The sequence below is a fragment of the Nyctereutes procyonoides genome, unplaced genomic scaffold (assembly GCF_905146905.1).
Source record: "Nyctereutes procyonoides isolate TBG_1078 unplaced genomic scaffold, NYPRO_anot_genome, whole genome shotgun sequence".
Classification (NCBI taxonomy): Eukaryota; Metazoa; Chordata; class Mammalia; order Carnivora; family Canidae; genus Nyctereutes; species Nyctereutes procyonoides.
This window is the reverse complement of record NW_026575142.1, coordinates 63395137-63605731: the sequence shown is the minus strand read 5'-3', so window position 1 is coordinate 63605731 and position 210595 is coordinate 63395137. Positions and strand designations below refer to the sequence as shown.

The 210595-nt window shown below is 37.4% G+C and overlaps 2 protein-coding genes across 2 annotated transcripts; both read left to right on the top strand.

The window, feature by feature from the left end:
• The first annotated feature begins 9784 nt into the window (after positions 1–9784).
• On the top strand, positions 9785–134414 carry WDR49 (WD repeat domain 49). Its single transcript, XM_055308487.1, has 18 exons — positions 9785–9946; positions 30346–30786; positions 36373–36549; positions 37394–37568; positions 44964–45131; positions 46763–46911; positions 60517–60750; positions 80040–80204; positions 83452–83567; positions 92531–92661; positions 94993–95091; positions 96722–96886; positions 99255–99442; positions 100399–100596; positions 104347–104528; positions 112699–112808; positions 114854–115000; positions 134290–134414. The coding sequence occupies exons 1-18, from the start codon at positions 9785–9787 to the stop codon at positions 134412–134414; spliced, it is 3132 nt and encodes a 1043-aa protein (XP_055164462.1).
• An 8303-nt stretch (positions 134415–142717) lies between these two features.
• SERPINI2 (serpin family I member 2) lies at positions 142718–172662 on the top strand. The gene is made up of 8 exons (XM_055307669.1): positions 142718–142964; positions 147972–148202; positions 149647–149841; positions 149924–150116; positions 161184–161281; positions 165430–165516; positions 168815–168904; positions 172586–172662. Exons 1-8 carry the CDS (start codon positions 142721–142723, stop codon positions 172660–172662), a joined length of 1215 nt encoding a protein of 404 aa, XP_055163644.1. The 5' UTR covers positions 142718–142720.
• Positions 172663–210595: the final 37933 nt, after the last annotated feature.

Below are 210595 nucleotides of genomic sequence, written 5' to 3'. Positions count from 1 at the left end.
ATAACTAATAAAAGACAACTAGGCCTTTTGTTTGTTTGTTTTCCACTTTTTTTTTTCCTATCTGATAGAATAAAAAAAAAACACAACAGGACTTCTCTGTTCTCAGGTAACAGGAAAAGCACAAAGGAACAACAATCTTTACCTATTCCTTTGCTGCCTTTGTGTTCAAAATACAAAAGGCAGAGAAATAAAGGAAAAATTATTTCAGGTGTGGCTTTCCTATTTTCCTGACTAGTGGTAGGGTGCTGATCTACGTCGATCGCCCATCTTGATCTCCCTCTTCCCATCCTCCCCAAATAAAAAACACCTAAGAGAACATACTCCAGCCTACATGGACATGTCACTTAGCTAGCTCTCAAAAACCTAGGTCCAGACAAGTAAAAAACCTCACTTATTACTGCTTCTATCCTTGCATATTTTCTAGTATTTTCTAACAAGACAAATGTTGTCTTCCTAGTTTAAATCTGTTGTGAATGTACTAAGTCACAGGTGACAAAACGCTAAGTGATATTTAAATAGGTTGCTTTTTGTTTTTTGTTTTGATTTTGTTTTTGTTTTACTATAACAAGAAATCTTGAATAAAACAGTTGCTGATGTTGGTTAAGTGGCTCAAGTATTGATCTTCTGAGATTTTTCTAGTTTTTTTTCTTAACAATCCTAGTCATCATGTTGACCTTTGGGACAAGATAAAGAGAAGAAGGAGGACATTTCCTGTTTTATATGAAACAAAAGTTTCTCCAGGGCCCCAACAGTATTCCACTTATGGTTTCCTTGTCTAGAATTGTGTCATTGTCATTTCTGCCTGCAAGGGAATCTGGGAGGTCAGCTTGTCTTCCCTGGTGTTGGGCACGAAGTTCTGTATGTAATGGGAGTTCTATTAGCAAGACAGGCAAGAAAGAGATGTTGAATAGGAAACCCAAATTGCTTGCAAGGCAGCTAGGAGGAGAATGTTAATGGCTCATTTAGTGGCCTTTTTGAGCCTCAGAAATGCCTTGGCATCTGATCTTTTGTAAACTTGCCCTTGCCACATTAACTCTGGCAATTAGGAGGAGTTTATGTATACGGGAACTGAGGAGAATGAGAATCTGCCCAAGGAGATGGTTCAAGCACCTATACTTCACTGTTGCAAATGATTATACTGAATAACCAATATTATGAGAAATGGGCAATATCACGATATGCAAGCTCCACTGGAGAACGGGCAAGGCCATGGGCATCTGAGTGGAGAGGAGGAGTGTTGTGTGACTCCTAGATGTAGAAGTTGAACTGACCCCAGAGCCCATGGCTTTCTTGTCCTCATTAACTCAGCTGGGCATCAGTGGTCCTTCGTCTGCTTGAGCTGAAATCCCGTTTTGAGGTTTTGATTTTCACTGTTCTCTTAACTTCTAGCTTGAAAACATTTTAAAGCTACACTAACTGCAAGAATAGTACGGTAATATCTACTCGTGTGTATATTTATAGGTGTTACAGACTACATATAATCACTACTGGATTATTATACAATAATAATCCTTTGCTGGTGGGTTTATTTCACCCTACTAGACCATAAGCTTCAGGAGAGTAGCTGTCATTGTCACTTTATATCAGCAGTGCCGAGCACTATGCTTGGCACATAGTATCAGTGTATGAAAGTGAATGACTAGGCGAATAAACAACTACATTTACGATGTCTTCTTTTCAGAGAATCCATTTGCCTTAAGTGCTAAACTCTTCACTGGTAATCCAACAAGAGACGCTGGCAGTGCAGCATTCAGGGCCTGGCAGGTGCCCAGATGCTTGACTGACAGATCCATTAGTTGATCCCTATGATAATTTCATGGTCATCATTAGAAAAAAATACTTACTACCAGTATGAATGCAGTAATATCACCTGGAACACAACATCTTTTCTTTTTCTGGGAAGCCCATAGCATTCTTATACTTTCTCCTCCCCCATTTTTAAAACTGAGGACTGGAAGGGACTTTTACAGATCATGTGGTTTAATCTTTTAACTTTACTGATGAAGATTCTGAAACCAGAGAAATTGAATAACTTCCCCAAGATCACACAGCTGGGTATTGTCATACATTTGCATCATTTTTCCCTTGAGACCAGACTCACTTCCTGAAATGTAGCATCCTGCTTGGTAAATTTATGCCCTAGACCATTACCACTGTTGCATTTTCTCAATAGGGGGTTGAACTCTTCCCTGAGCTAAGTACTTTCCACCACACACACACGTATGCATGCACGCACATGCACACACACACCTGACGTGGCCTTGAACGCACATAGTCAGCATTCCTACCATCTGCTCAACACATGTGTAACTCCCCGCCTCAACTGAGAGTGTATTTTTAACGCTTGTCTTTAAAGGACCTCATGTTTTTCAGACATTGGCAAAAATTAATCTCGAAAATTACAAAATCAAAATATGTTGAGTAAATTAAGATCCATTTTCGCTGACAGCCTTTGGTCTAGGCAATGATTGCAAAACTCCATCTGCATTTTGTAAGATGACTTCTCTGGGAGTACACTTGCAACAACTTGATTGAGGAGTGTACTTCCGATATTAATAAGACTATTGCTGCTCCTGCCATGGAGAAATAGAGCCCCCCGGCCCTTAGGGCTCTTCATCAGAGCACTGTGGTTGGGAGCACTGTGTTCTTTGGGAAATATTTACTTAGGCAGTGTTCTCTCTCGGGATCCCAGCTTTCCATCTTTTAAAGTACAGTTTGTCTCAGAACTTTGATTTTTTTTAATAAGTTTTGAATTCCTTTTTATTGCTTTTTTTTCCTCCTCTTCCCTAGACAGAATGTCTTAGAGTAAACAAAGGTGAAATGGCAGCATTTTTCACAGTAGTATGGATTTTTTAGGGTTTTCGTGGTGGTGTGATCAGTGGAGGATTGGCCCAGGAAAAAAAAAAAAAACATACAAAATAGATAAAATGCTATGTTAAATGCCAAATTCATCCCTTTTTCTTTGAGCTCCTTTTTAGTAGAAATTCACTTAATAAATATTTATTTGGTGCTTACTACATGCCAAGCAAGCTAGCTGTGCTAGGTGCTCAGTAAGTATATTATAATGATTATATTTACATTTTATATTAGTTTAATAATAATAAGCATGGGAACAGCATACGTTTCTATACATAAGCTGTCTGTCTCGTATTTCCATATCTCATCTGAACCTCAAAGCAAGGGTTGGAAATGGGCATGTAGGAATCGTCTCCACTGAGGACTGTAGGAACTGAGGCCCAAAGAAGATACATGTCCAGAGTTAACACGGATCTGGGCAGGGACTGCATGAAAATCCAGGTTGCCTGACCCTGACCCTGGAGCCCTCATCTTCTTGTATTTTATCCCTTCTAGAGATATTTTTATCTCCACATTTTACCTCTGCCACCCCAGTGTGTGATCAGTGCTCACCCCAGCACTGTGGCTGCCCAGGGTCCTCCCTCATGAGGCAACCAACCTGTGTGAGAAGCTCCCAGTGTCACACTCTTACGTGTCTCCTCTCTCAATCTCTGTTTCTGTCTCCCTTGTACATGTTCACGTATATGTTTTTGTGTGCGTATATGTTGTATATGTGCATGTAGTATCTTCCCTGAGGCTCAGCCACTCGGAGAATTCATATTGAATTCAAATCCACTTAACTTCTAGAAAGATGTGTTTAATGCTTTATAAATAAAACATCTAATTCTGGGGCTCTGGGCACTCAGACTAAGAAGGTCACATTATGACACACAGTTGTGACCCTACTTTGGTTATGGGAAAAAGCTATTTCTGTTATTATTAAAAATAGGTTCAGACAGGCGCCAAACAGACCAGGTCTTCTTAGAGAAAAATTTGATAGTTGCCATTAGCAATCCTAAGGCAGAAAATATTTTTTCAAAGTGATACCCCCCCACACACCACACACACACACACACACACACTAATTGCATTTAATAACTACTCTTGAAAAAAAATCGACAGGTCATTGTTCTCTCTGGGATGAATTTAGATGTAAGAACTTCCTAGAAGCAATGAAAATGATCATAGAATCTCAGCTTCAATATAAAATATCATAATGTGGGTAATTTTGCTTCCTTCCCTTTTACAGTTACGATTGTAGTCCCCCCTGTGAACTCCTTCCTACCTGGTCTCCCTGAGTTTGCAGGGAATTTGCCTTCCTCTGACTGTGTACTTACTATTAACGGTAATTCATGTGCATAATGTTTTTATAATTTACATACAACTTTGACCATATTATCTCATTTTAACCTTAAAACAATTCTGAGATAAGCAATATCGCTGTCTTCGTTTTGGGTCATTACTCAGTTTGCCCAGGAGCAGAGGGCCTGAAAGTGAGAGGACCAAGACGTGACCCTAATATTCTGACTCCAAACTCTAAACTACTTTGAGTTCATTACTTAGTGTGCGCTTTCCCTTTCCTCACTTTTTACACATCTCAGCTCCCAAGCTGGATTCCAATTTACCCTGGTGTTTATCAGATCGCTCTGTGCAGGGTTTTACACCATGGAGTACATACAAGGATCTCGGTTTTCAATTCTTTTGCTATTTCTTTGTTGGGTGATCTTAGAGAAGTTATTTAATCATCTAGAGATGCAGCCTCAGCTGCTTCATCTATAAGATAGTGACCATAATAGTGACCACATCATGGGATATCAAAGTAAATTAAATGAAGTCATTGGTGTAAAGTCTTAGCAGAGACCATCTCGTGGTGTTATTATATTTATGCAATTTACACATCGTGTAAGGTTAGGCAAGATACTTAATCTTGTCTATTTCCATCATCACTAAACAACAACAAAAAAATTGGGAAAATATTAAGTATCATGCAGGGATATCATGAGGTTAAAATAAAATACTATTTGTGAAAGTGCCTAACAGTCTTTGGAACTCAATAATTTTTCATTTTCAACCTACCTGCTTTCTGTCTTTCTTCAAGGAGAAAAATCAATAAATGTTTACTGGATTTCCAGTCACTCCTTTCATGCAATGATTTTATGACTACGTTTTAGTGGCTCTATACGTGGATGCAAGTGTTCGATCTCAAGGTGACTTTGACAGACTGTTCTAAAACTCCTAGTAGAACCAACTTCAGTGTCCTCTCAGAGGGGTAACGTAAAGGAATTTGGTAACTTAACTCTGGTAATTCAGAGTAATTGCCCAGAAAGCAGCTCCCTAGTGAAAGCCCCGCTGACACCCAGCCCACGTGTACTGTGGGCATGGACATGGAATTTCAAGGAGCAGGATTTGTTAAGACAAAGAGGTGCTCCAAAGTGATGAACAGTCCGGCACATCCATCTGAATGTGCATAAAAAGATTGAACAGGAGGATAGTCTTTTTTTTTTTTTTTTAAGATTTTATTTATTTATTCATGACAGGCAGAGATGCAAGCAGAGGAAGAAGCAGGCTCCACGCAGGGAGCCTGCCGTGAGACTCGATCCCAGGTCTCCAGGATCACACCCTAGGCCGAAGGTGGCGCTAAACCACTGGGCCACCGGGGCTGCCCTGAACCTGAGGATATTCTTAAGCAGTGATTTCCATATCCAGCTCAGTGGATCCCATGTGTCTACTGACACAAGAAAATCACAGTGGTAGGAGGCGCTTTTCAAACAGTAGAAATACTCACCAATAATTAGAATTTTCTTAATTTTACCTTCCACTTCCACGTATTTTTAAAATTTGGCTGCCACTGCTTTGCACAGACCGGAACGTAAACTTACAATATGCAACTTTTTGCAGAATTATCTATTTAGTTATTTTGAGATGTCATTATTTTGTGAATTCTCAGTGTTCAAGTACTTGGGACAGTCTGAGAAGTGCTGTTACAAAAATACGGTTTTGTTACTTTGGACACTGTTCAGCAGATCAGAAAGGCAAACGTGTTGCCTAAGACTCAACTGAGGATCTGCTTTCTCAACAAGTAGGATTAATTTAAGATGGACATTTAGCATTATTTGTGTCTCTGAGGATTGATGGGTGTGTCTCATTCATCATCGCTTTCCTGGTGCCTAGAGGATCAGTGTCTGGGACTGATAGGGTCTCCACGCCTTTCCACCCTACGTAGAAATTGTGTGTATAAAAAATGCTTTGTTTCTAAAGTGCTTCTGTGGTTTATTCTAGGTGTTTTAAAGATACAGTCGTAAGTTGGTTTCCCTCATTCATTTTATTTTTCATTCAATTCTGCTGTGTTTCTGATTCAATGCCTCCTACTCCCAGGACCCTTCCCCCAACACTCAAAGCTATTGGTGAACTTCACTTTCTTTTCAACCCATTTTACGAATGAGCACACTAGACTCTGGCTTATGCAAAGCTCTGTGCTGGCAACGTACGTCTGGAGCATTAGTGAGGTACTATCCTTGTTCTCAGAGAGTTAATGTAGTAGGAGACAGAGATACACAGGCAACTAATTACACCACAAGGCAGAAAGAAAAAGTGCTGTGCTTAAAGTATAAACAAAATGCTGTGGTTGCAGAGTGGAAGGAGTAATTAATTCAGACTGGGAGGATCAGGAACAAGGAAGGAAAGAAGCTAATATTTATTGAGGCTTAAAAGTTGCCAAAGGCAAGCCTAGCGCTTTCCCGCAGGCTCTGGCGGGAGGTGGTGCTTAAACTGAGCTGTGGGGTGTGTGGCCACCGGGGCCATGTTGGGAAGGACGAGCTCAGGAGGCAAGGACACCAGGGGACCACACCTTTCTGCTGTCCCCAAGGAACAGGAATTGGGGCATCCTTGACTCAGGAGGGTTAGGTGGAAAACTGGGTTGGTAAGGGAAAGCTGGTTCCTGTGACAGTGAGGAGTGGAGGGAGGATTGTAGGCAAAGATGAAGCATGTCGGTGAGAATAGGCTTTTGTGTGAGGGGAGAGCAAAGAAAGGGAGGGGTGTTGGAGGAAAGAGGAGGCCCACGTGTATGCTGGTGGGTATAAATGATGGGCTGGGCCAGGGGGTTATGATAAGGACATCAGTGGGGAGGATGGTTCAGTCCCAAGGTTCCAAAGGAAGGATGGGCCTGGGGGTGCATCAGCTTGCCCTGCCCTCTTCTGTGAGTGGGCGCCCCACTGCGCTGGTGAGTGCTGGTGGGTCCCTGCAGGGGACAGAGGCAAGGGTCCCCTGGTTTTCAGCCTTCTCCCCTGATGAACCATCCACTCCTGGAGACCTCAGACTGTCTTCCTCACTGCACATTGCCCCACGCACGGAGCCCAGCATTAGCCTGGGCCGTGGCAGATTTTCACACAACCGTAATTGATTTATGGCAAGCCAAGAAGGGACATTTCAGCAGAGTCAAGAGGCTAGTTCTGGATTTTACGGTGCCGTGGAAGTTTAACCTGAAAATTAACCACCCAGTTACAAAGAAGGTGAAAGCCATTTAAGACTTTACGATCAAGAATGATTTCCAACACCGTGATTTTACATAAAGAAAACTGTGTCAATTGATTAACTCCTGCAGTAATTTATTAGTTGCTCATTATACTTCCCTGTTTTGACTAATGAAAACGTTTAGAGCTGCATCTTTATGGAAGCTAAGTAGGCCAGGCATTTTGACTGTCTTAGAATAATTAGAGAATTTTGCATCGTTAGCCAGTGGGATACCTACCTCACCCGGCACAGCTTCAGAAAATGGTTTTTCTATTTCCTCAGCCTTCCCTCATTAGTGTCTCCTCCTGAACGAAGGCCAACTCTCCAGAATATCACTATAAAATATTTTATAAGCATTTATGGGACTGATCCAGCTGATTCTAAGCTAGTATTAATTTTCCAACTAGGATGGCACAAAGACCTATTTTGTCTCTATGTGAGATGACTTAGGGGATATTATAAAATCCTAATATACAACGAGGGCTAAAAAACGTTTTCCTGACTTACCTGGAGGTCTAAACAGGGGAGGCAAATTTGCAGTAAACATGCCCCCCTTTGCCCCTCTGTGCCTGTGATACGTTATCTGTAATCTATAATGCCCCTCTTGTCCTATGACTTCAGAATCCTTCTCAACACAGCACATAAACTGCAAGAGGTTGGGATTGGTATGAAAAATGATCTAGCCAGGTAATTGCTCCCACAAGTCTATAAACCCCTCAGGCGCAGGCACCAGGTCCAATTCAGGACGTGACATACAGTAGGTTCTTAATAAGTGGTGTTTGGAATGAACGATGGGCAGAGAGATGGATACATTAAATGGATGTGTGGATGAATGACATTTTTTTCTTTTTCTTTTTCTCTTTCTTTCTTTCTTTCTTTCTTTCTTTCTTTCTTTCTTTCTTTCTTTTTTTTTTCTAAACTGGTCCAGGAATGCCTGGAGGATGCTTCCTTCCCTGTCTTCTAGGGAACGTACTGTGTATCACCAGGGGTCTTGTGAACACCAGCTGAAACAGCTGAAAGAGACCTTAGAAAATACCAAGCGACAACTTCTCAGTTTTACAAAGATGAACGTAAGGTACAGAGAGAGCATCCACCTCTGGTGCGCTCTCTGAAGCTAGGGAGCCACCACCACCCCCATTCCATACCTTATTAACTCCATGGCTTCTGGCATTTTCTTTGCCTCTTCATCTATTAAATGAAGACAGTGATCTTGTCTGCTTTTCAGGGTTACTGTAAACCTAAACAAGAAAAAGAATGCAGTGTGCTTAGTGTAGTGCCTAACACCTGGTAAATAAAATAATTAAAATAAAATAAAATAAAATAAAATAAAATTAAAAATAAAATAAAATAAAAAATAAAATAAAATAAATAAAATGTTAACTTTTCTTTTTTTTTTTCCTCCCTCAGTATTAGCCCAGCCAGTGATGGTACAGTAAGTGGTTTTATTACAAAGTTTATCACGTTATGCTGTGTTTTTCCCCCTTATATTCAATGAATTGGACAACACCCCCGTTTTAGATACATAGAAACTAAGACAAAGAGAAGGTAAGGAACAGATTCTTATTCATCAAGAATAAAATGTTTCCTGTGTGGAAAAACATACAAGTCCAGAATGTCATTCTCTTCTCTCTTTGGCTAATCCTCTTATTTTATAATATATAACATACTTCATAGAAAATACTTTTATAATACTTGCCTTTAAACAATATAAGAATGAAGTTGAATTAAAAATGAGTGAGCTGAATTGTCCTTTTAAAAAACCCCAACATTCACATCACATATTCAGAACTTCAGGTCAGTAATTAGTCAGGGGTTGGGGGGGGGGAGGACAGGGTGGTGGCGAAGAAGAAGGAAGAGTTTTCTGTTGGCTTGACTTTGGTTGCCAGGAAACACATAAAGGCAGCAGGAACAGATGAAAACAAAAACTCCACACTGCTGGGAAGGTGGCCTTCGGAGGCAAGCACTTCACCGGGACAGGAGCCTTCAGCTGCGTCACACAAGAAAATGGAGCTTAAAACCCCAACATGTTAGTAGAAGCAAGGTTAGCCAAAGAGATTTTGGAGAAGTTGCTTTTTTAAATGCATTTAAAATGAGACTCAGAAGCTGTGTTCTCTGTCAGTTGGTATAAACATGGGGGAAGCCTTGGGCATTTTTAATCAAGCCAGATTAAGCAGACTATAAGGGGGGGTGTTTGAAAAGGATTTGACTGTAGATTTTGAAAGTAAACCATGGCATTAAAGAAGAGTGGGGGTCAAGAGCTTTTATGCCTTTTACCTCTTGGCTTCAACATTTTGCTTCCTCATTGTCTGCCTTGAAACATGCTTTCCTTTTGGAATTCTGTTGTGAAGTTGGGTTTCTTTCCAAAGGCACCTGTTGAAGGGTTAAAAAAAGAAAAAAGCATAGAAGTAGTTGAAGGCAGCTGAAAAGAGGTGAAGCCATCATGAGTTACCAGAATGCACCTGACTTGAATACGGGGCCACAGCCTGGGCCAAAGAGCCCCAGGAGAACAGGAGGTGCCACTGCAGACCAAGACTGCTGCCCGCCTCTGCTTGAACACCAGCTCGGTGTGGGTGACTTTCTCAAAATTCAGAGTGCCTTTGAGGTAAGCCTTAATCTTCTTAATTAAGGCTTGTTTTGAATTGTTCATGAAGACTAAGATGAAAGAGGTTTTTCCCTTAAAATCATATATTCCATGGCTAAAACAGGGAATTGAAAAGAATCGTCCAGGCTTGGATTTGACAGCAGAGTAACTTTATCCTTCCTTTCTGTGGGCTAAATAATATTATTTAGTTTGCGACTGCTGTTGTTGAATATCACTGCCATCAAGGAAGGATTAATTCTTGGACATGGTTTTTCCTAGAGAGCACCACAGTCTTGGAAAACCAGAAGTTGTGGTCATAGTGGGAATAACAGATCTCTAAGGTGACTCCCAGCACAACCGTCCTTGCATGGAGCATGCAAGTAAACTCTGGAAATGCCAATTGGCAGTTTGCAAACATCCTCCCCTGCTTCACTCCAAGTGACACAGCTCCCTTTCAAAGCCAATTTTGGCAATTCATTGTCCCAAGATCCGGTGCAAGGGACCAGTTGTCTCCAACTTTTTTGGTTAAATGTTGGGGCAATGCCCACCAAAATGAAATGAAAAGTTTTCATTTTAATTCTGCATATACAACAGGCCTTAGGAATTTTAACTATAAATGAATAACTTCCTTCTCTCTATCTTAATTAATTTGGAATTCTGCAGCTATGCATAGTAAACAGCATACATCAAAATGACTTTTAGTTTCTCATGCGAATTGGAAGAAGTGTTCTTTCGTGCTGTGGAATTTAGGTAGACATGAGCCTCCATTCTTCCTACTTCATTATGTTTGCTAAAATATGTTCTTAGGACTTCAGAAGATCCGCTGAGGGTGCTTGGGAGTATCCACTTTAATTTGAAACAGACATACAATATTTTGGAATCCCACCTTGAAATTAATAAAGCATGATTAAATGGAACCATTATATTGGCCTGTAATTGGCATAAATTTTCATCTTTAGCTCTCTCTGCCGAAAAGCATTGCTAACTACTGGAAAAATCTGCCCGTATCCTGTTTTGCATAACAGGTTAGGTTCTACCTGTAAAGATAAATTAATGTCCCACTTATATTAATCATTTCTTTATAATATAATCATATTTTGTAGCAAAGGCATGCTCTGGCCTACACTTTTCTTATTTTAATTGTCATATAACTATTTATCCGACCCCTATTTGTCTGCAGAATTTCAGTGCTGCTCATGTCCAATGCCCCAAATGAATTTGGCGTATTTTGATAGACACAGCAAACATTTTGACAGCTTGAGGACATTCAGAGAAACGTAACTGCAGACGATGACAGTTTTGACTCTGGAATGAACAGAAATGTGGTGGTTTGTTCTGCTAAGAGCACAAAGAATCTGAATTCTAGGGTCTGTTAGGAGAGTTGACATTATGAAGTTGGTATGTTAGGAAGTGAAACTGCTACAGAAGGTGGGGGTGGGTGTTCTCTTCAAGCCACTCATCAGCCTGGAGGAAACCCAATGAAACAGGATAATCAATCTCCAGAGTTGTTTTCATTGTTGTCGTTGTTTCTACTTTTGCTTTAAATGTTTCAAACACTGGATCACTGATTTTGAAATGACCAGTTGGAATAGCGGGTTCTGCTGAGGGAGAATAGATTGCAATTCAGAGCTTGCATGAACATAGAAAATCTAATGACAGTTTTTAAAAAAGAAGTTGAGGTTTGCAGACATACTTTCCAGAGGAAAATGAAGTCTCTCCATTTTTAACAGACTCAACAGACACCAAATGGAATAATCTGATGGCAAATGTGCGACCAGGACTAAACATTAGGCCCTTGAGACAATATGAATTCCAAGCACAGCATGGAGACCTAGAGAAGAATGATGCATGAGCTGGTTTCAGTGGAGTTTAGTCCATCTGTCATGAGCGTTAGGCCCACAGGCCACAGGTGTAACAGGAAAAATTGCCCTCAGCTGCTGTCCTGCAACATGGAATTGAAAGGCAGTGATTTGTACTCCAATCACTAAAGACATGCTCTTGGAAATGCCAAGATTCTGGCACTAGATCCCTTTATCTCTTATCTTTTTGGAACACAGATTGCTTATTGGGGGCTAAAGAGTTGACAGATATAGATAAAGTCCATATCCTTAATTGAAAAATGGGAAGTTGGGTCTTTGAATTGTGTGCTGAAGCTTTCACATATGCTTCCAAATGAAATACACATATAAATCTTAGTGGTAACATTTAAGAATAAAGCATGTAATGCTTACATTTGTTGTGGGATAGTATAAATGACTTGGAATCACTGTTTAAACTCTAGGAAACCTCTCTGGTCTTTTCAGATTAAGTTTCAGATTAAGTTATCTGTGCATTGTATAGATTCTGTTCACTCTCGAGATAGGTTTGTTCTGAGAACTTCTTTGAACATTTTCCTTGGACTTCTTGCTGGGATTTTTGCTCTGCCTTTCTCAATGTCTTTGTCTTTCCTATTTGGAACATAAACATCTCGCCTTTTGCGTATGGTTCAGATTTCTATTTAAGCTAAAGATTCAGTAGGGGTTGGGCAAATGGCAGCATGGAGTAGATAGGGTAGGGCCAACCCCTGACTCTGGGCCCAATGTTGGCCAGAACAGACATTTCAGGAGATGATACACAGACACAATTGTGGTTGGAAGTATGTCAGGACCCAACCCAGTGAGTCCAGAAAGTGTAGGCAAACTACAGTCCCATCAGGGCATCCAGGACCAAAGAAACAAAGTCTTGGCATGCAGAGGCCAACAATGGAGAGCTCAAGGAAAGAAATACTCAGAAACCTACATAGCCAGACTCTCAGAAGAAACTCAATAAATAACAGATCTCAATTGAGCTTTTCCAGAACTCCATTTCCCTTGCTTGGGCTATAATTTCTACTTATTGGCATTCCTATAAAATCATCAAACCACAGCTATCCTTCTTTACATAATAGCTAGTTTTTGAAGTTGCTAAGAAAATGTAAAATACGGTTGACATCAAAATAATATGAATGTCCAGAGACCATGTCATTTCTCTAGGCATTGCAAGTGCGACAGGAAAGTTTGAGTAGCAACCATTTTACAAGTCTCTGAATAAGTTTCAATGCCTTCAGGTTGATATATGGCTTTTCGGACACCATCACTTGAAAGAAAATGAAATCCACAAGTTACTTTTCTAGTACTTTTATCCAGGTAATTTCTTTGTTCCAAAGATAAGGATCAACTTAAAACAAGATGTAAAAAAGTAAAAAATAAATAAAGATGAGGATCAAGACGTTAATTAAAAACTTTTGAATGCTAATGAAATATGAAGTAGGAGATGGAAAAATGATGCCTTTGTATCCTTCTAAGTGAATTTGTCTTTGTAACTCATTGCTTCCACTTCCTAGCACAACTAAAAGGAATGCAAAAGCATAGTTGTGTTATTCAAAGTTTAATTTCTTTTAGGAACTGTAGGAGTTGGAATCAAGAGACTGTTAGAGGCCATGTGGTTTAACCTCTACTCACTGAATATATAATATCTATGTTAACTGAGCACTTATTCTTCCAAGTATTTTCCAGATACTATCTTATTGACTCCTCACTACAACCTTATTATCCCCACTTTAGAAATAAAGGAAACTGAAGCCCAAAGAGCTTGAATGACTCGCACAATTTTTCTGGAACAATGATCTATTTTCATTATATGACTTCTCTTTGCTTGAGCGGTCCACCCAGCTCTATCTTCCTCATAACTAAACTAAAACTCTTCCTGGAAATCAGGGGAGGTAAAAATGATGAATAAAAATGTATTATCTTTCAAGTACTGTAAGATTTTATGAAGCACTTTTGTGCTTGGTATCATGTTATTTGATCCTTTCACCAGCCTGGAATGTAACCATTTTTACTTCCCATTTACACACAAGGAGAATGAAACTCAAAAATACTTAGTTGAATTACTCCATGGGACAGAGCCAGGGCCCAGGGACAGATTGTCAACTTTCCAGCCCATTGTATGGTTCAGGTCCCACTGGCCACAAGGCAACCTCCCTTTGGGATGTTGCTTTAAGGAGTGGGAATCCAATAGGAGAAGGACTTCATTAACAAAACAAGCATGTTAAATTGATAGCACACAGACACTCTGCCCTGGCAACTTGGAATTAATGTGCAATCAGCAAATAATCAACAGCTCCTACAATAAAATCAATGCAGAGAAAAGGTGGAAGAAAAAAAAGGAAAAGATAAGAATAATCTATTGCTTTATCATCTTTTCCTTTCTCAAGGCATCTCAGTGGAGGCTTATGAGAAGGTAAACAGGTAGAGCTTAATCTATGACCCTATTATATGGTACCCTATGCATTTAGCAGCCTCAGTCAATTCATAGCCTGCTATACAAAGGCAGCAGGTCAGAGCATGTCTCACTCCAACTCTATTAGTGGAATCAAAAAACCTATTTTTGATGGCAAGAGAAAATCAGCAGAGCTCTGCGGGTCCCCCTTTCCTCTCCCCCAGCACTGAGGTGATAGCACAAAGCAAATCCAATACCACTGCAGCTGGCACAATTGGAAATGAAGGAGATTCTTTGGAGATGTCTGACTTGCATTCACGGTCGAGGTCAGCAAACTATGTCATCACCAAAACACAAGCAAAGGAAGTTTTGTGTCAACACACATGAAAGATTGGTCTTCTTGAACACTGTTGACTTTGTGCTGAATTTTATGACAGGTTCTCTAACAGCTTCACGCCCTTTCCAATTTCTCTGTGTGCTTTTGGAGCAGGTGCTTATAAAAATTGATCTGGATCGGAGAGGGTGAGGAAGAGTGTTTTAGGCGAGCAAATATTTTAACCTTGAGCTTTGACCAGGACTGGAATAGAGAAAGCAACCAAAAACCTCGATATAAAGCTGAGGGAAAGGCAGCAAAATGCCTGGTGCTATTCATTTGTAATGCATCAGCTTAGCCAGACCTGCAGACCTACTGCATGGCCTACTTTTTCCAATTTCCAGAGAATTAAAAAAGAAATATGAAGAAAACAGACAACTAAAGAACTGTATTTGTGCCATTTGGATGGCACATTTGTCACTCAGTATAGCACACTCAATCATGACAGGATCCTACTGGCTCTGTTGCTAGAAATAAGAAGCCTTGGGGTTGTCCCTTGGTGATTTCCAACCTTTCCCCCAAGGCGCTGTCTTCTCACTTCCATAAGTCCCTCAGGGTCTTTTCCTCCCTTATCCTGTCTTCCCACCATTTTATGGATATGGCCTTTATTAAATCTTGATTCTCTGGCTACCTACATTCTCTGCTGAGGACCACCAAGGACATTCTTTTCCTCTACTTCTTCCCCTTCCATGTGTGTACACATTCTTCCCTAAGTCTCTCAACACTTCTGAGACCAGGTTGTCATGCTCCTCCAGACTTGCGTTGTCCAATAAGGTGACCATGAGCCACGTGTGGTGATTGATGGACTGATTTAAGTTTTAAAATTATTTATTTATTTATTTATTTATTTATTTATTTATTTATTTATTTATTTATGAAAGAGAGAGCGTGGGGGGAAGAGAAGAGGGGGAAAGAATCTCAACCAGACTCTGCACTGAGTGTGGAGGCTGATGTAGGGTTCAGTCTCACGACCCTGAGATTATGACCTGAGCCGTAATCAAGAGTTGTGACGCTTCACCAAATGAGACACCCAGGTGCCCCACCACATGTGGTCATTAAATTAAAGTAAAATAAAATAAGAATTGAATAAAATGAAAGATTCATTTAAAGTACTCAGCCACACATGGCTAGTAGCTCTCATATTGGATAGTTAAGATTCTAGAATATTTTCATCATTGCAGAGAGTCCTATTGGACAATGCTGATTTGATCCCTTTTCATGGTACCCTACTAGCCTGTTCCATTTCCTTGTTTCTGACCACATTCATATGGGCTAGGGATTACTCTCCGTATAACTACCAGACAGTAGAGCCTGGAGGCCAAATTGATTCTTGGCCCCAAAGATACCAGAAAATATTTCCCTTCACTCTCACCTAAACTGTATTTTTCTACATTCTTCCCTAGTACTGTAGAGAATACATAACATCTATTCCCTTTGGAGGAATTCTTACTTCCTCATCCAATCTGGTCCCACCTCCCCACAGGTGTTCAGTCTGGATTTACATTTCCAACAAATCAGTCAAAACTATCTGGCACTGGAACTCGACTCAAATTATTTAAGTCACGATGGCCATGTTTTAGTTATTTGAATGATCTAGCTGTATTTCTGTGTTAGGACTTAACAAATGCTGGGCTCAGCATGGACTGCTCCTGCCTGCTCCCTGACAATTTCCCAGCAAACTCCTACACCTACTTCATATTTCAATATCACTCTCTCAAGAAAGTCTTCTCTCACCATCCAGGCTGGATTAGTACCTTACTAGGTTTCTGTTCACCCTTATCATAGCTTCTTGCATGTTCTTTTTGCTGCTCTCATTGCAAATGTCCTGATTAAGTACAAGGCTATTATTTGTTTAAAGCCAGGGAGATGGGTCAGGCAGGTGGAGAGAAGTCAAATGAGATCTATAGATCCCAGAGAGTGGAGAGCATGGGTGCAGCTGAGATACCTGGAGGAGAGAGCTGAGTGTCTAAGATGGAGCTTAGGGAAATTTTTCAAGGGGATGGAGAAACAACTGGAGTGGCTATAATAATAAAGTAGCAGGGTTATTTCCCAGAAGTAGAAGGGCAAGAAAAAGAGATTATAGCCAGTGAAATACAATTTCACCCATCTTTTTGATTCCTATTTAGCGGTCCTTTGTTATTAAAGCAAAGCTAGAAGGAATCACTATTCTCACTGTAAAAAGTCTAGTCACACATGAAAGTCCCCTTTACCATGGTCCACCTTCAGCCACTGCTCTGCCTCAAGTAACTACTCACATGTTGCATCTTTCCAGTGCATGTTTATTCATTTCTACCCATAAATGCACATATACGTAGCACATATAGTTCTATTTTACATAAACTATGTTTATATATTTTATAATATTTTATGCATTCAAGGAAAAATGCCACACAAATGGCTGTTAATCATGTGAAAAGATCCTCATACTTATTAGGAATTTGATTTGAAACTCCAAATAAAAAAAGACCTGCATTTTCATTTATCAGCTTGGCAAAGATAAAAAAGATCACCAATATATACTGCTGGCAAAGAATCCGGGAAATGGGTGCTATTATTGAGACTGTGAATTGCCCAAGTGTTTTTTGGTAGGCAGTTTTCCAGAAGTGTATCAAATGTAAAATGTATCCAGTGTGTCCTTTTTGAAGGAGCAATTCTTATTTGATGTGCTGTCCTAAATAATGACATGTGCAGAAGAAATATATGTATGAGAATATCCATTGTGATTGTCAGTAAAATGGACTATTTCAAACAGCCCAAATATTTGCCAACAAGTGAACGGATAAATAAATTATGGGATGTGCCTACTATTCAGCTCTTAAAAAGAATAAGGCAGGCATATAAAATTGTCAAGATTTACTGTTCAGCAAAAAAAGAGAAAATTACAGAACAGTGCATGATCATATTCTAAAATGAAAAATGTGTGTATTTGTGTGTGTATCGAGGTCTCAATTATGGTAAAATAGAAGTGTGCTTTAGCAGGGTAAGGCCTAGCAAATGGCTTGGTGGGCACCTTATCTATACCATAATTCAGTGCAAAGATAAATGTCATTAAAATGTCAGTGTATCCTACTACAAATTCCATGGTACTGTTCTAAATGTGTGCCTACCAATGCTGAATTTAAATAATGTTGAATTTACAAGCAATGCTTTTTATAAATACTTTGATCTTCTACTAAGTAGTGTTTCTCCATCAACTTCCTTTCAGTGAGTTTTAGCATTAAGAGAGAGATGATAGAGACCTATTTTATTGCCTTTATTTTACAGGCAAGGAAACAAAAATCTCAATGAAGGGATTTGTCCGGATCCATCTGAGTTTTGGGCAGAGCCAGAACATTGCTCAGAGTGGTCTGATATCCATTTTTGTCCCTTTTCTCATAGCAAAAAACCCTAAACTTTATTTAGAATTATTTCTGATTTTCCCACATTTTATGCTGTATTATTCTATAACTTGGCTATTGTTCATCTCTCTGGCCTCCTTCTCAAACTTGTAGTTATTAGGAAAACAGATGAGCATCTCTTCTGCAGCACGGAAGAGCCTACTAAAAATATATTCATTCATTTCCCTCATTCTAGCAACAGGTACTTATCAATGTCTGTCCTGTGGGAGCTGAAAACCACTTAGACTCAGACCTTCCCTCACCGAAGGGTATGCCAACAAGTGAACTCGCTGTTACTCTGTTAAAAACTGCTCAGTGCTCTGAGGAAAAGAACAGTGTTGTGGGAGCATGTTGCTCACCTTGGGGAGGGGGCCCCCTGGAAGGCTTCCTGGAGGAAGGAACATCCAAGCTGCCATCTGAGGGAAAGGCATCACTCTGGCAGGTAAATGCAGGTTGGGGGATTAGTTTTCCAGAAAGAGGAGAGAAGTGCAAAGTTGGGTTGGGCGGAAGTAGTGTGGTGCTTTCAGGCATCCATTTGCCTGTGTCTTGGTTAGTCCTGAAATTTTAACTCCATTCGAACCGGTGAGCTCTTGAATCATTGAGATCACACCGTTAATGAAAATTAAAACTGACTAAAATTCACTGAAGCAAGGAAAAAAAAAGGCAATATGAACGTTGGCTGGCAGACTCATGTCTCCTGTTCTGTTGTTCAGTCTCTCATGAAAGTTCACTGGTAGGTGAACATTGCAGGGGTTGATTTAAACTGATGCATCTGTTTTGAAATAACACATCCAATCTTCTGCTCCAGAAGATGTTCACAGGGTTTGACAGCAAACGCTAATACATATTCATAACCGATAGGCTTTGTAACCAAGGGAAATTGAGGCAAGCGCAACAGAACGAAGCATGAGAAAGCCGCATGTTAATTTTAAATTTAATTATAGAGATAGGGGGAAAGGATGCATTTTGATAGTGTATACTCATTCAGCTGTCATGGAACATTACCCAAAAATCATGCCAAATATTTGACAGAAGAAATATTATTTTGGGTGAAATGCTTGATAAAACTAGCAGGTCCTGGGGAAAACAAGATTCTGAAACTCTATTAGAAACTATTTTTCGTGTAGAAAAAAAAAAAACGTTGCAAAATTCTAATGATATGAAAGAAAAAAAAATAAAAAGCTTTCAAACCAAGGGAAGGTCTCTCTGGTCCGTGGACGATTTCTCTTTATGGAACACTCTTGACTCTTGACATGTGTTAAGTGCTAAATTCAGTTTGAAATTAGGAAAAACAATAATTAGTGTGACTCTTGTGTTCTTCTCACTTTTGGTAAACCCGAAACCATGTGTCCTTCATTCTGACCAGTACACCAAGGCTTTTTACTGAAGTGTGTTTGAACAGCACAGACCCTGGTGCCGCATGCTTAAAATAGTGTTTGGCATGGAGCAGTCACTTAATAAATATTTGTTGAATGAATGGAATAAATAAACCTACCCTATTCTATCTTGCATGCTGTATAAGCTCAATGTATTATTTATTAACGAATAGATCAGTGGATGGATGGATGGATGGAAGGATGGATGGATGGAAGGAAGTATCCCTCTAAGTGGCTTACAACTCACAATTTGACATTAATTTTCAGGATCTGAAAGCACATACTCACCCGTGAATGAAGAGGGTGGACTTTGGGTCAGTGACCTGTTAGCCCACTGCTGGCTTTCACATGGGAGAAAAATACTTGGATTTCTGAGCAAATTCGATTGTTGTTGCTCCATAGTTTTTAAAAAGGACTTGTGGTATTGTCCTGGGCAAGTCCTTATTTACAGAATAGGGGAAAAAGAGGAAAACTTTCTTCCCTCGTTTCATTATAAAATATTGCTATAGGAAAAAAAAATAAGGAAAAAACAAACACGAACAGCATTTCTAAAAGTTGGCAGAATTTAGAAGAATTAAGTGTCGGTTTTGAGAATGTATCGCTTTATTTTGCCAGCAAGTATGTAAATGGTTAGGCTTACTATAACTATTTTTTTTAGCAAACAATTGTGAGTCTTAAGAGGAATGAGCTCAGTGAGGGTTTGGGTATAGGCAATCTCTTATTTTGCTGATGGAAATGTAAATTTGTTCAATCTTTTGGAGGAGGATTTGCCAAGATATATCAAAAACTTTAAATTCTGACTCAGCAATTCTGTTTCTAGGGAATTTCCCACAGGAAATAATTGGACAAGTGAGCGAAGATGTATGCCCTGAGATGTTTGTTGCAGGGCTGTTTATATAAAACAGCAAAGCATTGGGAACAATTGAAATTTTTAATAGTGGGGGCCATAAATTGTATGTCTTCTCCACAGAATATTGTGCAGCCATTAAAAATGATGGTAAAGACCAATATATATTGTACAAGGTTTGATGTAACGTGAAAAATGCAGCATACGGAGATATGTATATCATGACACCATCTGAAAAATAATGCACAGGTAATCCTCTTTCTGCCCAAAAAACAATCTGACATGTTGATGGCATTATGGAGGATTTTAATTTTTGGCTTTTTTATATTTTGTATTTTCTATAGTAAATTTCTATGAATTATTTTGTGCGGGAAATAATTTTAAAAATGTGTTGGCACTCTTACACATTGCTAATTGAAAGTACACGATCTCGAATTTAAAAAAGGCTGTCAAGTTTCTTACAAAGGATATATTTTTAGAGGTTTGCACTTAGGTTTAGCACTTAGTTTTCACAGAAGGTACAGTGAAATCCAAATCTTACAAATCTCAAGGCTGAAGGGAGTTTTACAAAGTCCATGCTTTTTTTATTTTATTTTTTTTAAAGATAGCTCCTGAGAACTGACTGTATCTGCAGAAAATGCTTTCTAGGCAAAAGGAAAGGAATTTTAGAATATTCTTTTGAAAGGTTTTCAGGAAGACAGGAAGATTTTCTAAATGTCTAAAGTTGTAACCACTGAGATACTCAACCAGGCACAGCTGGAAGCAATGCTGGGTTATTGCATTGCTTGATAGTTAAATAAACAGCAAAATAAATGTACAAACATTATCTTAGAAGGGCTGAATGGAGAATATGTTTTCTATTAGGTCATAAACTGTTTGCTTTTATTATAAAAGAAGTTCTAAGAGATGCCAAGTTACTAATTTCTACTTCAAAAAGACCAGAGGATCTTGACTAATAGAAGTGAAAGGGTACACTTTCAAACACCATTAGGAGTTTTTGTTTGGAAAGTCTACGTTCAAATTCGAACAAATTGTCTATGGGAAGAAGGTTATATTAAAGCCATACTTCTTATTAAAGTCAAATTAAATTTTCAATTGAAAGTACTGAGAATTAATTACTTTATCCTTATGTTTTATAATGAAATCAAATTTCCTAAATTCTTAATGTTTCCCTAGCTATTACTAAATACATGCTTGTGAGTCTAGCTTGCTGTGGATGTGACTTCAACACAATAACTTAAAGCTGGAATAAAATTGTTTAAGGTAAAGATGGCTTTCTATGCAGATTATCTTATTGGATCCTTATATAAACCCTGTTGTTATGACTGATTTATGACCACACAAATTACTATGCAGCAAATTCAGGGATAATACCCAAATGTTAAATAAGGTGGTATTAATTTAGATATATATGTATACTTCTATATACATGTATTTTTTTTCCAAAGATGGCTCAAAGAGAAGTTATTTTGCCTCTTAGTACTGATCTAATACAGATTGAGAGGTTATCTCAACTAAATCAGTATATGCAAGCTCATTTTTAGATTGAGGGATTGTTTTATCTTTCTTCCAATGGAGTTACCTTCTGCCAAGAAGTCCAGGATAGAAACTACTGGCTCACCTAAAATCCATGAAAGTAGCAGTAGAAGTGGCTCATGACAAGATGCAAGCTCTAGTGCCTCACAGTGTTGGTCTGGTATGTACGAAGTGGTCTTGGTCTCTGGAAACAGGGGGGTAAACCTTCCTTTCCCTGGGCTCACTTAGACCAGTTTTATATCCAAGGAGGAGCTGCTGAGGCCATGTGTACAGTTAGTTGTTATTTCATATGAAGCCCCAAACTAGCATCTGCTGCCAGGATGGCAACAGTCAGAGAAACTGAGAGCTTCTTGTAATCCTGTTAGGAAAGTCTCCTTCATATATTCTTTGGAGCCACTGAGAAGCCTCTTAGAAGCGTCTAGTTAGTACCTGGCCACTCCTGATAAATAGGATCATTTTACTAAAATTAGTAACTACATACCCTTCCAAATCCTTACACACACACACACACACACACACACACACATACACACACACTCTCTCCAACAAATGAATTTAGCTAAATCCTTAGAGAAGAGTCATTGCTAACACGATGGCTTTGTATTTATAGTCCTTCTAGTCTTTAAACCATTTAGCAGGGAATTAACATGTATTGAGTATAAATGTGTTATACTCACCTTAAATTATCCCATGTGGTTCACATCAATTATCCGCTAATCCTGATCACAGCCCTAACAGTTATCATTATCCCTATTTAGAGGTGTAATAACTGAGGCCGAGGTTTAGAGCCCCAGCTGCACAACCACACAATCCCCCTGCCACAGCGGGATGTGTATAACATAATAGAGGGAGTGAATTAATTTTAGTCCCAGAACATAAGTGGGAGCCACTGATAAAATGAGAATTAGCTGCGCGGTAAAAGTTAATGCATTTGTACTTTAAAGTTTGTGTAAAAGATCACATGCTTTCGTTATACATTGAATGAATTTATTCGAGCTGGCATATAATAGAATCAATGAACATAAAACACATACCGATCGAGGCATAATGCTTCTTGAAATACATTAGAAATGTTCAGTTAAAGCAAATTCTTAAATTTTAACCAAAGGTATGGCAAAAACTGGTCTTATTTTCAAACTTGAATCCATGAACAATCAATAATCAGAATTGTCCAGTGTATTATAAAATCGCTCTTTTCTATCAAACTTTATGAATTGGGAGTATCCCTCAAATCATCTCCCAGGGCATATTGGCTTAATCAATATGCAGAGTTATAATGTTGATTGTTCATGTTACTTTGGGGAAGAAAGTTTGTTGTCTTCTTTGTTTATGGTCTATTTGCAATTCCATATTCTAGAATATATAAAAGACTTATTTTGGTATTTACCCATCAAATCCATTTCCTGTGCTTAGAAATAGAGAAAAGTCACTAATTCACAGGAAGAAAATACTCTGAGATTCAGCTTTAAAATGTTTTAAACATAATCTAAGATAATAACATAAATAGAAGAGGTTGATTGATGTCATTATGTAAGTTTAAAATACAAGATTGACATTGACTTAGCTTTCAGAAACAGTTTGCAATTTTGGCTCAAATGGAGTGTTTTTAGGATCAGATTTCTTTCTCCACACTTGAAATCTGGGTCACTGAAAAATTTCCATCTCTCTAAACTTTTTGGACTAAAAATAATTTAACAAAGAAAGGAATGATGGACTTCTGAGTAGTTCAAAGGGCTGGATACCAATTATTTCTCAGAAAGTTAATTTAATTAATTAAAAGCCTATACCAAATTCTATTAAACACTTGATTGCTTAGTTTTTGTACACATCATACCTCAGTTCATCTTTTTTTTTTTAATTAAGACTTCATATTTTTAGAGTAGTTTTAGGCTCACAACAAAACTAAAGGGAGGGTACAGAGATAACCTATATCTCCTCTACCCTAAAACCTGCACAGCCTTCTGCTTTATCTCCATTGCCCACCAGTGGGGTACAACTGTTATCATTGATGAACCTACATTGACAAATCATAACCACCCAAAGTCCACACTTTACATTAGGATTCACTCTTGGTGTTGTACATTCTGTGGGGTTTGGACAAGTGCCTAATGACATATATCCACCAAATTGGTATCAGACAGAGTAGTTCCACTGCCCTGAAAATCCTCTATGCTCTGCCTATTTACCCACCCCCCCCACCCCATGCCTCTAACCCCTGGCAACCATTGAAACTTTTACTGTCTCTCTGGTTTTACCTTTTCTAGAATTTGATGTAGTTGGAATCCTATACCATACAAGCTTTTCAGGTTGACTTTTTTTCACTTAATATGCATTTAAGTTTCCTCCAGGTCTTTCCATGGCTCCATAGCCCATTTCTTTTTAGCATTGAATAATATTCTATTCTCAGGATGTACCAGTTGGTGTATCCATTCACCTACTGAAGGACGTCAGCTTGTTTTTTCCCAAATATTTGCAATTATGAATAAAGCTGCTGTAGACATCCATGTGTAGGTTTTTGTGTAGACCTAAGTGTTCAGTTCACTTTGGTTAATACCAAGGAGCATGATTGCTGAATCGTATAATATGTTCGGTTTTGTAAGAAACCACCAAACTATCTTCCAAAGTGGCTGTCTGACATTACATTCCCATCAGCAATGGAGGAGAGATCCTATTCTAGACCCTTGTTAGGATTTGCTTTTGTCAGAGTTCCAGATTTTGGCCATTTTAATAGAGTGTGTAGTGATACCTCGCTGTTTTAATTTGTATTTCCCTGATGACATATGATGTGGAGCTTCTTTTCATATGCTTATTTGCCATCTGTATCTGTATATCTTCTTCTGTGAGGTATTAATTAAGGTCTTTGGCCCAATAATAAATTGGATTGTTTTCTTATTGTTGAATTTTAAGAATTTTTAAAATATAATTTGGATGAGTTCTTTATCAGATACATCTTTTGAAAATATTTTCTTCCAGGCGATGGTTTTTATTCTCATTCTTTTGACATTGTATTTCACAGAGCAGAAGTTTTTTTAATTTCAGAGAAGTCCAGATTATGAATTCTTTCTCTCATGGATAGTACCTTTGGCGTTGCATCTAAGAAGTCATCACCAGACTAAAGGGCATCCAGGTTTGCCTCTATGTAATCTTCTAGGAGTTTTATGGTTTTGTGTCTTATGTTTAGGTCTGTGATATATCTTGAGTCAATTTTTGTGAAAGGTGTAAGGGTTATGTCTAGATTTATTTTTTATTTTTATTTTTTTTAGATTTTATTTATTCATGAGAGACACACACAGAAAGAGGCAGAGACACAGGCAGAGGGAGAAGCAGGCTCCGTGTAGGGAGCCTGATGTGGGACTCGATCCCAGGACTCCAGGATCACGCCCTGGGCTGAAGGGAGGCACTCAACCACTGAGCCACCCAGGCATCCCTAGATTTATTTTTTTCTATCATGTGGATATCCAGTTATTCCAGCACCATTTGTTGAAAATATTCTTTTTTTTTCTCTTATTGTATTGCCTTGGACCTTTGTTAGAGATCTAATGACTATAGTTTTGTGGGTCTATTTCTGGGCTTTCTATTACATTGATCTTTGTCTCTACCATAATCCTTGGGTACTTACTTAGATTTATAGTAAGTCTGGAAGTCAGATATAGTTCTCCAACTTTATTCTTGTCCTTCAATATTTTGTTAGTTCATCTGCATCTTTGGCTTCTCCATATAAACTTTAGAATCAGTTTGTTGATATCTACAGAATAACTCATTGGGATTTTGATTGCCATTTCAAGGAATCTATAGATTATCTTGGGAAGAACTGAGATCTTGAGAGTCTTGAGTCTTCCTATCTGTAAGCATGGAATAGCTCGTCATTTATTTAGCTCATCTTAATTTCATTGGTTGGAGTTTTATAGTTTATCTCATATAAATCTTATACATATTTTGTTACATTTATATGCATTTCATTTTTCTAGATACTGATCTAAATGGTATTGTGAGACTGAGAAGGAGAAATTAAGGAGTCAATCCCATTTACAATTGCACCCAAAAGCATAAGATACCTAGGAATAAACCTAACCAAAGAGGTAAAGGATCTATACCCTAAAAACTATAGAACACTTCTGAAAGAAATTGAGGAAGACACAAAGAGATGGAAAAATATTCCATGCTCCTGGATTGGCAGAATTAATATTGTGAAAATGTCAATGTTACCCAGGGCAATTTACACGTTTAATGCAATCCCTATCAAAATACCATGGACTTTCTTCAGAGAGTGAGAACAAATTATTTTAAGATTTGTGTGGAATCAGAAAAGACCCCGAATAGCCAGGGGAATTTTAAAAAAGAAAACCATAGCTGGGGGCATCACAATGCCAGATTTCAGGTTGTACTACAAAGCTGTGGTCATCAAGACAGTGTGGTACTGGCACAAAAACAGACACATAGATCAATGGAACAGAATAGAGAATCCAGAAGTGGACCCTGAACTTTATGGTCAACTAATATTCGATAAAGGAGGAAAGACGATCCACTGGAAGAAAGACAGTCTCTTCAATAAATGGTGCTGGGGAAATTGGACATCCACATGCAGAAGAATGAAACTAGACCACTCTCTTGCACCATACACAAAGATAAACTCAAAATGGATGAAAGATCTAAATGTGAGACAAGATTCCATCAAAATCCTGGAGGAGAACACAGGCAACACCCTTTTTGAACTCGGCCACAGTAACTTCTTGCAAGATACATCCACGAAGGCAAAAGAAACAAAAGCAAAAATGAACTATTGGGACTTCATCAAGATGAGAAGCTTTTGCACAGCAAAGGATACAGTCAACAAAACTCAAAGACAACCTACAGAATGGGAGAAGATATTTGCAAATGACGTATCAGATAAAGGGCTAGTTTCCAAGATCTATAAAGAACTTATTAAACTCAACAGCAAAGAAACAAACAAACCAATCATGAAATGGGCAAAAACATGAAGGGAAATCTCACAGAGGAAGACATAGACATGGCCAACAAGCACATGAGAAAATGCTCCGCATCACTTGCCATCAGGGAAATACAAATCAAAACCACAATGAGATACCACCTCACACCAGTGAGAATGGGGAAAATTAACAAGGCAGGAAACAACAAATGTTGGAGAGGATGCGGAGAAAAGGGAACCCTCTTACACTGTTGGTGGGAATGTGAACTGGTGCAGCCACTCTGGAAAACTGTGTGGAGGTTCCTCAAAGAGTTAAAAATAGACCTGCCCTACGACCCAGCAATTGCACTGTTGGGGATTTACCCCAAAGATTCAGATGCAATGAAACGCCGGGACACCTGCACCCCGATGTTTCTAGCAGCCATGTCCACAATAGCCAAACTGTGGAAGGAGCCTCGGTGCCCATCGAAAGATGAATGGATAAAGAAGCTGTGGTCTATGTATACAATGGAATATTCCTCAGCCATTAGAAATGACAAATACCCACCATTTGCTTCGATGTGGATGGAACTGGAGGGTATTATGCTGAGTGAAGTAAGTCACTCGGAGAAGGACAAACATGTATGTTCTCATTCATTTGGGGAATATAAATAATAGTGAAAGGGAATAGAAGGGAAGGGAGAAGAAATGGGTAGGAGATATCAGAAAGGGAGACAGAACATGAAGACTCCTAACTCTGGGAAACGAACTAGGGGTGGTGGAGGGGGAGGAGGGCGGGGGGTGGGGGTGAATGGGTGACGGGCACTGAGGGGGGTACTTGACAGGATGAGCACTGGGTGTTATTCTGTATGTTGGCAAATTGAACACCAATAAAAAATAAATTTATTATTAAAAAATTCCACTTCATGATTGCTGGTATATAGCAAAACAATTGACTTTTGCATGTTAATCTTTTCTTCTGCAGTCTTGCTGTAATCACTTTTTAGTTCTAGGAGTTTATTTGTTGATTCTTTTAGGTTTTCTACTCAGATAATCATACCACCTGTGGACAAAGACAGTTTTACTTCCTCTTTGCCAATCTTTATGCCTTTTATTTCCTTGTCTTATCTTGTTGCAGAGGCTAAAATTTACATTATGATTTTAAAAAGCAATTGTGAGAGGGAACATTCTTCTTTTGTACCAGATCTTAGTTGGTAAGCTTCCAGCTTTTCACTATTTAGTAGGATGTTAGATGTACATTTTTGGGGTAGATATTCTTTTTTTTTAATTTAAATTCAGTTTAGTTAACATATAGTATATTGTTAGTTTCAGAGATAGAATGTAGTGATTCATCAGTTGCGTACAACACCCAGTGCTCATTCTATCGAGTGCCCTCCTTAATGCCCATCACCCAGTTACCCCATTCCCCCCCCCAGTGCCCCTCCAGGAATCCTCAGTTTGTATCCTATAGTTAAGAATCTCTTATGATTTGTCTCCCTCTGTTTTTATCTTGTTTTCCTTCCCTTCCCTGATGTTCATCTATTTTGTTTCTTAAATTCCACATATGAATGAAATCATGTGGTATTTGTCTTTTTCTGAATGACTTATTTTGCTTAGCATAATACACTCTAGTTCCACCCACATCATTGCAAATGGCAAGATTTCATTCTTTTTGATGGCTGAGTAATTCTATTGTATATGCACCACATCTTCTTTGTCCATTCATCTGTTGATGGACATCTGGCTTTTTCCATATTTTGGCTCTTGTGGACATTGCTGCTATAAACATTAGGATGCAGGTGCCCCTTTGGATAAATATGTTTGTATCCTTTGGATAAATACCTAATTGTGCAATTTCTGGGTCTTAGGGTAGTTCTATTTTTAACTTTTTGAGGAACCACCATACTATCTTCCAGAGTTTGCATTCCCTCCAACAGTGTAAAAGGATTCCCCTTTCTCTACAGCCTCACTAACATCTGTTTCCTGACTTGTTAATTTTAGCATTCTGACTGGTGTGAGGTGGTTTTGATTAGTATTTCCCTGGTGCTGAGTGATGTAGATATTCTTTAAGTTGAGGAAATTCCCCTCTATTTTTAGTTTACTGAGAGTTTTTGTCATGAATAAGCACTGAAATTTGTCCAATGCTTTTTCTACATCTATGGATAGTTCAGTTAATTTTTAAAACAATTTTCTTGGGCTGCTATTGCTATATTTACCTTACAGATAGCAACATGAAGACTCTGCAGTAAAGTAACTTGCCAGTAGTTTCTACAATTACTGGTGGAATTAGGGTTAAACCTACAATATTTGACTTACTCTACAAATGCTGTCTCTCGGTGCTTACTATCAATCCCAACCCTTTGGCTCCAAGGTAGTAGGAAAAGTAGGTCCTCTCATCATGAATCTCACCAAACTAAATAGCCTATTAAGTAGTAAAGCATATGCTTATTTGAAATATTATCTCAAACCATCATATTGACAGTATAATATTCTCATTATGCACATATTTTGTATTTATGAGTTTGCCTACTTGCTAAAATTTATTTGTAACCCCAAAATTAATACTAGACACACTTTCATAGCCATTCACAGACATGTACAGAGGGGCAAAAGATTTTAGCCTCCAACATACATATTCCAGGCTGAGGTCAAGCAACATAACACTCTCCCTTTAATTCTAGCTCTCATACTGCAAACAAGTATCCTATTTGTGGTCTGCTTGGTGCCAAGTTCTTTTTGCATTTTGTGTTTTTGTTGGTGATTTCACTATTTAAAAGGGCATCCAAGTGTGGTGGTAAAGTTCTGTGTAATATTCCTAAGTGCAAGAAGGCAGTGATGTACCTTATGAAAACAGATAAGCTTTATTCAGTTTTATTAGATATATTAGATAAGCTTTGTTCAGTTGTTCATGAATTCAATGTTAGGAAATTATATATATATTAAATTAAGTGTCTTTCAGCAGAAACACAAAACAAATTATGAATTGATCAAGTGATTAAAATATTGTGATCAGAGGCTCATAGAAACATAACTGTATTTCCTCTCAGAACTGTGGTTTGTTATCTGCTAATTTAGCATTTGCAAGGACTGTATAGAGCGTAAGTGCCACTAATAACAAAAATCAAACACATATGGTTTCACTGTAATGATGCATTTGTAATGGCGTATTTATGAAAGTAGACTTCTTACTTTTGGATCAAAGTTTCAATGTGGTAAAATTTTATTGGCTGTGCTGAACTCTGTTCACCATCCTCCCTAAACCACTATGCTAGTTTCCTACTGATGTTATAACAAGCTACCACAAACTTAGCAGCTTCAAACATACAAATTTCTCATCTAACATGGGAGGTCAGAAGCCCAAAATGGGTTTTCCAGGGCAAAATCAGGGTGTTGTCAGGATTGCCTTCCTTCTGGAGGCTCTGGTGGAGCTTGTTTCCTTCCCTTTACCAGCTTCCAGAAGTGCTTACATTTCTTGGAATATAGCCCCACATTACTCCAACTGCTGCTTTCATCATCACATCAAATCTCTGACTCTCCTGCCTCCCTTTTCCATGTATGAGGATATTGGTTATTGAGAATATCAGCTTGTAGCCCTGTCAATTATTTGCTCCCTAGCCCCAATTAATTACAGTCCTGTTATAAAAGTAAAAGACATTTGTCTTTGCATTTTGGAAGAATTGCTGACTGGGTCCACATTTGGGGATGGTACAATGCTCTGTACTTATGGATGCTTTCATTGTTGTCTTGTTTTTATTCCTATTTCTAGCCCTCAGATCCTTGTCAAGCCATTTGCATGTCTAGAGAAGAGTTTATGCAAAGGATGACAGAGACTGTGGGTTGGGGCACAAAGCAAGAATATGGGGAGCTCTTTGACAAAGTGGATGTGGCCCAAGATGGCTTCATTAACTGGGACAAGCTGACTTCCTTTATGCTGTTCGCACTTTATGAGAAAGATGAACGAGCAAAGGCAACGGTGGTTCCCGCCTGGAAAGACCTTGAATTCCTCCCAGTGAAGCACAAGGACACCATTCAAAAAGTAATTTTCTTAAAAAGTTCAAGTCGTTATCTGACCATCAGTAAGGAAGGTTTACTAGGAGTCTGGGGAGAGAATTTAAAGCTGCAAGAAACACTTCCCATCACTTCAGATGCCACCAAGCTTAAACACCTGTGGGTGACAAGCCTGGTTTCTCTGGAAAATGTAAACAAGGTACCTAGTCTTTATAAATAAATCTACTGGGGCACCTGGGTTGCTTAGCGGTTGAGCATCTGCCTTCGGCTCAGGTCGTGATCCCAGGGTGCTGGGATTGAGCCCCACATCAGGCTCCCTGCATGGAGTCTGCTTCTCCCTCTGCCTATGTCTCTGCTTCTCTCTCTATGTCTCTCATGAATGAATGAATGAATGAATAAATAAATTTACTACTTTAAAAGGGGAAAAATGATGGGACAAGGCTCTTGACCAGTATCAAGTATAACACTAACAGTGACAAAGAACTGTAGGACCCCCGGGTGCCTCTCTTCTGACCTGGAGGGAATGCAAGTGGAGCTAAGTGAGCTATTCAATTTCCCAAACTATTTTCTTGGGCACCTTTAAAGGACCTGAGAGGGGCACTTGACGGGATGAGCACTGGGTGTTATTCTGTATGTTGGCAAATTGAACACCAATAAAAAATAAATTTATTATTAAAAAAAAAAATAAAAGGACCCAGCTGATAGTGACTCAGATTCTTGGCTCTGTCCTCAATGCAGCCATGGGACATTACTAGCTGGTAAGACGTTCCCAACTCTATAGCAGAATCATGGGTGTATATGCTGAACCGAGAGGCCACAACAATGCATGGCACAACTCAGTACAGTTACAGGGAATTAATTGCTTGTCTGATTTTTAGCCACAATTATAACCAGTTTCTTGATTGTGTTGGGGAGGGCCACAAAGTACAAAAATAGCCTTATAGGACTCTACCTATGAGCAAGATAGCATATTCAAAGTGAAAATCAGTTTGTGAGGGAAGGATGAAGAAATTTAAAGAATCCATATTCTAGAATTTTATATTCATCAGATGGTAAGCTTTACTATGAAGATTTTTAAATGCTTCCACAAGCAGAGTTAATAGTATTAAGAACCAATTACTACCCTTAACTATTTCCAATTAAAAACCAACCTAGTTTCATCTAAATCTCCCCTCTTTTGAGACCCAAAACATGCAATTATTTAATATGGAAATATTTCATATTATAAAAAGTCTCCCATTTTAGCATAGCCATAATACTGCTATCATATTTAATATTAATTATAACAGTTCCTTATAATCATCAAATATCCAGTCATGTACCTACTTTCTTGTCTTATACTCTTTTTAACAGTCTATTAATTTCTTTTTTGATAATTTGTTTGAATCAAGATCTGAATAAGGTCCAAACTGTTGTGAATTGTTGATAGGTCTCTTTTGATCTACATGTTTTTCTCCATCTCTTCTTTATCCTTGCATTGTTTGGCAAAACAGCTGTTGTTGTTTTTGTTAAAGAAACTAGATGTTTGTCCTTTACAGTTTCCTGCAGTCTAGACTTTGCAGACCATATTTCGATAGGGCTACTTAGCATATTTACTAGTTCTCTATATTTCCAATATATTGATAATCTTGATCTACCTTGATCAGTTTCAGGATGTTTTTTTCTGAAATAGGTGTTCCTCAATCAGGAGGCGCAACATGCCTATTCTCTTTCTTCTTGGGATATTAGCACTTATTGCTGAATATTCCTTGATCTATCAGGTCGTTTAGGGGTTGCAAGATGATGGCATTCTGATTCCATCATTTCCTCTTCCTTTATAAACTGCAATACCTTTATAAAAAGAAATGTCCTTTGTCAATTATTTAGTTAGAATGTAGTACTAATCATAGACCAAAGGCCAGATAAATGGCCAATTCTTTACTTTTATTTACCAGCATTCAAAATCCTCTAAAGATGAAAAATGAGAGCTACTATCATTATTGTTATCAATATCATTACAAAAAAGACCTCATGAGCTTAAACAATTTGATTTGTTTCAGCCCACTGAGTTATTAGCCCATCCTTAAAATTGTGCTATCTTTGGACACTGGGATGAATACAAGTCAGCTTCTGAGTCTTGTCTGGTATAACAGTATTAGTCTTTGAAAGCTTCTTTGCTTTCTGGTGTGACAAGATGTTCCAGGATCATCTTGCATATTTATTGTGCCAGACCCCAAATCAGCCATTTCTCCAAAGACCCAGGTTCTTTTTAGTGGGGAATGGTATGCTCTAATGTCTTGAACATAAAGAATCATCATCATCATCATCATCAGCTTCCTATGTGACATGCCCTGCTCTCTTTATCTTCTCAAGATCACCATGAAGTGGCTATTATTCCCCCTTTAAGAGTGAGAGACTAGGCAAAGAGAGGTTGTAGAATTTGGCCCTGGTCACACTGCATGTAATCAGCGTTGCAAGATGTGTAAACAGAGGCAGCCTGATTTCAGAACCTGCGTTTCAGTCTTTGCTGCCTCTAGAGTGGCCGCTCATGTTCCTTCTTGCTAAGGATCTGGTGCTGATGCTAACTATGGATTACAACATAGTTCAGGCCCAGCTTTTCTTTTATATCGTGTGCAGCATTCTATTATCTTATTATCATGTAATATTTGTCTTGTTATATTATGTGATGATTATATCGTATTTTTTCTTCACTCCAGGATTGATAACTAAATCTTAGCCTTTCCTTTGCACTTAGTCTACATAGAAGTTTAAGGAATGTTGCTTTTTTTCTTCTTTTCTCAAGTAGCTTTACTGAGATATGATTACACAAAGTGCACTGCACATATTTTTTAATAATAAATTTATTTTTATTGGTGTTCAATTTGCCAACATACAGAATAACACCCAGTGCTCATCCCGTCAAGGGCCCCCCTCAGTGCCCGCCACCCAGTCACCCCCACCCCCCGCTCTCCTCCCCTTCCACCACCCCTAGTTTGTTTCTCAGAGTTAGGAGTCTTCCATGTTCTGTCTCCCTTTCTGATATTTCCTACCCATTTCTTCTCCCTTCCCCTCTATTCCCTTTCACTATTATTTATATTCCCCAAATGAATAAGACCATATAATGTTTGTCCTTCTCCGATTGACTTACTTCACTCAGCATCATACCCTCCAGTTCCATCCACGTTGAAGCAAATGGTGGGTATTTGTCATTTCTAATGGCTGAGGAATATTCCATTGTATACATAAACCACATCTTCTTTATCCATTCATCTGTCGATGGACACCGAGGCTCCTTCCACAGTTTGGCTATTGTGGACATTGCTGCTTGCATGGCACATATTAAAAGCACCCAAGTTGATAGATTTTAATACATTTATATATTGTGAAAAATCAATGGTACAATGAAGACAATGAACACACTTGTCACCCTCAAAAGTTTCCTCATGCCCTTTTGTCCAGTCCCTCCCATGCCTCCTTGTCAGGTCACTACTGATATGCTGTCACTATATAATAGCATTTCCTAGATTCTTATACAGTTGACATCATACAGTGTGTACCCTTTTTGGTCTGACTTCTTTAACTTGGCTCAATCATTTTCAGATACATCAGTAGTTTATCTTTTTATCCTTGTGTAATATTTCATTACGTAGATATAGCACATCCTTACCAACATTTGGTCTGATCAGGGTTTTTTACTCCTCTTAATTTAGTGGTATCACTAGGTTTGTATTTTATCTTACTGTGGTTTTAATTCACATTTCCCTTATGACTAATAATACTGAATGTATTTTCATATACTGATTTGTTACCTGTATATCTTCTTCAGTAAAGTGTTTGTTCAAATCTTTTGCCCATTTTTTGGGGGTTTATTATGTTGAGTTTTGGGAGTTCTTTATATATCCTAGATATACATTTATCAGGTAGATAATTTACAAATACTGTATCATAGCTTACTAATCACAGCATTTGCATTCGTATTTTCTGAACACTGCTTTTTTTTTAAATTTATTTATTATTTATTCATGAGAGACAGAGAGAGAGAGAGAGAGAGAGAGAGAGAGAGAGGCAGAGACACAGGCAGAGGGAGAAGCAGGCTCCCTGCAGGGAGCCTGATGCGGGACTCAATCCTGGATCCTGGGTTCATGCCCTGAGTCGAAGGCAGACGCTCCACCACTGAGCCACCCAGGTGTCCCTCTAACACTGCTTTTGATAGTATCATTTTCAGGTTGTTCATTACTAGTGTATGGAAATACAGTAGATTTTTAAAAAATGACCTTATGTCCTGCAACTTCACTGAATTCATTTATTGGTTTTCATCATTTTTTGTTGTTATTTTAGGATTTTCTATGTTTAAGGTCATATTGTCTACTGAAGACAGTCTAACTTCTTCCTTTCCCAACTGGATGCTTTTATTTTATTTATTTTTCTTGCCTAGTTTCCCTTTCTGGGAACTCCACTGTGGTGTTGAATAGTAGTGGTGAGAGTGAACATCCTCATCATGTTCCTGATCTTAGGGAGAACACATTCAGTTTTCTAGCATTAAATATGCTAGCAGCTTTGGGGTTTTTGTATATATCAGGTTGAAGAAGTTTCCTTCTGTTCTTGGTTTATTGAGCATTTTTTTTTCATGAAAATGTGTTGGATTTTTGTCCATAATGCTTTTTTGGTATCTACTGAGATAATCATACAGGTTTTGTACCTTATTAATATAGTAGATTATATTGATCGATATTTGTATGTTAAGGTAGTCTTGAATTCTGGCATAAATCTTAACTGGTCATGGTATGTAATCTTTATATGTTGTTGGATTCTCTTGGCAAGTATTTAATTGATGATTTTTACATTCATTAGGGATATGGATCTGCAGTTTTCTTATGTCTTTGTGTGGTTTTAGTCAAGATAGTACTGGTTTCATTAAGTGATTTGGGAAGTATTTTCTTTCTTTTTCTTTCTTTCTTTTTTTTGAAACAGTTTGAAGAGCATTGGTGTCAATTCTTTAAATGTTTGATTGCATTTATTAGTGAAGCCATCTGGGCCTGGGATTTTCTTTGTGAGAATTTTTTTTTGATTACTAACTCAATTGTTTTTCTTACTATGTGTCTGCTGAGATTTTCTATTTGGTCTTCGGTTAGTTTAGGTAATATTTTTGTTTCCAGAAATTCGTCTAGGACTTTCTTCTAGGTTACCTACTTTGTTGGCTTTCCATTGTTTACGATACTTTCTTATTTCTATCAGGTCGTTAGTAGTGTATATCTTTTATTTCTGATTTTAGTAATGTGCATTTTCACTCTTTTTTTTTAATCTTGGGTTAGTTTAGTAAAGTTTTGTCAATTTTATCACCAAATTTATTGACCCTTTTAAAAATGGTTTTGGGATTTTATCTGCCTTATGAATGCTACTTACAGAGTTTTCATCAACTGATTTTTGTGAAAGCCTCTGCTTGCTTTGAAGACATGGTTTGTAAAGCTTCTGGAATGACTTTGTGATTCTGTAGCCCTCTGTCTTTGTCTTTCCTATGTGATTAATCATCTCACCTCCCATGGATGGAAGAGGTTGGCAGGTGTGTGAAGTGGGGAAACAGAAGAAAGTATGTTCAAATGCCTTTAATGGGAAAAATTCTTTTCTTGGCTAGCCTCCAAAGTTAGAATAAAGTACACTTGTGCCACCATGCTATGTTTTTGTGATACTGTCAATGACCCTCAGGGAACAGTGTCTGCTTTGGTGCTAAGATTTGCATGTCGTCTTTCTATACCAATTTCACTAAATTCATCAGAAATGCTTTCTGATTTTCTATTTCCTACTTTAGATAGCAGTGGCTTTTACCAGTAAAGAGATTTGTTTCTATGATCTGCTGTCCAAAGGAGAATTTCCTTGTCAGTATAAACTTCAAGGCCTGAAAGGAACACCAATTTGTATGGAATATTGGTATGATCCCCTTGATGCCAACAAATCAGTTCTTTCTTTTGGGGACATAACTGGAAAGGTAAGTGAGGAAAGGGAAGATTGAACTATGGATTTAATCATCAAATTGTAGCTCAGTATAGAAATAGAATGCAAAGAGAGTGACCTCTGAACTGAACTATGTTACAGATGAGAAGGCCACACACGCTGAACATGGACAAGACGGATTATGTCACAGTTCCTTTTCTTGTTTATGAAAGACAACCTTCCTGTGGTTTTCTTGCCTATGTAGAGTCTCATTTTCATTATTTAGAAAAAAAAGCAATTTTTTTCACTATAGGATGCTTAATTTATTAGGTCCAAATTTTAATAAGCATCAATTATCAAATGCCTAAAAGTTATCTCTTATAACTCTTTCAAATTAATTATTCTGATTTTCATTCAAAAGGCTCCTCTGTACTGACCTCCTGGGCAGTGCTTATTTCCTGTATCGTGTAACAAAGGGATAGATGCATTCCAGAGGGCAGCACAAAAACCCAGACATTGGATACTGTGATTCATCTTCCTATCACATTCTGCTCAGCTGCTGAAAAAGTATTACTTGCTAAATGACACGAGAATATGCCCATGAACTCTGCTCTGCAGTAGTCTAATTTGAACAGTTTCCTTTCCTAATTGTGAAAGCTTTGCATTCTCTGTGTTTTTAATAACAAACGTATCGTAAAAGCAAATAATGAACTGCCCTTGGTAACTGCTTTACCAACATTGTAGTTCTGTCTTTTGCTATTGCTGCCTGCATCCTTTAAATAATATTGAGGAAACTCCCATTAATTCAATATCTGCTCCTTATTAATCTTAAGGAACATAGAATCTTTTGCAGCAATTACACTCTCCATATTTGTTTTCCTTTCAACATATCTCTTAAGGTTCAAGCAATTGCTTTCACCACAGCCTTGATTTCCCTGTTTGAGCGTCCTGCTAGTGCACAGGAGGATGAAGAAGCCATGGTGACCCTTAGCTGGGAGGAACTGCTCTCTGGATATCACAAGTGTTGCTATACATTACAGCATAATCTTCATCATGGAGATTGGGTCAGGCAAGGTACTGAATTGAATGGTAATGAAAGATTAGTCACCTTCAACTTCTACATTTATATTCTTTGATGAAAATGTTCCCCACAAAATGTTAGTCTCGAAACCAATAATTGGTTCTCTGGAGGTTTTGGCCTGGGCCGTCTGTTAGCTCCTGCACACTAGCAGAAATTCTTTCTTTCTTTCTTTTCTTTCCTTCTAAAATTTAATGCAATTAATTCAGGTGAACTGTGCACTCAAGACATCTCAAGAGAAGAGAGAAAATTGTCACAGAATCCATTTAACTTCAACCCAACTCTGATCCTAAAAATGTCCCCTAGTTACATCCCGGGCTGCTTAGTGAGAGAATGTAACAAGTTCCCTTAAAACCACTCCTTTGTTTTCTTCATGTTTTCATGAAGATATATTAGTTTGACTGTCTTCAAAATGGATCTTAATTTTCTTTTTTCCCCTTTTTTGTTGATATAACGACTGAGGTCCTCTGATCTAGAGTACTTAAGCAGTAGCTCTCTGTGTGATAGGATCGTGTTATAAAAAACAGAATCTGTGGGAAGCCAGAACTTTCTTATATTGAATGTGGAACAAAAGATGATATTTTTTGGTTATCTGCTATGTGTCACAAGCACAAAATTATGTGTTATGTTTGTATAACATGGAAATGAGAATCACAGGACTAGAAACTGTACGGAGCTATTGCAGCTGCTTCCAAACAAGCATAGTAATCCAAGTACAGTTGACGTACAATGTTGCATTAGTTTCATGTGTCCAGCATAGTCATTCCACAAGCCCCCATGTTATGCTGTGCTCACAAGTAGAGCTACCATCTGTCACCATCCAATGCTGTTACGTTATCTTTGACGTTATTCCCTCTGCTGTACCTTTTATTCCATGACTTACTCACTCCAGAACCGGAAGCCTATATTTCCCCACTCTCCTTCGTCCATTTTACCCATCCCTCACCCCCAGCAAGCATTCACTTGTTCTCTGTTTTTATGAGTTTATTTTTGTTTTTTGTTTATTTATTTGTTTTGTTTTTTATGTTCCACATATTAGTGGAATCATATGGTATTTTCTTTCCCTGTCTGATTTATTTTACTTAGTATAATACCCTCTAGGTCCATCCATGTTGCTATCAGTTGGAAGGTTTCATTCTTTTTTACGGCTGAGTAGGATTCCATTGTGTGTGTGTGTGTGTGTGTTGTGTATTTTTCAGGACACTTGGAAAGACCTGATGCACACAGCATTTAGGAAAGGTTTGTTTGGTTGTTCTGTATGGCATAGGTTAGAGGACAAAGAAAGAAACTGCAATCAGACTGGTTAGAAGGCTTTTGAGCATGAGAAAGTAGAACTGAAAGTAGAGAATGAAGTTTAAACAACCTTCTGCAACAGGAGTCTTTGGGATTTGAGATCTGAAAATGTGGAATGACGAGCCATTTTAGAATGTCCTACAAAGACATCAGTTTCTGGGAGGAGAATGTTCTATTTGCAGATCACAGATGCCCTCTTGGGCATAATAGATTCTTCTCAATGTGGACTACCTCTGAAGAAATCCTTATTCTGAGATATTCCAAAGAAGAGTCTTTTCTTGCCAATATTGTTCTGAAGCCCTCCTTACCTTTATCAAACTCTTTACTTTGTCTCTTCTATCTAATTCAAATGAACTTTTCCTTGCACAACTTGCATGGTTCTCAATTTGGGCTTTGCTCCTGGCTTCTTAAGAATCTTGCTTTCAGATGCTGCTCAATCTGTGAAACAATCCTAAAAGTTTCTGTACCTACATCAGAACTTGTGTCCTGCCTGTCATAATTCCTTCAAACTTAGAGAAAATCTGGATGCCTCACATGCAAACCACAAGTATACATAAACTGAAAACTAAAACAATCTTCTTAGGACATACAATATGTCCTTTATTCTCTTTAGTATCTACTATAACACATGGTACAACGTTTTGTCAGATTTTCCCTTTCTCACCGATTTTAAGCAATTTACTTGTGATATGCTTTGGTTTTCTATGTGTGTGTGTGTGTGTGTGTGTGTGTGTGTGCGTGAGAGAGACAGAGAGAGAGAGAGGAGAGAGAAAGAGAATGCTGCTTGGAAATGATTGAGATTCTTGAATGTATGGTTCTGTGATTTTCATTAAATTTGGAAATTTTTCTATTGTTATTTTTTCCAAAAATTTCTGTCCCAAAATTTTCAGTCCCCTCCACTTTTTTTTCTCTGGGACTCTTGTTATGTGTATTTTAGATGTTTCATATTATTTTACAAGTTATGTAGGCTTTATACATTTTTATTCAGTCTTTTAAAAATTTGTTTTTTTAAATCACTGTGTTTTAGGTTAGATTTTATTTCTAGGTCTACAAGTTCCTGTTTCTTTTCTTCTGAGATGTTGCAAAGCAGTCTCAAAGGATGAGGCTGCCTCTGTAGTTCCTGTAGGGCAGACAGCCTCAACTTAGGTCCTAAGGGATGAGGACGCTGCAGAGAGACATGGTGTGGCCATGTGCAGAGAAGCCAGGACAACAGTGGGTCACATCAGAAAGCTGCAGCATGGGTGGGGCCACTGTGCAGTATGGACAGCACCCATCGAGCCATGGAGGTAACACTGCCATTCCAGTGGATTTAGAAGGCAGAGCATCAAACCAGAGAGGATTGTTCTTGGCTATTAAGGTTTAATGGAGTTTTCCCTGTTAGGTTTTATCTTTACTTAGCATCTATTACCCCTCTCTTCTTTCCTATCACTCCCTGTTGGAATGGGAATGCCTATCACATGCCAGTCCTATCCCCTTTTTGGGAAACACACACAACTTGTTTGATTTCCTAAGTTCACAGCTTAGAAAGGAATGTTCCTTAGGATGAATTGTATCCCAGGTACTACCTATATCTGATTTAGATGAGACTTTGAACTTAAACTTTGGAGTTGATTCTGAAGACAGTTAAGATTTTTTGAGACTTTTGGGATGTAATTTGCATTTGAGAAGGGCGTGGATGGGGGAGGGACAGAATGTTATGGACTAAATATTTATGCCCCCTCCCAAAATCATGTTGAAATTGTAACCCCAATATGATGGTGTAAAAAGATAATGCCTTTGGGAGGTGGTTAGGTCTGGAGCATTTGGAGGTCTGGAGAATCCTATTCATGAGAGTTTGGAGGACTGGGGAATATGAATCCTATTCTCTCATGAACAGAGAGAATAGGATTCCTATCTTATAAGAGACCACAGAGAGTCTCTCACTTCTTCCCCATGTAAGGACACAGCAAGAATTAGGCCACCTATGAACCACAAAATGTGCCCTTAGCAGACATTGACTCTGTCAACACTTTGATGTTGGACTTCCCAGTCTCCAAAACTGTGAAAAACAAATGTTTGTTGTTTAAGCCAGCCACCCAGCCTGTGTTTTATTATAGCAGCCTGAATAGACAAAGACATTGGATAAATACTATTGAAAAATATTGCAAAAGGAAAGAAATATACCAAAAGAAATCTTGCTAAATATTAATAGATATTATTTTTTTAATAGAAGGTTATTTATGGTTAAAGAAGTGTTTGGGGTAAAAACATTAAAAGTAATGTATAGTTTAATAATACCATATGAGTGGATATTGAGGAAAATGAATAGAGAAGATAATTGAAATAGGAGAAAGTACAGAGTATAGAAAGGTAAGGAATCTTTATAAGATTTTCTTTTATTTCAAATTTTAGATTTGAAGCTCAAAGTACCTCTGAAAAGAGGATCCGCTTCAGTGCTACCCAATGAACGAATGCCCATTCCCAGATTTAGCAACAGAGATTAGAAGCTTAAATACAACTTTTCTGTTTGTTTGCAGCTCAGTTATTTCAGTCTGAGGAGAAAGAAAGAAATGCTGAAATGAGGAAGCAGGGAGAAAGAGGAGGGCAGGCTTAATAGTAAAAAATGGAACAGTGGGCTTACTAGTGAGTACGCTCCCTGGTCCCCAAGACTGACCCTACTGGGAGCAAGCAACCAATGGTTGCTTTCATTTGATATATATTTTTTATCCCAGCAACATGAATTGATATTCTTAGAACTCCTCAAGAAATATTTTGGCTGATTTTATTCTTAGTGTGAGGAAAGAATATACAATTGAGGAAAGAAAGAAATACATGAGCAAGTATGGTAATAATGTTTCATAGAAGCTAAGGATAAAATATTTATAAAACTGAAATGTCAAAAGGAAAACTTAGTTTCAGATCTAAAAGTATTAGCTTACTGCTTTAAGATAAGGCTCCGATTTCTTATTTCAAACTTTGAAGGAGAAATGTTTTCATCTTGTCTGAGTGGTTCTGTGTCATATTTTAATAGAAAAATAATTACATTCTGCAATGCTTGTAAAGGAAGGACAGAGATTTTATGCAATAGTGGCAAGACATAAATGTCCTGAATCTCAGAGAAGTTTTCCTTTTCTTTGGTCCCAGATAATTGCCTCCTCGTGTAGGCAATATCCTTGGAAACCTTGGGCATCATAGACTGGAAGAGTAGCTTCTGAAAAAGTGAGCACTAAATTGCCAATTATGAAAACCATTGATTTTTTTTTTTTTTACTATGTGGAAAGGTGTTTCGTCCCCTTTGTTTAACCATTGCTAGGAGAAGGTACAAATCAGTTTGGACTGAGACCCAAATCAGTAATCACTGATGAATCAAGGTGTGTCAGAGCTCCCAGGTCGCATTTCCTTAGGAAGTCTTCACAATTGACAGAGACCAAGTGTGGAAGAGATGCTACATTTAGTGTCTTCTTGTGCCTTGTTCCACTTCCCTGCATCTCCAGGAGTCCAGACAAAAAGATGGTGCGTCCCTGAGTTGGCTTGAACACCATATCCTTCCTACTGGTTCTCTCGCTGTGTTTAAAGCAATTGAAATCAGCTTTGAGCCGGAGGCCTAGGTTTGAAGAAAGAGGTCTCTTCCTGCATCTTGTTTAATAACATGGTGGAAGGTGAAGATTCGTTTGTATCATGAACATGGGTCTAACCAGTATTTTGAGAAGTCATTAAATTAATTGCATGCTTACTTTTTAATGTGCCTACCAGTGCTGAATTAGATGCATTTTGACTTTTAAAAATGAGGTAGAGATAGGGTTCTTCTTTCTATCTTTCCCTCTTGAAATGGTGGTTGCTCAGAATATAGAAGGCCCTGTGCTGGTCTCGGAGAATGGGACTCCAACTTCAAAATAAGAAATGCAACTGAAAACAAATTGCTCTCAAGCAAGAGGACATCAAATGAAGTTCGGGGGGTAGGGGGTGTTTTCCTAAGTCATAAGGCTCATAAAGTAAAAAATCTTGGAAAATGATCACAAGAGTCCCTTGTTGGAAATGGCCCAGTTTTCTCCTCTGCTACAGCGTCTACCTGTTGGCAGAGATACAAGGTGGCCTCACTGTAGCGTACCTCACCTTCACCTAATAGCATTACTTACTTGGTTTCCAGGTATCACTTTTCATTTTCAAATCTCTTTTCCCACATTAACTAATTGCCATTACACAGGGTCGTTTTGACAGTGCAGATGAGGACTGGGATCTATGGCACTTCCCTTAATGCCTTTCTTGATGACTAAGTGGCACGGAAAATGAGCATCTTAATGGACAGACATGATCAGGTTGTTTCTCCCCCCCCCTCAAAATATTATCTAAAAGTAATTTAAAAAATATTTTTCCTCTACCAGTCTTCAAGCTCACTGAGAGTATTAAAAACAAACCTTTTATTTTATCAGCTCAGCCCATTCCCTAGCTTGATGTTTTAAAAACTTTTTCATCATAACCTGTCATTTCCTTCGCTGTCCTCAAGAAGTGAGGAAAACATTTTTATTTATCAGATAATTTGATTTTAAGGAAATGGCTTTACCCTCACCTTTTACTCAGGCATTCTCGGGAGCTCTGGCATTCCACAGTCTCATCAGATACAAGTCATATCTTGGTCTAGAAATAGAGTGTGAATTGTTGAGCCTCCGATGTGTAGTGCCAGGCATTGACACTACAGGCCCATAAATGTCACTTGGTAGCCTGCAGATTCAAATCGAAAAGCAATACTTTGAATACCAGAGCAGAATGTACTTCTTTATATGTTTTCTTTTATAGCCTCAAAACTGAAGATGATAGTTGGATATAATGTGAGAACACATGACAAAGTAATTTTCTGGGTGGAAATACTTTATTTTGATTGTGCTGTAATGATATTATGAAATTCCCATGGATTTGAAGATATAATTATAGTGGTGGTATACACTTTAGATCTTGCAATATTGCTTCCGTGCGTCAAGTTACAATAACCCTCAGCATTTTCTGTAAACAAAGGGAATGTTTTCAGTGAGGTTGCTTCCTATGAGAACAGTTGTCATCAGACTTTAGATGGTTGCTACTTCCTGTAAAGCACCAGCAGGGGACTAGCAGGTGCTCAGGGAGCTTTACGGCCTAGAAATTAATCGCTCCCTAGAGAGGCTCAGAGGACTCACTTTTATAGGATCTGATCACCTCTTAGCTTTGTTCTCCCTTCCCCTCTCTCTCCCCTCCTTTTCTCTTTTGGAAGAAAGACAGATGAGAGAAAAGGATGGAGAGAAAATGAGGAGGAGATAATATTCTTCCTAGAGGTTAAGAGCTATTTGCCTTTTGGAGCCTGTGAGTCTGATAGGAATGGAAAGGTCCTCCTGACAAAAGGCAGCAAGATCACTTTCCTTGCTCCGGGAATGGGATTTTGCTCCCCACTATCTGGTGCTGGGTCATCGACGACACAGGGACAGGCTCTTTACCCGAGTCTGGCCGTGTTTGTGCCAGGCATTGAGGTCTGTCAATCCCACTCTAACATTCTAAACCAGTCATGACTTAAATAAACCATGGTTGGGGCATGAGCTGGACCTTGGAGAGCAGCAGATGGCTGCTAAGCTCCTGTTTGCCTGCTTCAGACCCAAGAGGCAGAACCTAGGAATTTGGCCAATTATTCATCTTAAGTCTCTAGAATCCCATATGATTATTTTGACTAATGTTGTTTCGTGCCATGTGTTCCAATTGAAAAACAAAATTCAAGGTATTTTGAGATTGGGTAAGATGTCTGAATACAGACTCAGCTGTAACTTCTCATTGTGAATTCTTTAATGGAGAGGGGAAGCATTCATTAGTGAGTCTTCCTCACGTGTCAGGTTGTGTGATCATGATCTGGGTTTTGTTTTTGATGTTAGGTGTTAAAACAGTTCTATTTTGCTCATGTTTTGTGGGAAACCAACTAAACATTCTCCTCCTCCTTCTTCTTCTTCTTCTTCTTCTTTCTTCTTCTTCTCCTTCTCCTCCTCCTCCTCCTTCTTCTCCTTCTCCTTTTCCTCCTCCTCCTCCTCCTCCTCCTTCTTCTCCTTTTCCTCTCCTCCTCCTCCTCCTCCTCCTCCTCCTCCTCCTTCTTTTTTTTTTTTTATCAGTTACTTACAATGCATCTTTAGATGCTATCATTTCCAGTACAACCAACAATACAAACACTATGGTGCTGGCTTGGAGAGAGAAATCAAAAAAACATCTTAAAATGACATCCTTCAATGTTGCCGAGGGCATTCATGCTTTTGATTACCACTCTCAGCTCAATTTAATTGGTATGTAAAATAAATCATGATAACTATGAGGGCCTCATAAATAGTCTGGGGTGCATATTTGTATGCAGGGAGCCTCTCCACCTTGTGCTTTATTGCCAGAGAGACCAACTTGAACAGCTCACATTTTATTGCCTGAGAATGTCTGATAATGATGCATTATGATGTGCAGCATGTATCAACTACATTGGGGTGAAAATATGAGAAAGTGCCCCAATGCTTTCATTAGTGTTTTTGTTAGAAGTTGTGAGGGTGTAAGATGAGATAGAGGAAGAAGACGGTTTTTGTGTTGTGTCTGCTCTTTTACCATCTTTCTGACACCACCAGATGCTCAACCTGCTGCCACTGCTGCTACCACCACCACTACCGCTGCTATCACGTACACACATGCGTGAGAACGGCAAAATGTAGAACGTTTTTCCCCTTTCAGGATACAACCTGCAGTGCTTTTTTTGAACATTTTCAGATGATCAGAGTCTTAGTTTAAAATGAAAGTTCCTTTTTTGGATATAAAAGAGTATATTTTAGCTGAGGATATAAGCTGTAAAGTTTTTAGGTGTTAACCAAATATATGACATTTTGAAAGGTGATAGATAGCTTGATATACATATTAATCCAAACATTGTAAAAAAAGTGAGATATTAAAAAATTAACAGGGTAGTGACAGAGAATGAACATACATGGCTCATTAATATAAGCCTCATTTAATAATTATCATTCATAGAATACTGATATCAACTAGGAGGCTGAGTCTCCAAAATCCCTAATGATCATGGCTGACAATCATGGTAAAAGACACCTTGAATGTGAACTCATGAATATGCCAATATCCACCTTTCAAAGAGAATTGTAGAACTAATAGAGAAGGCTGGGTTCACCGAAGGACTCAAATATCAGCCATTTCATTGATTCATTGATTAATTATTTCAGCCCCTTTACACTGATGACTGGCATAAGTGCTGGAAAAATAAGAGGGAAGAAGCTCAGCTCTACGCTCAGCACTGGACAAGAGAAAAACAAAGAGAGCTCTGCGGAGTTTCCACAGACCCGAAGAACCACTGTACCCCCTGCTCTTGATGTGCTCCCTGAATGAAACCCATTTATGTTCAAAAATATCTTATTCTCTCAACTGAGCCAGTCAAAAGTGTAACTTTGCTGTTTGTGTGCTTGTAAATACTCAATTACTTATGTGACAGTGGAAATAATTTTTTTCCATCCACTCTCTTATTAATCTGGAAACTTTAAATATTGTTTTAGTCCTTCCTAATTCCTAGGATAACTGTAATTTGGTCTGCATTCCTAGATTGTGCTAGCCAGAGGGGGGAAACATTAGGACTGGGAAACGGGATTCTCTGCCCTCCTGGTTGGGCTACCGGTCGCCTCCTTAACAGGACCGTGTTGTCCCATCACCTCATGCACACTCCTTCCACGCTACCCCCTCCATTTCAACCATTTCCAGTGATAGAACTCATGCCCTGTTAGCTTGACATGATCTTCCTTCCTTCAAGGCAGGGTGCAGTGGTTCTCAGAGGTTTTAACAACTTACAGATATGCAATATATACTCATTTCAAAAAAGAAAATTGTTTGGGTCATTCATGTTCTAAAAACCATTTTTTCCCATTATTTTGATTAGCAACTGCTGGCATCAACAAAAAAGTTTGCCTTTGGAACCCTTATGTTGTCTCTAAGCCAGTTGGTGTCCTTTGGGGTCACTCAGCCAGTGTCATAGCTGTCCAATTCTTTGCTGCAAGAAAACAACTTTTCAGCTTCTCCCAAGATAAGGTAACAGTATATTTAATTTATTTAGTTTTGCCTTCTCAGTTCCTACCTAAATCTATCTGTGGTCCTGAATTCCTCTGAGGGATGGTGTGGGTTTTTAGAATACAGGTTGACTACTATGTCTTTGGAAATCTAAATTTTGAAAAGATATTTAGGGTCACTTAAGCATAGTCCTGGGCAACTGGGGAAAGTATTTCATTAAAAATAAACTCTTTAAAACCATATACGCATGGATTTAATCCTTAGAACTGCATTCTCACACATCTTGAGAGTTTTCAAAGTTCTCAGTAATTCAATAGAAAAAAATAGAGACGAAGAAATGTTTCTCGGCAATGGTAAGATATGGAATAGGCACAGCTAATTTGCTGTCGTTTTGATGTCGAAGACACTTGGTAAGTTAGAAATCAAAGTTAATTTGAAGATGTTAAGTATATGAAAACTATTTCAATTATGTATATCAGTCCATTTCTATTTAGAGATATTGATGGGGTATTTTAAATATGGTGGTGGGGGGGGAAAACATGGTACCAACTAGGCAGTCCATGTCGAGTCCTGACCACATTATTTACTATCCATATCCCCTTAGGAAAATTTCTTAATCTCCAATAATCTTGTCATTTGTTTCTCTGTAAAACTTTCATTTTACATAATGCCCAATTTATAGATCCAAATAACCTGTGATAGATTTCAAGACCCTTGCTTGCGAAGAGAAGGATAGGCAATAGGCGTACTGGGGTCAGCCTCTGAGACTTTCAATGAATCTACTTTTTCCTTTATTCTAAAGTGATACATGTTTATGCAAAAATTAAACAGAAACCCATCCTCAACTCCTTAGCTTCACCCCACCCACAAGTCCTGCCAAGCTTGCCCACTTTACCGACCACCTACTGTGTAAATCTCCCAATTCTGGTTGATTCTATCAGCAATATATGTTTATCAGCCTCATGTCTCCCTCTCAGCTGCCACTGCTCTAATTCCAAATCTCGTCTTCTTTTGCTCCCCGCCCCCATTTGCAAAGGTTTCCAAACCTGTCTCCCTACTCTCAGATGGGTCTGACTCTAATCTGCCCCTTACCCTGCTAGTGAAGTGGTTTGTAAAAACAAAGACAAAAACAAAAAAACACAACCCTTTTTTAGCACTTCATCTAATCCTCAGTCTAAATATCAACTCCAGAATTCTTAAGCTTTCGTACAAAGCGCCCCCACCCACCAAGTTTGTCAGCCCTATTTTATTTCCTGCTTTTCTCTTTCATGCATTTAATGCTCCAGCCATGTCCCACCTTTGGCTGTTCCCACCGTGCTGCCTCATGGCTCTGCAGCACATTCTTCCTTCTGCCTTTGGTTCCCTCTCCTTGATGATCAAATGGCAAATGCCTGTTTATCCTCAAAGTTTCAAACTTTTTGGAGTCTTTCACACAGACCTAGGTGTTTCCTTCTTTGCACTCCAGTTGCACCTGTGTGTCTCTCATTAGAGCTTGTATCCCGTTGTATCAAAATAGTCAAGTTTCCTTCCTTAATCAGGGGGGGTATCTTTTCAGCTTGTATCCTTGGTTTCCATCACAGCGCCTGGCACCTTGTGGTGTCTGTTCAGTGGTTATTCATTGACAGTGAAGTGAAGACATGTTACTATGAATTTAGAGTACCAAAAAACTCAATCTGAAAACTTTTTAAATGTCCAGTCACATTTAGTGGTTTTGTTTTTGAGACCTTTGAGCATTTTCTTATAACTCCCAGTACTGAATTTAATGTAGTGGGCTTTGTACACACACATGTTAGGTTGAGTCCTTAAAAACAAAGATTATTTGCTGAATTCATTTTTTTGTGTTTCCCAGGGCATAACTCATATTAATGTACATGAAACACATGCTGACTATGACCTATAAAATAGTGTAACTACAACTAATTGGGGTTCATGAGGTTAAGGACTATATATTTTTTGGATTGTGCCAAACAGATGGTAGGTCCTCAATAAATCTTAAGTGAATGAATCTTTATCAAACACAGGTATGAAAGAAATAACAGGGATTTTATCATTACAGAAGTCTATGAAAGTGTTGCCTGAAAAAAAAAAAAGCCAATCTTAGAGTAGGTTAGGAAGTGCTTTATTCATCTTACTGAAGACTTTAACCTGGGAGATAGTATTTCAGGTTGTTCTGAAGAACTACTCCAGAGTTTGTTGGTTTTTCAGGGGATTATATGCAAAAGGGAGAAGGGGGTCTATGAACTTGCAGGTAGTTCTCCCAGGTGTAATTGCGTGTCACAAGGTGTAATTCGTTCAAGTGTAAAAATTAGGGTTTACTGATTTCCGCATATACCTGTGAAAGACCGACCCCTTAGGTCATCTTAACACATTATGTTTCTATCATATCTGATTGTTCAAAAATATTGCCTCCATGCTTCTGCTTACCTGGTTTTCTGATTCTTGTTTTGGTTTCTCCTTGAGATCACTTGAGATGGTCACAGAAAGCTTCCATCAGTTACCCACTGCAGTTTTAGCACACGAAAGCTTTTATAACTTTAAAAGCAAGTGGAAAAAAAAGTCGTTAGAGTCAGAATTGATAGTGTATAGATATCATCAATGTTAAGACTACCTAACTTCTTCCAAAGCTGTTTTATCATCCTATTTTTGCTTTGACTTGTAAACTATTACATTATAATAAAGCTTGTCGTGCTGTCTCTTACATTAGTCTAAATCATTTCACTTTGATACAGGCATAATTATCTTAGTCTTTATGTCTCTACAACAGACAACAGGGCTTTCTGCTATCAGGTTAAGCCTTTGCTTTATTGCTATACAATTCTTTTAGATGTTTTATGGGGCTGGGGTTAAGTTAAGGAATAGAGAAAATGAAAGAACACGTCTTTTTTTTTTTTTTCAAAGAGCCTTTGAATGAATCATATTTTGGTCAATGAGTTGCTCTATCAGAGAATTTCAGACCAAAGCATTTTAGATCTAAATAATTTCTTCCAAAGACTGAGACTTAAGTTGTTTTTTGGAAGACTGCTCTATTATCATTCTGCGGTGACGATTAAATAAGTTTTTCCCTAGATAATTTGGTATCATGCCAAATAATAGTCCAATCACACATCTCTTTGGACTCCTAAACTTTGACTGATGACAAGGCCCTGCTGGGAGTCAGTAACTTGCAGATTTGGAGGAGGAATTACCATGGGGAGCAAAAGGAATTTCAAAGCCTTTGGGAGATGTTTCTGCTGAGGGTGACTTTGTAACCGGTGAGCCTGATTAGGCTCTTCAATCGCTCCTAACTCTTCTCTTCCAGGCTGTTCACCCTGGTTTGTCCACCAGAATCAGATCACTTTGTACCTTGATCCTTCATTGAAGGTTCTGTTTTTTCCCAGAGCCTGATTGCTACATTGTAGCCCCAAAGTTGGTAAGGAAAAAACAAAGGGAGACTTTTGTATGGTGACTACATCTTACCTCTTTGTCCTCCCTTTCTTTCTGCAGACACTTCCTCCTCAAATTCCCGCTCATCATCCAGAAACAAAGTCATTTTCATTTTGTTTAAACTACACAAATAAATGGCTTAATGCCCTTCCATAAAAATTGCAAATGAGGAAGCATGTAGTTCAAAAAGGTGAATATTCCTTTTGTTCACTTCCCCTTCAAATCAATTCCTCTCCCAAGAAATAGTGATGGTTAACACTTACGTATATTGTCTCACAATTTTTATTGTAATATACAGTTGACCCTTGAATAACATGGGGGCTAGGGGCACACAGTCGAAAAGTCATGTATAATTTTTCACTCTTCAGAGATTTAACTATCAATAGCCTACTGTTGATTGGAGCCTTATTGATAACATAAATATCATATTTTGTTATATTAACAAATATGTGGTTAACACATATTTTGTATATTTTCTGTATTATATACTAATTCCTACAATAAAGTGAGGTGGAAAAAAGACAATGCAAAGAAAATAATAAGGAAGAGAAAATACACATATAGTACTGTATTTATAAAAATATTCACATATAAGTGGCCCAGCACAGTTCAAGGCCATGTTGTTCAAGGGTCAACTGATTATATATTATATATTATATGTATATAATAACATATTATATTACAATATATTATATGGACCATCCTATGTATGTATCCCAATACAAGGTAGTATTTATTATTAGTTTAGTTTTTATGTAAGTGGTAACACACAAGACATATTTTTCTGCAACTTGGTTTTCCCTAAATAATAGCTCCTGGAGATGTTTCTTTGTGATGTTACATAGACCTGAGTTTTTACCTGCTGCACAGTAATTCATAGTATGGATAGGCATAACTTAATGATTAATCACCTGTTGATTATAAAAGATATATCTAATTTTTTCCTTTATAAATCATCTTTCACACGCGTGCGTACACACACACACACACATATACACATACACCCATCTTTAAGATCTCATGTGTTATTTTCTTTGTGATAAATTTTTAGAAGTTCCTAGAAGTGATGCTATTGGGTCAACAGGGATTTACTTCTTAAAGGACCTTTATTAGTCATTGCTGATTTAGATCTAGAAACACTATACACGTTGGTATACTCATTAGAGGTGTGTAAAGGTGCCTGTTTCTCCACAGTCTTGTCAATAATGGATACTTTAATGTGCTCATTATTTTTGTTACTCTTATGGACAAAGAATTAGGATGAGTTTTTTTCTCGGATTTATTTATATTCACTTATTGTTCTTTGTGCATTATTGAATCATGTCCTTTATCTTTTATTTTTTTTAAAAGATTTATTTATTTATTCATGAGAGACACAGAGAGAGGCAGAGGGAAGAGAAGCAGGTTCAAGCAGGGAGCCCAATGCGGAAGTCCATCCCTGGACTCTAGGATCTCTTCCTGAGCCTAAGGCAGACGTTTAACCACTGAGCCACCCAGGCGTCCCATGCCCTTTATCTTATTAACTCTGTCTTTTTCTTATTGATTTGTAGTAGTTTGAATATATTTTTATTATCGTTTATTATAGATGCAAATATTTTACTTGTTTAAAGTATATAGCTTTTAACTTTGTTTATATTCTTTTTCTCATTCAAAAGTTTCAAATTTTTATGCATTTGAGTCTAAGAAATGGTTTTCTTTATGGCTATAGATTTTGTGTCTAGCTTAGGAATGTCTTCCATACTTCATATTATAAAATTATTCTCCTTTATTTCTAATAGTTTTTCTGTTGTTGAAGATAGCTTGCATCTACCATTGCAGTGTATTTTGTGTTTTTTTCTACAAATGGATATCCAAGATTATTTTTTGAATAAATTGTCTCTCACTGTTTTGAAATGCCATTGTTATCACCATTTGAATTACCATATATATATATATATATATATACACACACGTGTGTATGTGTATTGTGTGTGTGTGTGTGTGTGTGTGTATGAATTTGTTTCTGGGTACTTTCTTTCTTTCTTTTTTCTGGGTACTTTCTTTACATCAGTCTACTTGTCTTTTCCTACATAATACACCATTTAACTTGCATAACTTTATTGTATATTTTGATACATGGTAGGGCATTTTCTAATTCTTGTTTTCCTTTTTTCAATTTTAACTATCTTCTGCATTTTATCCTTCCGAGTAAATTTTAGGATCAATATTCATGTTTCATAAAAAGAACATATTAGTATTTAGGTTGAAATTTCATTGATTATGATGATATATGACATCTTTAAAATACTGAGGAACCACACCATGTATTTCTTCATTTATTCATTCTTTTAGCTGTCTTTTAGAAAAATTTCATGCACAAATTTCTTTCCCATCCTATGTTTAGGTTTTCCCTACTTTTTATTTTAGAAGATACCTTATCATATTCTTGACTTTAATGTGAGTGTTTCTAATGGGAGGCTTTACTTTCTATATAACCCATTCAAGAGTTTTTAATTTTAATATAGTTTTTTTTCTAAAACATTTTTTTAACTGCCTGGTAATTTTGGATAGTCTTTTAATGCTTGCTCATTTTAGAGATTTTGACTTTGGGCTCTTTAATTTCAATTTCATTGTTATCTGTCCTTATCTAATAATTGCAGTATTTGGAGTCCTTAGGTAACTAACTCAAATATTTGCTCCTCTGGGGGCTCTCTTTCATGGTGACTTGTTTCCTTTTTATGTTGTTTATCTTTTATTGTTACCTCATTTTTCGCTGTTGCTAAACCATAGACATTCTGAGGAACTAAACTGAAGATGCTTTCCTTCAGAGATTTTTGTCTGTTTCTGAAAGTAAACGTGAAGGAAACTGCTGTCCTGAGGCGACTATTCTTTTCTCTTGCCCAGTAACCGCACATTGCTGATGGTCCAAGGCTTAGGCTCCTGGTTGTAGTCTCTTCATTTATGCCTACTGTTCACTGTTTCCATTTTAAGTTTTTTCTTTTTCCTGCTTTTCTTTTTTTTTTTTTTTTTTTTTTGGACCTGTGGAGATTGTCCCCACTCTCTGAAGACCCAGCAAGGCAGCAGAAATTATGTTTTATTCAAAGTTGTGTTTATTTTTTTTAATTTTTTTTATTTATTTATGATAGTCACACACAGAGAGAGAGAGAGGCAGAGACACAGGCAGAGGGAGAAGCAGGCTCCATGCACCGGGAGCCCGACGTGGGACTCGATCCCGGGTCTCCAGGATCACGCCCTGGGCCAAAGGCAGGCACCAAACCGCTGTGCCGCCCAGGGATCCCCAAAGTTGTGTTTCTTTAAAGCAGAAAGGCTCCCTATGAAAACCCAGTCTGCAATGGTACTTGAACCAGAATTCCCTTGTTCTAGCTGGTTTCCACTTATTTCCTTCAAAGCTGTGATTAGTATAAATCTCAAGTGGAAAGAAAGAAAAGAAAAAGAAAGAAAGAAAGAAAGAAAGAAAGAAAGAAAGAAAGAAAGAAAGAAAGAAAGAAAGAAGAAACAAAGTTTTTCCATTTACTTTGTAAAATAAAATAGGAATGGTGATCTTTGAAAAGCAAAATTAGAAAAAGTTTTATGAAGACTAAGACAAATTTTGTTAAGTTTTTCGGTGTTTGGTGAGTAATGGTAATGGCAAAAAAATCGGTTTAATAGAAATGTTTTTGATTTCCCAAGTAAACTTTTGTTCTGAAAAACGAAAGCACCTGAAATAAAATGTTGGTATTAATTAAGTCTATTAAACTTGAGTTTATTATACTGAAATTTGTTATACTTGAATGAGGGCATCAATGAGATTTTTGCAGAACGGTTCATAGTGTTAGAAAATATTCTGAATTTTTCAAGGTCAGTGATAGATATACAGACAATAGAAATCTGAGTCTTAGAGCCATTTATCTTCTCTAATTCTTGTTGAAAAGAATATAAAAAGCAAACAGGGAGAGAAGAATATGGTTATGGTAACAATTTAAAGATGTTTAGCACAAGAGAAGATTTTAATTTCCAGCCAACATTTTAGGTTTGACTTCAGTTCTAGAAAAAAAAAATTGGTAGAAATACTTTTTAAAAGGAAGCTTTGTTCTATGACTTTATGATAAAAACATTATCTGAGCTATATAGCAGAATACTTTTGCTTGCATATATCGTATCAAACAAAATTGCCTTTAAGCATTCACTGATGATGCTGTTGTGGATTATCCAAAGGCTTAAATTCTAAAGAAATAGACTTGTTAATACATAAAGGAGTATTCAGGAGACCCAGTTCCATCAGTTCCCGTTATCCTATCATCTGCAAGTAGGCTATCCATTTTTTGTGGATTACCCCAGTGAGCTGAAGCTGCTTCACTGCTGTCCTCAAAATCCCCCAGTGACACATACTTCCTCTTTCTTTTATTTCATTTTAAATCTAGCTGTTACAGGATGGTAGGAGTTAGTAGTAAATGTTTGATGGAACCAAACAGGTCTCACTTTGATAGAGTCATCTGAGTCTATTTTCTACTTTTCCCTTACTTTTATATCATTATTAGGACATCATGAATCTTTTTCCCTCCAACTTTGAATGAAACTTGGACGTGTTGCCAATATGTAAATAATGATGAGTTGGTTTTAAAAAGTGCACTGAAAGCAGTTTCTTTATCCACATATCTATCCATGTACCCACCTATCCATGAAGTTACTTGTTTACAAATATACTTATAGGACAAAAGCCAGTTTTATGTATTTATTTTCTTATTGTTCAGTACATTTTTCTATTTCTTTGTGAAATGATTCTATCTCTTGAAGGAGCAGGAAAAAATTCTTCGGCAAAATTCGACTGCAAACACAGTTGTGTCCTAAATTTCTTTAGTCCAGGCTTCACAGTGCACCTTATTAAGTTTGTCTGTTGTTTTAGAATCTATAGATGACGGGTTGAGTAACTTCTGTACATTCTAGACAGGATTGACCGAATTTCAGAACTGGCAGGTGTTCCTTTCGGAGAAAGGTGAAGAAGTGGGCAGGTAAAATCACATACCTAGGCTGACAGATCTGAGTAATATTGAAATGAGGATCCAGGTGTCTGATCTCAGGCCATTGATTTTTAGTTCTTATGTATATGAATAATCCTGCATTATTAAATAGCTAGCAGATAGAACAAGGTAAAGATTAAACAAAAATATCTGTCTTCATCATCATGTGAATAGCTAAATCTTGTCTTGATATTAAATCATACGCTTAGGTACTTATTCCTCCTAATATAAAAATGGTGATGAAATAGAAAACCCTAAACAGGGGCACCTGGGTGGTTCAGTGGTTGAGTGTCTGCCTTTGGCTCAAGTCGTGTCCTGGAGTCTCGGGATCGAGTCCCATATGGGGCTCTCTGCAAGGAGTCTGCTTCTCCCTCTGCCTGTGTCTCTGGCTCTCTCTGTGTGTCTCTCATGAATAAATAAAATCTTAAAAAAAAAGAAAAAAGAAAGCCCCCAAACATGCCATTTCAAGAACTAGACTTAGGAAGGCTGAGCGTGGACAGACATCACAAATTCTCAGGTATCATGATGAAAACAGAGCATACAGTTTAGATCAAAATTTGTGGAAGATAATAAATTTAAAAGTATCAATTGTTCAATTGTGATTTTTAAGCTTAGATGTTCGTCAATTTATTTTTTCTGCTAAAAAGAAAGAAAACCTCTCTAGGAAATCTAGATAAAAATTGTTATTAAATATATACTTCTCTCTGAACTGTGGCCTAATTCTATCCCAGAAGTCAACTTAAACATAAAAGAGGAGAACTCATGCTTCTCAAATACTAACTAGATATTTAAGTTACATTTTGTCAAAGGACTTGATTAATAAAACTGAATTAATGTGAGATATTTTCCACGATTAAAAGGATAAAGACTGATTAAGAAAGAAGGGGAATACAGTTACCTGGTTTACAGCTAAGCCACACGATATTACTGATTAAGCTGAGAGAGAGAATTCTTTTTTTAAATTTTTATTTATTTATGATAGTCACAGAGAGAGAGAGAGGCAGAGACAGAAGCAGGCTCCATGCACCGGGAGCCCGACATGGGATTCGATCCTGGGTCTCCAGGATCACGCCCTGTGCCAAAGGCAGGCACTAAACCGCTGCGCCACCCAGGGATCCCGAGAGAGAGAATTCTTGTTCAAGGATATTAGCATTGACCTTAAAACCATGTAGAGAAGTCAAGGTACAATGCAAAGGAAATGCTCGGGAAATTAAAAAAAAAATACTAATGCCTGAGCCCCATTAAAGATTCTGATTTAATAGGCCTGGCAAAAAGGCCCAAACTGGTGATTTCTGTTTCTAATGTCAAGGTTAAGAACCACTCATATAGAATGTGGTAGTATTGAAAAAATTGAAAAACATATGGGAGGTCACATACCATGACATGATTTCTAGGCAAATGCCGGAACACCGTTCTGTGCATTGATGTTAATTTCTCTATGTTGCTTTGATTCTCATCAGAGAGGAAAATTAGAGAATTAAAGACAGAAGGGGACTTACAGGGATGAGGGATTGTTAATTAAGAGAAGGTTAAGGGTTCTTCGAAGGAAGAAGGGAAAGCAGAACAATAGAACATACTTTTAAGAAAAAGTAATGATTATGCACATTTTGATAAAAACCTATTTCTAGTTTTAATTGCTAATAGCAAGAGCTAACCTATCATAGACTAGAGGTTATTGCTCATCTATTTTTAATTTTTCGTTTAATTTATGTGGCTATATGTCAATAAAATATTAAAGGCAACATAAATTATTTGAACTATACAGTAGAAAATGATTCTGTGGAAATTGTAGTCCACTAATACTATTAAGTTATTATTAATCTATATTCAATATGTCTCAGATTATTATTCTGACATGAAGTTAGTTTCTACCTTTTAGAAGGGAGTGCATACTAAACAAGACAGGATTCTGAACAATGAGAGTATGGCTATTATAAGCAATATGAGTGTTTGAGGGATTGTTAACATTCCAAAAAAGTTTATTAATTCTATTTTTATTTGGGACAATTGAAAAATATTTGCAAGACTTGGCTCTTACAGAATTTATATTTTTGAGGATAACATATTCTGGAGACTTTCTAAAATGTTTTAAGTAAAAACAATTTAGTAATGTTTAAGAACCAGAATAAGTTCTTCCATAAAAAGTTCTTGCCCAAAACACCCCAGTTTACTTCATGGGTATATATTCTTGGGGTTAGAAGGATTGGTAATGCTGTTTACTGGCGGGGGTCGACTAGGTCATTTTAAGTTTGTTATAATTGTTGTAGATGGAGAGGTTATCCTAAACATCAAACATAATTATTTCTACAAGATGTTTGAAAAAGTTTCATTAAGTGTCATTGTGGATTGTTTGAGATCTGCAATTGGGTGATTAACCATGTAGAAGTGAGGCACATTTTTCTGGGGTTCTGTATTCTTGGACTTTATCATAGCTATTGAGCTCTATCAATGAGCTGGATAAAGACACAGTTATTATGTGAGCCACAATCTTCAACAAATTCCCAAAATAGTTATTGAACCTCTACTATGTCTCATGAGATATGTGGACAAATCAGGAAGGAACTGTCAATATCATTGAATTAGGATTCAAAATTATATTGTCATACTTTGAATCAAAAGTAGAAAAAAATCCTAGTCTTGGTTTAATTATGGCATTTTTGAAGGTAGGATGGTAGACATCTGGCTTGATTATTTGTTCACGGGATTAAGATTTAGAGTTTTGCACGGTTGGAACCTCAAGGTAAGCAGAATTCATGATGTAGTGACTTAATCATAATGCAAAAAATACGTGGTTTGAAGAAGTCATAGAACCCCTAACAATGGTTAGAATACACCCGAAATATTGACCCATTCTGAGCACCATGCTCAACATGGGTCCTTGAGGACCTTCAAGTGTTCATCTTACATTTTGATGAGTAGGAAGATATTGTTTTAAATTGATAATACAGTAATTAGTGCATACGTATATATTGTAACATATCACAACCAATAGGCCCATAAAAAAAGTTTAGATTGAGAGGAATAAAAAGGGAGAAGAAAACGTAAGTAAGCTCTTTTCTTTCAAAGAAGAGAATCATTTGATCAATGTATATGTTATGTATATTAGAGAGATTGTATTACTTTTCAATTGCTAATGTGGCAATATGTACACATGTACATACACACATACACACGTACACACACTGCTATTATTTGATGTTATGGAGAAACCTATAACTCAGGAAGGTTAAGGAAGGCTGTCTCCAAATAAATAAAAATAATAAGAAAAGGCTGTCTCTGAGGAGTAGGACTTGGGATTGAGAGGGGTGGGTTGAGAATGGAGCCCTCCAGGACTATTGGATTTTAGACCATGGACATATCCAACTATGGTTTTAGAAGTAAGAAACACTTGAAAGATGATCCTCCCCTGGAGAGAACATGCAAACAGAGTGAGAGAATTGAGAGCTTGCCATGGTGGAGTGAGTTCTGATGGTGAGATGAAGGAACTGGGATCATTTACCCTGGACCAGAGGTAGAAGAAGAGGAAAGGAGAGTAGAACCAAAAGGCAGAAGAATATGTCTTTGGCTAGACATACTCAATTACCATAGGGATTTCTATCTTGTGTCTATGTACCCAAAGAAATTACATAGAAAATTGCGTGTGTGTGTGTGTGTGTGTGTGTGTGTACACATTTAGGAAGAGGGGATAGACCATCATTTTGGAATATTTTATTTTCCCAAAAGAGTGTATGATTCAAAATACAGTAAGAACTACAGGGCTGTCTGCCTTCTAGACTAATAAATGCTCATTTAAACAGGGACTAATTTTTATAGATAATTGAGAAATAATTCTTACATTGGATAAGATAGACTATTTGAAAGAACCTTTTCTGCTCTTAGGTCTTAATATTTGGGCAATGAAAAAATAATAGAATGCATTTCATAAAAATATTTATTGAACAGTTATTACATGCTGGTCATCATGCTACATGCTTGACATGGGGTCTGGTTCAGTCTTCATAGTGCTGGATGGAATAGGAACTACATCAAAACCTCAGAGAGACAAACTCGCTAGAGATTGCCCTATGGTAAGGGACAGAACCAAGATTAGAACTCAAAAAATCTAGCCTAGAGCTTGCCCCTAGCATCTTTGGAGGGATTTCGCACTGTCTGGATTTGGCTCTCCCTCGCGGGCCCATGTTAATTTTGTACCATGACTGGTAGCGGCAACACGTGCACCTGCAGAGCAGTTCTTCCTATTTTCTTCAGTGCTTATCTCATTCCATCCACATGTCATTTTTGTGTCTTGGTTGCCTGCGTTTGAATAAGAATCTAATGTCTAAAGTTTATTTGAGATTGATTTCACTTAATACCAAGTCTTTTTATTTCGCACAGACATACAATATATATGTATACATGGAATATGTATATAATATCTTTGTATATGATGTAGTTATAAAGTGTTTATGTAATATATGTTAACTGTATAGAGAGTATAATATATGATGTTACGTATATTAGAGAGATTGTATTACTTTTCGATTGCTAATGTGGCAATAACTACAAACCCAGTGGCTTAAAACCACACAGATATATCTGTGTTCTGTAGGCTAGAATTCCAGTATGGGTCTCATTGGGCTAAACTCAAGGTGTTGGCAGAGCACCTTCTTTCTGGAAGGTGTGGGGGAAAATTCTCTTTCTTTGCCTTTTCCACCTTCATTGGCTCACGGCCCCCTTCCTCCAACTTCAAAGCCAGCAATACTAGATAGGGTCCTTCTCACATCCCATCAGTCTGATCTCCCTTAAGATTACGTTGGATTCACCCATATCATCCAGGGTGATCTCTCCATCTCGGAGTCCTTAATGTATCACATCTGGAACGACCTTTTGCCCTGCAAAATAACCGATTCACACACTCCAGGGATGAGGATGTGGACATTTGGGGGGAGTGTTGTTTCATCTACCACAAGCACTGGCTAGAGACAGCACTCTTCAGGCGACTGAGACAAAACACAATCCTTCCCTGGGGAAGATTGCAAGTGAGAAGACTTTTAAATGGGTAAGGGAAATACAAAAAAAGTATGTGCCATGACAATAGTTTGAACAATTATAGCACCGTGGAGGACCCAACTATCTGCCTGTGGTTGAAAGCGAACTAGAACGATTTTGGCTAAAAATCTACAATTATTCTTGACATGTTCATATGACTTGATCACTTTATATCCAGGTTTTGAGACTCTGGGATATTCAGCACCAGCTGTCCATCCAGAGGATAGCTTGTCCTTTCCCCAAAAGCCAGGACTTCAGATGTGTCTTCCACTTTGATGAGGCCCATGGACGGCTTTTCATCTCGTTTAATAACCAGCTCGCATTGTTGGCAATGAAGAGCGAGGCCAGGAGAACGGCGAAGAGCCACAAGAAAGCAGTCACCTGTGTTCTTTACAATTCCGTCTTGAAACAGGTAATGATGCTTTTCTGTCCCTCTCCTGACAACTCCCCGAGTCTAGAGGCTCATTTCCTTAATTCGATCCAAGGCAACTGAGGAAGAATATAGAAAAAAAAATTGTGGGGAAGAAATGATTGAAGAGCTGTGTGCTTTTCCGCAATAATGTGTGTTCAGGTGGATCTGAAGCGTGGTTTCGTTTTCAGCCAGTGACCACAGCAGCACAGACAGTTATAGGGAATTACAATATTCCAGCTAAAACAAACAAAACGTAATGCAGTTGAACTTCTGTTTGTTACTCGCTGGTTTGGGTCGCGATGCCAAATGCAAGCAAACCTGGTTGTAAAATTCTATTTTATGAACACCATCCTCCTGTATCCCTGTGGAAAGTTCTGAAATATGCATGAAATGTAATTAGCAGAGATCCATTTTGCCAGCATATTTTACACCAGTGGCTCGCAGTGGCAGCCCGGAATGTATTCATAATAAAATGATTCAGTTAAATGTGGTGCCGCTTGGTATGCAGCACGAGTGTTGTTTGTCTCCCCACCACTTTAATGACACTTTTGCAGCCTTTGCTTACGGGAGCGCTACCTGAATGTCAATGAAGAAGCCTGGCTCCTCTGGAGCAAAGATGCCTACCGGACCACAGGCCTTCGTAGGGGAAAAGGAGGGCCTGCGTGTGGCATCAATAGAGAGAGAGGCGCTGGTGGAGGTTGGTCTGCTGCAATGATCCCTTCAGGACTGATTGTAACCACATGGTGGGAGCCCAGCAGAGAGCCAGTATCCAGCTTGTGGCCAAACAGTAACTCCAACCCATTTTTCCCTTCCCTTCTGCAGAAGCTTCTGCATTTGCTCAGGAATGAGTAGTTCGGGCTTTTTTTTTTTTTTTTTTTTTTTTTTTTTTGCAAGGGGTGGAAAGCCCTTTGTTAGTAATGAGTAGTGAGTGTGTCATGTCACTACTCCAAACATTCTGCTTTCTGGCTATTTCTAGGAGATAAAAATCCTTGATGAAACAATCCATTTTGAATTCCATCTGGGGGGAATGTTCTCCCTGTGAATGTTTTACTGAACTTTATGAAGGCAACCAGTTAATTCAGCTCCCTGGTGGCTTCCGGAAGATGTATTGACTTCCAGGAGAACATTTTTGCAGATTGAGGTCTGCAGTTAGAGAGCCCAGCTTGTATGTAGAGGACAAGATCCTATGTCACCTGGCCATTAGATGAGCGGTATTCCACGAGGAATTCAGGAAATGGGATGCAGAGATGTGGAATCTTCCATTTGGGACACGAAGATAAGGCTAAGACAACGCGAGTATATGCAAGTGACAGGGAACCGTAGAATGTGCACATATGGTATGTGATGTAGGAAGGGTCCCTGTGCAATCAAGTTGGGTATTTGCACCTCTCCTTATTTTTGTTGTGAAGAGTATAAATAATTAAAAGCATTAATATGTATATATGAGGTACACAGCACTGTTCATTTCATACCGAAGTGGTCCCCAACTATCAGTGGCTAAGCTATAGAGAAATACTCTAACAATATATTACATTTATAACTATCAAAACGTATTGCAGTTAAGGATAAATAAGACCAAATGACCCACAGTGCCATCCGCCAGTGATAATTGATCATTTCAGAGTAATTAGACAAAGCAAGTAAAATGGTTTTGAACAAGTCGCAGGTGCCAGGAATGAGGAAGCAGATTCATACACTTTAGTTTCTTCCTCCCGGGAGCTCAAGGAGACTCAGGGCCTGGCTGTCTTCTTGGTGATCGTCGCTGGCAGGTGCCCGTTACACCTGGGGATGAGAGAAGGGGAGGAAGGCAGACACATTCCTAACTCACAAAGGAAAACTGGAATCCCAGTGAAATGAAGTAGAGAGAAGGGCAGAGAGCTGTCCATGGTAGGTGGTCACTTCTGCCTGCGGCTGGGGTTGGGGACAGACTGGAGCCCCGAAGTCTCAGAATGGGACCCTCTAAGGGGAGAAGGAAGCAGTTCCACACTGAAGATAGACCATGAGCATCCTCAAAGAGGTTCGAGCACTCTCGAAAAAAAGTAGTACTTTTTTTTTTTAAGTTTTATTTATTTATTCATGAGAGACACAGAGAGAGAGGCAGAGGGAGAAGCAGGCCTCATGCAGGGAGCCCAACGCAGGACTCAATCCCAGACTCCAGGATCACACCTGAGCCGAAGACAGCTGCTCAACCACTGAGCCCCCCAGGGGTCCCTCTTCCGGTGTTTCAAAGTACTCAGCAAATGTTGTAGTCGTTGAGGCAGTAAAGGGAGCCGAGAACCAGATCGTGAATGTCGTTCGCTGAATATACCATGGCCTGGTCTTGGAAAAATAAAGCATGGACTTGAGGTCAAAACAGCAGTTTTCACATTGTTGTCTCAGACCCCTGGGGGGACTCAGATTCTTTCAGAGAATCTATAAGATCAAAACTATTTTCATCAGATTATTAATTTTTTGCTTTCTTTTGTCACTCTTACGGTCTCAGGAGTGTACAGGGAGTTTTCTAGGGGCCACATGACTGCTGATGACCTCATTGCTCTAATGGCTAGAGGAATGTATGCTTTTGTATGCTTGTGTCTTAACAGTTGCTTGGTTTAAATTTCCAGTGTGGTAGATGCATAGTATGTCTGTCTTGGCCTCTCTCTCTCTCTCTCTCTCTCTCTCTCGATGTCCCCTACATAAATGGAAGCTGTTAGGATTCCTTAATAATTTTTAAGAGCATAAAGGAATCCCAAGGTCAAAAGTTTTGAGAAATGCTGAGTTAGTTAGTTAGATCAGAGTTCAGATGTTGGGCAGATAGCTTGTCATGTCTAAGCTTCAGTGTATTGACCGTTAAATATGTGTGTGTGTGTGTGTGTGTGTGTGTGTGTGTGTGTGTGGTAGTGGGAGGTGGAGAGCAGAGACATGTAAAGGGTAACAACACGGATCTCCCCAGCATGGCCTTCTGTGGCCTGCCTTTGGAAGCCGCCCTCCTTCCTCCCCCACAGCCAGCCCTAGCCAGGCACCCCCTCTGCCCACCATACCTCTCAGGTTAAACGTTGGTGCTCTATGGCACTTTTTTCTTATTAACTTCTTGGTATCCCTTAATCTTCATTTCCTTCCTTCCTTCCTTCCTTTTTAAAATTTTTATTTTATTTTAATTTTTTATATTCATGAGAGACACACAGAGAGAGGCAGAGACACAGGCAGAGGGAGAAGCAGACTCCCTGTGGGGAGCCTGGAGTGGGACTTGATCCCAAAACCCTGGGATCACAGACTGAGCCAAAGGCAGATCCTCAGCCACTGACCACCCCAGCCCCCCCTTCTTAATCTTCATTTGCACCTTGTGTCATGTGAAAGCATGTGCTAGGAAGAGTGAGGATGGTGGAGGGGACCCCGAATTGGGCTTTGTCCAGGAATGTCCCCTTCAGATGAGGTAGTTGTTTATCCTGCCCCTTCTCTCCTCAGCCCTTGCAGCTCCTGCTCATAAATAGTCAGTCCTGGAGCTCATCTGTGGTCCTCTCAGCTCTCCAAGTCTCCAGGGACAAGCCACACTTACCTCTCCCCCCGCCCCTTTCAGAGTACTGCTCACATTTCTAGGTGTTTTCCAGGCAGACACGGAACTCCCATTTTTCTCTCCTCCTATGTTTTTGGTGTAAGGGCAAGATCCTTGTTTTCTGCTTCTGTATTTTCCTACAACCCTTTAGCCTCTGCTGAGTAGCAAGTGCATGCTCGATTGCTAGGTTTGGTGACTTATCACCACTTCCCATTCCATGTTCAAAAGGAATCTGTGCTTTTTCGGTCCACTGGCACTTGCTCTGTGGTTATGTGGTTTGGTGTCTTTTGAGTAGAATTTGTCTTTGTCTGAGTTTAATGAAAACCTCTCTTTCTGTTGTTGTCATTTTAACGTGCTGCCGATGCTTTGTTACTATTTCATTCCATTTGGGCTTCGGTGGAGATCTAATATAATCCCTGTATAAAAGCAACTTGGTGCAGTCTGTGACTTTTCTTTATCTTCCTGCCTTTTGGTGGATCCTCGCACCCTAATCTAAAAAAAAGTGATGTTAAGCCCCACAAAATCTTTTAAAAGAAATCACATGCTTTCCTTCACCCGGCAATGCGTGCCCTCACAGCTAGCAGGAGAACAAGTTGGGACAGGATGAAGGAGTCCCTGGAATGCCTAATTTTGAAAGAATCAAAGTAACTCAATATCCTGGAGGCAGTTTTAATGAACTGTCTGCACAGAGTTCTTAAATGAAGCTTTTATTAAAAACCATGAAGGTTAAGAAACTTTTAAAAAATATATTTGTAGGTATCATATAAACTGGAATAGATAAAATTTCTGAGTCATCACTGGGGCTCTCATCCTAATGATGTGGGTTTAGGTGTTTCTGTAAAATAGGTAATGTTTCAGTTTGCCTTGCATCTAAGACATACTTATAGTCAAACTAGACATTCAGGCATCATCACATTTGGGCAGGTAATGATATTAACCATTTTTATTATTTAAATAACTTATCTTTGTGAAACACTACGTGCTTATTATAAGACATGAAAACAATGCAGTAAGCTCAAATAAGGAACTAAATATTGAGGAAATATCATCAGCGTTTCCTAAATATCTCTCTGTGCATAGACTGTTTTGTATAAATATGGTTCTGCAAACTTATTTTTCATTTTATAATATATTGGAATATATTTCCTTAGATGTAGCTCTACTTCATCATTTTTAAAAAGCAGCACAGTAACCCATTGTAGACGCGTATCATAATTTACCGATCCATTTGCCTTGATGAGAATTTTGCTATTATGAATTCTTTTGTGCATAAATATATTCAGACTCATGACTTTATCTCTCTAGGGTGAAATCTTAGGAATGTATTTCTAGGTTAAAATATGCATATTAGATAATTCGATACACAAATTGCCTCCCAGAACCTCACTATTTTGCCCAATCTCTAGAAGTAAACATATTAATCATATGCATGGTATATAAGGAGACACGTCAGCGGCTGCCTGGCTGCCTCCAGCAGGACCCCTGCCTGAGGCCATTGATGAGGTTCCTTCCCATAATCCGGCACGGGATGTTGATTTTGGAATTTTGAAGACTAGACCTTCTCCACGTTAGCCACAGTGGTGCTGTTTCTTGAGGACCAACTCTCACACTATCACAGCAAACATAAAGCCAGACCACTCATTAAAAATAGGGCTGGCCTATAATTTTTTCAGTGTCGCTGCATCTCTTGTCCTCTCTTCTATATCCATTTTTGGGGAAATTGAGCTATCTAACCAATTCAGTTGGTAGTTCCCTGGGTAATTGCAAATGTGGGCAAAGGGAAGTGGACAAGCTTGAGGGAAATCTGTCTCCACCTTTCAAGACATTATACCTCTTTACTGCTTGTATTTAGGGCAAAATCAAAGAGTTTCTCTTTTGAACAGACCTGGATGAGCACTAATGAAAACTTTCTCCTTGCTGCCCTATTTGCTGGGCTCCAAGTGACTTTCCTTTTATTAACACGCCTTTTCTTCAGTGGTCAGCTTGAGGCTGTACTTGGTTACATGTCAGTCCTGAGGCCGTGAGCTCTGGTCACTTGTTGGAGATGTGGGAGGTGCCCTGGTCTTAAGCCTTCTCCAAAGCATACACAATGCACACACGTATGCACACACTTATTTAAATGTGATTAACTTGGAAGGAATAAGGCATTTCAATGTTACAAAAGATAAAAGAGGGGCACCTGTGTAGCTCAGGTGGTTAAGGGTTTACTTTCTGCTTAGGTCATGATGCCAGGGTCCTGGGATCGAGCCCGTGTCGGGCTGTCTGCTCAGCGGAGAGTCTGTTTCTCCTTCTCCCTCTGCCTCTTCTCGGGCTTATATTCTCTCTTACTGTCTCTTTTGAATAAGTAAATAAAAATCTTTTTAAAAAAACACAAAAAACTCAAAAGGACAAAAGGGCATACAGTGAAAACTTCCTCTTATTGCTTCTATTTACTCAGCTTTCATCGCTGGAGGCAACCAGTTTTATGACTTTCAGGAGCACCCTTTCTGCAATGCAGACAATGTCTTTTGCAGAGCAGAATTTTTTTTTTTAATTTCAGGGCTATTCTATTCATACAGAGGTACATATGCATATTCCCTTTTAAATTATGGGTGTGTATAATTCTTGATACTTAAGAATTGATATTATTTTAAATGCTTTTTACACCAATGATAGAACATTATGCACAGAAACACTGTTCTGTATATTGATTTTTTTTTAATCTAACAATCTGGCCTAGAGATCATCTTATTACCTAGAATATCCTCTTTCTTTTTTATAGCTGCACAGTATTCCATTACGTGGGTGTACCAAAGTTTATTAGTCAGCTCTTATGGACATTTAGATTGATTTCAACATTTTATATTACAAATAATGTAGTAGTTTTTAACCTTGAGCACACAACTTTTCGCACGAGTGAGGGAATACCTGTAGAATCAATTCCTAGAAGTGAAATAATCTCATCGAGAGTATTTATATCCATAACCTTGATGGATATTGTCAAATATTCTCCATAAAAGCCACGTGAAATCCAACAGAAGAGTAAGAGAGGACACTTTCCTCAGCTTCTCTCATCATCACAGTCTCGTTTTTTTTTTTTTTTTAAGAATCTGGTTTTTTAAGAGCACTTTTAGGTCCATAGCCAAATTGAGTAGAAAGTGCAGAAGTACCCCATATACCCTCTGTCCTCGCACATGCATCCCCTTCCCCATTATCCACACCCCCCACCAGAGTGGTACATTTGTTGCAGTTGATGAACCTATATTGACATATCGTTGTCACTAAATGTAACCGCAGTTTACATTAGGGTCAATCTTAATGTGATACATTCAATGAGTTCAGACAAATGTATAATCACATGTATCCACCATTATAGCATACTGGCTTTTCAGATTGGCTTTTTATCACTCAGTAATATGTATTTATGTCTTCTTTCTATATTTTAATGGCTTGAGAGCTCATTTGAAAGAAATATCGAATGGTATTCCATTGTAAGGATGTGCCATCATTTATTTATCCATTCACCTCCTGAAGGACATCTTGGTTGCTTCCAATTATTGGCTATTATGAATAAAGCACCTATAAACCTCCACGTATAGGCTTTTGTGTGGACATAAGTTTTTACTCCTTTGGGTATATATCAAGGAGCACAACTGCTGGATTGAATGGTAAGAATAAATTTAGTTTTGTTTAAAAAAAAAGCCAGTTGCCTTCCACAGTGGCTGTACCAGTCTGCTTTCACATGAGCAATGGACGAATATTCCTACTGCACTACATCCTCATCGCATTTGGTGTTATCAGTGTCCCAGATTTAGGTTGTTCTGAGAGATGCATAGATCACATTATTTTACTTTGCATTTCTCCAATAATGTATAATGTGGAATATCTTTTCATATGCTTTTTTTTTGCCATTTATGTTCTTTGGTGAGGTGTCTGTTAAGGTCTTTGGGCTATTTTTTTTTAAAGATTTTATTTTATTTATTCATGAGAGGCACACAGAGAGAAGCAGAGACACAGGCAGACGCAGAAGCATGCTTTCTGCTGGGAGCCCGCTGTGGGACTCTTATTTTAGGATCTCAGATTCACGACTTGAGCCGAAGGCAGATGCTCAACCACTGAGCCACCGAAGTGCCCCATCTTTGGCCCATTTTTTAAAATTGGGTTGTTTTTTGTTGAATTTCAAGGGTTTTTTTTTTTGGAATGTTTGGATTACATTGCTTCATCGTATGTGTCTTTTGAAAATAATATCTCCCAATTTGTGGCTTATCATTTCATTCTCCTGACAATGTCTTTTTCAGAGCAGATTTTTTTTTAATTAAATGAATTCCAGCTTATCAATGATTTCTTTCAGGGACTATACCTTCCGTGTTTTGTTTAAAAAGTCACTGCCAAATCCAAGATCATTTAAATTTTCTCCTATATTTTTAGGTCTGTGATCCATTTTGCTAATTTGTGTGAAGGGTATAAGGTCTGTGTCTAGATTCATCTTTTCACCTGTTGGTGTCCAGTTGTTCCAGAACCACTTGTTGAAAGAAAAGACTATTCATTATTATATTGCTTTTGCTTCTTTGTGAAAGATCAGTTTACTCTATTTATGTGCATCTGTTTTGGGGGCTCTCTATTCGATATTATTGATCTAGTTGTTTATTCTTTTTTAATATTTTACTTATTTATTCATGAGAGAGAGAGAGAGAGGCAGAGACACAGGCAGAGGGAGAAGCAGGCTCCAACCAGGAAGCCCCATGTGGGACTCGATCCCAGGACTCCAGGATCACACCCTGGGCCAAAGACAGACGGTCAACCACTGAGCCACCCAGGCATCCCTAGTTGTTTATTCTTATGCCAATATTACACTGTCTTGATTATTGCAGCTTTATGGTAAATCATGACGTTGGTAGTGTCAGTCTTCCAATTTTTTTCTTTTCCTATAATATTTTGTTAGCTCATCTGGGTCTTTGGCCTCTTCATATGAAATTTAGAACTGGCTTGTCAATATCCACTAAATAATTTGCTGGGATTTTTATTTGCATTGCATGGGATCTATTGACTAATCTGGGGAGAACTGAGATCTTGACAACATTGAGTCTTCCTCTCCACAGAACATGGAATATCTCCATTTATTTAGTTTATACTTAATGTAAGTATTTAATTTCTGTAGATGCTAATGTAAGTGCTATTACAATTTTATTTTCAGATTCTGCTTTTCATTGTTGTGCTATGTAGGAAACTGACTTTTGTATATTAACCTTGTATCCTACAATCTTGCTACAATCACTTATTAGTTCTAGGAGTTTTTGTTGATTCGTTCATATTTTCTACATAAAGAATCACACCATCTGCTAACAGAGTTTATTTCTTCCTTTCTAATCTTTATAGCATTTATTTCCTTTACTCGTCTTACTGCATTAGGTATAGTTTCTATATAATGTTGAAAAGGGGTGATGAGAGGGAACCTCCTTGCCTTGCACCTCATCTTAGTAGGGAAGTTTCACATTTCTTACCATTAAGTACGATACTAGCTATAAGGTTTTTTCTGAAAATACTCTATAAAGTGGAGGAAGTTCCCTTCTAGTTTACTGATAATTTTTTTTATCATGAATCAGTGTTGGATTTTGTCAAATGCTTTTTCTGCATCTACTGATATGATCACATGATTTTTCTTTTTTAGCCTATTAATGTGATAGATTGCATTAATTCATTTCTAAAGGTGAAGCAGCCTTGCATACCTGGGATAGATATCACTTGCTTATGCTGTATGATTCCTTTCTTGCGCTGTTGGATTTGATTTACAATAGTTTTGTTAAATATTTTTATATCTATGTTCATGAGTATCAGACTGTAATTTTTTTCTGTAATGTCTTTATTTGGTTTTGGTATCAGGGTAATGTTGTCCTCATAGAATGAGTCAGGAAGTATTCCATCTGTTTGTATCCTCTAAACAAGACTGTAGTAAATTGGCATCATTTTTTTCCTTAACTGCTTCATAGTATTTACCAATGAACCCATACAGCCTGACATTTTCTGTTCTGGGACATTATTAACTATTGATTTAATTTTTTTCATTGATACCGGCCTATTTGGACTTGTCTTATGTCTATTTCTTCTTGTGTGAGTTTGAGAAGATTGTGTCTTTAAATTGACCAATTTCATCCAGGTTGTCAAATTTGTAGGCATAGAGTTTTTATTGTATTCCTCTATGATCCTTTTAATGTGTATGGTCTTTAGCAATGTCCTCTCTTTCATTTCTGATCTGAGTAATTTGTGTCTTCTCACTCTTTTTTTTTTTCTTCTTATTTAGCCTGGCTAGAATCTAATCAATTTTATTGATCTTTTCAAAGTGACAGTTTTGGGTTTCATCAACTTTATTAATTCTTGAATTTCAGTTTCATTGGCTTCTGCTCTAATTTTAATTTTTTTCTTCTGCATATTTTTAATTGCATTAACTTTTCATTTTCTTTTCTAATATATGCATTCATTTTCTTCTAATTTCTGCTTTCTCTGCATCTGAAATGTTTTTATTTGTATTTTCATTTTAGTTAATTTTAATTTTAAAAAAAATTATTTATTTTTAGAGAAAGAGTGTGAGTGAGGGGAGGGGCAGAAGGAGAGGCAGAAGCAGACTTCCCACTGAGCAGGGATCCTGACCCAGGGCTCAATTCTAGGACCCTGAGATCATGACCTGAGCCGAAGGCAGATGCTTAACCAACTGAACCACCCAGACACACCTACGTTTTAATTTAATTAAAAATATTTTAAAATTTCTCTTGAGAGTTTTTCTCTAACCTAAGTGTTATTTAGAAATATGCTGTTTAAAATCTCCAAGTATTTTGGAATTTTTGAGTTATCTTTCTGTTATTGATTTCTAGTTTAATTTCATTGTTGTCTAAGACCAGACATTGTATGATTTTTATTCTTTGAAATTTGTTAAAGTGTGTTTTATGCCCCCAAATACGGTGGATATTTTGGTGGATATTCTATACAAGCTTGATAAAAATGTACATTTTGGTGTTTTTGTATGAGGTAGTTTATTGTACATTTATATCCGCTTGATTGATGATGATGTTTTTGCCCCCAAATATGGTGGATTATTTTGGTGGATATTCTATACAAGCTTGAGAAAAATGTACATTTTGGTGTTTTTATATGAGGTAGTTTATTTTACATTTATATCCGCTTGATTAATGATGATGTTTTTGAGTTCAGCTATATCATTACTGATTTTCTGCCTGATGGTCCTGTCCCTTTTTGATAGAAGAGTACTGAAATCTTCTATAAAGGTGGATTAATCTTTGCATTTCTACCAGTTTGCCTCATGTAGTTTGATGCAGTTGTTAGAGTCATACATATTAAGAATTGTTGTTTTCTTGGAGACTTGACTCTTTATCTGTACGCCCCTTTTCATCCCTAATAACTTTCTTGCTCTAAAGTCTGCTTTGTCTGGAATTAATATAGCTACCACTGCTCCCTTTTGATTCATGTTAGTAAGGTATGTTTCTCCATTTTACTTTAAATCTGTGTTTTATATTTAAATTGAGTTTCTTTTATACAACATATAGTTGGGTCTTGGTTTTTGATCCAATCTGACAATCTGGCTTGATTTGTTCATTGAGCCCATTGACATTCAATTGTTATAGTTGGATTAATAGATTTCTTATTTGTGACTGTTTTCTACTGGTTGCCCTTGTTCTTTGTTCCTGTTTTATCTTCTACTGTTTTTCTGCCTTTTGTGGTTTTAATTGAGCATTTGAAATGGTTCTATTTCCTCTCTCTTCTTAGCATATCACTTATATTTTGTTTTTAACGTTTTTTAAATGGTTGCCCTAGAGTTTTCAATATACATTTATAATGAATCCAAGTCCACTTTCAAATAACACTATATTAATTCACAGGTCATTTTATTACCTTACAATAACAAAATAATCTAATTCCTCCCTCTTTTTGCCTGTATCATTGCTGTCATTCATTTCCCTTATATATAAGCATATATCTGTATATAATCATATATGTATGCATAAACATACATAATTGAATACATTGTTGGAATTATTGTTTTGATGTTAGATCAAGTAAGAATAAGAAAAACAGGAAAAATTCTTTTCATTATGTCCTTCCTTTTTCATGTAAATCCAGTTTCCTGACTTAAATTATTTTCTTTCTTACTAGAGAACTTCTTTTTAACATATTTTGAGGTCTACTAGCAACAAATTCCCTTAATTTTCGTTTGTCTGAGAAAGTCTATTTCTCCTTGATTTTTAAAGTTGCTTTCACAGGATACAGAATTCTAGGCTGGTGGGTTTTCTTTTCTCTTAACACTTTAAAATATTTCATTCTACTCCTTTCTTGACTATATGTTTTCTAAGGAGAAGTCAAATATAATTTTTTTTACTTTAAAATTTTTTATTTAAATTCTAGGAAATTAACATATAGTGAAATCATATGGTATTTGTCTTTCTCTGACTTATTTTGCTTAGTATAATACACTCTAGGTCCATTCAATTATTGCAAATGGTAAGATTTCATTATTTTTGATGACTAATATTCCATTGTCTATATATACCACATCTTCTTTGTTAATTCATCAGGTGATGGACATTTTGGCTCTTTCCATAGTTTGGCTATTGTGATAATGCTGCTATGAACATTGGGGTGCATGTACCCCTATGAATCTATATTTTTGTATCGTTTGGATAAACACCTAGTAGTACAATTGCTGGATCCTGGGGTAGTTCTATTTTTACTTTTTTGAGGAACTCCTTACTGTCTTCCAGAGTGGCTACACCAGGTCGCATTCCTAGTAATAGTGCAAGTCCCCTTTCTCAGCATCCTCACCAACATCTGTTGTTATCATGTTCAAATGTAATTCTTACCCTTGTTCCTTTGAAGTAAGTTATCTTTTTTATCTGGCTTCTCTCAAGATGTCATCATTGACTCTGATATGCCTGCATATCATTGTTTTTAGCATTTATCCTTCTTCGTGTCATGTGAGCTTTCTGGATCTGTGGTTTGGTACCTGTTACTAATTTGGGAAAATTCTCAGTAATTATTGTTTCAAGTATTTCTTCTATTCCTTTTATCCTTCTCCTATTAGTATTCTCATTGTGTGAATGTTATACCTTTTGTAGTTGTCCCACAGTTCTTGGATACTGTTTTTTTTCCTCAGTCTTTGTCCTCTTTGCTTTTCAGTTTTTGAGGTTTTTACTGATATATTTTCAAGCTCAAAGATTCTTTCCTCAGCCATATTCAGTCTAGTAGTAAGCCCATCAAAGGCATGCATGCTTCATTTCTAAACTCTAGCATCTCTTTTTGGTTCTTTCTAAGGATTTCTATTGCTCTGCTTACATTACCCATCTCTTCTCACATGCTATCTTTACCCATTAGAGCCTTAGCATATTAATCACAGTTGTTTTAAATTTCTGATCTGATAATTCCAACATCCCTGCCATGCCTGAGTCTGATGCTTGCTCTCTTTCTTCAAACTGTGTTTTTTAGTATGTTTTGTAATTTCTTCTTGATAGTGGGACATAAGGTACCGAGTAAGAACTCTGTAATATGCCTTTAGAAATGTGGCAGCGAGGGTGTGGGGGTGGAGAAGCATTCTAGAGTACTAGCATTAGGTCTTAGTCTTCTGTGAGCCTGCGTCTCTGGACTGTGAACTTCACATATGCTTTTTTAAAAAAGTTTTTATTACCTTTTTTTTTTCACATATGCTTCTCAGATGTCCACCACACTTATGTCCAATAAGAAAGCTAGAGCCAGCTAGAATTTGGTATTTTCCTTCCTCAGATCAGTTAAGCATCGATAAAACCCCAGCAGGTGAGGCCCTCGTTAGTTTTCCTGAGGGAAGACCTTGTTAGGAAGAACAGAATTACTCTAATGTATTTTGAAATAGTTTCTTGCTTTCTGCCCTGGCCAGAAGCAGGAGGGGATATTTCTCCAATATTACAGTAAAATCCTGGTCGATAAAATGATAATACTGTGGAGGCTCCCCCTCTGACTGGCTCCCCTTGGCATTTTTAACTCTCAGACTTGTCCACTTTGAGCCTCCAGCAATTCATCAATTGTAGTTCTAGTTTTCCTCTCTTGGCGCTGCTTCCCGTGGACTTTCCAGTTCATGAGTTCCTGCTCCGGTAAATTGTAATTTTCTCTATTTGTCTGTTGATCTCTCCAATTCTGGGGGTAGCAATTTGCCCTGCGACCTCATTTCTATTATTGAAAAAATAAGAGTTGTCAATTTTTTTTTTAGTTTGTTTAGATTTGTACTAATTAGTAGGATGGGTGACTTCTAAGCATGCAGAACCAGAACCTGGAGTCCAATGCAGTCTCAACTACTCTTTGATGTCATGTTTTCTCAGTTATTTGTTTAGAATGAGGGAAGTGGTGAGGTTTTAGAGTCAGAGTTCCCCAAAACTTTGCATTGAGCAAGGGATTTTTAACTTTTTTTTTTTTATTTTTAACTTTTCTAAAGAAGAGTTTTCTTATCTATAAAATAGGAATTGTAATACCTCCCTTTTAGATTTTCTGTAAAGGACAAAGGATAAGGTATAGAAACATCCATGGAACAAGGCAGGAATAAAAGCAAAATCAATATTAGCCAAAAAAAAAGGGAAGTGATATTCTTCTGACTTTGCCCCCTAGTTCTTGTGGGTACCTGGTGATTTGACCTTTTGCATTGCTGTTTCCTTTGCCTAGGCTTTCTCAGAGCCCCCAGCTTTGCATTCACTCCCGCTGATCTCTGTCTCAGTTATAGTTTTCTCCATAAGGCTTATCACCGCTAGACTATACCTACCTATATATTTATATATCTACATAGCTTTTTTCCTCTTATTTTCTCATCTTGGTGCCTCTCTAGCCCCACTAAATAAATATAAGAGCAGGAGTTTCTCACTGCTGAATTCCCAACGCCCAGATCCTACATCTTGCATATTTTAGGTATTCAATAAACTCAAGGAATGAATTTGAAAGAGCAAACTACAAATTAACTTAAAAGAGGTAATAAATAAGATTTATAAATGGAGAATTGCTGCCTTAAAATATTTGGGCCCTTTTTCTGTACCAGTACTTAGATATTATCATTCTCCTCACCTCACTACTTACTAAGATGTAACTTCTAGAGATTTGATGTACAATAGAAATAAAGTTGGTAACCTGCTTTATATTATGGGGCCACAAACAGCACTGACTAAAAAATAGAACTATAAACAGCAATTAAATCAAATGTCCTCATCCCTTGGTAGCCAGCGACATCCGCTGCTGTAATTTTTATTTCCCTTCTTGCTTAGACCTAGGACTTGGAATGCATGTAAAGACAACTAAAATGCCTACTGTTGTTGGAATACAAGAAGACAATTAAGGGACATGGATACAGCCTCACATCTCTTAGAATCGTCTCATTGGCTGTGACAGCTTCAGATGAGGGAGACACCAAGACCCACATATTCCTAAATGGTTATTAACTCGGGTACACAAGGCAGAGAACAACATTTTGCTCCTGAGGGCCGCTTGCACTAGAGGGAAGTTATTAGGGGAGTGTGTCATTTCCGCTCTGCAGACTGTCGCGGCCCTGTCCTCATGGGCTGAGGTCTCGCCTGGTGAGAAGCAGCCAGGAATGAACTGAAAACTTGAAGAGATTTGGTCTCCTCAAAATCTGGCATGTAAATATGATGCCAATACTTATCCCTGAGCTCCATTCCTGAGAAAATCACAGCTTGCTAAAAATAAAGTCCCCACCGTCTTGTAGTCAAGCCATTTCCTTCACCTGCCAAGTGATGTTAAATGCACTCCTCTCTCACCAAACTTTGCAAGTCTTTCCACCTGCCTTGCTATTCTTGTATTCTTGATATTGTCATAGTGACAGAAGAGTCTGGTTAATGCTGGTGGTATGTCTGAGACATGGTCAGCCCTCGGTTTTCAACACATTGTTTTCCTGGAGACTCCACCTTACAGCAGATTGCCATAAAATGAGATCTGACTGGCTACCCACTGTTGTCATTATTGATTCAGGTTTCATGAGCAATTATGAAATGAGCAGAGAAAGGTGCTAAAAGCCGATGAATAGTATGTTAGGGCTCAGCCAGGTGGTCAAAGGAGGAAGAGTTTTGCTGCAAAGCAGCAAAATGTGGGAGTTACTAATTCCTGATTGAATGTCTACAGCAGATAAAAGTAGGGCAGTCGATGATTAGATGCTTTGTGTTGTGGGCGATGTCAGTCTCAGGAAGCAAATAAGTCTTTTCCTTGAACATGGTCTCATTGTACTTTGCCCTTTTTTTTTTTTATCAGAGAATGTTCATCTTTTTGTACTGAAATGCCTAACATGTAAGTGCTCAATAAATACATTTTGAGTAGAAATAGGTAAAGTCTTCACAACCTTTAACTTTTTCTTTAAAAAAAATACTGTCAACATTTTCACTCTTGCTTGGAAAATTATGTTTTCACGGTTTTGTTTTTAATGAATACAATTCAGATTCCTAAGTAAATATATGAGAAATTCGCCAGTATGATATAATTTGAGATTTCAGTGTACATCTACAATCTGCTTTCTAAAGCTGTAATTGTCTAAATTCACTGTCATGGTTGAAAGAAAGCAAGATATTAAATATTTTTCTTACATTGGTTTGGATATGAAAAGTGGTATCACCCAAAATAGAGAAAAAAGCTAAAATAGGATGGTAACACTAGTTAACTTTTATGGCTCATTTATTGCATACCATTCACTGTGCTTTACAAATATTAGCTTATTTAAACTTCTCAGAAATGGTTTGAGATGTTTACTGTGATTCTTTCTGGTCTGTAGGGGAGGGAACTGAAGCTTAGAGGTGTTAAGCACTGAGCCCAAGGTCAGACAACTGACCTTCAAACTCAGGCATCCTAGCTTCAGACTCAGGGCTCTTAACCACCAGGCATGTTGCACAAATCAAAGCAAAAAGAGGGACGCCTGGGTGGCTCAGTGGTTGAGTGTCTCCCTTCAGCTCGGGGAGTGATCCTAGGGTCGTGGGGTCGAGTCTCACATCAGGCTCCCTGCTTTTTCCTCTGCCTATTTCTCTGGTGCTCTCTTTGTGTCTTTCATGAATAAATAAATAAAATCTAAAAAAAAAAAAAAAGCAAATAGCAAATAGAAACCAGGCAGTTACCTGGAGTGATAATTGAAGAGAGATGTCACATTATTTCAGGTTTGGGCAATTTTGTCCTAGAAATTATACTATCGTTGAACAATGGTAATTAAATATTTAAGCTACTTTTGAATTTGTGAGAGACCATGTGTAACACACATACAGTTTTACATCATTTAAAAAGTTGTTTGATTCAGAGTTGTAATTTCAGGGAAAAAAAAGGCTACAAGACATCATGTGCTCGCAATCAGTTCTTTGCTCAATGGTGATCCTTTTATTTTCCAGTCTCTCTTCTCCTTTTAGCCTCTGAACTGCTGTTTCGGGTGAACATCTCTTACCTGGACCTAATACAGCAGCCCCCACATGGTTTTTCTACAGCCCCGGTTTGTTCTCTACACCACTGCCAGGAGTAACTTCACAAACCAACTAACAACAACAACAACAACAACAACAAAATACCGTATTGCTCTCCTCCTCCTCAAGTACAATGATTGCTGCTAACTTTGAGTCATACACTCCACTGATAATCCAATGAGAGCTAAGACCCCTATCCCAGTAAGAACTTTACACACATGACTCATTATTTTGTGACATTGCTCTTTTTTAATATTTTAATTCCAGTTAGTTAACATACAGTGTGGTATTAGCTTCAGGTGTACAGTACCGTGCTTCAGCACTTCCATTCGCACCCGGTGCTCATCACAGCAAGTGCCCTCCATAATCCCCATCACCTACTTCACCCGTCCCCCCATCCACCTCCTCTCTGGTAGCCATCAGTTTGTTCTCAATAGTTAAGATCTCTAGCGTTGCTCTTTAGGGATTTCAATGTCTGTCACCAACCTGCTGCCTCACCTGCCATTGCACTGTTTATCTCATCATCTGCACTCTGGCTGCATTACACTTCATATTGCTTCTCATGCTTAGAATATTCTCCAAGTTCTCTCTTCTAAGCACACTCTTAATTATCTGGGATGCTATGCTGGAATACAGAAGGCCTTATGATGTGTCTGCCATAGACAGCCCATGATTCAAGCCTCATTCTATAAGCTTGGGAACAGTACTTAGCTGATTAGAATCTCAATTTCATCACTGGTAGAATGAGGGTGATAACGTTATTTATTTTACAGAGTTTTAATAAAGATCAAGTGAGATAGTGAGTGTAAAGGGCTTGGCATCCAATAAATTCACATTCCTTTCTTCAATTGTATATTGACCCTCCTCACCTTTTATTCCCCATCCCCCATCCCAGTGAGTAGATTTTGGATTTTCCTCCCTGTGCCCCTACTGCAACCAGGGGTGAGCCCTCTAAACCTGTAGTATTGTTTGGGATTTATCTGTTTCCTGTCTGTTTCTCTATCCAGACCAATGGCTCTCAATCCAGGCTGTGGACTTGCATAACCTGGGAAGCTCATTAAAAAAAATGCTCCTTCTTCCTTCAATTAAATCAGAATCTCTGATCTGGTGTACAGTCATGGTTTCTAAAGTTCCCCAGGTGATTTTAATATTCAAGCCTAGACTATAGATTCCTTCAGAGCAGGGATTCATTAGTGAAGCCCTGCTGCTGTCATAGAGCTGGCCACAGAGTGGATGTTCAGTGCATGCCCAAAAAACGAATGAACGCACGCACACATGATAGCCAGCTATCCAGGCCTTCTGAATATACATTCAATCAACTTGGACCTATTTAATTATAAAAATGCGATGCTCAAAGTAGCATATCATTGATAAATTTACGTTTATACAATGGTAATCAGTACCTGTGCAGATAAAGACATGATGTAAGTTTTCTCAAAGTCTAGATGTTGCTTCAGGCAACTTCCTATCTACTTATTTGTGTGTTCAGTGTTTTATTTTTTTGTTTGCTTGCTTTTTCATTCTTTTGGGTCCCAAAGTCATATGGATGGGGGTGATTTTACTTTCTTAAAGGATGACTAAATTCCTAGAGCTGAAATTAGCAGTTTACTTGCCACCATAAAATTTCTCACAGTCGGGCTACTATATATAATCCTATCGCTTCTGGCCTTTGTTCTGTTGCCTTCCTCTTGGAGTGTATATGCAGATTTATATTTAACCTTGCTGTGTTCTTTGTTTTTAGTGGCCCATCAATAATTGTGTTCAGTTGTAAAAATATATACAGCACCTTGAGAAAGGGAGAAAAGGGACTAATAGCATTGAAAACGACAGCTCTAGCGGTTTGTTAAAATTCACTACCCCCCCATAATGTCTGGTAGTGGTTTCTTTTCTGAATGCTAAATGGAGGGTGATATGCAGTCAAATACTTCTTCTCCTATAGTGAATGGTGTCAGAGCACCATGACTAATAAAATCAGCTTTTTCATCTAAACACAGAAGATTTTTAAGCTTATTTCAGTAGGATTTGGTTTCAGTATGGCCTCTAGACAGTCAGCTGAACAGTGGGGTAAGGGAAGTAGATTCCTATCTTCGCTGGTAAAGAGAACCATGACTTCATTTCCTCTGTTCTGGCTTAGGAATCGAAATGTTATCAGCTTAACCAAAAGAAAGAAAATACATCACAAACATGTCTCTAACTATTGTGGGGTGGGGGTGGGGGATCTCAGTGGTGGAAATCCATGGGTTAGGTATTTTTATTGAAATAAAAATGGTGTTTTCTGGGACTTTATTTCATTTCTTTATAATGTTATTTTCTCTTAGGTAGTCAGCTCTGATGTGGGGTCTACTGTTTCCTTCTGGATGATAGACACTGGGCAGAAAATCAAACAGTTTACTGGTTGCCATGGCAATGCAGAAATCAGCACGATGGCCCTTGATGCAAATGAGACACGGCTTTTGACTGGCAGCACAGATGGGACGGTAAAGGTGAAAACACAGTGATGCTCTTCTATCCACATACAAGGAGGGTAAAATACTATGTGAGGAGACGTAGCTATAGCTCTATTTGTGTTTGCCTTTTTGGCCATGCAAGAGGAAAGACGGGGCAAGAAGAGTTAAATAACCTGCACCATCTAATAAGAAAGCTGTTAGGAAAAAAAAAAAGCCTCTGTGGAAAATGAATAAATGATCTTTCTGAATAAATTATTTAGACTAAAAATGCAACTTGGCTTACTTATCTCAGAAAGCCTTTTCCAGTGTTCTGGATAGAGGACTACTTTGGGGAATAAAAAGTCCAAATAATTTTCCTATGCTTCAGCTAATGCCTCTAGTTTTCTTCTCAGTTTATAAAATGAGAAATCAGGGCAACCAAGTAAACTTTTTAAAATGGCATCGATGTAAATTTGGGGGCAAATGAATATTTTAAGATCAACCCATGTTATAACTTGCACGTTTATGTGAGGGGAAGTGAGACAGTAAAGAAGGATAGTAGGAAGAACAATCATATTATTTATTATCATAAACTAACAGTATTTAATACTTCCATTTCTCTTATTTTGTGACTATTACTAATTTCTTCTGGGAGAAAGGTGCTATTTTACTCTGCAAGAATAACGACATTTTCATGCAAGGCTTAGATATTTGTTCTCTGAAGTCATATCTACCAGTGAATCCTCTCTGCTCCCCTCAGCTCTGACACTAATGACAGTTTTTGATTGGAGATGGCTTGTGACACTCGGAGGCAACAGAAGGCAGTTTCCCAGAATAAGCTTTGAATGGTTCTCAAACTTCTGTCATAACTAGAATCAGAGGGTGTTAATTAGGTGTGCCTTCCATGGTGAGGTGTATGATGCATGCAAGTAGGCTGCAAGGGAGGGTAATGGAAAGTCATCTGGTATGTGGGTAGAACATGATGGAAGTTGGAGCCAGGAATTCAGGGGGATTCCAGAATGGCAACTGTCCGTGTCAAGGAAGTGCTATGGGGGGTTGCAATGGGAATCTCTGGAGGTCAACAGAACTGGGCCTTGGGGAAGGTTAATGGCTTGAGGCAAGGACTAGGAGCGTGGGTTTAAGTAATCTAGTTTTCAGGAGAACTGGTAAGATGTGTGAAGCTAATGGGACAAGTCCAACCCCAATAGTCAAGGTGGAATAAAACCAGAATAACTGGGACTGGAATTTTAGACAGGCTTAGGCAAGAGGAGCAAGTGAGTATCCCATTTACTAGTCTTAGGGTAAAAGACTGAACTGAGAAATGAAACAAGTAGACTAGGTTCCTTTTAACACTTTCTTGTCATGTTATCCGGTTATAGGGTCCAGAGTAGGGAAGACTTGCAGACGGTTGCTAAAAGCTTGCAGATAGTCCCAGCTAAGGGACTTAATAGGACCTGGGGACAGTCAGATCTTCACAATACCTATTTGTGGGTATTATTTTAGGTGGGTTTGGTGAAAGCCATGTTTAGAGGAAAATGAAATGACATAGGTGACGAGCATGTGCGCCCTCTAACATCTCAGCTCAAGCCTTGAATCTTAGAAGTTAATGTGAATTTAGTAGAATAATCATAGCTTTTGAAGGTATATTTGTCTTTATCATAATAGCACAATGGAATTCTGAAATCTGGCAACCTCCATGTAAGATGCATAAATCAAGGTTGAACTGCTCTGGACATGTTCCATGGAGAGACAAGAATGAATGACATTTTCCAATCTCATTTATAATTTAGAACCCAAAACCAATACCTATGTCATCCGGGATTTAAAAGTACTGCCCTATTTATCATGGTTTTGAAGTACCTGATTTTTAATTAATTAATGTTTTGAATAATTAATGTAATCATACAATAAAATTTGAAATATCAAAGAGTTACACAGTGAGAAGAAAGTTTCTTTCTCACCTCTGTTCACAGCTCCTCCCTTGTAGCTACTGCTGTTACTGGTTTCTCGAGTATCCTTCCAGCCAAAGGGCAGCATTTTTTCTTAATGGCAGCCCAATATAACATGTTGTTCGGCATTTTACATTTTTCTATCTTGGACATTGATTCATATGAATGCATATAATATTGTTAGCTAACTTTTATTGCATGTTTACTAAGAACCAGGTACTGTCCTAAGCACTTTACACACACCCCACACACACATGCAAACGCACCCCCCCACATCCTCCTATATATATATATATATATATATATATATATATATATATCTGTATCCTTGGTACTATTATTATGCCAGTTTTACAGAGGACGAAACCAAAGCCCAAGGAGATAAATAAAGCAAATTGCTAAAGGTTCCATAGCTGGTTCAGTTTTGGCAGAGCTTAGAAATCTAGAAATGGCATATTCTTCTTAATGGCTACATTATATGCTACTGTATGGATATTCCATAGTCTGATTGTTTAGTCCCTTATTAATGAGCAACTGGATTTATTCAAGTATTTAGATTTTATAGACAAATGCTTTAAGAATATCAAAATATTCAAAATAATTCCATTTCACACACATAAGTGCCTCTGTGCAATGATTTTCCAGAAGTTGAAAATCAAAGGGAGTCTAGTCAAAGGGTATATGCAATTTAATTGCTTAATTTATTTTAATTAAACTTACTCTCTGTAAATGATAAAACAACAGTGTTTCATGACAGACTGCTAGTGACGTAATGATGTTCTGTTGTAAAGTTCACTCATTGGGCCTGGGTCCTCACCACCTGCTTGAGGAAGTAAACTCAAAATTGCTTGTGCCTCTTTAGGCCTGGGTCTGGCATCCACTATCAAATGGACATTTTACTGGGAGAAGATGGGAAATCTATCCATAAAGACTGTGTTTCAGGCTCTATATTAGATGTTTAATCCTCCAAATGTCCCAGAGGAGTAAGTTTCCTGTGTCATAAATGAGGAAACTGAAATTTAGATAGATACACTTAGAGAAAGAGCCAGAATTTCAACAGACTCCAAAATGTGCCTCTACATGATTTTACAGTCTTCTCCTTAAAAATACACACTAACTTAAAACCTTTGAATCAGCTATTATTAGAATAGATGGATAGGGTTATAAGTAGAGTAATAAAAATAACAGGTATATTTAAATGGTGAGAGAATTTTCTTTAATTATGACATACCTTAAGTGAATCAGCCCTAATCCAGAATATAAACACAGAGGTTTAAAATAATCCTGTTACTCTGTGTTGTTTTACCCACTGAAGAAGACATTTCCTCTTCTTGTCTCAATTTTTTCTCTTACAGGTATGGGACTTCAGTGGTTACTGTCACCACACACTAAATGTTGGGCAAGAGGGAGCTGTGGAGATTTCACAGATCCTGGTTCTCCAGAAGACCATACTGGTTATGGGTTGGGAGAGGTACGGCGTGCTTCATGCAAAACTGTAGGGAGGCAAAAAGGAGAATGTTACTTGTTTTTTTGTTTTTTGTTTTTTTTTGTTTGTTTGTTTGTTTTGAGAATATTATTTGAATCAGAATCTGAAAGAGAAAAGAACATAGAAATCTTGACTGATTCGGAGTCATTAACTTGCTGGTGAGCGAGGTGAGTGAATCTGGTTGGACTGACTGAAAGCTTCGTGACTAAAACATGGTAAGATCACGTAGCTCAAGCAGCTTTAAGAGGTGTTTATAAGGCTTTCTTCGGGCTTTTGGAATCTTTTTCTTTAACCATTCCAGACGGGGTCATAGTTCCACTTTCTGAGTATTGACTCTAAAAGTTTCCTAAACTTTGTAGTCAATAAATTCCTAATGTGTAAATTATATTCTTTCAACTCTAAAGGAAACGTATTTCTTCTTCTTTTGTTACTTATTTTATTTATTTTTTAAATTTTTATTTATTTATGATAGTCACACACACACACACAGAGAGAGAGAGAGAGAGAGAGAGAGAGGCAGAGACACAGGCAGAGGGAGAAGCAGGCCCCATGCACCGGGAGCCCGACGTGGGACTCGATCCCGGGTCTCCAGGATCGCGCCCTGGACCAAAGGCAGGCGCTAAACCGCTGCGCCACCCAGGGATCCCTTGTTACTTATTTTAAATTGCAGCAAAGAGGGAAGTGCTGTATTAGCACTTCCTTCCTATCAGTGCAGACAGGGGCCTTTCACGGCCTGTTTACTGTTCTCGAGGAGTAATTCTTTCATTTCATTATAAGGAAAATTACTTCTCTTTCTTTTTCTCCTGAGACAACCAAGGGATCATAAACAGGACCTCTTCTATGGCATTGTATAAGCACTAGGAAAATTAAAGTGTGGTATTTTCAGAAAGTATATTGTCCATAAATTCAACAATTCACAAAGTGTGGCTCTAATAGGTAATTTGCCCAACATTATTCACTGTGGAATTTTGATCTTAATGATTTGAAGCTAGGATTCAAATCAGGTTTTATACCTAGAAAATTAGTGGTATATATTTGGGGACTTTTATCAGTCACATGAAAGGTTTTTTCTTCTAATGCGAATGCGTATATGCAGACTAGAAAACATACAGCTTAGTTTTCAGGGATAGTTTAACTATAAGGAAAGAAAGTAGAATCTGGATTATTCTACTTGATATTAAGAACTAATTCAATAATCCTCACCTTTGAAAGACAAGGCTTCTTCCCATCCTGAGAAGAGTCATGATCCATTAACGACTTCAATCTCCAGGGACAGTGGCCTAATTATTTCTATAATTGGGCTGTGGCAATAAATCAGTTTAATTCTCAAATATTATGGTGTGGTAGAGGTGAAGTATATGGCTGATCCAACTTAAGTTTTGAACGTAACGAAAAAGAATTTTAAGAATTTATCAGCATATGTCAAAACTTTGGACATACTATTCTCTTAATTATATTTTTAAGATATCCATAGTTAGAAATTACCATCAAAGGTAAGGCTTTTTTTTTGATTGGCTTAGGCAAGTCAATTTTAAAAGATTAAATGAGTAGAGTCCTTTAGAAGTGGTTTAAAGGACCTGGCGTGCCTGGCTGGCTCAGTCCATAGAGCATGCAACTTGATCTCTGGGTCCTGAGTTCAAGCGCCACATTAGTCATAGAGCAGAAGGAAGGGAGGGAGGGACTAGAAGGAAGGGAGGAAGGGAACACCTGATGTTTTGCTCTCTCTCGATGGGTAGTGACTTTCAGTGATCTTGGAGAGGGAGATTTGGGAAGACTGAAATGAAAGAGGGGACAGTTTCCACTCCTTCCATCCTTCCCTATCTTTTCTATCTTCCACAAGGTTGTCAGGAATTGGATCCCTTAGTTGGAATGGAACGTTGAAGGAGTGCATTATCAATTGTATTATTTCACTTTTATATTGGTAGATTTAAAAATTATATTTCCGGGGTGCGTGAGTGGCTCAGCCGGATGTCTCTAACTTTGGCTCATGAGGATCATGATATCAGAGTCCTGGGAAGGAGGCCCAGGGCAGCAGCAGGCTCTGAACTCAGCGGGGAGTCTTCTTGTGCCTCTTCCGCTACCCCTCCCCCACTTGGGCTTTCTCTCTCTTTCTCAAATAAGTAAATAAAATCTTTAATAAAATTATATTTCCTAAGTCAAAGGTCTTATGTTAGGACAGATTTTATCAGAATTTGGTAAGGTCCTTTATATTAGGAGGCATTCAACAGAGTAGAAAATGGACAGGTCCACTGTTTGGTTATAGTTGGAGAAGGATGGTCCATTAAGCCAAATTCTCAAGAGTTTAGTGATTAAAGAAAAAATAACTGGGAGACTGACAGCTTATTGGGCTTTTTTTTTTTTTAAATCTAGAGGGAGGGTGTATGAGTTAAGCCGTAGCTTGAACTTCAGGCTCTATCTAAATAAAGAGATTGGTTTGGTAATTTTGCCCAGGATAAGATAGATATTACATTTATTGAGTGAGGTACCTAAATATGCATCTGATTTATTTTATTTATAGTGATTTATAGCATTAGGCCCTTTACATACATTATCTAACGTAATCCTTAGCTTCATTTGAAAGGTAGGCAATATTTTGTAGATATCTCAAGCTTTATCATCAGCCCTTATCTCTCTAAGCTCACTTATCCATTTGCTTTCTGGACACGTCTGCCTGCAATCTCAAATTCAACATATTCTAAGCTGAATTTATTATTTGTTCCCTTCTCAAAACCCACTTTTTTCCTCTTAGCTTCAGAGCTTGGGTTAGCAGCCAGAGACCTGAATATCCGCCTTGGTTCTTCGTTCTCACTCAACTTCACAACCAATTAGTGTTACCTATTTTATATGCTAAATATTTCTCAAATCTATTCTTATCACTACTACAACTATATCATTTAGGGCATCATTTCTACCTGGATCAATGTCACAGCCTTCTAATTTATCCTTTTCTCTGGCGATGTCTCCTTTTTACTTCTTGAATAGATTCTGCACATTTTTGCTATAATAATTTCTTTCTAGAATGCATTCTATCTATGTCACTTCCTTTGTTTAACACCTTTCAGGGTGTCTACAAAATAATTTGAAGCTCTCTCTGGCCTGGTCCTATTCTTAGTATCATTCTCACCCATTCTTGGGTACATTCTAATAATCTCTTCACCCAGTATGGGGCTCAAATCCACAACCCCACAATCTAGAGTCGCATGCTCTTCTGACTGAGCCAGCCAGGTACCCACTTGTGTACTTTCCAAGCTTAAATGTAGGAACCTGCTGTCAGAGCATTCCCATGTAAACCAAACTGTTTCATACCCCCTTGCCTTTATTTTCTTCCCTTCTCTAGATATCGCCGTCTAGCTTCCTGTCTTTTATTTAACGCAGAACTAGATTATAGCATTTAACAAGTGAGTGTAAGTGTGTGTGTGTGTGTGTGTGTATAGTGTCTCATTCTTAGTAGATGCTCAATGATATTTGTTGAATGCCTTAATCAATGTTCATTAAATAGGGAATCTGAGAATTAGATTAATCACTCATGGTCACACTTAGAGTAAGAAGCAAGCAGGATAGTTATTCAAATATATTCTCTCTTCACAATAAACCGGGAATCTTAAGTATCACCAGTCTTCTTTCACAAGGGAGAAGATGCATTTCGAGAAAATGGGTAGGCTTATTGACATTATAAAGCTAGTGGGCAGCCAAATTGAAATTCCATGGCAAAGTCCATGCTCTTTCCAACATTTCTGAGTTACAAATAGAGTCATTAAGTCCTGGGAGAGCAACTATATTCTTTTAAACAAGTAATCTGTTTGAATAGGTTGGTTATGTCAATCAAAGCTAGTCAATCAGTATTGTGTGTTTGAAGAAATACATAAGAAACATGTTTTATGAATGAGCACTGGATGTTACAGGCAAGTGATGAATCATCAAATACTACTCCTGAAACTAATAATATACTCTATGTTAACTAAATTGAATTTAAATAAAGATTTTAAAAACCTGTTTTTATCAAATCAACATATCAAAGTTTTAGCTTACTATTATTTTTCTCTTTTTCTTCCCACAAATATTTTTAAACTGCACCTAGGTAGCAAGCCCTGAGTTAGGAACTGTGATGGACTGAATGTGAAGAAGTATGATTCTTACTGTCAAGGGCATCGTATTCTAATTGGGGAGTCAATTTACATGAGGCAGACTAAATGATAAATGCCACTGTGAAAGGGTCCTAAGCAAAACCTGGATTGAAGAGCCCATATTGGTTATCTAAAAAACCAACATTTATTAATATCTAGAGAATATGTTAAATCCATTAAAAAGAAGAAGCCTCCCCCCAAAAAGAAGAAGCCCCAAAATCAGAACTTCTAAAAACATGTTTCTTACCATTTTAAGCAAAATATATTTAGAGACAAAATTGTGAATTGACATAGGGCCAGTTAAGTAATGCCTGGTTAAATACCTGGTCTTATTTACACTGATAAAATGAATAGATAATCAATTAACTTTGCATCTGTACATAATATGTATAGGTTTGGTAAAAATCAAATAAATAATCATAATAGTTTAAAATTTTATCCTTCCCTAAAATTCGATGATTCTATACTTTATAAAAATAGACTCAGGCTTTTAGTTTCTCCCACTGCATTTCTTTTCTTCCTGTTAAAAGAGAAATATCTATTTATGAAGGTTTTATCTCTGTAAAATAGCTAGACTTATACAAATATATAAAAGAGAATCTTTTGTATAAGTTCAAGTAATTCTGAAACTCTTATTGATTGCATCTTTCACAAAGCTCTGTAAAAGTAGGTGCTCAATAAATAGCTGTTGATATAACTTGATTTCTAAAAGTATTTTTAAGTGAAATTAGATTAGGGATTTGAAGTTCCTCAACAATAAAACTTATCTATTACAAGATATTAAATTCTTAATAATTGCTTTACTATGGTACTATAATTCTACGTGACTCAACTGGTTTCTATTATTAGAATGAGAACCAGAATGAACATTTCCAAAGTGTAATTTTCTGAATAATCATGTGGAAGTCAGAAGGGGGACAGGTATGTTGGAAATTTACAAATAACCCTCAGACCTAATTTTGTGATGGCTTTTGTGTCCAAAATTTGACTCTAATTTTAGGAAAAAGAATACAAATGAACTGATTTCTGTTGAACTCGTTCTCTGTCTTTGAGATACCTCTTTTAAGCCTAAAAAGCAACGGACTGATCAAGGATAGATTCTTTTGATAATTGGACTAACAGCACACAAGCAATTAGGCTCTCTGGGAGCAAATAGTTGATTGTGTTCTTTTGTTCTCTCCATGACAATTACTACATGATAAGCTTTGGTAAATGTTATTTTCCCAGCTTTCATCCTAAAAGAAGTTGTTTTTTTTTAAACATTTTTTTTTTTTTGTGCTTGACAGGTGAACTAATTTTGTTCTCACAGAATTGGTCATTATATTTACATTCTGAACGAAAGATCTGATCATCTTCACAGGTGACAGTGATTCAGGATCTCAGATGGGAGGCACGGAATGGAACTAGTAAACTCCTTCAATGTCAAAAGAACAAATCCCTCAGACTCCTAAAATGCCTTAAAATTGGCTCATTCTGCACTTCAATTTAACTCTGGCAAAAGTACAAACTAAAAAAAAAGCTATCTTTGAAATGGACCAAGTGAGAAATGCAGTGTGGATTCTTAAGGTATTTTAAGGATAACTGTCATTTCAATTGAAAGTTTCAGGTTAGGTTTTAAGGGAAAGGTGGCAGCTAATTAGTTTCTCAAGATTTTGACACACAAGGTCAAATATCAGAAGGGATGGTTTTTATACCATCTCATGAAATGCATTTTGTGCCTTTGGCTCATATTACCTAAATATATCTAGTTAGTATGAGTATCTTGACAAAAAGATATTTGACATTGAATTTTGACTGAGAGATAGTAGAAGTTATATGGGATTGACTTCTTCTCTCTCATTCCCACCCTACCCTCTCCATCTCCAAAGGGTAATCTCTTCATCAAACCTACGATTTGGTAAAAAAATTAAAAAAAAAATATGTAAAGCTCTTATGAGATTCATGGCAACTTCAGAACTGCAAAGTACTTTATTTATAGTATCTTATCTTGCTAAGCCTCATATTAATGCTATCTAAAGAATATTAGTATTCAATTATTGATTTTTAAAAGAAAGAATAATTTATACAATTCCACAAATATTTATTAAATGCCTATTATGTGCAGGTACTATTCCAAGCACTGGTAATATAGAAAGGAAATAAACAAAGTTCTTGCTCTCCTAGAGCTTATTTTTGACAGGGAAGACAGTAAATAAACAGACAAGTAAATATAAACCAAATGTATAGGGTGAGGGATGGGAGACTCAAGGGAGAGTCTTTTACATTTATTTTTAATTAATTAATTATTTTTAAAAAATTATTTTTTAATCTTTTAATTTAAAACAAGTTTTATTCTGGTGGAAAACTCAAGTAAGTAATAGTGCTCCCCACCCCAAATTTTATTTATTCAAGTATATTTAACATTACTCAGTGCTCATCACGATAAATATACTCTTAATCCCTTTTACCTATTTTTCCCATCCCTCCACCCATCTCCCTTTTAGCAACCACTGGTTTGTTCTCTATGTTTAGGAGCCTTTTTGGGATTTGTGTCTTTTTTCATTATTCGTTTATTTTGCTTCTTAACTTCCTCATATGAGTGAAATCATATGGTATTTATTTTTCTCTGACTGACTTATTTCACTTAGCATTATATCCTTCAGATCCATCCGTGTTGCTGTAAATGACAAGATTCATTCTTTTTTTATGACTGAGTAATATTCCATTATATATATATTGTTCTTTTGACATTGAAGGAGTTTGCTAGTTCCATTCCGCACCTCCCATCTGATATCCTGAGTCACTGTGTCATCTGTTAAGATGATCAGACCTCTCATTCAGAATGTAAATATAATGACCAATTCTGTGAGAACAAAATTAGTTCACCCGTCAAGTACCAAAAAAAAAAAAAAAAAAGGTGAACCGTATATACCCTATGGCTTCCTGTGGCTTCATCAGATATTTAGCTGAGCATTCATATTATACTTTGAATATCAAGGGTAGAACAATAGAACTAATTCTAAAAAAGTAGATTGGACCCCAATAATATTGGGTCTTGAATAACAGGCCCACACATTAAAATTTGCCATGTAGAGGATGGAAAACTATGAAATGTTTTTTTTTTTTTAAGATTTTATTTATTTATTCATGAGAGACACACAGAGAGAGGCAGAGACACAGGCAGAGGGAGAAGCAGGCTCCCTGCAGGGAGCCCAATGCGGGATTCGATCCTGGGGCTCCAAGATCATGCACTGGTCCAAAGGCAGATGCTCAACTGCTGAGCCACCCAGGTGTCCCTGAAATGTTTTTTAATGAGGCATTAGCCTCATATTTGACCTGGATATTCCCTCTGCCTAGAATGCCTTCCTCTTCCAAATCCTACTCATCTATCATGGTCCAGTTCAAACATGACCCATCACTCAAACTTCTGAAAACACTGAACTAACTAGGAAGCTGTCGTTGGCTGTTTAAAAAGAAAGGAAGGGATATGGAAACATATCACAGAGATGGAGTCTAAGGATTTGATGTGACAAGAGAAACACACAGGAAGCTGGAATGTTGGTCTCTTGATACAAACAGGGAATTTAGGACCAAGGCCTGGTGTGGAGGGAAGATGAAAACATTGAATTCCTTGATATATGAATATTATATGGAATTGTCACCTGGCAAATGGGAACTCCTCAACACTGGGAAAGGTTATGAGTGTAGATATATTTAAGAGCCATTTTTATAGAAGATTGGAACTTGTGGTGGCATACAGAATCCCTGAATGAGCCCACTTGAGCAGAGAGAGGGGAATTGGGGAATGACTACAAGAAGGTCTATAATGAAAGAAGGGGAGAAAAAAGGGAGAAGAAAATAGAGAATAAGGAATGAAAGATCAGGGAGGCAGGAAGAGAAGCGGGATGTACTAGAAAGGAGAGAATTTTCAGGAGGAGAAAGCCACATCCTTCAGAGAGTGAGGTCTTACAGTGACAGAGCAATTTGGAGACCTTTGGAGTGGTGGGAATAGAAGCAAAATTTCGGGTAGGTGAAGAGAGAGTGAGTGTGAAGACCCCAAGCCTGTGGTTACAAATGCTCATTTGAGGTGTATATGGCTCTGGAAGGAAAGAGAGACTTCGTATAGTCTGGTAGTCAGAACTGAAATCATCAAGTGAAAACAAGGTGGTACTGATGCCCCCCAATTTAATGTTCATGCTTCTCCCTTCCCTACCAGGCACCAGGCATTACATTTTCTGCCCATCCTGGCCTGTCAAATTCACATAAGTGCCCCAAGATATTGGCCTTTTTAAAACTATTATTTCTGTTCAAAATGTATCTGTCCATAGTTTTATTCCTTTGGAGTGGCATTTTCCAAGACTTTCACAAAATGATAGCTCTTCAAGATGCTATGTGATGTAGGACTCTGTGATCAGGTAAGTCTGGAAAACGCCACGGGAAATGTTAACATGTGAACTGTTCTGGAATCTCTAATGAAAAGAAACTTTACTAATTTTGTTTAAACTACTGAGTATTATTTCTCCACAGACTCATCTCCTTTTTTATTGTTACTATCAAAAAACTCTTCGTGGTTCTATGATACCTATATGGGCAATCTTTGCTTTAGAGTCTTGGTAATGGATAATTAATCTGATAAATGCATATATGTTTGCTGTTAATGGCTGTGAAAGGATAATTGACTTTCTAATATTAAATATTCATAATGTACCAGAGCATTCAAAGAGGTAATAATAAAAAAAAAAATTAATGTGGGAGGTTCGGGATTATGGATGACAAGTGGATGCTGACCACGCAAGATCTATATCACGTTTGGATCCACAGCTAAAGCCTATTTCCTTTTTCTAGGGCTATTACTGTGTTTCGACTACAAAACTTCAATCAATTCTTCATCCAGCCTGAAAAATGGAAAGGGGAAATACAGCACCGTGATGATATCTTGTGTGCTGCATTTTTACCTCCACAAACTCTTGTTACAGGTTAGTTGACCCTTCATTGGACAACCAGTGGTGAATGTTTGGTTTCTTTTGGCTTAGACACGCTTAAAAAGCCTTTTCTGAACTGCAAAATAAATAGGTCTCTTGGGGAGTTAGCCTTTGCACTGATAGATACTCTCCGTCCTTACTTCCAGGGTAACACGTTAGTGGTTAGGACTGTCAGCTCTTGAGTAAGGCTACCTGGCTTCAGATCCTGGCACCACCACTTTCCAGGGCATCATATATTTTTTTAAGGTTTTATTTATTTATTCATGAGAAACACACACAGAGAGAGGAGGCAGGGACATAGGCAGAGAGAGAAGCAGGCTCCTTGCAGGGAACCTGATGTGGGACTCCATCTCCAGACCCTGGGATCATACCCTGAGCCAAAGGCAGATGCTCAACCGCTGAGCCACCCAGGGGTCCCCCAATGCATCATATTAAACAAAATATTTAAACTGTACATCATAGCTTTCTCTGGCAAATAATAATATATCAATATCTTGCTTTATGGTGGAAATTGAGTAAGATAATCTGTGTAAGGGCTTAATACAGTGCTTGACACACACACAGTAAGCTTGTCGGTAAATGTTAGCTTTTATTTTTATTGTCCTTTTCCCAGAAACAGCATTAGGGATGACGGGAACAAATCATACTTCTGTGGCACTCAGATGTTTCATAATGGGCACATACTAAGCCTTTGGCACAATTTAGTCTAAGTAATTTTGGTTAAATCCTGGCCTCCCCAAATGTCTAGAAATCCAAGCCCCTAAAACCATGCACAGGCATGCTTTGATGTGACATATAAAAGAGGATCAGAAGTTTGTTGTATCATTTCTGGCCAAAGCAAACAATTTATAAAGATAAATTACACTATGAAATCGTAGAGTCCATATTTTGACAGCCTAAGTTCTTTTTTTTTTTTTTAAATAGAACCCAAAGTGTCATCAATTGGGAGGAATGAAAACTTATAGGAAAAGAGCCAGGATATCTATGAGGTGTTACAAGATAAGGTTTACTGCTCTGCGTGCACTTAACATTTTCAGTCTCCAGGACTTACCTGGTTACTTTCCAGTAGGGCCAACTCTGGAGTTGAATTTGCTTTATAGCTGGTAAAAGTCCACCCCCGCAGGGAGTATCACATACTGAAATGTGCTGGAGACAAATAAACTATAAGGCTGCATCTTTGTTATTGCAAAAGTGTCATAAGATACCTTTGTGACTGCTGGATAGATGATTTCTTCATTGATTCTCATCCCACCAGTCCTTTGTGAAAAGGTTTGGTTAAGCACTTTACAACTTAAGCATTTCAAAAATCATAGGAGAAGATGGATACTCCCACGTACAGCCAATCCATGCAAATCCATCATCCTTGGCCAATTTTTGGTTTATACGGGTTGCTTTTTCCAGAACAATATGGAGTTTAGTATATATTACTCGTCTTTCTCCAAATCCCAAGAAAGTTACCATCTATACATCCCACTCAAACTCAGCTCTTCCCATCTGCTCTTCACTCAACCTTGACACTCTCCTCAATAAAGAGGTCTCCTCGCCTCGCTGCTGAGAGCACCGGTCAGGGCACGCACTGCTCCTCCCCAGGACAGGCTTGGTCAGACTGAGTCTCACTATTTGGGCTTCTCTATATTCTCTGTGATGAGTGGTAGAGAAGGACTTTCTATAGGAAAAGTTTTAGAATTGGAGAAAGCATTATTCAATAAGGAATCTAGGAGGGAGGGAATGAAAAGAACACAAACACACACACACACACACACACGAATAGATGTGGGAAACAGAAACCTAGAGGGATTTGATTTATATATTACATAAACTTATATAAGATAGTTATAATGATGATTAAGAACATTTTTTCAGCTCTTATAATATGCTAGGCACTATTCTAAGTACTTTTCATTCTTCACAACAACACTATGAAATAAATACAATTTTAATCCAGTTTTATAGATGAAGAAAATTGTGCCATCGGGTAGTTAAATCACTTGCCCACACTTACACAGCCAGTAGGTGGCAGACCTGGGAATCAAACTCAAGTTTAATTACGAAGCCCTTACCCTGAATGTCTTATTACTATTACATAAAAAGATAGGCCAGTAATTTCTATCGCATTGAATACACATTTTACACTCTGAGGATTGTAAGTCCTCAAGCTTAATAAAAATACTAGTTATCGTTCATTCATGTTTCCAAAAATGCAGAGAGCACTTCCTGTGTGTCAGATTGCGTGTGAGGTGTTGCTGATAGCGACTTCTGCTCGTTTCTGTGGCTTATGTTTTCCAACTTCCTGGCAATCTCTCTTCCCCATGCTGCCTCATACAGGGAGCTATGATGGAGAAATTGTTCTGTGGAACAACAGCACAGAAAATGCTCACTGCGTCCTTCACCCCCATTACCAGAGGCGGCTAAAATCAAAATCAGGTGAGTGCAAGTTTGAAACTCAAATGGCATGGGGTCAGACCACATAGGCTTCGTTGTTTATGCATGTACCTGATGCAGCTTGCTCCTCAATTATAGGTGATTGGCTATAGGCACCGGGGATTAGTGAGACCGTTGTCTTGGCAAAGTGACTAAAGAGAACCTTGAGATGCACTTGGCTTAGCAAGTTCTCCATGGCGTGCTGTTCCTTGTCTTTATGCCACATCAGCTTTTCTGAATTACTGACAGCAGGGAGCAGGCCTCTCATTTCCATCTACTTTAGTTTTTGCCAAGATGCCTCACCAAGTTGCCTTTGGGGTGAACTCTGGTACCCCTTGGTAGGAAAGTAGGAGCTCGTGTTCACTTGATAGGCTGCTCAGGCGCAGTCTGGAGCTTGCGTTAAATATTATGCCACCTGGAAATCTTAAATTATTTCTTGCTTTAGAAACCTGTGAAGAGCATGAGATGGGAGTATATTGTATTTTATGGGAGTTTAGCAGAGCATATGAATATTTTATACTTAAGCAAAATGTCTTGACAGTCGCCTTTCACATTTTATTTCAGTTTCCTGGGATACTGAAGATTTTTTCCTTAGGATTATTTATTTAGGTAATGAAGATGTCATTCTTCCCGTGGCCCAGTGAGGTTCTGTTGTCCCAATTGGATAGACACACAGGGCTGAACTGGGCCGTAGGAAAGGACAGGTCATCCAACACAGTTTTTTTTATGTGAAAGTTGAAGGAGTAGTTTGTTAAGAGTAAACCCTTAGAGATTTAGAGCTTACTTGCTCAGGCACAAAGCTCTTGGCCTGCTTTCTGTAGGAAGAGCTAACCATTGGGGTTCATTTGAACCCTCCGTGAATTGGGTGGAATTCTTCTTCCCCTTCACATTGGCCCGCAGGAGAGTGACCTCTTGCTCTTACAGCAAATCTAATTGTGGCTATGATTAAAACCACAGAGAAGCAGATAAGAAAAAAAAAAGTGCATAATATCAAACTTCTAAAAGACAAGAGATGCCAGAGATGTCTTGCTTTGAGATTTGGAAGATACCCCTGCATAGATTTTTTGTAACTATGTGCAGATTATTCATTGATTCTGAATATCCCCAGTTTTATTAGTGTGCCCAGGAGATGACGTCACAAAATAATTGAAGTTCCACCAGGAATATCCTCCCTGGGGTAACCCCTGAGCAAATAATACTGCTAAAAATGATCATTTAAGTATATTTAAATAGTCATTATAGCTCATGTTCATTACACTATTTGCGAGATCAATATGAATGATTAATAAGCCAAAAATGTCATGATATTAGAGTCACATTTGTCTTGGGCATGTCAGGATTTCTAAGATGTTAACATTCACAACAAAATGAAGTCCCTGTGAATTCATATCAAGGGAAAACAACACAGCGTGTGTGTAAAATGCAAAACAAAACTGGAATCAAATGATCCTTCAAGTTGGTGTTGAAGCAGTGACTAGGGGAAGGTACCATGGACGTTGACTAGAAGTTTAATGGAGACTTATGAGGGTCACCAGAGACCGTGATGCAGGTGGGCCTGTTGTGTTTCATAAGTATTCACTTGAAAAGCAGATGTTTCTCTTCCCTAAGACATCTAGCTTTGTGTCCACCACAGATACAGAGCCTCACAAGCTTTTCAGTGCTGGGAGGAGCCTCTCCACCTGCCCCAGCCCAGACCAGGCCGCCCTGGGAGCCCACTCCTTTAAGACCGACACCAAGGGAAATAATGCTGTTGTGAGGCTCTGCTTCCTTGAAGCAAGAACAAACACCTCAGAGACAGGTAAGATATACATTCCCATTTTGACTGCAGATTGGCATATTTGTAAAATGTTGGGAAAGGGAGCAGTGAAGACCGTTTAATCTGTTCCTATGTAGGTGTAGGTCTCGTAGAGCCTAACTCAGTGTAGCAGCTAACAGTCACTGCTGGGTCAGGGCAGGCCACAGGCCACAGCAAACGAGGTCACGGTTCAGGAGAGAGGGTCCAGGAGCAGGAGCGGACCAGACCTCATCAATGACTCATATAGTGCTGCACAGGTCAGGATCAGAGTGCAAAAAACTCGGGCAAATGATTGGATATGGGTGACGATTGGAATTGTTGTTCCAGCCATGGCATAAAGAGTTTTGACAGGGTAGAGGGCACAGCAAGTAATATGCTCCAAATATATGTGCCAATGCTCAGATCTACATGTGCCAGAAGGGTAGAGTCAGACTGCATTGGCACCTAGGATCAAAGTGGGCTAGGAGAAAATAGTGAGAAACTTGGAGATTGGGGCAATAGCAACATTTGAAATAACCACTGATCCCAGGTCAAAAGAGCTGCTTTCTTTTTTCCTAAAATTTTTTGGGGGTTTTTAATGCTTTGGGTATCATTACCAGTTTTTATGTACTTTCCAGAATAAGTCAGAGTCCTGCTTAGTGCTTCTGCCAACATGTATGCTAAGACTGCTGCCATCAGATGCCTTACCACAGCCATTTAATACTACGTAGATGAAATAACTATTTGCTTGATTTCCACCTTGTTTTCAATGGCTGTGTTAGCATGGTGTTGACACTGCCTGCATCTTCCTCAAATAAAGATCTGCTTTTGAGAATAATTCATATTGTTTTACCTTCCATCTAAACAATTATGTTTTTTTTTTAAGATTTTTAAAATTTATTCATGAGAGACACAGAGAGAGAGAGAGAGAGAGGCAGAGACACAGGCAGAGGGAGAAGCAGGCTCCATGCAGGGAGCCTGACGTGGGACTCGATCCCGGGTCTCCAGGATCAGGCCCTGGGCTGAAGGTGGCATTAAACTGCTGAGCCACCGGGGCTGCCCTAAGCAATTATGTTTTAAAAGCATTTTTTCTTAATATCAGCAATCCAGTCACAGAGGTATTATATGTTTGAAAAAAAATAAACACATCTGAGCAATGTTTTCCATACTTACTTTCCTACATTCAATTTGCAGATAGAAAATATGCATGATTTTTATAAAAGACTTTTCAACATTAAAAATCAATAAAGGTATACCCTTATAGAGTTTTAGGAACCCTGCAGAGTATTTAGAATAGACTTTGAAATGATTAGAGTCTAAAACTTTCTATTTTCTGGAACTCACTTATATTCACAAAATGAACTATTATCCTGAAATTGCTCTCATTTCCTCAACACTAATTCTTCTTAATGTTATCAGTATTCCCAAATTGTTTCCACCGAAGCAGCTACATGCTATTATTTCTACCTTAAACAGATATGATTGTTAATCGGCAGTACATTTGTGAAGTAAATTGAAAGTCATCTACAGATTTATCAAATAATAATAGGAACTTTGCCACAGAAGAATAATTTAGGTAGAGTGCTTCTACAAAGCATGTAAAAATAGAAAATGAAAAGGTTAGTTCTAGGCCTATGAACCAAAAAAGTGTTCCATAAGGGCTTCCAAAGAATTCTCTTTTTTTCAAAGATTTTATTTATTTATTTATTAACGAGAGACGGTTAGAGAATGGCATAGACCTAGGCAGAGGGAGAAGCAGGCTCCCCCAAGGAGCCCGGTGCAGGACTCAATCCCAGATCCCAGGATCAGGCCTTGAGCCAAAGGCAGTGCTCAACCACTGAGCCACCCAGGCATCCCATGAATTCTTGATGATATATTAAAAACAAGATCATAAATAAAATCCTAAGCATGGAGCTACCTAGAGAAATTATTAGTTATGTTGCTATAACTACATATATGCATCCATAGCTCTGTACATGAGGAATTTTACTTCTTTGGTATATGTGTCCAGTGGGTGATTAAGAAAGATGGGTTCATGCAATTAGAATGTTATCGTAATATTGAAATTAATGTTTTTTAAGTTTATTTGGAGTAACAAATTAATTCTATATAACTTCAAAAACCCAATTATATTGAAATAATGAAGGAAAGGGAATTCAATATAATGGAACATCTTGCGTTTCCAATCTCATTTAATACTCAACACAAACCAGTAGGGTTATCATTGGATTATCTCCATTTTATATTTGAGAGGATCAAAGTGCTGGAAGTTGATATCAGGGCTACCTGCCCCTCCAATATCCATATTTTTCCACAGGGCAAGCCACTGAAGAACTTTTGTGTGTATGTGTGTGGTCACATTTTCTTAATTAAATGTTGTCTTACACGTTAGGAGGAGCTAACCTGGTGTCATGTGGAGGATCTGGGTATGTCAGATTCTGGGATACCTTTAAGAAGCAACTTCTGGCTGAATTTTTGGCTCATGGTGGAGCTGGATCCATTATTATGTCTATTGATAAGTCAAACCAATACCTCGCCACAGGAGATCTGGATGGACAATTGAAAATCTGGAATATAGAAGTAAATTGAAAGTATTCTCATACTATCTTTGTTATTTTTGATTGCCTTTTGTTATAGATGACTATGAATCTGGTCTTGTCTTTTCCTGGATAACGGAAGACATGGTCAGTCTGAGTATTTTGAAGGAAACATTTACATGTACTGGGCAGAGACAGCTCTTAAATAATTTAGGGGGGAAAATAGATTGTTCTCAGTATGAAAATCTTCTGTTAATATATAATCAAGTCAAGGGCACCTGCGTGGCTCAGTCAGTTGAGCAGCTGACTTGTGGTTTTGACTCATGTCATGATCTCATGGTCTTGAGATCCAGCTTGGTGTAGGGCTCCATGCTGAGTGTGTGTGGGGGGTCTGCTTGAGATTCTCTCTCTCCCTCTGCCCTTTTCTCCACTCTAGAGAGAGAGAGCGCCAAGTCAATCACCCAATTTAGGAATGCGGTATTGTCAGTAAGGTACTGCAGCATTGTTTGAGCATAAATAATTAGGATATGCCATATTCGAAATGAGACTGTAAACTTAATTTAAACAGAGTACTGGCCCTTCATCCAATATCATTATCCTGAATTAGTTTGGGATTTTGTGTCACTGATTACCTGCTCGATTTTCTAATAATATTATAAAATTGTATGATAGACAACTATCTACGCATGATAAAGTTCATCTCTCTCCAATAACTGACTTTACTCTTTCTTCTTTTCATTCTTCTCCTCCCCCTCTTCCTTCCTTTGTGCCTCTCATGTTAGGCAAATCAGTTAGAAACCTTTTTTTTTTTTTTTGAAACTTAACACCATTTTTCTAAACCCTGTTATCATGGACTACTCTTTTGCATTGGAGAATAGATTATTGTTCTCAAAGTACCTTTTTTCATTTTTGTATCAGATGTTTTAAGAAAAAGTGTTATGTCACCACAGTAATTTAATATTTGGACTTTTTAGAATTTTAACATTTCTTTTCATTCAGGGCTACTGTCTTAATTCCAGTAAGAGCAAAATCACGCAGGCCCCGACTCTGATACGATCATTCCAACCTCATGAAGACCAGATAAGTTCCTTAGAGATGTGTAAGCCAGGTGGCCGCTTACTGATTATCTCCTGCTCTGCAGACTGCAGCATTTGCATGACCGATGTCTGCGGTGCTTCTGTCTGGATCTTTGGTCAGGTAGAAATATTGCTTCTTTATTATTTTAGTGTTTACTTGACATTTAGTATGAACTTGTGCTGATTTCTATTTGAATCTCATCGGCTGTTAATATTAATCAGTCATGAAAGAACTGACTTCCATTTCTGGAGCTTACCTCCAGGCATCTTTTGTGCCATTAACCATGACAGCTCCATCAAGTGGAAGACTCTGGAGACATGGAAAGATGGCAGACCTGTGCAGCAGAAAACTGTTTCAGGATTTCTGGGAAAATTTTCTCCTTTAAAACTCCTTCAATTTCAACATTTAGTAAAAACATAATGTGGATACAATTACTGATATGCTTAAACAGGTAAAGGATACTGACTGTGAGGTAATAATCAAATACAGAAAATTTTAGGAAAAAAACCCTCTTCCTCTTCATTGTCTGATTTACTCCTGCCCAAATAACAATAGCTAACATTTGTTGAGTTTTTCCTGTATGGCTGGGGCCCTATTTTATGGTCTCCACGTGGGTTATCTCATGTAATCATGATTCCTCATCTCATGAGGGAGGAATTTTTCATTGCTCCCATTTAACAAATGGGAAAACAGAGGCACAGAGACTTTGAATTAATCTTCTGAGCTCACAGAGGCTAATAAGTCGTAGAGTTTGGCTTTTAACTAAAGCTGGCTCATTTCAGAACTCATGCCTTTAACCATTTCTCCCATGAAACTAAATTCTCATTTATACCTGCCTATTAGGGAAATGAAGTGGGGGGCAATGGTAGAAAGGAAACATTCATTGTCTCACATTTACTTTATTTTTTCCATTTGTTTTCATGGGAACTCTGTTCCTGTTCCCTTTGTGACTTGAGGGACAAAATATCAGTTTGATCTGTTTTAACCAGTACTGCTGAAGCATGGTGATACGCAGTCAGGCTGGTGCCATGAGGTCAGGCTGAAACTTCAATTTCTGTCTGGCTGGTTGACTTGGTTCTATTTAGCAGACTTCATTGCCACTCATGCCATGAGATGAGTTCCAACAACTATCTTCACGTTGGAAGTCAAAGTCTTTTGTTGCTCTATTTTTGAATCAGTTTGGTGATGTCAACTTGTCCTAAAAGAAATTTTATACAACCCTATGAAACACAAGGGCAACAGTAAATCAGAAAAGAATCCAGGGTTGCAGGCCCATGTTTGGCTGGTTATATGGACGTCTCAAGGTAGCAGGCAAGAACTGTACAGTCTCTTCTGCTCTGAAAGTAAGGCAAATTCTAGACTTTTCTCAGTCAGGAAAAAGAGCCTCTGAGTGGTAACTTGAATGGGTGTGTGTATACATGTGTAGTGACGAAGACAGAGGGCCATAGCTGGATTCTGAGCACAAGATGAGTTGGAAAGATGCTTCTGTTGGTGAAGACGTTAATATGATGCTGAATTGCTATATGGCCATGCCTCATGGGCTCTGGGAAGTTGAAGTGGAGGTTAGAATGACAGGTAAAGAAACAAAGTATCATCAAATGGGTAACATCTGGAGTGTAAGTTCCTTAGAGGAGGCTGAAGCAAGAAATAGCACCATTCTAGGTGTGGGTGCCATATTGTGCCCACCAGAGAGTGTCTGCTGCTAAATTTTATTTTATTTTTTTTAAGATTTTATTTATTTACTCATGAGAGACACAGAGAGAGAGGCAGAGACATAGGGACAGGGAGAAGCAGGCTCCTCATGAGGAGCCTGATGCAGGACTCGACCCCAGGACCCTGGAATCAAGCCCTGAGCTGAAGGCAGACACTCAACCACTGAGCCACCCAGGCATCCCTAAATTTTATTTTAATTAAGAAGCATGTGCTAGTAAAACTGTTAATTTTTATGCCTTTGATATTTGTCCTTAGCTGTTTTGTAAAGTCTTTGTATTTTTGAGGGATTTTAGCCTCCAAAAACCTGTGTGAAAATAGGTGGTTTTCCCCTCTATGTTCAAGACAGGAAAAAGAGTTCTCAGAACTGGGATAGTCTTAGAAAGTGAAGCAAACCTGGGGCCAACTGGGTTTTCTGGGTTTTTTTTTTTTCTGCTTGAGCTTTTTTTCCCCCCTTAAGGACTCACTTTGATCAAGCTGTCTTGAATGTAGGTGCTGCTGGTTGCAGGGTGTGGGGATAGGGTGAGGGGAAGAGAGGAGGTGGGGGCAGAAAGAGAATGAATTAGTAGATATGAGAAAATAGTAGCGATGAATGTCCTAATGGTGAGAAGAGACACTCTTTTAGAGAAAGAACACAAGGATATGGAAGGCAGATGGTAATATGTAGATAAGAAGAAGAGACCCAATTAGTAAACATAATTAGGATCAGAACAATTTTTGCTGAACAAACTTGATGTGTACAGTGTCGTGACTTTTGCCTTACATTTGAATGTTGTATTTGTTCTTCCGTCGAATTAATTCTGGTCTGGCAGTTATAAAAACAGGAGGAAAAGCAATAATGTAATTTCCCACATTAAGACTTAATTTTCCAATCACGTGCAGTCTGATTAAAGTATTTAAAATTAAGTGCTATGCGATTGAATATATTTCACGAATGAAGTTATTTTTTAAATAACTGTAAATAATTTTTATAACAAAGCTATGGATCCGAGAGGTTGGTCTTCAAGTTAGATTTTTCAAAGTTAGGGTATGGTATGACTATTCCTGGAGTTGGAAAAATGGAGGTGGGGATGACTTATCCATGGAGATATACTTGTCCCAGGAAACTATCAGATGATGGTTCTGTCCAAAGAAATGAGATGATGTATGCACGTCTTCAATGCCCCTCTTTACACACTAACCACAGTTGCATTGGGCAGAGTGTGGACATTGGTACCTCTCCTCTTTGTCATGTGGGAGCCAGCCAGTGTTTTGGGTTGTGCTTGTTCACCCAGTGTTTAAAATTGGACTTGGCTGCCCATATTTAAACATTAAAGATTTCATACAAGATCCAGATTTCTGGATTCTCTTGAAAAAGAACACGTGTCGGTCCCTGAGAGCAACTGTAAAATGGGTTCTGTCTAGTTGCTATAGTCCCCACCCTGCCCAATTGCCAGTGGGACTGAACTTTGTTTCCTATTTATCACCTTGTATGAGGCTTGATTCATTCGTTGACACTTTCTTCCTGGCCCCTGTAGGCATTTTACTCTGCAGTCCCTTCTGGCAAGATGATCAGTTTGCAGGCCAGTCAGATATCCTAGGGATGCCTAAATCCCTCGAATCACACAGGCTGTGTTCCCTCACATATTCCTGTGTATATGATGGGAATCGACGTAAGATAAGGAAATTGGTTCTGTATTTCAAATATAAAATAAAATGTCATTGAGAGATTCTGCTAGAGATTAAGAATCGTAGCCATGTTTTGTGAAAACGATTGTGTAATACACATATTTTCTTTGAAAAATGCTCAGTAATTTTCTTTTTGAGACTTTTTGAGGAAGATGGAAAGAAAGTAGTTGTATGACAATTAACTGATAATTTTTCAGCAAAAGTTTTGTTTTTAGTAAATGTACATCTTGCTATTGAAGATTTTAAAGTGAGAATATCAAATTTTTTTTGTAGCTCATTATCTTTTCAGAGAAACTTTGCTTCTTATGACACTTACAATTTTTTACCTTTCTTAAAGTTTATATATATCATCTGCTTTGCATAACTGTAAGGTCTTTGAAGAACCACTTTTTGTTTATTTTTTGTGTGTGCCCAGGACTTCAGTTAGTAGTGTAGCACATAAATGTTCAAAGAAAATAAATGTCATAAAGGTAAAATAAGTCTCTTTTTTAGGCAAAGCATTGGCAAACTGAAAACCATATTTCCCTTCCTAAGAGAGATGCTAATTTAATGAAAAGTGAAATTCAAGAAGAAAGCATCAGGGATATTCCTTTACTTTCTAAGGAGGAATCAAGTTTAGACCTACAAGAACGTTCTCTACTTGATAAGGAAAACAAAGATGACACCACATACAAGTAAGCAATTTTAAGTGTTACCTGGATGCCAAGTGGAGTCAAGTTAGGACCTACCAAGATGGCCCAGACTTCCATCTGTGCTCCTTGGAACATGCAGCGACTACTTCAAGGGTGTATGTGGTGAAGAGGGAACTTAGATTCTCAGGGTTACTATATCTAGTTCAATTTCTTGCCTCCACCGAATTCTTGATTTCTATTCAGTATCTTCAAGTCTTCTGTTTCTGCTCCATCATCAACCTAATTGTGAAAATTAGCCCCTTTCCTCCAAAACAGCATACTATATATATATGCATGTATCTGTCTCAGAATGTACGTCAGGTTGACTCCCGGTTTGGGAAGGTGCACAGAGGTTTATATGACAGAAATTCAAAGAGTTTAACTTTGAATATTAGACATGAGTCTCCTTTGAACTCTTCTCACCTTTTCTTCATTGTAAATGAAGGCCTTTCTTCTCTTTATCCCACTCTGCTAGATCTCATTCTTTCTTCCCTCTTACTCCTTATGCCAGGCAGTTTTAGTTATTTCTTTTTGCTAACTCATACTCTCATATATATATATTTAAAGATTTTATTTATTTATTTATTTATTTATTTATTTATTTATTTATTTATGAGAAAGCGAGCATGCAAGTGGGGGCAGGGTAGGGGAAGGGACAAGCAGCCTCTGGGCTGAGCATGGAGCCCCACCGGGCTTGATCCCAGGACCCTAAGATCCTAATCTGAGCTGAAATCAAGAGTCCTATGCTTACCTGACTGAGCCACCCAGGTGCCCCTCTCATAATTTCATCTTTCATACTCAACAACTATTGTTTTTGAGAGGATGATTTTATTCATTGTATTTTATTTGATACAAATGAAAAAATGCTATGTGCACAATATTACTTTTGGGGGGTTTATGGAAAAATCGCACAGAAAGTACAGAGAGTTCCAACATACCCCACCCCCATCCCACACAGTGTCTCACATTAGTGTGTTGTAGCTCTTACAGTTTATGCACCAATACTGATACTTTATTATTAGCTAAAGTACATGATTTACATTAAGGAGGTTTGGTGGCAGGTCCTTTGATGACTATACTCAGGTCCTTTGGTGACTACCTCTGCGTTGCCCATTTCTAAATTAATGTACTCTTTGGCTGGTCTCTTGTGGCTCAACCCCACTAACTGGGGTTACCTGTGGTAATACACATCCAGTGGATTTCTTTTATAGTCCCTCACAATGACAGGCCTCTCCTATTGCACAGCTTTTCCTGAGTCAACTTCAGCTTGGCCCATAGGAAGCTCACACATTCTTATCCCACCAACTGCTCCATGGGGGCCCCTTCTTTCCCTAGTTACATGGCAGCTCCAGTCACAGCTTTTTGCCTGTAGACTTTTGCAGGTATTAGTGAGTCATGGATCCATTCTGTCCCTCTAATGGTTACCCCAGGGGGGAATACACTAAACTCTGACTGGTCTGTGTAAGCAAAAGCTAGAACTGAAGGGGAAGCTTCCTTCCTCTCCCAGGGCAGTGGGACTCAATGCTAACCTATAACTGTTGCCTCTGTTCCCGCATCTTCAGTTCATTTATATCCTAGAGTGGTGGTCAGCCTTCGTGTCAGCAGGTTGGTTGTAGAGCTACCTCCTTGTGGTGCACAAGGAATCTAGCACCTCACTCTGAAATATCAGAATACCTTTTTCCTCTTAATTAATTAATTAATTAATTAATTAATTTGCTTTCAGACTTTTTGGACCTCTGCTGACAGGGAGATAGAAGAAGGGGGAAAAAATCCCCCTTTAAACATCCTGTTACACTGAATTACACTTTGGTATTTGTTCTTCCATTTCCTTGAATTATGGCTTGCTGAAATGTCAAGTGGCATTTTACTTTCAGGCAGAAGGATCTTTTCAATTTAGAAATATAGCATGACCAATCCTGTACAATAATAGAATGCTGGGAATAGAAAGATTTTAGACACGATAAAAGGCCCCCACCCAGCCACCCAACTCAATTTTACAGATGAGGAGCTAAAGTTACCCCAGGGTAACACAGAGCATTGTTTCTCTTCCTGTCACACTCCTAGCAGAATAAAGGCAAGTGTTATAACACACTCTTGTTTAAGAGTATTTCAGCTAATATACTAATTTCCTGTTCCTTATGACACACTCATTTATTCTTTTTTTTTAAATCAGCTTTTCTCTTGAAATCTCCAGCAGTAAGAAGCAAAATTGCCTCTATAATACTGCATTTTTTTTTTCAGATGACAATACATCCAAAAAAGGCCTGTGATCTTTACAATTTCTGCTTTATCTAATTCAGATGACTAGATTGAAATAATTTTAGGACTTTATCACAAGCAGATAGTACAGAATAACATCACTTTGGAATTATTGAACTCATTGAAAGAAAAAGGCTAAAAATGTATCCTCGGAATTGGCTTGGCAGGTACATTCTTCACTTTTCCCAGGAACACGACCACGGATCCTCTGTGGAAAACATACAAGTGCAATGTAATTGTCAGCTGGAAAATGTCCTCCGTGGCTTCCATCCAATGCTGAGAGACTACAGATAATTTTCTCCTTAAGACAATATTACTGAGAAGGATGTACCCTATCCCTAATCAGACTAGTAAATACAAGGAGGGAATCCTGCCACTTCTGGTCCATATGCAAAATATTTTTAAAAATACGTGAAAGAATTTCAAGGAACTAAAGAGAGAAAAGCACAGCTGGTGAGTCTGTGTGCAGGTGGGGGTATGTTCGCATGGAGGCATCTTTCAGTAAGAAAGATGGAGATGCAAATAGGAAAAGCCAATAGAAAGTAGAAGAAGCAGGAAAAACAAGGGAAAAGATCAGATGCTTTAAAGCTGCATTCTCATCTTAACTCCTAAGATCCTCTCTCCAGGATAAAAATCTTGGCATATATTATCTTCTGGCTTATACATAAATAACAGGTTTCCATAGCGCTTAAGGTATTGTATAATATTATGTGTGAGAAGTGGGTAGGTGGTAAAATGTCATTTTCAATTTAAGTCCTGGGGAGATGAAGACGAATATAGAATTTAAGAGAGTAATAGAAAGTCCTAATGCTAAGTTAACAGCAGATACAGAGAAACAGATTTTTTTTTCCTTCCTTAGATTCTGCAAAAGTGAAAAGAAAAAAAGGAAGAAATAAATGAGAGAGGGTAAAATAGGGAACAAAACCCACAATGGACATGCATTTTTCTTCATTTATAGCAATGTTTGACTCTGGACTCACACAGAATTATTCTTCTCTAGAAAAGTTATAGATAAACCGAATGACTCAGATGGTATAACTTTAGAATGTGTCTTTACTGTGAATATTTATTCACAGGATATTTATTTTCTGTGAAAATAATACATGTTCCTTAGGAGAAATTTTGGATGTATAGATAAGCAAGAAGGAAAAAGATGAAAAATCACCTGTCACAACAGTAGTGCCGACCCTTAGGCATTTCCAGTTCCAGGCAAATAAGCAAGTATATAGCAATGTATATCTTATGAAAACAGAGACTAGCATACATAGTTTATAACCTGGTTTATCATTCAAAAAAAAAAACTGGGAGTACATTTCTGTGTGAATTAACAGAAATGTCCACAGACATCCACATCTCTAATGACACTCTAGGGACTTAGGAATTTTGTAACCATTTCCTTTCTTTCAAGCATTTAGACTGTTTACCAGTGTTATCTGGGAAAGCATTTCTCAAACACCTTCATTCATACATATTAGAATATCCAATGGCCTTCATCATTAGAATAGATTCTTTAAAATGGAGTTACCGAGTCCAATATTTTGAAGGCCTGTGGGTCATCTTGCTAAGTTGCTGCCCTGAGACCTTCCCCCACCAGCAGGTGCCTGGAAATGGCTGCCTCGAAACCAACACTGGATGTTGTCATTGTCCTAAAACTGTTGCCATGGTATCTCCTCATTGTTTTCAGTTGAATTTTTTGATTATTTGTGAGACTGAACTTTCCCCCCTACATGTCTATTAACCTTTAACAATTTAATAATGAACTTGAAAGAGGTATTAGACATGCACTCGACTGATTCCTGTCATATCTTTGAGAGAAGCACATCCTAGACTCTTCTTGAATTTAATTCCTATGGGATGCACTCACCATCTTAAAGATGGCCTTCTCTGTTATTGAACCAGTCTTTATCATAGAATGACTTTAATGTTAATCAAATCTATTCATGCATAGAACTCTCTCTCATTGACCTTCATTCTTATTCTAGGGCAACAAAGAGCAAATCTACTCTACCTTCATTATCTGACACTTTTCACCTTGGCTGCCATTTAAAAAATGGGGAAAGGGTTAATTATCAGAAAGCAGGAAAAAAATAATCAGATGGGAAATGAAACAAAAATTTCCAGTAATTTCTCAGTAAGTTTGTGTAAGACAGAAGGCATGCTTAAAATTGATGTTTCTTAGACATGAGAAATTATTACGATGTTCTAAAGTCCTTATTATGGTTAGGAGGGAATTGATATTTAATATTATTTATCTGCTGTTGATTACCTAATTATCCTGCCAGTAGATCTTCTGTGAGAAATTAAATTAGAGAATTTATGGACAGCTATAAGAAAAAAATACACAAAACATTAAAATCGCATTTTAAATTAGGCCTTATATGACATAAAACACTTGGAGGATTGAAAGTCTACTTTTGCCAACAATCTGTGGCAATAATCATCCTTTGCCCATGTATAACGAATGAAAGCAAATGAAAGTTTACTCAATTTTTAAAATTTAAATCTTAAAAATATTAGTACTGCAAATGATTGTTTTTGAAAGTACCACATCTCCTTATTTTTTTGTCTCATCATTCTGATAGTTCCCAAGAGTATTAGGGCTGGCCATAGGGGTGATGGAACTCTCTACTTTGAGTGGAAAATATTTTCTTGTTTTTGGTTAAAGTGATAGTAGTGCAATACTTACTGCGCTCCTGCCATATTCCAGGCACTGCTCTAAGGTCTTTATGTATTTAACTCATTTAATTGTCCCTGAATCTTTAGGAATGGTTACAATTATCATCCTGATCTCATGACTAGGAGAGCAAGGCAGAAAGATGTTAAGTGATTTGCCCAGTGTCAACCCACCAGCAAGAGGTGAACCAGAAATCCCAAAGTAGGCATTCTGGCTCCAGAGCTAGGGCATATTGCCACTGCTCCATACTGCCTGCCCAACAAACATCATGTGACAATATTGAGAAGCTATTGGTTTCTGAGCCAAGTGATCAAATATTTTGTCAAATTCCTGCTATGCATAAGCCACTACTCTAGGCACTTTCACATTCCTTTAATGCCTAGTAGGGCACTTGGGGACTTGTCACATGTCATTCTCTTCTATATCCTGAACCAAGAGGGGGGAGATCTTAGAGCCTTTCTTTCTCATAGAATTGATGGCAAGGCTGCCAGAGCCCATAGTAGGCCCTCCTCCAGCATCACCGTGTAAGACCTTTTTGTAAAGTTTTAACCCCCTCTAAGCCCTTTATTACATTATTCTCCATTTTCATCTTCATCCTTTAGGAGTATTGGAATTTTGGGAATATTCACCTCTTTTTAATTGTGTCCACATTGTCATAGTGACCATTCCCCTAAATGTCAAATGTCTATGGAAAGGAAGTAATAAGTTAGACTTTGAATGTGGAGTTGACTCTGCTGTCTAGTGGTTCATAGAACTGCCCTTCAGTTAGAACTTTGTCATTATGGCTGTACTTCCCCGTCAGTCATCTCAGTAGTACAGTTTGGTGTGATTCCCAGGAGAGCCTCCTACTTTATGCCTACACATTTCCCTCTGTGGATTTAACTCCTCAGGGGAGGTAGGCAAAGTGATTGTAGTGTCACTGGATGAGAGAACCAGGAAGCAAATTGCCTAAAAGCAGGAGAGAGTTCAGAGTGTCTTTGGAAAATAAAGGTCTGGTTTTATCTAGTCCAAAGGTAGACCTCCCTACTTCTAGGCCTCCCTTTACAGTTTGTACCTCAGTTTATAACAGTAATACTTCTCTGGGGGAAAAAGTATTAACCTAACAACTGTAAGCCATAACTATACTACATTCCACCCTTCCTGTGCCTACCACTAACTTCTAATTGTTAACAGATTCTCTTACTATCTTAAAATGACTCGAAGGGTGCCATCATAGTGGTTTGCCAAGCCCAGATGGTGGCTAAATAATATGTTCTGATTCATGAGGGATTGCACATTGTGAGGGAACCATTCCAGTGTGCTTTGGGGAAAAAATGCCACCTGCTTCAGTCTTTGGTTGCCAAAGATTCCCTTAAAAAAATCTATAATTCCAAATAATTTATGTAGACACTTCACATTGTCAAGGAAATAGAGCTTAACTTCCATTGTCATCCACCTGTTAAGTATAGTCTGTGTGTGGAAACTAGCTTCCAAGAGTAGTATATGGAAAGGAAGGGAAAAGTAACTTTATAGGGCAGAAGCTTGGCAAACACAGCCTTGACCAATAGTAAGGTTAACATCAACAGTGATAAGACAGGTTGATAGCATGTACCCTTGATAAGATGTAATGAGAATAGCCCTTCATCTCCATTGACTTCCTTCCAACAACCCATAACCCCCCATCTATCCCTAAGAAAAACATCAGATAAACATAGATAGAAGGGCATTCAACAAAAAAAGAAAAAAAATCTGACATGTATTTTTCAAAACTGTCAAGGTCATTAAAATACAAGGAAAGTCTAAGAAACTGTCATAGACTAGAGGAAGCTAAGGAGTATAATGTGATTTCTAGGGACAGAAAAAAAAGACATTAGGAAAATCCTAATAAAATGTTGAGTTTAGCTAATAGTCTTGTATCAATATTGGCTTCTTAGTTGTGATAAATGGTAATATAAGATGTTAACAATAGGGACAACTGGTGAGGCATGTACCAGGACTCTGTGCTATACTATCTTGACAACTTTTCTGTAAATCTAAAATAACTCTAAAATGCAAAGTTTATTTATGTAAAAAAAACTCAATCAATAAATTGCTACTTAAACCTATATAAATAGCACACAATATTAACTTTGAGATGCATAGACCTCATTTCACTTGTATTGATATTTTAAACTCTTGAGTTTGGGAAATACAGTCCAAATAGAGCAGAGGGAAAGGAAGGAGGGAAATGAACATTTATTGAATAGTGTTATTTATTAGGCACATCGCCTAACAGCCATCTATCTCCTCTCCTTTAAAACCGCAATGAGAATCTCATTGTGTAGAGCAGGAAATTGAGGCTGAGAGTATAGGAAACCTCTCAAGGTTCTCCAGCTACTCAAGAGGCAGCCTCCAACCTACAGATAAAAGGGGGTGAGAGAGCAGTCAGCCGAGGAGCAACAGAAGCAAGGAAAGAAGGCAGCAGGGAGAGGGCAGGCTCCCCAGGGGCTCTGGTAATTGTGTGAAAAATGGGTGTGTTTTCTGACCTGATGCCTCTAAAAAAATACTAATATAACTTGTCACTGTAAAGGGTAGAGGTCTATACAGTGAATGATAACTATAGTTGAAACCATTTCCTGTTTTCTGACAGGAATTATGTACAATTGTATAATGATGTCACTCCCTGTGTTTTACTGATAACACTGTTTCCTTGGATTCAAGCTAATCTAAAGTTTCCCTATAGATTCATATGACAAGTCTCAAAAATGCTGAGGTTTTCTTGTTTGTTTCTTTGTTTTTTTTGTTGTTGTTTTGTTTTTGTTTTTGTTTTTTTTTTTTTGCATTTTGGATACCGTAAGTGAAGATCCAGTCCTCACACTGGATAAGTTTTTGACACGTACCACCAGTTAGCCAGTATAATTTATACACAAGGCAAGAATAGTGTGTGCTTCTGTGAAATTTTCTTCTGCATAATTTTTTCTCTGACCTTCCAGTTGCTATGGGAATCTTTGCTTAACTAGCCTCCTGGCCTCTCTGGCTCTTACCCTTTTATATCATCACCTGGCTTGCAGCCATTTTATTCAAAGAAATGACTTAATTAGTGTAAACAAATGTCGACACTTAGGTCCACAGTATAGGGTTTTTTTTTTGTGTGTGTGTTTTTCTTTGTTTTGTTTTGTTGCTGTTGTTGTCAACAGTAATATATATATATTTAAAGCCTGAAAGTCCTATTCATCCTTTTGTGGTTGATATTTTATTTTATCATGTATTATTTTCTTCCAGTGTCAGACCATCAGAAGTCATAAATTTGGGTATAAAATATAAGGAAAGAAATATCTTTAAGAAAAAAGCACATAACCTTTGCAAGGATGAAGTTGTACAAAAACCATCCAGTAAGTAATCACTCTTGACACATTTTTATAGTGTTATTATTTTATAGATTGGTATGAATAAGACAAATAGCTACTCTGTGTGCCAGGAATGCTGGTATCCCTTAATAAATGTGAAGGTAAGGTCCTGTAATCTCTATTTAATGAAGGAGGAAAGTGAGGCTTAGAGACATCAGCGACTTGTCCAGGGCTGCACAGCATATAAATGGCAGAAGTTTAAGGTCTAAGCCAGAGAACACACATAATGTGCCCAGTATAGTTTCTAAAAGAGAGTCGGCGTGGAACATCCGTTCTCTCTCATAAACACTCCTAAGTGTTTAAGAGATGAAAATGAATAAAAATTATTCTTGCTCTAAGGAAGCCCAATGTAAGTTTAGTTTGGGCTAACCAGAAAAAGAATTATATATAAAACAAGTAACCGTAAAAAAGAACTGCTATCATACTGAAGGATATTAGTTAGAAATGTAGTAAGAGGGGCACCTGGGTGGCTCAGCCAGTTAAGCATTTGACTCTTGGTTTCAGCTTAGGTCATGATCTCGGGGTCCTGAGATCCAGGCCTGAGTAGGGCTCAGCGGGGAGTCTGCTTGAGGATTTTCTCCCTCTGCCCCTCTGCACACGCTTGCGTGCTCTTTCTCTCTAAAATAAATAAATACATCTTAAAAAAAAAAAGAAATGTAGTGAGAGTGATTTCCAAAACTCCGTCATATGAAAATATTTTACTCATTGCCAATCTTGTTTTAAACATTTATCTGAGGGGTAGCTGTACTTTCATAGAGTAGATACATTAATTTTAGAATTTCTACTGAAATTTTGCTGTCAAAATGTATATCATTATTTAATATTCAAAGCACATTTATAAACTAATCTACAGGATTACATTGGATAATATGTGTAAAGTACTTACAACAGTGCCTGGCATACTATAGAAACTTAATATAATTACTAATTACTAATGTTATTATTATTATTACTACTAGTATGCCTTGGAGCATGACCTTGGGGTGCAACATGCTTGAGCTGAAGTCCAAGGTCTGCTATTTACCGGTAAATTCAGGCAAGTTATTAAAGTATCTTGAGCCTCAAACTCCTCATCATTTAGAAGGGCATAATGACACTCTCCAGGTTCTGAAGATTTCTCCTTTGGTTTGACATAACACCTTGATTCTTAAAGTATGTTCCACGGCCAGCGGCATGAGCATCATCTGCAAACTAGGAATGTACATTGTGGGCCCCCATCCCTACCTACTAGATCAGAAATGGGAGACAAACCCTCCAGGTGGTGGAAATGCCTGGTTTAATTTGAGAACCACTGACATAGCACATGACTTATCTCACACAGAGTGCTGAGTGTGTATTAGTTGACTTTTCCTAGATGCCGGGCCACCATGACGACAAAGGCACAGTTCCCACCTTTGCGCTGCTAACAATCAAACAAACGTAAAATCACATCTTGAGTGAAGCCTTCTCCCTTTAGCCCAGGAAGCAAAAAAAAAAAAAAAAAAAAAAAAGAAAAAGAAAGAAACTTCTTCCCATTGTCCAAGACTTTGCTTTTAAGTGCACGAATAAAAGAGCTTTCCTTTCCATCACCTCACTGTGTGCATCTGCAGCACAGGAACACAGCTCTGGTTTACGTGTTAGCGAAATTAAAAGGTACCTGCAAATTCGAAATTTCAGATATGTTGTGAAATACTAAAAACAAGATTCCGTCTGACAAAAAAAGATGCAGTTTCCTGGTAGATAAAAGAGAAACTGGAGCTCTTCCAAAACTGCAGAACACACATTTTCAAGGGAAAACAGCGAAAGAATACAGAATAAAAAATAAATGAAAGGGGAGCCTTGAGTTCCTTTTGGTCCCTTTGAATAAAAGGACCGTGGATTTATCACGAACAGCTGTGTTTATAGGGTTTGCTGATGGCTGCAGCTGTAGCAGCTGAGTAACAGGAAGGTTAAATTTTAAAAAGTTAACTTGGAAATGGGCTAGCTCCTTCTGAGGAATTAATGATTCTGTACTTCTTTCGTATCCTCCCCTAAAACCTACTGTTGGGAAGGTGCATTTAGGTCGTTAAGCATCAGAGACCTGAAAGAGCTGCCTGAAGTGAAGAAACCAGCTTTTCTTCTGGACCTGGAGAAATACTTTAGGGGAAAGGCAGAGGAGGAGTGCTCCCAAATTCCAGAGCTTTCATCACTCTCTGAAAGTGAGTCGTCAGCCGTCAAATCCTCCCATCCTCTCTCCCCCTTAAACTCAACCACTCAACACCCCCCCCCCCAACAACAACAACAACAAACCCCAAAGTCAGAGAGCATGGGAGTAACATGTTGGCCTTGAGGTTGCCATGAAAGGCAGCGTGGTTTGCCTGTTAGGATTTATATCTCAGCTGCTGATCTGTGCTCTCAGAAAGGGCAGCCAACAGGCTGGAACACATAAAGAGAGTATTTTTATTTTGTCACTCTCCTGAAGTCGGAATGCCATGAATATATTTTATGAGTCTGCCACGGATGAGAGCCCCCCTACCCCCCGAATAATCTTCATTTTCCAAACTGATACCAGAGACAGAGATATCCTAAGACGGCTTTAGACCAGAGCCTCCGACAATCTGCTTTTGTTCTGTTCGCATGGTGCACTATAAATAGAGGCTACTTACGTGCATGGGATTAGAGTCTTCCAGCTGCAGTGCTGGGCTTAGATAATGGGAGGACGGGAAGCTCAGCTTGGAAATATGTGTGAATGATCTCAGGAGATTCAGAAACAAGGTGTGCAAAAGCGTGCTCTATTTCTCCGACGGTTCTGGGCTTCCAGGTTCCTAAGAATCTGAAGAAAGGTTCCTGTGCAGGAATCCTCCCCGCAGAGATTGGCCCTGGGGGGTGTGCAGGAAGCACAACCTGATTCTCAGTGAGGCACTCAGAAAGCATATGGACACTGCAGGGAACTCATTTAAAATAATTAATGAAAAGTGCGAATTTCCAACTTGTCACAGTCAAGAGATCAGAACTACACTCGAGCCATCTGAGATCTGCGCTTTCTAAACTTTTCAAATCCTCTGAGAGGAGGGTTCAGCATCATCCATGAGGAATCATAACCCTTGTAGGAGGGAGGCGTTTCTTATGTCCACACTGGAGGAAGTGGAAGCCTCTCATCTTCCTGTGGTTCCCTATGGAAAAGGAGAACAGCTGGTCAACAATTTTTTTTTTTTTTGAAATTCCACTTGTAAGCAAGGTACAGCTGTCATTCCTCATTGCCATAGTTTCCAGTTGAATTGTTATCAGCTTCCTTTGCCTTTACTCAAGAGTTTTTCTTCTCTAAACTTATAATCATTTATTTGGTCTCATGAGGATCATCTAATGGTTTCTGCTCATTTCTTTTAAAACCATGAATCCATAAACTTCGGGGCTCTACATAAATCATTTTGTGCATCTGACAGGGCTTTCAGTCTATCATCCTGCCCACCCCCACCCCCCTGGATGATTCATCTTTTAAGAATAAACATGGAGAGTGCTTATCTTGTCCTCCTGAGTCACACACAGAAGGGAATCTGGGGAACAGACAGGAAGAAAGGATCCACAGAGCCAGGACAAAGTGTAGAGACATAGAACCTGCACAGGGGAAGAAACCAAGGTGGAGCAATCAGAACTGAGGGAAGAGAAATAGAAGGCAGGGAGTATTCCCATGCTGGGGAGTAAGAAAGTGGGAGAGGTCAACGGTGAGGGCAGCAAACACCTCTCCTCAGTGGTGCAAGCTCCCGCGCTCCCATGAAGAGCCTTGTACATTCTGCAGCAAGAGAATTCTTCCTTATGGGCAGGTGGATGTGCGTGTAGCCAGGTGTGGCATAGGTGGCTGGATGGACATGCCTTAAATGCTCTCATACATTTTCTTTTTCTTTTTAATTTTTATTTATTTATGATAGTCACACACACACACACACACAGAGAGAGAGAGAGAGAGAGAGAGAGAGAGAGATTGAGGCAGAGGGAGAAGCAGGCTCCATGCACCGGGAGCCCGATGTGGGACTCGATCCCAGGTCTCCAGGATCACGTCCTGGGCCAAAGGCAGGTGCTAAACCGCTGTGCCATCCAGGGATCCCTCTCATACATTTTCAAAGAAATTTTTTTCTCCTTGATTTTGCAATATAACTTTTTTTTTGTAATTTCCACAGTTTTTTTAAAAAGATGTTTTCTGCCCCCCCTTCTAAAAACAAAACAAAACCTTTTCTTCTTCAGCTTTTCATCCTCTGCTTTCTTTTCAATATTGAACTTAACTGCCTTTTCTGCAAGTGAAAATAGAGCTAGCTAGCTTTTTTCTCTTTTTTTCTCTCTTTCTTCTCTTTCTTTCTTTCTTTCTTTCTTTCTTTCTTTCTTTCTTTCTTTCTTTCTTTCTTTTCTTTCTTTCTTCTTTCTTTCTTTCTTTTCTTAAAGTTCCACCAACTTAAAGGAGAGACATGCAGACTTTGAGGACAGCCGGTTGCATGACATGGGATGTTAGGTTCTGTGGAAGCACCAAGGGAGAAGCCAGATGAACTGTGGCTTGGGGCATAGGAAGCAATGCAGAGTGGTGGTCACATACTTAGGATGCGCAGGAGTCCACGGAGTGAAGAAAGAGGAAAGGGAGTCAAGATCAAGGAAATAGTGTGAGGAAAGGCACCTCGTGCATGAAGTAGGGCAGAAGCCCTTGTGATTCCGAGTTGACTGCACTGGGAGACTCTAGGTAAGTGAGTTTGACACACCTGAGTAGAGTAGAGTTTAGAATGTGTTGAGTTTGAGGTACTGGTGTGCTATTTAGAAATAAAGGTCTTGAGGAGGGCAGAGGACTGTAACAGGCCTAGTGTAATATCATAGAGTCTTTAACTAGCAGATACTGCAGGAATGTTTCCTCACTTACGTGTTTAGCCTTTTCCGAGGTAGATATTGAAGGCCTTCTCTGTGCTGGCCCCTGTGCTGGAGGCTGGAGACAAAGAGTTAACATGTGGAGGCCCAGCCTTCAAAGATCTTGAAGACTAGTTGGCAAAATAGATAAGGAAATTAATAATTGTGTTTTACAGCAAGAGCTATGATAGAGATCTGCACTGGCTACTATGGAACCATGTGGAGATTCATTGAGGGTTTTTTGGGAAAAACCTGATTATTTTGAGCTAGATAGTAAAAGTCAAGTTGTTATCAGTCAGGTAAGAAAAATGGGGGATGATATTTCTGGCAGAGGAGTAGCTTACGCAAATGTAAGGTGGTATGAGTAACGAGGACTAAGGGAGCTACATATAGTTCCAAGTGGCAGGTTCTAGAAGGGGCATGATGAGAATTAAGGTTAGATAGGTAAATGGCAGCCAAATCTTGGAACACTTAATGTACTATGCTAAAGAGCTTGGAATTTATTTTATCAGAAATGAGGACCCATTGGAATGTTTCAATTAGATATTTTGAATTATTCCATTTTCTCTCTTCTATTAATTCTTATGTCTTTATATCTCTTTGTATTATTCTTTTTGTGATTGTTCCAGAGGATATAATACTCATTTCTGTGTCCTTTAGTCCTTCTTGTAATAGTAGGCTTCCACAAAAATTATTTTTCTTCAGTCTGAAGAAGGTTCTGCAGTATTTCTCATACTGTGGGTCAGCTGGTGAGCTTTTATGTGTCTGAAAAATGCACTTATTTCATTATGGCTTTGGAAGGATATTGTCACTGGTTTTAAAACTCTAAATAGGATATGGTCTTTTATTTATTTATTTATTTATTTATTTATTTATTTATTTATTTATTTCCTTTCAGGTCTTTAAAGATAGTGTCCCATAGTTCCCTTGCTCCCAAATTCCTGTTTAAAATTCAGCTCTTAATATTATTGTGGCTCCTTTGAATGTAATATATTTTTTTTATTTAAATCTGACTCCTTGATAAAGGGTTTTCAGTTTATCCTTAGTTTTCAGTAGCTTTATCATGATGGATATAAATATACTTTTCTCAGTATTTATATTGCTTGGAGTTGATAGGAATTCTCAACTGAATGTTTCTTCAGTTTTGGACAATTCTCAGCCATTATCTTTTCGAATATTGTTCTTTTCCAATTCCCACTCTCCTGTCCTTTCGGGATTGAAAATATGCATATATTAGACATTCTATACATCATAAATATTTCTTACATTCTTTTCTTCTTTCCATTTTATTTTCCTCTCTGGGCCTTGAGTGCTTTATATTGACTTTGCACTCACTAATCCTGTCTTTGCCGGTCTGCTCTTAAACTCATGTGATCAATTTCAGATTTCACATATTTTTTCAGTTCTAGAATGCCATTTGAATCTCTTTTTATATAGATTCTAATCCTCACTTAAAAACATTCATGTTTTCATCCATTTTGTCTAAATTTTCTGTTTTCTTTGACATGCTTATAATAGTAATTTTAAAGCCCTGACCTGCTAACATCAATATCCGGATGATCTTGGGATCTGCTTCTACTGTCTATTTTTTCCTCATGATTATTAGTCACATTTTCCTTCTTCTTTGCAAATCTTGTAATTTTTGTACAAATTTTTAATTCTATGACAGAAATTGTGTATATAAAATGTATAGATACTGAAATTAATGTTGTTTTCTCCCAGAGATAGTTTACTCTTTCTTTAATTGGGCAGAGAACATGAAGGGCACATCACATTAATTCAATTAGGAATTGAGCTTGGTCAGTGCTTGGTTACAGCTTTAGTTAGACTTAGTCTACTTCTGATTTCAAATGTCTGTTTTAAGCTTCTGCTATTATTGGTATATTGTCTCCTAAGTACTGCAAGATTACAGGAAACATTACTTTGCCTCTCCAGTCCAATCTACAGTCTCCATCACCCCAGCATTCAGAAACCATTCTGTGGGGAATATTCACCATAGTTGTGGGATTTCTCTAGATTCCAATATATCATACCAACCCACATAGTCATCAAAACTCTTCTGATTTTACTTTCCCATAAAAAAGTCTCTTTGTCTATGGCAATCCTGTTTGTGGACATGATGAATCCACAGAGGGAATTAAATATTTGGCAATCTTAACCCATCTAAGAAGGGTTTTACCATCTTCACAATTTTAGTTTGATAATCTTTGCTTCCACCACCCTCTGATATGTATAAAAATTATTTCTATAATTTACCTGTTTTTGTTTTTCTGTCTGGTGCAATGAGAAGGATGACCTACCACTACCTATCAAATCTTATTCAGAAACAAAACTTCTGTTAAAATGTTTAAAACAAGAAAGTGACATGACCAGCTTTGCATTTTAGAAAGCTTTCTGGAAACTGTGTAGTAGATGCATTATAATGGGGCTAGACTGAAGGCAGCATATTGTACTAGTGGAAGCTTGTTGTTTGCAGCCAGCTATCTGCTTTTGAATCCTTGCTTTGCCTTCTACTAGTTGTTTATATGTGGAAAAATTATATAAGCTGCTAAATCCCAGTTTTCTTATGTAGAAAATGGAGCTAAGCATACCTGATTTTGAAGCTGTGTGGGTAAACTTTAGCACAATGACTAGCACATACTAAACATCCTTTGGATGGCATTTGTTATTATTTTGAAGATAAGGAAACCCTAGAAAGGAAGTAACAGAGTTGAGAAATGTTAAGGAGAGGGAATTTCAGGGTTATTGCCCTGATGAGATGTGAACATGTATATGACTATCATGTTTCTAGCTTGGAAAACTATGTCCAAAACAAGACTAGGATTTTAAGAGAGGAAATACAGGAGAAGATGGTTTAGAGTATTTTCTTTTCTTTTTTTTTAATAATAAATTTATTTTTTATTGGTGTTCAATGTGCCAACATACAGAATAACACCCAATGCTCATCCCGTCAAGTGCCCCCTTCAGGGCCTGTCACCCATTCACCCCCACCCCCCGCCCTCCTCCCCCTCCACCACCCCTAGTTCGTTTCCCAGAGTTAGGAGTCTTTATGTTCTGTCTCCCTTTCTGATATTTCCCACATACTTCTTCTCCCTTCCCTTATATTCCCTTTCACTATTATTTATATTTCCCAAGTGAATGATAACATATAATGTTTGTCCTTCTCTGATTGACTTACTTCACTCAGCATAAGACCGTCCAGTTCCATCCATGTTGAAGCAAATGGTGGGTATTTGTCATGTCTAATGGCTGAGTAATATTCCAGTGTATACATAAACCACATGTTCTTTATCCATTCATCTTTCGATGGACACCGAGGCTCCTTCCACAGTTTGGTTATTGTGGACATTGCTGCTAGAAACATCGGGGTGCAGGGGTCCCGGCGTTTCATTGCATCTGTATCTTTTGGGTAAATCCCCAGCAGTGCAATTGCTGGGTCGTAGGGCAGGTCTATTTTCAACTCTTTGAGGAACCTCCACACAGTTTTCCAGAGTGGCTGCACCAGTTCACATTCCCACCAACAGTGCAGGAGGGTTCCCCTTTCTCCGCATCCTCTCCAACATTTGTGGTTTCCTGCCTTGTTAATTTTCCCCATTCTCACTGGTGTGAGGTGGTATCTCATTGTGGTTTTGATTTGTATCTCCCTGATGGCAAGTGATGCAGAGCATTTTCTCATGTGCATGTTGGCCATGTCTATGTCTTCCTCTGTGAGATTTCTCTTCATGTCTTTTGCCCATTTCATGATTGGATTGTTTGTTTCTTTGCTGTTGAGTTTAATAAGTTCTTTAGAGATCTTGGAGACTAGCCCTTTATCTGATACGTCATTTGCAAATATCTTCTCCCATTCTGTAGGTTGTCTTTGAGTTTTGTTGACTGTATCCTTTGCTGTGCAAAAGCTTCTTATCTTGATGAAGTCCCAATAGTTCATTTTTGCTTTTGTTTCTTTTGCCTTCGTGGATGTATCTTGCAAGAAGTTACTGTGGCTGAGTTCAAAAAGGGTGTTGCCTGTGTTCTCCTCGAGGATTTTGATGGAATCTTGTCTCACATTTAGATCTTTCATCTATTTTGAGTTTATCTTTGTGTATGGTGCAAGAGAGTGGTCTAGTTTCATTCTTCTGCATGTGGATGTCCAATTTTCCCAGCACCATTTACTGAAGCGACTGTCATTCTTCCAGTGGATCGTCTTTCCTCCTTTATCGAATATTAGTTGACCATAAAGTTCAGGGTTCACTTCTGGATTCTCTATTCTGTTCCATTGATCTATGTGTCTGTTTTTGTGCCGGTACCACACTGTATGATGACCACAGCTTTGTAGTACAACCTGAAATCTGGCATTGTGATGCCCCCAGATATGGTTTTCTTTTTTAAAATTCCCCTGGCTATTCGGGGTCTTTTCTGATTCCACACAAATCTTAAAATAATTTGTTCTAACTCTCTGAAGAAAGTCCATGGTATTTTGATAGGGATTGCATTGAACGTGTAAATTGCCCTGGGTAGCATTGACATTTTCACAATATTAATTCTGCCAATCTATGAGCATGGAATATTTTTCCATCTCTTTGTGTCTTGTGTCCAAATTCGTTCTATGAGGCCAGCATCACCTTAATTTCAAAACCAGACAAAGACCCCACCAAAAAGGAGAATTACAGACCAGTATCCCTGATGAACATGGATGCAAAAATTCTCAACAAGATACTAGCCAATAGGATCCAACAGTACATTAAGAAAATTATTCACCATGATCAAGTAGGATTTATCCCCGGGACACAAGGCTGGTTCAACACTCATAAAACAATCAATGTGATTCATCATATCAGCAAGAGAAAAACCAAGAACCATATGATCCTCTCATTAGATGCAGAGAAAGCATTTGACAAAATACAGCATCCATTCCTGATCAAAACTCTTCAGAGTGTAGGGATAGAGGGAACATTCCTCGACATCTTAAAAGCCATCTACGAAAAGCCCACAGCAAATATCATTCTCAATGGGGAAGCACTGGGAGCCTTTCCCCTAAGATCAGGAACAAGACAGGGATGTCCACTCTCACCACTGCTATTCAACATAGTACTGGAAGTCCTAGCCGCAGCAATCAGACAACAAAAAGACATTAAAGGCATTCAAATTGGCAAAGAAGAAGTCAAACTCTCCCTCTTCGCCGATGACATGATACTCTACATAGAAAACCCAAAAGCCTCCACCCCAAGATTGCTAGAACTCATACAGCAATTTGGTAGCATGGCAGATACAAAACAATGCCCAGAAATCAATGGCATTTCTATATACTAACAATGAGACTGAAGAAAGAGAAATTAAGGAGTCAATCCCATTTACAATTGCACCCAAAAGCATAAGATACCTAGGAATAAACCTAACCAAAGAAGTAAAGGATCTATACCCTAAAAACTATAGAACACTTCTGAAAGAAATTAAGGTAGAGTATTTTCAAAATATGCTGAGATAGAGGTGCTTGTGGGACGTCAACAAGAAAAGCTAACACTTTTCTGAGAAAGTGATTATAGTAGGAAAGAAAGACAGAGTGGTAACTGAAGAGCAAGTGCAGGCATGTTTCAGAGTTATGTTATTGTTAAGCTCATTTTTTTATTTGTGATATAATATAGGAGTATTATAGAATACTAGCTAGTAGGAAGTGAAGAGAATTCTAAAGAACCTGGAAATATCAGACCTGAAGAACAGTCACTACACCCTCAAACCCGAGACAGACCAAGGAAGATGCCCATCGAACCAAGGGCTGATACTCAGATCTCACTGGAGGGGTCCATGTGTCACTGAATGGTAAGATGGCAGAGCTGCTGCAGGTGGAATGTGTCAAAATTCTGCTCTCCAGTGACATGGGAAGCCATCCACAAGGAGGTCCTACATCTCAAACCTCACTGCAAAGCCACCAAAAGAGTACAGGGGGGGCTGTTCACAGCAAGGAATAACTCTGATAGACCTCTGCTTACTTCTCAGGGTAAACAAGAAAGCCCTACACCAGGTAGTGCCAGACAAGTGGCACTCTGCTGCAAAGCCACTTGAGAAGGTGGCAAGGAAAGCTGTTGGTTCTGGGCTCTGGAGTAGCCATGCTCGCATCATGGGAGTCTAGAGCTGCAAAAGCCTTGGTGGGGACTTGGTACTGGGGAATCATGCTGTAGGAGTCTAGTGCTAGAGAAACTGCCCTGCAGGAACATGGTGAGAGGAGCACTCACTTGGAAAAGAAATCTACTTCTCCATTGTCCCTTTAGCTTTCTCTTGTGACAGGGATCAGCATCAACCAGCTGGCAAAATAAATATTTACAGGGTTCTAGTTTATTATCACAAAGGAAGCAGTGGAGAGTGGATTTGGAGCTGAGGGGCAATATATTGATAACTGGCATATTATCATCTTACCTATATTTTCATGCCCTGCCCCCACTCTTGGCCCTTTACATTATTTTGTGTATTTTGAAATTGCATTCATTTTTCCTAAAGTATTAATAATGACTATGGTTGTCTTTTGGGAGAATTTCCATTTATAAAGTGAATAAAACTTGGGAGACTCAAAGCAATAATGGTATAAAGGCAAAATTCCAAGCATACACTTGGCTTCATATCAAGACTCCACCCCTTGCTAGCTATATGACTTCGAACAAGTCAGTTAAACTCCCTGTGCCTTAGTTTCTTCAACTAAAAATGGGCATCATATTAGTTACCATCCTCATAATGTTGCTGTGAACATTAAGTGAAATAACTTAGGTGAAGTGCGTAGCATAGGACCTGACACCTAATAAGAATTTCTTTACTGATAATATTTTATTGTTATTATTCCATTATTATTCTACTAAACAACTCTATGTTACAGAAATTATCATTGTCCTTATTTTCTATATGAGGAGTCTGTGGCATAGACTCTATGGCATAGACATAAAGAGTTTAAATCACTTATCTGGTCTGACATAGCTAGTAAGAGGTGGTTCCTGCATGAGAAGTGTCCATGTTATTCAGTTGTCCGTGTTGTTAATATTTCTAGGTGTCATCTCCCTCGTTCAAATACTGTTCAAATCATATCCCCTAGGCGGACTATTCTTATCCTTATTTCTGAAACCAGCCATTTTACTATAATATTACCTATTTTTATCACTTTCATTGAAAAATTGTTCATCTCCTTTTCGGGAGGATGCTGCTAGATTGAAAAAAAATATTATAAAAGGGCCCTTAACAAAAATCTCAATTACCGACATATCCCCCCTCCACATTTTCATTACAACAGCTTACTTAAATCTTTGGGCTGCATTTTCCACGCACTTCTGCAATCCCCATAATTACAGCATGTGGAAGGTTATTTGGCAATTGTATGATGAGGGACATCCTGCCAGACTTACTTTCAATATTCTAAACTATCACTTTGGAACCCAGGACAGTTTTCAAACACTCCATAATCCCCCAGTGACTTTTTAGTCTTACCTACTGGGTTTTTAATGTCCTTTTGTATTCTCTTTCTTTTCCTTTCAAGTTGAAACATCTTTCATACTCTCTCTTTAGCTTCCAAGTTGTTCCCTGTGGGTTCTCAAACAGCTTGAAACCCCTCTTTGATATCCCTTATTCAAAAACCTGGCAAGGACTTAGAAGTGTCTCTGGGTCAGGTTTTGCCAATAAATTCCCTAGAATCCATTCACACTGTATGTGTAAAATCTTTAAAATTTCCAGTGTAGAGAAAATGCTGCATTAGTGACAGATCAGGTGAATTGTTTGTTGTTGTTGTTGTTGTTCTGTCAAAGACAAAGTGAATGGGACAATTAGAGACATGCTTTCATTGCAGGCTATTGCATAGGGAGAATATTTGTTAAAGAGGAATGCCTCAAAGGAAAGGAAGTGGGCTTGAGCTGTTACAGGGGTAGGTTAGTGATCCAGGAATCTTACAAGACTTTTGGGGAAGGGTAGAGAGGTCTTATCTCAGAGTATGAGAGCAGACTTATCTGTTATCTGCAGAGTTATCTGTCTCCAAAACTCAAAAGCGTGGAGGAGTTTCTTAACCACCCCTGCTTTCCAGGAGTACAGGGCTCAGTAAGGTTCAACATTGTCAGTTCCCTGGCTTTTGTTCAAGAGAAAGGAATATCACTTATGGAAAAAGCCAGAGGTGATCATAAACTTCGTTGGGGGGACAGGAGGGGAACAAAGCAGGGTCTCACAAGTGGTATCTCATGGATTCTTGTTGGTGTCGCTCCTATAAAACCAGTTGAAGCATATGTTTGGTTGGTGACAAAGGTCAGTTGTTCTGGATCACTGATATTGTGGAAAATTTCTTATTGGAACAAAAAATTAAAATTAAAAACGCATGTATAGATATATTCATTTTAAGTAAGAAATGAAAGATTGTTATATGTGATGCACTCCAGGAAATTTTAGATAACTAAAGAATGAGCGTAAACAAGAGACATCTTAGAAGTATAATTCCTTCCTATTATTTTTATCTTTATATACTAGCTCTAAATCATCCTGAGAAAGACACACACACACACACACACACACACACACACACACCGAAATTTGGGTCCTACAAGACACATGATTAATATGTGAAAAACATTTTTTAAAAAGTTCAACAGATGTTCCACATATGTCATCAGTGAAATGCAAAGTAAAACATTAATGAGATATCACTACTCCTATTAGATTCCTATTAGAATGGCCAAAATCCAGAACACTGACAGCATCAAAGGCTGATGAGGATGTGGAGCAACAGGCTCCTCATTCATTGCTGGTGAGAATGCAAAATCGTACAGCCACTCTGGAAGGCAGTTGGCAGTTTCTTACAAATGGAAGCATACTCTTACCACATAATCCAACAATCGTACTCTTTGGTGTTTAACCAAAGGAATTGAAAACTTATGTTCACACAAAAGCCTGTGCATGGATGTTTAAAGCAACTTTATTCATAATTGCCCTAACTTGGAAGCAACTAAGATGTCCTTCAATAAGTGAATGTATAAATAAATTGTGGTACATCCAGGTAATGGAATATTATTCACTAAAAAGAAATGAGCTATTAAGCCATGAAAAGACATGTAGCGGAATTTTAAATGAATCCTACTAGATGAAAGAAGCCAACCTGAAAAGCAACATACTGATCATTCCAACTATATGACATTCTGGAGGAGGCAAATGGTAAAAAGATCAGTGGTTTCCAGAGAAGGAGAGAGGAGGTGAATAGGGTGAGCACAGAGGATTTTTTAGGGCAGTGGAAATACTCTGTATGACATTACAATGAAGAATATATCCATTAATCTTTTGTCCAAACCTATAAAACATACCACCAGTAGTGAACCCCTTAGGTAAATTATGTACCTTGGGCAATTATGATGAATCATTGTAGATTCATCCTCAGGGGAAAAAAATGTACCATTCTGGTGAGCAATGTTAATAAAGGGGAGGCTATGCATTGGTGGGGACAGGGGATATATGGGAAATCTTTTTACCTTCTTTTCAATTTCATTTTAAACCTAAAGCAGCTCTTAAAAAATTGAGTATATCTGTATAAACTAAAGTCCAAATAAATTAAAATAAAATTGAATCTTTATTTTTTTTATATATATTTTTAAATTTTTTTTATTTATTTATGATAGTCGCACACACACACACACACACACACACAGAGAGAGAGAGGCAGAAACATAGGCAGAGGGAGAAGCAGGCTCCATACACCAGGAGCCTGACGTGGGATTTGATCCCGGGTCTCCAGGATCGCGCCCTGGGCCAAAGATAGGCGCTAAACCACTGCGCCACCCAGGGATCCCAAAATTGAATCTTTAAAAAAAAAGGTTCAACAGGTCCTGAACCACAATCATTTAAGAGAGACATGAAGACAGTTAAAGCATTTTGACCAGTCCTCACCACCTTGCCAACAAGCCATTGCTTTGCTAACTGATGTTACTCAATGATGGCTAAATTGAATGACAACTTGGCACTACTGATCTAGAGTTTAGACTCAGGAATTCAAAGCTTGGTGTCAAGATATGGGCAGTGGATAATAGCAAGGGCACCACCTGGGATCATGTTAGAAATGTAGCATCATCACAGGCTCCAACTCAGATCTATTGAATCAGAATCTACATTTTAACAAGATTTCTGGGTGATTCTTATGGACATCAAATTTCGAGAAGCTCTTCTCTAGAAGACTTAGAATAGGACTGAGGGTGTGAATTAGGTTTTCAGGACACTGAAACTGAACACTTATTATTATTGAGACTGCCATCAAGTCCTTTCTTGCCACGGAGCCTTTGTGAGGTTTTTGCCACTATTCTTTGCCTGATACAGTTGGTTGCTAATCAAGGGACAAGGGAAGCATCAGATGACAAAAGATTAACTTTGCTTTATTAAGTTCACAGGATCATTTTATTTCCGTGAAAATGTTTTAATAGCTTCATGACCACTAGGTCTTTCATTTTCATTACTTTTAAAACACCTTTTGGGTATCATTATAAAAAACCTTGTTGGGAAGCCAGCTACAGAATGAACTGATGAATATATAAATGTTGTATTTTCCCAGATAGGACATAGTAAATGTAAGTGGTTACCGATAACACTAGATGTTTTTTTAAGGGCTGTGATAAGTGGATGGATATATGGATGTCTGACATAGAGAGCGACCTTTCTTCCACCATTATAGAGCCTTCAGGTCTCTGGAATGCAAGAATTCCAAAGTTTGAGAAGTGAGCCTATCCCTTCTCATTCCTGGAGGTATCTTCATTCATTTGTTCATTTATTCAACAAGTATGTTTTTGAACACTTCCCATAAACCAGACACAATGCTGGGTGCTATGGGCTTATGAGTTATAATGGCAGACAAGGTCTTTGCTTTTGTTGAATTTATCACCTAGGGGAGAGACAAATAATAAATAAGCAAGTATAGGAAGATAAGATTGGATGGTGATATTAATAAGAAGTATGAAGAAAGTAAAGCGTGATAATGTGATAAGACATGACTAGGGGAGCAGCCGTGAAGGTCCCTCTGATTTTGGGGCTGAATCCTGAAAGATAAGAAAGCAGTCCCACGAAGTATTAGGGACAGAATATTCCAAGGATAGGGAAGTGTAAAGGTACTGAGTTGGGAACAAGGTTGATGTTTTCCAAGAGGAGAAAGAAAGTCACTGTTGCTAGGGTAGTGTGAGAGAGATCAAAACTGGTACAAGACGAGGTTGGAGGGGGATAGGGATCAAGTCATGTGGGGCCATGTAGCCTGGACAGAGAATTTGGGTTTTAAGTGATGGGAAGCCTTTATTTATTTTTATTTTTTTAAATTTTTTTGGTAAATGGGAAGCCTTTAGAGGCCATATACATTAGCCGTTACTAGCCCTTCTAAGTCAGCTCCTCTTCAAGATTATAAATTGTTGGCTCAGAAAGCAAGAAGTTTGAGATTTGACATACCACATAACACCTACATGGGAATTGAGAGTGCTTTAAGAGAAGCTATATATTTGAATAAACATAGATTTTCTTTACAAGGAGTATCCAGCAGCCTCTAGTCACAAACCACCAGAACCTTGACAAACCAGTCTGTTTGTCTCATTAAGAACCACTTTGCCCCTCACAATTGTCCTGAGGTCAACAATGTACTTTACGGCAAGTGTACCAGTCAGGATTCAGGGGAACAGCACCAGCAGGCCCATATGTTGAAATTCAAGACAAGGAATTTGCTAATGGGATTGTGGGGGCTGGTTGAGCAAGTCCAAAATGAGTTGGGCTGATTCAGGAAGGGAAGATCATGGCAGACTGGGCATAGGCTAAGCTATTGTCCACAGGTAGGGAGGAGAGGACAGGATCAAACTCCATGGGTACAGGCAGAAACTATTGTACAATGGTGGAATTTTATTTCCTCTCTTCAGGAAGCCTCAGCCCTACTTTTGAGGTCTGCCAACTGATTAAGTCTGGCTCACCCAGATTATCCAGGATAATCTCTTTTTACTTAAAGCCCATTGATTAGGGACTTTAATTGCATCTGCAAAATCGCTTCTGAGCAACACCTCGATTAATGTTTGATTGAATAACTGGGAACTCTAGCCTTGCCAGTTAAGACTACAAGAAAGCGAGTTATCACAGCAAAGTTAAAGACATTCCTTTAGAATCTTAAGTTCAACAAACGGTTAACCGTCTCTTGGATGTATCGCACAGTCTATTGCAGACTCACTCACATTATCATATGACAACATTATGCCATTAACCTAGCAGATGTTGTTACTCTGAATAGTAAGATGAATTGGCTACTATTATCCCTTTAGAAGGTGTTAGGTGAATGACATCATTTTTGCGATATAAAAGAATTTGCCAGTGAAGCCAAAAAGGTTGCTTAACGGGCCTCATCTACAAAGATCCCTGTGAATTTTAGTAGCTGCTGGGAGTTTTAGTGTTCCAGGTGGGAGCCAGACTGCAAGCAGGGATCATTTCTGGGGAAGCATTTGAGGTACCTTTCCAAAAAGAGATCTCAGAAGAAAAGGACCCAACTCTGCAAAATTCCAATAGTTAGCTGAAACTTATTTTCTCATCCTGAATAAATAGCTACTTTTATAAATAATTATGTAGTTGTAATTTTACATTTTTTTCTTAAAGAGAGCTTTCCAAATTGTAGGCTTGGGGCCCAGGAAAAAGTGATCCACCTCTGCATATCAATCTATTAACATCTGCCTTTTAACTCAAAAATTTTTTTGGGTAACACTGTCTCTCTTTAGATCTGCAAGGGCCTATCCATTAGTTGTTGGTTTAACTGTCCTGAAACCCAGTCAATTATGGTGAAATTGCCTCATCTAGTTAAGAGACATATCTCAGTAAAACAGTGAGAGCTTATTTCAAAAGGAGCTCTTCTTTGCTGTCACAGTGAATCTCAGGAGAGCTCTGAGGCGTTCACAACGCCTTGTGGTTCTCAAATGCTAATCTGCAGTCCTGTGGGGCAAAAGTAACTACTAATGTACAGAAACCCATAGAGTTGTACTGCTGGTATTAGGCAAATGGAAAGTATTTTCATTTGTAGCTTTGCTTAACAGGTAGTTCGAGGTTGATTCATTTTTGTCCTATTGCTAGAAAACAAAAATACACACTCATCAAGTACCGGAACATATAAAAAATTATCCAGTGAGAAGTCTCCCTCCCTTCCTATGACATGGGTTTGTCCAGTTCCCAGTATCACCTATTTCTGGCATCCTCTGCTATGGGTTTCTCTGAATCCTCTGAGAGTTTCTGTATGCATTGATGATTTTAGATTTTTGACCTCTGCTCTCTTTGGGTTTTGATGTGCCTGCTATACTTTTCCAGTCCTTCTATTTCAAATTTTTTGGAATCACTTCATTTTAGATGCGTGTTGGGTTTTGCTTTTTGGATCCAACTAAAAAAAAATCATTGTTATCATGATATTGAGCACATTTATTAATATACTAGACATTTTGGTTTTATTTTTCTCACACCCTTATGACATTTCTTGTTTATATGTTTTTTAAAGTTTTCACTGGATCTGTAATTTTTTCATTGGTTTTATTTCAAGAGGGTGCTATATATTTGTTCTAGTGGCACCTTTGTACTCATTGGTTTATGTAATTCTTCTAGCCCTTCAGTTTTCTAGGACAGTAACTATTACATCCATGCTGACTGATGGTAAAATGAGCATGTTTTTTCATTCCTCTCCTCCTCTTCTCTTACCTAATTTTATTCAATAATTTGATCTTTCTTTGAGATTATTTTATTTCGTTAAATTTACTTATACGACTATTCCTTGACTTGTTGGCTTAAGCCCCTTGCATCTTAGCTGTTACTGATTTATCTTGAATGAAGCTTCTTCCTTCTTATCCCTCCAGTTTTTTGTTAATTGCATCATTTCTACATTGTCAGGCATGTGGCTTCTACCTTCTGTTTTATTATCCCAGACTTCAAATTATTTTAATCTCATGTCTACATTTAAAAAATATTCAGGGCTCACCACTAAATCTTTTTCTGTATTTTCCTTGGTCACTTATCAGTTTGCTTTGTAGTAATTTTCTGGAAAAGCTGTCTTAGAAATACTAGTCCCTGAATTCCCTGCAGGTTGAAACTGTAACTTTTAGATTTGTGGCACAGCTTGGGTGTGTTTCACACCCACACCTCCCATGTTCTTTCCTCGATTTTCTTGCTGATGTTGCTCTACTGTCTTTGGTACTCATCATTACCCTGAGGAGAGCTAATGTAAGGTATCCATCTCTCTCTTTTTAAGTGACTTGATCATTTTGTCTGGCTGCCAAATGATTCCCTTTGAAGTCTAATAATTTTACTCAGATATGCTTTGCTGGACTATTCTGACTCTGTCATTCCTGGTACCATGGTCTGTCTTTCCCATTTATGTCAGATGGTGTCTCATTGAAGGAAAACTTCATCCATGATGCCTTCCAGTATTTGTTCTGCTTTGGTGTTCTTTCTTGAGGACTCATCAGAGTGTTGTGTTCGTTGGATCTATTTCTTTTTCAGTATCACTTTCCTCTCTCAGGTCTTCTCTTAATTTTCATCTTGTTATATTTATTTCTCTCATTTGTAAGCTCCAGTCCCCATTGTGTTACCAGTCTATTCTCACTGGAGAGATTTTTCCTGAGTTGTTCCAGGTCACCTTCCTAACTTCCTGGTTTGCCATTTCCTGACATCTTTCACTTCTGCTCTGTGATCTCCCTTTACAGAGAGAAATGCTCTTTCAAGTTTCAAAATGTAATTTGTGACAAAGTGTTTAGTAACAGTAAATATCTGGCCAATGGCAGCATTTTTCCAGTGGGTCTGTGTATTGATTACTCCTGCTATTTTTAAAATTTGTTTTGTTTCTAATTTTGCTTATAGTCCTCTATGTCCATGCTATACCAGTTGTTTTTTTTTTTAAATTTCCCTTCTTAATTATTTAATCTTAATGAGTTGGATTTTTTAGACTTGAAATTTGTAGTGGGTTCCTAGGGGAGAGCTTATCAAATGGGGTTGGAATGGCCTTCAGTTTTTACAACCTGCAGGGGCAGATTGTTTTTAGCAAAACATAGCTCGTGTGTATGATTCTTTATGTAGCCCTGCCTCATCTGTTTCTCTGAAGACAATGAGGTGCTATGGAGGGCTTTGGCTTCTAGCCTTGTTCACCTCTGTTAACATCTATAGATATGAATGAAAGATAAAGCATTTATACTGCAGGGTGAGCCCTTCACCTTTAGTGAGTGTCTTTTTGCTAGAACTTTCTGAGATGCTGTTGATGCTGGTCTTACACTTTCCATACTCCTCAGTTTAATTCACGTGACTTTTGTCCAGTCTCAGCTCTTAGACCTCCCTTCTTCATAGTTTGCAGGCTGCAGGTTACCTCTGTCTTTGAGTTTTACTCATGTGGAGACTGTCTGCCATATTATTTTTTCTCATTTTTCTGGTTGTTCTCATATAATATCCAAGAGAAAAAGGGGAAAGATATTGACTCATACAATCACGTTTGTATGATAAGTGAAGAGAGTTCTTTTTTTTTCAGTCCAAATATATAAAGATGGCACTACACTGTGAAGTTGTTCAATGTTTATGTAGTTTATTTCATATTCCTTGGGCTTGGCATTTAAAGTGTTCTTTTGTCCTGTTCCAACCTTATTCTCTATATATTTTGAACTTTGGTCACATTGTACTGAATTATTCAGAATTACCTGAATAGTAGCTCTTGTTTCTCCATTATTTTTTTTTTCACTTTGTTCCCTCTAGTTGATATTTCCTTTGCCCTTGCCAACTCTTCCCCACCTCCATGGTCCTTATTATCAGTTAAAATCCTACCTGGACTTCAATATCTACCTCAAATGGTATCCCCTTCTTAAAGCTTTTCCTCTGATTTCTGCATATTATTATAACCTCTTTATATGTTTAAACAAAATTTATGTTGCTCATATTTTCTTAGAACTGTATCTTATTGTACTTGATATTTTGGTTATTTGGGCACTGTTCCTACTTTCTACCAATTGGAAGAAAGCCTGTGGCTTAGTCATATTTGTGCCCCATTTATGTCTGAGCATAGAACATTGTGCATAATATACATTCAGTAAACATTTGTTGAAATGATAAAATTAAGCAAAAGGCCAAAATTATTTTCTTGAATGCATGGCACAATTTCCTCCTACTTCTCACTGATGCATAATATAGCTACTCATGGGGATAATTTGGCTCTTTTTTTCTGAAACCACAGATCCCTGCAGATCAAAGTATCTTACAAGGACGTGATTGCAGATGCACTTGTTTAGTCATGCAGACAGTCAAACTGTGTTTTGATTATTTTAATTGTCTTATTTCAATACAGAATAATTTGTTCTTGGCTTTTTATGAGTCTTTGATAGCTGTTAAGTAGATTAAAAAGCAAAAATGGAAAACACAAGCTTCTTTAGTCTTCTACTGTGAAATGGTGGATCTCTATCATGGTATAAATACATTAATAGAGCAAACTGTTAAAATTTAACATTTTAATTTAAATTGAAGTAGAAGGAATAACAGGAGCCTAAGATAAAATTCCCCCGAATACGCTCTTGGTTTTAGAAACACACAAATTTTCAGATGAATTGAAACGAGAATTTTCTCCCCACTATTTCATTTAATTGGGTCTCTTACCAAGTATAATTTCCGTGTCATTTTCTTCATCATTTTGTAGCTTTGAAAGCTGTATTTGATGAGAAAAACCTGTTCCCCAAAGAAATTCTGGATCGTGAACGAAGAGCCAAGCAATTATGTCAAGAAACAAGTAGCAAAGTGAAGATAAAAAGAAATAAGAAGTAATTATAATTGAAAGAGAAATAAATATTTCATTGTCACATGAAGTATGAAGATAAAATGCAGATAAGGAATCAAGAATTCTGTGCCTTTCTTTTATTTTACATTTAAACTTCAGGAAGTTTTGTTTTCAGATGGTGTCTTAGTGCTGTTTTTATCTATCACCTTTCACTTTCTGTATATTCTTAATAAAAGATAAATTGGACTAAAGAAGGGACAATATCAACTGGTATCATTTATTCCCAAGTGTTTTATATAAAAATGTACATTTTCAGAACAATGTGTTCGGACCAGATGCACTTCTGGTTGCTTCTACAAATATTTTTGATAAATTTTTATTGTAAAACCTACCTTGAAGTTAAATATGAAAAGCACTAATACAGTGACTATCTACAAACTTAACTAAGTAAGCCATTTCCACTTATTTACACACTTTCTAGTTTCTTTTATTTAATTTTTAAAAATGATTTTATTTGTTTACTTGAGAGAAAGAGAGAGAGAGAGAGCGAGCACAAGCAGCTGGGGGTAGGGGGAAGGTATGGAAAGGCAGAGGGAGAAGCAGACTCCTCCTTGATGAGCACAGAGCCTGATGCAGGGCTTAATCCCTGGGCCCTGAGATCATGACCTGAGCCAAAAGCGGATACTTTAACCTACTTGGTCACTCAGGTGGCTCTCTAGTCTCTTTTAAATGATTCTGATAGTGCAGTTAGACCTTGTCAGTAGCAGCTGTTCTTATTCATGTCCACAGCTTTACATCCATTCTTCCATGTATGTATTGAGGAATTATTGCATATATTGTACTCCTATATTTTATTTTATCATATTCTTGAGGGACATACCACATACAAAGAGGTAATAGCCTTAGAAATAAAAAATCAAAGAGACTGGGGCTGTATTTAGGACCCACACTACGTAGATGCTCAGGTAGGAAGTATTTGGTTCTGAAACACAATACCTCACTTTTTTGATCCACTTTTTATTTTTTTATTTTTATTTTCTTAATGATTTTATTTAATTATTTATTCATGACAGAGAGACAGAGACAGAGACAGAGACACAGGCAGAGGAGCCTGACATGGACTCGATCCCGGGTCTCCAGGATTACACCCTGGGCTGAAGGCAGTGCTAAACCAGGGCTGCCCCTTTGATCCATTTTTTTTAAATTATTTATTTGTTCATGAGAGACAGAGAGAGAGGCAGAGACACAGGCAGAGGGAGAAGCAGGCTTCCTAAGGGGAGCCTGATATGGGACTCAATCCTAGGACCCTGGGATCACGACCTGAGCCAAAGGCAGACGCTCAAACATGGAGCCACCCAGGTGCCCCAATCCATTTTTTCTTCATAAATATATTCATCTACCAGGTAACCAACATTCTTATGCTGCTTTATTTATTATGTTCTGTAGGAGCAATTAATAAATTCATTCATACAACTTTAATTATTTACTACACATTTGCATTTTAAAGAGTTCTTGCAAAAATATTGGTATTTTAAGAAGAATTTTGCAACAACACATGCAAGTAAAGGAAATAATATGTAGGAACCTACTCTGTTCAGCAACTGCAAAACTTCATTGTGTTTACGCCTCACAATAATAATATGTCTATTACAGGATTAAAATCTGAGTTTTGCATCCATTTGAAGAATGCCCAATTATCTATGGCAGAGTTGAGATTGCAGACCAGGCTTGTTTTACTCCAAAGACCATGGTTCTACGCTTCAACTTTCTCTTCACTTCTTATTAGTATAAAGTCAATGGAATGAACTCTAACAGTAGAATTTCCAGCATCAGTGAAGAAAATGTTTTAGTTGGTAGAGAGAGTGGCTGAGGAAAGGTTTTCAGAAGACACTGCTTATTCCACCTACATTTAAGTACACCCTGGTCAGGCATTGTGACTTCTATATACACTGCTTTTCTATCCCCATTGAATGACAATCTCATATGGGAAAGATATAAAAGAAATATATATTTTAATGCATCAATCAACAAATGTTGGAGAATGCTATTAGAGTGATAAAGGTTCTGAAAACCATGTTTCAGAGGAACAGGTAAAGAAATGGGGAAGTCTGGCTTAAGAAAGAGAATTTGTGGGACATATAACCTATTCTCATATACTTCAAAGCTTCCATGAAGATAAAAGAGTAGAAGTAGAACCAATGGACACAATTTTAAGAAGGTAGATTTTACAACTACTTCCTAAAACCTACTAAAACAAGAAGAGATTTCTTATTTTCCCTCTCCTTCCCATCTTGGTGCAGAGGAGTTGGCAGTAGGCCTGCTGCGTGGCTGTGAAAGGAAGGAAGAGGAACTGAGAGAAGACCCCTCAGAGGTATGCTCTGTGGATCCATGAGTATGGCGACTGGGCAGTGGGAGGGGGATTTACATGGTAGAAAGGCAGAGAGGGTAAGTGGGGGAGATGGCCACCATAGTTGGGGGTTGGTTACACTGAGCAAACCAATACTGAGTAAGTAAATGAATAAATCAGTGAATATATTGAGGATGAGAGGCAAGTATCTCACTTTTATAGAAGATATTTATAAAATTTCAAAGGAGGAAAACTAGAAAGAACTGTGAGGTCTTAGATTGGGTTTAGAGATACCAGTATGAATTCATGGTTTTAAATAGAGACAGAGAAAAGGAGGGAGGGTGGAAGAAAAAGAAAGATAAAAAGGAGGGAAAAGGGAGGAAGGAAGAAATGTTTGAGTGATTAAGAAAATATATTTGTAGCTTGCTCACGAATGATTCAGAAAATACTAATCATAATGTGTATCTAACACATGTATATAATGTATATGAGTTTATATATTTTTTATATCTATATGAGAGAATGAGATAGGGAAAGATCAGATATTAGAGTGAACGCACATATTGTGGAAGAATGTTAACAACTGGGGAAACACAGTTCTTAGTATTTAACAGCAACTTTTCTGTGAATTTGAAAGTATTTCAAAGTAAATTATTTTTTAAAAAAGAAAAAGGTTGCCTTGGGACAAAAGATTTCTTGAGATGTTCTACCAGAAGCTGAGTAACTCTCTCCCAGGGATATTGCAGAGAATTCTTGCACTGGCTGGGAGGTTTGATTAGATAATCCATCATTTCAAACTTAAAGCATATGATTTATGAATCATAGATGGATGACAGTACAGTGGAATGAAATTTGAGCCACATTTCCAGAAATGTAGAGGAATATTAAGATGTCCAAGAGATGTAATATGGGTACCATATACTTTTCAAAGGCTCTACTCTCCATTCATACACCCACCCGTCCATCTATTTATCCATTCATCCATCCATCCATCCATCCATCCATCCATCCACCCAACCAATTATTTAAGACATATGTAAGGGAGTGTTACAGACCCCAGGTATACACATATAGATGTATAATAGAATGCACTTCTCCTGCCATCAGCTTTCTGGAATGAAGGCACATAAAATGCAGTGATTTACTAAGCAAAGTTGAATGAGTGCACTAGTTTTTCTGGTATAAATTAGAAATTCTTTTGCTAGATGTATTTCTCTTCTTTTACCCTTGGAAATGACTTCGTTTGAAATGACTAGTCTGAAATAGTCTCATTCCTATAGACAGGCTTCTCTCTATAGTGTGCAAGGCACTGTGCTTGTGTGTAACCCTAATCCCATCTTTAATTAACTTCAGGCCCTCTTCCGGGAAAGGAATTAAGAAGAGCTGTCTCACAAGTATATTTAATGAGAATAGAGCTTTTAAAGGTATGAAAGTCTCTTTTAATGTTACTATTTCTAATGGTTTGGAACCAAAATGCACACAAAAGGAAAAATAAAAAGACATTTAGTTATTATGTCTTACTCTTCTGTCTTATAGCATCTAATTGTGCTAGGCAGGTAGCAGGGTCTCGCCTATCAAATGTTAATAGGACTGAAGACTTTATAAGCAATTTCTGAAATTAACACTTAGGTTCAATTATTTAAGATCCATTTTTCTACTGTCACATTAAAATAGAATGTGCCAGAAATTTCAATAGACTACTTTGTTTGCAGTATGTAGATTTACACTAAATATAATTTAATATGTTATCTTTTCCGAGCATTTTTTATCACACAAAATACATGGAGCTAACTGACAGAAGAAAATAATGCCCGAAACTAATCCATGCTCAAATAGAAGAATTACCTTTTAAGTCCTTCATTAATGAGAAGAGTTGCTTTTATGTTTTTAAAATTTGGAATTAAACACATTTTTACTTTAAAAAACCTACAAAATCCCAAGAAAGATAATGATATTGAACCCATAATCTCTTGCTATTATTTTTATACATATTCTAGGTTTATTTTTTACAGTGGGGAAGTGATAATGTGCAAATTCATACCAAGACAGTTTGGCTCTCACTAATGAATTTTTAATTTTTTTTTTTTTTGCTACTGCTCTAGGGATAAAATAGAGTTGTAGAAGGAACAGATTTGTGAAAATATTTAAAAAGTCTGCAGTAGTATTTTATGGACAATTGTGGTATCTTTATTATCTATTAAAGGAGCTTAAACCAGGGAGAAGAAATTCATAGCTATTCTTTTTTACTCCCCAAGAGACAGGAAAATGTACATTCTGCTTGAACTGCTCTAACATAAGGTCCTTACAGAACAACTTCATTAAATGATTTTACTAAGACAGAGTGTCTGTCTCTGTCATTGGAAGGAAAAGTAATGGCCTGTTCCTGGATAAATCACATTATGATCTGAGTAATATGGAGAAATAATAATTTGGTAGCCACCAGTACTTGTGATGGATGTTTGCTGGTGTCACCATGGGGGTAGAAAAGCATTGATTGAATGATAGTCTTGGACATTCAGACTTATTATTTATGAATTGCATAGTAGAGTAAGAAGAAAGATCATGCTTTTGTGCTGCATGACTGTTTTGGAAAATGATCTCTAATAGTGTTAAGTTAAAAGCTGGAAATGAGTTTGCATATGTAATATTATAACCCAAGATTTAGAAAACATTTAGAGATGCCTAGATGGGCAATTAAGAATTTTAGTGAATTAGGAGATTATGGCCTATGGCAATCATCAGGGCTGTCAGCGAGCTCCAGCCCCATTAGGACACTGAAAGAGGTTAATAGCGTTCTTGAAAAAGTTTTCCTGATGAATTCCTTCTAAAGTCATCTACATTCATTTTATTTCTTTTTCATAAATTTATCAGAAATAACATTACATTTAGTTATCAATAGTGAATATTTAATAGTAACTGGAACAAATTTTCCATTTCTCTTCTCAGAGATGACTGATGAATAATACAATGTATTTAATATCTGATTGCCATTGAGGTGATTGATTTGAACTAGAAGAATGAGATCAAAACCCATTAAATTATATGTCCATTTTTTATTAATGAACTGTCAGTAGAGAAAATCATGTAAAAGTCTAAAAACATATAAAAGTAACACTGATGTTTATTATCAAATTAACTATGTTTAATAGTGTTATCTTCATATAATTTGGTAAATCAATAATCTTAATCTGGTCTTTTTGTTCAACATAGGGAGTTTATTTCTTCAACATCCACTCTTTTTGCTAAGAATTACAACGTAACCACAGGAAATTCCTGTGACTATTGTATAATTTGATGAATTGTTGAGAACTCTGCAAATGCGGCAGCAATTTGTCTGTGCATTCTGGACTTGATTTAGCTTTATCCTTTTTCTCATAGGCATTCTAAAATATTTATGATGGCATACACTGGTAATCTGATGTGTGAGTCCTGTGAGAAACAAAAAGAACTAATTACTAGCAAATTTACAAGCCCTGGTACATTCTTCCAAATTCTGTTTCTACTTACTATATAAAAGAAGTGGAATAATGGATGAAATTTTATAAGTTTAATGATTTTTAAAAATTCTATTGTCATTTTCTTTCTCAATTCTTGCCAGTTGTATCATTGATCATTAACCAGGTCATGTTAGTTCTTTTATACGAATGTAGTGAACACCTGCTTTGGGTTTAGAGGAATTAATCATACAATGTTCAAGATAAATAAAGCTGGCCTTGACTGATTGGGTATTTTATGTACTAGTGTTTCTCAGCAGGCACCTTATAGTCATATAACATTACAGTGAATAATCAGAAGCCAATTTTGGGTAAGTACCTCAAAATTAAATAGCTTTTGAGTAAAGTACATATGCAATAATATTGATCATGAGTGTTTAATACAGTAGGGGAATGGTATTTCAATTCACTTTGATACAGATATTATTTAAATTTATCAAATTAACACATTACTTTTATTCTCCTCAACTGGCATAATTATAAATTTGAAGGTCGAATTCTTATAAGAATGTTGTTTAGTTCACCAGTACTTCATGCTTCCTGATGAGATAAGATCCAAAACCCAATGATGTAAGTGAATTTTTAAAACAATTTTTTGGTGTAAGCTTGTAATTTATTTAATGCCTAGAAATTTTCTGGGAAAATTGGATGATCAAATAATGTAAATTTTAATTATTAAGATCATTAATGATAATGAGAGGATGCACCTCTGATTCTACTATTAGGGAAAAATTGTATCCTTCATAATATTGTTTATTATTCTAATACAAATAAAATGCATCAGGATGTGCCTAATGAATTGCCACTTGATGACTTAAAAGTACTAATAACACTTTGCTTGTATATCTACAAACTGATATTTTCAATCATAAATCTTCTGAGATATTGAATAGATTAGAAAATGATTCACTGAAATTTATTTCATGTATAAAACTTTTCTTACTCACTGGCTGTTACTATTGTTGCACTGACTCACAACCTTATGTATTAATTTAATCCTCAATAAAACACGTGTTTGATAGTATATATCTATATTTGCAGTTTATCAAAACAATTTTTTAAAACAATTTTTTCAATTGCATTTGAGGTCTTTTTCCTTTGCAAATTGTATATCTAAACAAACAGAGTTTAATTACAAATATTAGAAAGCAATTTGAAGTAGCTGGCTAATGACTCCATATCTTAGTTTAGAGAATATTTGACTATTAGTAAGCTTTATATGTAATAGTGACTCTTAACCCATTTATGGGTCATGCTGACCCTTCTAGTGGTCTGCAGAATACTTTAGAAATATAGTTCTTCATTTCTTAAAGCTGACAATACATTGTTCTGGAGCCCTTCATCTTTACCCTCAATAAATGGTTACTGCCTAGTAACCTTTTAATCTAGGAATTATTAAGGATTACTAAAATGAATTTTTTGCAAGATAAAATTAGTGTTACTAAAATTTATAAGGATTTCAGAGTCAGCATTTTGTGAGGTCTGTGATAATATTGCAAAACTCATTCTTAAGATGTAATCAGGTGGCTGAATTTCCTGTACTTTTAGTGGAGAGCACTGTCATAGGGTGTCAGTAGTATTGTGAATTGGCTTAAGGTTCCAATTGTAACTTTCTTAAATGTATTAGTCAAATTATTCTTTGATTTTTTTTAAAAAAATTGCTTTCTTCTTTTGTTATTGTTGTACCAGTTATATTTGATTGTAATTGTGTTTCTTTACAATTTTTCTGAGTTTGTTTTTCCTCACTTTGAATAAAGTACACAGTGGATTTGGGGGTATTTTGCCCTCCAGAAGTGAGATTCCATAAAGTGTGAAAATTCCTACTGCAAAGACTTTGCCAGATTACTCAAACTAATTTAGAAAGTATTGACTTTCTAGTATTATAGATCAAAAACACACTACAGTGTCTTCCTTTTTTTTATTGTTTCTCTTTTGATCTACAAACCATTTTAGAGTAGTGCAGACGGAGGATTTCCTTGATAAAGAGCTAGAAGTGATCCCATTTAAAACAATGGGAAAGGGGATCCCTGGGTGGTTCAATGGTTTAGTGTCTGCCTTCGGCCGGGGGCGTGATCCTGGAGTCCCGGATTTGAGTTCCGCATCTGGCTCCCTGCATGGAGCCTGCTTCTTCCTCTGCCTGTGTCTCTGCTTCTTTTTCTCTATCTCTCATGAATAAATGAAATCTTAAAAAAATAAAACAATGGGAAAAATAGGAAAAAAGTATCACATAGCTATTTAGAGATAGAATTGCTATTGATAGTATCCCAGGATTACAAGTTCTCCTTTGATTTTAGAAGACTGCTTTATATTTTGGACTAGTTCTTGAAAGAATATGATAATGCTATTAGCACATGGCCTATTTCCCCTAATAGATGATGCTGAAAATTGGCATGAGAATCTTCTTGTAATAGTCTGTCCTAATAGGTAGAAAGTTTTATGTTGGAACTTACTATGGTAAACTCTGATTATTTTGAAGAACTAATGAATTTTGAATTAATGCACAGAGGTCAAAATGGATAAGATCTTGTGGAGACTCCTATTGATTTTTTCTGGAAGTCAAGCTTCAGGACCCTTGGTTCAAAGAAATGTCGAATTTGCAGTGGATCTTTATCAAGCTATTTGTTTATCTCATAAGAACAACATTATATTTTCCCCCCTCGGAACAACTTTGGTTCTTGGGATGATACAACTGGGAGCAAAAGGAAAAGCACAACAGCAGATAAGACAAACTTTAAAACTTCAGGAAAACTCAACTGGTGAGATTCTTACATATGATTATTTATAATGGATAAGATCTGGCCAAATTTATTTTGAAAATTAGAGAGAAGCTTGGGGTCACATAATTTAAATACATGGAAAATGTTATCAAAAGCATAAAAGTATAATAAAATAGAGAATTTTAAATAATTTTATTTAAATTGTTTCCTAATGAAAATGTTACCAGAAGAATATATTATTTTTAATACAGATATTTTTATACAGATATAAAACTGTGAGTCTGTCAGTGTATTTTCTTCTGGCCTGCTTTAGCCAGTTTTAATTAATTGAGATCATGTTGTATGTATACATATGTTTATTTGTTTATTTATTCTTCCACTCTCACTATGTTGTCATCATTTTCTCCCATCAGCTTTAGAATATAGTTGTTAATTGTTGCATTTTATTGCCTCTTATGGAAATATCATTACTTAACCTCTCTTTATTAGGTTGTTTCCAGTATTTTTCTTATAAAAATGCTTCAGTGAGTATCCTCTCATAGAAATCTTTCTGTGCATCTCTCATTATTTTATTAGCTTTTAAAATTATTTTTCTAATTAAAATTTAACTTTTTCACCTAATCTAGACCAAGAAAGAGCGGTAATGTATACATTTTAAAAGCTTGTTTGGTTAATGGTTTCTAAAGGAAATCCTTTTTTTTTTTTTTTAAGCACTTACATAATCTATTTGAGAGGCCTTTTTGTTGTGAAGGGTTGTTTTAGAGTCGCCCAAAGGCCTATCTGGAGATACTGTGTAGAAACTTTGGTGCTGGCATCCTGTTTGAAAGGGTAGTTGTCGAGGTGTCCAAGTGGCTCAGTTTGGTTAAGTGCCTACCTTCTGGTCAGGTCATGATCTCAGGGTCCTGGATGGGCTCCACATTCAGTGGGGGTCTGCTTGTCCCTCTGTCTTTCCTTCCCCCACCTTCAAGTAAATAAATAAAATGTTTTTTTAAAAAAAGAAAAAGTAGTTGTCCATCTCTCTGGACACCTCATGTTCTCAACTTCCATAATGATTTTAATTTTAAACTTTACATCACTGTCAGGTAATATGTCCTCAACAACAGAGGAAATTTCCAGATTTTTGGTGTGGAGATTTAATCACTAACTACAGTATGTTTACCTCAGAACATAGTAATTATATTTCAGCATTTGTTTTTCTTTTTTTTTCCAGGGTCTTATTTGCTTTGCTTTAAATAAAGGCAATTTTATGTAGAAGTTAGTGATAGTCAAGGTAATTGCAAAAATTTTCCTTTGTGAATAATGTAAAATGAAGCCACCACATTCCAGATTTAGTCTTGACTGTCTGTATTAATTTCAGCAAATCCCACTACATAGTCCCAGAAACATTTAAATCACATGATACTGCCTTGAAAAGTAATAGAGCATGTATAAAGATATGTAAAGTTGATTGTATGATAAAACAGCAAAATAAGAGCCTCTGAAATATAAATTATTCTATATGACTATATCTTGCAGAGTAACACAGAAGTCTTATCAACTCGGGACAGAGAATGTGATGATAATCATATCAATAAGGAGGATGACACATATTATAATCATATCAATAATGAGGATGACACATATATGGTGTCAATCACATATATGGTGTGGCACTCCCTGTTTCTGTGCTTAGTACCCACTATCTCACTTAATCTTCACAGTTACCCTGTGAGGTAGACGTAATCCTGCTGCTTAGATGAGGACAGGGAGGCAAAGAAACGTTGAGTGACTTGTCCAGAATGAATTCCAAAAATGATTCAGTGAGAGTCATAAATCAGAAGAGCAATATATGATATTTTCCTTGGGAGATTATATATGGACAATTAAACAGTAGTATGTTAACACATGTAACAAAATCTACCAAGCTGCTTTCTATAATGCTTTGTTAAGGAAGAGAGAAAGGGGCACAGATGCAAGGTAACTGTAAAAGGAAAAGGAAGACAAGCAAGAGAAAGAGAGAAAATATGAAAAATAAACTCTGGAAAATAAAAAAGACGAGAGAATTAAATAATAAAGAACAAGGAAATAGAGTTAAGGAAGGGAACAGAGTGGAAGAGCGCAAGGAGATGGAGAAAAGACCCATGGGGTCTGGAGAAAGAAGAGTAAAATGGTGTTAAAGGGTGACAAAGGGTATGATAGATCAGAATGTGGTGTGTGGGTTGGGCCATATTAGAACCCAAGATGGAAGGGAAAATCACTAGTGATCCTGTCTTTATTAAACATTTTTACATTTTGTTCCTCATGGATTTCTTTGTTAATATTGATGTTTTTAATGTCTTGCAGTAAAATATTATCTTGATTATGGAATCTGTTGGCATCTCCTTAAGTTTTATGCCCAACATAAGTGTCTCGTTGACTCATCTTAGTCCTGGCCCTGCCTTCCATTCCCAATGATTATCAAAGGTGCTATCTGTAAATTAGTCTATGTTTTGCATTTGCTGGTATTGGGTTCTTTTATGTTAACACCTGCCTTGTTTCACAGATGAGCGTACAACTCCTGGGATCCTACCCCCACAAGACTCAGTGTCCTCAGTTCTTTCCCCTGAGTAGAAACATCTGCTTAGAATTTACCTCCTCCAGTCTACTGGGCATCTGATAATGCTCCATTTTTGCTATGCCTCTGATATGCTGCTTACTAATCAAAGACTAATGGAGGTGCTTCCTTATTCCAAGAGCGTCATAGAAAAAATCAGCCATGAATTCCAATCCCAGATCTACAACCAAATAACCTTACGATCTGACACCTCTTAAATTACTGTGTCTCTCTGGACTTCAGATTCCTCACTATAAAAAAAGAGGAGTTTGAATAAATAATTTATATGGATCTTTCGGCTAAAATAATCTACAATCCTATGACTGCCTTTGTTTTTCATCTTTGGGTCTCTCGCATTTCACAAATAATTGGCCTTTGGGCTTGTAATACCAGGAGAAGTAAACATGTATTGAATTCTGGAACATTTTCTACTACAATCAAACCAAAAGTTACATTCACCCCATGACCTGTAGGTGTTGTGTGGTTCTGTTTTAGGAAATGAAATAAATGCATTCTCATTGCTTACTAGGAGCCGTGTATACACATTCCTTTTGATCTGTGCTAAAAGAGGCTATTAATCTGTAAATTAAATCAAATTTATAAGGCAGATAACTTTATATTCTCCTCCAAACTTGTGCTACTTGATGACATTTTTCATTGACTTCTGAGTCCAGTGATTTATCAAAGGGCAACTGACTGTCACACAGTCTTAGACCTTAAGTACATGACATAAATCTATTTGTTCTAACAAATGAGTTGGAATTATTTTTCTCCCCCACTCCTTTTTCCCCCCATTCCTTCTAAGATGTTCATAAATTACAGACTTCTGAAGATTAGTTTTAAATTCAGCCACTTCATTTCTGACCTTAATTAATTCTTTTGAAAAAACTCACATGACTTGACTTAGAAAGTCTTTCTCTGTAGCTTCTCAGTTATTGCGATATTTCCCTCAGCCTCAAATAGCAAATGATTACACGTAATATCAGTGCAGAAACAAATAAAATAGATTAGCCTCCCCTTCCTTACATAAGAATTCTAAGATTGTAAAGACTTAACAGAAATTCTACAAATCCAACCATAGGGAAGTAGGTTTTTATGGCTAAAATTGTTTAAAATTGTTTATATCTATATCTATATCCTCAAGAATGGAGAACCGTGGAGTTTGAAATATAATGAAATATACCTACCAGAGCCTCCAGTACAGTTATGTGAGTTGTACCTGCACAGAAGCAGGGGAAAACAAGGAGACAAGTAGGTAATGAAATGTAGACTCCACTCATCGGACAAGATATGAGGTCATGGGGCTCTAGCCCTCCTCCTTCCCCACCAGGGAAGGAACCTGTTCTTATCTGCACAAAGATGCCTATGCCTCTAGCTCTCCAATAAAATGCACACACACACACACACACACACACACACAGATGCCTTATTTCCAATGGACAGCTCAAGGCAAGTTCTCATTAAAACTTTTCTCTCTTTATTCAGTGGGTATCTTCTAATGATGAACCATTTATGTTTTCTTCAATAAAGATTAATTGCACATACTCAACTTTCAAGTTATGAAAGTGGCATTTTTATATTCAGCTCAAAATGTAACAAAGGCCCTGAGTGAAACTTTGATTTGAAATACAGTTCCTAGACTTAAAATGACTGAGTCCCAGGATTAAGCCAGAAGGGAATGAAAAACATCAACACCTTCGGTCATGAATAGCCCCTGAACAAAGATCAAAGCTGAATTGTCTCCTAGGCACATACACCTTCCCAACAACAGTGCAGTCAGAATGAGCCAGCAATACATAATAGAACAGTGGTGATTTTTAGCTGACTCTGGTGGCATCATTTGGTTAGTGGTAATAGTTGGCATGTTTAAAGATCTTTATTGTTCACGTAGACAGCCAAAGTATATACATTCATGAACCTGAAGAAATAGGCAATTCTGATTCTTGCACATCTCTAGAGCTGCTTATAGGGGTTGCCTCATAAATTTCACAACTTGGACGGGTGCCATTGCTCACAAGAGAGCAATTCTTAAGCTGGAATAAAAGCAATATTGAAAAGGATTGCTCATCACTGTCATACCCCCATCAGTATTCATTAGAATTCTCCTTCCATAAATATCACATGTTGTGCAAAGAATGAGGTTCTAAAGATAAATTTCCAACAAGTAAGAATGAGCTAAATTTGACTATAAAAAGGGAATTTCCTTCAGCCTGTTTAAATGCACATTCTTGTTTTTGACAAATTTCAAATTTACATGGACATTCTTTCTTCCTATATAAAAACTGAGTTCTTTATAAAATGCATATTCTATGAAGACAAATGCTTAAAATATTTATACTAACTCAGAAAGGACCGTTAGTTATACGTAAGGGTGCAAAAAAATGGTGATATGAATCAGCGCTTAGAAGCAAAGCTGAAAAGCTGTTGTTTTTATGTTGTTCAATATGTCAGTATACATTATAATTATTTTTTAGGGGAAGAATTTTCTGAGCTGAAGTCATTTTTCTCTGCCATCTCAGAGAAAAAGCAAGAATTTACATTTAATCTTGCCAATGCCCTCTACCTTCAAGAAGGATTCACTGTGAAAGAACAGTATCTCCATAGCAACAAGGAATTTTTTCAGAGTGCCATAGAACTGGTGGATTTTCAGGATGCAAAGACTTCTGCAGAGACAATAAGTACCTGGGTAGAAAGCAAAACAGATGGTAAAGTTTCCCATTTTCATACACTCATTATTTGCCATTGTATTCACGGTTTTTAATATCCTAAAGTAAAGAATGGTTGAATATTTCCTACTAAACTACGGCTCAGAGGGATCTCCTGTTTTGCCGCCCTGTTATTCAAATTAATTCTGAATTGTAAAACTGAGAGAAATTGTAAGCTGCTTTGAAAAGCATACAGAATTTTTTGGGGAGACACCTATTTACAGAATTTTTAATGGAAAACCTTTAATGATAATTTTTGTTTAAGCATAGGTTTTTAACCTATGGCGGCAGAAATAATATACCTTGGCCAGGTAAAAATTGGATCTGTCAATTTCAAGTGCCTTTTTTCCCACATATACTGTAAATAATTAACACATCTTAGTTGGATGTGTTAATGTTTAATAATAAATGTTGATAGTCCTATCATAAACACGATAATCTCAACTTTAATTGCAATACAATCCAGCCAAAATTCTTCAGTGACTGTGGAATGACACCATAGAAAGAACACAGGCTTAAAGTCCCTCAGATCAGAGTTCAAATCCTACCCAGTTCTAAGCTATGCCTCACCTAAAATGAGGATACTTTTAAAATGTTTCAGGGGTTATTTGAAGTTTTGATAATAATGTCTGTGAAATAACAAACATAAATTAGGTCCTTGCTTAACAGTAGTTTGGTTCTTTGCTCATTTATTCTGCTACAAAAATCATGATGGCATAAGGTGCTACCATATTCCTTATAGGAAGCTTCACACAGGGGGGCATGGTTGAAAATGTGGGATGGAGGGTTTGAGTGGCGTTCACAGGTATCATTAACAGGACTCAAAATGAACATCCCTAGACAGTTCCATGGTGCTCAGTCATCCTTTTATCTCTTAACTGAAATAGCCATTGGACATAGAAATAGCAGACTGGTTGTTAAAAAGAAGAAAATCATGCTAGCAACTCCTTTCTTGTCCCTTTCCCAGTGGGCAGTGGTGGTAGCCACAGTAGTAGGAGGTTTATACCATTACCATTGCTACACCAGTAGAAGGTGTACCATTAACTTATTACTTCTGATGGACCTGCTGGAGAAACTTGAGACAAAGTTTGAAAAACATCATTAAATATGCAGGAAGAGACATTCAGGTTTTGTTCTTTCTGACTGAAAAACGATTTACACAAATATTCTTGCTGGAGAGTCCATTATTAGTAGGTCTGTCCAGATTTGCCTAAGACAATCTTGTGTCTCCTGTTTCCTAGTGAGATTCTCTTGGTACCTGTTTCTAAGTGAAATGTTTGAGAGTGCTCCCTTTTTTACTGTCAGAATTGCCAAGGTTAGGTAAAAAAGCACCCTGTTTATAACTGATCTGCAAAAGAAATTTTTGTTTTAATTCTATTTAAAGCAGCCCCACTGAACCACTCTTGCACATGTCTCCCTGTTTTGTCCTCCACCCCCGTCACAGGGAAAATTAAAGACATGTTTTCAGGGGAAGACTTTGGCCCTCTGACTCGACTTGTCCTGGTGAATGCTATTTATTTCAAGGGCGACTGGAAGCAGAAATTCAGAAAAGAGGACACACAGTTGACGAATTTTACTAAGAAAGATGGTGCAGCAGTCAAAATTCCAATGATGAAGGCTCTTCTGAGAACAAAATATGGTAATATGAAAAATCACCCTCCGAAGCATGATTTGGGGAATTGCCAAGAATATTTATTTAATATTTTCTTTCTCTGTTGCAGGTTATTTTACTGAGCCCTCCATGAACTACCAGGTTTTGGAATTGCCTTATAAAGGTGACGGGTTTAGTTTAATCATCATTCTTCCCGCAGAAGACGTGAACATAGAAGAAATGGAAAAGCGAATCGCTGCTCATCAAATCCTAAAATGGTTCTCTGAGATGCAAGAAGAGGAAGTGGAAGTAAGCCTCCCTAGGTTGGTAATGTCATTTTATTATTCGGTTCTTATGTTTTCACTAATGGAGGCATTTGAATAGCTGGCTGAAAGATAACAAATATTTGAATAGGCTATTGATGAGAAGAAAAATGCATTTGGAAATTTAGCTCCACTTTATGGATACAAAGGCAAGCCTGAACATTGGCAGTATTGCTTTGCCATGAGGAGCACTGAATTTAAGTGCTCAGTATTCCCCGAAATAGATGAAGAAATGTAAGTCTTCAAGCTGAAATACCGAGATGAAAAGGAATTTTTTCTTTTTTTTATTATACAATTTATCTTTCTCTATTTTTTTTCCTAATTGGAATTCTAAAATATCTATCTTCTGTTACATTTAAGGAAAATAAAACACCCCCCCCCAAACACTTATGATACCAGACAATTAAAAGATATGTTAAATCACTGTTGACAGCTGGCGCTCTAATAGCCATTGAATGACAAATAGGGAATCTTTTGGCCAGGTTTAAGTAGTTAATACAAAACGGAAATTGTGAAGGCTTACCTCAGGAAATAATAATCATAGACACTAATTTCTTAATATCATGCTTCTAGCCGGCAGGAGAAACTCCAGAGTAAGTTGTGCCCCTATAACTCAATTCACCCTCTGCCTCAGCTTTTTAAAAGAGGCAGATGTTTGGTAGATGATATTCAGTCCTTTTATTTCTAAATTTTCCTGCAAACTCCTCAAAGCCAGCATGGTCTGTGCATCCTTCTTCTAGGCCTTTTGTCACATAAACCTCTTAGCTTTTCCTTTCTTTTCCACTTTAGCTGGGATCCAGTCAGTCATTTCAATCTTATTCTCACCCAATATCTTTAATGCTTTTTGTTAGTTGGTCTTTATCTTGTTTTAATTTCTCCCCAATCATCCTCAACCCCCAAACTATTCCTCAAGCCACTCCCCGCTCCCCAACTATTGATTTTGTTAAGTAAAAACCCAGAAAACAGTCCCTTCTGGCCTCATTGAGGCTGGCGCTGGGAGCTCATTGTTTTTCTTTTTTAATACTCACATACACTACACCAAAACTTGGTTTCTATTCCTCAGGCGCTACTTTATATTGATTTCTCTTACTCTCAACATGTGTCTCGGCTTCTGTTCCTTAGAGAAAACACATCATTAAGGAAACTTTCCTCAAAATTTGTAAACATCTTTTTTCTTAAAAGATTTTATTTATTTATTTGAGAAAGAGAGAGAGGGAGAGAGAGAAAGACAGACTGACAATGAACAGGGGGGAGGGGCAGAGCGAGAGGGAGAAGCAAACTCCCCACTAAGGAGGGAGCCTGATGTGGGACTCAATTCCAGGACCTTGAGATCATGACCCAAGCCGAAGGCAAACGCTTAACCGACTGAGCCACCCAGGCACTCAAAAATTTATGTACATCTTTGATGATCTGCTCTTCCTTTACCTTCCTTGACATCCTGGAAAAGGAGATATTCTATTCTCACCCTAACTCTGGGTTCTTGATCGTATACTATTAACCATCCCCTTTTTCTTGAAAATCTTACATTCTTTGACCCCTAGAGCACTACTTACTTCTGTTTATTTTTCTCTCCTCTGTAAAATTTTCCTGCTCCCTGACTTACATTCTTTTCTTTCTGTTCCCAACTAATGTTTACCAAAATCTTGTCTTCAGAATTTTCTTCTTCTTCCTTTTATTTGTCCCTTATTCTTCATGTCTCTAAAATCTGAATCTCTCCTCCAACCTCTCGTCCAGTTCCCTAGCACCTGTAGAACTCTACCTGGATGTTATTCAGTCCTTTAAAGAGGTGTTTTTGTTGTTGCTGGTGGTTTTTTTTTTTTTTCTCCTACTACATATGAAACATTGAAGATAAAATGATGTGACAGTTTATCTTCTAATAGATAACAATTAGGGGATTAACTTGTTTATTTTCAAATTTATTTTTCTCTCTTTCTCCTTTGGAAAGATCTCTATTTGGGGCCAAAAACCACTGAGTTTGAAAATTGTGCATGCCAGGTACTAGCAATGGGGTTTTAGGAGAGTCACTAGACTGTCTTGAGCTGTGGTTTTATGAGTATAATATTGAAATAATGATACTTATAGCCGAGGTGGCCCCAGCATCATCAGCCTAATTAACAAATTGCCCAGATGATAATGTGTAAGTCCCAAACTCAGTTGGCAGCAGGAAATATGGGCTTTTGCCAGAATTCCCTTCTTCGGGGGGAATTTTAGGAATCTCCACAAGAATGTTGCACAGCACACAAATCCATCCAGGCTACTGCACTACTACAGCTTTTCCAAACTGTTTGGCCTTATTATCAGTTTTTCTAAACTGTGGTCACACTGCTCATACAACTTCTCTCATAGTATGGACACAGACTTCTCTTTTAATTTCTCCAAGAAAAACAGTTCTGGGTTGAATTATGTCCCTCCCAATTCATATGTTGAGATCCTAGCTCCCAGCACCCCAAAATATGACCTTTTTTGGAGACAGAGTCTTTACAGAGGTAATCAAGTTAAAGTAAAGTCATCAGGGTGGCCCCAATCCAACACAGCTAGAGTCCTTATAAAAAGGAGAAAGTTGGATACAGAGGTACACATAGCAGAAAGAGTACCTGAAGAGACAGAGGAAGAAGATGGCCATCTACAGGCCAAAGAGAGAGGCGTGGAACACATCTCTCCCTCATTGTCCTCAGAAGGAACCAGGGCTACCCACACCTTAATTTTAGACCTCTAATCTCTACGACTTTGAGACAATAAAGTTCTGTTATTTAAGCCATCTGGTTCATGGTAATTTGTTGAAGTAGCCCTTGGCAAACTACTAGGAGTAAGAACAACTTCAATGTTTAACCAAATTTTACTGAAAGCTTTATGTTAATAAAAGGGGTTTATAAGGTGGAAAGTAATTTAAAAACCATGTGCCAGGGCTGGGTATTTCTGAAGTATAGGTCATTGTCACCAGGGAGCCTTCCTCTGTCCATTGCTGTCCTGGTAGCAGAACCCATCCTCACCCAGTCTTTTCTGACCTCCTCCTACCCAGCATCCAGAGTCCTCCAACTTTTTCCATCACAGACAGAAGGTAACAGAGATTTTCTGGCCTTTAAGTATGATAAGAATCTATAGCAGCAGATTTTGACCCTCAGTGGAAACATTCTCATATCATGTAGAATAAATTATACCCTCATCATTTCAAACTTCACTACCTCCATCCCACTGGTTCTATATACATAATAAAAAGTTCATCGTGTTGCTTTTCCCAAACAAAAGAATGCTTTCTCTTAAAGGTGAATTTGAATCTTCAGTGATACAAAAACAGAAATATTAATTGGCAGTTGTCCTCCCTTTTCTCAAACAGATTCCAGGCACCAAAGATTTTTTAAAAAAATTGGTGGCAGTTTCAATTACAGTACCTCATTACAATACTTCTATTCATAGCACAAAATATAGCAAATAGAAGGTTCTAAAAAAGTGATGGCTGTTTTTCTACTTTTGTTAAGGTCACTGCCCAGCAGCCCCAAAGTAGAAAGTCTTCTGTGACTTCTCAGTGTCTCTCATGCCTGGCAGGCCCTTCCTTCTCCATGGTATTTAGCCAGTAAATTCTCATTCATCTTTCAATGTCCTCTCGCAATTAACTCTTCAGTGTACATTTCCCCCAACATGCTCAGTTAAAATCAACCATTCTTTATCTTTATTTCTAGAACACTTTATACAAATTTATATTATGGCACTTTTTACATTCCCATCTCTTGATCACATTCTTGTCTTTCCTATTAAGATGTGAGCTCTGGAATAGGGGGTTATGTCTCCTTCTTTTGGTTTCCACCATACCTAGGACATTCCATGGCACATAGAGTGTGCTAAATGAATACTGTTGGATTAAATTATATAAGTATTTTCTAGGAAAGCAATTCCATGTTATTTACTTTTATCTAACTTTAAATACCTCAAAAATCAGAATTCAACTTTCCAATCACACTTTAATTCATTCCTTGTGAAGATCCTGATGAAACTTTTGCATACACATAGCATAATGAAAGACGGGCCATCAACCATTTTCTTGGAAACCTCTTTAGGGAAATAAAAATGAGATTTTTAAATTCACAAGACTGAAATCTTTTTTTAATCAATTATTTAATCACATTAACACAACGTTATATTTAAAATGTATTCATTCACTTTTCACAGAAGGATAAATCTTCCAATTTATCAAAGGAAGGATTTGCTTATGTGTTAAGTTCACAAACAATTTTAGTCCATCAGGACACATTTATTGAATTACATTTCCCGAGCAGTAAGACCATGGATTGAAAGTTCTGACGTACATTTCCCCATAATGAATAATTTCCTTACAACAGAAAATGCCCATTTAAAATCCTTTCAGTACAGAGAGGGAAAACTACATAGGTGGTGTAAATACTTTAGAGTGGACTGACAATTTTAGGTTTTATTTCTCAATTCTGTGGTTCTTTTATATCTGGATGAATGCATTATGCTTTCAAATTGATAACTAAAGATTTTGGTAAGATCGAACAGTTTAATCAGCTGGGTTAGTTTCCTAGGATTTAAATAAGAGAAATCCATTCTCTCAAAATACAGTTCTGGAGGCTAGGAGTCCAAAATCAAGATGTCAGCAGGGCCATTCTCTCTGAGACTGTGTGGAATCCTTCCTTGCCTCTGCTCAGCTTCTGGTGGTGATCCACCATCTTTTGTCTTCTTCTGCTTGTAGATGCACCACTCTAGTCTTTGCCTCTGTTGCCATGTGGCCATCCATATTCACATGGCATTCTCCTTTCTTATGAGGACACCAATCATATTGGATTAAGGTCATCCTCTATTCCATTATGACCTTGACCTAACTAATCACATCTTCAATGACCCTATTTCCAAATAAGTCTCATTATGAGGTACTGAGAAATAGGGTTTTGATAAATGAATTTGGGGCAGGTGGCCCCATTCAATCTGTAACCCCAACTATGCTAAATTCTGTTAATGTAGAACAGAATAAAAGCCTCTTTGGTAGCAAACTGTAATTCATGCCAAAGAGAGAAAAATTAATCATAAGAATGCTTCTGTATTAGTAACACTAGGAAGGAACACGTGAGTGACTATTTAGATTATAGTTGTTACTATTTAAGAAACATCTCTCCTTTCCCTTTGATGTAGGACTAGTTTAGAATCAAGGCCAATAAGATAGAGTATAATCTAAAAATACTAGAGCGCTTTCTAGTGTTTATTATTTATAGCATACCAGCTATCTAATTTTGGACATTACTTGTGTTAGATAGCAGCTAAAATAATCATGTTACTTTGTCTAAATGTGATATGAAATCTTACAAACATCTTAGTAGTCAAAGTTCTTCATGTTGAAGAGTCTGACACACACTTTCTATATATCATATCTTCTCTATAGGAGAAACTCTCTGAGAATATGTTTTTATGATTATGTGTATGGGCAAAAGTAATTATTTAATACATACAAATAAGGCAAATGGAGTAACTTTCATTCACATGGCACTTTATAAAGCATTTAAAGTATTTATTTATTTATTTATTTTTAAGATTTTTATTTATTTATTCATGAGAGACAGAGAGAAACAGAGACATAGGCAGAGGCAGAAGCAGACTCCTTGCAGGGAGCCCGATGTGGGACTCGATCCCCAGACCCCGGATCATGCCCTGAGCCAAAGGCAGACGCTCAACCACTGAGCCACTCAGGCATCCCCATTTAAAGTATTTTAATACTAAATATTATGGTTCTACAGTCTGACTTGGACATCTTGCATTTAAAAAGAAGGAAACTGTGTCGCTCAAAAAGTGAATTGGTCACCATTTAACTAAGTGTTGGGAGAAAGAATTAGGTCTTATGTCTACTGTCTTACAGCTTTATGCTCTTATTGGTTTGCTACTTCCTAGAAATTTTATCTCCTGTTCAAAAGCACAGATTGACTGGGGTCCTGCTATGGACAAGGAACTGAAACAGATGCAAAGTGATAGACATGCTGCCTACTGATAAGACGGTTACCACTTAGATGGAGTGGTGTAAGATTTGCACAAGAAATTTACTAACAATATACAGCAGTAGACAGTAAATATTAAAAGAAAGTTACAATTAGTAAGTACTAGAAGATTCATGAAAAAAGACAAGAGACAGGGAGCACTAGAAACTGGATTGTAAACAAAGGATTTATGGAAGAGGAAGAACTTGAACTGGGCTTTGAAAGAATCAAGAGGGTTAAGTCCCATACAGAAAGGGGAATTGTTGAAAACTTCCAACTAGGATAGTGGAGTGATTAAGGCTGTGTTTTAGAGAGAGATATTTGGTAGTTACAATGCCTTTGTTCATGCTAGATAACTTATCTGAATCTTTTCCCCACTTCCAACCACTATCCTCACGCTTCTGGATAACTTCTCTTAGTCCTTAAAACCAAGTTTAGGTTTTAGAAAGCTTTTCTGATCTTTCCATCCAAGATAACACAACATCTTCCCTTTTCCCTACTGAGGAAACTTTTCCTTGTACCTTGTGTTTATTTCTGCCTAGCAGTTATATTATTATTTCATCTTCCTCAATGGACAAAAAAACTTCTTGAGGTTAGAGCTATGCATATTTCATTTCTGTGACACCAGCACAAAGGATGCATCTGAAAAATAGCAGTTGTTCACTGAAAATTGTTGCTCTAATCTGAAGAGTTGTGGTGTTCGAGATGTGTTAAAGAGAGAAAGACAGGAGCCCAAAAGATCAGTTAAGAAACCACTGCAATAATTTGGCACAAAGTGAGTAGTGTTTAAAGGGGACAGGCTCACTGGGGATAGTAAGGAACTGGTGAAATAGAAAGATTATTGGAGTATTGACTAATGAGATATGGGTTATGAAGAAATAGATTGGAGTTTCTAAATTTGACATACTAAGAAAATGAGAAGACAGTGATTTCTTATTCTTTTGTAGCAGTCCTTAGATGTGCACCCGAGACTTCTAGAGAGTTCTGTGGTAGAACTCAGAGAGTCCTCGAAGCCCTTGAAACTATTAGCGAGTTAATGCATAGAAGGTCTTACATATATTTTCCTTGGGAGAGGCTTCATAGTGGTCAATGAATTTTTGGTGGTCTTGGACTTTAAACTGTTAAATACTACAGTTCTATTCAAAAGTATAGTAATAACTAAACAACAGCCATAGTCTTTCTGAGAGGTACCATTTTTAAAAAAATATTGACTGATGTGGCATCTCATAGTATCTTTAACAAGTGTTGAAACAAGATCATGGAAAATAGAACATAATACTGAAGACAGAGAGCTTTGCCACCTTTTTACTATGTAAATTTAATTAGCTTACCTAAGATTTTTCTTTCACTGTTAAATGGGACAATGATAATAAATGCCTCAGAGTTATTGTGAGAGTTATATGAAGTCATGTTGATAACACTTTAGTATTCGATATTATCTCTTGTTCTTATTATTATTTCACTCAGTTTTAACACATCTAATATAATGCCAACACTGTCCTAGATGCACCTCTTTACCATACCTCAGTTAATCCTCAAGATAAATTTGATAGAGATCAGTTTCTATATAGAAACAGGTACAGACAGGTAGCTGTCTTGCCTGTGGTTACACAGCGAACATATGGCAGAGCCAACATCGCAAGAGTCAGAAAACAGGTGTAATATAGCAGGCACGAGGGGGAGCACAGAACAGAGCAAATGTCAATGACACTATGAGCAGCAAGACATGTGGATTATGGAATCTTTGGAAAAGAGACATCACCTTCTGTAGGACACGAAATATGTTCTTACTGGGTTAGACATCAGTCCCAGGTTTGGCCACGCTTGGATCTTTAAACAGGTGAATGTTACTGTTATGGGTGAGAGAAAGTGGTAAACGAAGCTGAATATGAGAATAGAAATGCCATGACCAGCTGCTGGAGGGATTACAAAATGTTCACGTACTTTAACATATTGGATACTGATCCAAATTGGAATCGAGTTTACATTAAACAGTGTCCAGATATGTTTTGTATGTGACAGAAAGCATTTTTAGTTCACTCCTTGAGGCTAACAGAGTTTTTCCTACATAGATACACACGCACACACACAGTCTAGGTGATTGGTCAGAAAGTGACAAAAACTACCATGTACTCATATAACAGTCTAGGTCCGCCACTGTCAAGGATTGTGTCACGTTTTTATCCTCATGGGCAGACCTAAGATTTGGTTTGGTTGGCTCTAAACCTGAACATTTCAAGGATGACTCAAGCCCACTGTATCAAAACCGGGATTCTAAGTATTAAGGATAGGGACCCCAAGGAGACCCATCCAAGACTTTTTGTCAAAAAACAAGAGTCTTTAGTATAAGGGGGAAGGAAGGGACACCACCAATCCACAATAGGGCCTGCAGACCAGGAGTGGATTCATCTTAAAATGGAAATTCTAGGGCAGCCTGGGTGGCTCAGTGGTTTAGCGCCGCCTTTGGCCCAGGGCGTGATTCTGGAGACCTGGGATCGAGTCCCACGTTTGGCTCCCTGCGTGGAGCCTGCTTCTCCCTCGGCCTGTGTCTCTGCCTCTCTCTCTCTGTGTGTCTCTCATGAATAAATAAATAAAATCTTTAAAACAAATGGAAATTCTGAATTGTTTTCTTCATTTTCTGCACCTGTTGTCTGTGCTGAGCCCCTTTAAGCCCAGTGGTTCTGTATGGCAGTAATTTGACAAAAGTTAATGTTTACATATGCGAAACACTCATTTTATGATTACTTAATTGTCTATTCAGTCTTTTTGCTGCGTATTCTTTTATCTTTAGATGTATTCTTTTGACAATTTTAGATGAGGGTCAAGAAAAGGGGGAAACGAACCACATCTAAAATAAACATTAAGACTCACATAATTTGCAAGAGGCACATAATTAACACTGTATATATATTTATTGAGATTATGATTTCAAATTATATTTTGATTAGAAGGCAATGTGGGTTAGCACATTGACTTGGAATGGACCTGAGTTTGAATACCAGCTTTGTGGTTTATCTTAAACTTGAGACTGGAAATCAACCTCTTCAATCCTCCACCCTCTTAATTAATGGGAATAATGCTAACTTCCTCAGGTTTTTGTGAAGATTAGAAACTGTAATCTCTATTAAGTGTCTAACACATAGAAGTGCTACTTCACACCTGGCTATTCATGACTCCAGTAATTACGGATAATTAGTAATTGGCTGTAGATTATACTTTTATTAAATGGTTGAATAAGTTTCTATTGCTGTAGGTTTCATTGGACTATATTATGAGCAGGACTGTAGCTTAAATGACTCTCCACCAATAATTAGGCATTATTAAAAGTTGTAATAAGTCTTCCAGGATTCTTGCCATTATCCTAAAACTATTATGCTAAAAATAGCCAGTTTTTAGGTGAACTAGAACATTTATTTTCCACCTTTTAGATGCCTACACTCCATTTAGTTGTTAAAAGGAGTGTGGTAATAAAAACAGGAAAAAAAATGAAAAGATTTCAAAACCATCAGGCTGCATATTATCTTTCTTAGCTGGAAGTGGAAAGAAAGAAGTTGAAAACAGTGGCATAAAACAAGCTATTATCATTATCAGTAGATTTTAATGCCCATGTTGTGGCCACCCTTGGGGCTCTGCATAAGTTAATATTTTCCAAAAGTACATAATATTTTACCAAGATATAATTCAGGCCCTGTACATTTCTGCCATAGCATGTTCATTTTTCTGAAGAATTATAATTAAAAAACTTGTTCAGTATTTGGCAACTAAAACAGTAATCTAATTGGACTGATTGCTCAAGCTGATTTCCAGCCCTGGGTATGGGCCTGCCTATTAGCTAAGCAAGGATCCTGTTCTCGACCAGCCTTGCCTGTATCCAAACTGGAGAGCACAGGGGCAAAGGCTCATCAGTTCAGGCCGAGCTCCTTAGGCAGGACTTGTCCTGGAATTTCACTGATGGAAGAAATATACAGAATTCCTTGTTCTTTTCTTTCATAAAGGTCCAACCTGGTTTTAAAATGCACATCGATGTTTCTGGCTTCTATAGACTCAGGAAGTATTAGCTTTTCTTTTTTTCTTCCTTTTTAGTGAAATGGTAAAGTGAGAGTCAGTGTTCTGTTAACTTGGAATCATAGGTGGTCAGCCTGTGAGACTCTGAGATTCTTTGGTTCGAGTCTTCACATCAGATAAATTGAGGTTTGATGATTTCAATGGAACCTACAGTGCTAACTTAGGGCCCTGCATAGGAAGTAGTGGCCAGCAATTTTTCCCCCTCCTATAATTTTTAATCTTTTTTTAAAAATAGGGTTCATTTTTGGTAATGACTCTAATCTTTTTTTTTATATATTTTATTTATTTATTCATTAGAGACACACACAGAGAGAGAGGCAGAGACACAGGCAGAGGGAGAAGCAGGCTCCATGCAGGGAGCCCGATGTGGGACTCGATCCCGGGTCTCCAGGATCAGGCCCTGGGGCTGAAGGAGCCACTGAGCCACCCGGGCTGCCCTATCTTTTGTTTTATTTAAAGACATTTAGTTCCCTTTCTATATCTTACCCCTTTTACAGAACCTTTTGGGAAGATATTAGGTGTGTCCATGAATTGAAGGAAGTCACATCACTTGTGACAATGGATGGGAAGGATAATAGATTATTAATGTCTCTCTGTGCTTCAGTAGCCAACAATCCAAGGGTGGTGGCTCCTCTTCTCCTTCCAAAGTATTTTGGAAGTATGCCAGGGACCATTTTTGATGGTGTTAAAAACAGAGTGCATACAGTTGCTGGAGGGAAACTTTACTTTTCTAGGGAAGGAGCCAAGCAATTGAAAACTTAGAACTCTCACCCTGTTTTGTTAGATAATTATAACTTCAAAAAATGTGGTATTTTCTTCCCCCTTCCCACCAACCATTTATCTGGGAAGCCAGTTATTAGGGACTTCAGAAACTGCTCAGTGGAGCTGGGGGAAATGTAATTGGTCTAATGAAAACAAAAGATTTCACATTATAATCTCTTCCAAGTCATCCATTTTGTAGAAAACATTTTGGTAGCATATATCATACAGTTTTTCAAGACTTTTCCTCTTCATTTTTTTTTAACAGATTTAAAGTAGAACAAAAGTTAGACTTCAAAGAAGCTTTGTATTCTTTGAATATGACCGAAATATTTAGTGGTGGCTGTGACCTTTCTGGAATAACAGGTAGTGTGATAAATAATTCTTATATTATTATGTTAATATGCTTTCTTAGTAACTGTTAACGGACTGATCGGAAAGAGCATTTGGCCCCAGAAAATACATACACACACAGTGACTAAATGTCACAGTCATGTTGCGCTGTCTGTAAACAAGCACTTTATTTTGCATTTAAGTCATTTTCCTTAATGAAAGTCAGAAAGCATTTCAGAATGTTAGATAAGCCTTCTAACCATGCTTGTAATAAAACTATGTAGGTAAAGTATTATATGGGCTTTTATTTCAGCCCTGTTTGGATTTCCTTATCTGAATAATGGGAATTACGACTTTGAGACTCTCATCTACACGGAGCTAATAAAACTCTTATAAACCAATTTGCAAATGTTAATTTGGTAATATTGGAGCCCATGAAAGAGGCATCCACAAGCTGCTGGATGACGAACACAATGTAGAAATTGTAATGCCACAGCTTGCAGATTTAGCTTGAGACTAACAACACATCTGAGGAGATGAAGCTTTTATGCTAACTCACACCTGGGAAACGGCACATGGCTAAGACGCTCACTCACACAACAAAGCCCTAGACAATCTTTTATTTTTTTTTCCTGTCTTGGCAATACCGGTGGTTCAAAAATATCTAACTAAAGATAAAGAATAATAAAATAATAAAAATATCTAACTAAAGGGATCCCTGGGTGGCGCAGCGGTTTGGCGCCTGCCTTTGGCCCGGGGCGCGATCCTGGAGACCCGGGATCGAATCCCACATCGGGCTCCCGGTGCATGGAGCCTGCTTCTCCCTCTGCCTGTGTCTCTGCCTCTCTCTCTCTCTCTCTCTCTGTGACTATCATAAGTAAATTAAAAAAAAAAAAAAGCAGAAAAAAATATCTAACTAAAGATAAAGAGGGCCAATTCACCCCAAGTTTTTTTACTCTCTTTTAAATTCAGTCCTCTGTTTTATTAAAAGACCAAAAAAAAAAAAAAAAAAAAACAAAACGAAAAGCAAAAAACGACAAGCCTGTCTGTCTGATGGGGTTTTGTATCATAACATGGAAATATTGTGTATTCCTATGTAAATATCTGAGCTTTGGAGAAGTGTTCATTAATTCATTCACTCATCAATTACGTGGGTAAATGAATAGAATGAGCTTTCCTGGTGGAGGAGGTGGGTGGGGTACACTGGTGACAGATGTTCATTATTAGCTTCACACATAATTTAGCTACTTGTTCTCACACTGACAGATCTGACTTCTCTGACAATTCCATCAGCAATCAGGAATGAGGCCGTCGACGTTAGATACTGCCACGGCAGGCTATCTGCGTGTGCCCTGGAACACAGCCACCTCACCAACCTCAACTAGACCCAACCGTTTTTCAAGCACCTCTTCCCCTTAGCCTTCTTTCTGGCCTTCAGAAGCTCACTTGCTGTACATCAGACATTTCCGACAGCCACTCAATGTATGAATTCCCAACAATTTGTGACTTCTATAAAATCTCCTCTTATAGGCAGATTTATCATGAAAATACCTCCAAATGCTTTCTAAAAGGATTTGTGCAAGAGAATAACTTTAAACAGAGAAAAACAAACATCCAACCTTTTCTGCTCTTTCCCTCCTGGGAGAGTTGCCAATTTGAGTTGCTTTCACTACTTTGGTTCTAATTTACTGCCGGAAATAAAATAGCCAGAGCCATCACTGGCGCTATATCTGGTCATTAGGAGAACAGTAAGTTCCCTGCTCTCCCCACTTCTCACTTCTGCAGTAAACATTCACTAAAGCTACCGTGAGCCAGTCCGACACTAGTGCTGTGGGACATTTACACAAGACCTACCATCTTACACTTACCTAATTCACAAGCTTTGAATGAAATGTTTTCCGGCAGTCACTTTCGGAAACTTGGAGATGAATATTTGACTTCACAGTGGTATTACTTCTTGTGTTACCTTTAGTAAAACCTTTAAGCTGCCTGAGCCTCAACTTTCTAATTTATAAAATGAGATAATACATCGTAATGGTGAAAATAAATGAAAGAATGTATGTAAACCACTTTGTTCAACATCTGGCACATAATAGATACTAAGTAGATGGTAAAAAAACAAAAACAAAAACACCAAAAAGCCAAGTGGGGCAATGGCACATTACTATTTACTTGGACATCTTCTAGCAAAGCTGTAGAAGGCTTCTTGTGCTCTTAAGTTGACAGAGACATTCTTGGAATTTTCATAGAAAAGGAGGAAAATTATTACAAATGTGAAGAAATCAGTGACTTTATGGAGTCTAGTTTCCTTGTTCTCATCTATTCTCTGTCAGGTCCCATTCTTTTCCCGAAATCAGGCTTTATTTGTGGTAAGACAGGACACATGAGACCAGAGACTTAATCTGAGGGCCATGGAGTCACTTGACCTGGTACCAGTGCTAAACTGGGTGAAATTCTCCGCTGCACCCCACATGCTTTTTGTTCTTCACTTATGGCTTGATATGGGTCTCTAGGTCATCTTCTCTGGATTCCATATGTGAATCCTCATTTACTCTAGGCAGCCCTCAGGAAAGAGCCTGCTTACTTGCCTGATCTTGTACCAGATCATTCTCTTGTATTTCAAGATGTGTATGTCCCCTCTTCTCCATCTTATATGTTTCTATCATTGGACAAACTCATACCCATGGTTTAATTGTTTGATAATATTTTTTGTAAGCCAACCACATGCCAGGCAGTTCTATAGGGATGCATAAAATGGACAAAGTTCTGCTTCTAGTGAAGTATACATCTGCTGATGAATAATTAATAAGCAATTAGTTAATGAAATGCTGAGGTGATGGATGCTGTAAATTAACTAAAATAGCATCATGGAATAAATGGCGATGAGGTCAGATGAAGGCAGAATTAGGGTGGGAAGTAACATTTTTGTTGGGACCTAAAGAACGACAGAGCCAGTCAGGGAAAGTTCTGGGGAAGGGGGTTTTAAGTAGAAGGAGAGTTAGGGCTACGGCCTTGGTGCTTGATGATGAGCTGGAGCTACTAGATGAGGAGAGGAGAGTAACAGATGCAGATAACAGGTATTCAGGGGCCCAGATAGAGTGATGACAAGCAATTTGGAATTTATTTTTAGGAAGCCATTTTTTGTGCAAAAGTCCCTTCTATGACATCTCTTTATCTTGCCTGAGGGGCTTTACTAGTCGGTCAGCTGCCAGAGCTGGGTCCCCTTTACTATAAGGTATTGCTACCCGAATCCTTGTAAATCTGATGGTTTTGGTGGAGCCCTTGTGATCACATCAGGTTTCTCTCCCAAGAGAAACAAAGCTCCTTTTTCTCCTTCCTCTTCAAGTTTCAAGGCCCATCGTCCTTCCTCTACTTTCTGGCCACCACTGAACCCAAGACCACGCTTCCGTTGTCTCTTTGAGGAACACTGTCAGATCTAAGTGGTCCTGACACAGCGGGAATGGCTGATGGCTTCTGAACTCATGGCTTCACTTCCCCCTTCTCAAGAAGACTATCCCTGCGGGTCACAGGATCAGAAATGCTTCACACACACATCAGTTCCACCAAGGGGAGAAGAGGGGCATGTTCTCTCAGCTTGTATCCACACCGGAACAGAATGTTGTAAGACACTATCTTACACTGAGAAATTTGACAGGTTTTAAAGCATGGCTCTGAAGTGATTTTGTAACAGATGACAAAAAAGCTCTTTAGACTTTCATAGCCTCACCAGTCTTGAAAGAAAGTAAATTTTGTTTTAAAGTCAGATCAAAACTGAATACAGAATTTGAAAGGCAAGTTGGCTTTGAGGTTGAATACATAGGTGGGATTAATTCAAATCTGTAAAGCCTTTTTCATCTTGTCTGTGGACTGTCGCTAAGGGGGGCAAAACCTTCTGTCCATACAGATATTTCACTTAGTGGGATACCTGATTTGAGGCTTATCCCCTTCTATCTTTGCCTTTGTATCTGGGCTAAACTTGATCTCTCTCTACGGGTCTCTGTATCATTTCTGCAAGAGCTAAACTACCTTCCACCTCTAGCAAATTAACTAACTTGGGAAGAATTTGTTGTTTTTTTTTTTTTTCTGTTCTTTATTCTTTTGATAATGTGATATAACATGGGATGCAATAAGTGATGGGTCTGAGTTCTAATCCTTAAATACACTTTCCTATTTTCCAACAGATTCAGCTGAAGTGTTTGTTTCCCAGGTCATGCAACACATTTTTTTTGAAATAAATGAAGATGGCAGTGAAGCTGCAACAGCAACTGGTAGGACAAATGGTTTCATGATCGACCCAGAGGAATGACTAAGGGGAAATGTGCAGAATTAAGGCATTGGCATTTCTGCAGGACTCTGATCTCTTTTTTCTCTCCTGCCGTCCAGCAAACTGTAGGGAGAAAAGAGAAATTGGTTGTATACGCTCTGTTTGTGTCTCTGCAGCTGCTGCATAATAAAAAAAAAAGACCAGGGTGGGGATTTGATTAGGAGTTGAGGCCCATCTAATGATATTTGCTTATTTGTAAATTGAATTTTACCTGCCAATTAGGAGATAGGACCTGTGAGGGAAACTTAACCCTCACACATGAAATCATTATTGTTCAGGAATGCTTACTTTTAAGTAATTAATTAATTTCTTTCTTCTATTACACCAAGTAGGTCCCTACTTTTCTAATACTTTTATTTGTCATTACCTATACACCAGTGGCTCTTAAAGTTAGCTGCCTGTTTGAATCAACTGGAAAGCTTTTTAAAATCCTATGCCCAGTCTATCCCCCAAAACTAAATTAGTAAATTAATTAAATTAGCATCTCTGGAGGTGAAATCCAGACTCTAGCATTTTCTTACATTTCCCTAAGTGAATTTAATGTACATCCAAAGTTTAGAATCAGTGCCTGTCCTTGCTATTGCAAGTACAGTGCATGGACTAGAAGGATCAGCATTGCTTGGGAACTTGTTAGAAATACAGACTATCAGGCCCAACTCTAGACCTACTTAATCAGAATCTCTCTTTTCTGAGGTCTCTGGATGATTTGTGAACACATTACAATTTGAGAACCACTCCTTTATGATAGATTTCCCTGAATAAATGGCATTTTGAATGGTGTCTATGCTGCTTACAAGTAATCCTCAAAAAATAATTGGAGAAAATTTAATTAGAAATGCAAAAACAACTGGACGTTGTTTGATCAAATACAACAATGGATGTCTCATAAGTGTATTTTAATTCTTTAGACCATTTTGAGTTTAGCCAATATGTAAAAGATACGCATCCTTTAAGTTGTCATATTGATAAATTTCTATGAATTTGTACCCATGTTATTAATTTCTTGGTTAATTTATAATACTATGTAGCGCCAATGGATTTTGACATGTAGGTGGGTCACACTGGACTCCAGCTACCATTCTATCATCTCCTGAAGGCCTTGGCGTTACTGTATTCAAGGAACTGAGATTGGAGGGCATGGGCTATTTCAGTCTTAGAGAAATAAAAAGATTGCTTTGGATGAAGTTGTTGGCCTATGTAGACAAATTTTCCAGCTGCTTTTATGTAAGAGTCCTTATAGATCATTCTTTGATCCTCTCATTACATCGGTGAAGAAAGAGGCTCACAACATGAAATGGTTTGCCTACGGTCATACTATTAATTGACAGCTGAGTTTGAACCCTAATCAAGTTCTCGGACTTCAAGTTCAGAGCTCTTTCTATCACCCACTGCCTCTAATTTAAGTCTAGGGTTCTCTAAGAGGGTGTAACAATCATTAAGGGATCAGCAGTGACACTGGTGTATTACATGTCCGAATAGTTTTCCGTGTGAGTGTTTTGACTTTCAGGTATCTGATCAGGGGATGCTCAAGAACAAAAAAAATCTCAAGTATTCACCCAAGTGAGAATAGGAATGACACGGACTATATTTTTTTTTACATTCTCTCATAAATTCAAACCTAAGTCTATATTCACTTGTAGTTTGGGCATTGTAGCCCTGATCTTGCAGGTAGGAGACTGCTATGCGTTTTACACTACCAAGATTATGCTTGATTCTGAAGGGGATCAGAATATGCCACCCCAAAATAGACCTCTTTGCCTGAAGGGTTGTTTAGAGCTGAAGAAAATGGAGAAACAGCACAGAAAAACAGAGCTCTCTCTACTCTCCCCCGATTTGCCTAAAACCAGGGCATAAATTTCCCTTGTAAAGGTATCTTTCCTCCTCTCTACCAAAACAGAGAACAACCTTTATCACAAGAGATGATAGTTGGCACTGAAATGAGTCTGTTTAATAAACCTTATGAAATAACCCTCTCTTACTATTATTTTTTCCTATATATTTACCTCCCCATAATGTATTGCCCCAGAAGCACTCTACCCTGTTTTTTTTTTTTTTTTTTGGAGTTATTCTCCACAATTTACCACCCTTTGTTAAAAAGATAGATAAACCAGATAAACTGTCAAGCCTAACATTTTGCAGGGTATTTACTTTTTTTTCTGTGAAACTTCTCTGGGGATATAAAATAAACCATTTCTTCTGTTAATCTGTCTTTTTCAGTTTAATTGGCATACCCCAGTCACAAAGAGTGTAGAAGACAGGTTTTTTCCTTCTCTAACATTATTTTTCAGTTCTGATCACTTCTGTTGCAATTTTTTAAATGACTTTTTCCTGAGTCTGAAAATAATTGTACAAAACCATTGCATTATTGGTAAAGGAAACCTCTGAATTGAGTATAGAAATATTTAATTTTTTTAAAGATTTTATTTATATATTCATAGAGACAGAGAGAGAGGCAGAGACACAGGCAGAGGGAGAAGCAGGCATCATACAGAGGGCCTGATGTGGGACTCGATCCAGGGTCTCCAGGATCACGCCCTGGGCTGCAGGTGGTGCTAAACCACTGCACCACCGGGGCTGCCCAGAAATATTTAATTTTAAAAGAAAAGAAAATCATTTAAATTTTTACCCCACTTTAAATGTTGACAAATGCTACAATGGAGCCACATGATATACATTATTATAGTAAATAATTATTAAGGCAGAAAATCTCTTCTTCTAATCACATAAAAAATCCTATATTCATTCAAAGCACAAATCCTAAAAGCTCTGAGGCCACAGAATAGTTTCAGAAAAGTTAAAAAAAATAAATCTGAACTCAGATGTAATTACCACAAGCCTGAAGAATAGAAATAAAGTGCAAACAAATCTGGTTAAGAATTAATAGTTGAAACATTATAAGGATAAATCATATAATATAAATAAAAAGTGAGCAGAAAATTACTGTTTAAAAGAAGAAATTTTTCAACTGCTTTCACTAAATTGAATCTAGTATCTGGCTTTCTTCTTCACTGAGCATAAATGTGAAGTTAGAATTATTCCATGAATAATCCAATATTTGTTCTTCTGCTCTTTGATTTTTAAATTTATTCCAGATTTCTCCGTATTTTGAAAATGGTTATTTTTCTACAAGTTACCTCCTCAAACAAAATGACTTTTCTTGTCTACAAAAAGTATTTTGGGTATATTTTCTTTATTCATCCTTTAATGTGAACATCTAAATAACTATTGTCTCTATTTCACAGGTATGCACATCCCTGCAATCATGAGTCTGGCTCAAAATCAATTTATAGCAAACCATCCATTTCTGTTTATTGTGAAGAATAACCCAACAGGTATCTTCTCTAGAATTCTCTGGGGAAACTGCTTAAGTCAAACAGACCTAGTTCTAGCTGCTATTTGTAATCTAAATATCTGAGATCATTTATTCGTTCAATTTATTGAATCTATTTCGATTTTTCAATTTATTCTTTCAGTGGCTACTTGGCAAATGCCTCTTTTATACCAGGCATTGCATTTTAAGAAGTGACAGGGGCCTAAAATCGGGCCATGGTGGTAATAGCTGCCAACACAGCTATTACATATGTTAGCAATTTTAAATACCTATCTCTAAAGCTAACACCATTCCCTACAGGTTAGCTATTTGTCCAATAGCAACATAGAAGCTCAGAGAGAGGTTATATAATTTGTCTAAGCTCATACAGCTGGAAAGTAGCAGAATGGAAATAGGGCCTGTTAGTCTCAGAAGTCAACTCTTTGTGGTGCCACGAGGGGAGTAGAAATTGAGAGTTGAACAGTTGTGAAGATTTCAGAGATAGAGTCCAAAAGAATAAGTGACTAGCTTTAGGCTTTGAGCGGAAGGGAGAGGTCAAATATGAGTCTCCAGTCTGGGCAGTTCGTGAAAGATGATGCAATTAGCTACAAAAGGTAGAGGTAGTAGTAGATTGGACAGCATTTGACACAAAGGCAACGTGTGGCGTACTTGGCCATGTGCTCTGCACACAGTAATAGTATCCCTAGAGACTGGCAGTGTGAACTTGGGTGTCAGATGGGGCTCAAGACCTAGCTGTGTTACCTAATGGTTGTGAGACAAGTCAATTATACTTCCTAAGCCATATTTTCTCTACCTCCTATTTAAACATGATATTAGTACTCATCACCTAGAGTTAAATAAAAGAATATATGAAGCCTGTAAAGCTATGCCTGGCATGTAACATTCATTATGAACAAACAATAACTATAAATGAAGGAATGACCAAAGGAAGGAAGTAGAATGGAGAAGTATGGTAAAGAGGCCTAGTTAATTTTAGATCTGAATCTATTGGATTAGCCAATGATACTGATATTATTGGCCCCCTGAGGGAGATATCCATCTATTTTTAGGCAACAAGAAACCAATGCGGAATGACCCTTCTGAAAGTTATGTCTTAGAAATAATGAGATAGTTTTAGGTTTGCTGAGATTGCATTAACAGGACTTCAATTCCAACGATGGACGTGTCAATGTTAAAAGATATTCTGAGTGTGCCATTTGATCTATACATCCTTAACCTTTAGATAACTCTAATTTCTTGCAATTAGTATGTAATTATCGAGTATGGAGAATAGAAAGAAATGAAACTTCATTGGACATCAATGCACAAGGAAATAATAGCATTTAGAATATGGTCGACTCTCTATTTTCCAAGTTGATGACCAAGGCCATGTAATTGCTATCAGTTAAACAGCAGTGAAAATTCTCATCCCCAAATAATCCATTTATTTATTTATTTGTGATAATGCTTAACTATCAGACTTTAATGACAATTTCTACTGTCTCACGATCTTTATTGTAATGAGACTTTCTAAACTAGAGTTGCTCCCTTTAAGTATTGTTTAAAATGAATGGCTACTCATTTGTCAGCGGCTGTAAATTGTTCCCATATAAAATGTAGAATGGGCCATTATCTTAAGACAATACACATCCAGTGATTTATTTATTTTTCTCTCACAAATGAATTGAGGAAATCCTTGAGATTGACAGAAATGGTGCCTTAGCATAGCATAGTAAACTAAGTGGCTCATGCTTTACATAAAATATATTATTTTCATGATTTCTTAAGTAAGAGGATGAATAATTTTACATTTAGTATAATCCATTTTTATCTAGATTTAAAATTTTCTTTCAGTCAAATAGTCCTCTTGGGCAAAATCCAAACATTTTTTGTATTTTTCTATCATGTTAGTGTTATATTCAGTTTATTCACCCAAAGCTCTTACTAAACTGAACTTCCAGGGAGATGAAGAACATTTTTTCTTCGTGGGGGCAGGCCAGTGTTAGAGACTTTCAGATGCTATCTGAAATGTGCCATTTCTCAGAAAGTGAATCATGATTCTGAAACTGACAGTACTCTACACACAACAACAAAAAATATATATGTTGTGTTTAAAACTCTAGTTTTAGTTTGAAAGAAAAAGGAGACAACAGGGTATCCATTGAGAAGTCTTTCTTCTAGGCTCTTGGCTTTGGTTATGCTAGTGTGTTTTAATATTAGGAAGTACAAATTACTTTTATCTGTTTGGAATATTATATACATATGTTGGTTAAATACAGAGGACACCCCTTTGAGAAGGGGGAACATAGAGAAAAATGGAACAATAATGATTTCTGCTTCAGCTTCCCTCTCCATCTTTTGCTGTTATGTCCAGGAAGAGTGCACTAATCCATCCACTTTAGTGGAGAGTAGATTAATGACTGCATAAGGACTCCATTGAAAACATAGTACTCCTTGGTCAAAGAAACAGATTGAAAAGGCTGGGACAAATGGCTTTTATGTAACGCCCTACACTTCTGAGTGTTTACAATTTTAAACTGTTGTCTTCAATTATGAGGTTAGTTTCCCTAAAAGTCGCTTTAAAAATTTGCCAATTAATTCCTATAAGCAATTTAATGCCATAAAATTATAAAGAGACAACAGTCCTTGCTGATTCCTATTGTGACAAAATGCAATATATACATCCTGAGCAAGTTGTTTATGGGTCCCCATCTACCCAAAAACAGGAGTATTTTTCTGTTTCTTGGAATTATTTTGAGGTTTTTGAGGTGAAGTATTATTGATTATAATCACTAAAAGAAAAAAAAACTGCTAGAGATTATGTCTATTTCCATGCTACTGGCTCTCTTTGGACTGAACAGTAAAGAGTTAATGAAATATCTAATAATAATATCTAGTAATTCTTTCAAATATATCTCAATATAATTTCCATTAGATTTAAAATTATACAAAATTTATTTTATCACTTTGAAATTCACATTTATTTCGTGTATCTGTAAGGAACATAAAAGTCAAGGCAATACTTGGCATCAACCCATTCAAGCCACTTCTCTTACCCTAGTTGAAAAGAAAGGTGAATGGATTTTGACACATCCTTTATTTCTGTTTTGTCCTCTAGTTCCTAATTCCTTTTCACTCACAAACACAGAATGGCTGGATTCAGGTGTTTACATTTCTGCTGTATTACAATTTCGCTTTAGTGAGGATTTGAAAGTACTAGCAATAGAAAATATTGTCTTTTTCAGTAAGCTTTGCTTCAGAGCTGAAGGAGGACATCTGAGAAGCTACACTCTTAACCCTAAGGGCTTATGTTACATGCATAAAAAGATGACTGCTAATGCCTTAAATTTAAAACTCCACCATGTTAATCACCATTTCATTACGCTACGTTTGCCTGAGTCTCTATATTTAGAAGAACACCCCTCTGCTGCTTTATTTTTGCCTTCCTATATGAAAAACAGGACTAATGCATTTTCCGTGACAGGCTGTTGTTGGTGTTAATTTACTTCATAAATTACCAGAAAATGATTAATAATGATATAATTATGTATTTTAGACCAAGGAGAGGGTTTTGCTGTTAGACGTTGCCTATTTATCTTTTACAGAAAGAAAGACTAAATGACTTGTTAAAATATTCAGAAAGACTAATTATTGTCAACTTTTTCACCAGAAATTCCAAGTTGTTTTTTTTTCCTTTTCCCAGAATCAATTTTGTTTATGGGAAGGGTGACAAATCCTGACACCCAAAAGATGAAGGGAAGAGATTTAGATTCACTGTGATTGAAAAGAACAGCCTCAGAATGGAAGATGATTCCTGAAAAATAGTCGATTGGCAAAATATCATCATCTTGCAAATATTCTCTACATCTCTTTTTCTGTTTTAACTATATGTGTATCAATCTGTACTAATATAGATCTGTATTAATGAATAATTAAAGTTATTAATAAATGAAAGTATTCATTTAATATTTCTGGTTATGTTTTATAAAGTCTATATGAATCAAAAGCAGTAATCTTACATAAAATATTAGTATTAATATGTTAGAATGGGGACACCTGGGTGGCCGAGTGGTTGAGCCTCTGCCTTTGGCTCAGGTTGTGATCCTGGGGTCCTAGAATTGAGTCCTGCATCAGGCTCCCTGCAGACAGCCTGCTTCTCCCTCTGCCTATGTCTCTGCCTTTCTCTGTGTGTCTCTCATGAATGAATAAATAAAATCTTAAAAAAATACATTAGAACAATCTTGTCTAAGATATTTTGATACCGAATTTCTATCTTAGATATCAAAGTCTCTGTATTCCTAAAAAACTGGGCCATCTAACTCCCAGGCATAGCAGCATTAGTCAGACTGTGCAGAAGTAAGGTCAAGAGACAGAATGGGAATAGTGTGTGCCTCTCTGGGGGCCACTTAAGATACAGAGTTCCCATAACCATGACAGTAATGAGCTTTGAGTATTTTACTAATCTCAACTTAATGGTTTGTTTTGTTTTGTTTTTAATTCTAGTTAGTTAGCATACAGTGTTATATGAATTTCAAGTGTCAATATAGTGATTCAACTATTCTATATGCTACCTGGTCCTCATCAAGACAAATGCACTCCTTAATCCCCATCAGCTATTTTGTTCATCCCCTCACCACTTCCCCTTTGGTAATCATCAGTTTGTTCTCTGTAGTTAGGAGTCTGTTTCTTGGTTTGATTGCTCTCTCTCTTTCTCAATGAATGGATAAAGAAGATGTAAGATAGATAGATAGATGATAGATATAGATATATAGCATATACATAAGTGGAATATTATTCAGCCATAAAGAGAGTGAAATCTTGCCATTTGCAATGACATGGATAGAGTCAGAAAGTATCATGCCAAGTGAAATGAGTCAGAGAAAGAGAAATACCATATGATTTCACTCCTTTGTGGAATTTAAGAAATGAAACAAATGAGCAAAGGGAAAAAAACATAATTTTAACTCCATGCTTTAACATTTAATATTTGCCATTGTTTAATACCTTTAAGGTCATATCTATTTTCCTCTTCTGATTTATGCTTTAAACATGTATAGGAAAGTAAAATAATGAGAAGTTTTCCTATGCATGAAAGTGGCAGCTAAATTAAGATGATTTAGGAAGCTGACCTTCCAAGATTTTATAACACTGAAATAAGGAAGTGTTAGAGCCAAGATTGTAATCTGTAAAGATTAAATGCAGAACCCTTTCTCTGAAAACCCTGAAATGTCAGATCCAAATATCCAAAAGAATACTACATTCCAATGACTCGATATAACAGTTTCACAGTTTTTCCATTTTCATGTTAATGAGAGAGAGTATCCTTTTGTTTGTTGGCTTTGGCAAATCTTAGCAGAGAATTTCATGGTAATGACTACCCATTGTTGAGTTCTAATTATGTGTCAGACACTGAAGTAAGCACTTCATCTACATTACATTAAACATACTAAAAACCCTGTGGAACATTATTACCCACCTTCCAGATGGAAGAACTGAGGCTCAAAGATGTCTTATAAATTAGTCAAGGACACATAGCAAATAAATATGGTGATCTTCACAGTATTCCCAAGTTTGAAGCCAAGACTATCTCAGTGAGAAAACTGACTATAATCTCTGAGTTATAATCCCTTCTACTGAAGTCCTTCATTATTATTATTATTATTTTGAAGATTTATTTACTTATTTTGAGAGAGAGAGAGAGAGAAAGAGCAAGGGGAGAAGCAGAAGGAAAAGGGAGAGAATCCTCAGGCAGGCTCCCAGCTGAGTGCAGAGCCTAATTCAAGGCTTGATCTCAGAACCCGGAGGGGAAATCATGACCTGAGCAGAAATCAAAGTTGGCCGCATACTTGACGTACCTTCCAGGTACTCCCTGTGTAAATCCTTTGAAGTAGTATAGGTCTTCCCCTGAAATATTATGCTATCTAGTCTCCAAAGTCTAGATTTCTATCTACAGGAAAACCTAGAACAATACTCCTGACGTTATGAAAACAACTTTATAATTAATTATGATTGCTTAAAACCATAACATAATTGAAAGCAATATTCATTTTTCTAGAATGCCAACTTGAGCTTACTTAGCTATAGCACAGTAAATGCTAATCTATATGTTAATGATGTATCACAAGTTTGTTGCTCATCATGGAATGGATTTAAAAATATGCTTCCTCAGTTCAGGAAGAAGAGAATAATAGGTAGTTAGGAGGATAGTAGTTTTAATCAGGTCTGCCCAAATTCCTGTTTCCCTTGGAATACCTCAGTCTTAGGATCCTCCTCATGTGTACCATGTGAGTTTGCTCTGGAGATGTATTTATTTTTTCCAGAAATACTGAGCTTCCATCATGTTCCAGGCATTGCTATAGAAACCAGGGCTATACCAGTGAACAAATCTGACAGGGTCTCTGCCTTCAGGGAGCTGACATTTTACTGGTGGCAGAAGGACAATAACCACTGAATAAAACAGGATAAGGAATTAAGAAGGGTTTTCTAAATGAGACAATGTAATAAGGTGACTGCCCAAGTTTCACTTTAAGTAGTTTTTTTCATAATATTTTCCTCACATACTTGCTTTTCCTCACTAAGATCTGCTAAATGTCTGCCTCAAGTTCCTTGCAATGGAGAATTGCAAGGAACTTGCACTATCAAATGTTTTTCTTCTCTGATTTCATGTTCTGTACTTGGTTATGTGTTACTTGCCTTCCAAAAGGAGCATGTTTAAGCTCCTCATAGAAGAGAGGGTAGCTTTCTGGTGTGGGTTCCAGCTGAAAATACCCCTCCCACCTGTTCAAGAAACATAGTTGCCAAAGCACTTTCAAGATTAAAACCATTAATCTTCATCTTCAATGAAATTAACTCAGTAGTTATTATAGCTCCACATCACAAAGGTTAAACATTTCTGGAACATATTTATAAAAGATATATATATATATATATTTATATAAATATTTATATATATAAAATAAATATGAAATAATTTTCTTTGCCAAACTATGTGAAATTCTTAAGATCACAACAGTACATAATCTGTGTGGGATAAAAATACGGTCAAATAAATATCCTTTGAAAAAAATCTGATCCATCATACATATATCACATATACATTTTTTTTTCCTTCTTGAGACAAAATGGCCATTAAAGTAGTAGTATTTTTTGGAAACTTTGGAATTGGGTTTATTGACTTCACATAGTTATCATTCATGACATTTTTTAGAGGAAGGAGTCTGCTACTTCAGGCAGTGGGACCTTGGGAGTCAAAGACCTGAGATTTTTCTTGAGTGAGGGTGAGATTTATAGAATTTCCTGAATTGGGTAATAATGATCTAGAAATCTAGAAGGACACAAAGAGAAATTAGGCAGGTTTTCTTAGAAGTCAGTAGTTTGAGTTTCTGGAAGTAAGATATATTCTCCTAGGAGGGCCTTGCATCGTTGAGACATACCCAGTGAGGGGCTGACCCCTGAGCTGTGTGATGCCTGAGACTGACTCTGTGCACAGGGTGGAAAAGTGGACATACTGTAATCTGTTGTTTGTAAAAGCAGTTTTTCCCCCCTGTATTTCATTTCTTTCTTTTTTTTCCTGTTTCCTTGTATGATCAACTCCAAATAAACTCTGAAGTTCTAGAAGCCAAAATCAGTTTGTTTTTCTTTTTCTTTTTCATGCCTCAAGTGACCACCCTGATGGTATAAAGGAAGTGAAAGATGAGACATTTTTCACTGTCTAAAATTATATTTTTGGCTTGTCACTTCAATTCTCTGGGGCTTTGATATCCTCACCAGTACATTGAAGGGCTGGACAAATCTTATTTTAAATCTTTATTCTGAAGTCCTATGTTTGTAAATCTTGGACTTCTCAACAAAGATACATTTCTGGAATAATGTCTTTTGAGTCACTGTTATCTATAAACAGTGGGTTTTCATGAAACCAACAAAAATTCTAGGATGTGCCTTTCACTATGATCTTGGTCTATCACATTATCCTTAATGTATTTACAGTTGTCTTTTATAGGTGTGAGGTTCAATTTTTAAAAACAGTATATATAAAACAATTTTACTCTTGCGGCAGAGACCTCTACATAGTGAAGATTTTTGATGGTGGGCTTCCTCGGGATAGAGCTGCTGCTAGGCAGTGGTGGCCTGGCTGGAGACGTCGTTTCACCCGTCATTGCCTTTATCTGAGTGGAGCCTTGCAATTAGTTCTCATTCATGGAATTGGAATGGAGATGAGTGTGTCACTTGTGAGCCCAAATGATTAAGAACCAAGTATTCCTCTTTAACCTTTCTCTTCTATACCATTGCGATGTCAATGTTGAAAATGTCAACCGCCGACCCTGGAAACTATTTAGAAGATGAGAGAGCCCATGTTAGCCTGGGTGCCTCTGTCACTGTGTGTGGCAGATCCTCTCTGCTGCCAAAGCCACCAGGAACAGTCACTGGCATTGCACCGTGATGTGAGCAAGTGTTACAGTTTCATTGAAATTTTTTAAAAAATATTTATTTATGAGAGACACCAAGAGAGAGGCAGAGACATAGAAGGAGAAGCAGGCTCCCTGCAAGGAGCCTGATGTGGGACTCGATCCCAGCACTGAGCTGAAGGCAGTAGCTCAACCTCTAGGCCACCCAGGCATCCCATAGTTTCATTGAAATTTAAGGAATTTTAATGACAATAGTAAATTAACTTAGCATTTTTGATGGGGTGCTTCTATAACAAGCTACTAAAATACATAATTCAATGAGGAAAGAAGCCAATGAGAAAAGATTACACTGAAAATCCAAATAAAGGGGCACCTGAGTAGCCCAGTTGGTTAAGCAACTGACTCTTCATTTCTGTTCAGGTCATGATCTCAGGGTCCTGGGATGGAGCCCCACATCTGACTTCACCCTTAGCAGGGAGTCTACTTGAGATTCTTTCTCTCCCTCTCCCTTTGCCCTTCCTCCTCACCCCAACTTGTATTCCCTCTTTCTCCCTCTCAAATAAAAAAAATCTTAAAAAAATCCAAATAAAAATGGTAAGTGAATTATAAAGATGATGTCTCCTTACTGCATGAAGAATAAAAGCAAGACTCCGCAGCCAGTATTTAAGGTCTTCCATAATGTAACCCCACATTTTTAGATTAATCTTTACTCATTGGTGCTTGGTTATGTAGCACATCTCCAATCTCTCACTTGGAGTGAGTGACCGCTAAATCTGCTTCCTCTGCCTGGAAATGTTTTTTTCTCCGCTCCTGCAAAATGTCTGTCAAAACTCTAATATTGCTTCAAGACTTAGTTCAAATATTTCCTTTTCTAAAAATGTTATCCAAGTTTCTCTCAATTGCTACTTCTTTCCACTAACACTCTCCCCATATATCATAACAATTCTTTGTTTCAGCTGCTCATGTACCAGTGGACCAGGAAGAAGTGTGTATTTTTAATTGCACCATAATGAAGTCTTATTCATTTTTATGTTTCCCATAGGACCTAGGACTCTGCCTGCATCCTGGCAGTTACTCAATGAGGAGTCATTGAACTGAAATAAATAAAGAACTTTGTTAGAGCCGCCGATACAGGTATATATTTGACTTATCAGTCTACACGAGATCCTAGAAGTTATAGATAATTATATAAAGAACATGTTTTAACTATAACAGTGACTAAGAATAAGTACCTTAAGATGACAAAAGTTTATTTCTCTGTCAAGTAAAAGAAGTTTGGAGGTTGTTGATACATGGCTGAGATAAGAGTTCCATGACTCTATCTCCATGGTGTTGTGTCTTAGCTCAGGCTGCTACAACAAATATCATAGACCGGGTATGTTAAACACATTTAATTTTCACAGTTTTGGAAGCTGGGAAATCTACAATCAAGATATCTTCTCTAAGTAACAGGACTCTGTTCTCTACCTGCTTTTCAGCAATTTAATTATAATGTGCTGTGGTGTTATTTTCACTGTGTTTATCCTGCTTGGGGTTGTTGTGCTCATGGATCCATGAGCTAAGAGTCAATACCAGATTTGGACATTTTTCTCCACTATTCTTCAAAACATTTTTCTTTCCTCTCCCCACTTCCTCTGGACTTGAATTAAAGATATGATAGACTGCATCACATCTCTCCACAGGACACAGCATTGTTCATGTTTTACTGTATGCATCGGTTTGCATAGTTTCCATTGTAATGTCTTTGAGTTGTTTAATCTTTTCTTCTGCAGAGTCTAATTTTCATTGAATTTCATCCGGTAGGATTTTCATTTTAGATATAATATTTTTTTATCACTAACAGTTTCATTTTAAAAAAAAACTTCCATTTTTCTCCAAATTTTATTTAGGTTCAATTATTAATATATAAATTTAAATTCTTGAGAATATATTGATAATTTTAAGTCCTTGTTAGCTAAATCTATAATCACTGTTATTTTGGGGTGTATTTTTCAATTGATTGACTTTCCTTTTATTTGTGGATCACATTTTCTGCATTTTAAAATATGTAGCAGTGTGATTGGATGCTAGGTATTGTTATTATTGTTAGTATGTTGCTATATTTTGGATTTTGTTATCTACCTCTAAAGAGAGATGAGGGATGGCTCACTTGGTTAAGCTTCTGACTCTTGGTTTCAGCTCAAGTCATCGTAGGGTTCTAGTATTGAACCCTGGTGGGGCTCCCCTGCTCAGTCAGGAGTCTGCTTGCCTCCCTCTCACTCTGCCCCACCTCCGCTCATTCTCTCTCTCTTTCTTTCTCTCTCTCTCTCTCTCTGTCCCTCTCTCTCTCCCTCTCGCAAATAAATAAATCTTTAAAAAAAATCTGTTTCCCTTTAAAAAAAATAGAGTTGAGTTTTCTTTAGCAGCCATAAAATTACGTGCATGTCAGATTGATCTTTTTGAAGCTAATGACAGAAAATTCAGCTATATACAAAAAAAATGGAAACATGAAAGTGGAGAATATGATTTGTATATAAAAGGGTTCAATCTTGAAAGAACTCCTGGAAATTGCTGACCAAATTGCTTTTCCTGCTGATTGCTAAAGTCAGTATATATAGTTACTTATTTAGTTTTATATCCTCATTTTTTTCAACTTGTTTCTACCTGGTATCACTTCTTGGAAGAAAGAAGCAAAAACCTAGAACTCAATAGTGAAAGTGTAGATACATTGCCCTATTGCTTTGTGCAATGATTTGCTGCAATCCAGGCAGCTCCTTCTTAACTTGATTTCCTTAACTTTATATCACCTTGAAGGGTTATATATGTGCATCCTAGAGAAGAGAACAAGAAGATAAGTTTAGATATCTTTGTAAATATTGAATTTAGCACAGAAATAATCATTTAAGGAGAGACAGAATATGATTAAGTGAGTTCTGCTCTGGTGCATTTTCAAAAGAGTTTAAGGAAGAACATTTTATTTAATCAAATTGCTTAGAGATTATTGAAGAAAAAATTTAAAAGTTGGGGTGTTTGAGCATTCTCAGATATTCCAATTCATAGCATATATATTCTTACCATACATTCTCCTCCTTTTAGAGGTTTGTAGAATTCTGTGATTTGAATTTGCCTAGTATATTTATTTATATGCTTATTATATCAGTAGGTTAGGATAAAACCATATCAAAACTGAAAAATACTAAAATAGTCCATTTCTATATGTAGGCATTCAAAGGAAAAAGTAATGCTAGTCATCTAAGACATTTAGGTAAAGTCTGTTACTAATTTATTCAATCTACCCACATGATGATGAAAAGTTAACAAAGCAGTCCACTATAGGGATTGATATTTAAGCTTTTTCAGATTCAACTTAAATTTCCCCAAAGTATTTTATCAGCAAAGTTAAAATAGGAATATGATTTCTCCTTCAGAAGTTATTGGTGTAGGATGCCCCAAATATGTGATTTTGGTTGGTTTAGTTAAAAACCACCACCAGAAGAGATTTCTTTTTTGTTTGTTTGTTTGTTAAAATATATACTCTTTTACTTCTTTATTGTTAAGTTAATATTGCAATTGTACAGTGCATAGCAGTACTTCTCCAAGTGATTAAGACTCTATGAAGTCAAACTGTTCTCATAATAATTTTATGAAGTTATTTGTCTATTTCAGTCTAAGTCTCTCATAAGTGTACAGTAGAGCTTCCATAGGCTATAACATGTATGACATTGCAACAAACTGAATGCAGAGATAAATAAAAGATTATTGCTGTTTTCTACTCATCAAGGCATAAAAGAAATATGAAAAATATAAAGAGGTATGAATTGTCTGCAGTTTTTTTCAAATTGGAAAAAGGTTTTAAAATAAAAATACATTATGTGAACATTAATAATTTTATTTTTGCTGTTTTAAAAGGAATTTAAATATTTTTTAATTGCTCAGTTTTATTTCCTATTATGACAAATATCTAGCTCTTTGGTATGCTAAATGATTAAGTGTGGAAAGATTTCTTCAGACCAAAAAGTTTAAGAACCCTGAGTATATATCCATTTAGGCCATGATTCCATATGGCAGTTAGACATTACCAAAAATGAAAACAAAAATAAAACAAAACAAAAACCTGTAGATGACAAATGAGAAGGAGATGTAGAAACATGAGTCTGAGAAAGCAGGAGGATATGACACTGTGAGATAGGCACATCACAGTCAGAGAGAGATGCACACAACGTGGATAACTATTTTAAGTACAACAGCACCAATATCTTTCTCACACCCGAAAAGGAAACAGAATAGCTATAAAATCTTTTAAATGATGACAGGACAGATGGACTATAGAGAGGAATACAGCCATTGAAAATAGCCACAGAGAATCAATGCAAATTAAAAAAATACATATGTGTGTGGATAATACATGTACGTGTGTGTGTGTGTGTGTGTGTGTGTGTGTGTGTGTGTATCCCCCTCTTAAGAGAATATAAATTAGAAAATGGTTTTGGAGACAGTATGCATCAAGAGGAAAGCAAAGCTCATTTCTATTTTCCCAGTGTTTGAAGAGATCTTTTCAGGGTAAATGAGAATTTCAAATAATGTTTAGTCAAGGTTGCCTGGCTATAGAAACCCACCATGCTGCAACAGGAAAGAGGATTTATGTGAGGATACAAGAGATATTTTGGTTAGCAAGGGAAAAACTGCAAACAAGTTTTAGGAGAGACCAGAACCTAGAAGTGATCAACATCAAGTCCTCAGGACATTAAATTATTCTCCTTCCTTTTAAAACACTTTTGGTTTCTCTTTTTTGCTTCTTTCCGGTATACTGATAAATCCATTTGTCCCTGTAGATCAGTAGTTTTGCTGCTTCATGCAGGTGGCTAAATAGGACTCACATAAGTTCCCATGTTTACAAGCAAAGCTGCCCTCATTTTACCCATTCCAAATGCTTAGAATAATTGTATTGGCCCAATTTGGGTTTATATGCCCGGCCCTGATCGGATAGTTATTGTCTAGAGATAGTTTGGAGCTCCTGCTTATGAAAGAATATGTTAGCTCCCAGAGAAGTGTCTTATAAACGAGACAGACCTGCTTTTTACTGGAAATGAGATATGTAAATACGTCTAACAAATTTCTATTTTTCTCTAGGTAACTTAGTTACCCTACCCAGTGTCCCAGCCAATCACTCGGGTAATCACAGTGCCTTGTGGTTTCAGTATATAAAAAACTACAGTTTAGTAATTGGTGTAAAAACTCTTTTTTATATATCATTGTAGGTAACTGTTTCTGTAGGAATCTCCTGGACCATTCTCCTCATGAAACCTGAGGCTCCCTAAGCAACAGCTACACTCTAATGAAATTTCTTTCTTTGGGCAACAGACTCTAACCTAAATCAATCAAAACTTGTATATAAATGTGTGCAACCTGAGAAAATAATTATGGATGTATGTAGGTCTGCAGTGGAAGCAGAGAGTTGACCTTTAGCACCAGGATCAATTCTTAGAGTAGCATTCTGTCCAGAATGCTCTTTGTCAGGAGGCCCCATAACTGTTGGTAATGTTAGGACAACACTCAATTGGATGCATAAAATGGAAGGCCTAAATGCCACCCCTTCCCTATAGCCTGAGTCAATGGGACCCTCACCATCTTGTCTGACATGCAGTGATGGACCTCTCCTGGAACAGCCAGAAAACAGAACTGTTTTCTTAGTAACGTGACCCATTCGCCTTGAATCCTACCTAGGGAATGTGGAGAAAATATAACACCTAACTCTTTGGCCACATATCATCTCTTTCATTCCTCTAGTTAAGGGGAGACATTGGAGCTAGAATTTAAGCTTGACTATGTCTTACAAGTACTGTCTTACATGTGTCTCTGTATAAGTACCCATTTAACTAAAGGGGAAAAAATAATTGCTATAGGTCCACTCTTGGGACTAGAAAGTTAGATCTTAATTAGTCTAATTTAGAAACTAGGACAATAGGACATGTGCTACAGTTACAGTTCTTTTTAAAAAATAATTTATTTGAAATCTCCATTCTCAATGCTTATCACGGTTGTATTCAGAAATATTTCCTCTAGCCTTTAGCAGATCCTAGGGACCCGATTTGATGTTATCAAACTCCCTGCCATCATCTAACATAGCTAACAACTGATGTACTCAAAAAGATACTTTCCCAGATATTGAAATTGGGTGGTAATACTTAGGAAACAGGACCAAAACCCAACCCCCAAATCTTCTCCTGGCTACCTATTGCTGCCCTAGGTTCAATATCACCCTTAGAATCAAAGAAGAGGGATTGAATCCCCTGTTATAAACCTCCTCAGACTATGCTTTCTTTCCATGTAAAAGTCTGCAAAACCAAGGAGTATGTCCAGCAAAAGTTTGGGACTCTCTTCTAGACCAAGCTTTGGATACCTGAAATCCCAGGATTCACTTCCCAAACAACCCAAGCCTACTTCCAACATTTGTGCAAGGCATTCTTAGAGTCTGTTATCTCTAGGAAATATTGCACAGCTAAAGGCCCCCTCTGAGACCCAAGAAAGGACCAAAAGACTGGTTGATGTTTACAGGGACATAGATGGAGCTTGGACTTACAGGTTGGGAAGGGCATGCAACCAGGCCCCTCCTAGAGTGGGGTCAAAGCAGGAATAGAAGAGAAAGGAATGGGTTACCTCCTTTTGGGCACAAGGGACTGGCTTTCTCTTGCTGCCATGTATTGTTACAGAATCCCAATGAATTAAAGAATTCAAACCTGGCCTTTCAGGTTATTATGAAGGTTTATTTCTCAAAATAGGAGAGTAGCCATTTTCTTTAAATTCTTGGCTTGATTTGGGCCGCCATTTGTATTCTTTCCAGGGACTAACAAATGTTAGAAGTCAGCATGCCCAGATTCTTGGTAGTTTCTAGAAAAATGCAAATGCCTTATTCATATATGACTTTTTGCCCTAACTCTAAAATATTTGTTTGATAGGCTGAGCTGGACAGGAAGAGATAAAAGCAAAATCCTCTGTCAACTTAAAGTGGAATCAGATAGGCGGCTTGTTTATGTCTCTCCCAAGCCCAGAGCTACATTTCATCTCCTCATATTCAATCTTCAAAAGAGAGAGAAGGTGAATCTAAAGAAATGCCTGACAAAGGAGAGTGGAGGATAAAGGGTTCACTTTAAGACACAGAGAACATCAAACTAAAACAATCTATTCTAGGATTCCTGCATCTGAGACTGACCACAGGCCCTGAAAGACGTTTTCTCCATCTATCCCGCCTGGGTGGGATTTCTTAGTGAAGAGGGACTGAAAATCACCATTGAGATATTACTTGTATTTCTTGAACATTTATTAGGCTAAGAAACTATAGGTTGAATGCTTTCTTCTGTGACTCGTTTTGCCATTATAATTAAGTCCAGCACAAAAATCACTTTCAATCACTTGTTACAGATTGGTACCTGGACTTGGCAGACCAAATAGACAACTGAAGCTAAGATTATTGTGCAGAGAGCAGACTGAGAAATGCTCTCGAGTCATGCCCATTAGAGAATCAGGCCTCGATGAAGTCAGTGTGTGCCCAGGTGTGCCCTCACTTGCACAAACACAGCCTTCAGGGATGTACCAGGCAGAGCCAGGGTTGCTCTTTCACAGCATTCAAGTAGCAGCCTGAATGCTAAAAATTCAAATTTTTTATCCTCTTTTTCATCTGGTAAATTAATCCTGCAGTATTTTTTTTTATGTTGTTAACCTCTAGGTACCTTACCATTTATGGAATTTTATGACACCTACTATGAGAGTACAAATCAGCTGTCAGGAAAGTTGACAATGTCAATATTATTCACTCCTGATCTTCTGATCAACTGCCATATATTCTGGCAGGTCGAAATTAGCCAGATGGTCTGTTTTCAAGCTTGATGTTATATCTAGCTATGTGGCAACGTAAGTGCTCATAAAGCCTGCCCTTTGCAGGGTTCACCCTTGTGTAAGCAGGTTAGGTGGCTGCCTCTGAGGCATGATTTCGGAAGCTGCAAATCCTCCCTATTGCTGATATTTAAAACATCGACTCTGCCCCTACCATTCTACTAAAAACTCCTGCTAAATGCTAGAGCTAGTAAGACACAGTCTTGCTTTCCAAGTCATTAGTGTTATAAAAGTAGCAGACACGGTTGACTTGCCAAGGTGTGCAGAATTCTTGTAGGAAAGGGGCTCCTTGTCGTTAAGTAACTAGGTCTCTTTGCTGCCTGTGTTAAAAACGCAAACATGGAAGATAAAACTCACCAGTCTATTAATATCTATATTAGTTAGGTAAAGGTTAAGCTGCTATTTAAAAAGTAGGTCCCAAACATAGTGGCTTTACAAGATCCATCAGTTCTTAGGAAATATCTTCATTTGCATGATCAAAGCTGAGTTACAGATATGTCCATGTCCTGGCTCAAGGCAAGGGAAAAGAGCACATGTTGGGGCAAGCAATTTTCTTTTAAACCAAAGAAGCAGAAATTGCACTTACCACTTCCTCTCATATTCTCTTGGTGATAACTAAGTCACATCCTGGAGACAGCTGCAAAGGAGGCTGGAAAATAGAGTTTTAGCTGGGTAGCCCCGGACTCAGTATGAACTCTATTCTACGGAAGAATAGAATTATGGATTTTGATAGACAACTAGCGGTCTCTGCCACAGAATCATTAAAAACGTAAGCATGCTCTGCATAGCCCCCTCAATAAGGTAGCTATTGCTTTAGTAAAATCTTGAAGTTACGGGATGTAGGAATATTTTTAATGGGGAGAGAGTGAATAAGCATTCTGTAGACTAGTCGGGCCTGATTGTGAGTTGAGTGTGGAGATGAGACTACGCTTGCCTAAGAGAAACTTAGAAACCCTATGAGGGACCAACACAATGGAGCTGGTAGGAGAACAAGGTCAAGGTCTTCCCAGAGCTGTCTACCGGCGCATCAGAAATTATAAGACTCACATATTCACTTTTCAGAAACCATATTGTACCTATCCCTGCCTCTCTGGTTGGAAAGGTCATATAGGTGTGGACGTTACCTTTGGGTGTTTCTATATATATGAAATATTTTAGCATTAATGTTGGAAAAAATCATTTTAAATTCGTGTGTTTCCACCAGAAATTTCATTCTCTTTTTTTTCCTTTTTGATATCCTTATTCGGATTTTTAAAGTAAAAATTAAAATATATAACGAAGATCATAGGTATGTATTTATACTTAGTCATTTAAGATTTTTTGAAATGCTTGTTGTTGCTGGGATTTGGTAGTTATGTGATGATCTGGCGCCACCCAGCAGACCAAGCGAACATTGACTTTGTTGCCTTCCTACAACACGGGGCTGAGCGTGGAGCCAGCACACAGGAAAGCATTCCTGGCGGTGGACTGAGGCAAGCTTCCTCCAAAACAGCTTGCCCTCCCCACTCTGGTGTCACTAGGCAGGCCGTTCAGAAACTACTAGAAGAGAAAACTGTCGTTTGGGATTAGATGACTATGATTATTATTTTTTTTACACTGAAGTATTTTATTGTATGCTGCTGCCAGTGAATATAAAATAATCTCCCTTGTGAAATAGGAATTTGTGAAAATTCAGAGAGGTCGATGTTAAGGACCGACAAAAGTAGGAGGTTATGTAGTATGGCCCGTGTTAGAGGGATGAGCTTTTGTACAAGCTTCACATTTAGTTCTCCTTTGAATATTCACTGGTTCCTGAAAAGTGATTTGGAAAACCACCAAAAGATTCGTTTTACTACAAAAAGGGACAGAACAGGCTTTCTGGGGTCTGAAAGGATTCGTACTTGAAGATAGACCAGGTAACAGGGGGTCATGTTGGGCATTCTGCAGACAGAGGTGTTTCAAGTCTCCAGCTGCCTGGAAGACGTTCATGCGGTTGAGCCCAGCTTCCAGCTGGAGCTTGTTGAACCATTTTCTTCACGTGCTGACGCTGGAGGAACCAGACCTGGTGCTTCCAAGTGTGGGGCAGATTCATCTGTGAGTGGATCGGTCGGGTGGTGGATCCTCAGGGCCTTGAATTAAAGTCTTATTTTTTAAATGCCAAGTTCTACACACAAAATTAGGATTTTTTTCCACTTTGTACAATATCCATTCCCCCCCTTTGCAGGAATAAAGTTGGGGTTTTGGTCTTTACTACCACTCCTTAGAGACCTTCTCATTCCTTTTGCTTTCATTTCTAGAAATCACAGTGCAGAGCTCAGAGAACCCACTAATCTGTGATGCAATTTGAATTGTAAGACATTTTCCTAGATGTATGCGTGGTACTAGAATTGGGGCTATATTAAGGAGAAACATTTATTTACAGGACTGTAATTTAGATTTCTCCAATATTTACCTCTTTTCTACACACCCTTTCAATCTCATGAGTTCCCTGGAGAGTATCTCCATTGTATAAGTTACAAAGAAAGATGTATCAAATCTTTCTACTCTTTGTTGTGAAAAATATAAGTAGGCTTTTGCCCAAATTGCCTTTAAGTGCTTATTACATTCTTCTTTATAAATATATGCCCTTTCTAGACCCTTCACATAGACAGCACTGTTGATAAAAACAGTATTAAGAGCTAATTATTTTTGAAGACGTTACAGGTTGAAAATCAACGTAACATAAGACAAGTTATGATAATCACTCCAGTTGGGAAGAGTTTATTGGTCACTTAAATTGAAGAAAGTGCCTATGGCCTCTTTCTGAAAGTCCTTAGTAGACTTTTTAATTATTGGTGACACCAGTTATTGATTTCAAGTCAGAAGTTCCTATTCAGCTCAAAAGTCACGATCCCTCAAAAAAAAAAAAAAAGTCAAGATCCTTCAAAGAATAACCTATATTTTTTTTCACCTCCATTTCTTATTCAGTCTTCAATTGAATACAGTCGGGTTTTCATCCCTTCTCTTCATGAAAGTCATTCTGTTAGAGTTGGGAGAAATCTTCCATTCTCCAAATGCAAGGACTGTGCTTCGGTCTTCACTTTGTTGTAGCATTTAGCTCCCCTGGATGCTATCTTCTAATTTATCTCTCTTCTTGATTTCCTGATTGACTTTTTCTGATTATTATCCTATCTTTTCCTTCTTTGTTTCTAAAGAAGTTTCCTCTTCCTCTGTCTACCCTTTCTTAAGATGGAGTTCAAGGGTCTGTATTTGGCCTTGTACTTGTCTCTTGGGATCTTTCAACCATTCCAATGACAGCAGTCACTGTGACTTTCTCTAACGTGACCTCATTCCTGTCCTCAGACCCACATATTCAGTTGCTGACTGGACATTTCCAACAATGTCTCACAGATACCACAAAAAATATCCAAAGCAAATTCACTGCCTTTCTTCTCAGTTGTGATTCTCCTCCTTTATACTATTTTGATGAAAAGCATCCATCCAGTTTCCCAGCAAGAATCCTTGAAGATTCTAGGAGTCTTCCTATTGTCACCTCCCATCTGTACCAAGCATCCAAGAAGTGACTAGTTTCTATGAATTTTAGAAGTGAAATATATCTCCAGTTTATTACTTTTCTCTACTCCTACTTATTCTTCATTAATTTAGGCCATCATCATCTCTTAGTAACTGGAATAATTACTAATTAACAGTCTCTCTCTCTCTCCTCCCCTTCAAAACTTCTTTGACAATTCCACCAGAGTGAAAAATCCAAATCTGATCTTATTGTTTCCATATGAAAAAGTTCTAATAATTAGAAGGATGTTGAAATATCTTACCATTATAAGGGCACCAGGGTGGCTCAATTGGTTAAATGTCTGCCTTAGGCTCTGGTCATGATCTTAGGTTCCTGTGATCCAGCCCCATGTCTGGCTCCCTATTCCCTGAGGAGCCTGCTTTTCCCTCTCCCTCTGCTCCTCCCTCCTGCTTGTGTGCTCTCTCTCTCTCAAATAAGTAAAATATTTAAAAAAAAAAGAAATCTCCTACCATAATTATAAATTCATCCATTTCTTTTTGCAAAAATGTTAGTCTCCTGTGAATTTGTCTATATTTTGTTTGTTTCTGTAAAGTTCTTTTTCATTTACTTTTTAGCTCCATTTTTGAGATCATGCACATTTAGATAAATTAGGTCATTTTTTTTGTTTTTTTTTATTTATTTTTTCTTTATTTATGATAGTCACAGAGAGAGAGAGAGAGAGAGAGAGAGAGAGAGAGAGAGAGAGCCAGAGGGAGAAGCAGGTTCCATGCACCGGGAGCCTGACGTGGGATTCGATCCCGGGTCTCCAGGATCGAGCCCTGGGCCAAAGGCAGGCGCCAAACCGCTGCGCCACCCAGGGATCCCCAATTAGGTCATTTTGACTAATTCATCTAGTTATCATTATGAAAATCTCTATCTCTGGCATTACTCCTTGTTTTAGAGTCTACGTTATCAGATATTAATATAGTCATATCAACTTTCTTCCTATTGGGATGTGCATGGTACGTCTTTTCCATCCTGTTACTTTCAACCTATTCACATTGCACTTAAAATGATGTTCTTATAGAGAGCATATTACTAGTATTAGTAATTATTTTTTAACTATTACTAATTATTATTAGTACTCATTTTTAATCCCTCTGACAACGTCATTTTTTTCTTTGGCATGTTTATTCCATTTACATTTAATGTAACTATTGATATGGTTTGCTTGGTGTTTAACATCTTTTATTTTCCATTTGTTTTCTTTTTTTCTTTTGATCTTACTTTCCTCCTTTAAAAAAAGTTAATCTAGGGGGAGCCTAGGTGGCTCAGCTGGTTAAGCACCTGCCTTCAGCTCATGTCATGATCCCAGAGTCCTGGGATTGAGCTTTCTGCTCCACAGGGAGCCTGATCCTCTCTGTCCGCCTCCACCCCCCTGCTCTGCTCATGCTCTCTCTCTCTTTCTCTCAAACAAATAAAAAATAAGATCTTTAAAAAAATTAGTATATTTTAGTGTTTTATTTTATCTAACCTATTGGGTTTTTATTTTATTTTTCTGAGTAGTTGCTCTAGGTATGTACCTTTAACCTATCATATTCTATCTTTTTTTTAAAATGCAGAATAGGTGGTTTATTATTATTATTATTATTATTATTTTATAATAGTCACACACAGAGAGAGAGAGGCAGAGACATAGGCAGAGGGAGAAACAGGCTCCATGCAGTGGGAGCCCGACGTGGGATTCGATCCCGGGTCTCCAGGATCGCGCCCTGGGCCAAAGGCAGGCACCAAACCGCTGCGTCACCCAGGGATCCCTATCATATTCTATCTTAAATTAATGTTATTTCACTTCATGTATAATGTAGGAAGCTCACCAAATTATAATCCATATAGCTCCATTTTATCACTTATAATTCTTATATATATATTTGACCATTACATCTTATAAATCACACAATATAATTTTTTTTTGCTTTAAGTAGTCAGATGTTTTTCAAATAAATCAGAGGATGAAAAATAATTGGAGGCATATTTATCTCCTTATTTCCCATTTTCAGCATTCTTCAATTCTTCTGTAGATCTGAATTTCCAAATAGTATCATTTCTCTTCAGACTGAAGAACTTCTTTTAGCATTTCTTGTAGTGCAGGTCTGATGGCAAGAAATTCTCTCAGCTTTCATTTATTATGTATTTATTTATCTAATAATGTATGTGATTTACCTTCATTTTTGAAGGCTTTTGTTGCTAGCTATATGATTCTAGGCTAATTTTATATTCTGGTTGTTTTCTTTTAGTACCTTAAAATATCAATCCATTGTGTCAGCCTTGCAGTCCTTTTAATGAGATTGTTACTTCTCTGTGTGTGTTATACATTTTACTCTGGCTCCTTTTAGAATTTTCATCTTTACATTTGACTTTGAGTAGTGTGACAGTGATATGCCTAGGTGCACTTTCTATGAATTTATTCTACTTGAGATTCACTAAACTTCATGGGTTTCCAGTTTATGTATTTTTAAACATACAAGGAAACATTTCTGTCATTATTTTCCAAGGTTTTTTTGTCCTGCCCATTCTCTCTTTCCTATCCTTCTGGGACTCCAATTTCATATATATTTGACTGCTTGATATAATTCCACAGTTCAACTAATGCTTCTGTTTGGTGTATTTTTGTCTTTTCTTTCTATGCTTTACTTTTCAGAAAAGTGAGAAGTGAAAAATAATAGTTTTTTTTTTCCTCCAGAAAGTTTCTTCTCTCAACTATTGGCTATAGTGACAAGGTGATTATTCGCATTTAAACAAGAGTTCATTTGGCTAGGACTGAGCTGCAGCTCACTTCTGGGTAATGCAAGCCTCAACTTTCAGTTCCCTAAAGAATGGCTAGTCCCTTCATTCTTATCAGGATTTGATTGGGACTTTATGTAACCCCTTTTGGATTCCTCAATTTCAGGCATAGGGACAAAGGAAAAATGTGGGAGATGGGACAGATGGTATGTTTTCTTTCAGTTTATCAGTCCTGTCTTCATTTCTATTTTTCTCAGTAAATTTGGGGTGGGGTAGAGAGGATTTGCTGTGTTGAGTAAATTATAGTACTTGACAGCCTTTCAGACTTGGAAATTTCCCACCTGCTTCCATCATTGCCAGTAGTTAAGTTGCCTTTGTGTCCACCCAGTTAAGTTCTGAGTCTTTTTTTTTTAAGATTTTATTTATTTATTCATGAGAGACACAGAAAGGAAGAGACATAGGCTGAGAGAGAAGCAGGCTCCTTGCAGGGACCCCAATGTGAGACTCAATCCTGGATCCTGGGATCATGCCCTGAGCCAAAGGTAGATGCTCAACCACTGAGCCACCCAGGCATTCTAAGTTCTGAGTTTTGAGAGCCCATCTGCTCTTCCTGAATCCAGACCATCCAGTACTCACTATTCGCTTATGAAGGGCTCCTCTTTCTGGAAATCAATTCATCAAGATTTTCATGTTTCCATTATTCTTTGATAGTCCCACATAAGTGTGATTTTTATATTGTCCATGTTTTTTTGGTGTTCCCATGGGAACTAAGGTCTTCTCTGTCCTACTTGGAAGCAGAAAGTACTTAGAGAACTTTTAAGTATTTTTTGAGACTCTATTCAAGGGTTACCTCTTAGAGGTCTTTACGGAACTTCTCATTTGAAACTAATTCTTCTATTGTGGCTCCTCTATTCAATCCTATAGTGTCAGCTGTGATACTCTTTAGAGTACCTGGTTGTTTATAGGATTTATCCTACTCTAAGATCATAAAATATTCGAGTCCATAGCCACATTTTATTTGTCTGCTTAATGCCAATAAGTAGTAGATTTTGCCTCACAGTAGATACATAATACATATTTGTCAAATATACCATATTTTCTTATAGTCTCCCTGACTTCGAATATGCTGGGGTTTTGTTGTTGGTCTTTTTGTTGTTACTTTTCCCATCACATGAAATTCTTTTTCTTTCTTTCACCTAGGAAACTCCAGCTTATGCTTCAACATCCAGCTCAGTCAGTATCTTTTTAGTCAGACTTTCCTGAACCTCGTTAAGAAGACTTACCACAGTATATGGTAATTTTTATTATGTTCTCATCTCCAGCCCCAGAGTGCAAGCTATAGAGGATAGTAGAAGGATGTAAATTAGTGTGGTTGAAAGAACATTGGCTTTGATTTCAGATGGACTGGGGTTTACATGGACTGGGTTTGTACTTAATAGTTTGGAAATCTTTAGCTAGTTTCTTAAGTTTTCTGAAACTGCCCATGTACAATGCCTGACACATTATCAGCACTCAATAAATGGCATTTATTATCACTGTGTGGTATTAATGAAATATTTGTTACAAAGTATTCACAAAATACTGAATGAGTGAATGAATGAATAATAGCTAAAGTTATTTCACTTACTTTCAGCAGCTTTAGGTTTTTCTTGGATTATCTCTATAAACTATTTCTTTCTTGTATCTGAGATTTGCTCATTTTCATCAGTTTAGTAATGGCTCTCAGTTAACTGTCCCTAGATAGTTTATGAATGAAGTCAAGTTGACCTGTGAAAAAAATTTAAGAAAATTTTCTCTGAAGACCTATTTAAGGAAAATTTATTTATAATGTCACATCCTCAAATTTTGCTAAGTTTGCAAATATCTGATATCTAAAATTAAACTGTCTTTCATCCATCATAATTCTTTAGACAACATAAGGAAGGGTTTACAGTAAATACCAACCAGTCATGATAATAAATGCTCATTAAATCTTTATATAGTTTATATGTGCATATTTCCCAATAAATTCACTAGGTGAAAACATATTCTGGCTAATACAATATATACATCACAGTTTATGGCTTATAATTTTAAAGTTCATAAAAATCCAGACCGAATATTTTTCTGAAGGATTGGGTATTTTTTATTTTCCATAGTAAAAGCATGTTATTGATTGTGTTATTTAGTTCTTCAGAGAACCTTATTTTTTTATGTTTGTTGTAGATAGAAAATAGTGTATTTGGCATTTCAAGATAAAATTAATTTGCATTTCTCAGTTCTCGTCAAGTTATTTCTTCTCGCTGATAAAATATTGGGAAAAAAAAGCAAACTAGTAAGACATCCTGACACATCTATACATTTCTAAAACATAAAATGAAAAATTTGAGAGTGCACAAATCAATTTTTCACCGTAGATATTCATTATCTGCTATCTTGCTTGACTGAACAGCTCTATGACTGAACAAGAATTAGAGCTCATTCATTTTTCCCCCTTCTTGTAGCACATTCATGAAACGAAGTACCAGGATGAAATGGGAACACTACCAACTTCTCTCTCCAACCCCTGTGCCTGATTTTCCTCATCTGTAATTTGCAGTTTCCTGAGCCTAATCTCATTCTCATTTTACATGCAACACAATCTTTTTTTTTTTTTGCCTGTGAGTTTGAGTTTAGTATTTTGAAAACCACATAAGATCTACCCCCAACACACACACACACACACACACACACACACACACACACACACACACACCCTACCACCAAACACTGCTGATTCAGCAAGGCATTTTTCCTCTTGCAAGGCAAAGCCATTTCTAGTGAAACTTCTCCTAAAGATGATTTGTTTTTTCTTAGCCTTATAAGTTTTGTCATCGTGTGCATTTCTCTCAGCATAAAAGGCTCCCTCCTGCCTTTCCTTTTTATTTATTGGCTGCTGTACTAACAGTAGTTTTCTTGGAAGCAGGGACATTTCTTTCCTTCTGACTTCTTACTAGTCAATACAACTCTCCACTTTGACATGTTATGTTTGGGAATAAAATATTAATATATGAGGCTAGGCGGTGCTTCAAGGAAGATAAAGTATGGAAATAACACATAATTTGATAATTTTCCTATAATGTGGAAAGGTGGTGTGTGTGTGTGTGCATATGTTGTAATGGGATAGGGAGTAATTTATTTGTTTTTAAAAGAACATCAGGGTCCACCCATATAGTTCATATGAGGTGACTTGTGCATCTTTGCAAACCTAAGGCAGCACTCTTCCTGATGCAAATGAAATTTAGCAATTTAATTGGTGGCTGAAAAAAAAAAAGCTGAAAAATGCAAAGGAATTGGAACCTGGGAACATGAATGAGCAGTAGAAGGCGGTTATGGAAAGGAGCCGGATTTCTACCACTGAGAAATCTGTGCTTAACTAATATCTCATCAGTTCTGCAAGCCAGTAGCTGAGTTTTTCATGTTTATAAATGAGATACTCAAGGATTTAATGATTAGGAAGAAAAATGGTAAACAGTGTTATTCTTACCATGACTCTAGTGCCTTTCTCGCTGGTCTTTTCTCTACAATAACAACAACCAGATCTGATATTATTATATTTTATTTTAGTCCTTTGAAATTCAGGAACAAATGGTGATAGTTTAAATTTCCTAAAATAATTTTGTTATATCTCAATTTTCATTACCCTTTGCTCTTAGGAAGAAAAAGCAAGAAAAAATGTTAATGTCATTATTTTCCAACTAACACATTCATTGACAAAAACTTGAAGACTTGTCTATCACCATCATTGTGTTTATTTTGAAAGGACTTTATCACTTGCATACTCTTATTCATAAATCATAAATATTTATAACACACCCAGGCATTTATGACTAATTTCAACAAAGCAAAACAAAACAAAATGAGTTGCTACTTCTTAATAATAAGTCAAATCTGAATATAAAAATACAACAAAAGTCTCAGGGTTCAGGCACCCCAATTTTACCTACTTATTTGAAATTATATAAGAGTCCACTTGGATATCATAGTAATATAAACATAAATACATATATAAATAATATTCCTTTGTTATACACATAAAATATATTTCAAATGTGAGCAAATGAAGATATTCTAGGAACTTAAAAGCACATTTCTTTGAATTTTGGTTTTTGGACTATCTGCATCAGAATTATCTAGCTCAGGGCTTCTTAAACTATATGGGAGAAAGGTCTTTTTATTTAATATTTTTTTAATCTCTAGAGGGCTGAAATGTTGTTCTATTCTCTGTGCAGTGAGGAAAGTCCACTAATTATGGGGCTTAGGTGTTGTACCAATGAAAGATTGTTCAGAAAGTTTCTAGTCCCTTACTCTCATTATCTGTACATCTTTCTTCCAGGAGAGTAACAAATAGTTTGTGAACTCATCCTCAAAGCACACTTCAAATAGCACTGAGTTAGCAGGCTCATGAAAGTCTTAATCAGAATCTTGCGAGGTGGATCTTAGGGATTGGCATGTCTAACAAGTCCCTAGGTGATATTTATGTACCCTAAGGTCTAAGAACTATTGCTGTTAGATACATCCAAATATCGTCCTTGCTCCCAATCACAAGCCCACACAACCTAAAGTCAATTATAATACTTTATAGAGCAAAAAAAAAATTGTAACAGGGAATTTGCACCAGAGCCAAGCACGTGGTCTTCCCACAGTCTCTTTAACAGTTACTGCCCAGACCCTGCATTCATTTTTCATCACCTGAACACCCCTATTTTCTGTCCATTAGACACATTTGGTCTTTTTCTCTTCCTTGGCTTTCAAAGTATTACATCAGATGATTCATCTCTCCTACTTCTGCATTTCTTTTACTTACTGTTTCCTGCTTATTCTGGCCATTAGCCTTGCTCCAAATTCAATCTTATCATTGCTAAATTTTGATACGTACTTTCTTCCTCAGTGATTTTACCCATTGTGGTGACTTCCCTCTATCACTTATGTATTAACAATTCCAGTTTGTGATTTTAATCCAGTGGTTTTTTTTTTTTTTTTGCCTACTATTCCACTCTGCCTATAAGATTATCATACTTAGAACTCTTTTATTCCTTTCATTTCTATCTCTGCCAGTGCTAACAGCCTTCTGGCTCATGCCTCTAAAATGGCCACATAAGCTCCATTCTGTACAATTTTGCTACATGCCATTCAGGTATACTTCAAAGAGAATGCTGTCCCCTGGAGTTATGCACCATAGTAGTCCTGATTCTCTCAGTCACCCTGGCTTATAACCATGCAGACAGACTTAGTTTACATGGTTTACATTGTCATTCATTTATACATTCAACAATAGAACACAGTTGGGAGCAGGGACATAGAGCCAGGGAAATGCATCCTGCAGCAGTCAGCTCTACTGCATGACTGTGTAGAATAAAACATGAATCTGAGGGCAAACAGACCCAGGATTATCATACCAGTTTACATATATTCAAGAACTGTATTTTTGAATGGATTATATTGGGCTCTATTAAGCCGAGGTTTTGTCACAAAAGCTAGGAATTCTGAAATCATGCCATGGCAGCTATCTTCCTCTGTAAGTAATCCCTGAGTAAGATATAAAAGTGTAAAGCAAAACAAAGAAATACCTTATTTGAACTGGAGTTTGGACACAAGCCTTAAAGTAGACCTCCACTAAGTGAGGGTGAGCCATGCAGAAGGCTCCTTTTCTACCAAGTAAACCAAACCCTCAAACCAAAGTGGGCCATGTGATTTCTCTCTTAATTCTATACTTTGGCATTAGTTCTTCCCAATGTGTAACTTATGATATATATGGACAAAAAGGCAAAATGAACCAGACACAGAGAGAGATATAAAGAAGAGTGAAGAAACTGTGTGCCCTAGGGCGCCTGGGTGGCTCAATAGGTTGAACATAGGATTTTCTCTTCTGGCTCAGGTCATGATCTCATGGGTCCTGGGATCAGCCTGGTGCTTAGGCTCCATGCTCGGCAGGAGTCTGCTTAAAGATTCTCTTCTTCCTCTTCCTAGTTCTAGTTCTCTCTCTCTCTCTCTTATAAATAAATAAATCTTAAAAAGAGGAAGTGTGTGCCCTAATATGAGATTGCTGGCTAATGCTGCCTCTTGAGTGAGACTTGGGCCAGGTCATATACCTAGACTTAGCAATCAAGGAAAGTTGAGAGGACGATAGAGTCACCACAAGGGAACAAACCGTGATGCTCTCCTCAGCCCAGCCTGTGCTGAGTGGAGAAGAAGGAAGAAGGGAGACCATTGAAAGCAATGTGTTGACTCTCAGCTCTTTTGAAACCTCTTAAAACATGACTCATCAGTCTTTTACACTCTAGAGATGGGGAAAGAAACACAGATCTTTCTCTGTGCCAGAGCAAAGGGTGGGTGGGGGGGCGGTGCACAAAGAAAAAAGAGTCATGGTACCTGCTCTGAGGAAGCTCAGGGACACATGTGAATGAAGGAAGCTAACCTGTTCCTGTTCCTTTCTACATTGTCTGGCACACGCATGACTTGTGCTTTAAAAATTCCACACATAGGTTAGCTGATGTTGTCATAAAAATAAGAAAGTAGAAATCTTCCTACTTTTTGATATTTATTATTATGGAAACAAATCGATGTGTCATGCTATCCAGACCAAGTATTAACCTGAAATTAGATACTTTAATATTTTAGGTATATCATTGTCAACAGTACTTTGAGCAACGGTGTTCAGCACCAAGTGTCAGTATATGTCATCACAAAATTCACCAGTTATAGTACTTGCTGCTATTTCTTGTATGCTGTCTTGTCTTCCCAACTCTTTATTGATTGAAATACCAGTAACAGAATATATTACCCTTTGAAAATGTGAACTTAACCCGTGTTAAAGGGTATTGTCTGAGCGATACTTTCATCATGTAGGAGTTTGGGGAAAAAAAGTTGCCTAGAAACAGTTTTCTAGGTTTCTTCTGATCATAACAGTATCTTTGGATTTCTTATATAGAATATAGATTCTCAGGACTCTTGGAGACACTGAGTCAGTAGTTCTGATGCTGGGACCGGAAATTAGAGTTTTTAACAAGTACCCCCACATGAATCTTATGATGAAGAAACACAACTGTAAGGTGTCTTTGAATTCTAAGGTTCTATAATTCTATTGTAATCCCCTGGGCCACAAAAAACATGTAATTAATGGCTGTATTAAGAATTAGTATTGCACTGATAACAGAGAGGGTGTTCAGCATTGATGTAATTGATCATTGGTAAGCATTTGACAGATTCTTAGGCTCCAATTACTAAGTGCAGTTTAAAGCCAGTGGTGTTTGGATGGTAACTTGGAGGTGAAAATGAATCATTAAAAATAAAGCTATCATATGATTTCACTCATATGTGGAATTTAAGAAACAAAATAGATGAACGTAGGGGAAGGGAAGGAAAAAAATAACTGAGAAAACTGAGAGGAAGGCAAGCCATAGTAGACATTGAACTCTAGGAAATAGTTGCTGCATGTGGGTGAAGTGAAGGGATAAAAGAGTGATGGTCATTAAAGAGGGCACTTGATGTAATGAACATTGGGTGTTATATGCAACTGACAAATCACTAAATTCTACCTCTGAAACTAATAAAAAAGAAAGAAAAAAGGTTATTGTGATTTTCAAAAACATTTCACAGTTTATAAAGGTTTTTATTATGTGCTCTATTTTGAATCTCATCACAATTTGAAGTTGTTAAAGCGCTCTTATTGATATTTAACAAATGTAAAAGTCATGGATGTTTAGAACTTGCTCCCCCTTTCCTCAGCTACTGCATGTGGAATTAAGATTCAAATTATGATCCTAGGGTTCTTTATGATTTTTCCATAGTAGTTGGCTACTTTTCTACCTTCCTGTTCTTGTTGTAAACCCAGCAGAAGAGAATTCACCATTTTATTCCTACATAAAAAGAGTAGTATTGCAAGTGAAACCAGCTAGTACCAAAATTGTTAACTATCTTATGCAAAACATGAGACCAAAAGTGAAATTTTCAAGAATATTATCTCTTCTTAAGAAAGGATTTGAATAATTTCTCTTTTTTTGAAAGATTTTATTTATTTATTTGAGAGAGAGAGAGAGAGAGAGAGGAGAGAGAAGACCATCAGGGAGGAGGGGCAAAGGGAGAGGGAGAAGGAGACTCCCTGCTGAGCAGGAAGCCTGATGCAGGACTCAATCCCAGGACTCCAGGATCATGAACTGAGCCAAAAGCAGCCCATTAAACACCGAGCCACCAGGCACTCCAATTTTAGTAATTTCTAGTGAGCTCAAGAAAATACTCACCTGGTCCAATCTATAAATCCTCATATCTCATAATTTTCCCACACAATATTGACCTTCATTCTTCTAAGTGACACAAGTAAATGGTGTACTTTTGAGAGGGTTGGGGAATAAGCCCTGATGAGTGAGCAAGAACCCTTCAGAAGATGAATTAAAATTAGAGGGATAATCAAACTACCATTGCGGGTGCTTCTAAACTGTACCTTGAGGTCCACCCCAGAATGACAGAAACCAGAATTTCTAGGATTGGGTTCTTTATGAGATATTTATGATACTTGCATCAGACTGCCAGAGAAAGCTTAACCTAACTGTGTATATAGATATAAATCTTTTTTTGAGGAGCTAGTTCTCTAAATATATGTCAAACTTTTGGCAGGTTTCAGTAGCACTATTAGAACAGATCAGCATTAATGAAGAGTTACTTATTTAGGGCACATAGCATTTTGTCTCAGAGGAATTGGGATATCAGATACTTACCTCTCTTTTTGACGGCAGGAAAAAAAAACAAACTTGAGTTTGAGAGATGGACAGCAGCATTTTTTACCAAGTCAATTGTTATTTTCTATTTGATTTCATTAGTCTACATATTTTGGGGGAAAATAAGCAACTGTGTTCTTTGACAGGATTATTAAATCCTAAATTGTGTCCATTTGTATGTGGCTTGTATTTATACAATCAGAAAAGAAAATAATGCCCAAGCCAACAATCTCCAAACAATTTCCAACGAGAATAAAATATTTTTAAAGTCTATAGATAGCAAAAGTTGCTTGGCCGTAATCTATATCAGGCCTAGGGGAAAAGTTGAAAAAGTTGAGAAACACTTTGAAATGTTAAGTTATAGTACAACTCCACCTGATGGAATTCTGTTGAATTTCACTTGTGTTGAGAAACACTATGTGTATACATGTATATATGTGTGTATGTCTATATATATATATGTGTGTGTGTGTGTGCGTGTGTGTGTATATATATACACATATTTTCACATATATATAGGTATTTTCATATATATATGAGATACCATCTGAATTTATATTTGATCACAGTTGTGTGAAGATTAAATGATTAGTAATATGGATAGAGAAAGGGTTGGAAGAAAATACATACAGATATAAACAGTTTTTGATAATGTGTGGAAAACTTAGAGTGAATATATTTTTATATTTAAAATATTTTCCACATTTTCATGTTTGTCTATATACATCTTTATATGTGTAAACTTAATTGTGAAAAAAGTCAGCAAAATACATTTTTAAAAAGTAAGAAACATTTTGTAAAATACCAATGGGCAGTTTTTGGGGGGCTGTCTTCATGATAAAAAGGTTATGCTGCTTAGCTCTTGTATCCTGTTTTTAATTGGTTGTGACTTGTAATCCAATAGTTCAATAAAAACAGAAGTGAGATAATTGCATTTTACTTCCACCTTTTCCATTAACTTGGTTTGCTATTATGGGCAAATAATTTAATATCTCTACTTCGTTTTCTTCAGTGAAATGAGGACAACCACATTAGCTTTTTTTAAACTTTAGCACCAAGAATTATTTGAGGCAATGACTGGAAAGAATTGCTAGTACATGAAGAAAATATTCATTAATATTCTGCAAGATAATATCGTTATTTCTTGGAGCAGTTTAGAAATACCAGCAACCTAAAACTTTTTTGTAAACTAAACCTAAATAAGTAATGCCAAAAAATAAACAAGATCTTGATAAAATCAATGAAAATGAATGAAATACGTGGCAATGGAGATCTGTTTAGTTGAGTGTAAGAAATAATTGGATATGCTTCCTAATGCAGTTAAGCCTCAAGCTGCATATATATATATATATATATATATAGTGGCTTAAATAAGATGGAAATTAATTTTTTTAATGTAAGAGTCTAGAAATGGGCCCAGACTGGAGGACACTATCACTAACATTCCATTGAATGATAAGAATTTAGTCATATAGCCATACCCAGCTTTAGAAGAAGCTTGGAAATGTAATCCCTAAATGGTTTACCATATTATTAGAGAAAAGGGGTAAAAAGATTTTATGTTTTGTTGTTTTGTTTTAGGCTAGGTAGCATTCTGCTAATTACATTTATACTTAATTTGGTTTCTGAGAACAGCCTATGAAATCATTGCATCATCAGGAGGAAACCATATCCTACATTTACTTCCTTCTGATATCATCCCATCCCATTGCTTTAAATTACACCATATGCAATGATTTTCAAATTGTATTCCCAGCTTTGATCCTTGGAGGATAAATAAACTAAAACTTTACCATAATAATAAACTCATCCAACCTCTTGGGTACCTAACATCTCAAATTTAACATGTCAGGTCGAGTAATGGCACCAAAAGCCACCCAAAATCCTGAAGCCAGATTTGATTTCTCCCTTCCGCATGAAGTCAGTCCTTGATATTTCCATTCTGTCTGTCTTCCACTAGTAATAAAAACTCTGAGTTTTAGATAGGCACTTGGCATCTATGTTAAGTTACAGACTATTTTTCCAGCTTCGCTTTTAGTCAAATGTGGTCATATAACTAAGCTCTGTTTCCTTGAATAAAGACTGAAGCCATTCATGAAATTTACAGGTTATGCTTATAAAAGAAGTGATGGCAAATGGAACTCTCATACTTGTACACAAATGTTTATAGCAGCTTTATTCATAACAGATGAAAACTAGACACAATGAAATGTCCATTAGAAGATGAATGTATAAGCAAATTGTGGTATGTCATAATTCAGTGCTAATTTTGTTCTTAGCAACAAAAGGGAATAGACTGCTGATGTACACATCAACATAGAAAAATTTCAGAAACATTATGCTGGGTAAAGAAGCTTTACACAGAAGACAACAAACAGAGTGTTTACATTTATAATAAATTCTTGAACAGGAAAAATTATTCCATAGTAGCAGAAAAGAGATTAGTGGCTATCTGGGAATGTTCACTGCAAAAAGCCCAACAGGAACATTTTTGGAATGATATATATTTTCCATATCTTGAATTTAGTGGTAGTTACACAGGTGTATACATGTGTCAAAATTCATTGACCGTAAACTTAAAATGTGTAGTTTATTGTAGGTACAACCCCAATAAAGTTGTGTAAAAGAAAAGATAGTCTTATTTGTAGTAGAAACCAAATGGTAACAATTAATCAGGTTGAAAAGAAACAGTTCTCACAAATAGAAATACAAATGGCTGTTGGAAAATACTCAAACTCACTATGAATAATAAATGCAAATTTAAAGTATGATTTTTGCATATCAATTATTGAAAAAACAAGGAGGATTCCAGTTTCTGATCTGGCCTGTAAGAAGTTTGGGATTCACCATTCAGTCCTAACAAGTGAAAAGTTGAAGAAAGTGAAAAATCAACAATGCTCCTTAGATCCTTAAGACAAGTAAGCTCACAGGGCAAACCACTGCCTCTAAATTGTAGACGCCTATAGGCAAATACGGAGAGTCACAACTTACTGTAACAGAAACTTCCTTGGGAGCCAGTGTGAAGGTTGGGAAACTTGAACTGTAATTGAGGAATTGTTGGAGATGCAGTTTAACTCGGAGTTAAAAACTCCAGGGGGACCCAGTTATTGGAAGGATGCCTCACTTTTGTGAGTTTTGCCTCCTGAAATTCTACCAGTTTCTCACAATGAATTTTGGAGGAAAATCCACTTGTGCTTCTAGTAGGGCAAGGGGAATTTTATTGGAGTCTAACTGAGCTGGGGGAAAGGAAATACCCAACCCCAGCTGGCTTTAGTCATCCTGTCCCACTTGAAGGGGAGGCAAAACAACTGAGAAACATGTGGGAAGTTCAAAGTTCAGAGGCACAGGCTTAGTGAAGGACAGAAATCTAACTACAGGACTTGAATATTTGCCCCCCTCCCATACTTTCCACCACATTACTAAAGGCCTTACAGCAGCTCCCTTTACCCAGTACATCATGTCCATCTATAAAGAAAAAGATTTACAAGATACTAAAAGGCAAAAACCATAGTTCTAAGGAACAAAGCGAGTATTAAAACCAGACTCAGATATGGCAGGAATGTTTTGGAATGATCAGATTGATAACTTGAAACTATTATTAATATACTGAAGGCTTTAATGGATATAATAGACACCATGCAAGAATAGATGGGCAATGTAAGTAGAGCAGCAGAAATTCTAAGAAAGAACCAAAAGGAAATGCTAGGAATCAAAAATCCTGTAGCAAAAGAGAAGGATGACTTTGATAGGCTTATAAATCGACTCCATTTAGCTAAGAATCTCTGAGCATGAGAATATCTCAATAGAAACCTCTAAAATTGGAAAACAAATGGGTAAAAGACTGAAAAACACCAGAACAGAATATCCAAGTGCTCAGGAGGTGCAAGATACGTGTAATGGAAATAATAGAAGGAGAAGAAAGAGAGAAAGGAACAGAAGAAATATTTGGAACAACAATGACAGAAAATTTCCCACAAATTAATGTCAGATACCAAACTACAGATCTAGGAAGCTTAGAGAATACCAAGCAGAGTATACGCCAACAACTGACGTAGGTATATCATTCTCAAATCATGGAAATCAAAGATAAAGAGAAAACTTAAAACAAGGTAGAGGGAGAAACACCTTACCTAGAGAGAAGCAAAGACAAGAATACTATTGATTTCTCCTTGGTAGCTATGTAAGTCAGAGGAGAGTAATTAGTTAAAGTGTTAAGAAAAAAAATCCCACCAACTTAGAATTCTGTACCTTTAAGAGTCTACCTACTTATGATTAGCACTGGGTGTTATGTCACTGATAGATCACTAAATTCTACTCCTGGAACTAATATTTCACTATGTATTAACTAACTGGAATTTAAATAAAAACTTGAAACTAATTTTTAAAAGCCTATGGAAAGAACTGCATGCTTAAAAAAAAAGAGTTTACCTAGAATTATTCTTGAAAAAGGAAGGAGAAATAAAGAATTTTTCATAGAAACAAAAACTGGGAAATCTGTTTCTAGTAGACTTGCCTTGAAACAAATGTAGATTCAGTTCTTTAGAGAGGAGGAAAATGATATGGGCAAGAAACAGATCTACACGCACACACACAAAAAAAAAGAACAATGGAGAAGGAATAAATAACAGTAAAAGAAAAACTTTTATTTTTCTTGTTCTTAATTGATTTAACAGAAAAGTTTGTTCAAAATGATAAAAGCAAAAATTATACAGTTAAAAGCAAGCATTTACTTTTGCAAACTTATTCATAGTGTGTATATATATACACATTGTTGTATATGTATAGTTATTTATGGCATACACACACACACACATATATACTTGTATATAAGTGAAATGAATGACAGTAATGGTACCATGAAAGTGAGAGAAGAATTAAGATTGTAATTATGAGGTATTCACACTACCCAACAAGGGATATAGTATCATTTGAAAGCAGAATGGGATGAGTTGTACTTGCATACCACAAATACTAGGATAACTACTAAAAATATTTTTAAAAAGGTATAACAGATATGCTAAGAGAGGGGAGAAAATGGAATCATACAAAATGCTCAATTAAAACTACAAAAGGCAAAAAAAGTGGAAGACTTAAAAAATAAGATCAAGAACAAAAGTAAGAAATTTGAATTAGTATCAAATGTTATAGATATTAATCCAACTGCATTAATAATCACTTTGAATGTCCGTGGTCTAAATGTACCAATTAAAAGACAGAATGTCAGAGTGGCTCAAAAAACAAAACCTGGCAAGAGAGGAAGATGGAAGCTTTGGAGGAGAACCCTCCTTATCCCATGAGCTCAATAGAGAACTATCAAATCATCCTAAATACCCAAGAAATAGACTTAAAGACTGATAGAACAAATTCTACAACTAAAGGGAGAGAAGAAGCCACATTGAGGAATGGGCAGAAACATAACCAACCTGTCTGACACATGGAAGAAGACAGAAACTTAGACAAAATGTCAAGATGGAGGAATTTATCCCAAATGAAAGAACAAGATAAAGCCATTGCCAGAGATCTACATGAAATAGGTATAAGTAACATGACTGGTGGAGAATTTAAAGCAAGAATCATAAGGATACTTAATGGGCTTGAGAAAAGAAGACATCAGTGAGACTCTTACCATAGAGATAAAACAGTGAAAAAATAATCAGAGATGAAGAATGCAATAAACGATCTTGGAAATGGCTTAAGACAATGGAGAGTGGGCTGGAAGAAGCAGAGAAACAAATCTGTGACCTCTCTTACTCTGCTGGTGGGAATGCAAATTGACATGAAAAACAGTATGGAGGTTCCTCAAAAAATTAAAAATAGAACTACCCTAAGAGCCAGCAATTGTACCACCAGTATTTACCCAAAGAATACAAAAATACTAATTCAAAAGAATACATGCACCCTGATGTTTATAGCAGCATTATCTACAACAACCAAATTATGGAAACAGCCCAAGTGTACGTCAACTGATGAATGGATAGGGTAGATGTGGTATGTATATATATATATATATATATATATATATATATATATATATTATATATATAAAATATATATTATATATAAGGGGTATATATATGTGTGTGTGTGTGTGTGTGTATATATATATATATATCTATATATATATATATAATGTGATATTACTCAGCCACAAAAAAGAATGAAATTTTGCCATTTGCGATGACATGGATGGAGCTAAGAGTATTATGCTAAGCAAAATAAGTTCGTGGAAGACAAGTATTATATGATTTCACTCATATTCAGAATTTAAGAAACAAAGCAAATGAATAAAGGGGGAAAAAGAAAAAAGGCAAACCAAGACACAGACTTTAACTGTAGAGAACAAACTGATGGTTACCAGAGTAAGGTGTGTGGGATGATCGGTTAAATAGTTGATGGAGATTAAAGAGAGCACTTCTGATGAACACCAGGTGTAGTATGGAAATACTGAATCATTATACTGTACAACTGAAACTAATGATACATTGAATGTTAACTATCTGGAATTAAAATAAAAATTTAAAAGAAAGAAAAAAGAAAAATGAAGCCCAACTATAATGTTGTCTAAAAGAAACCCACTTTAAATGTAAAGACACATACAGATTAAAAGTAAATGGAGGAAGAAATACAAAACATGCAACATTGCTCAAAGGAAAGCAGGAGTATTAAATTCAGACAGAGCTGACTTCAGAGCAAGGAAAGGAGTCAGGACGAAGAGGGGCATTACATAATGATAAAGGGGTCAATTCTCCAAGAAGATGCAACTCTTAACATTTATGTGCCTAACAACGACCGGTTATGTGAGGCAAATACTGACAGAACTGCAAGCCAAAATACATGAATCCACCATTAGTTAGAGATTTCAAATCCCTCTATCAGAAACGGACAGATCCAGCAGGCAGAAAATCAATTAGGACATAACTGAACTTATCAACACCATCAATCAACTGGATATAAAGGACATCTATCGACTACTTTATCCAACAACAGCAGCAGAATACACATTCTTCTAAAATCGCATGGAATTTTCAGCAAGATAGACCACATTCTAGGCCATAAAGCACACTTGAACAAATTTGAAAGAATAGAAATCATACAATGTCTGTTTTCAGACCACAGTGGAACTAAAAATCAATAAAGAATGATAGCTAAAAAAAAAAATCTCCAAATACTTGGAGATTAAACAACAATCTTCCAAATTGCACATGGGTCAAAATAGAAATCTCAAAAGAAGTGAAAAAAATATTTTGAACTAAATGAAGAAGACACAACTTACCAATGGTTGCGGGATGCAGCAGGGCTTTGGGGGAAAATTGATAACGTTGAATGTATATCTTAGAAAAAAAACCCCAAAGATCTAAAATAAGTCTCTCAGTTTCTACCTTAGGAAACTATAAAAATAAGATCAAATTAAATCCAAAGTAAGCAGAAGAAAAGAAATAATAAGAATTAGAGCAGGAATCAATGAAATTGAAAGCAGGAAATCAATAGAGAAAATCAATAAAACCGATTGCTGGTTCTTCAAAATGACCAACAAAATCAATAATTCTCTACTCAGGCTACCTAAGGAAAAATGAGAGAGGACACAGATTACTAATATCTGAAATGAAAGAGGAGTGGATCACTGAAGATCTACTGGACATTAAAAGAATAATCAGTGAATACTCTGAGCGACTCCAGGCATGCAAATTTGATAACCTAGGGGAAACAGAGTAATCCCTCGAAAATGACAATGTGGTGAAACAACACACGAGAAGAAATGGATTTCTGAATAGGCTTGTATATGTCAAATACATTGTATCAATAATTAATAACCTTCAAAACCAGAAAGTACCTGGCCCAAATGGATTCACTGGTGAATTCCACAAAACACTGAAGAAAGAAGTTATACCAGTTCTTTATGATCTCTTTCAGGAGATAGAAGCAGATTCATACTCTGAGGCCAGCATTGCCCTGATACCAAAACTAGACAAAAGCATAAGACAACTACAGACCACTATCTCGTGAACCTAAATGCAAAAATTTTATCTTCAGTTCCATAAATCCTGGGGATCATCCTTTGTTTCTCAGCCTCTCCTCTAATCGATTCCAAGCACAATGATGAGCTTTTCACCATAAATACTGGATCTTTACACTTTCTTTAATATTGCTTCCTAGATCAAGGCCTGGGCCACTAGTATCTCATAGACTGTAGCAGTAACTTCTTAATTAGTCTCCTTTTTGCCAGAGCGTGACTCCCACTTCTTTTCTCTTCCCTTCCCCACTTCTCCAAAGCCCTTTTCCTGTTTCAGTAATGCTGGAAATTTTTAGATTCTTTAAACTTACCATATTTTAACTCACTGTGGGGAAGTTTGCATATTCTTTTTATTTTCCTCTGCCCAGAACATTCCCTAATTTCACCCAACCTCCCCAAAACCTGTCTAGAGCTCCTACTCAACCATCTGGGCCAAACCTAGATAGGACACCACTTATCTTGTGCTAAGAAGCCTTTCTTGAACCTCAACTGTTGGGTTACTGTTATTTGTGCTCCTACAGTATCATGTTCTCACACAGTTTTAGCAGTTGTTATTCTGAATTCTTCTCTATCTCCCATCTAGACTATTTTCTTTCTGCAAAGACAGAATGTAGTTCTGTCTTGTTTATGTGTGTAGCCATTATCCATCAAAATACCTGTTGTGTAGCAGGTCCTCTATAAGTATTTGGTGATTGTCCACAGCTTCACAAAAGCTAGCTACATTAGATGCACAGGGTTTTCTGAGTTAATGTGAAGATGGGTACATAGATCATGTTAACTCAACGTGTGCATAAAAATAGTAAATCTAATCTGTTCTATAGTGGAGGGAGTTGTGACAGCTCCTATGGAATGTTTTGGAAGGAACTTTTGCAAAGGTAAGGTTGTTATAAAATGTTCCACAAAATCTGATGAAAAAAATCTGCCCTTGGGGATCAGAACTGTAGGAGAATAAAGTTGATGAAAGAAAATTACCGTTAGACATCTCATGTCAAACAAACCTTGTAACTCTTGTTTTGTGCCTCCCAGCTTGAGTGCATAAGAGAAAAATGCAAATTTTCCAAATGAAGTACAGCTAACAGTGCATAAATCTCAAGAAGACAGTAGGATACACTTATTAAAACTTGGCAAGGATCAGAAATGAATGACTTTTTCTCTGAAATGCCAGCTTTTTTCTTTTTAAGATTAGCTTTTCCCTAAAGCTACATCAATTATAAATAATTGTCTGCTAGCAAAACTGGCACAGCTAAACTTAAAGCAAATAAACTAAGAAATTAAACTGATTAAAAAATAAACAAGAGATTTTTTTAGCATTTTTTGAGAGAATGGTTTCAAAAGAATGCCAGATGACTTCCCTATCTTTGCATATGTAGGAATATTAATTTAAAATTATGAGAGACATAGATTAATATTCTACTGCTGTTTAAAAGAATTCTCTGGGAATCTATACTTTGGACTTGCTTTTTAAAGAAAGTTTTATTACAGTTCTTCTGGCAGTCGTCTCAGTCTCATTTCTTTGTTCTGAACAACTGAAACCGAGCCACGCTAGCTTAAATTACAAAGGAGAATTTATCTTAAGGATACAGGGGTGTGTCTTAAAACCAAAGGGCAAGGATGTAGCTAGTCTTCAGGAAAAGGAAAGCCTCTTGATAATCCCCTTCCTTCTCTCTTTTTTTTTTCTCTTTTCTCTTTTCTTTCTTTTTTTTCTTCCTGTGGTCCAAATGACAAAATATTGTGACCCTAAGAGTCTCTCTCTCAGTCTCAATTCCACATTCTTGCAAGAGAGAATCTGACTGGTCTAGTTTGGACTCCTGTCCCATAAACCATTAAAAGAGTGGGTTGGGTTGTGAAAACATGCTGCCAAGGCTCACAGATTGCTTCCAGGTAAATGGAGGGGAATAAGTAGCAGATTGTTGGTGTCCACCAGAATTGTTTATCAATTCCTGAATGGAACCAAGAAATATTAGCCTCACATCAAATGAAAGGGTATAGTAAAAAAAATGAAAGAAAATAATGTTATGTTCAACTCAAGGGTCTTTCTAAGGGCCTCATCACAAATTCTAGCTTCACTTCCTCTGGACCTGTTTACATGAATTGTATGTAAACTCTTCCTTCATCTTTGGTTATTCTCCACATGCTGAGACACCCTAACATATATGACCAGCCCCCATCGCATTCCCAATAATTAGACCTATATTTTGCCTTTTTTTAAAAAAATTACTTCTTATTGCTATCTCAGAAGTAAAAACTTCAAAACTGCACTACTTGATCCGGCACCTCCTTGGTCCGCACTCTACGAACTGTTCCTTCTCCCTTGACAATTGCATGTCTTCAGGCTACAGGTGCTGTTGGAGTTTAAGAAATCCCCTTGAATCTATCTCACTTGACCTGTGACCTCTGCATTGATTTATTCCAGACTCACCATTTCTGTCTTCGCCTAATA

Bases quoted from the DNA above. Each gene is read 5' to 3' on its own strand.
- WDR49 (XM_055308487.1), top strand. From the start codon at position 9,785: ATGAGTTACCAGAATGCACCTGACTTGAATACGGGGCCACAGCCTGGG. The intron at 46,912-60,516 runs GTAACAGTATAT...CTTTATATCCAG, and splicing joins TCAGCTTCTCCCAAGATAAG to GTTTTGAGACTCTGGGATAT. The intron at 83,568-92,530 runs GTACGGCGTGCT...TCCTTTTTCTAG, and splicing joins CTGGTTATGGGTTGGGAGAG to GGCTATTACTGTGTTTCGAC.
- SERPINI2 (XM_055307669.1), top strand. From the start codon at position 142,721: ATGGATAAGATCTTGTGGAGACTCCTATTGATTTTTTCTGGAAGTCAA. The intron at 142,965-147,971 runs GTGAGATTCTTA...ATTATTTTTTAG, and splicing joins ACTTCAGGAAAACTCAACTG to GGGAAGAATTTTCTGAGCTG. The intron at 161,282-165,429 runs GTAGTGTGATAA...ATTTTCCAACAG, and splicing joins TGACCTTTCTGGAATAACAG to ATTCAGCTGAAGTGTTTGTT.